This window comes from Hemiscyllium ocellatum, chromosome 1 (assembly GCF_020745735.1).
Source record: "Hemiscyllium ocellatum isolate sHemOce1 chromosome 1, sHemOce1.pat.X.cur, whole genome shotgun sequence".
Lineage (NCBI taxonomy): Eukaryota > Metazoa > Chordata > Chondrichthyes > Orectolobiformes > Hemiscylliidae > Hemiscyllium > Hemiscyllium ocellatum.
This window is the reverse complement of record NC_083401.1, coordinates 137,967,544-138,255,901: the sequence shown is the minus strand read 5'-3', so window position 1 is coordinate 138,255,901 and position 288,358 is coordinate 137,967,544. Positions and strand designations below refer to the sequence as shown.

The following is a 288,358-nucleotide window of genomic DNA, read 5'->3' as shown; positions in this document are numbered from 1 at the left end:
GTCAATTCCTTTACACAATTGCAGTGAATGCATTGAAGGATATTGAACTTGGAACAGCAGTGAAATGAGGACAGAATAATTATATCAAATTGAAAATGGCCCCAATATTGCGAAGGGTTGCACCTTCTGGTTAAGAAACTGCTTCAGGGAGTGCTTTTGGATTAAGTCACTCAATAGGGAGAAGCTGGACAGCAAAGAGATATAGAAGGGAGAGCATATAAGTAGAGAAAGTTGGAAACTGTCCTAGTGGAGAAAAACATTGACTAAGAAGTGTGTCATGTGCAGTACAGGCATAGGGATATTGTGAATTTGCAGGTTTTAGTTTTAAAAGGTTGACACAAATAAGTTAAAATGGCTGCTGCAAACCATGTGACATTTGGCATTTGAATTTCATACAGTATCAAGTCTCCAGTGAATGTCTAATTAAATTTCAATATACCTCACAGATATCTGTGCAATCAACACAGCTTATCATTTAGGGTAACTCAACAATTGAAGTCATAGAGCTGTAGAGTCATACAGCATGGAAACAGACCCTTTTGTCCAACCAGTCCATGGCAAACATAATCCCCAACAAAACTAGTCCCACCTGCCTGCTCCTGGCCCATATCCTTCCAAACCTTTCCTATTCATGGACTTAAAAGTACCCAGATCCATCACTTCCTCAGGACGTTCATTCCATATACGAATCAGCCTTTATATTAAAAAATTGCCCCATATCTTTTTTTAAAATCTCCCTCGTCTCACCTTAAAAATGGGTCCTGTTGTCTTGAAATCCCCTCTCCTAGGGAAAGAAAACTACTATTAAACCAATGTGTACCTATCATTATCTTATAAATTTCAAAAGTTGCCTCTTTCCCTCCTATACTCCAGCAAACAAAGCCGCAGCCTATCCAGCCTTTCTTTATAACTCAAACCTCCCACACCCAACAACATTCTCATTAATCTCTTCTGAACCCTCTCCAGCTTAATATTACCCTTAGATTGTTGGCCGAGGGAAAAGAGAAGATCAAAGCTCGATGGCTGATATTAATGTTATCAACATCTTGTTGGTATCACAATGGTTTTTACCCATCCAAATCAGATTAGGTGGGCATCACAAGTATTTAACCTAATGGTCATGTGATTTAAACTGGGTTCAGGGACTGTACGCATCTTACTCCAGAATCCAGCAGATCCCCCAGAATGAACAGTCATCAGCCAATCTGAGACCCAGACTCTGAAACTGTCTACAAGCTGGCAAAGTATTTGTCTCAGATTCAAAGTTCACCTCAGCATCAATCTCCCAGATATTTGAACACATCCAACCTTTCACATGCTGTGAAACTTTTGCCTAATGACATCCTGACTTTAACTTGAGAGCTTTGAATCCATTCCAAAACGTCGGAGGCCTGTGATGTTGGAGATCAAAGATCATAAATCTGAGATGAAAATGACTGTAATCCACAGAAGTGTCATATCTTATCTGCATGCAAGCTGTATGTGTGCATCCATGAGAACAAATATGCAATGTTGTACTGGGATAATAAGTAACTTTATTCAGTCTATAAACTCATGAAAACTTGTTGAACTATTTACACACTTCAAGGGTAAGAAGAGCCATACCCCTTTCTGTACAGAACATACTGATTACAGTCTTTGTGGGAGCATTTATTTTCTGGCTTTGAACAGAATGGCTGATGTTAGGGTGAAAGTTTATTCGATCTAGTTGAAAGTCAGAACAATAAGGGCAGGAACTGTAGTGGCTGATAGAGATAAAAGGAAACCATAAAAATAGGTTAACACAAAATATAAATGGAAACACAATAGGAGAGACTGGATGAATCTACCTTGTGCAAGAGGGTAATATCACAGTACACTGAGATAATATCTTCTCCAAATACAGCGTCCAGCGTTCTGCAATGACATAGACACAGTTTACCTGAGTCTAGTCACCTCTTTAACACCATCATGTGAAGTTTGAATGCCAAAATGTCAGCAATTTTAAACAGGTCTGTGGATATCTTAGTCTTGACAGAGGCTTCTCAAATCTACAGCAATTTTCTCTAGCGCTATGGTAACAATGGTGCATGAGATAGATGTTGTTCAAAGGGATAATTAAATGAGCTTTACCAGTATGAGGCTGGGTCCTAGAATAAAATGAAAAAATAGTTGTAACATAGTTATTCTATTTTTAAATGGATTCAGAGTGTCCTGGCCATGACTTAGGGGAAAGTATTGGAGAGGGGTGACAGGAGTTGAAAATGTGTTGCTGGAAAAACGCAGCAGGTCAGGCAGCATCCAAGGAACAGGAAATTCGACGTTCCGGGCATAAACCCTTCATCAGGAATGAGGAAAGTGTGTCCAGCAGGCTAAGATAAAAGGTAGGGAGGAGGGATTTGGGGGAGGGGCGATGGAGATGTGATAGGTGGAAGGAGGTCAAGGTGAGGGTGATAGGCCGGAGTGGGGTGGGGGCGGAGAGGTCAGGAAGAAGATTGCAGGTTAGGAAGGCGGTGCTGAGTTCGAGGGATTCGACTGAGACAAGGTGGGGGGAGGGGAAATGAGGAAACTGGAGAAATCTGAGTTCATCCCTTGTGGTTGGAGGGTTCCCAGGCGGAAGATGAGGCACTCTTCCTCCAACCGTCGTGTTGTTATGGTCTGGCGATGGAGGAGTCCAAGGACCTGCATGTCCTTGGTGGAGTGGGAGGGGGAGTTAAAGTGTTGAGCCACGGGGTGGTTGGGTTGGTTGGTCCGGGTGTCCCAGAGGTGATCTCTGAAACGTTCCGCAAGTAGGTGGCCTGTCTCCCCAATATAGAGGAGGCCACATCGGGTGCAGCAGATGCAATAGATGATGTGTGTGGAGGTGCAGGTGAATTTGTGGCTGATATGGAAGGATCCCGAGGTGTGGGCGCAAGTTTTGCATTTCTTGCAGTTGCAGGGGAAGGTGCCGGGAGTGGAGGTTTGGTTGGTGGGGGGTGTGGACCTGACGAGGGAGTCACGGAGGGAGTGGTCTTTTCGGAACACTGATAGGGGAGGGGAGGGAAATGTATCCCTGGTGGTGGGGTCTGTTTGGAGGTGGCGGAAATGACGGCGGATGATACGCTGTATATGGAGGTTGGTGGGGTGGTGGGTGAGAACCAGTGGGGATCTGTCCTGGTGGCAGTTGGAGGGACGGGGCTCAAGGGCGGAGGAGCTGGAAGTGGAGGAGATGCGGTGGAGGGCATCGTTGGTCACGTCTGGGGGGAATCTGCGGTTCTTGAAGAAGGAGGCCATCTGGGCTGTACGGTGTTGGAATTGGTCCTCCTGGAAGCAGATGCGGCGGAGACGAAGGAATTGGGAATATGGGATGGCGTTTTTACAGCGGGCAGGGTGGGAGGAGGTGTAGTCTAGGTAGCTGTGGGAGTCAGTCGGTTTATAGTAGATGTCTGTGTTGATTCGGTCCAGGTGAATTTGAGGTCGGGGTGGAAGGTGTTGGTAAAGTGGATGAACTGTTCAACCTCCTCATGGGAGCACGAGGCAGCACCGATACAGTCATCGATGTAGCGGAGGAAAAGGTGGGGGGGTGGTGCCAGTGTATTTGCGGAAGATGGACTGTTCCACATATCCTACGAAGAGGCAGGCATAGCTGGGGCCCATGCGGGTGCCCATGGCAACTCCTTTGGTTTGGAGGAAGTGGGAGGATTGGAAAGAGAAGTTGTTCAGGGTGAGGACCAGTTCAGTCAGTCGAAGGAGGGTGTCAGTGGAAGGGTACTGGTTGGTACGGCGGGAATGGAAGAAGCGGAGGGCTTTGAGTCCTTCGTGATGGGGGATGGAGGTGTGCAGGGACTGGATGTCCATCGTGAAGATAAGGCGTTGGGGACCGGGGAAGCGAAAATCATGGAGGAGGTGGAGGGCGTGGGTGGTGTTGCGAACGTAGGTGGGGAGTTCTTGGATTAAGGGGGACAGGACCGTGTCGAGGTATGCAGAGATGAGTTCGGTGGGGCAGGAGCAGGCTGAACTCATCTCTGCATACCTCGACATGGTCCTCTCCCCCTTAGTCCAAACCAAAGGATTTGCCATGGGCACCTGCATGGGCCCCAGCTGTGCCTGCCTCTTCGTAGGAAGAGCGCCTCATCTTCTGCCTAGGAACCCTCCAATTACATGGGATGAATGTAGATTTCTCCAGCTTCCTCATTTCCCTTCCTCCCACCTTATCTCAGTCCCAACCCCAGATTCAGCACCACCCTGTTGACCTGCAATCTTCTTCCCGATCTCTCCACCCCAACCCCCTCTCTGTCCTATCACCCTCCCCCTCACCTCCTTCCACGCCTATCGTATTCCCAGCGCCCCTCCCCCAAATTCCCTCACCTCAATCTTTTAATTCAGCCCACGGCACACCAGCCTCATTCCTGAAGAAGGGCTTATGCCCGAAACGTCAATTCTCCTGCTCCTCGGATGCTGCCTGGCCTGCTGTGTTTTCCAGCACCACATTTTTCAATGCTGGTCTCTAGCATCTGCAGTCCTCACTTTCTCCCGCTGTCAAGAAGAGGCCTCCAGCATTCTCAAAGATCCATCCCATCCTGGCAATGTTTTTCTACAAACTCTAACAATGGGGAGAAGGTACAGAAGCCTGAACACATGCACCAGCCGGTTTTGTAACAATTTCTACCGTACTGTTGTTAGAATACTGAATGGATGCACAAATTCTTAACATTTGCCTGTACCCGTGTTTTTGTTTTTACTGCTGTTTACCTATTATTTACTATCTATGGTACTTCACTCTGTGATCTGCTCCCAAGACAAAGCTTCTCACTGTGCCTCGGTACACGTGACAACAAATTCAATTCAATTCAATCCAACTCTCTGATCTGCTTTTTTTATTCTGTTTGAAACAAATTCTTCCATGTGTCTTGTTATGTTCTTCATTGCCAGAGCTGCTTTATGTGCCTTTCTTTGAGGCCTCTTGTAGCACAGTGGTAATGGCCTTACCTCTAAGCCAGAAGTCCAAGTTCAAATCTCTCTTAACTTGGTGTCATGTCTGAACAGGCTGAGACCCACCTACTCTCGATGTTCAGTGACCTCCATCTGGCCTGATGTCCAAGACCTGCTGACGTCCATTCAGCCTCCCTTGTCATTTGATCCCTCAATGTCCAACAACCTTTAATAGATACAGTGGAAGATTACTAATTTTAACTGAATATAATTTTGCTTTGAAGTTGCAGTTCTTCAAAATTAACATATCAAAGCTTAACATGTTCCCATGGGAAACTGTTGGCCTTTTGAACAGCACTGTTAACTTACTTTTAAATCTGAATGAACACCAGACATGCTTACTGTTGAGTTTTTTTCTGCTTTTTGTAGCATTCAGGGTAACAATTACAAGAAAAACTCACTCTGTGGCCAAAGAATAACATCAGGAGATGGCCTACATGTGATTTCAGATTCAGGGAAATGTAGTTGATATTTAAATAGCCCTGAAGTGACTGAGCAAAGTCAGTCAGTTGCAACAAAGTGCCAAAGACAAATCATAGTGGGTGTACCTACATCTTACGGATTGTAAGAATGTAGTTCACGTTCATTTACTCAAGGGCGAGGGGTGGGAATAAATTCTTGCCTTGCCAGTGTTTTCATATTCAAAGCAAACAGAAGAAGGAATGTAGATTTGATGAAGGTGGTGCATCAAAGCATCCAAGCTCTGTGTGCATTTCTACACAATGAAACAAATAGTACATCAAAATTCCATTTTTGAATCAAGTCCTTTTATCTGGAGTCATCTATCCTCCTTATGCACGTTGTTGAAATTCATTATTGAAGATGCTATTAATATTTCAATACCCACCAGTGTGGAGAATTTTAATTTATTGAAATCAAAAAGGATGATAAACAATTTTAATTAAGTTCAAGCTTTGTGTATATCAGATAACAAATGGAGCGTTAATGTTTGATTTTTGTAATTCCCACTATCATAATCATCCATTGATGACTGAAAAATCAAAGACACCAGGACCAGCCAGAGCATTTCCAGCTACAGCTATCATGGCAGATGCCTCAGATTTAGCTTTATTGATGACCAAATTTATGCATGGTAGGTGGTTGTCCCTTGACTCCATCCTCAGAAATCAGTTTTGCAAACTATTGGTTCCTAAAGGTGTTAAGTCCTGTGTAATCCCACTCTCCCCACCTCTGCCGCATCCCACTTGTCCTCATTACCTTCTTCAAAGGAAAGGAGTGATCTTATTCCCTTGGAGCTATGTATTGGGATCATCTGGTAATTCTGATAAAGGAATTGCCTGGGAAATTAAACTTTCCATGGGTCAATTTCCTAACTTTGGGAATCCTTTATAAAATTTCTTAGACTCAAAGAATTTAGAGGGGTTTCCATGTAGTTAAGCTTCATATTTATCCAGGAACAGTGAGAGAATTACAACCTGCTCCAAACTCCCCAGCATCCGTTCAAATGAACCCCTAATTCACTACTGATATTCCCCCTCCCCCCAGCACCTTGCATACTGACCACTGACAAATTTGAGCTGACAACTACACCAAAGCAATACCAAAGGACCGCAGATGTTGGAAATCCAAAACAAAAAAGAAATCGCTGGAGAAACTCAGCAGGTCTGGCAGCATCTGTGGAGAGAAAGCAGAGTTAATGTTTCAGGTTGAGTGGCTTTTCTTCAGTACTGATTATAAAAGGTTGGTATATATGCTGAAGATGAGGAGAGGAGAGAAGTTGATGAGGGGTGGAGATGGAGCCCAGAGGGAGAGACAGAACAGCAGTTGGACAGACAAAGGAATGGGTAATTGGTCCTCCCAAGCTTACCATTCCCCATTTGTCAGTAGCTGTGTAGATGGCTGCAGGGCATTTAAATGATGGGACACCACCTTCTGCAGGAAAAGGGGGCATGGTTTCCACATTATTTGACTCTGTTGCTGGCTATGAACATTCTTGGATTGCTGTCCATTGTTTCACAACAGGAGACTCCTATCCAGGAATTTCAAGAGCAGAGCTGATCAAAATGCAAATATGTGTTTTTTTTTTGTCCAATCAGAGTCGGAAATAGAAGGCTGAATTTTGCCAACAATTGGCTGAGTGTCAATTTTGGGGAGCTTTGAAGAGGGTTTCTCTTGATGAGCCCTAACCACATATCTCGTGCAATTTTCTGCAGCTTGTCTCATTACCATGCCCTGCCTGTCAAAAACATTCCGTTCTCGATTTAGTCTGCTCACCAGCATAGAGGTGCTTGTGAGACCTCCTAAGATTCCTGGCACCATATTCAAAATGCAGCTACAGACCTTATCAAGCACATCCACTATGAGTTGTCCTCATGGTTTTATGTGTGAAGAAATGCCCCAGAGCTCACTGAGAAAGAGCAGTCAGCGCCCCACTTTGCCAACATGGATTTGGATGTTCTTGTGCAGACCGCACAGTGCCAGCCTGATCTAAAATTGCCATCCAAATCAATGCAATGCCCACTGGCCAGAGAAATACCCAATCAGTGGCTTTCTGTGCTTCACCAAAAAAAGCTCCACTGCAGGGGATTGGCTCCAAATCTGCTGGAGGTTGATGCCAGTCCTGTCCTTCCATATCCATGTGTTCCTCATCCATTCATGCAGTGACCTTTAGTACAGCAGACACGAGTGACCACAGCTTCTGTGCCAAGATCCACTGCAATGAGCCTATTTGGGCAAATTCAGAAACAAAGCATTTCCTCAATAAAATATTCATTTAGCAATCACAGTGCACACACAGAACATTTTAACAGCTTCCTACAAACATTGAGACATGGAAACCCCTGAGAAGGAGGCCACTGGGATGACTCTGCATGGATATTGAAAATCATTGTCCTGATTCAGATTTCAATCGCTCCAACCCTCTGGTGCACATACAATAGCAGTTTGTAGATATGACAGCAATAACGAGGATCTCTCCTCCCCCACCTCCCAATCTCCACATCACCCAAAAAAGGCAGCATTGCATAGAGGATAGTGCTGTGGGTGTCTTATAGTCCATGATGTAGAGTGAGCAGCTCCTGCACCTTACACAGCTATTGGAACTTGGCTGACCATTGCTGAAAACCATGACATGCTGCCTGCCATTGTGTCTGTATGAACCTAAAAATAACAAGACTGTGAGCCATTCACACTCAAAGAGCAAAAAGGCAATGTTGGCAGAGCTACCTGGTTGTGGGTGGCACAGTGGTTAGCACTGCTGCCTCACAGCGCCAGAGACCCGGGTTCAATTCCCGCCCAGGCGACTGACTGTGTGGAGTTTGCACGTTCTCCCCGTGTCTGCGTGGATTTCCTCCAGGTGCTCTGGTTTCCTCCCACAGTCCAAATATGTGGGGGTCAGGTGAATTGGGTAAAAAATGAGGTCTGCAGATGCTGGAGATCACAGCTGAAAATGTGTTGCTGGTTAAAGCACAGCAGGTTAGGCAGCATCTCAGGAATAGGGAATTCGACGTTTCGAGCATAAGCCCTTCATCAGGAATTGGCCATGCTAAATTTCCCGTAGTGTTAGGTAAGGGGTAAATGTAGGGGTATGGGTGGGTTGTGCTTCGGCAGGTTGGTATGGACTTGTTGGGCCGAAGAGCCTGTTTCCACACCATAAGTAATCTAATCTACTCTGAGCATTTATGTAGGCAGAAAGTGAGTAAAGGACCCCTAAGGTACAGCCTGGCCCATTCCTAATATCAATGTTAGCTTCTGTATTCAAAGTGTCATGGCAACAATATTCCAATAGAAGGTGCTGGTGTGCTCCAAAATGCAGTGTGGACTTGGAGAATTGAATTGTAGGTGGACCAGTGATGTGCCATGATAATGTGATGAGACTGGTATAAGTCTGTTGCCAACGTTCATGGATGACGGACAAAGGTGGGCACTGCCCATGGACTGTGCCCTGAGATATTGGTGTCTGCTGTTCAAAATGGAGCCCTAGAAGAGCAAATAGTGAGCCAGATTCCTTTTCTGACATTTGTACTGGGAATTGTACCAATTCAGTTTCTATCTGACATGTGGGACAATGAGAAGCTGCACTTGCATGAGGTGAGGTTGGGTACCAAGGGAGGTGATGGCCCATTGGTATTATTGCTGCATTGTTAATACAGAGACACAAGTAATGTTCTGAGGACATGTGTTTGGCAGATAGTGAAATTTGAATCCAAATAAAAATCTGGAATAAAGAGTTTAATGATGATCATTAAACCTTCGATAGAAAAAACCCATCTGGTTCATTAATACCCTTTTAGGAAGGGAACTGACACACTTACCTGGTCTGACTCCAGAGTCAATGTAGGTGACGCTTAATCACATTCTGGGCAGTTAGGGATGGACAATAAATGCTGGCCTAGCCAGTGATGACCTCATCCTGTGAATGACTAAAAAAAAGCTATATATCACACGCAAATAGGGCTCTCACTGCTCAAGGGTGAAATTCTGGTCTTACCTCTGAAAACTTGGTGAGAGAATCTGACTTTTTCTCTCAATGTTGAGAAAGCTGAGCCACTTTGCCACCTCAATTTTTTTTTCAGATTTTCCCCACAGACTTGCCATTGCCCATGTTACTCAGGGCTGGGTGTTTCTGACCTGACCATAAAATCTCTCCTTGTTTCCATTAGGCATGTCATGTTCTCAAGTCATGCCATGTTTCCGGAGTTACGTGCCTGCTTTTTGTCCAGGGTATATTGGCATAAAAGTGGTAGTACACTTTTATACTGTGACTAATCTACAGAAATAATTGCTTTGATGAAGTTATATAAAATTGTTTTATTGACCTTAAGATTGGAGAGAGTTGCTACTTTTAAGAGATGCATGGATCGTTGTTCACATTCATCAATAAACAAATCACGGTGGCATGGTGGCACAGTGATTAGCGCCAGGGACCCAGAGTTGATTTCACCCGTGGATGACTGGGTGGAGTTTGCATGTTCCCCTCTGTGTCTGTGTGGGTTTCCTCCAGGTGCTCCGATTTCCTCCCACTGTCCAAAGATGTGCAGGTTGGGTGGATTAGCCATCGGAAATATAGGGTTACAAGGATGGGGTAAGGCAAGTGGGTCTGGATGGGATGTTCTTTGAAGGATCAGTGTGGACTCGATGGGCTGAAGGGCCTGATTCCACACTGCAGGGATTCTATGATTCATTCTATGATCCTAAATTAGAATGTACTCATGGAAGTGTTAGCATCAGCATGTATAACTGTTTAAAAAATATTCCTTTGTTTTGAGCAAATGCCATAACATCAGTCCTGAATATTGAATCTCATCAGTCTGTGCTCACTGAAAGTAAGAGTTGATTTCAAATGGAAAAAATACAAAGCTGCTTCAGCCCAATGAGACATGAGATTAACAGGAAATTGCATATACTGAAAGATATGCATTACATGTGTTTCAAAGAAATAAATAATTATTGTAATTGTTCTTATTTATTATCAATATAATTTATGCCTTTACAACAAAGCACTTTTCATATCATACCATTTATTGTGATATATAATTTCAATTTGTGTGCAAGGAAAGCATCTGCTCTGGGCTAATTGTGAATATCAGGGGATTGCCATCAATACTGCTTTGCTGACCAGTTTTAGGTTCTCAAAATGCTTCCCAAACCTTGTTTATTAAGCAGGAGAGAAAATCAATATTGATTATAATTCCAGCTGTGATTACAGGGGCCTTCACATTTTCTGTCAATTTTTATATTAGCCTCAGGTTGTGTGCATTTGCTGCTAAGGCCCATTTTCACTTTCCGTTCCTGCATAGCATGAAGAGGCAGAAGTGAGCTTCAGAGGCAGGGACAGTAATCACATGCCCTGGTTTTGTTCCTATCCTAGGCTCAAGCCACAATGGACTCAACCTCAACATGAACAGCAGGCCCATAAACACAGGGTCTAGATATTGAGCTCTGATGTAACCTCCTACCCTCCTCCTCCACTCCCCCCCCCCCCCACCACACACACACACACACACACACAGAGTTCCTGGCCCTGATGGAACTGCTTAACAGATCACATGTAGCAGTTTCTTACAACCAAGTGGTTTACTAGGCCTCTTCAGCAGATAGTTAAGGTACAACCATGTTGTTTGGGCCTGGCAGGTTTATCTCCCCCAGGGACATGATCCAGTCAGGGTTTAAGACAATGTGTTAGCTTCATAGTTGTCAATCTTATTTCCAATTTTTATTGTAGAAAATGCTGAATTCAAATTCTTCTCTCGACATTGTAAGATTTGAATACAGAGTGCCTAGGATTATCAACCCAAGTTTCTGAATCATAACTTCAACAAAAATGGCTACATCACCAGAGCATTTGGTGACCTGGGTATGTTTCATAGCTGCCAATAGATAGCCCGATCGGTTTTCTTCAAGTGTATCTTTCCAGGGCAAAGTCTGCTTACTCTGTCCATTACCTCACACTGTCTAGGAAATGGAATCACACTATTCACATGGCTACAATCTGCTTGGTGTTTTTGCAATCAATATGACAGCGGCAGAAGTGGTATTTCATAGATAATGAATAGACAATGTTTTTGTAGACAACATCAGAGAAGATATTAGTTGTTTTACTACATCCATTTATGATGGATGTGTCCCTTTCTTTAAAACAGCAATGACTGGTGGCAGGTTCTCATGTTGTGAGAATACCTGCCAAAGTATTTCAACACTATCAGATGAAAATGACATAATTAACAAAACAATTAAAACATCTTTGAATATCAGTTTATTGGATAGAAACATAATTGTGATGGAAGCTTCCTTGCTTAATTTCAATTCCCTTATACCTGTCTTCTGACTGAGGCAAATTAATGACATACATCCTCCAATCCTAACGTCCCAAGTACTAAAACAGACTCAATAAAATCATTGTTTTCAATGGCATTTAATTCTGCATTATGCTGGTATACCAATTACATTACTAGAAACTACTCAGTTAATAATAATGATAAAAGGTCAAATCCTGCCATGGCAGTTTATGAATTTGACTTCAGCTAGGTAAACAAATCTAATTCATTTGAAGAAAACTGATTGGGCTATCTCTTGGCAGCTGTGAAAAATAACCAAGTCACCAAATACTGTGGTGATGTAGTCATTTTTATTAAAGTAATGATTCAGAAACTTGAGCTGATAATCCTAGATACTCTGTATTCAAATCTTACAATTCGAGAAAAGAATTTGAATTCAGCTTTCTCTAAAATAGAAATTAGAAATAAACTTGACAAAAACAAAAACATCGTTCATTCATTATCTGTGGAATACCACTTCTGGCACTATTATGTTGGTTGCAAAAACACCAAGCATTGGAGCTATGTGAATAGCGTGATTCCATATCCGAGACAGTGTGTGGTAGAATGACGAAAAGAAAATCAGTAAAATTAATCATTAAGTTCTCAGATCCTTATGCGTACCATTTAGTTCTGTTCACACCAGCTGAGAATGCACCAATTCACCCGAACCTCTTTGTTCTTGTACTCAATATCACTATTAATAAAGTGAAAAAGTTTATTAACCTATGCCTCTCTTTCTCCATTTTCAATTCCTTCTGCACGTGTATACTTAGGTCCCCCTGTTCTTGTGCCCACTTTTGAACTGGAGGGATTCTGAAAAATAGTTAACTCTGTTTGTCTCTCTACAGATGCTATTAGATCTCCTGAGTTTCTCCAGAATGTGAAAAATGTGAACTATTGAAGAGAATTTCTGTCATAAGAATGGTTCCAAGGAGAAACAAGTTACAAAGAAACTTTGCTTTTCATGGGAAAGAGAAGGTCCAAAGGAGATTTGACAGAGGTATTCAAAATCATGAGGTGTCTGGATAAAGAAAAATAGTCTTGCACATAAAAGTAATGAAAACGAGAGGCACAGATTTAAGGGCAAATTTAAATTAGCAAAAGAAGCAATGGCATCATAAGGGACAACTTTTCCATGAGTGAATGTTTAGGATCCAGAATGCACTGCCTGAGAGTATAATGGAAGCAAATTCAACCTAAGCATTCAAAAGAGAATTAGATTGTCATATGACAAAGAATATTCTGGATTATAGAGAGAAAGTGGCGGAATAGTATTCAGTGAAATGCTCATTCTGAGAAGATGGCAGGGACATGATTGGCCCAATGTTCTCTCTCTGTGCTGTAACAATTCTGGGATACCAGATGTACCACTCAGAACATATTTATTAAGTGTTGGAATTAAAGTTGTCTATATATTTCTCAAATGTTGTAAGATCTCAGGCCCAAACAATTCAATGACTATTTCTGACGAGGGATCACTGGACCCAAAAGATTGAGTGATTCTGCTTTCTCTCCTCATATGCTGCCAGACCTGCTGAGTTTCTCCAGGAATTTCTTTTTTAGTTTGAGTTAAGTGACTTTCACTAGTCTAATAAAATTAAATGTCATGCGTCCATGTGGGGTTGGAATTCGAAAGTGAGAAAGTCATTCCAAAGTTGCACAGAGCCTTGGTCAGCCCCAGTTTGGAGTACAGCATTTATCACTGGGTGTGGAAATCTGTAGGCTTCAAAGAAGTAATGTAGATTCATCAGCTAAAACTTCATATGTTAAATTATGTGGCCATGCTATTTAAACCTGGCTTGAATTCTCCTGAGTTAAGAAGCTGATCTAATGGCTGATCTAATTGAAGTGTGTCAAATTATAAAAGCTTTGATAGGGTAGACACAGAGAAATACATTGCTATGGTGGGAGAATATAGGAAGCATTTTGTCATACAAACAGTATTAGAATTCTGGGAGCCTTCTAAGAAGGCTTTTGGGGTGGGATCTAATTAAATATTCAAATCTGAGATTACTCTTTTTTTTACTGTGTAAGGCTATAAATGCTTGTGGAGCAATGGCATGTAAATGATGTAAAGAAATTCAAATACAAAACAGACTAACTGGAATGGTGAAACATATTTGTGGGATTCTTCAATTGTTCCTAGTATTAGTTAAATTTTTTTTGTGAGCATCTTTCAGTTGCATATTTACTGACAACATTACATCTTCTTTGGTAAACCTTGCAATATCCTTACATTTTTCGTCTCTTGACATGTTACCAGCTTTCTGCGATTTATGTTACGTTCAATTGTTGAGTTAGTTCCTCTCATGCTTCATTCCTTGGCTCGTGGTTTCAAATTACTTTTAAGTTCCTAAACATGAAAGACGTGTGTGTCATGTCTTCCAAAAGTTTCAGATTCCACCCCAAGTATTTCAGGATTTTCAAGATGCTCAACTCAGGTTGAATTACCAGATACCTCAATGGGAATAAGAGTGTAATTTCCAGTTGGATAATATACCTTTATCAATGACAGTTTACTTCACTGTTAAAATATTTTTCTACTATTTTCCACTGCCGGAGCCACTAGTGATTACATTAGAATATTGGACAGAAGTTGCTGGCCAGGCGTTCTTTATTCCATTGCCTAAAATATGTGTCAGACATGCTATTGGCTTGAACATCTACTGAACTACATTTAACATTTAACATAAATGGCTTCTAGTTAACTTTAGCTAAATTATAGAATCCTCGAATCCCAACAGTGTGGTAGCAAGCTATTCAGCCCATCGAGCCTATAACGACCCTCCAATAAATTCCCACTCCCCTACCCTATCCCTGTAATCCTGCATTTCCCACGGCTAATCCAGTTAACCTGCACATCCCTGGACATTTTGGGCAATTTAGCATGACCAATCCATTTAACCTGCACATCTTTGGACTGTGGGAGAAAACTGGAGCACCTAGTGAAATTCACACAGATGTGGGGAAAATGTACAAAGTCCACATGGATGGTCGCTCAAAGCTGGAATCAAATCCTGGTCCTTGGATGGTGCAGCAGCAGCGCTAACCACTGAGCCACGTGCTGTGCCATAATGGTTATCTGATTATCTTGCAGAAATAGAGACACTGAATATGGTTTTCCAAAGAAGTTAGCCTCGCAAGGTCACATGCTTTGCATATCAGCTGATTGTGCTATTTTAGTTATATTTCCTACTGCTGCTTGGAAGTATCCAGGATGAAGGTTTTTATAATCTGAGCAGCCATTAGTACAAGTGTCCTATTAAGATTGTGTTGTGTGAGGAGAAGACACGTATTCTTTATTTTAGTCCTTGAATAAGTATGGGACCAGCGAAAGCAATTTATTGTCTGTCCTTAATTGTCTTCAAATGGTAGTGATTAGCTGTGTCCTTTGGAGATGGTACACCCAAAAGAATGTCAGATCAGAAATTCCAGGATTTAGATGCAGTTTTGAAAACCAAAAATATATTGCATCTGACTATATGGGAAATTTGTGGATGATATTCTTGTCTGGAATCTTGCCTGTCTCGGTTGTGCAGGTCCTGGAGTGGGAGATGTTAGGGAGCTAACCTCCACGAGTTTAAGTTTCGCAGGGCATCCTACAGATAGTCAATCTTTAGAATATTAATTGCAACAGTAGATGTGGTGGCCAGTGAATTCAAGATGTTTGAGATGATAGTAATCATCTAATGGTAAATGGTGACTATCCTATCAAACAACTTTCTGACTTGTTCCATGTTAATGGTGGAGCAGATTTTAGAGATTAGGAGGTGAGCTGTTCATAACAGAGTAACCAGCCTTTGAGATGCTCTACCAGTTTCAATGTTAAAATGGATGATCCAGTGAAGTTTTTGGTCAATAGTGATCCCCAAGACATTGATGGTAGAGTATTGACCAAGTGAGTGTTTTTTCAAATTCTTGGACAGGTATTTGGTGCTGTTATTGTTCAACCTGGCCATTATCTGACACTTAATTGGAAGGAATGCTACATGCCATAATGGCCCACAATTGGAAGTCCAGGTTTTGTTGCAGGTAAACAACTCCAAATCTGCACTAAGGAAAGAGAAAAGGTAATTCATGAATAACTAAAACAGTCAGATCAAGGGTGATGTCCGTGCAAATTCTACTAGTGCTGAATTATTTGACTTCGAATGATCAGCACCATTTGTTTGCACATCAGATACAAATTCTGTCATTGATGGATTGTTCTAAAACCCAAGACTGACCCCAATTTTGCACGTCATTGGTACCATGACTGCTTTCCCTGTGACGTATAAGTGGTGAAAATTTGTTCTGGGATTTCTCATTGTGACCCAAAGGGGAACCATGCAAGCCCCAAATATGGAAGAGTGAATTGCAGAGCATGAGTCATTCTAGTTTCACATACCAGCATGAAATCATGTTTTTAACTTGTTAAACTTGATGTCAAGACAGAGTACCTGGAAAGAGATAGACTGGTGATCTGTATCAGATCAGGCTGATTCTGAAAGCAGAAAGTTTGTAAATTACCTGGATAATAAAAAAGGCATGATTCAATCAAGGTAATTTGCTATCTAATCTAAATTATTAGTTGCAAGGGGGAGTTTGTATGAAATTGATTTGATTTCTTTTATTATCATTTCAGCAGTATTAGCTAAATAACAGTATTTTTAAATGTTCAGCATCAGATCAATTAAACCACAATCCCAATCCAGTGCAGAGAAGACTTTTGGCGGTTTCTGCAATTTCACAGTTGTTTGATGATCCCTGAGGTTTTCTGTAGAATTACTCTCCTGAGTTAAGTTGTAAGCCCTGTGTAAGGATAAAGCATGAGCACAGGTTGCTAAAACACAGAAATCAGTGTCTTTTAAACAAAGTGCAAAAGTGGGGGCGGCTGAATTTGGGTGGGCCCACAGAAGCTGGGGCTAGAAAGGAAGAGGGGTCAGGCCAGTGCCCAGCAGGTGCCATGACAATTTCAAGATGCACTGACAATATAATTGCATGGTGAGGGCATGACAAGAATCCTGCTCTTTTTCCATTAAAACCAACAATACTGTAAAGTGATGGAATAATCACCTTAAATTCAACAAATGGGGAGCCTCTGGGGATTTGGCTTTGCTAATTTTTTTAAACCTGTGAAATGTTCTTTCAAACTCATGGTAAAGGAGGAATGGTATACGTAAAGGAGCCCACAGGCATTAGAAGCTTTCAGTATCAGAACAGTTGAGTAGAGAGAGGTATAGAGTACTGAATTAATCAACCTCACCTCAGAGCATTGCATTGGTACCATATGTGGGACATGATTGGCAAAAGGAAACTAAGTTGGCAAGGAGGTGTCTTGGCACAGGACATATGACAGTGGGCACATGTTAGGAGCCATTGGCATGTCTGCCAAGGAAATTTGGGCAGACACCTGACTAAGATGAAGACTCTGACTGGCAATAATGGCATCACTGTCACATTTTGGGGCCCTGGTGCTTTCAAAGAGACCACAACCACGGACATCATGAGGGAATGAAGGAGATGAGAGGAAAACCAGAGAGAAAGCGTATAATATGGTAACGGGTGATGGGAAACCAATGGATTGGGAAGCTTACAAAGGGCAACAAAAGAAAGAAATAAGGAGGGAGAAGATTAAATATGAGGGAAAACAAACCAATAATATGAAGAAAGACTGTAAGAGTTTCTTTAGATATACAAAAGGCAAAAGAGAGGCAAAAGTGGACATTGGGCAGCTGGAAAATGATGCTGGACAGATAGTAGTGGGAAACAAGAAAATGGCTGAGGAGCTGAATAATTACAGTGGTGTATCATATCATTTAGCTGGTGTTGCAGGAGAAACTGTCCAGACATATGGGCATATACATCTGTACCCAAATTGCTGAAGACCTCACATCTCTCTTCACTGGTCACTGTGCCCTGACAGTGGCTGCCAAATTTATTGTGGTCTTGCACATCCTAGTCTCCGCATCTTTCTAAAGATTAGTTGCAGATATTCATACCATCTCAAAAATTATTTTCACCTAAAGCACCTTTCTGGTCACTGATAGCCACTTTGTCAGAGTTAGATGACACATTAATGACAGCCAGTCTCGTAGGAGTGGAAGGCATTGAGTTTTGCCTCCATCAGTGGATTCCCATGGCAATGAGGTTCACAGATTGCCCCATGTGGCCATCAAGGCATCCAGTGCCTATCCAGCAACATCTACCAACAAGGGCTTCTACTATTCTTTGGATGTCCACCCATTCTACAACCACATACAGAACTTTATCCTTTCGTGCCATCGTCTTCTTGGCAACTGCCAATCCAGACTGCCTCAGATCTTCACTCCAACTCACAAAGTGTCTGCATGGATTTGTTTTTACTCATTCATTGTATGTAGATGTCACTGGCTGGGCCAGCATTTAGTGCCTGTCTGTGGTTAACCTTGATAGGATGGTGGTGAGCTGCCATCCTGAATTGCTTGCTGTCTATTTGACTTAGGTAGACCCATAATGTCATGAGGAAGGGAGTTCCAGGATTTTGACCTAGTAAGACTGAAGGAACAGCAATATATTTCAAAGTCAGGAGTGATTTAGAGGAGAAATTGTAGGTGGCGCTGTTCCCATGTATCTGCTGTCCTTGTTCTTGTAAATGAAATTGGTTGATTGTTTGAAAGGTGCTGTCTAAGGAGCATTGGTAAATTACTGCAATGCATCTTGTACATGATACACAGCTGCTATTGAGTGTCAGTGGTGGGGAGTTAAGTGTTTGTGGATTGGCACCAATCAAGCTGCTTTATCTCGGATGGTGTCAAGCTTCTTGAGTATTGTCGGAAGTGTGCGGGGACAAGGGATATCCTTTGATGAGATGCAGAATGACCCCTCTACAGGCACCTAGGCAAAAGCATGGAGGTGATACAACTAATCCCATCTGCTCTGGAGGGCAAGCCTTGATCAGGCAATGAACCTTCTGAAGATCTGATGCTTGTGTCTACATCAGTTGTTTGATGGCCTTCAATGCCATCCTGTAAGTCTCTTGGTCATTCTGGTCGTCTGTTGTGCCCAACCATAGCATTGTTGTCCAGAGGTCTGTGGACCTTGAAGATGCAGAGGTCTTGGTATGAGAAGGTTAACTGGGGGAGGAGTAGGCTGTACAGGACATTGGTTAGGCCACTGTTGGAATATTGCTTGCAATTCTGATCTCTTTCCTATCTTAAGGGTGTTGTGAAACTTGAAAGGGTTCAGAAAAGATTGCCAGGGTTGGAGGATTTGAGCTATAGGGAGAGGCTGAACAGGATGGTGCTGTTTTCCCTGAAGCATTGGAGGCTGAGGGGTGACCTTATAGAGGTTTATGAAATCATAAGGGGCATGGATAGGGTAAATAGACAAGGTCTTTTCCCTGGGTTAGGGGAATCCAGAACTAGAGGGCATAGGTTGAGGGTGAAAGGGGAAAGATATAAAAGAGACCTAAGGGGCAACATTTTCATGCAGAAGGTGGTACGTGTATAGAATGAGCTGCCAGAGGAAATGGTGGGGGCTGGTACAATTACAACATTTAAGAGGCATCAGAATAGGTATATGAATTGGAAGGCTTTAGACGGATATGGGCTGGGTGTTTTTCTTTTCCTGCAGTAGTAGAATCAGTATGGATGGAGGGTGGAATTTATTTTTAAAAGTTCAATTAGTTTGGTGGAAGACTGTTTGTGGTTCCTGACAATGTTTATACAATTGGACAAAATATTAAGCAAGAAACAAATGGAATTTGTAATATAACCAAAACCTGTGAATACATGACACCTGAAATAAAAACAGAAATCACTGGAGAAACTCAGCAGGTCTGACAGCATCTGTAGAGAGAAACAGAGTTAATGTTTCAAGTCTGATATGACTTTTCTTCTGAACTGAAGGGGACTGGAAAAATAATAGTTTTTACGCATTTGGAAGGTGGGGGGAGTGGAGGAGGACCAAGTGGAACAGATGGTCAGAATACTCAGAGCAAAAGGCAAAAGGAGTGCTAATGGTAGTAGAGTGTTGATAGCATGCGTTGATAGTAGAAAAATAGGTTAACTCTGCTGAGAGCAAATCCATGCAAATAAAACAGAGGAGGTATTATTACAGTCATGGGGAAGCTATTCTCTGTATAGATTGTAAAATTCAAATTGGTGAACTTCGTCTGAAATGTCACTTTATGGATTATTTTTCCTTTAATTTTCTAGAGCAATATCTTGAGAAACCAATTAGGGATAGAGCTATTTTGGATCCAGTATTTTATGATGAGGCAAGGTTAATTAGTAACCTCATAATTTGTGATGTACTGTAAACAAAATTGTAATGCAACTAAATTCCATGGCAAGTGTAAAAGTGACATTTTCAATAGGAATCTTAGACTTAAAGATGGCAATTGCATAGAAATCAAGAGAGAAAAGTAGTTAATGTTGATTGAGTACACCGATATCCATGAGGGAGAAGATTTTCCACAAATAACAAAAAATGCAGATAATGCTCCTATGTGCCTCTCCTGCGTACCACAAAAGAATGCATAGTTTTTAATCAAGGCTCACCACATGTCAAACTGAACGAGACAATGGGAAATATTTGTGTTGACGTCTGGGGCTGACCTCCACAATTAGAAAATTAATGGATACTGAGGAATGAGTGTAAATAGATTCAAAGGATTGTACTAAATAAACAATAATGACTGAAAATTTATGACAAAAATAAAAACTCAATATGAAAGATACATCTGGCGCTTATTAATCAAATCACTATTAGATTTTAAAAAAGGTTGTAATAGCAGTAATCATAAAGTTGGAAGAGATTTTTAAATCTGCAAAGAATAACCAAAAGGTTGATGATAAGGAAAGATTTAGAATATGAGAGTAAACAACTTGCAATATTAAACTCTGAACATTAGTCCCTTAGAGACAGTGATATGAGAAAGTGTCAGTGGAAATAAAGAAGTAGCTGAGATGCTGCACAATTATTTTGGATTGAATTTTGCCATGGAGACAGAAAGATAGATTCAGAGACCGGTGTGCTACCAATTGCACCTAGCAGGGTGGACTGTATACCTGTTGCCTGATATGTCACTTCCACTACGTAATTTTTCTTGAGGTGACGAGTCTTGGAGGACTCACCAGAAAGCAGAGGAATAGAAGTTAAGTCCCATGATCATGTATGTATTTGTAGAAACTGCTAGGAACATACCGTATTAATCATTCAAGAAGAAGCATTCAATCATTGCTTATAGGTCATTTGGGATCTTACAAGATGGACATGTGATGGAAAACCACTGATTCAGTGAATGGAAAGTTTCTCTTCTCTCCCCCCTCTGCGAGATTTTATGCTAGACATTATACTGATTTATCTGGATTTAATCATACTTGCCAAGTCCAATTGAACTTGTAGCAGATGTTTTAGTGCATAAAATACCTTTTACTCTATCAGGAAAATTTGTCCAATGATTGACTATAACACATGTGAAAATGTGTTGCTGGTTAAAGCACAGGAGGTTAGGCAGCATCCAAGGAACAGGAAATTCGGCGTTTTGGGCATAAGCCCTTCATCAGGAATCAGGCTTATGCCCGAAATGTCGAATTTCCTGTTCCTTGGATGCTGCCTAACCTGCTGTGCTTTAACCAGCAACACATTTTCAGCTCTGATCTCCAGCATCTGCAGACCTCATTTTTTACTATAACACATGTGAAATATACATTCTGAGTAGTTAGTCGTGTTCAGCTCCTCATGTCTTCATAGAATCATAGAATCCTTACTGTGCAGAAAGGGGCCATTCAGCCCATCAAGTCTCCACCTCTAAAATGTCTCCCACTCAGACCCACCCCATCCTGTAACTGACCCCTCCAACCCCATCTTCATCACCATGCAATTAGATCAAGGTTGATTTGCACCTCAACTCCATTTGCCTTACACAGATAAACTAATTTTGGCACAAAGAACAGAGAAGTCACTTATTACTTGATAGATGCATGTCCAGGTGGGGTAGAAGGACAAAGGATTTGTGGTCTATGATCACCAAACGTTGCAGCACAGGTCAGCAAATTCTTAAAAGAAAATCAAGCCAGCATTTGGTGTTATTTCTGGAGGGAGAGAATTGAAAAAAAAACACAGGGATGTTAAGATAAAGCTGTGATGAATATTGTTTAGGCCTTCCCAGTTACAATGCTGCATACAGTGCTGATTGTTTTATTACAGAAAGAAACTTAGAGTCACCAGAGGCGTGCAGAGAATTCTTATAAATCCCATAACAAGGAAGTGTGGATATGTTTATCAGGAATAGACTGATAATCTGAATCTCTTTCTTCTTGAGGTCTTTAAAATTGTGAAATGTGTTGGAATAAATAAAACAGCAAAAAAAGGCAAATATAAGATACAAATAATAAGATCACTAGAAGTCCACGGATTACAGAAGAAATTTCTTTGTCCAAAGAGTGATGAAAATATGGAATTAATTGCCACAAGAAGTCATGAAGCAAATACTATAAAAGTATTTAAAGGGAAGCCATGAAAGCTTGGAGGGAGAAGGGAACAGAGGGTTACAATGATAGATTTAGGTAAGTAAACATGGGAGGAAACTCATGTCAGCATAAATGCCAGTATAAACTGGTAAGCCAAAATGCCTGTTTCTATGCTGCATATCCTTCACTCTGCTATGTTGGAAACTCCGCATGCCATGATACTTCCCAGTAACAAAATCTATCAACCTCTTTCTTGAATATACTAATTTGAGTATAGAAGAATGAGGGGAGATCTCATAGTAACCTATAAATTCTAACAGGACTAAACAGGATAAGTGCAGGATGAATGTTTTCAGTGACTGGGAAATTCAGGACCAGGGCTCACAGTCTCTGGACATGGGGAGGGGTCAGTCGTTTAGGACTGAGATGAGGAGAAATTTCTTCACCCACAGAGTAGTGAGCTTATGGAATTTTCTGCTACAGAAAGCAGTTGAGGCCAAAACATGGAATGCTTTCAAGAAGGAGTTAGATGTAGTTCTTAAGGCTAATGGGAGCATACAGAATCGGGAGTACTGAGTTGGAAGATCAGCCACGATCATTTGCAGGTTGGGAGGGCCAAATGGCCTTCTGCTACTCTTCTTTTCTGTTTTTGTGAATGCAAGTATGTTATGAACAGTCTGGTATATATGGCATCAGTCTATCCTTGACAAATTTATGGGTGGACTGTTGAGAGATCTCAAACATGTCCTCGTGGCTCCTTGGAATAAGTCAGTCATGTAAAAGTTCAATGTAACTGTCACCATGACAACCACCAGGACAAGGTGGCCGATCCGATATTTCAGGTTGCAGCTCACACTCCAGCAGTATATTTCAGTGTCAGTGTCCCAGGACATTCTCAGCCAGCGCTGGCATTGCATCACACTCACTTGGAGGAAAGATCATCAGACACAATAGGCTCTGGGCTTCCTGTGCATCCTAAGAGAACACTCAACTGCTACCTTACCCTATGGAAGCTGTTCTGCATCTGCTGGAGGCTGCTGTTGGTCCTGGGTTTGCTGATACATCTGTTCCTTTTCCATTTCTCTACATCTTTGTTGTATCACCCAAGGCTGTGAGTGGAATTTGCCTTGGATGAACTTGGATGAACCCCAAATAATTACAATCCCCCTTTGTCTTTGAATGAGGACTACTTCCCTTGATTTTGAGACATGGCCCTTTTGTTGATGCACATTCAGTGTGTTTGCTGCACATGCAATGGGTCTGAGATTTAAGCATTGTGACTGCTCTATGTAGAAAGCCAGGATGATGGTACTGTAAGCCTTTGAGGTCTGGCTGATCGGGAAAACACAAACAAGACAAGACAAGGCAGGGCAAGGGTTTGATGAGCATTAAGGAGGGCAAAAAATCAGCATGCAACACGGGAGCAAGTAAACATACCTAAACCAATCTGTGAGCAGGGTGTAGCAATTGATTAAGTGCAGAACCATGTTTTAAATGAATCAGAGATGTGCTATAAAGGAGTGGTGATACTGGTGCATGTTGAATATGAGGTGTGTGCTGTTGCTGCCCATAGATTGGGTAATAGTGAGGGTCATAAAGAACAATAATCCATGTTTACAGGCTACTAGCTACTCACGATTGAGAATCTCATCTTGACATCCAGGACTTGGTTGCAAAATGTAGCTTCCTGCTCTCAGCATTGAGGAGGCCCTTAGTGGGCTTCTCACTCAATGTTCGCAAATTTCTCTCCATAATCCATGTTGCTCAGGGGCTGGGAAGCTTGTGCCCGTAGTCATCTTCTCAGTTGCAAAAAGGCCAAATAAACCAATTAATAAATATTAGAAGCTGAAAGGACTGCAAATGCTGGAAATCAGAAACAAAGACAGAAATTGCTGGAAAGGCTCAGCAGGTCTGGCATCATCTATGGAGAGAAAGCAGAGGTAACGTTTCAGGTCTAGTATTGAGAAAGCGTGACTGGACCTGAAATGTTAACTCTGATTTCTCTCCACAGATGTAGTTAATAAGTATTGTCCATCTACTTTGGTTAAATCCCCAATGATACTTTGTCAAATGAGCTCCTAGCTGAATGAATTACCTAGGATTTGTTAGTAACTACCTTTTACTAACAAATCCTAGGTAATTCATTCAGCTAGGAGCTTGCCACCATTGAAAAAGTATTTGTAGTTGGTTTGCCAAAGTGCATATTTTGGTGTTATATGTAATTCGTAGGTAAGTCTGAGTTGTGTACCAATTGTATATTTTCCATTTGGTTTAAATTATGAATTTTTATCAGACAGAGACTTTTTATTTATTTGAATACCACAACCCTAAAGTCAAATTGTATTTATAATCCCAAGAATGTCTGTATTTTGTAAGAAAATAGTCTCTCAAAAGTAAATGATGTGAGGAATCTCTGGTAAATAATTGTCTCTAAACGGATATACTGTCAGAAAGAAGAATTTGAAATATGAAACTGTTTTTAAAAATGTTATTAGTTATTTGTGCAAGTGGACCAAGTGAAATATCCAACAATGAACTGTAACTGAACTATATGCTATCCAAAAAATGATGGATTCTGCACTTTCTCAAAATGGTAAAAGTAATTGCAATTCGCTTTCCTCCTGCTTTTGTACTGACTTTATTTGGACTGTTTTCTGATCAAAGTGTATCAAATATTTCTCCCAACCCAGCTGTAATAATTCCTCCATTATGATAAATACTTTGAAATTAAATGGCATGAAGTTTTCATAAATGTGTCTTTTTGAGTAATATAGTCATATAAAGTGTCCCCTAATAAATTCCAAAATGGATTGAAAGTTATTGGATAAATGTTCAGTTCTTTAAAACACTAAAAGCTTTTCCAAAACTTGATGTCTTTCTGTTTAATCATGCTCTCAAGAAGCTTTGTTATTATAGACAGAGAACAGAGTGTGAACTTAAAGGAATGCAACAGCTTCTAGTATTAACTCCTGTGGTGTATGCATCCTGTCCAGCCTGCTGGATGAGCATCTCTGAGAAGACTTTATGTGGAAATGAATGATAATCCTGACCTCCAAGCTAGCCTTGCCCTGTTCCTAAATCTCCTCCGACACACATTGAATTGAATTGAATTTATCGTCTCATGTACCGAGACACAGTGGAAAGTTTTGTCTTGCGAGTAATACAGGCAGATCACAGAGTTAAATAGCATAGATAAGTAAATAATAAGTAAACAGCAGCAAAAACAAAAACACAGGTACAGACGAATGTTAAGAGTTTGTGAGTCCATTCAGTATTCTAACAACAGTAGGGTAGAAACTGTTTCGAAACTGTGTGTTCCGGTTTCTGTACCTTCTCCCCAATGGTGGAGGTTGTAGAAAAACATTGCCAGGGTGGGATGGATCTTTAAGAATGCTGGTGGCCTTTCCTTGACAGTGGGCCTGATAGATGGATTCTATAAATGAGAGATTGGCCTTTGAGACTGTCCGGGCCGAGTTCACCACTCTCCGTAACTGTCTCTGAATTTGAATATTACAGTTGCCATACCAGGCTGCGATATTTCTAGACAGAATGCTCTTGATGGCGCACCTATAAAAGTTGGCAATGGTATTCGCCGTCATGCCAGATTTCCTCAGCTGCCTGAGGGAGACGAGACGTTGTTGGGCCTTTGTAGCCAATGCATGCACATGAAGAGTCCAAGAAAGCTTGTTGTGGATGACCGCTCTCAGGAGCTTGACACTCTCCACTCATTCCACCTCTGTGCTGTTAATGTGTAGGAAGGCATGAGTAACATCCCGAGGAAAGTCAATAATGTGTTCCTTGGTTTTGCCAGCATTGGTTGTTCTCAGTGCACCATTTTTCCAGGTCTCCCATCTCCTGTCTGTAGTCTGTTTCGTTGCCATCTGAGATTTGACTGACTATAGTGGTGTCATCAGCGAACCAGTAAATGGCATTAGTCTGGCAATGCAGTCATGGGTATACAGTGAATACAATAGGGGGCTGAGTACACACCCCTGGGGGGCTCCAGTGTTGAGTGTTAATGAGGATGAAATATTGTCCCCAATCTTCACTGATTGTGGTCTGTGGGTCAGGAAACTGAGGATCCAGTTGCCGAGAATGGGGCTTACTCCAAGATTTGGGCAGCACGGTGGCACAGTGGTTAGCACTGCTGCCTCACAGCGCCAGAGACTCTGGTTCAATTCCCGACTCAGGCGACTGACCTGTGTGAAGTTTGTACATTCTCCCTGTGTCTGCGTGGGTTTCCTCCGGGTGCTCCGGTTTCCTCCCACAGTCCAAAAATGTGCAGGTTAGGTGAATTGGCCATGCTAAAATTGCCCGTAGTGTTAGGTGCAAGGGTAAATGTAGGGGTATGAGTGGGCTGTGCTTCGGCGGGTCGGTGTGGACTTGTTGGACCGAAGGGCCTGTTTCCACACTGTAAGTAATCTAATCTAATCACTAAGTTTAGTAATCAGTCTCAAGGAGATAATAGTGTTGAAGACTGAACTGTAGTCAATGAGTAGGATTCTTACGTGGTTATTCTTGGTGTCAAGATGTTCCAGGGAGGAGTGAAAGGCAAGTGATATGGCATCTGACATGTATGTGTTGGTCCGATAGGCAAAATGAGTGGGTCAAGAGTAGTGGGGAGACTGGAGTTGATTAATGCCATGACCAGCCTTTCATAGCACTTCATGACCACCAAAGTTAGGGTCACTGGGCGGTAGTCATTGAGACATGCTACATGAGCTTTCTTAGGCACAAGGATGACGTTGGCCCTCTTGAAACGGGCAGGGTCAGTGGTCTGCTGCAGGGAGAGGTTGAAGATGTCCGAGAAGACCTCTGCCAATTGATCTGCGCATGCGCTGAATGCATGGCCTGGTCCTCCATCTGGCCCCATCACTTTCCTTGGATTCACACAAAGGAGAGCTGATCTGACTTCTGTTGCAGTGACTGTTGGAATAGGTTTGTTAGGACTTGTCGGAATAGGTGTTACCTCTCTGCCAAAATTCTGCTCAAAGCGAGCATAGCAGGCATTGAGATGATCTGGAAGGGATATGTCATCGTTTGCTATCTTACACTGTCTCCTTTTAGAACCTGTGATGTCATTCAGTCCTTGCCATAGTTGTCGGGTGTCTGTCTGGGTCTGGATTGGTATTGGTCCTTGGTTGTCTTAATGGCTCTGCATGACTGTACATTGTTAAACAAGGTTTACTTCCACCTCAAAAACATATCGTGCAGAAATAGCAACTCTTCATTTCAAATAGCCCTCTGAACCATGGAAGGTGCTTCTTACCAACATCTGAGGGCTAGTGCCAAAATTGTACAGATGTCTTACAGACTAGTCAAGCAATAGCCTGACATAGCCATAGTCATGCAATCATAGTCCACCATCAGCATCCCTGGATATGACAGACCTGGCAGAGGCAGCAGCACAGTGGGGTACAGTCAGCAGGGAGTTGCCCTGAGAGTTCTTAACATTGACTTAAATCCCATGAAGTCTCATGGCTTCAAGTTAAACATGGGCAAGGAAACCTCCAGCTGATTACTCTATACATCCTCCTGTGGCTGGTAAATCTGCACTCCTCCATGTTGATCAAAAGTTGGAGGAAGCACTGAGGGCCTTAAGGGCACAAAATGTACTCTGCTTGGGGGATTTCAATGTCCACCAGCAAGAGTGGCTCAGCAGCAGTACTACTGATCGAGCTAGTCGGCTCCTAAAGGACGTAGCTGCTCAACTGAATCTGCGACAGGTGGTGAGGGAACCAACAAGAAAGAAAAACATATTCAATCTCATCCATATCAATGTATTAGTTGCAGATTATCTGTCCATAACAGTATTGTAATGCTCCCATCACTGAAACCTCCACTAATAACACAGTGGAGGTTGCCATTGATCAGAAACTCAGCTGGGCTCACCACATAAACACAATGGCTACAAAAGCAGGTTCGAAGCTAAGAATAATGTGGTGAGTAACTTACTTCCTGACTCCCCAAAGCCTGTCAATTATCTACAATGCAGGTGTCAGGAATGTGATAGAACATTCCCCATTCTCCTGAATGATCTCAGCTCCAGCAACACTCAAGAAACTTGACACCATTCGGGACAAAGCAGCCCACTTGATTTGAACTGCATCCACAAGCAACCATTTCCTCTTCCACCAACGCTCAGCAGCAACAATGTGTGTGATCCTCTCAATGCACTGCGGAAATTCACCTTAAGAAATTCCTTAGACTGCTTCTTCCAAACCCACAACCATTTCATCTATACAAACAAAGGCAACAGATACATGAGAACATTGTTAGCTGCAAGTTCCCCACCAAGCCTCTCATCCTGACTTGGAAATCTATCATTGGTCCTTCACTATCGCTGGGTCAAATTCATGGAATTCCCTCCCTTAAGGACCTCACAGATCAACCTACAGATCTTGACTGCAGTGGTTCAAGAAGACAGCTCAATACCATCTTCACAATGGCAAATAATGATGGTCAATATATGCTGGCCAGCCAGCAACTCCCACATCCAACGCATTAATAAACAATAATTAATTAATAAAACACTGTGCCAACAATTAATCTGCCATATTTCTGTTTCACTAAAGAAGTCTTTGAGCTGAGAAGTTGAGTAATAGAACAATTCAAAATTATCAGGATATTTAATAGAGTAGATAGGCAAAAACATTAAGATAAAAATGAAGTTTTTTCTACCCAGCAGGCACTATGACCTTGGCCGTATTGAAGCAGATCCATTTGGAACATTCAATGAGATTTTGAATATACTTTTTTTTAAATGGGCTCTGTGGATGAGCCGGATAATCTTAAACTTGCACCTGCCATAAACTCATTGATATCTCTGTTGCTTCTGTCTTGATTCATATCAAATCCTGATCACCCACAATATCAGTGTGTCACTGACCAATATTGGTTCTCAGTCTGACAATATCTTGATTTCAAAAGTACTATATCTTTTGGAAATACATCCATAACATCATTCCTCCCTATCTCCATGACCGCCTCCATCCAATAATGCTGTAAATACTGTCTCCATTCAATTATGGTTCCTTGTCATTCCTTGATTTACATTATTTCAACAGCAGTGCTCAGGGCGTCAGTTGCTAAATATTGGAATTCCCCCTCTAAACTTTTCTTCATTCTGACTTACACTTCTTTTAGATACTTCTTTAAAATGCTAGTTTTAAAAAATCTTTGACCAGACATTTGCAAAGTTATTCTGGTATCTCTCAAAGTGATTTTTGATGTCAGTTGTTTTGATCATGTTCCTGTGAAGTCTCTTGTGACATTTTATTATATAAAAGCTGTTCTATAAGTGCAACTTTGAATCAGAGTGTCTAAGAGCTTTTGACACATTGCAGGTTGATGCACTTTGGTCAGAAGATGCAAAAGGATGCTTTATATTGGATCTCCAGCTTGGGCTGAAGGGAGATGCAGAGAGTGAGGATTGTAACTTCAAAAATATATCCATAAAGTGGCAGGTCAAGTCCCTTAAAGTAGTACTTACATTTCCTATTGGATACAGCATGAGGGCAAACAGTTTTGCTAAAACCCTGCAGACCATGCCAAGATTAATATTCAGGATACAGGCACAACTGTTCAATTTACGAAGACCCTGGGACATCATTTGAAGTTGGAGCAAGAAAGGGAACCCGACTGTTTGGAACTAGGAATACCTTCTTTAGCAAAATGCATAGGCAATTGTTTGGGGAGAGTTAGCGAAACCTGTGAAGACAGTCTTTGATATCAGAGAACAGGTCCCCAGATAATTAAGCAATGCCTTCAAAGAGCTGGGTGGCACGGTGGCACAGTGGTTAGCACTGCTGCCTCACGGCGCCTGAGACCCGGGTTCAATTCCCGACTCAGGCGACCGACTGTGTGGAGTTTGCACGTTCTCCCCGTGTCTGCGTGGGTTTCCTCCGGGTGCTCCGGTTTCCTCCCACAGTCCAAAGATGTGCGGGTCAGGTGAATTGGCCATGCTAAATTGCCCGTAGTGTTAGGTAAGGGGTAAATGTAGGGGTATGGGTGGGTTGCGCTTCGGCGGGTCGGTGTGGACTTGTTGGGCCGAAGGGCCTGTTTCCACACCGTAAGTCTAATCTAGTCTAAGTCTAATCTAGCTGGCTAACCAAGTAACTCATAATTATTTCAGTGCACACACATCTGCAGTCACATGTCTACCACAGTCTTTTACTTTTACCTCCTTCACTCGATAAGAGCCTTTGATTATCCCACTTTTACAGCAGGCCTGATTTTCCCATGCACTTTTGTTTGATCTTCAAAAGTATTTCTATACAAATGGTTAAACACTTCCCTCCCTGGAAATTTAATTTGACCAATCAGTGATCAGATGTTGCACCCCATCCTGTTTCCATTAGTTGTGTGGACATTCAGTAATTTTGATCACAGTTCACTATTAAGGAGTTCTGATGGTTACTATATTTGGGGTCTCTTCCCTACTTCTTTTTCCCGATTATAGTAGAATGGCACTTCCTCAATGGTGCAAAATGTAGTGATCACTGGAGACTTCTGAATACTCCCCCGCCCCCCGAGTACTTCTAATATTTGTTTCAATGAGGGTTGTGCAATAAAATTATGCTCTTAGAGGGAATGCAATACAAAATCTAAAGCCATTATAAATCTGGAACAGTGATAAAAATTGACTGGCACTGAAAGCTCAAAGGAACATATTTCAGATTTGAATAGTCATGAAATTCAAAGTTGAAAAAGATGAAACATTTCTTGCCTTTGAAATATTGAAAAACATGAATAATGGATGTAGGAAATAGTTGTGGTTTGTCGGAATAATGTCCTGGATTTCCTTTTTGTATGTTTTCACACTCTTGATAGAGTAGTCCCTAGTAGGTCATCCAAAACTAGCAAGAATGAATTGTACTCCGAGATTTATCTACTATCAATCAGGCAGAGTGTAGATCAAATTCATGCTGGATCACTATTGTGTCTCCATCACTTCCATATTTTTGAGACTGCAGTTTAGGAACAGGGGTAGGTCCTTTTGCTCCTCAAACCTGTTCCATCATACTATTAAATCATGGCTGATCAGTACTTCAAACTCAATTTCTTCATTTGACACCCTTACTGAACTAAAATCTAACAATCTCAGTCTTGAGCATTGTAATTGACCACACATTTAGAACATAGAACATTGCAGCACAGTATAGGCACTTTAGCCTTCGATGTTGCACTGACCTGTGGAACCAATCTGAAGCCCATCTAATCTACACTATTCCATTTTCATCCATATATTTATCCAATGACCATTTAAATGCCCTTAAAGTTGGCGAGTATACTACTGTTGCAGGCAGGGTGTTCTAAGCTCTTACTACTCTCTGAATAAAGAAACTACCTCTGACATCTGTCCTATATCTGTCACCCCTCAATTTAAAGCTGTTCCCCCTTGTGCGAGCCATCCCCATCACTGGAAAAAGGCTCTCACTGTCTATCCTATCTAACCCTCTGATTATCTTATATGTCTCAATTAAGTCACCTCTCAACCTTCTTCACTCTAACAAAAACAGCCTCAAGTCCCCCAGCCTTTCGTCGTAAGACCCTCCCTCCATACCAGGCAACATCCTAGTAAATCTCCACTGAACCCTTTCCAAAGCTTCCACATCCTTCCTCTAACGCAGTGACCAGAGCTGTACATAATACTCCAAGTGTGGCCACACCAGAGTTTTGTACAGCTGCAGCATGACCTTGTGGCTCCAAAACTCAATCATTCTACCAATAAAAGCTAACACACCATATGCCTTCTTAACAACACCATCTATCTGGGTGGCAACTTTCAGGGATCTATGTACATCGACACTGAGATCTCTCTGCTCATCTACACTACCAAGAATCATACCATTACCTAGTACTCTTTATTCCTGTTTCTCCTTCCAAAGTGAATCACCTCACACTTTCCTGCATTAAACCCCATTTGCCACCTCTCAGACCAGCTCTGCAGCTTATCTATATCCCTTTGTGACCTACAACATCCTTCGGTACTATCCACAACTGTACCGACCTGAGTGTCGTCCACAAATTTACTAACTCATCCTTCTTAGCCCTCATCCAGGTCATTTATAAAAATGACAAACAGCAGTGGACCCAAAACAGATGCTTGCAGTACACCACTAGTAACTGAACTCCAGGATGAACATTTCTCATCAACCACCATCCTCTGTCTTCTTTCAGCTAGCCAATTTCTGATACAAATCGCTATCACCCTCAATTCCATGCCTCCGTATTTTGTGCAATAACCTAATGGGGAAAACCTTATCAAACGCTTTATCAAATCCATATACACCACATCAACCACTTTACCCTCATACTCCTATTTGATCACATTCACAAAGAACTCAATAAGTTTTGTGAGGCATGACCTACATCTCACAAAACTGTTGACTATCCTTAATCAACTTATTTCTTTCTAGATGATTATATATCCTATTTCTTATAACCTTTTCCAACACTTTACCCACAACCAAAGTAAGGTTTACTGCTCTATAATTACCAGGATTGACACTACTCCCTTCTTGAACAAGGGAACAACATTTGCTATCCTCCAGTCTTCTGGCACTACTCCTGTAGGTAATGACAACATAAAGATCAAAGCCAAAGGGTCTGCAATCTCCTCTCTGGCTTCCCAGAGAATCCTAGGATAAATCCCATCCTGTCCAGGGGACCTATCTATTTTCACATTTTCCAGAGTTGCTAACACTTCCTCCTTGTGAACCTCAATCCCATCAAGTCTAGTAGCCTGTATCTCAGTATTCTCATTGACAGCATTGTCTTTTTCCAGTGTGAATACTGATGAAAAATATTCATTCAGCGCTTCTCCCATCTCCTTGGACTCCATGGACAACTTCCACTACTGTCCTTGATTGGCCCTAATCTTACTCTAGTTATTCTTTTATTTTTGATAAACCTATTTATGCGGCCTTTATCTAAATATCCACTAGCCATTTAAAGCGTAATACTAATATGTAACTGTGTTTCCTTGTTCTTGATCCTCTGCTTTCTATGAGTCCCTAACCTTCATTACTTTTTATGCTCTACCCTCAAAATTACCTTTTCAATGGAATTAATGTCTCTTTTGCTCTCCAAGAGTACAAAGGTTTTTCTTTCCTGTTCAAGATTGCCACTCTCTATTCAATGTAGGTAAATTTCAGAACACAATTTGGATTGGGTTCTTTTAAATTTGAATCCTGAATCCAATCTAGTTTCTATCCTGTCTTGTGGGTTTTACATGCTCTGTTTAGATTTCTCAGGCTTTTGGAAACCCTGTAGCTGAAATGAGTCAAAGACAGCTTTGAGGAGAAAGTAAATATTTTTACAGCATTTTCTGGAGGCTGAGGGGAGCAGGAATACTCCCCACCATCACCCCCCAACTTCCTCTTTCCCTCACATCAGACTCCCCATTACAAAGGCAGCTCCCACTTACCCCAAATCCCTTGCTGAGCAAGGAAAAACATCATAGAGTCATGAAGCATAGAAACAGAGACTTTGGTCCAACCAGCCCATGCCAAACATAATCGCAAACTAAACTAGTGCCACCTGCTTGCTTCCAGTCCATATCCCTCCAAATCTCTCACATTCATATACTTGTCAAATGTCTTTTAAGTCTTGTAACTATGCCCACATCCAGCACTTCATCACAAAAATCTATTCCACATGCGAACCACCCTCTGTAAAAAAGAAATTGACCCTCATATCTTTTTTAAATCTCTCTCCTCACATCTTAAAATTATGCCCTGTAGTCTTGAAATGCCCCATCCTAGGGAATAGACACCTACCATTAACCCCATCTGTACCCCCCCCCATGACTTTATAAACTTCTATAAGGTCACCTCTTAGTCTCCTATATTCCAGTGAAAAAAGTCCTAGACTCTCCAGCCTTTCTTAATAACTCAAACCTTCCATATCGGCAACATCCTGGTAAATCTCTTCTGAAATGTCACCAGCTTAATAACATCTATCCTGTAACCGCCTTGGATCAGACAACTAGCTTGCACCCGCACGCACTCATGCCCTTCATCCTCAACCACCTGAATTATACACCATATCCCACCATCCCAAGGTCAGGGGCTGAACCTACCACATCTCAACTCTGCTTGACCCATGGTTCTGTACCTAACTGGAGCCCAGACCTGTCAATCAACCTCACATTTGGCCATTGTCCATAGGCCAAAAACATCCTTAGGCCGAAAATTCCACAATCTGCAGGAAGACCCAGACTTTTCACATAAAATTTATCTAATCAAATATTAGGGAATTCATTTAGTTCTGGTATTTTTGTGGAAATTCATTCTTTTCTCAAGATACAACATTTTTCTACATTTCTCAAAATTAATCTTGATTTCTATGGTGATCACTACTCTCCTTTGAGGCGAATAGATCAATAGTGTGGTTTCTTGATGAAACCCAAGGCCACAATTTATCAATCGATGTCTTTACTTTGTGATACTTTCAAAAATATTACGACATCTTGGGCTTCAATGTTGAAATTGGGTGTTCAAGATCATAGTTACCTAGAACACCCGAGAACACTTCTGCCTCTCTGCCCTCGGCACTTACTACAATATCATTTCTAAGGGCTGTCAATGATTTTCAAGAATGTTCTGCTATATTGTTAATGGAGCAGCAGTTTAGATAAATACATTGGTGAATAGGATAAAGAAAGCATACAACTGTGATGACTGGGGATGGTTCACTGATATCAGAGGACAATCAGCTTGTTGGTGCAGAACATTGGCACAGGTCAGCTCCCTGTTCACCAGCTGAAGAGTTAAGAAATGCTACCCTCTTCCTCCTCTTCCTCTGGTCCAGTCTGCAGCTGCCTCTCTGGGGATTACCTGATGAGAACTGCTGCCTTACAGGCCTGCTTGATGAGAACTGTCCTCCGAGAACACCCCTTCCTCTCTGCCCTGGGCCCTTACTGCTATATCATTTCTAAGGGCAGGGATCTTTCAATTGTCTGAGATCTTTTGGCTATTGGCCATGGGTCAGACACTCAATAACGTGCGATGATCATTGTTCCCTTGCCCACCCTCATCTGAGGGTTAGTTGACTGTTATTTCTAAAAACAAATGCTTGTTTTTAAAAACAAAACATTGTGTTCAGTGCCAGATAAATTGTTGACATTAGTCCGACGTTGTGTTGTTTTTTGTAATTCTTCCTCCTGTTTTCCAATGCTAGAAATTTGGAAAGTTAATTACTGTTGTAGTAGCAAGAATATCAAAAGCAGAGATGTAAGCAGCTGTTTCTACTTTACTGTAGTTTCAACAATTGCACAACATAGCAGGAGCAGAAAGCTCTTCTCATGGCACCACACACCAGCTGCATATTGACAGAGTAGAAGTGGCTGTTGTTGATAAATACTGTTGGTGGATCTAGGGGTGCTTGATTGTCATTTGTCTGCAGTTAATGATACCTGGCACCATTGGAAAACCCAGCCAGAGGTGCACATTTGAGCGCCCACTCATTTTGACTGGTATCGCCACAGTGGAAAAACCGTCCTGAACTGTCGAGTCTTGAAAACTAGTCATCAGTCACCTGTAGTATGCCTTAGTAGGCCATAATTGGAAGGTCCTGGTTATGTCTGCAGTAGATTCTTGGAAGAGGCAATTGTAGGCGAGAGCAACTTTGCAAGCAATTTGTAACCAGTAGCTCCCTGGAGTAAACATCTGCTCCTATCTGACATGACAACCTGAATCTCCTGAGACATTGGTGTCATGAAATGTTCAGGAAAATGAGCCTCTGCCCTCCCCCCTTGTGTGTGGGTAGTGTTTCCTGCAAGCTGCTCCTCTCTGTTGGTTGCCTCTTTCAGTTCCCTTCTCAGCACTGCACTCATCCCTGTGAAATGAAAGGTCAGTGAGCAGCGTGCTGCTGTGAGTGCTGCTGAACGTGCTGTTTCTGCTCATTTTAGACCTGATCAGAGGTTTGATCTAAAGTAACACTAATTGCTCCCAGCCTAATGTGATAGAGTAAACATTTGAAGCTGGAAAGTAACTTTTTAGCAAAAGTACTTTGAGGAAGATGGGGCAGGTAAGAAACCAATCAGGAGTGAACTTATGGGCATTTTTCCCAGAGTTTGATTCAGCCTTTTGAATTGCAACAGTGTACACACCTTGCTTTCATTGGCAAACCTCAGGATAAGCAAAGGAAAGCATTTATTTATTCACTGCAGCACATTTCATGATTTCCATGTGTTACCCTATGAAGCACTTTAAATATATGACCACTGTTGCAATGTGGGAAACACTATACCCCACCCAGGCACAGCAAGCTTCTGCAAAGTGCAAGGACATAAAAGATTGATAATCTGTTTCAATTATGTTGATAATCAAACTAGAACACGTGGGATAACTCTCCAGCTCGTCTTTGTGGGATTCTTTACATCTAACTGAGAGGGCAGGCAAGATAAAAGTCTCAACAAAAGTGACAGCCCCTCTGACACTGCAGCATCACCTCAGTACTAGAAAGTCAGCTTTGATTTTTGGGTTTGGGTTTCAGAATGGAATAAAAATCCCAGGAAGCACATTGATTCAACAATAAAGTCAAAGTGTTTGTCAGCACCGTTCTAATCAGGTGATGAACACATTTAAAATGGTATGCTGTTTCTCCTGGGTGGGAATTCTACACACACAGCCCTAATGCATTTCAGTTAAATACAGCAACTGGCAAGTTGGAGTTGGCTTCTCAGTGCAGACATTTCTCCTCGTTTTAACCATCGCTTACACTCAGACAAATCCATTTTCCTGTCACGATTCAGACCGCAGAGTCTAAAATAGGCAGGTTATGTTAGATTATTTAATGAAATGGTAAATCATCAAATGTGACATGAAAAGCAATAAGTGAACTGGAATTATGACTGAGAGAAAAGAGTGATTGAATAGATTATAAAATGCCGTTTCAATTTATTTTGAAATCCACAGCAATAATTACAATTTGAAGAAATGAGACTCCATACTTTGAAAAATTAATTTCAGTGCCCAGAGAGCCTGTCTTAACATAATTAAGACTTATGTTGTTGTTAAAGATTCGCCTGCATTTGAATGGACAATTCCAAACATTGCCTCACAGGTTTCGCATGCACATTGGCTGGACAGTTGGTTTGCAATGCAGAGTGATGCCAGCAGTGTGGGTTCATTTCCTGCAGCGGCTAAAGTTACCATGAAGGACTTTTCTTCTCAACCTCTTCCCTTACCAGAGGTGTGATGACACTTAGGTTAGACCACCACCACCTGAGAGAGCACCTTATCATCTGGTAGGACTGTGGCGACGTTATCTTTAGCACTGGATATTGCAACTTCTTCAATAAATCCCAAGTTTTTAAATAAGATACAGTTGGTGTGAAGCATCTGGAGGGGCAGGACAATTTGGTCAACAAATTCCTGATTTTTTTCTGTTTAATTGGATATGTGTGGTCAACAATTGTCCAATTTATTTATTATTAAATGAGTGCTGGTAGCCTCAGCTCTATTAATATCATTAAAAAATGGGCCATTGGCTTAAATGTTCTGAAGGAACAACAAAATGATGAAACATTTCTCTGCTAGGCTTATCTGTTTATTTTCAATGAGCTGTCGCCCCAGCTTGTCCTGGAAGCACCCGGTTGCTCATGGTTGAGATAGGCAGGCTTTGTCTAACTCCAAGGAAGGTGTAGGGAAAGGAAGGGCAAGCATTGAGAAAGGCATTTAGATTTCACAACTTTAGAGTAAAGCCTTTGGGCAGCACAGTGGCTTCGTGGTTAGCATTGCTGCTTCCACAGCATCAGGGACTGAGGTTCAATCCCAACCTTGGGCAACTGTGGTGTGGAGTTTGGATATTCTTCCCGTGTCTGTGTGGGTTTCCTTCAGTTTCCTTCCACAGTCCAAAGAAACGATTTACAAGGATGTTGTCAGAGTTGCAGGATTTGAACTATAGGGAGAGATTGAATAGATTACGGCTGGTTTCCCTGGAGTGTCGGAGGCTGAGGGGTGACCTTTTGAGGTTTGTAAATCAAGAGGGACAAGTATAGGATTAATAGACAAAGTCTTTCCCCTGGGGTGGGGAGTCCAGAACTGTAGTGTATAGGTTTAGGGTGCGAGGGGAAAGATATAAAAGAGACTTAAAGGGCAACCTTTTCACACGGAGGTTGATGTGGGTGTGGACTGAGCAGCCAGAGGAAGTGGTGGAGGCTGATACAATTGCAACATTTAAAAGGCATCTGGATGGGTATATGAATAGGAAGGACTTAGTGAATATGGGCCAAGTGCTGGCAAATGGGACTAGATTAGGTTAGCATTGGACGAGTTGGACAGAAGAGTCTGTTTCCATGCTGTACATCTCTATGACTCTGTGTGCGTTAGATGGATTGGTGATGCTAAATTGGCTGTAGTGTTCAGGGCTGTGTAGGCTAGGTGCATTAGCCACGGGAAATGCAGAGTTGCAGGGATGGGTATGGATCTGGGTGGGTTATTCTTCAAAGGATCAGTGCAGGCTTGTTGGGCTAAATGGCCTTTTTCCATTCTGTGGTGATTCTATGAAATATTGTGTTTCCTGGCTGCATTCAGATTAATGATAAACTTTACATTTTGTTTAAAGAAAACAAACAATGACCTGACTCAGTTTCCTGATGAAGGGCTTATGCTCGAAACGTCGAATTCTTTATTCCTGAGATGCTGCCTGGCCTGCTGTGCTTTGACCAGCAACACATTTGCAGCTGTGATCTCCAGCATCTGCAGACCTCATTTTTTACTCGAGTTGTTATAAAACCCTAGTATACTTTCTTTCAGGCGATCTATCAAGTTTTCACAGCCAAACATGAAACTGCTGCTGAATTATACAGGGAATTGCTGACACCAATTCGACACAAATTCAAATAACTCATTATCAAACCAGAGGAAAGTTCAGAATGTTCTGTAAGTGCGAACACAAATAGTACATCAATTTTGTCTCAACCAATGGATTTTGAATGGCTGTAGAAACATTTTTAGTTTATATCAACATAACTTCACTCGCTCAGAATTGCCAACATAAGTTTGGGGACATACTCAGATTAGTAACTAAATGTCAAAATTGAAATAAGAATGATGGTCCAAAGCACATTTATTAATATATTATTTCTTTTCCTGTTCAGAATGTAAAAGATTGATTTTTGCTGTTAGCAAATACCGTAATACCATGTATGCCAAAACAATTTAGTAATGATCTCAGTATTGCTTTTCACGGTTATTGGTAATCTTTGGCAAAGCCTAAAGCATTGGGTGTAACATGGTCTGCCAAAATCGGAGGTGCTTTCCAGTCAATGAGTTATTATTGAAACGTAATTGCTGTTGTAATGTGGGAAATGCAGAAAGAAATAGAATGGGCTTAACAATGCCTGTGAAAGGAAGAGTAGCAAGGCCAGTGTCAGTGTGAGACAGTATTACAGGATCACTGGCAGTGGTAGTAGCAATTTCTCTGGAAGTAGATCAAAAGCATTAGTTTAGAACTTAAAGGCATGAATTTTTTTTTAACAATTTAATGGTACTGTAAATCCACCAGCAGCTCACATTTAACATTTCTGCACCAATCACAAATACTCAGTACCCAGCATGTTATGTGCTGATCATTCATCCAGCTTAATGAATTGACAGTAGAAATAGACCAGAGTTAATGAAGTTAAAAATCACACAACACCAGGTTATAGTCCAACAGATTTAATTGGAAGCACACTAGCTTTTGGAGTGACATTCCTTCATCAGGTGGTAGTGGAAGGCTGAATCCTAACACAGAATTTTTAGCAAATATTTACAGTGTGATGTAACTGAAATTATACATTGAAAAATTCATTGTCTGTTAAGCCTTTCATCTGTTAGAATATACTGATAATTTCACTTTTTTCATGTGTAAATCACAAAACCTTTTGTTTAAAAAGTTGCATCCTCAGGTTAGCTGTTAAATATGGGTGATAGCTAGACAATATGTTGAAGGTGTTGGCCCCCTGTGTTCTCTGTCTATGCCATGATGTTTAGATTGATTCTAATCTAAAAAGTGAGATAACGGAGTTCTACATGAATGCATGCAGTTTTTGAGCAAAGTACAATGTAACCCTGCAAATACAAGTTCACCCCACAAAATATATGTGTGCATGTGGGTCTTTGTCTGTCTGTGTATGTCTGTCAGTCTGGGTTGGGGGTTGTGAGTGTGAGAAAGTGTATGTGTGTGTGTAGTGAGTGCAGAATGTCTTAAGTCTTCATGGGGGTGTGTGTGTCTGTAAGGGTGTAAGACCATAAGACATAGGAGTGGAAGAAAGGCCATTTGGCCCATCGAGTCCACTCCGCCATTCAATCATGGCTGATGGGGCATTTCAACTCCAACAGCCGTTCCTCATATGTTAGACCAACCATTCCAGGGATCATCCGTGTGAATCTCCGCTGGACACGTTCCTGTGCCAGTATGTCCTTCCTGAGGTGTGGGGACCAAAACTAGACACAGTACTCCAAATGGGGCCTAACCAGAGCTTTATTAAGTCGCAGTAGTACATCTCTGCTTTTATATTCCAACCCTCTTGAGATAAGTGACAACGTTGCATTCGCTTTCTTAATCACAGACACAACCTGCATGTTTACCTTTAGAGAATCCTTGACTAGCACTCCCAGATCCCTTTGTACTTTGGCTTTACGAATTTTCTCACCGTTTAGAAAGCAGTCTATGCTTTTATTTTTTGTACCAAAGTGCAAGACCTCGCATTTGCTCACGTTGAATTCCTTCAGCCATTTCCTGGACCACTCTCCCAAACTGTCTAGATCCTTCTGTAGCCTCCCCACTTCCTCAGTACTACCTGCCTGTCCACCTAACTTCGTATCATCGGCAAACTTCGCTAAAATGCCCCCAGTCCCCTCATCCAGATCGTTAATATATAATGCGAACAGCTGTGGCCCCAACACTGAACCCTGTGGGACACCGCTCGTGTGTGTGGGTGTCTATGTGCACGTACGTGTATATGTGTGTACAGGAGTGCCTATGTATGTGTGAGAGTGTGTGTGTGTGTGTGTGTGTGTGTGTGTGTGTAGGAGTATCTGTGTGCGCGTATAGTGCAATGATGGTCACCTGTAATGTGACATGAACCCAAGTTCCCGGTTGAGGCCCTCCCTATGGGTACTGAACTTAGCTATCAGCCTCTGCTCGGCCACTTTTTTCTGCTGCCTGTCCCAAAGTCCACCTTGGAGGATGGTCACCTGAAGGTCAGAGGCTGAATGTCCTGGACCACTGAAGTATTCCCCAACTGGGAGGGAACCCTCCATTCTGCTGATTGTTGTGCGGTGCCCAGTCATCTGTTATTGTAGCCTCTGCTCGGTTTCCCCAGTGTACCATGCCTCTGGGCATTCTTGCCTGCAACGTATAAGATAGACAACGTTGGCTGAGTCATATAAGTACCTGCCATGCACAAGGTGGGAGGTGTCCCCACGTGTAATGGTGGTATCTATGTCCACACTCTGACATGTCTTGCAGCGTCTACCATGACAGGGTTGTATGGAGTTGTCCTGAGAGCCAGGCAGTTTGCTATGAACAATGATCTGTTTGAGGTTTGGCAGTTGTTTAAAGGGAAGTAGTGGAGGTGTGGGGAAGGTCTTGGTGAGGTGCTCATCCTCATTGATAATGTGTGGCAGGTCACAAAGAACATGGTGTAATTTTTCAGCTCCTGGGAAATACTTAACAACGAAGGGTACCCTGTTGATTGCAGCACATGTCTGTCTCCTGAGGAGGTCATTACGGTTCCTTGCTGTGGCACGTCGGAACTGGCGGTCGATGAGTTGAGCATCATAACCAGTTCTTGTCAAGGCATCCTTGAGTACTTCCAGGTGTCCGTCATGTTCCTTCTCATCTGAGCAGATCCAGTGTGTGCGTAGGGCTTGTCCATAGGGAATGGCTGTTTTAATATGTTTTGGGTGGAAGCATTGTGAGATTGTCTGTGGGTTTGCAGTAGAGTGTGGTGCTGAGGTGTTCATCCTTGATAGAGACGCATCTGTCCAAGAATGAGACAGATAGTTGAGAGTAGTCCATGGTGAGTTTGATTGTGGGATGGTCACCTTTGGAAGGCAGTAGAAGTCGCCTACACGAGAAGTGCGCAGGATGAGGGCGCGTAGGGAACTCTGAAGGACTGGATCCAAAGTTCTGATCAGTGTGTTTAATTCACGGGTGTGTTCTTTGGTTGGATCAGCTGGTAGTTGCCTGTAATGTTCCTGGTTGTTCAGTTGTCGGTACACTTCCTTGCAGTAATCTGTTCTATCCTGAATGACAATGGCTCCTCCTTTATCTGCTGGTTTGATGACAATGTTGTCATTGGTTTTGAGAGCCTGGATTGCATTGCGTTGTGAAAGGGTGATGTTTTGCTCGACCTTGTGGGTACAGCTGATGAATCTGGCACTTATATGTTTCCTGACTGTTTGAGCATGCATGTCAAGCCCAGGGCAGCGGCCCTCCGGTGGGGTCCATGTTGACACCTTCTTTGGTTGCTCCTCTACAGATCCCTGTGATGACTGTTCCAGTTCATCAGTGGGATCACTGCTGGCATCTTGAAAGAATTCCCGGAGTCTCATTTGTCTGGTGAACCCCTGTGTCTGCTGCCAGAACCAACGGGTCCATTTTGGTGGTGGGGCGGAGGTTGAGACCCCAACTTGGGACTTCAATCTCTTCCAGTCGAAGGGTGTGGTCTGATAAGTTGATAATAGCCTTTTCAAAACCAATCACAACATTGTCATCAAACAGCAGAACACTACAGGCAACTACCAGCTGATCCAACCAAAGAACACACCCGTGCATTAAACACACTGATCAGAACTTTGGATCCAGTCCTTCAGCGTTCCCTACGCGCCCTCATCCGACGTACTTCTCGTGTAGGTGACTTCTACTGCCATCCAAAGGTACACAAAGCCAACACACTGGGACATTCCATTGTGTCGGACAATGGGACCCTATGTGAGAATCTCTCCAGCTATGTGGAAGGCATCTTGAAACCTATTGTACAGGGGATCTCCAGCTTCTGTCGCGACACTACGGATTTCTTACAGAAACTCAGCACCCACAGGCCAGTCGAACCGGGAACATTCCTCGTCACAATGGACGTTCCCGCACTCTACACCAGCATCCCCCACAGGGATGGCATTGCAGCAACAGCCTCAGTACTCAACACCAACAACTGCCAATCTCCAAATACCATCCTTTTCCAAGCAGGATAGACTAGGACCTGAGGGCACAGCCTTAGAGGAAAGGGAGTACATTTTAGATAGAGATAAGGAGAAATGTCTTCAACAGTGAATCAATGGAATTCATGCCACAGAAGGCTATGGAGGTCAGGTCATTGAGTGTATTTAAGACTGAGATAGATAGGTTCTTAAGTATCAAGGGGATCAAGGGTTACTGGGAGAAAGTAGGAGAATGGGGTTGAGAAACTTATCAGCCATGATTGAATGGCAGAGCAGACTTGATGGGCTGAATGGCCTAATTTCTGCTCCTTTGTCTTATAGTGTTGTGGTCTAAATTTCTTCTGTACTGTTTCCAGTTTAATAACATCCTTCTTATAGGAAGGTCACCAAAACTGAACACAATACTCCAAATGCAGCCTCACCAACGTCTTGTACTACAGCAATAACTTCCCAACTTCTATACTCAGTCTCCTGACTGAAGGCCAGGGTGCCAAACGCCTTCTTCACTGCCCTGTCTACCTGTGACCCCACTTTCAGTGAATCGTGCACCTGAACCCCAACGTCCCTCTGTTCCACTACACTTCTTACGGCCTTACCATTCAACATGAAACTAGTACTTCCTTTTTGTCTTTATCCACCCTTTTCCCATTTCACCAACATAAAACATTTCTAATTTTTCCCAGTCTGATGAAAGGTCAAAATCTGAAATGTTAACTCTTGTGTTTCTCTCTCCCTCCCCAGATGCTGCCAGACTTGCTGAACATTTCCAATATTTTCTGTTCTTATTCCCAATTTCCAGCCTCTGTGGTATTTTTGCTTTCATGATTTTACAACCCATACCGATGCAATTTAAAAATGCAATTGCTGAAGCCACACAGCTCCACCAAAACAATGTCATTGTCCACACATAATTGCACTGATAATGATAGTTTTCTAAGTATTTTGAAGGCAAACATATTTTTAACAGTAATAAGAATCAACAATGCACCTACTGACAGAAAGCACAGGGATAATGGCTCTCAGACTGTCTACAATGTCAGATTAAAGAAAAGGGCAAAGTCAGAAACAGTGTGGGGTCAGTGAGTGACAGCTGTGAGAGACATGAATGGCATAAATGACCTACATAAGGAAAATTCAGACTAACAGCACTTTAATGTCTGCTCTGTTCAGTAACCCTTAAGAGTCTTCTGTGCCCCACTCTCAGTAAATCAAATGAGATTATATCATCATAATGATTCTTTTGATGAAAGAACATCAATAATAAACCGAGCTTAATTTACTTTCAATAATAGTGTAATGTTGGCAGATGCATGTAATATTGAATTAATACTCACAGAGATCTGGCTTCATTACTCCTGTGAGGCCAGCAGGAAAGTGTTTTATAAAGAGTTAAATGTGATGGGCTGCTGATGATGCTAACTGACAATGATATCAGAATTTTGGGGGGACTGAATTGGATAATGATGTATGATTATTTTTTGTAAGGATTGGGGTAGTGATTGGGTAGAACCTAGGAAAGTGCACGTTTTGGGGCAAAATGGTAATTAGCTGGGGCAGTAGTGAAAATGGAGGAGTGAGTTGTAGCTCCCATTGCTGAAAACAAGTTTTCTCCTCTTACTAATACATTTCAGACCTCCCCATCAACGTCCACCAACATATCCTTGAGAATCCAAATAACTTTCCAAATCCTTCAAGTAACATCAAACTAGTATAAATGTGCTTAAAGAAAGTCAGCCCTAATATGAAACATAATTGGTATAGATCATTTTGAAAAACTCTCACCATTGATTGTACGTTTGCAAAGGCTAATGGGAAAGTCAAGTTACAGCCAAGTGTTAGAAAACCATCGCAGCCTTATGGAAAGGGAGCGATCTATTGGACAATCAGCTGCTGATGTCATTTAAACAGAATTTCACTCTGCAGATGCTGGAGATCTGAAACAAAAACAGGAAGTGTTGGAGAAGCTCAGCAGGTCTGAGTTCATGTTTCAAGTCCACAGAGCGTTTGTCAGATCCTTCTGATCAAAGGACACTGGACTCAAAACATTAGCCCTGTATCTTCTTTCCCCAAATTTCCTATAGGGAAGGAAATCTGACCTTTGGATGAATGCAGATCCACAACAATATAGTTGATTCTCTATTGCCCTCTGAAACGGCATCGTATGCCACTCAATTGGATCAAAGGCTATAGAAAAATTGATTGATTTCATTAATCCTCTTGAAGGATTTATCTTCCAACAAGGGAATAGTGTAATATCAGATGAACCCCCAGCATCAACAAGACATTGGTAATAACAGCAAAACCAACCAAGTCAATCTTGCAATGTCTGCCTTTACTGATATCGTGGAGTTGTGCCAAAATTGGAAAACCTGTGCTGTTTTAGTGCACAGCTAAAGTAGATAGGGGACCTCAGGAACTAGGTCAGCTCTACCTCAAAGAAGTATTAAAAACTCTGAGAGCCAACTGTTGGAAGGAAAATGATCCACGGAGGTCAATAAAATATCATTACCTTGAAATGTTAATCGCTGTTATTTTCCCTACACAGATGTGGCCGGACCTGCTGAGAATTTTCAACATTTTCTATTTTGTGACATTGTGTTAATGCTTTCTGCTACTACAGCATAGAGAGGGCACCGTTTAAGATTTAGAGTCCTCCCTTTTAAAATAGAAATGAGGAGATTTAGTTTAACTATGAGAACCGTGAGTCTGTGGCATTCTCTTCTCCAGAAAGCATTCTGGGTTGGGCCATTGAACTTCCTTAAGAAAAATTTAGAAAGCTGTGCGATAGACAAGAAAGTCAAGAGTTATATGAGGCAAACAGAAAAGTGTAGTTGAGATTACAATCATCAGTCCTTATTTTATGAAATGGGGTAGCATGTTTGAAGGGCCAAATAGTCTACTCTTGTTCTTAAGTCCTATGTTTCAATGTATGCCTATGAAAGTCCATATGCACAGCATCAGTGGTATCAGCCCTTTATCTCATCAAATAATTCAATCAAGTTAATCAAACGTAATCAGAGAATGCGAGAGGAACTCAGCAGATCTGGCCAAATCTAATGAGGGAGAAACAGAGTTAACATTTCAAGTCTGGTAGGACTCTGCTTCAGAAGACGGTTCCCTCTCGACAGTTGCTGTCAGGTCTGCTGAGTTTTGCCAGCATTGTCTGTGTTTGTTTTAGATTTCCAGCATCTGCAGTACTCTGCCTTTAGTCAATCATGATCTTCATTGTCATTTATAACCCCATACTTTTCTAAACTCCAGTTAATGTTGTCCTGGATCATTACATACACCACTCGACATGCCAGCTCACTGCTCTGCCTGACCGACTGCGGATGATGTAGGTTCCTGCCATAAGCATCTTTAAGTGCAAGAAACCAAACAGCCTGCTTTGCAGTGTAATAGAGGAAAGACATCTTCCGGTCTGACGAGAAGAGTCTCTCATAGTTACCAAGGTATAGTTTGTTGCATATCTTACACTGATATGATAGACAAAAAGACAAAGAACTGCTGATGCCAGGAATCTGAAACAAAAACAGAAATTGCTGGAGAATCTCAGCAGGTTTGGCTACATCTGTAACATGGAGAAAGTGGGGACTGCAGATGCTGGAGCTCAGAGTCGAGAGTGTGGTGCTGGAAAAGCACAGCAGGTCAGGCAGCATCCGAGGAGCAGGAGAATCGACGTTTTAGGCATAAGCCTCATTCCTGACAAAGGGCTCATGCCTGAAACGTCAATTCTCTCGCTTGTCAGATACTTTTCCAGCACCACACTCTCGACTCTGCAGCTGTAACATGATAGACGCAGTTACAGAAACTTTGAGGAGAACCAGTTGTTAGTCCTCATTCCTTCAAGATCCTACGGTTGACAAGTTCATCTGTCATCACCATGGTCATGATGCTTGTGGCACTCCTCAGTATTAACCCTTTCAGACCAATATACACCTTGAGTATCAAAGATATTGGATTTCAACACAGAATCTGAGATACATCCCTTCAAAAGGAGCAACACCATGACTTTGTCCTGCTTCTCTTCTTTTTTGTTCTCTGAAACCCCTATCGCCAAAGTTTGTGACTTGCAAGCCCACCAGAGGACCTCATCATGAACGTTGCTCCAGTCAGATGAAAAGAATACAGCCAATCATCCCGAGTCTGGAAGAGATCCCACTTGTGTCGAAAGTGATGTAGGCTGGAGTCCAAACAACAACACCAAACTCAAACAAAACCCCATGACCTCTCTCTGAAAGTACTGTAAACACCAGTTGAGCAGCTTCCATTCTTTGAAAATGAAATAATTTCTCTACTGTAGTCAATCTCATTTCCTTTGCAGATTTTCTTTCTAAAACAGAAGAAGAAAAAGAATCTCTACAATGTGGAATCAGGCCATTTGACCAACAAGTCCACACTAACGCTCCGAAGAGTAACCCACCAAACCCATTCCCCTAGCCTATTACTCCACATTTCCCCTCACTAATGCACCCAGACTGCACATCCTGAACACTACGGACAATTTAGCATGGCCAATTCACCTAACCTGCACATCTTTGGACTGTGGGAGGAAGCTGGAGCTCCCAAAGGAAATCCACAAAGACACGTGGAGAATGTGCAAACTCCACACAGCCAGTTGCCCGAGGCTGTGAGGCAGCAGTGCTAACCATTGAACATTGTGCCAAAGATTGAGATGTATGTCCAGTCAACAATTTTCTAAATTAATCATTAAGATAACACATCTTCCTAACTGTACTCAGAGCCTTCAGCTTTTCTTGTAAGTCATTTGCAACAGTTTTAACTTTAATGTCACTACAGCTGAATGGAAATGCAGCAGGAAAGAATCTTAAGTGAACGTGTTTCCATTTGGTTTTCTCATAAGCCTAATGTCAAATTGAATTCCAAAATTCTGACCAATTTCCATACAGAGGAGAAATGAAAAACAACATCAGGTTTCAATAAAAATAGTCTGCAGAGATTGTAATTAGGCAATCTCTCTATGGTTTTCAATAATCATTTTATAATTAAAATAATAATTCAGTCATAATATTCCCACTTCAGGAGAAGATACTTTGTTTGCATCACAACATTTATCAGGAACTATATTCATCAGATTATTAATTAAATTGAGTGTGGTTTTGACATTATTCACTACACCCTCCTCCTGAATGTATGACTTTCCTTTTAATAAGACTAATGCCAGAGAAAACATTAAATGTCACACCAGAAAATAGTCACATTGGAAAATTCCTTGGGTATCGATTTTCTTTTCAGTGATTCTAATCAGATCCTTCGTTGAAAATAACGCATAGTTTTGGCAAGAATTACCATGTCTTCCGCTGTAAATTTATTTTTTCATCTTATTTTCTGAGTTAATAAAAACTTTCTAATTGTAGGCTCGACAGGGGGAAGAACTCTGTGCCAAAACAAATTGTTTATGGGAAAATGATGTGTAAGACCATCTCCTGTTGGATATTACGGTCAAAGGAAAAATAAACAGAATTGTTGCTGTCTAAACATGTTAGAGGATGTTGGTTAGAGAGAGTCGTTACAGGTTGGACTCTCAACAATCACACTCAGCCAACGTAGAACATTCAGTTCTAGTGAAAGGTCATTGAGACTCCTTCCTTCTCCACAGATGCTGCATCACAAGTTGAATGCTTCCAACATTTTCTGTTTTTATTTCAGATTTCAAGCATCTGCACTATTTTGTTTTTGGACCATTAGTGTATTGTTGTTCTGCATGACAGTGTAGTTCAAACACAGAAACACAGAAAATCAAAGATGTAGACTGTTCAAACTTCTGAATATAGGAGTTGGAACATTATGTTGAGATTGTACAGAATTTTGGTGAGGTCGGCTTCAGGAGCACTTTGTCCAGTTCTGGTCTCCCTGTTATAAGGAGGATATTAAGCTGGACAAGGTTTAGAAGAGCTTTACCAGGATGCTGCCCAGAATGAAGGGTTTAAGTTATTAGGAGAGGTTGAATAGGCTGGGACCTTTTTTCACTAGAGTGCACGAGTTTGAGAGGTGACCCTATAGAGGTTTATAAAATAATGAGGGCATTGATAAGGTTAATGGGCGGTATCTTTCCCCAAGAGTGGGCAATTTCAAAATAAGGGACATATTTTTAAGGTGAGAGGAGAAAGATTTTAAAAGGGGAGGGGAGTTCTTTTACACAGAGAATGGTTTGCGTGTGGAATGAATTTCAGAGAACGTGGTGGATGTGGGTACGTTACAACATTTCAAAGACATTCATATTTAAATAAATATATCAATAAAAAATGTTTGGAGGGAAATGGACCAAGTCCAGGTAGATGGGATGAGTTTAGTTTGGGATTATAGTCAACATGGACCAGCTAGACCGAAGGGTCTATTTCTGTGCTGTATGACTCTGTAAGTCTATGTTTATGATTCAAGCCTACTCCATCATTCAATATGATCATGGTTGATCATCCAACTCTGCACCCTGTTTCTGTATTCTTCCCATACCCTGATCCCTTTGATCTCTTTAACCCTAAGAACTATATCTAATTCCCTCTTGTAAACATGAATATGCTTTCAAATCAATCAAAGCTCACAAAATAGATTGGAAAATTGATTAAGATTTAAAGAAGTGCAGGTCCTGAGCAGGGTGTACAAGAAGTTGGAAACAATATGAGATATGATTTATCCATGCACAGCCACACCCATTTTAATAATAACCTCAATCAAGCCTATCACTAGTAATTACACATCTCATTTCCAAATATCTGTATTTCCAAAGTTTATTGTACATTCAGAGCTGCCATATTTGAGAATATAGTTCACTGAATACCAATTCTACCTTTTCATTACATTTCTCATATGGATAAAATTGGAATGCCCTACAAAGAAAAAGAAAAACATTGAATGCTACTTCAGTGGATTAGTTGCTCCCATTTGCATAGTCTTTTTCAAATATGCAGGTTTCTGCCGCATTTCCAATTTGTGTTACTTTCTAGTTTTCTGTTGACTCTCTTCCCAGTTGTTTAAATCACCTTGTTATTTTGATAGACTCTTAACTTGTTGGTTTCTTGTTTGATATAGTTTCCCTGGCTGCTGTTTGCTGCTCTATTTTAATGAGCGAATGTCCAGTTCTATATTATTAGTACGTGCTGTGATTACAAATCAAGAAATTGTGCACTCCTGAAGCCAACTGGATGGAAAATTAAGAGCCGGGGGGCACAGTTTCCCGCATGTGCCAGAAACACTGACTTGGAAAGCCTGCTCAATACTGCTTCTTGGCTTTTTCTCTGTTTCATTCCTTTTCAGCATGTGCCAGCCTCGTTCCTTTCACTTTTGATTCTTAATCATTTATATTAAGCATCTCTCATGCCTCTCCTAATATCTTTTTGCTCCTCACATCCAACTCTCAGTTTGTGTATCAAAGGTAATGGATTTCAAAGTATTGTCCAAGACCCAATCTTCAGGTATTCAATATGACTTTCCCTACAGCATAATGTGAAGTGGGTGGATGTGTGGCATTTGGTTGCATGGTTTTCAGTATCATTAACAACTCCTGAAGCAGTCTCTTTCTACATACAGGAAGACCTAGACGACATTCAGTGTGTCTGACAAATGGCAAGTGACCTTTGTGATACATGACTGCCAGACTGTCACCAACTGCAACAAGAGAGAACCAAACCATTTCCCCTTGCCAAATCATGGAGCCAACTATAAGGTGTGAAAGGGGTGATTTAAATGCCTAGACACACAAGGGTCTAATAGCAGGAGTTGGTAGTGAGACCAAGGAGGCTGCATTAAAAGCAGGAAATTTGCAATTTAAGTATAATTCAGGCAGGAATAGCTTATTAAGGCTGCAGGAGCCACACTTTATTTGAGAGATTCATCTGAAAGGATGGGCATTGTTAATTATGTTGTGAAATGCAAAAAATCATTCCCTTTTGGCTGTGAGAAGACAGGAAATCTCCACTTTGTCTAGAAAATTTGGAAAACCCACACTTTTGCTGCTGAATGTGGAAAACCAATATTTTGATGAGAAAATCTCCAGTAAATAGTAAAGAGAGACAGTGTTGTTGTATTACAGAATTAGAAACCTTTAAGACAAGGAAAATAAAGCAACATTACTGTATTGAAAATGTAAGAATATACTTCTGAAAAAGTTGGTATAATACAAAATTAAAAGCTTTTAAAGCAAGGAATAAAAGTAGCATTGCGAAATGGTGGAAGCAGATAATGTTGAAGGTATAAAGAACATAGATACTTTTGATAAGATTCTACATCATTCGACAGTTCCTTTAGTTCGAGAACAAACAAAGCGCTTGAAAGAGCAAGATTTAACGGAAGAGTTCAGTATTCAGGGGAATCCATTCATTCACATGCTGAGGGTCTTCTCTCCAAGATGATCCTCCTCTGTCTGAACTTCCAAGTTTGAGGGAGGACGGCAGGATGGAGTGGCAGGACCTGGCCTCCTCTATAATGTCCTCAATGTGTGTGTGTGGTTCCTCCTCAAACTGAGTACTTTCTCACACCTTGCTACCTGCTTGTGAAGTGATCCTCCTTCCCCTGTCACCATAGCATCAGTGCTGAGGATGGATGTCTCTCCAGCGGCCCTGGCTATTCATGGCAGTTACTATGGAGGCAGACAGTCACATGACACAATGCGCTGGTGCAGTGTCTGAGCCAATGCGGGCCATTGTGTCCCACATACCTGCCTGCTGCTCATGATCCTACCTGTGTTTATGAATCCTCCAAAACAAAATTGACGGTCCTCAAATTTGGCAAAACAATGCAAGATTCAGGCTTGGGTTCCGTACCTTGAGCGTCGTTAGAATAACATGGGAGGCTAAGTGGGAATTTAATGTGATGATCACAGTTGCAGAACAAAGAGAAACGTTCGTGAAAGCAATCACCCGATTTGTGTTTGGTCAACAAAGTGCACATTGCAATTATAAGATATAGTATACCAGATTGAAAAAAAGAGTTCAGGTAAATTGCTGTTTCATCTGGAAAGAATATCTGGGGTCTCGAACAGTGGGAAGTGAAGCAATAGTTATTAGTTATCACATTGAATTAAGAAGATCACAGCTTGGTTATGACAATAATCATAGTGTAAAGGGAACAAAATTATATTCCTCATCACTTGCTGATAATCTTTATTACAGCTATGTTTGCAATTTCAAAACATGTCACTCACAGTTTGACATTTTCCAATTCTTGTTTGCATAAAAGATTTCTAGGCTTTGAGCCTAGTTACCTGATAGCCATGCACCCAGACTAAGAAAAGGGAAGGCAGACAGATACACAAATACTAGTCCATCATTTTGATATCTGTGTATGGATTTGGTTTTGTATCTTTGTCTGCATGGGTTTTGTTGAAGTGTTCTGTGTTTTTCTTCCAATTTCTTGCACATTGTCATAGTTGTATCTCACAGTCATTCCTTTCAGCTGTTACACCTCTTATTAATTCCAATGCTCCTGCTCATTCCTTAGTCCTTTGGATTATTCAGAAGACAACCACTCCACAAGACAAAGCTCTGGAATATGTAGCACTACACTGCATTGCCTGAGGCACTCACCATATGATATCTGCGAATATACCTAGATTGACAGGGCATCAGTAGTGCACATTATGCTCAAGAGCATTAATTGCCAAGAGCATTTGGGACTGTAACAAGTCAGATTTAAAATTTATTTAGCATCAAGACCAGTACCTGTGGTGTCGATGGGATTCAGAACTTGGCGCTGCTTGTGGGATAATCTTTTCCATTGCCCATTATTGCCCAATTGCTGGCAAATGTAACTAACTCGAATGTGAGGGTGTTATTGGTGGCTGTTTCACCAGCTAAACCTCGCTCTGAGTCCCCAAAGGAGCAAAGAAAGAAATGTGCAAGAAGAATTGAAGTGTGCTCTCTAAAATATAAGAGTTAAATATTAATGAAAGCATTTCATCAAAGACAGATGGCAAAGAGTTGACAACAATGAGAAAATATAGAATATAATAATATGATTTGAACAACAACTATTTAATAGATTTGTTTCTTTAACTAGTACATAGTAACCATGAACAGCAATGTAATCTTTACATTGTTAATAATCAGGATAATTGAAGCAAAACAACAGGAGAATACCATTAACACCCATTTCCTCCATTTGTTAAAAGTGATAGTGAAAGATTAAATAACAACTAAAGTGGATGGGGGTGCCGTTTCTTCACCCCATCCTACCAACTAGTTGAGAAAGAATTGACATAAAGGAAAATATTATTGGAAAACTACTAAGACATAAAAGTTTGTATCTCACCTATGGTAGTGATGATCAAATATTGTACCAACATTTTGTCCTGTGCTAACATGAAAGTATACAAATTACACAAACATAAACTTTTTGTTTGCCTGGAAATTTTTTGGTACTTTGCTGATTGTTAAGCATCTTGATGGATTTTTGTTTGTGTTAGTCGTTTTAACAGAGAATAACAGTGGAGCCAGGTGCAGACAACCTTTAGTGTGCCAACAGAGATACACACTGTACTGTCTGGGATGCTCAGTGGCTGAGATGTTGTTTCGGTACTTGATATAAGATAAGGAGAATATGATAATTACGTTAAAGCATTTGGGATCTATATACAAAGAAATGTGAATACCTGGAAAACAAATAGTCTTAAGTGCGGTATTTAGTGATTCTAATTTTGGTAATCAGTCTATTATAGGAATATTATTGTACAAAGAGATATTTTGCATTGTCCTCTCCTTTGCACAGCCCACTCCTGCAAAAATCATAATTGGTCATAATTGTGGCCATAGTCATAAGATGGTCTTACAAAAGCATAAGGCTACCTTATCTTTCTACCCATGTGTGACCTGGAAATCTTGTCCAGAATCTCTATCTACCTTTACAGTTCTTCAATCTCTGCCAAAAAATAGACTTTTATAAAAGGGCAAGAATATAAATTATACCAGTGAGTTGAGAAAATTTGCTGAAGGGAGTTAATTTTAACATTAAAAATGGGAGGTTTGGTGTTAAGAGGTAACAGTTTTAAAGTTTCAAATGTGGCCACACTGTTCTCTTCTAATTTTACTGGACAGCCAATCTTTGCCAAAAGGTAAGTTGCCTATTTACATATTAAGCTGGCGCTCTCAGACCTTAAGAAAGCCAGCAATTAAAGGGAATGGAGGATTCTTCCTGAAAAAAATGTCTTTAAGCAATCTTTCTCTATCAGGAGCATCAGGGGTGCTGCCTCCCAGCCTTAAATAAAATAATAAAGGGAGAAAGAGAGGATTGGGATGAACAGTCTGAATATACAGAAGGTAGAGAAAGATCAACCACTCAACAGTACTGAGGTGGCAGCAGCATTCATCATGTAACACCAGTCACCAGCTCAGATACTGGAGGAAATAGTAACTCATGAGATAGTTCTTTAAAGGGCAAGTTTGCAGATGGCTTCTGTTGAATGGAATTTTGGTGAAGACTTTAATAGGAAAGGATGCAAGAGAACCCTTAAGATGCATTGGCAGGCCGGTCAGACCACTGTCTGGGAGCATGGAGGAGTCTACCTCCAATGTGATGCATAGCATTGATTAGAGCTCGAAACCCAGACTTTCTACAGTGGGGGGGATGGACAGCTGCACTACATCACTGGCAACCATGGCCAAAACAGAGCACCCAGTGGTTAATATCTCAGCTTCCACTGCAGCACGGTTAGAGACCACCCAATGTCTCAATGCTGCTTTTGAATCTCTGATGAAGGTCACAGGCTCTACAGGCAAGGATCTATGCAATTGGAGCTGAGGGTCTCTGTGCTGAATAGGCCACTTACAGCAATCCATCTGCGATTTGCAGATTACTCAGATTACAGGAATATTTTGGTTACACATTGAAGATTTGTACTATCAAGGACACGTTCTGTGGCACCATCTACCATTGCTCCCCAGATACCCAATGCATCACTGATGACTTCCTGCTTTGTCATGTTTGCAGAGGAGTTCCCTTCAGACATTAGGAAACTCTTATACAATGAAATCCTGAAATCCCAGATGGTCAATACGAAGCCAAGATTTCATATTTGGGCAACACCAGAATAGCCTTGCATGTCACTCAGCAAAGACCACCTGGTAGACAAAGAGATTGGAACGACAATATGGAGATTGAATCTGCTGTTTTCTTTCAGTATCATAGTAAAGGTGTTCCCACCATGACTTCTCCAACAGTAGCTGTTGAGAAGATGTTTTCACTTGAGGGTGAGCAGTGAAATGAGGGGCAATACAGAACAGTTATTAACAAATCATTTACAGAATTCAGGAGGAACTGCTTTGCAAGGTGAGTAGTTGGAATATAGAATTGTATCCACAAAGATTACTTTAAACAAATAGCAACTGCTCACAGGGATTGACAAAGTAGACAGAGAGAGGATGTTACCTCTTGTGGGGCAATCTGAAAAGAGACATCATAGTTTTAGGATAAGGGCCAGCACATTCAAAACAGAGATGAGCAGGAGCTACTTCTCTTTAAGTGTCATGAATGTGTGGAGACCGGTGGATGCCGGGACATTGATTAAATTTAAGGAGGAGATAGATAGGTTTTTAATTAGTAATGAGTTGAAGGTTTATGGAAAGTGGGCAGGAAAAGTGGAGTTGGTGTTAAGCTGAAATCATTCCTGATGAAGGGCTCTGGCCCGAAACGTCAAATTTCCTGTTCCTTGGATGCTGCCTAACCTGCTGTGCTTTAACCAGCAACACATTTTCAGCTCTTAAGCTGAAATCAGCCATGATCATATTAATGGCACAGCAGGCTCAAGGGGCAGCAATTGTCTACTCCTGCTCCAAGGTCTTGTGCTGTTATGTTCTTTTAAGGAGAAGCTAGATAAACACATGACCAGGGAAAGATATACAGTCATCTTGATGAAAGTGATGTTGCGCCTGCCACACAGTGTGTTTTAATTCTTATACCAACGAAAGAACTGTGAGTCGACTCTTAATAATAAAAGAAATATTTATTTATTACGATTAATACAATAACGACAATACACTGTAAACTTATAATTTACTCTACAAATTTCTCTGTGCTTTAACTTAACTCTGAATGATCACATGCCACCACACCAGAACTTGGCTTTCTCCCCATGGTTTCAACGGTGTCTTCACTTCTCGATGGTTATTCTCGAGTTACAGTCCAGAGCGTGGTATTGCAGAGATTCTTATACTCCAAAGTCTCCATTCCCTTTTCGCATGAGTCTTGAGTTTCCTCCAATAGATCGCTCCAGCTCAATCACTCTGACCAATCGGACCCAACCAGGCTTTGGTACATTGCTCAACTAGGCGAAAGTGAGGACTGCAGATGCTGGAGATTAGAGTCGAGAGTGTGGTGCTGGAAAAGCACAGCAGGTCAGGCAGCATCCGATTTTCGTGCTCCTCAGATGCTGCCTGATCTGCTGTGTTTTTCCAGCACCATGCTCGACTCTTTGGTATGTTGATGGTAGGGTGGCCCTTAGACATCTGTTCCTAGAGGTGCTGGGTGCACGTAGCCTCCTCCAAATAAGGATGTGAGGTACCTCCATGTCTGGTACACACTCGGTGTTTCCAATCACCCTGAGGATGATGTCCACTGCCTCCATTCAAACCCAAATTAGTGTGTGTATTGTAGGGTATACAACTACCAAGTTGCAAACTGTGTTGGTGACTGCAGCCTGTCTGAATTCTACAGTATTGTTTATTCCCACAGTCACTTTAGTCAAGGCTGGGTTCCATTTCCCAGCATGCTTTAATCATTGTCCATCTTTTGTAACTCCATGATCAGTTCATCATTTTCCATCATAAGTTCATTGTATTGAATAGCCTGTCCAGTCACAGTGATGTGGAAAAATTTCTTCTGTAGTGTAAACACTGACACAGACCAGTTACACCAAATTTAAGAACTCAATGTAAATACAAGGATTTCTTGATTATTCTGTATGCTTACACTCAGCTAGATTGAATGACATCTCTCATCCATCATCTTAAGACCTCGTAATGTGTCACAAATAAGATTAGAAGATTTAAACCAGTTAAAAAAAGATAACCAGATATGTAATACCCAAAGGATATTAATAATGTTACTTTAAGAATATTTTGAAATCAATGATCCACATCTGTATAATCTACTTAAATGTATAATCAGAGATAACAAAGCAGTAATGCAAAGACTTAAAGAAAGTAAAATATCCAACCTATGCAATTTACAGTTCTCTGTGAATGCTTCATTAATATGATTCTATTAATAATACACCAGAGATGACTAGCAGTCATGAGCCATATGTGTGATGGAAAATGTGGCTTTTTGAATGTTTTGTTTAGCTGTCCAATGCACCTGCCCCAATAACAGATGCAATTATAACACAGTGCATGATCATCTACAGCAAGTGTCATTTCCTTCTGTTCTGATTGAACTAATTTATATCTACCTTTTAACTAAATCACTGCTAATTCTAATATTATGTATGTTACAAAGTGCAAAGAAAATATTGTTAGTATTCCTGTGCCAGTTATTTTCTTAATTTAAACTTGTCAGTGAGCTGCAGCAAAGTAAACTGCATGAGAAAAAAGCTTTTAAAATTAGTTATTTCTGTGGACATACAATGGGTTACAGCTGTTAAATCTTTAAGTTTACAATTTTTAATAACAAAACTCAGTTAAATTACAATCAAGCACACCCATAAATCTACAGTTTGTTTCAGTCTGTTCTTTTTTTCCCACGTTAACATTTACAAGTATGCCCAGAATTCATAACTATATTCCAAGACGAGACTATAATCAATGCCCTATCAAGCTGCTAATCTGAGATGCTTTGGAAAAAAGATTTAGAATGAATAATGTTCCCAAGCTACAAATTGAAAATCTTCATCATTTTTTTCAGCTATCTCTCCATCAAAACTTGCCTGTGTTTTAATGTGGACAGAATAAAAAGTAAATCTAAATCCTGAACTATATAGTTAAAACAAGCATTGGCTTTTTGATTTAAGAAAATCAGAGGTGTTATTTGAAAAATATTGACTTTTTATTTCATGCCCATTCTAGTGGTAAACCACATTGAAAATCGTGTTTGGGATCTGAGGTTCATCGATCAGGATGATTTTCCAATTCATCAAAGAGTATGAAAAATTGAATTTTGAACTGCATCCTACTTCAAGATCTAAACAATGATTAAGAATAGAAACAAGATGCTTTAGAAATATTTACTAAATATCAGGTAATATATTAAACTTGGAAGTATTTTTTTAACAACAGAAAGTAGAATGCTGGTTTTCACTGTTATACGTTACTGGTCAATATGTTAATGACCCAACTCTACATTTTTGCCACACATCTGGTTTGAGGTAAATAACGAATGAGACAATTATATTAAACCCAGGATACATAGAGACTATTCCGTCTTACCCAGAGTTGGGTAACTCTTTTGTCGTTTTTTTTTAAACTAAGTACCATTTAGAGGGGAAGTTCCAAATTCTCTTAATAATTGAAATGGTTTTAACTGCAAATGAGTAAATAATGTTGATGGACGATTCTGGAATCGACACTTTTAAATATTTCTGGAATGATTTTGAATTCAACTATTTTAACTTAAATGCACTTCACTTTCCTTAGGGAAATCCCCCTTTCAGTTTTTATGCAACCTCTCTGAAGTCCAACAGCAGGAGAAAATGTGAGTAAACAGCATAAGAATAGAAGACCAACGTATCATTCTCTGAACGAGGAAAAAAAGTAAAATTTAGTCACCTGAATAAAAGATATTGTTGTATTATTGAGGCAAAGAGATGTCATCATTAATATGGAAGAATAGTGTGAAGAGAAAAGTGAGAGAGAGGTAATGTGATAATATGAAATTGTGAGAGAGAGAAAAAACGAGAAGTTTAAAGCAATTGTCATGCCCAGTCATGATTTGGAGATGCTAATGTTGGACTGGGATGTACAAAATTAAAAATCACACAGCACTAGGTTATAGTCCAACTGGTTTAATTGGAAGCGCACTAACTTTCGGAGCACAGCTCCTTCATCAAGTGGTTGTGGAGTATAAGATTGTAAGACAGAATTTATAGCAAAAGTTTACAGTGTAATGTAACTGAAATTATATCTAATTATTATATACAATTTCAGTTACATCACACTGTAAACTTTTGCTATAAATTCTGTGTCTTACAATCTTAAACTCCACAACCACCTGATGAAGGAGCAGCGTTACAAAAACAGTGCTTCCAATTAAACTATAACCTGGTGTTGTGTGATTTTTAACATCATGCCCTGCCATATTGTAAACTTTGAGTCAATACCTTTGAACATCAGACACAAATAAATTGTTCAGAAGGCTGCCACAAATAAGGTGACTTTTGGGTTTTGGGATTACAGATAGGGTCAATTCTCTTGCAAATAATTAATTAAATATGGATGAAATTGAACAACACCTCACAGCCATCTATGGCTCAAGACAAAAAGATTGTGGAGTGTCCAGTCTGAATGGCATCCAAAGAAAGATCAAATTTCCATGGCCACTATCAACTTCCTATTGTATTCTGGTGGCCTTCACACCAACACCAGACATGCTGGGCCTCTGAAGAGTTAACCCATAACAGAAGATATGAAATAAACACCTTACTTGAAAGTACGTTTAACTTGTGAAAAGTATATGGTGAGACTTTTTTTTGTGAGAATCCAAAAAGAAAGAAGGAGCTTTCCCAGCCTATTTGAATTTCAAGTTCACTTGAGAGCTAACGTCAGAAATCATCAGTAAGCAGAGATTGTGTCAAGTGGAATCTGTAGAAGTCCATTATCTTTTAACTGTATTCAATCGGTGTATGGGTGTATGACTGCGTGTGGATGGTATGCATGAGATTGAGTGTCAGACAAAAAGATTGTGGAGGGTCCAGTCTGAATGACTCCATGTTTCATACGGCACCAAAAGAAAGATCAAATTTCCAATTTCCAATTTCCAACTCTAATAAATGATTAGAGTGTGAGAGTCAATCACCTTTTATAACCTTACAAAGGCTAGCTACTGCACAATATAATTGCAACCCCCCCAAGGGTAATGAAGTACACATCTATTACCATATGAGAGCAAACACATTATGCCTATGATGCAAGATAGAATTGAGGAAAGGGGTTAAGACTAAAGGAATGAAAGACAGAGGTAAAGGAAAAAAAAGTGAGAGATGGGGAAAGTAGAAAATTGAAAAAGAAGAAAAAAAATGAAGATAATAGACAGAAAAACATCACAAGAGTGAGCATAAATGAAAAAGTGGCAATGAGGAAGAATACTGACTATCGGGAGAAACTTACAAGAAAGACAAACAAATGGGTAACGAGGGTGAGAATAGGCCCCCTCAAAGAGCAGCAAGGTGGACTTTTTGTGGAGCCGCAGGAGATGGGGAGATACGAAATTAGTATTTTGCATCAGTATTTACTGTGGAAAAGGACATGGAAGGTACAGAAGCTGGGGAAATAGATGGTGACATCTTGAAAAATGGCCATATTACAGAGGAGGAAGTGCCGGATGTCTTGAAATACATAAAAGTGGCTAAATCCCCAGGACCTGATCAGGTGTAGACAAAAGTGAGGACCGCAGATGCTGGAGATCAGAGTCAAGATTAGAGTGGTGCTGGAAAAGCACAGCAGGTCAGGGAGCATTCAAGGAGCAGGAAAATCAACGTTTTGGGCAAAAGCCCTTCATCAGGAATGAGGTAGGGAGCCTCCGGGGTGGAGGGAAATGGGGGGGGGGGGGGGGGGGGTAGCTGGGGAGAAGGTAGCTAGTTGGATGGAGTTGGGGATGAAGGGGATAGGTCAGAGAGGAGGGTGGAGTGGATAGGTGGGAAGTGAGATTGGCGGGCAGGACAGTTCATGAGGATGGTGCTGAGCTGGCAGATTGGAACTGGGGTAAGGTGGGGGAAGGGGAAATGAGGCAACTGGTGAAGTCCACATTGATGCCCTGGGGTTGAAGTGTTCCGAGGTGGAAGATGAGGAAGATCAGGTGTACCCGAGAACTCTGTGAGAAGCTAAGGAAGTGATTACTGGGCCTCTTACTCAGATATTTATATCATCGATAGTCACAGGTGAGGTGCCAGAAGACTGGAGTTTGGATAACATGGTGCCACTGTTGAAGAAGAGTGGTAAGGATAAGCCAGGGAACTATAGACCAGTGAGCCTGACGTTGCTGTTGGAAAGTTGTTGGAAGGAATCCTGAGGGACAGGATGTACATGTGTTTGGAAAGGCAAGGACTGATTCGGGATAGTCAACATGGCTTTGTGTGTGGGAAATCATATCTCACAAATTTGATTGGGTTATTTGAAGAAGTAACAAAGAGGATTGATGAGGGCAGAGTGGTAGATGTGATCTACATGGACTTCAGTAAGGCGTTCGACAAGGTTCCCCATGGGAGACTGGTTAGCAAGGTTAGATCTCATGGAATACAGTTCTATTTGGATATAGAACTGGCTCAAAGGTAGAAAACAGAGGGTGGTGGTGAAGGGTCGTTTTTCAGACTGGAGGCCTGAGACCAGTGGAGTGCCACAAGGATCAGTGTTGGGTCCACTACTTTTTATCATTTATATAAATAATTTGGATGTGAGCATAAGAGATAGAGTTAGTAAGTTTGCAGATGACACCAAAATTGGAGTGTAGAGGACAGCGAAGAGGGTTATCTCAGATTACAACAGGATCTTGACCAGATGGGCCAATGAGCTGAGAAGTGGCAGATGGACTTAATTTAGATAAATATGAGGTGCTGCATTTTGGGAAAGCAAACCTTAGCAGGACTTATATACTTACTGGTAAAGTCCTCGGGAGTACTGCTGAACAGAGTCCTTGGAGTGCAGGTTCATAGCTCCTTGAAAGTGAAGTCACAGGTAGATAGGATAGTGAAGAAGGCGTTTGGTATGCTTTCCTTTATTGGTCAGAGTATTGAGTATAGGAATTGGGAGGTCATGTTGCAACTATACAGGACATTGGTTAGACCACTGTTGGAATATTGCTTGCAATTTGGTCTCCTTCCTATCAGAAGGATGTTGTAAAACTTGAAAGGGTTCAGAAAAGATTAACAAGGACGTTGCCAGGGTTGGAGGATTTGAGCTATAGGGAGAGGCTGAATAGACTGGGGCTGTTTTCACTGGAGCATCAGAGGTTGAGAGGTGACCTTATAGAGGTTTATAAAATCTTAAGGGCATGGGTAGGATAAATAGGCAAAGTCTTTTCCCTGAAGTGGAGGACTCCAAAATTAGAGGGCATAGGTTTTGGGTGAAAGGGGGAAGATATAAAAGAGACCTAAGGGGCAACGTTTTCATACAGAGGATGGTACGTGTATGGGATGAGCTGCCAGAGGAAGTGGTGGAGGTTGGTACAATTGCAACATTTAAAAGGCATTTGGATACAACAAAGACAGAGACTGAGAGAATGACAAAGGCAAGGACAGAACGGTGAGCAGTTTGAGACAGATATTGTGTCAAGAGGGAATGAGAGTGAACAAAGGACTGAGGGAACATACAGACATATAACCATTTGAATGAAGAGCGCTGGCAGACCATTCAGTCTCTCAAGACACTCAGCAATTCAATAAAATTTTGGCAGATCTACTTGTAACCTTTATTCTCCTCTCAACCATCCACCTTGGCTCCTTTGTCAATCAAGGATCGAAATAACAGCCTGAAAAATATGCAGTGATCCTACCTCCCCTCTCGGGAATAAAATGCCACAGACTAATGATCCTCGGAGAGATAAAGAAATCTTTATCTCTGTTTTAAATGGGATTTTACGCTGTGTTCTTCCAGTTTCTCCACATGAATAAGGAAAGATAAAAGTGAATGAGAGGTAGTAGTATATTTGAAAAGAGTAAAAAAAAAGATTTACACTGACAGAGGGAATCAGAGAGGTTGAGAAGCACTGGGCTTGTGTTTGTGTGAGATGGAGAGAAAGGCAGACAGCGTGCGAAAGAGGAAGCGAAGGTCGGGGACTGGACAATGAGACAGGAAAGGAATCAGAAAATACAATCCAGATGCAGAAAACCAAGTTTTGGAACTGTCATGCTCATAGCTAAAGCTGCAATGTTTGGGATAAAGAATCCTGCGCAGCCTGCTGATCACGGAACTCAGATTTCCAAAATGCATTCCTGGTATGAGGAAATCTGTGCCAGGGCTATGAATCCGTAAAGAGTTCCCTTCGAGTTAAATATCATGCCCCCATATTAGTAGAGGGTTACAGGGTTATTTTACAGTTCTGAGCCCTGTACCATTGAACAATGTAGGGAAAGACATTTCAGGGAGAAGGTCTTTAAAGATTTCCAAGGTTTGGTAAGTTTGTACATAACATAGATTAATACAAGTACTTTGGTTAAAACTAGCATATTTTGAGTCCTGTCAAAAACACTGAAAAGAATTCCAAAGTGAATATTATTGGAGCAAAAGCATTTTTTCCTAATGATAAATACTGACAGTTGTTAATGTCTATTATGTGTATAAAACGGTCAGTGCATTGTGATATGATCAAGAAAATGCAATGAAATAATATGATGCCTGAACAAGAATAGCAGACACTGTCCTGACGGACTAACTGTACCTGTACCTCTGAGCCGTGAGTTGTATGTGATGCTGACACTATCTGAAGGGGTTTGTTATGTGTAGTGTTGGGAAATCCTGCTCCGGGTTTTGAGGGTGCTCGGGGGCTGTGTTTGCTGCCGGGGCAGGAACAGGCGGCTCCTGCTGCCTGCAGCTTCCCGACAGGACGGCGTGAAGGCGCTTTTAAGGTCCTGTGCTTGGAACCTTAACCGTGTCTTCTGTCCCCGCCATGGGAGGTCAGGTTCTCTGTCTCCGGCTGTACACTCCCGAGCTACCCGGGCAACAATGTAACCGGCAGCAGCGAGGCGGGAGGAGAGGGATAATGCTGGTGGGGGAGAGAGAGAGAGAGAGTGACAGCCCTGGGATAGAGAGAGAACGACAGTCCCGAGGACAGTGAGAGCGAGAGAGTGTGACAGCCTAGAGAGAGAGAGAGAGAGTATCAGCCGGGTCGGGGGTGGTGGTGGGTGTGACGGTCCAGGCAAAGTGTGAGAGACAGAGTGACAGTCTAGAGAGAGACAGTCTAGGGAGAGACAGTGTGACAGTCTGGGAGAGAGAGAGTGACAGTCTAGGGAGAGTGGGAAAGTGACAGTCTAGGGACAGAGAGAGAGTGACAGTCTGGGGAGAGAGCGAGAGAGTGACAGTCTGGGGAGAGAGAGTGAAACAGTCTGGGGAGAGAGCGAGAGAGTGACAGTCTGGGGAGAGAGAGTGAAACAGTCTGGGGAGAGAGAGAGAGACAGTCTAGGGAGAGAGAGTGACAGTCTAAGGAGAGAGAGTGACAGTCTAGGGAGAGAGAGTGAGTGACAGTCGAGAGAGAGAGTGACAGTCTAGGGAGAGAGAAAGAGTGTCAGTCTATGGAGAGAGAGAGAGTGACCGTCTATGGAGGGAGAGAGTGAGACTGTCTGGGGAGAGAGAGAGAGTGACAGTCTAGGGTGAGAGAGAGTGACAGTCTAGGGAGAGAGAGTGACAGTCTAAGGAGAGAGAGAGTGACAGTCTAGGGAGAGAGAGAGTGACAGTCTAGGGAGAGTAAGAGTCTGGGGGGTGAGAGAGAGAGAGTGACAGTCCGGGGGGGAAGAGAGAGAGAGTGACAGTCTGGGGAGAGGGGGAGAGTGTTACAGTCTAGGAAGAGAGGGGGGAGTGTTACAGACTAAAGAGAGATGGGGAGAGTGATAGTCTAGGGAGAGAGAATGTCTATGAGAGAGAGTGACAATCTAGGGGGAAGAGAGAGATAGTGACAGTCTAAGGAGAGAGAGAATGTCAGTCTAAGGAGAGAGAGAGAGTGTCAGTCTAAGGAGTGAGAGAGTGTGTCAATCTGGGGAGGGAGAGAGAGAGAGTGACAGTCTAGGGAGAGAGAGTGTGACAGCCTAGGGAGAGAGAGAGTGACCGTCTAGGGAGACAGTGTCAGTCTAGGGAAAAGTGACAGTCTAGGGAAGAGTGACAGTCTAGGGAGAGAGAGGGAGTGACAGTCTAGGGAGAGAGAGAGAGAGAGAGAGAGTGACTGTCTAGGGAGAGAGAGAGTGTCAGTCTAGGGAGGGAGAGAGAGTGACTGTCTAGGGAGAGAGAGAGTGTCAGTCTAGGGAGAGAGAGAGTGACAGTCTAGGGTGAGAGAGAGTGACAGTCTAGGGAGAGACAGAGAGTGAATGTCTAGGGAGAGAGAGTGACTGTCTAGGGAGAGAGTGACTGTCTAGGGAGAGAAAGAGTGTCAGTCTAGGAAGGGGCGCGAGTGACAGTCTGGGGTCATGGAGCGAGAGAGTGACAGTCTAGGGAGAGAGAGAGAGAGAGACTGTCTAGGGAGAGAGAGTGACTGTCTAGGGAGAGAGAGTGACTGTCTAGGGAGAGAGAGATTGTCTAGGGAGAGAGAGAGTGTCAGTCTAGGGAGGGAGAGAGAGATGTCAGTCTAGGGAGAGAGAGAGTGACAGTCTGGGGTCATGGAGCGAGAGAGTGACTGTCTAGGGAGAGAGAGTGACTGTCTAGGGAGAGAGAGTGACTGTCTAGGGAGAGAGTGACTGTCTAGGGAGAGAGAGTGACAGTCTAGGGAGAGAGAGAGTGACAGTCTAGGGACAGAGAGAGTGACAGTCTAGAGGGAGAGAGAGAGTGACAGACTAGGGAGAGAGAAAGACTGTCAGTCTAGGGTGAGAGAGTGACAGTCTAGGAGGAGAGAGAGAGAGTGTCAGTCTAGGGAGGGAGAGAGAGAGAGTGACAGTCTAGGGTGAGAGAGAGTGACAGTCTAGGGAGAGACAGAGAGTGAATGTCTAGGGAGAGAGAGTGACTGTCTAGGGAGAGAGTGACTGTCTAGGGAGAGAAAGAGTGTCAGTCTAGGAAGGGGCGCGAGTGACAGTCTGGGGTCATGGAGCGAGAGAGTGACAGTCTAGGGAGAGAGAGAGAGAGAGACTGTCTAGGGAGAGAGTGACTGTCTAGGGAGAGAGAGTGACTGTCTAGGGAGAGAGAGTGACTGTTTAGGGAGAGAGTGACTGTCTAGGGAGAGAGAGAGTGTCAGTCTAGGGAGGGAGAGAGAGTGACAGTCTAGGGAGAGAGAGAGAGAGAGAGAGAGAGATGTCAGTCTAGGGAGAGAGAGAGATGTCAGTCTAGGGAGAGAGTGAGAGTGACAGTCTAGGGATAGAGGGAGAGAGAGAGAGTGTGACAGTCTAGGGAGAGAGAGAGTGACAGTCTCGGGAGAGAGAGAGAGTGACAGTCTCGGGAGAGAGAGAGAGTGACGGTCTGGGGACAGGGAGCGAGAGAGTGACAGTCTAGGGAGAGAGGGAGAGAGAGAGAGTGTGACAGTCTAGGGAGAGAGAGAGTGACAGTCTCGGGAGAGAGAGAGAGTGACAGTCTCGGGAGAGAGAGAGAGTGACGGTCTGGGGACAGGGAGAGACAGAGTAACAGTTAAGGAAGAGAGGCAGAGAGTGACAGTCTAGGGAGAGAGAGTGACAGTCTAGGGTGAAAGAGTGACAGTCTAGGGAAAGAGAGAGAGTGACAGTCTAGGGAAAGAGAGAGAGTGACAGTTTAGGGAGAGAGAGAGTGACAGTCTAGGGAGAGAGAGAGAGAGTGACAGTCTAGGAAGGGGGGAGAGTGACAGTCTGGGGTCATGGAGTGAGAGAGTGACAGTCTAGGGAGAGAGAGAGTGACTGTCTAGGGAGAGAGAGTGACTGTCTAGAGAGAAAGTGACTGTCTAGGGAGAGAGTGACTGTCTAGGGAGAGAGTGACTGTCTAGGGAGAGAGAGTGACTGTCTAGAGAGAGAGAGTGACAGTCTAGGGAGAGAGTGACTGTCTAGGGAGAGAGAGAGAGTGTCAGTCTAGGGAGGGAGAGAGAGTGTCCGTCTGGGGAGGGAGACAGAGTGACAGTCTAGGGAGAGAGGGAGAGAGAGAGTGACAGTCTAGGAAGGCTGGGGAGAGTGACAGTCTAGAGAGAGAGGGAGAGAGAGAGTGACGGTGTAGAAAGGGGTGAGAGTGACAGTCTGGAGGGAGTGAGAGAGTGACAATCTGGGGTCAGGGAGAGAGAGAGAGTGACAGTCTAGGAAGAGGAGGAGAGTGAGAGTCTGGAGGAAGTGAGAGAGTGACAGTCTGGGGACAGGGAGAGAGAGAGTGACAGTCTAGGGAGAGAGAGAGTGAGTGACAGTGGGGAGAGGGAGAGACAGAGTGACAGTTAAGGAAGAGAGGCAGAGAGTGACAGTCTAGGGTGAGAGAAAGAGTGACAGTCTAGGGAGAGAGAGAGAGAGAGATGTCAGTCTATGGAGAGAGAGAGTGACAGTCTAGGGAGAGAGGGAGAGAGAGAGTGACAGATTAGGAAGGTGGGAGATTGACAGTCTGGAGGGAGCGAGAGAGTGACAATCTGGGGTCAGGGAGAGACAGAGACTTACAGTCTAGGGAGAGAGAGAGAGAGAGTGACAGTCTAGGAAGAGGAGGAGAGTGAGTGGAGGGAGCGAGAGAGTGACAGTCTGGGCACAGGTAGAGACAGAGTGACAGTCTAGGGAGAGAGAGAGAGAGAGTGACAGTGGGGATAGGGAGAGACAGAGTGACAGTTAAGGAAGAGAGGCAGAGAGTGACAGTCTAGGGAGAGAGAGTGACTGTCTAGGGAGAGAGAGAGTGACAGTCTAGAGAGAGGGAGTGACTGTCGAGGGAGAGAGTGACTGTCTAGGGAGAGAGAGAGTGACAATCTAGGGAGAGAGAGAGAGTAACAGTCTAGGGAGAGAGAGTGACAGTCTAGGGAGAGAGAGTGACAGTCTAAGGAGAGAGAGTGACAGTCTAGGGAGAGAGAGTGAGTGACAGTCGAGAGAGAGAGTGACAGTCTAGGGAGAGAGAAAGAGTGTCAGTCTATGGAGAGAGAGAGTGACCGTCTATGGAGGGAGAGAGTGAGACTGTCTGGGGAGAGAGAGAGAGTGACAGTCTAGGATGAGAGAGAGTGACAGTCTAGGGAGAGAGAGTGACAGTCTAGGGAGAGAGAGAGTGACAGTCTGGGGAGAGAGAGAGTGACAGTCTAGGGAGAGTAAGAGTCTGGGGGTGAGAGAGAGAGAGTGACAGTCCGGGGGGGAAGAGAGAGAGTGACAGTCTGGGGAGAGAGGGGGAGTGTTACAGTCTAGGAAGAGAGGGGGGAGTGTTACAGACTAAAGAGAGATGGGGAGAGTGATAGTCTAGGGAGAGAGAGTGAGTCTATGAGAGAGAGTGACAATCTAGGGGGAAGAGAGAGATAGTGACAGTGTAGGGGGAAGAGAGAGATAGTGACAGTGTAGGGGGAGAGAGAGAGAGTGACAGTCTAAGGAGAGAGAGAGTGTCAGTCTAAGGAGTGAGAGTGTGTCAGTCTGGGGAGGGAGAGAGAGAGAGTGACAGTCTAGGGAGAGAGAGAGTGACAGTCTAGGGAGAGAGAGTGTGACAGCCTAGGGAGAGAGAGAGAGTGTCAGTCTAGGGAGAGAGTGACAGTCTAGGGAAAAGTGACAGTCTAGGGAAGAGTGACAGTCTAGGGAGAGAGAGGGAGTGACAGTCTAGGGAGAGAGAGAGAGAGAGAGAGAGTGACAGTCTAGGGAGAGAGAGAGAGAGAGATAGTGATAGTCTAGGGAGAGAGAAGGTGACAGTCTAAGGAGAGAGAGTGAGAGACAGTCGAGAGAGAGAGTGACAGTCTAGGGAGAGAGAAAGAGTGTCAGTCTATGGAGAGAGAGAGAGTGACCGTCTCTGGAGGGAGAGAGTGAGACTGTCTGGGGAGAGAGAGAGAGAGTGACAGTCTAGGGTGAGAGAGAGTGACAGTCTAGGGAGAGAGAGTGACAGTGTAGGGAGAGAGAGTGAGTGACAGTCGAGAGAGAGAGTGACAGTCTAGGGAGAGAGAAAGAGTGTCAGTCTATGGAGAGAGAGAGAGTGACCGTCTCTGGAGGGAGAGAGTGAGACTGTCTGGGGAGAGAGAGAGAGTGACAGTCTAGGGTGAGAGAGAGTGACAGTCTAGAGAGAGAGAGTGACAGTCTAGGGAGAGTAAGAGTCTGGGGGGTGAGAGAAAGAGAGTGACAGTCCGGGGGGGAAGAGAGAGAGAGTGACAGTCTGGGGAGAGAGGGGGAGTGTTACAGTCTAGGAATAGAGGGGGGAGTGTTACAGACTAAAGAGAGATGGGGAGAGTGATAGTCTAGGGAGAGAGAGTGAGTCTATGAGAGAGAGTGACAATCTAGGGGGAAGAGAGAGATAGTGACAGTGTAGGGGGAAGAGAGAGATAGTGACAGTGTAGGGGGAGAGAGAGAGAGTGACAGTCTAAGGAGTGAGAGAATGTCAGTCTAAGGAGAGGGAGAGTGTCAGTCTAAGGAGAGAGAGAGAGTGTCAGTCTAAGGAGTGAGAGAGTGTGTCAGTCTGGGGAGGGAGAGAGAGAGTGACAGTCTAGGGAGAGAGAGAGTATCATTCTATGGAGAGAGAGTTACAGTCTAGGGTGAGAGAGTGACTGTCTAGGGAGAGAGAGTGACTGTCTAGGGACAGAGAGAGTGACAGTCTAGAGGGAGAGAGAGAGTGACAGACTAGGGAGAGAGAAAGACTGTCAGTCTAGGGTGAGAGAGTGACAGTCTAGGAGGAGAGAGAGAGAGTGACAGTCTAGGGTGAGAGAGAGTGACAGTCTAGGGAGAGACAGAGAGTGAGTGTCTAGGGAGAGAGAGTGACTGTCTAGGGAGAGAGTGACTGTCTAGGGAGAGAAAGAGTGTCAGTCTAGGAAGGGGCGCGAGTGACAGTCTGGGGTCATGGAGCGAGAGAGTGACAGTCTAGGGAGAGAGAGAGAGAGAGAGACTGTCTAGGGAGAGAGAGTGACTGTCTAGGGAGAGAGTGATTGTCTAGGGAGAGAGAGAGTGTCAGTCTAGGGAGGGAGAGAGAGTGACAGTCTAGTGAGGGAGAGAGAGATGTCAGTCTAGGGAGAGAGAGAGTGACAGTCTGGGGTCATGGAGCGAGAGAGTGACTGTCTAGGGAGAGAGAGTGACTGTCTAGGGAGAGAGAGTGACTGTCTAGGGAGAGAGAGTGACTGTCTAGGGAGAGAGTGACTGTCTAGGGAGAGAGAGTGACTGTCTAGGGAGAGAGTGACTGTCTAGGGAGAGAGAGAGTATCAGTCTAGGGAGGGAGAGAGAGTGACAGTCTAGGGAGAGCGGGAGAGAGAGAGTGACAGTCTAGGAAGGGGGGAGAGTGACAGTCTGGGGTCATGGAGTGAGAGAGTGACTCTCTAGGGAGAGAGAGTGACTGTCTAGGGAGAGAGAGTGACTGTCTAGTGAGAGAGTGACTGTCTAGGGAGAGAGAGAGTGTCAGTCTAGGGAGGGAGAGAGAGTGACAGTCTAGGGAGAGAGAGAGAGAGAGATGTCAGTCTAGGGAGAGAGAGAGATGTCAGTCTAGGGAGAGAGAGAGTGACAGTCTAGGGATAGAGGGAGAGAGAGAGAGTGTGACAGTCTAGGGAGAGAGAGAGTGACAGTCTTGGGAGAGAGAGAGAGTGACAGTCTCGGGAGAGAGAGAGAGTGACGGTCTGGGGACAGGGAGCGAGAGAGTGACAGTCTAGGGAGAGAGAGTGAGTGACAGTGGGGAGAGGGAGTGACAGAGTGACAGTTAAGGAAGAGTGGCAGAGAGTGACAGTCTAGGGAGAGAGAGTGACAGTCTAGGGTGAAAGAATGACAGTCTAGGGAAAGAGAGAGAGTGACAGTCTAGGGAAAGAGAGAGAGTGACAGTTTAGGGAGAGAGAGAGTGACAGTCTAGGGGGAGAGAGAGAGAGAGTGACAGTCTAGGAAGGGGGGAGAGTGACAGTCTGGGGTCATGGAGCGAGAGAGTGACAGTCTAGGAAGAGAGAGAGTGACTGTCTAGGGAGAGAGAGTGACTGTCTAGAGAGAAAGTGACTGTCTAGAGAGAGAGTGACTGTCTAGAGAGAGAGAGTGACTGTCTAGGGAGAGAGAGTGACTGTCTAGAGAGAGAGTGACTGTCTAGAGAGAGAGAGTGACTGTCTAGGGAGAGAGAGAGAGTGTCAGTCTAGGGAGGGAGAGAGAGTGACAGTCTAGGGAGGGAGAGAGAGATGTCAGTCTAGGAGAGAGAGAGTGACCGTCTGGGGAGGGAGACAGAGTGACAGTCTAGGGAGAGAGGGAGATAGAGAGTGACAGTCTAGGAAGGCTGGGGAGAGTGACAGTCTGGGGTCATGGAGCGAGAGAATAACAGTCTAGGGAGAGAGAGAGTGACTGTCTAGGGAGAGAGAGAGACTGTCTAGGGAGAGAGAGAGTGTCAGTCTAGGGAGGGAGAGAGAGTGACAGCCTAGGGGGAGAGAGAGAGATGTCAGTCTAGGAAGAGAGAGTGACAGTCTAGAGATAGAGGGAGAGAGAGAGAGAGAGAGAGAGAGAGTGACAGTCTAGGGAGAGAGAGTGACAGTCTAGAGAGAGAGGGAGAGAGAGAGTGACAGTCTAGAAAGGGGTGAGAGTGACAGTCTGGAGGGAGCGAGAGAGTGACAGTCTGGGCACAGGTAGAGACAGAGTGACAGTCTAGGGAGAGAGAGAGAGAGTGACAGTGGGGATAGGGAGAGACAGAGTGACAGTTAAGGAAGAGAGGCAGAGAGTGACAGTCTAGGGAGAGAGAGTGACTGTCTAGGGAGAGAGAGAGTGACAGTCTAGAGAGAGGGAGTGACTGTCGAGGGAGAGAGTGACTGTCTAGGGAGAGAGAGAGTGACAATCTAGGGAGAGAGAGAGAGTAACAGTCTAGGGAGAGAGAGTGACAGTCTAGGGAGAGAGAGTGACAGTCTAAGGAGAGAGAGTGACAGTCTAGGGAGAGAGAGTGAGTGACAGTCGAGAGAGAGAGTGACAGTCTAGGGAGAGAGAAAGAGTGTCAGTCTATGGAGAGAGAGAGTGACCGTCTATGGAGGGAGAGAGTGAGACTGTCTGGGAGAGAGAGAGAGTGACAGTCTAGGATGAGAGAGAGTGACAGTCTAGGGAGAGAGAGAGTGACAGTCTAGGGAGAGAGAGAGTGACAGTCTAGGGAGAGTAAGAGTCTGGGGGGTGAGAGAGAGAGAGTGACAGTCCGGGGGGGGAAGAGAGAGAGTGACAGTCTGGGGAGAGAGGGGGAGTGTTACAGTCTAGGAAGAGAGGGGGGAGTGTTACAGACTAAAGAGAGATGGGGAGAGTGATAGTCTAGGGAGAGAGAGTGAGTCTATGAGAGAGAGTGACAATCTAGGGGGAAGAGAGAGATAGTGACAGTGTAGGGGGAAGAGAGAGATAGTGACAGTGTAGGGGGAGAGAGAGAGAGTGTCAGTCTAAGGAGTGAGAGTGTGTCAGTCTGGGGAGGGAGAGAGAGAGAGTGACAGTCTAGGGAGAGAGAGAGTGACAGTCTAGGGAGAGAGAGTGTGACAGCCTAGGGAGAGAGAGAGTGTCAGTCTAGGGAGAGAGTGACAGTCTAGGGAAAAGTGACAGTCTAGGGAAGAGTGACAGTCTAGGGAGAGAGAGGGAGTGACAGTCTAGGGAGAGAGAGAGAGAGAGAGAGAGAGAGAGAGAGTGACAGTCTAGGGAGAGAGAGAGAGAGATAGTGATAGTCTAGGGAGAGAGAAGGTGACAGTCTAAGGAGAGAGAGTGAGTGACAGTCGAGAGAGAGAGTGACAGTCTAGGGAGAGAGAAAGAGTGTCAGTCTATGGAGAGAGAGAGAGTGACCGTCTCTGGAGGGAGAGAGTGAGACTGTCTGGGGAGAGAGAGAGAGAGTGACAGTCTAGGGTGAGAGAGAGTGACAGTCTAGGGAGAGAGAGTGACAGTGTAGGGAGAGAGAGTGAGTGACAGTCGAGAGAGAGAGTGACAGTCTAGGGAGAGAGAAAGAGTGTCAGTCTATGGAGAGAGAGAGAGTGACCGTCTCTGGAGGGAGAGAGTGAGACTGTCTGGGGAGAGAGAGAGAGTGACAGTCTAGGGTGAGAGAGAGTGACAGTCTAGAGAGAGAGAGTGACAGTCTAGGGAGAGTAAGAGTCTGGGGGGTGAGAGAAAGAGAGTGACAGTCCGGGGGGGAAGAGAGAGAGAGTGACAGTCTGGGGAGAGAGGGGGAGTGTTACAGTCTAGGAATAGAGGGGGGAGTGTTACAGACTAAAGAGAGATGGGGAGAGTGATAGTCTAGGGAGAGAGAGTGAGTCTATGAGAGAGAGTGACAATCTAGGGGGAAGAGAGAGATAGTGACAGTGTAGGGGGAAGAGAGAGATAGTGACAGTGTAGGGGGAGAGAGAGAGAGTGACAGTCTAAGGAGTGAGAGAATGTCAGTCTAAGGAGAGGGAGAGTGTCAGTCTAAGGAGAGAGAGAGAGTGTCAGTCTAAGGAGTGAGAGAGTGTCAGTCTGGGGAGGGAGAGAGAGAGTGACAGTCTAGGGAGAGAGAGAGTATCATTCTATGGAGAGAGAGTTACAGTCTAGGGTGAGAGAGTGACTGTCTAGGGAGAGAGAGTGACAGTCTAGAGGGAGAGAGAGAGTGACAGACTAGGGAGAGAGAAAGACTGTCAGTCTAGGGTGAGAGAGTGACAGTCTAGGAGGAGAGAGAGAGAGTGACAGTCTAGGGAGAGACAGAGAGTGAATGTCTAGGGAGAGAGAGTGACTGTCTAGGGAGAGAGTGACTGTCTAGGGAGAGAGTGACTGTCTAGGGAGAGAAAGAGTGTCAGTCTAGGAAGGGGCGCGAGTGACAGTCTGGGGTCATGGAGCGAGAGAGTGACAGTCTAGGGAGAGAGAGAGAGAGAGAGACTGTCTAGGGAGAGAGAGTGACTGTCTAGGGAGAGAGTGATTGTCTAGGGAGAGAGAGAGTGTCAGTCTAGGGAGGGAGCGAGAGTGACAGTCTAGTGAGGGAGAGAGAGATGTCAGTCTAGGGAGAGAGAGAGTGACAGTCTGGGGTCATGGAGCGAGAGAGTGACTGTCTAGGGAGAGAGAGTGACTGTCTAGGGAGAGAGAGTGACTGTCTAGGGAGAGAGAGTGACTGTCTAGGGAGAGAGTGACTGTCTAGGGAGAGAGAGTGACTGTCTAGGGAGAGAGTGACTGTCTAGGGAGAGAGAGAGTATCAGTCTAGGGAGGGAGAGAGAGTGACAGTCTAGGGAGAGCGGGAGAGAGAGAGTGACAGTCTAGGAAGGGGGGAGAGTGACAGTCTGGGGTCATGGAGTGAGAGAGTGACTCTCTAGGGAGAGAGAGTGACTGTCTAGGGAGAGAGAGTGACTGTCTAGTGAGAGAGTGACTGTCTAGGGAGAGAGAGAGTGTCAGTCTAGGGAGGGAGAGAGAGTGACAGTCTAGGGAGAGAGAGAGAGAGAGAGATGTCAGTCTAGGGAGAGAGAGAGATGTCAGTCTAGGGAGAGAGAGAGTGACAGTCTCGGGAGAGAGAGAGAGTGACAGTCTCGGGAGAGAGAGAGAGTGACGGTCTGGGGACAGGGAGCGAGAGAGTGACAGTCTAGGGAGAGAGAGTGAGTGACAGTGGGGAGAGGGAGTGACAGAGTGACAGTTAAGGAAGAGTGGCAGAGAGTGACAGTCTAGGGAGAGAGAGTGACAGTCTAGGGTGAAAGAATGACAGTCTAGGGAAAGAGAGAGAGTGACAGTCTAGGGAAAGAGAGAGAGTGACAGTTTAGGGAGAGAGAGAGTGACAGTCTAGGGGGAGAGAGAGAGAGTGACAGTCTAGGAAGGGGGGAGAGTGACAGTCTGGGGTCATGGAGCGAGAGAGTGACAGTCTAGGAAGAGAGAGAGTGACTGTCTAGGGAGAGAGAGTGACTGTCTAGAGAGAAAGTGACTGTCTAGAGAGAGAGTGACTGTCTAGAGAGAGAGAGTGACTGTCTAGGGAGAGAGAGAGAGTGTCAGTTTAGGGAGGGAGAGAGAGTGACAGTCTAGGGAGGGAGAGAGAGATGTCAGTCTAGGAGAGAGAGAGTGACCGTCTGGGGAGGGAGACAGAGTGACAGTCTAGGGAGAGAGGGAGAGAGAGAGTGACAGTCTAGGAAGGCTGGGGAGAGTGACAGTCTGGGGTCATGGAGCGAGAGAATAACAGTCTAGGGAGAGAGAGAGTGACTGTCTAGGGAGAGAGAGTGACTGTCTAGGGAGAGAGAGAGTGTCAGTCTAGGGAGGGAGAGAGAGTGACAGCCTAGGGGGAGAGAGAGAGATGTCAGTCTAGGAAGAGAGAGTGACAGTCTAGAGATAGAGGGAGAGAGAGAGAGAGAGAGAGAGAGTGACAGTCTAGGAGAGAGAGTGACAGTCTAGAGAGAGAGGGAGAGAGAGAGTGACAGTCTAGAAAGGGGTGAGAGTGACAGTCTGGAGGGAGTGAGAGAGTGAGAATCTGGGGTCAGGGAGAGAGAGAGAGTGACAGTCTAGGAAGGGGAGGAGAGTGAGAGTCTGGAGGAAGCGAGAGACTGACAGTCTGGGGACAGGGAGAGAGAGAGTGACAGTCTAGGGAGAGAGAGAGTGAGTGACAGTGGGGAGAGGGAGAGACAGAGTGACAGTTAAGGAAGAGAGGCAGAGAGTGACAGTCTAGGGTGAGAGAAAGAGTGACAGTCTAGGGAGAGAGAGAGAGATGTCAGTCTATGGAGAGAGAGAGAACAGTCTAGGGAGAGAGGGAGAGAGAGAGTGACAGATTAGGAAGGTGGGAGATTGACAGTCTGGAGGGAGCGAGAGAGTGACAATCTGGGGTCAGGGAGAGAGAGAGACTTACAGTCTAGGGAGAGAGAGAGAGAGAGTGACAGTCTAGGAAGAGGAGGAGAGTGAGTGGAGGGAGCGAGAGAGTGACAGTCTGGGCACAGGTAGAGACAGAGTGACAGTCTAGGGAGAGAGAGAGAGTGACAGTGGGGATAGGGAGAGACAGAGTGACAGTTAAGGAAGAGAGGCAGAGAGTGACAGTCTAGGGTGAAAGAGTGACAGTCTAGGGTGAGAGAGAGAGTGACAGTCCAGGGAGAGAGAGAGAGAGTGACAGTCTAGGGAGAGAGAGAGTGACAGTCTAGGGAGAGAGAGAGAGTGACAGTCTAGGGAGAGTGAGTGACAGTCTAGGGAGAGAGAGAGAGTAGGAGTATTACAGACTAGGAAGAGCGGGGGAGTCCTACAGTCTAAGGGGTGAGGGGGAGTGTAAAATTCTAGGGAGAGTGAGAGAGAGAGTGACAGTCTAGGGAGAGAGAGAGTGACAGTCTAGAGAGAGGGAGTGACTGTCGAGGGAGAGAGTGACTGTCTAGGGAGAGAGAGAGTGACAATCTAGGGAGAGAGAGAGACAGTCTAGGGAAAGAGAGTGACAGTCTAGGGAGAGAGACAGTGTGACAGTCTAGGGAGAGAGAGAGAGTGACAGTCTAGTGAGAGAGAGAGTGACAGTCTAGGGAGAGAGAGAGAGAGAGAGTGACTGTCTAGGGAGAGAGAGTGACTGTCTAGGGAGAGAGAGAGTGTCAGTCTAGGGAGGGAGAGAGAGTGACAGTCTAGGGATAGAGAGAGAGATGTCAGTCTAGGGAGAGAGAGAGTGACAGTCTAGGGAGAGAGAGAGAGAGAGAGAGAGAGACAGTCTAGGGAGAGAGAGAGTGACAGTCTAGGGAGAGAGAGAGTGACAGTCTAGGGAGCGAGGGAAAGAGAAAGAGTGACGGTCTAGAAAGGGGTGAGAGTGACAGTCCGGAGGGAGCGAGAGAGTGACAATCTGGGGTCAGGGAGAGAGAGAGTGACAATCTTGGAAGAGGAGGAGAGTGAGAGTCTGGAGGGAGCGAGAGAGTGACAGTCTGGGGACAGGGAGAGAGAGAGTGACAGTCCAGGGAGAGAGAGAGTGTGACAGTGGGGAGAGGGAGAGACAGAGTGACAGTTAAGGAAGAGAGGCAGAGAGTGACAGTCTAGGGTAAGAGAGTGACAGTCCAGGGATAGGGAGAGAGTGACAGTCTAGGGAGCGAGAGAGTGACAGTCTAGGGAGAGAGAGAGAGAGAGTGACAGTCGAGGGAGAGAGGGAGAGAGAGAGAGTGACAGTCTAGGAAGGGGGAAGAGTGACAGTCTGGAGGGAGAGAGAGAGTGACAGTCTAGGAAGGGGGGAGAGTGACAGTCTGGAGGGAGCGAGAGAGTGATAGTCTAGGGAGAGAGGGAGAGAGAGAGAGTGACGGTCTAGAAAGGGGTGAGAGTGACAGTCTGGAGAGAGCGAGAGAGTGATAATCTGGGGTCAGGGAGAGAGAGTGTGACAGTCAAGGAAGAGGAGGAGAGTGAGAGTCTGGAGGGAGCGAGAGTGACAGTCTAGGGACAGGGAGAGAGAGAGTGACAGTCTAGGGAGAGAGAGAGAGTGACAGTGGGGAGAGGGAGAGACAGAGTGACCGTTAAGGAAGAGAGGCAGAGAGTGACAGTCTAGGGAGAGAGAGTGACAGTCTAGGGATAGGGAGAGAGTGACAGTCTAGGGAGAGAGAGTGACAGTCTAGGGATAGGGAGAGAGAGAGAGATGTCAGTCTAGGGAAGAGAGAGAATGACAGTCTAGGGAGAGAGAGAGAGATGTCAGTCTAAGGAGAGAGAGAGTGACAGTCTAGGGAGAGAGGGAGAGAGAGAGTGACGGTCTAGAAAGGGGTGAGAGTGACAGTCTGGAGGGAGAGAGAGAGTGACAATCTGGGGTCAGGGAGAGAGAGAGAGTGACAGTCTAGGAAGAGGAGGAGAGTGAGAGTCTGGAGGAAGCGAGAGAGTGACAGTCTGGAGACAGGGAGAGAGAGTGTGACAGTCTAGGGAGAGAGAGAGAGAGTGACAGTGGGGAGAGGGAGAGACAGAGTGACAGTTAAGGAAGAGAGGCAGAGAGTGACAGTCTAGGGTGAGAGAGAGAGTGACAGTCTAGAGAGAGAGGGAGAGAGAGAGTGACAGTTTAGGAAGGTGGGAGATTGACAGTCTGGAGGGAGCGAGAGAGTGACAATCTGGGGTCAGGGAGAGAGAGAGACTTACAGTCTAGGGAGAGAGAGAGAGAGTGACAGTCTCGGAAGAGGAGGAGAGTGAGTGGAGGGAGCGAGAGAGTGACAGTCTGGGCACAGGTAGAGACAGAGTGACAGTCTAGGGAGAGAGAGAGTGACAGTGGTGAGAGGGAGAGACAGAGTGACAGTTAAGGAAGAGAGGCAGAGAGTGACAGTCTAGGGAGAGAGAGTGACAGTCTAGGGAGAGAGAGAGAGTGACAGTCTAGGGAGAGAGAGAGTGACATTCTAGGGAGAGAGAGAGAGTGACAGTCTAGGGAGAGTGAGTGACAGTCTAGGGAGAGAGAGAGAGTAGGAGTATTACAGACGAGGAAGAGCGGGGGAGTCCTACAGTCTAAGGGGTGAGGGGGAGTGTAAAAGTCTAGGGAGAGTGAGAGAGAGAGTGACAGTCTAGAGAGAGGGAGTGACTGTCGAGGGAGAGAGAGAGTGACAGTCTAGAGAGAGGGAGTGACTGTCGAGGGAGAGAGTGACTGTCTAGGGAGAGAGAGAGTAACAGTCTAGGGAGAGAGAGTGACAGTCTAGGGAGAGAGAGAGAGTGACAGTCTAGTGAGAGAGAGAGTGACAGTCTAGGGAGAGAGAGAGAGTGACTAGGGAGAGAGTGACTGTCTAGGGAGAGAGAGGGACTGTCTAGGGAGAGAGTGACTGTCTAGGGAGAGAGAGAGTGTCTGTCTAGGGAGGGAGAGAGAGTGACAGTCTAGGGAGAGAGAGAGAGAGATGTCAGTCTAGGGAGAGAGAGAGTGACAGTCTAGGGAGCGAGGGAAAGAGAAAGAGTGACGGTCTAGAAAGGGGTGAGAGTGACAGTCTGGAGGAAGCGAGAGAGTGACAATCTGGGGTCAGGGAGAGAGAGAGTGACAATGTAGGAATAGGAGGAGAGTGAGAGTCTGGAGGGAGCGAGAGAGTGACAGTCTGGGGACAGGGAGAGAGAGAGTGACAGTCCAGGGAGAGAGAGAGTGTGACGGTGGGGAGAGGGAGAGACAGAGTGACAGTTAAGGAAGAGAGGCAGAGAGTGACAGTCTAGGGAGAGAGAGTGACAGTCTAGGGAGAGAGAGTGACAGTCTAGGGATAGGGAGAGAGTGACAGTCTAGGGAGCGAGAGAGTGACAGTCTAGGGAGAGAGAGTGACAGTCTAGGGAGGGAGAGAGAGATGTCAGTCTAGGGAGAGAGAGAGTGACAGTCTAGGGAGAGAGGGAGAGAGAGAGAGTGACCGTCTAGGAAGGGGGGAGAGTGACAGTGTGGAGGGAGTGAGAGAGTGACAGTCTAGGGAGAGAGGGAGAGAGAGAGTGACAGTTTAGGAAGGGGGAGAGTGACAGTCTGGAGGGAGCGAGAGAGTGACAGTCTGGGGTCAGGGAGAGACAGAGTGACAGTCTAGGGAGAGAGAGAGAGAGAGTGACAGTGGGGAGAGGGAGAGACAGAGTGACAGTTAAGGAAGAGAGGCAGAGAGTGACAGTCTAGGGAGAGAGAGTGACTGTCTAGGAAGGGGGGAGAGTGACAGTCTGGGGTCATGGAACGAGAGAGTGAAAGTCTAGGGAGAGAGAGAGAGTGACTGTCTAGGGAGAGAGAGTGACTGTCTAGGGAGAGAGAGAGTGACAGTCTAGGGAGAAAGAGTGACAGTCTAGGGATAGGGAGAGAGTGACAGTCTAGGGATAGGGAGAGAGTGACTGTGGGGTGAGGGAGAGACAGAGTGACAGTTAAGGAAGAGCGGCAGAGAGTGACAGTCTAGGGAGAGAGAGAGAGTGACAGTCTAGGGAAAGAGAGAGAGTGACAGTCTAGGGAGAGAGAGAGTGACAGTCTAGGGAGAGAGAGAGAGTGACAGTCTAGGGAGAGAGAGAGAGTGACAGTCTAGGGAGAGAGAGTGACAGTCTAGGGAGAGAGAGAGAGTAGGAGTGTTACAGACTAGGAAGGGAGGGGGAGTCTTACAGTCTAAGGGGTGAGGGGGAGTGTAAAAGTCTAGGGAGAGTGAGGGAGAGTGACAGTCTAGGGAAAGAGAGTGACAGTCAAGGGAGAGAGAGTGACAGTCTAGGGAGAGAGAGAGAGATGTCAGTCTAGGGAGAGAGAGAGTGACAGTCTAGGGAGAGAGTGACTGTCTAGGAAGGGGGGAGATTGACAGTCTGGGGTCATGGAATGAGAGAGTGACAGTCTAGGGAGAGAGAGAGAGTGACTGTCTAGGGAGAGAGAGTGACTGTCTAGGGAGAGAGAGAGTGACAGTCTAGGGAGAGAGAGTGACTGTCTAGGCAGAGAGTGACTGTCTAGGGAGAGAGAGAGTGTCAGTCTAAGGAGGGAGAGAGAGTGACAGTCTAGGTAGAGAGAGAGTGACAGTCTAGGGAGAGAGGGAGAGAGAGAGAGTGACAGTCTCGGGAGAGAGAGAGTGACAGTCTAGGGAGAGAGAGAGAGAGTGACGGTCTAGAAAGGGGTGAGAGTGACAGTCTGGAGGGAGCGAGAGAGAGAGAGACAATCTGGGGTCAGGGAGAGAGAGAGAGTGACAGTCTAGGAAGAGGAGGAGAGTGAGAGTCTGGAGGGAGCGAGAGAGTGACAGTCTGGGGATAGGGAGAGAGAGAGTGACAGTCTAGGGAGAGAGAGAGAGTGACAGTGGGGAGAGGGAGAGACAGAGTGACAGTTAAGGAAGAGAGGCAGAGAGAGACAGTCTAGGGAGAGAGAGAGTGACAGTCTAGAGATAGGGAGAGAGTGACAGTCTAGGGAGAGAGAGAGAGAGAGAGAGATGTCAGTCTAGGGAGAGAGTGAGTGACAGTCTAGGGAGAGAGGGAGAGAGAGAGTGACAGTCTAGGAAGGGGGGAGAGTGACAGTCTGGGCTCATGGAGCGAGAGAGTGACAGCCAAGGGAGAGAGAGAGAGAGTGACAGCCGAGGGAGAGAGAGAGAGAGTGACTGTCTAGGGAGAGAGAGTGACTGTCTAGGGAGAGAGAGTGTCAGTCTAGGGAGGGAGTGAGTGATAGTCTAGGGAGGGAGAGAGAGATGTCAGTCTAGGGAGGGAGAGAGATGTCAGTCTAGGGAGAGAGAGAGTGACAGTCTAGGGAGCGAGGGAAAGAGAAAGAGTGACGGTCTAGAAAGGGGTGAGAGTGACAGTCTGGAGGAAGCGAGAGAGTGACAATCTGGGGTCAGGGAGAGAGAGAGTGACAATGTAGGAATAGGAGGAGAGTGAGAGTCTGGAGGGAGCGAGAGAGTGACAGTCTGGGGACAGGGAGAGAGAGAGTGACAGTCCAGGGAGAGAGAGAGTGTGACGGTGGGGAGAGGGAGAGACAGAGTGACAGTTAAGGAAGAGAGGCAGAGAGTGACAGTCTAGGGAGAGAGAGTGACAGTCTAGGGAGAGAGAGTGACAGTCTAGGGAGAGAGGGAGAGAGAGAGAGTGACAGTCTCGGGAGAGAGAGAGTGACAGTCTAGGGAGAGAGGGAGAGAGAGAGAGAGTGACGGTCTAGAAAGGGGTGAGAGTGACAGTCTGGAGGGAGCGAGAGAGAGAGAGACAATCTGGGGTCAGGGAGAGAGAGAGAGTGACAGTCTAGGAAGAGGAGGAGAGTGAGAGTCTGGAGGGAGCGAGAGAGTGACAGTCTGGGGATAGGGAGAGAGAGAGTGACAGTCTAGGGAGAGAGAGAGAGTGACAGTGGGGAGAGGGAGAGACAGAGTGACAGTTAAGGAAGAGAGGCAGAGAGAGACAGTCTAGGGAGAGAGAGAGTGACAGTCTAGGGATAGGGAGAGAGTGACAGTCTAGGGAGAGAGAGAGAGAGAGAGAGATGTCAGTCTAGGGAGAGAGTGAGTGACAGTCTAGGGAGAGAGGGAGAGAGAGAGAGTGACAGTCTAGGAAGGGGGAGAGTGACAGTCTGGGCTCATGGAGCGAGAGAGTGACAGCCGAGGGAGAGAGAGAGAGAGTGACTGTCTAGGGAGAGAGAGTGACTGTCTAGGGAGAGAGAGTGTCAGTCTAGGGAGGGAGTGAGTGATAGTCTAGGGAGGGAGAGAGAGATGTCAGTCTAGGGAGGGAGAGAGATGTCAGTCTAGGGAGAGAGAGAGTGACAGTCTAGGGAGCGAGGGAAAGAGAAAGAGTGACGGTCTAGAAAGGGGTGAGAGTGACAGTCTGGAGGAAGCGAGAGAGTGACAATCTGGGGTCAGGGAGAGAGAGAGTGACAATGTAGGAATAGGAGGAGAGTGAGAGTCTGGAGGGAGCGAGAGAGTGACAGTCTGGGGACAGGGAGAGAGAGAGTGACAGTCCAGGGAGAGAGAGAGTGTGACGGTGGGGAGAGGGAGAGACAGAGTGACAGTTAAGGAAGAGAGGCAGAGAGTGACAGTCTAGGGAGAGAGAGTGACAGTCTAGGGAGAGAGAGTGACAGTCTAGGGAGAGAGGGAGAGAGAGAGAGTGACAGTCTCGGGAGAGAGAGAGTGACAGTCTAGGGAGAGAGGGAGAGAGAGAGAGAGTGACGGTCTAGAAAGGGGTGAGAGTGACAGTCTGGAGGGAGCGAGAGAGAGAGAGACAATCTGGGGTCAGGGAGAGAGAGAGAGTGACAGTCTAGGAAGAGGAGGAGAGTGAGAGTCTGGAGGGAGCGAGAGAGTGACAGTCTGGGGATAGGGAGAGAGAGAGTGACAGTCTAGGGAGAGAGAGAGAGTGACAGTGGGGAGAGGGAGAGACAGAGTGACAGTTAAGGAAGAGAGGCAGAGAGAGACAGTCTAGGGAGAGAGAGAGTGACAGTCTAGGGATAGGGAGAGAGTGACAGTCTAGGGAGAGAGAGAGAGAGAGAGAGATGTCAGTCTAGGGAGCGAGTGAGTGACAGTCTAGGGAGAGAGGGAGAGAGAGAGAGTGACAGTCTAGGAAGGGGGGAGAGTGACAGTCTGGGCTCATGGAGCGAGAGAGTGACAGCCAAGGGAGAGAGAGAGAGAGTGACAGCCGAGGGAGAGAGAGAGAGAGTGACTGTCTAGGGAGAGAGAGTGACTGTCTAGGGAGAGAGAGTGTGTCAGTCTAGGGAGGGAGTGAGTGATAGTCTAGGGAGGGAGAGAGAGATGTCAGTCTAGGGAGGGAGAGAGATGTCAGTCTAGGGAGAGAGAGAGTGACAGTCTAGGGAGCGAGGGAAAGAGAAAGAGTGACGGTCTAGAAAGGGGTGAGAGTGACAGTCTGGAGGAAGCGAGAGAGTGACAATCTGGGGTCAGGGAGAGAGAGAGTGACAATGTAGGAATAGGAGGAGAGTGAGAGTCTGGAGGGAGCGAGAGAGTGACAGTCTGGGGACAGGGAGAGAGAGAGTGACAGTCCAGGGAGAGAGAGAGTGTGACGGTGGGGAGAGGGAGAACAGAGTGACAGTTAAGGAAGAGAGGCAGAGAGTGACAGTCTAGGGAGAGAGAGTGACAGTCTAGGGAGAGAGAGTGACAGTCTAGGGATAGGGAGAGAGTGACAGTCTAGGGAGCGAGAGAGTGACAGTCTAGGGAGAGAGGGAGAGAGAGAGTGACAGTCTAGGGAGGGAGAGAGAGATGTCAGTCTAGGGAGAGAGAGAGTGACAGTCTAGGGAGAGAGGGAGAGAGAGAGAGACCGTCTAGGAAGTGGGGAGAGTGACAGTGTGGAGGGAGTGAGAGAGTGACAGTCTAGGGAGAGAGGGAGAGAGAGAGTGACAGTTTAGGAAGGGGGAGAGTGACAGTCTGGAGGGAGCGAGAGAGTGACAGTCTGGGGTCAGGGAGAGACAGAGTGACAGTCTAGGGAGAGAGAGAGAGAGTGACAGTGGGGAGAGGGAGAGACAGAGTGACAGTTAAGGAAGAGAGGCAGAGAGTGACAGTCTAGGGAGAGAGAGTGACTGTCTAGGAAGGGGGGAGAGTGACAGTCTGGGGTCATGGAACGAGAGAGTGAAAGTCTAGGGAGAGAGAGAGAGTGACTGTCTAGGGAGAGAGAGAGTGACAGTCTAGGGAGAGAGAGAGAGTGACAGTCTAGGGATAGGGAGAGAGTGACTGTGGGGTGAGGGAGAGACAGAGTGACAGTTAAGGAAGAGCGGCAGAGAGTGACAGTCTAGGGAGAGAGAGAGAGTGACAGTCTAGGGAGAGAGAGAGAGTGACAGTCTAGGGAAAGAGAGAGAGTGACAGTCTAGGGAGAGAGAGAGTGACAGTCTAGGGAGAGAGAGAGAGTGACAGTCTAGGGAGAGAGAGTGAGTAGGAGTGTTACAGACTAGGAAGGGAGGGGGAGTCTTACAGTCTAAGGGGTGAGGGGGAGTGTAAAAGTCTAGGGAGAGTGAGGGAGAGTGACAGTCTAGGGAATGAGAGTGACAGTCAAGGGAGAGAGAGTGACAGTCTAGGGAGAGAGAGAGAGATGTCAGTCTAGGGAGAGAGAGAGTGACAGTCTAGGGAGAGAGTGACTGTCTAGGAAGGGGGGAGAGTGACAGTCTGGGGTCATGGAATGAGAGAGTGACAGTCTAGGGAGAGAGAGAGAGTGACTGTCTAGGGAGAGAGAGTGACTGTCTAGGGAGAGAGAGTGTGTCAGTCTAGGGAGGGAGTGAGTGATAGTCTAGGGAGGGAGAGAGAGATGTCAGTCTAGGGAGGGAGAGAGATGTCAGTCTAGGGAGAGAGAGAGTGACAGTCTAGGGAGCGAGGGAAAGAGAAAGAGTGACGGTCTAGAAAGGGGTGAGAGTGACAGTCTGGAGGAAGCGAGAGAGTGACAATCTGGGGTCAGGGAGAGAGAGAGTGACAATGTAGGAATAGGAGGAGAGTGAGAGTCTGGAGGGAGCGAGAGAGTGACAGTCTGGGGACAGGGAGAGAGAGAGTGACAGTCCAGGGAGAGAGAGAGTGTGACGGTGGGGAGAGGGAGAACAGAGTGACAGTTAAGGAAGAGAGGCAGAGAGTGACAGTCTAGGGAGAGAGAGTGACAGTCTAGGGAGAGAGAGTGACAGTCTAGGGATAGGGAGAGAGTGACAGTCTAGGGAGCGAGAGAGTGACAGTCTAGGGAGAGAGGGAGAGAGAGAGTGACAGTCTAGGGAGGGAGAGAGAGATGTCAGTCTAGGGAGAGAGAGAGTGACAGTCTAGGGAGAGAGGGAGAGAGAGAGAGACCGTCTAGGAAGTGGGGAGAGTGACAGTGTGGAGGGAGTGAGAGAGTGACAGTCTAGGGAGAGAGGGAGAGAGAGAGTGACAGTTTAGGAAGGGGGAGAGTGACAGTCTGGAGGGAGCGAGAGAGTGACAGTCTGGGGTCAGGGAGAGACAGAGTGACAGTCTAGGGAGAGAGAGAGAGAGTGACAGTGGGGAGAGGGAGAGACAGAGTGACAGTTAAGGAAGAGAGGCAGAGAGTGACAGTCTAGGGAGAGAGAGTGACTGTCTAGGAAGGGGGGAGAGTGACAGTCTGGGGTCATGGAACGAGAGAGTGAAAGTCTAGGGAGAGAGAGAGAGTGACTGTCTAGGGAGAGAGAGAGTGACAGTCTAGTGAGGGAGAGAGAGAGAGAGTGACAGTCTAGGGATAGGGAGAGAGTGACTGTGGGGTGAGGGAGAGACAGAGTGACAGTTAAGGAAGAGCGGCAGAGAGTGACAGTCTAGGGAGAGAGAGAGAGTGACAGTCTAGGGAGAGAGAGAGAGTGACAGTCTAGGGAAAGAGAGAGAGTGACAGTCTAGGGAGAGAGAGAGTGACAGTCTAGGGAGAGAGAGAGAGTGACAGTCTAGGGAGAGAGAGTGAGTAGGAGTGTTACAGACTAGGAAGGGAGGGGGAGTCTTACAGTCTAAGGGGTGAGGGGGAGTGTAAAAGTCTAGGGAGAGTGAGGGAGAGTGACAGTCTAGGGAATGAGAGTGACAGTCAAGGGAGAGAGAGTGACAGTCTAGGGAGAGAGAGAGAGATGTCAGTCTAGGGAGAGAGAGAGTGACAGTCTAGGGAGAGAGTGACTGTCTAGGAAGGGGGGAGAGTGACAGTCTGGGGTCATGGAATGAGAGAGTGACAGTCTAGGGAGAGAGAGAGAGTGACTGTCTAGGGAGAGAGAGTGACTGTCTAGGGAGAGAGAGTGACTGTCTAGGGAGAGAGAGAGTGACAGTCTAGGGAGAGAGAGTGACTGTCTAGGCAGAGAGTGACTGTCTAGGGAGAGAGAGAGTGTCAGTCTAAGGAGGGAGAGAGAGTGACAGTCTAGGTAGAGAGAGAGTGACAGTCTAGGGAGAGAGGGAGAGAGAGAGAGTGACAGTCTCGGGAGAGAGAGAGTGACAGTCTAGGGAGAGAGGGAGAGAGAGAGAGAGTGACGGTCTAGAAAGGGGTGAGAGTGACAGTCTGGAGGGAGCGAGAGAGAGAGAGACAATCTGGGGTCAGGGAGAGAGAGAGAGTGACAGTCTAGGAAGAGGAGGAGAGTGAGAGTCTGGAGGGAGCGAGAGAGTGACAGTCTGGGGATAGGGAGAGAGAGAGTGACAGTCTAGGGAGAGAGAGAGAGTGACAGTGGGGAGAGGGAGAGACAGAGTGACAGTTAAGGAAGAGAGGCAGAGAGAGACAGTCTAGGGAGAGAGAGAGTGACAGTCTAGGGATAGGGAGAGAGTGACAGTCTAGGGAGAGAGAGAGAGAGATGTCAGTCTAGGGAGAGAGTGAGTGACAGTCTAGGGAGAGAGGGAGAGAGAGAGTGACAGTCTAGGAAGGAGGGAGAGTGACAGTCTGGGCTCATGGAGCGAGAGAGTGACAGCCAAGGGAGAGAGAGAGAGAGTGACAGCCGAGGGAGAGAGAGAGAGAGTGACTGTCTAGGGAGAGAGAGTGTGTCAGTCTAGGGAGGGAGTGAGTGATAGTCTAGGGAGGGAGAGAAGATGTCAGTCTAGGGAGGGAGAGAGTGACAGTCTAGCGAGAGAGGGAGAGACAGAGAGTGACAGTCTAGGAAGGGGGGAGAGAGACAGTCTGCAGGGAGAGAGAGAGTGACAGTCTAGGGAGTGAGGGAGAGAGAGAGTGCCAGTCTAGGAAGGGGGGAGAGTGACAGTGTGGAGGGAGCGAGAGAGTGACAGTCTAGGGAGAGAGGGCGAGAGAGAGTGACAGTCTAGGAAGGGAGAGAGTGACAGTCTGGAGGGAGCGAGAGTGTGACAGTCTGGGGTCAGGGAGAGAGAGAGACTGACAGTCTAGGGAGAGAGAGAGACAGTGACAGTCTAGGAAGAGGAGGAGAGTGAGTGTCTGGAGGGAGTGAGAGAGTGACAGTCTGGGGACAGGTAGAAACAGAGTGACAGTCTAGGGGGAGAGAGAGAGAGAGTGTGACAGTGCGGAGAGGGAGAGACAGAGTGACAGTTAGGGAAGAGAGGCAGAGAGTGACAGTCTAGGGAGAGAGAGAGAGTGACAGTCTAGGGAGAGAGAGAGAGTGACAGTGGGGAGAGGGAGAGACAGAGTGACAGTTAAGGAAGAGAGGCAGAGAGTGACAGTGTAGGGAGAGAGAGAGAGTGACAGTCTAGGGAAAGAGAGAGAGTGACAGTCTAGGGAGAGAGAGTGACAGTCTAGGGAGAGAGAGAGTGACAGTCTAGGGAGAGAGAAAGACAGTCTAGGGAGAGTGAGTGACAGTCTAGGGAGAGAGAGAGAGAGTAGGAGTGTTACAGAGTAGGAAGAGAGGGGGAGTCTTACAGTCTAAGGGGTGAGGGGGAGTGTAAAAGTCTAGGGAGAGTGAGAGAGAGTGACAGTCTAGGGAAAGAGAGTGACAGTCAAGGGAGAGAGAGTGACAGTCTAGCAAGAGAGAGAGTGACAGTCTAGCAAGAGAGAGAGTGACAGTCTAGGGAGAGAGAGAGTGACAGTCTAGGGAGAGAGAGTGACTGTCTAGGGAGAGAGAGTGACTGTCGAGGGAGAGAGAGAGTGTCAGTCTAGGGAGGGAGAGAGAGTGACAGTCTAGGGAGAGAGGGAGAGATGTCAGTCTAGGGAGAGAGAGAGTGACAGTCTAGGGAGAGAGAGGGAGAGAGAGTAACAGTCTAGGGAGAGAGTGACTGTCTGGAGAGAGAGTGACAGTCTAGGGAGAGAGTGACTGTCTAGGGAGAGAGTGACTGTCTAGGGAGAGAGAGTGACTGTCTAGGGAGAGAGAGTGACTGTCTAGGGAGAGAGTGACTGTCCAGGGAGAGAGAGAGTGTCAGTCTAGGGAGGGAGAGAGAGTGACATCTAGGGAGGGAGAGAGAGATGTCAGTCTAGGGAGAGAGAGAGAGTGACAGTCTGGGGAGGGAGAGAGAGTGACAGTCTAGGGAGAGAGGGAGAGAGAGAGTGACAGTCTGGGGTCATGGAGCGAGAGAGTGACGGTCTAGGGAGAGAGAGAGTGACTGTCTAGGGAGAGAGAGTGACTGCCTAGGGAGAGAGTGACTGTATAGGGAGAGAGAGTGACTGTCTAGGGAGAGAGTGACTGTCTAGGGAGAGAGTGACTGTCTAGGGAGAGAGAGTGACAGTCTAGGGAGAGAGAGAGAGTGACAGTCTAGGGAGAGAGAGAGTGACAGTCTAGGGAGAGAGTGACTGTATAGGGAGTGAGAATGACTGTCTAGGGAGAGAGTGACTGTCTAGGAAGGGGGGAGAGTGACAGTCTGGGGTCATGGAACGAGAGAGTGACAGTCTAGGGGGAGAGAGAGAGAGTGACTGTCTAGGGAGAGAGAGTGACAGTCTAGCAAGAGAGAGAGTGACAGTCTCGGGAGAGAGAGAGTGACAGTCTAGGGAGAGAAAGTGACTGTCTAGGGAGAGAGTGACTGTCTAGGGAGAGAGAGTGACTGTCTAGGGAGAAAGAGAGTGTCAGTCTAGGGAGGGAGAGAGAGTGACAGTCTAGGGAGAGAGAGGGAGAGAGAGAGTGACGGTCTAGAAAGGGGTGAGAGTGACAGTCTGGAGGGAGCGAGAGAGTGACAATCTGGGGTCAGGGAGAGAGAGAGTGACAGTCTAGGAAGAGGAGGCGAGTGAGAGTCTGGAGGGAGCGAGAGAGTGACAGTCTGGGGACAGGGAGAGAGAGAGTGACAGTCTAGGGAGAGAGAGAGAGAGTGACAGTCTAGGGAGAGAGAGTGACAGTCTAGGGAGAGAGAGAGTAGGAGTGTTACAGACTAGGAAGGGAGGGGGAGTCTTACAGTCTAAGGGGTGAGGGGGAGTGTAAAAGTCTAGGGAGAGTGAGGGAGAGTGACAGTCTAGGGAAAGAGAGTGACAGTCAAGGGAGAGAGAGTGACAGTCTAGGGAGAGAGAGAGAGATGTCAGTCTAGGGAGAGAGAGAGTGACAGTCTAGGGAGAGAGTGACTGTCTAGGAAGGGGGGAGAGTGACAGTCTGGGGTCATGGAATGAGAGAGTGACAGTCTAGGGAGAGAGAGAGAGTGACTGTCTAGGGAGAGAGAGTGACTGTCTAGGGAGAGAGAGAGTGACAGTCTAGGGAGAGAGAGTGACTGTCTAGGCAGAGAGTGACTGTCTAGGGAGAGAGAGAGTGTCAGTCTAAGGAGGGAGAGAGAGTGACAGTCTAGGGAGAGAGGGAGAGAGAGAGAGTGACAGTCTCGGGAGAGAGAGAGTGACAGTCTAGGGAGAGAGAGAGAGAGTGACGGTCTAGAAAGGGGTGAGAGTGACAGTCTGGAGGGAGCGAGAGAGAGAGAGACAATCTGGGGTCAGGGAGAGAGAGAGAGTGACAGTCTAGGAAGAGGAGGAGAGTGAGAGTCTGGAGGGAGCGAGAGAGTGACAGTCTGGGGATAGGGAGAGAGAGAGTGACAGTCTAGGGAGAGAGAGAGAGAGTGACAGTGGGGAGAGGGAGAGACAGAGTGACAGTTAAGGAAGAGAGGCAGAGAGAGACAGTCTAGGGAGAGAGAGAGTGACAGTCTAGGGATAGGGAGAGAGTGACAGTCTAGGGAGAGAGAGAGAGAGAGATGTCAGTCTAGGGAGAGAGTGAGTGACAGTCTTGGGAGAGAGGGAGAGAGAGAGTGACAGTCTAGGAAGGAGGGAGAGTGACAGTCTGGGCTCATGGAGCGAGAGAGTGACAGCCAAGGGAGAGAGAGAGAGAGTGACAGCCGAGGGAGAGAGAGAGAGAGTGACTGTCTAGGGAGAGAGAGTGACTGTCTAGGGAGAGAGAGTGTGTCAGTCTAGGGAGGGAGTGAGTGATAGTCTAGGGAGGGAGAGAGAGATGTCAGTCTAGGGAGGGAGAGAGTGACAGTCTAGGGAGAGAGGGAGAGACAGAGAGTGACAGTCTAGGAAGGGGGGAGAGAGACAGTCTGCAGGGAGAGAGAGAGTGACAGTCTAGGGAGTGAGGGAGAGAGAGAGTGCCAGTCTCGGAAGGGGGGAGAGTGACAGTGTGGAGGGAGCGAGAGAGTGACAGTCTAGGGAGAGAGGGAGAGAGAGAGTGACAGTCTAGGAAGGGAGAGAGTGACAGTCTGGAGGGAGCGAGAGAGTGACAGTCTAGGGAGAGAGGGAGAGAGAGAGTGACAGTCTAGGAAGGGGGAGAGTGACAGTCTGGAGGGAGCGAGAGTGTGACAGTCTGGGGTCAGGGAGAGAGAGAGACTGACAGTCTAGGGAGAGAGAGAGACAGTGACAGTCTAGGAAGAGGAGGAGAGTGAGTGTCTGGAGGGAGTGAGAGAGTGACAGTCTGGGGACAGGTAGAAACAGAGTGACAGTCTAGGGGGAGAGAGAGAGAGAGTGACAGTGCGGAGAGGGAGAGACAGAGTGACAGTTAAGGAAGAGAGGCAGAGAGTGACAGTCTAGGGAGAGAGAGAGAGTGACAGTCTAGGGAAAGAGAGAGAGTGACAGTCTAGGGAGAGAGAGTGACAGTCTAGGGATAGGGAAAGAGTGACAGTCTAGGGAGAGAGAGAGAGTGACAGTGGGGAGAGGGAGAGACAGAGTGACAGTTAAGGAAGAGAGGCAGAGAGTGACAGTGTAGAGAGAGAGAGAGAGTGACAGTCTAGGGAAAGAGAGAGAGTGACAGTCTAGGGAGAGAGAGTGACAGTCTAGGGAGAGAGAGAGTGACAGTCTAGGGAGAGAGAGAGAGTGACAGTCTAGGGAGAGTGAGTGACAGTCTAGGGAGAGAGAGAGAGAGTAGGAGTGTTACAGAGTAGGAAGAGAGGGGGAGTCTTACAGTCTAAGGGGTGAGGGGGAGTGTAAAAGTCTAGGGAGAGTGAGAGAGAGTGACAGTCTAGGGAAAGAGAGTGACAGTCAAGGGAGAGAGAGTGACAGTCTAGCAAGAGAGAGAGTGACAGTCTAGCAAGAGAGAGAGTGACAGTCTAGGGAGAGAGAGTGACTGTCTAGGGAGAGAGAGTGACTGTCGAGGGAGAGAGAGAGTGTCAGTCTAGGGAGGGAGAGAGAGTGACAGTCTAGGGAGAGAGGGAGAGATGTCAGTCTAGGGAGAGAGAGAGTGACAGTCTAGGGAGAGAGAGGGAGAGAGAGTAACAGTCTAGGGAGAGAGTGACTGTCTAGAGAGAGAGTGACAGTCTAGGGAGAGAGTGACTGTCTAGGGAGAGAGTGACTGTCTAGGGAGAGAGTGACTGTCCAGGGAGAGAGAGAGTGTCAGTCTAGGGAGGGAGAGAGAGTGACATCTAGGGAGGGAGAGAGAGATGTCAGTCTAGGGAGAGAGAGAGAGTGACAGTCTGGGGAGGGAGAGAGAGTGGCAGTCTAGGGAGAGAGGGAGAGAGAGAGTGACAGTCTGGGGTCATGGAGCGAGAGAGTGACGGTCTAGGGAGAGAGAGAGTGACTGTCTAGGGAGAGAGAGTGACTGCCTAGGGAGAGAGTGACTGTATAGGGAGAGAGAGTGACTGTCTAGGGAGAGAGTGACTGTCTAGGAAGGGGGAGAGTGACAGTCTGGGGTCATGGAGCGAGAGAGTGACAGTCTAGGGAGAGAGAGAGAGTGACTGTCTAGGGAGAGAGTGACTGTCTAGGGAGAGAGAGTGACAGTCTAGGGAGAGAGAGAGAGTGACAGTCTAGGGAGAGAGAGAGAGTGACAGTCTAGGGAGAGAGAGAGTGACAGTCTAGGGAGAGAGTGACTGTATAGGGAGTGAGAATGACTGTCTAGGGAGAGAGTGACTGTCTAGGAAGGGGGGAGAGTGACAGTCTGGGGTCATGGAACGAGAGAGTGACAGTCTAGGGGGAGAGAGAGAGAGTGACTGTCTAGGGAGAGAGAGTGACAGTCTAGCAAGAGAGAGAGTGACAGTCTCGGGAGAGATAGAGTGACAGTCTAGGGAGAGAGAGTGACTGTCTAGGGAGAGAGTGACTGTCTAGGGAGAGAGAGTGACTGTCTAGGGAGAAAGAGAGTGTCAGTCTAGGGAGGGAGAGAGAGTGACAGTCTAGGGAGAGAGAGGGAGAGAGAGAGTGACGGTCTAGAAAGGGGTGAGAGTGACAGTCTGGAGGGAGCGAGAGAGTGACAATCTGGGGTCAGGGAGAGAGAGAGTGACAGTCTAGGAAGAGGAGGCGAGTGAGAGTCTGGAGGGAGCGAGAGAGTGACAGTCTGGGGACAGGGAGAGAGAGAGTGACAGTCTAGGGAGAGAGAGAGTGTGACAGTGGGGAGAGGGAGAGACACAGTGACAGTTAAGGGAGAGAGGCAGAGAGTGAGTCTAGGGATAGGGAGAGAGTGACAGTCTTGGGAGAGAGAGAGAGAGAGAGATGTCAGTCTAGGGAGAGAGTGACAGTCTAGGGAGAGAGAGAGTGACACTCTAGGAAGGGGGGAGAGTGACAGTCTGTAGGGAGCGAGAGAGTGACAGTCTGGGGTCAGGGAGAGAGAGAGACTGACAGTCTAGGGAGAGAGAGAGAGAGTGACAGTGGGGAGAGAGAGAGAGTGACAGTCTAGGGTGAGAAAGAGAGTGATAGTCTAGGGAAAGAGAGTGACAGTCTAGGGAGAGAGAGAGAATGACAGTCAACGGAGAGAGAGTGACAGTCTAGGGAGAGACAGAGAGTGAATGTCTAGGGAGAGAGAGTGACTGTCTAGGGAGAGAGTGACAGTCTAGGGATAGGGAGAGAGTGACAGTCTAGGGAGAAAGAGAGAGTGACAGTGGGGAGAGGGAGAGACAGAGTGACAGTTAAGGAAGAGAGGCAGAGAGTGACAGTCTAGGGAGAGAGAGAGAGAGTGACAGTCTAGGGAGAGAGAGAGAGTGACAGTCTAGGGAGAGTGAGTGACAGTCTAGGGAGAGAGAGAGAGAGTAGGAGTGTTACAGACTAGGAAGAGAGGGGAGTCTTACAGTCTAAGGGGTGAGGGGGAGTGTAAAAGTCTAGGGAGAGTGAGAGAGAATGACAGTCTAGGGAAAGAGAGTGACAGTCTAGCAAGAGAGAGAGTGACAGTCTAGGGAGAGAGAGAGTGACAGTCTAGGGAGAGAGGGAGAGAGAGAGAGTGACAGTCTAGGAAGGGGGGAGAGTGACAGTCTGGAGGGAGCGAGAGAGTGACAGTCTGGGGTCAGGGAGAGAGAGAGACTGACAGTCTAGGGAGAGAGAGAGAGTGCCAGTCTAGGAAGAGGAGGAGAGTGAGTGTCTGGAGGGAGCGAGTGAGTGACAGTCTGGGGACAGGTAGAGACAGAGTGACAGTCTAGGGAGAGAGAGAGAGAGAGAATGACAGTGGGGAGAGGGAGAGACAGCGTGACAGTTAAGGAAGAGAAGCAGAGAGTGACAGTCTAGGGAGAGAGAGTGACAGTCTAGGGAAAGAGAGTGCCAGTCTGGGGTCAGGGAGAGAGAGAGACTGACAGTCTAGGGAGAGAGAGACTGACAGTCTAGGGAGAGAGAGAGAGAGTGACAGTATAGGAAGAGGAGGAGAGTGAGTGTCTGGAGGGAGCGAGAGAGTGACAGTCTGGGGACAGGTAGAGACAGAGTGACAGTCTAGGGAGAGAGAGAGTGACAGTGGGAGAGGGAGAGACAGAGTGACAGTTAAGGAAGAGAGGCAGAGAGTGACAGTCTAGTGAGAGAGAGTGACAGTCTAGGGATAGGGAGAGAGTGACAGTCTAGGGAGCGAGAGAGTGACAGTCTAGGAAGAGAGAGAGAGAGAGAGAGATGTCAGTCTAGGGAGAGAGAGAGTGACAGTCTAGGGAGAGAGGGAGAGAGAGAGTGACAGTCTAGGAAGGGGGAAGAGTGACAGTCTGGTGGGAGCAAGAGAGTGACAGTCTGGGGTCAGGGAGAGAGAGAGAGACTGACATTCTAGGGAGAGAGAGAGAGAGTGTGACAGTCTCGGAAGAGGAGAGAGTGAGTGGAGGGAGCGAGAGAGTGACAGTCTGGGCACAGGTAGAGACAGAGTGACAGTCTAGGGAGAGAGGGAGAGAGAGAGAGTGACGGTCTAGAAAGGGGTGAGAGTGACAGTCTGGAGGGAGCGAGAGAGTGACAAACTGGGGTCAGGGAGAGAGAGAGTGACAGTCTAGGAAGAGGAGGCGAGTGAGAGTCTGGAGGGAGCGAGAGAGTGACAGTCTGGGGACAGGGGGAGAGAGAGTGACAGTCTAGGGAGAGAGAGAGTGTGACAGTGGGGAGAGGGAGAGACAGAGTGACCGTTAAGGAAGAGAGGCAGAGAGTGACAGTCTAGGGAGAGAGAGTGACAGTCTTGGGAGAGAGAGAGAGAGAGATGTCAGTCTAGGGAGAGAGTGACAGTCTAGGGAGAGAGAGAGTGACAGTCTAGGAAGGGGGGAGAGTGACAGTCTGGAGGGAGCGAGAGAGTGACAGTCTGGGGTCAGGGAGAGAGAGAGACTGACAGTCTAGGGAGAGAGAGAGTGACAGTCTAGGGAGAGAGAGAGTGACAGTCTAGGGTGAGAAAGAGAGTGATAGTCTAGGGAAAGAGAGTGACAGTCTAGGGAGAGAGAGAGAGTGACAGTCTAGGAAGAGAGAGAGAATGACAGTCAACGGAGAGAGAGTGACAGTCTAGGGAGAGACAGAGAGTGAATGTCTAGGGAGCGAGAGTGACTGTCTAGGGAGAGAGTGACAGTCTAGGGATAGGGAGAGAGTGACAGTCTAGGGAGAAAGAGAGAGTGACAGTGGGGAGAGGGAGAGACAGAGTGACAGTTAAGGAAGAGAGGCAGAGTGTGACAGTCTAGGGAGAGAGAGAGAGTGACAGTCTAGGGAGAGAGAGAGAGTGACAGTCTAGGGAGAGTGAGTGACAGTCTAGGGAGAGAGAGAGAGTAGGAGTGTTACAGACTAGGAAGAGAGGGGGAGTCTTACAGTCTAAGAAGTGAGGGGGAGTGTAAAAGTCTAGGGAGAGAGAGAGAGAGTGACAGTCTAGGGAAAGAGAGTGACAGTCAAGGGAGAGAGAGTGACAGTCGAGCAAGAGAGAGAGTGACAGTCTAGGGAGAGAGAGAGTGACTGTCTAGGGGGAGAGAGTGACTGTCTAGGGAGAGAGTGACTGTCTAGGGAGAGAGAGACTGACTGTCTAGGGAGAGAGGGAGAGAGAGAGAGTGACAGTGTAGGGAGAGAGAGAGTGATAGTCTAGGGAGAGAGGGAGAGAGAGAGAGTGACGGTCTAGAAAGGGGTGAGAGTGACAGTCTGGAGGGAGCGAGAGAGTGATAATCTGGGGTCAGGGAGAGAGAGAGTGACAGTCTAGGAAGAGGAGGAGAGTGAGAGTCTGGAGGGAGCGAGAGAGTGACAGTCTGGGGACAGGGAGAGAGAGAGTGACAGTCTAGGGAGAGAGAGAGAGTGACAGTGGGGAGAGGGAGAGACAGAGTGACAGTTAAGGAAGAGAGGCAGAGAGTGACAGTCCAGGGAGAGAGAGTGACAGTCTAGGGATAGGGAGAGAGTGACAGTCTAGCGAGTGAGAGAGTGACAGTCTAGGGAGAGAGAGAGATGTCAGTCTATGGAGAGAGAGAGTGACAGTCTAGGGAGAGAGGGAGAGAGAGAGTGACAGTCTAGGAAGGAGGGAGAGTGACAGTCTGGAGGGAGCGAGAGAGTGACAGTCTGGGGTCAGGGAGAGAGAGAGACTGACAGTCTAGGGAGAGAGAGGGAGACTGACAGTCTAGGAAGAGGAGGAGAGTGAGTGTCTGGAGGGAGCGATAGAGTGACAGTCTGGGGACAGGTAGAGACGGGGTGACAGTCTAGGGAGAGAGAGAGAGAGTGACAGTGGGGAGCGGGAGAGACAGAGTGACAGTTAAGGAAGAGAGGCAGAGAGTGACAGTCTAGGGAGAGAGAGTGACAGTCTAGGGTGAGAGAGAGAGTGACAGTCTAGGGAGAGAGAGAGTAATAGTCTAGGGAGAGAGAGAGAGTGACAGTCTAGGGAGAGAGAGAGAGTGACAGTCTAGGGAGAGAGAGAGAGTGACAGTCTAGGGAGAGAGAGAGTGACAGTCTAGGGAGAGAGAGAGCGTGACAGTCTAGGGAGAGTGAGTGACAGTCTAGGGAGAGAGAGAGAGAGTAGGAGTGTTACAGACTAGGAAGAGAGGGGGAGTCTTACAGTCTAAGGGGTGAGGGGGAGTGTAAAAGTCTAGGGAGAGTGAGAGAGAGAGTGACAGTCTAGGGAGGGAGAGAGAGTGACAGTCTAGGGAGAGAGAGAAAGATGTCAGTCTAGGGAGGGAGAGAGAGTGACAGTCTAGGGAGAGAGAGAAAGATGTCAGTCTAGGGATAGAGAGAGTGACAGTCTAGGGAGAGAGAGAGTGACAGTCTATGGAGAGAGTGACAGTCTATGGAGAGAGTGACTGTCTAGGGAGAGAGTGACTGTCTAGGGAGAGAGGGAGAGAGAGTGACATTCTAGGGAGAGAGATGTCAGTCTAGGGAGAGAGAGAGTGACAGTCTAGGGAGAGAGGGAGAGAGAGAGTGACAGTCTAGGAAGGGGGGAGAGTGACAGTCTGGAGGGAGTGAGAGAGTGACAGGCTGAGGTCAGGGAGAGAGAGAGACTGACAGTCTAGGGAGAGAGAGAGAGAGTGACAGTCTAGGAAGAGGAGGAGAGTGAGTGTCTGGAGGGAGCGAGAGAGTGACAGTCTGGGGACAGGTAGAGACAGAGTGACAGTCTAGGGAGAGAGAGAGAGTGACAGTGGGGAGAGGGAGAGACAGAGTGACAGTTAAGGAAGAGAAGCAGAGAGTGACAGTCTAGGGAGAGAGAGTGACAGTCTAGGGATAGGGAGAGAGTGACAGTCTAGGGAGCGAGAGAGTGACAGTCTAGGAAGAGAGAGAGAGACAGAGAGTGAATGTCTAGGGAGAGAGAGTGACAGTCGAGGAAGGGGGGAGAGTGACAGTCTGGGGTCATGGAGCGAGAGAGTGACAGTCTAGGGAGAGAGAGAGAGTGACTGTCTAGGGACAGAGAGTGACTGTCTAGGGAGAGAGAGAGTGTCAGTCTAGGGAGAGAGAGAGAGTGACAGTCTAGGGAGAGAGAGAGAGTGACAGTCTAGGGAGAGTCAGTGACAGCCTAGGGAGAGTGAGTGACAGCCTAGGGAGAGAGAGAGAGAGAGAGTAGGAGTGTTACAGACTGGGAAGAGAGCGGGAGTCTTACAGTCTAAGGGGTGAGGGGGAGTGTAAAAGTCTAGGGAGACTGAGAGAGAGAGTGGCAGTCTAGGGAAAGAGAGTGACAGTCAAGGGAGAGAGAGTGACAGTCTAGCAAGAGAGAGAGTGACTGTCTAGGGAGAGAGAGTGACAGTCTATGGAGAGAGAGAGAGAGTAACAGTCTATGGAGACAGAGTGACAGTCTAGGAGAGACAGTGACAGTCTAGCAAGAGAGAGTGACAGTCTAGGGAGAGAGAGAGTGACAGTCTAGGGAGAGGGAGTGACTGTCGGGGGAGAGAGTGACGGTCTAGGGAGAGAGAGAGTGACAGTCTAGGGAGAGAGAGAGAGAGTAACAGTCTAGGTTGAGAGAGTGACAGTCTAGGGAGAGAGAGAATGACAGTCTAGGGAGAGAGGGAGAGAGAGAGAGTGACGGTCTAGAAAGGGGTGAGAGTGACAGTCTGGAGGGAGCGAGAGAGTGACAATCTGGTGTCAGGGAGAGAGAGAGTGACAGTCCAGGGAGAGAGAGTGACAGTGGGGACAGGGAGAGGCAGAGTGACAGTTTAGGGAGAGAGGCAGAGAGTGACAGTCTAGGGAGAGAGAGTGACAGTCTAGGGAGAGAGAGAGAGAGAGTGACAGTCCAGGGAAAGAGAGAGAGTGACAATCTAGGAAGGTAGAGAGAGAGAGAGAGACAGTCTAGTGAAGGAGAGAGAGAGTGACCGTCGAGGGAGAGAGACAGTGACAGTCTAGGGAGAGAGAGTGACTGTCTAGGGAGAGAGAGTGACTGTCTAGGGAGAGTGTGACTGTCTAGGGGGAGAGTGTGACTGTCTAGGGAGAGAGTGTCTGTCTAGGGAGAGAGAGAGTGACAGTCTAGGGAGAGAGGGAGAGAGAGAGAGTGACAGTCTAGGGAGAGAGGGAGAGAGAGAGAGTGACGGTCTAGAAAGGGGTGAGAGTGACAGTCTGGAGGGAGCGAGAGAGTGATAATCTGGGGTCAGGGAGAGAGAGAGTGACAGCCTAGGAAGAGGAGGAGAGTGAGAGTCTGCAGGGAGAGAGAGAGTGACAGTCTAGGGAGAGAGAGAGAGAGAGTGACAGTCTAGAGAGAGAGAGAGTGACAGTGGGGAGAGGGAGAGACAGAGTGACAGTTAAGGAAGAGAGGCAGAGTGTGACAGTCTAGGGAGAGAGAGTGACAGTCTAGGGTGAGAGAGAGAGTGACAGTCTAGGGAGAGAGAGAGAGTGACAGTCTAGGGAGAGAGAGAGAGTGATAGTCTAGGGAGAGAGAGAGTGACAGTCTAGGGAGAGAGAGAGTGACAGTCTAGGGAGAGAGAGAGCGTGACAGTCTAGGGAGAGAGAGTGACAGTCTAGGGAGAGAGGGAGAGAGAGAGAGAGATGTCAGTCTAGGGAGAGAGAGAGTGACAGTCTAGGGAGAGAGGGAGAGAGAGAGTGACAGTCTAGGAAGGGGGGAGAGTGGCAGTCTGGAGGGAGCGAGAGAGTGACAGTCTGGGGTCAGGGAGAGAGAGAGACTGACTGTGTAGGGAGAGAGAGAGAGAGTGACAGTCTAGGAAGAGGAGGAGAGTGAGTGTCTGGAGGGAGCGAGAGAGTGACAGTCTGGGGACAGGTAGAGACAGAGTGACAGTCTAGGGAGAGAGAGAGAGAGAGAGAGTGACAGTGGGGAGAGGGAGAGACAGAGTGACAGTTAAGGAAGAGAGGCAGAGAATGACAGTCTAGGGAGAGAGAGAGAGTGACAGTCTAGGGAAAGAGAGTGACAGTCTGGGGTCAGGGAGAGAGAGAGAGAGACAGTCTAGGGAGAGAGAGAGACTGACAGTCTAGGGAGAGAGAGAGAGAGTGACAGTATAGGAAGAGGAGGAGAGTGAGTGTCTGGAGGGAGCGAGAGAGTGACAGTCTGGGGACAGGTAGAGACAGAGTGACAGTCTAGGGAGAGAGGGAGAGAGAGTGACAGTGGGGAGAGGGAGAGACAGAGTGACAGTTAAGGAAGAGAGGCAGAGAGTGACAGTCTAGGGAAAGAGAGTGACAGTCTAGGGAGGGAGAGAGAGTGACAGTCTAGGGAGAGAGAGAGAATGACAGTCAACGGAGAGAGAGTGACAGTCTAGGGAGAGACAGAGAGTGAATGTCTAGGGAGGGAGAGTGACTGTCTAGGGAGAGAGGGAGAGAGAGAGTGACAGTTGAGGAAGCGGGGAGAGTGACAGTCTGGGGTCATGGAGCGAGAGAGTGACAGTCTAGGGAGAGAGAGAGAGAGTGACTGTCTAGGGAGAGAGAGAGAGAGAGATGTCAGTCTAGGGAGAGAGTGAGTGACAGTCTAGGGAGAGAGAGAGAGAGAGTGACGGTCTAGAAAGGGGTGAGAGTGACAGTCTGGAGGGAACGAGAGAGTGACAATCTGGGGTCAGGGAGAGAGAGTGACAATCTAAGGAGAGAGAGAGAGTGACCGTCTAGGGAGAGAGAGTGAGAGTGGCAGTCTAGGGAGAGAGGGAGAGAGAGAGTGACAGTCGAGGAAGCGGGGAGAGTGACAGTCTGGGGTCATGGAGCGAGAGAGTGACAGTCTAGGGAGAGAGAGAGAGAGTGACTGTCTAGGGAGAGAGAGTGACTGTCTAGGGATACAGTGACTGTCTAGGGAGAGAGAGTGACTGTCTAGGGAGAGAGAGAGACTGTCTAGGGAGAGACAGTGACTGTCTAGGGAGAGAGAGAGAGAGATGTCAGTCTAGGGAGAGAGAGAGTGAGAGTCTAGGGAGAGAGGGAGAGAGAGAGTGACGGTCTAGAAAGGGGTGAGAGTGACAGTCTGGCGGGAACGAGAGAGTGACAATCTGGGGTCAGGGAGAGAGAGAGTGACAGTCCAGGGAGAGAGAGAGAGAGTGACAGTCTAGGGAGAGTGAGTGACAGTCTAGGGAGAGAGAGAGAGTAGGAGTGTTACAGACTAGGAAGAGAGGGGGAGTCTTACAGTCTAAGGGGTGAGGGGGAGTGTAAAAGTCTAGGGAGAGTGAGAGAGAGAGTGACAGTCTAGGGAGAGAGAGAGTGACAGTCAAGGGAGAGAGAGAGTGACAGTCTAGGGAGAGGGAGTGACTGTTGAGGGAGAGAGTGACTGTTTAGGAAGAGAGAGAGTGACGTCTAGGGAGAGAGAGAGTGACAGTCTCGGGAGAGAGAGAGAGAGTAACAGTCTAGGGAGAGAGAGTGACATCTAGGGAGAGAGAGTGTGACAGTCTAGAGAGAGAGAGAGTGACAGTCTAGGGAGAGAGAGTGACAGTCTAGGGAGAGAGAGACAGTGACAGTCTAGGGATAGAGAGAGAGAGAGAGTAACAGTCTAGTTTGAGGGAGTGACAGTCTAGGGAGAGAGAGAGTGACAGTCTAGGGAGAGAGTGAGTGACAGTCTAGAAAGGAGGGGAGAGTGACAGTCTGGAGGGAGCGAGAGAGTGACAGTCTGGGGTCAAGGAGAGAGAGAGTGATAGTCTAGGGAGAGAGAGTGACAGTCGGGACAGGGAGAGGCAGAGTGACAGTTTAGGGAGAGGCAGAGTGACAGTTTAGGAAGAGAGGCAGAGAGTGACAGTCTAGGGAGAGAGAGTGACAGTCTAGGGAGAGAGAGAGTGACAGTCTGAGAGAGAGAGAGAGAGAGAGTGACAGTCCAGGGAAAGAGAGAGAGTGACAGTCTAGGAAGGTAAAGAGAGAGAGTGACAATCTAGGGAGAAAGAGAGTGACAGTCTAGGGAGAGAGAGAGAGAGAGTGACAGTCTAGGGAGAGAGAGTGACAGTCTAGGGAGAGAGGGAGAGAGAGAGAGTAACGGTCTAGAAAGGGGTGAGAGTGACAGTCTGGAGGGAGCGAGAGAGTGACAATCTGGGGTCAGGGAGAGAGAGTGACAGTCTAGGAAGAGGAGGAGAGTGAGAGTCTGGAGGAAGCGAGAGAGTGACAGTCTGGGGATTGGGAGAGAGAGAGTGACAGTCTAGGGAGAGAGAGAGTGACAGTGGGGAGAGGGAGAGACAGAGTGACAGTTAAGGAAGAGAGGCAGAGAGTGACAGTCTAGGGAGAGAGATTGACAGTCTGGGGATAGGGAGAGAGTGACAGTCTAGGGAGCGAGAGAGTGACAGTCTAGGGAGAGAGAGAGAGATGTCAGTCTATGGAGAGAGAGAGTGACAGTCTAGGAAGGGGGGAGACTGACAGTCTGGAGGGAGTGAGAGAGTGACAATCTGGGGTCAGGGAGAGAGAGAGAGACTGACAGTATAGGGAGAGAGAGAGAGAGTGACAGTCTAGGAAGAGGAGGAGAGTGAGTGTCTGGAGGGAGCGAGAGAGTGACAGTCTGGGGACAGGTAGAGACAGAGTGACAGTCTAGGGAGAGAGAGAGAGAGAGAGAGACAGAGTGACGGTTAAGGAAGAGAGGCAGAGAGTGACAGTCTAGGGAGAGAGAGTGACAGTCTAGGGTGAGAGAGAGAGTGACAGTCTCGGGAGAGAGAGTGACAGTCTCAGGAGAGAGCGAGAGTGTGACAGTCTAGGGAGAGAGAGAGAGTGACAGTCTAGGGAGAGAGAGAGAATGACAGTCTAGGGAGAGAGAGAGTGACAGTCTAGGGAGAGAGAGAGAGTGACAGTCTAGGGGGAGAGAGAGAGAGAGTGACAGTCTAGGGAGAGAGAGTGACAGTCTAGGGAGAGTGAGTGACAGTCTAGGGAGAGTGAGTGACAGTCTAGGGAGAGAGAGAGAGTAGGAGTGTTACAGACTAGGAAGAGAGGGGGAGTCTTACAGTCTAAGGGGTGAGGGGGAGTGTAAAAGTCTAGGGAGAGTGAGAGAGAGAGTGACAGTCTAGGGAGAGAGAGTGACAGTCTAGGGAGAGTGAGTGACAGTCTAGGGAGAGAGAGAGAGTAGGAGTGTTACAGACTAGGAAGAGAGGGGAGTCTTACAGTCTAAGGGGTGAGGGGGAGTGTAAAAGTCTAGGGAGAGTGAGAGAGAGAGTGACAGTCTAGGGTGAGAGAGAGAGTGACAGTCTAGGGAGAGAGAGTGACAGTCTAGCAAGAGAGAGAGTGACAGTCTAGGGAGATAGAGAGAGTGACTGTCTAGGGAGAGAGAGTGACTGTCTAGGGAGAGAGAGAGAGTGACTGTCTAGGGAGAGAGAGAGACTGACTGTCTAGGGAGAGAGAGAGACTGTCTAGGGAGAGAGAGAGACTGACTGTCTAGGGAGAGAGAGAGACTGTCTAGGGAGAGAGAGAGAGAGATGTCAGTCTAGGGAGAGAGAGAGTGACAGTCTAGGGAGAGAGGGAGAGAGAGAGAGTGACGGTCTAGAAAGGGGTGAGAGTGACAGTCTGGAGGGAACGAGAGAGTGACAATCTGGGGTCAGGGAGAGAGAGAGTGACAGTCTAGGGAGAGAGACAGAGAGTGACAGTCTAGGGAGAGTGAGTGACAGTCTAGGGAGAGAGAGAGAGTAGGAGTGTTACAGACTAGGAAGAGAGGGGGAGTCTTACAGTCTAAGGGGTGAGGGGGAGTGTAAAAGTCTAGGGAGAGTGAGAGAGAGAGTGACAGTCTAGGGAGAGAGAGAGAGTGACAGTCTAGGGAGAGAGAGAGAGTGACAGTCTAGGGAAAGAGAGAGAGTGACAGTCTAGGGAGAGAGAGAGTGACAGTCAAGGGAGAGAGAGTGACAGTCTAGCAAGAGAGAGAGAGTGACAGTCTAGGGAGAGAGAGAGTGACAGTCTAGGGAGAGGGAGTGACTGTTGAGGGAGAGAGTGACTGTCTAGGGAGAGAGAGAGTGACGTCTAGGGAGAGAGAGAGTGACAGTCTCGGGAGAGAGAGAGAGAGTAACAGTCTAGGGAGAGCGAGTGACAGTCTGGAGGGAGAGAGAGTGTGACAGTCTAGAGAGAGAGAGAGTGACAGTCTAGGAAGAGAGAGTGACAGTCTAGGGAGAGAGAGACAGTGACAGTCTAGGGATAGAGAGAGAGAGAGTAACAGTCTAGTTTGAGGGAGTGACAGTCTAGGGAGAGAGAGAGTGACAGTCTAGGGAGAGAGTGAGTGACAGTCTAGAAAGGAGGGGAGAGTGACAGTCTGGAGGGAGCGAGAGAGTGACAGTCTGGGGTCAAGGAGAGAGAGAGTGACAGTCTAGGGAGAGAGAGTGACAGTGGGGACAGGGAGAGGCAGAGTGACAGTTTAGGGAGAGGCAGAGTGACAGTTTAGAAAGAGAGGCAGAGAGTGACAGTCTAGGGAGAGAGAGTGACAGTCTAGGGAGCGAGAGAGTGACAGCTTAGGGAGAGAGAGAGAGTGACAGTCTAGGGAGAGAGAGAGTGACAGTCTGAGAGAGAGAGTGACAGTCCAGGGAAAGAGAGAGAGTGACAGTCTAGGAAGGTAAAGAGAGAGAGTGACAATCTAGGGAGAGAGAGAGTGACAGTCTAGGGAGAGAGGGAGAGAGAGAGAGTGACAGTCTAGGGAGAGAGAGTGACAGTCTAGGGAGAGAGGGAGAGAGAGAGAGTGACGGTCTAGAAAGGGGTGAGAGTGACAGTCTGGAGGGAGCAAGAGAGTGACAATCTGGGGTCAGGGAGAGAGAGTGACAGTCTAGGAAGAGGAGGAGAGTGAGAGTCTGGAGGAAGCGAGAGAGTGACAGTCTGGGGATTGGGAGAGAGAGAGTGACAGTCTAGGGAGAGAGAGAGAGTGACAGTCTAGGGAGAGAGAGAGAGTGACAGTGGGGAGAGGGAGAGACAGAGTGACAGTTAAGGAAGAGAGGCAGAGAGTGACAGTCTAGGGAGAGAGATTGACAGTCTGGGGATAGGGAGAGAGTGACAGTCTAGGGAGCGAGAGAGTGACAGTCTAGGGAGAGAGAGAGAGATGTCAGTCTATGGAGAGAGAGAGTGACTGTCTAGGGAGAGAGGGAGAGAGAGAGTGACAGTCTAGGAAGCGGGGAGACTGACAGTCTGGAGGGAGTGAGAGAGTGACAATCTGGGGTCAGGGAGAGAGAGAGAGACTGACAGTATAGGGAGAGAGAGAGAGAGTGACAGTCTAGGAAGAGGAGGAGAGTGAGTGTCTGGAGGGAGCGAGAGAGTGACAGTCTGGGGACAGGTAGAGACAGTGACAGTCTAGGGAGAGAGAGAGAGAGAGAGAGAATGACAGTGGGGAGAGGGAGAGACAGAGTGACGGTTAAGGAAAAGAGGCAGAGAGTGACAGTCTAGGGAGAGAGAGTGACAGTCTAGGGTGAGAGAGAGAGTGACAGTCTAGGGAGAGAGAGTGACAGTCTCGGGAGAGAGAGAGAGTGTGACAGTCTAGGGAGAGAGAGAGAGTGACAGTCTAGGGAGAGAGAGAGAATGACAGTCTAGGGAGAGAGAGAGTGACAGTCTAGGGAGAGAGAGAGTGACAGTCTAGGGAGAGAGAGAGAGTGACAGTCTAGGGAGAGTGAGTGACAGTCTAGGGAGAGAGAGAGAGTAGGAGTGTTACAGACTAGGAAGAGAGGGGAGTCTTACAGTCTAAGGGGTGAGGGGGAGTGTAAAAGTCTAGGTAGAGTGAGAGAGAGAGTGACAGTCTAGGGTGAGAGAGAGAGTGACAGTCTAGGGAGAGAGAGTGACAGTCTAGGGAGAGAGAGTGACAGTCTAGCAAGAGAGAGAGTGACAGTCAAGGGAGAGAGAGTGACAGTCTAGCAAGAGAGAGAGTGACAGTCTAGGGAGAGAGAGAGTGACAGTCTAGGGAGAGGGAGTGACTGTTGAGAGAGAGAGTGACAGTCTAGGGAGAGAGAGAGAGAGTAACAGTCTAGGGAGAGAGAGTGACAGTCTAGGGAGAGAGAGAGTGTGACAGTCTAGGGAGAGAGAGAGAGTGACAGTCTAGGGAGAGAGAGAGAGTGACAGTCTAGGGAGAGGGGAGTGACAGTCTAGGGAGAGAGAGAGAGTGACAGTCTAGGGAGAGAGAGTGACAGTCTAGGGAAAGAGAGTGACAGTCAAGGGAGAGAGAGTGACAGTCTAGCAAGAGAGAGAGTGACAGTCAAGGGACAGAGAGTGACAGTCTAGCAAGAGAGAGAGTGACAGTCTAGGGAGAGAGAGAGTGACAGTCTAGGGAGAGGGAGTGACTGTTGAGGGAGAGAGTGACAGTCTAGGGAGAGAGAGAGAGAGTAACAGTCTAGTTTGAGGGAGTGACAGTCTAGGGAGAGAGAGTGTGACAGTCTAGGGAGAGTGGGAGAGAGAGAGAGTGACAGTCTATGGAGAGAGGGAGAGAGAGAGTGACGGTCTAGAAAGGGGGGAGAGTGACAGTCTGGAGGGAGCGAGAGAGTGACAATCTGGTGTCAGGGAGATAGAGAGTGACAGTCTAGGAAGAGGAGGAGAGTGAGAGTCTGGAGGGAGCGAGAGAGTGACAGTCTGGGGACTGGGAGAGAGAGAGTGACAGTCTAGGGAGAGAGAGAGAGTGACAGTGTGGAGAGGGAGAGACAGAGTGACAGTTAAGGAAGAGAGTCAGAGAGTGACAGTCTAGGGAGAGTGAGTGACAGTCTAGGGATAGGGAGAGAGTGACAGTCTAGGGAGCGAGAGAGTGACAGTCTAGGGAGAGAGAGAGATGTCAGTCTAGGGAGAGAGAGAGTGACAGTCTAGGGAGAGAGGGAGAGAGAGAGTGACAGTCTAGGAAGAGGAGGAGAGTGAGAGTCTGGAGGGAGCGAGAGAGTGACAGTCTGGGGACTGGGAGAGAGAGAGTGACAGTCTAGGGAGAGAGAGAGAGTGACAGTGTGGAGAGGGAGAGACAGAGTGACAGTTAAGGAAGAGAGGCAGAGAGTGACAGTCTAGGGAGAGAGAGTGACAGTCTAGGGATAGGGAGAGAGTGACAGTCTAGGGAGCGAGAGAGTGACAGTCTAGGGAGAGAGAGAGAGAGAGAGATTTCAGTCTAGGGAGAGAGAGAGTGACAGTCTAGGGAGAGAGGGAGAGAGAGAGTGACAGTCTAGGAAGAGGAGGAGAGTGAGAGTCTGGAGGGAGCGAGAGAGTGACAGTCTGGGGTCAGGGAGAGAGAGAGACTGAAAGTATAGGGAGAGAGAGAGAGAGTGACAGTCTAGGAAGAGGAGGAGAGTGAGTGTCTGGAGGGAGCAAGAGAGTGACAGTCTGGGGACAGGTAGAGACAGAGTGACAGTCTAGGGAGAGAGAGAGAGAGAATGACAGTAGGGAGAGGGAGAGACAGAGTGACAGTTAAGGAAGAGAGGCCGAGAGTGACAGTTTAGGGAGAGAGAGTGACAGTCTAGGGGGAGAGAGAGAGTGACAGTCTAGGGAAAGAGAGTGACAGTCTCGGGAGAGAGAGAGAGTGACCGTCTCGGGAGAGAGAGAGAGTGACCGTCTAGGGAGAGGGAGAGAGTGACAGTCTAGGGAGAGAGAGAATGACAGTCTAGGGAGAGAGAGAGTGACAGTCAACGGAGAGAGAGTGACAGTCTAGCGAGAGACAGAGAGTGAATGTCTAGGGAGAGAGAGTGAATGTCTAGGGAGAGAGGGTGAGAGAGAGTGACAGTCTAGGAAGGGGGGAGAGTGACAGTCTGGGGTCATGGAGCGAGAGAGTGACAGTCTAGGGAGAGAGTGTGACAGTCTAGGGAGAGAGAGAGTGACTGTCTAGGGAGAGAGTGACTGTCTAGGGAGAGAGTGACTGTCTAGGGAGAGAGAGTGTGTTAGTCTAGGGAGGGAGAGAGAGTGACAGTCGAGGGAGAGAGAGAGAGAGATGTCAGTCTAGGGAGAGAGAGAGTGACAGTCTAGGGAGAGAGAGAGTGACAGTCTAGAAAGGGATGAGAGTGACTGTCTGGAGGTAGCAAGAGAGTGACAATCTGGGGTCAGGGAGAGAGAGAGTGACAGTCTAGGGAGAGAGAGAGAGAGTGACAGTCAACGGAGAGAGAGTGACAGTCTAGCGAGAGACAGAGAGTGAATGTCTAGGGAGAGAGAGTGACTGTCTAGGGAGAGAAAGAGTGTCAGTCTAGGGAGGGAGAGAGAGTGACAGTCTAGGGAGAGAGGGTGAGAGAGAGTGACAGTCTAGGAAGGGGGGAGAGTGACAGTCTGGGGTCATGGAGCGAGAGAGTGACAGTCTAGGGAGAGAGAGTGACTGTCTAGGGAGAGAGTGACTGTCTAGGGAGAGAGTGACTGCCTAGGGAGAGAGAGTGTGTCAGTCTAGGGAGGGAGAGAGAGTGACAGTCCAGGGAGAGAGAGAGAGAGATGTCAGTCTAGGGAGAGAGAGAGTGACAGTCTAGGCAGAGAGGGAGAGAGAGAGAGTGACGGTCTAGAAAGGGATGAGAGTGACTGTCTGGAGGTAGCGAGAGAGTGACAATCTGGGGTCAGGGAGAGAGAGAGTGACAGTCTAGGAAGAGGAGGAAAGTGAGAGTCTGGAGGGAGCGAGAGAGTGACAGTCTGGGGACTGGGAGAGAGAGAGTGACAGTCTAGGGAGAGAGAGAGAGTGTGTCAGTCTAGGGAGAGAGAGAGAGAGTGTCAGTCTAGGGAGAGAGAGAGAGAGAGTGACAGTCTAGGGAGAGAGAGAGAGTGACAGTCTAGGAAGAGGAGGAGAGTGAGTGTCTGGAGGGAGCGAGAGAGTGACAGTCTGGGGACAGGTAGAGACAGAGTGACAGTCTAGGGAGAGAGAGAGAGTGACAGTGGGGAGAGGGAGAGACAGAGTGACAGTTAAGGAAGAGAGGCAGAGAGTGACAGTCTAGGGAGAGAGAGTGACTGTCTAGGGAGAGAGTGACTGTCTAGGGGAGAGAGTGACTGTCTAGGGAGAGAGTGTCTGTCTAGGGAGAGAGAGAGTGACAGTCTAGGGAGAGAGGGAGAAAGAGAGAGTGACAGTCTAGGGACAGAGAGAGTGATAATCTAGGGAGAGAGGGAGAGAGAGAGAGTGACGGTCTAGAAAGGGGTGAGAGTGACAGTCTGGAGCGAGCGAGAGAGTGATAATCTGGGGACAGGGAGAGAGAGAGTGACAGTCTAGGGAGAGAGAGAGTGACAGTGGGGAGAGGGAGAGACAGAGTGACAGTTAAGGAAGAGAGGCAGAGAGTGACAGTCTAGGGAGAGAGAGTGACAGTCTGGGGATAGGGAGAGAGAGAGTGACAGTCTAGGGAGAGAGAGAGAGTGACAGTGGGGAGAGGGAGAGACAGAGTGACAGTTAAGGAAGAGAGGCAGAGAGTGACAGTCTAGGGAGAGAGAGTGACAGTCTAGGGATAGGGAGAGAGTGACTGTCTAGGGAGCGAGAGAGTGACAGTCTAGGGAGAGAGAGAGAGAGATGTCAGTCTAGGGAGAGAGAGAGTGACAGTCTAGGAAGGGGGGAGAGTGACAGTCTGGAGGGAGCGAGAGAGTGACAGTCTGGGGTCAGGGAGAGAGAGAGACTGACAGTCTAGGGGGAGAGAGAGAGAGAGAGTGTCAGTCTAGGGGGAGAGAGAGAGAGTGACAGTCTAGGGAGAGAGAGAGAGAGAGTGACAGTCTAGGAAGAGGAGGAGAGTGAGTGTCTGAAGAGAGTGACAGTCTGGGGACAGGTAGAGACAGAGTGACAGTCTAGGGAGAGAGAGAGAGAGTGACAGTCGGGAGAGGGAGAGACAGAGTGACAGTTAAGGAAGAGAGGCAGAGAGTGACAGTCTAGGGAGAGAGAGTGACAGTCTAGGGTGAGAGAGAGAGTGACAGTTTAGGGAAAGTGAGTGACAGTCGAGGGAGAGAGAATGACTGTCGATGGAGAGAGTGACTGTCTAGGGAGAGAGAGAGTGACAGTCTAGGGAGAGGGAGTGACTGTCGATGGAGAGAGTGACTGTCTAGGGAGAGAGAGAGTGACATTCTAGGGAGAGAGAGAGTGTCAGTCTAGGGAGAGAGAGTGACAGTCTAGGGAGAGAGAGAGTGACAGTCTAGGGAGAGAGAGTGTGACAGTCTAGGGAGAGAGAGTGTGACAGTCTAGGGAGAGGGAGTGACTGTCGAGGGAGAGAGTGACTGTCTAGGGAGAGAGAGAGTGACAGTCTAGGGAGAGAGAGAGAGTGACATTCTAGGTTTAGAGAGTGGCAATCTAGGGAGAGAGAGAGTCACAGTCTAGGGAGAGAGGGAGAAAGTGAGTGACAGTCTAGGAAGCGGGGGAGAGTGACAGTCTGGACGGAGTGAGAGAGTGAAGTCTGGGGTCAAGAAGAGAGAGAGTGACAGTCTAGGGAGAGAGAGTGACAGTGGGGACAGGGAGAGGCAGAGTGACAGTTTAGGAAGAGAGGCAGAGAGTGACTGTCTAGGCAGAGAGAGTGACAGTCTAGGGAGCAAGAGAGTGACAGTCTAGGGAGAGATAGAGTGATAGCCTAGGGAGAGAGAGAGTGACAGTCTGAGAGAGAGAGAGAGAGAGAGAGAGTGACAGTCTAGGGAGGGAGAGAGAGTGAGAGTGACCGTCAAGGGAGAGAGAGAGAGACCGTTGAGGGAGGTAGAGACTGACCGTCGAGGGAGAGAGAGAGTGACAGTCTAGGGAGAGAGAGAGAGTGACAGACTAGGGAGAGAGAGAGTGACAGTCTAGGGAGGGAGAGAGTGACAGTCTAGGGAGAGAGAGAGAGTGACAGTCTAGGGAGAGAGAGAGTGACAGTCTAGGGAGAGAGAGAGTGACAGTCTAGGGAGAGAGCGAGAGAGTGACCGTCCAGGGAGAGCGAGAGAGTGACAGTCTAGGGAGAGAGAGAGAGTGACAGTCTAGGGAGAGAGAGAGTGACAGTCTAGGGAGAGAGAGAGAGTGACAGTCTAGGGAGAGAGAGAGTGTCAGTCTAGGGAGAGAGAGAGAGTGACAGTCTAGGGAGAGAGAGTGACAGCCTAGGGAGAGAGAGAGTAGGAGTGTTACAGACTGGGAAGAGAGGGGGAGTCTTACAGTCTAAGGGGTGAGGGGGAGTGTAAAAGTCTAGGGAGATTGAGAGTGAGAGTGACAGTCTAGGGAAAGAGAGTGACAGTCAAGGGAGAGCGAGAGAGTGACAGACTAGGGAGAGAGAGAGTGACAGTCTAGGGAGGGAGAGAGTGTCAGTCTAGGGAGAGAGAGAGAGTGACAGACTAGGGAGAGAGAGAGTGACAGTCTAGGGAGAGAGAGAGTGAAAGTCTAGGGAGAGAGCGAGAGAGTGACCGTCCAGGGAGAGCGAGAGAGTGACAGTCTAGGGAGAGAGAGAGAGTGACAGTCTAGGGAGAGAGAGAGTGACAGTCTAGGGAGAGAGAGAGAGTGACAGTCTAGGGAGAGAGAGAGTGACAGTCTAGGGAGAGAGAGAGAGTGACAGTCTAGGGAGAGAGAGAGTGTCAGTCTAGGGAGAGAGAGAGAGAGTGACAGTCTAGGGAGAGAGAGTGACAGCCTAGGGAGAGAGAGAGTAGGAGTGTTACAGACTGGGAAGAGAGGAGGAGTCTTACAGTCTAAGGGGTGAGGGGGAGTGTAAAAGTCTAGGGAGATTGAGAGTGAGAGTGACAGTCTAGGGAAAGAGAGTGACAGTCAAGGGAGAGCGAGAGAGTGACAGTCCAGGGAGCGAGAGAGTGACAGTCTGGGGAAAGTGTGAGTGACAGTCTAGGGAGAGAGAGAGAGTGACAGTCTAGGGAGAGAGAGAGAGTGACAGTCAGAGAGGGACAGTCTAGGGAGAGTGAGTGACAGCCTAGGGAGAGAGAGAGAGAGAGAGTAGGAGTGTTACAGACTGGGAAGAGAGGGGGAGTCTTACAGTCTAAGGGGTGAGGGGGAGTGTAAAAGTCTAGGGAGATTGTGAGAGTGAGTGACAGTCTAGGGAAAGAGAGTGACAGTCAAGGGAGAGCGAGAGAGTGACAGACTAGGGAGAGAGAGAGTGACAGTCTAGGGAGGGAGAGAGTGTCAGTCTAGGGAGAGAGAGAGAGTGACAGACTAGGGAGAGAGAGAGTGACAGTCTAGGGAGAGAGAGAGTGAAAGTCTAGGGAGAGAGCGAGAGAGTGACCGTCCAGGGAGAGCGAGAGAGTGACAGTCTAGGGAGAGAGAGAGAGTGACAGTCTAGGGAGAGAGAGAGTGACAGTCTAGGGAGAGAGAGAGAGTGACAGTCTAGGGAGAGAGAGAGTGACAGTCTAGGGAGAGAGAGAGAGTGACAGTCTAGGGAGAGAGAGAGTGTCAGTCTAGGGAGAGAGAGAGAGAGTGACAGTCTAGGGAGAGAGAGTGACAGCCTAGGGAGAGAGAGAGTAGGAGTGTTACAGACTGGGAAGAGAGGAGGAGTCTTACAGTCTAAGGGGTGAGGGGGAGTGTAAAAGTCTAGGGAGATTGAGAGTGAGAGTGACAGTCTAGGGAAAGAGAGTGACAGTCAAGGGAGAGCGAGAGAGTGACAGTCCAGGGAGCGAGAGAGTGACAGTCTGGGGAAAGTGTGAGTGACAGTCTAGGGAGAGAGAGAGAGTGACAGTCTAGGGAGAGAGAGAGAGTGACAGTCAGAGAGGGACAGTCTAGGGAGAGTGAGTGACAGCCTAGGGAGAGAGAGAGAGAGAGAGTAGGAGTGTTACAGACTGGGAAGAGAGGGGGAGTCTTACAGTCTAAGGGGTGAGGGGGAGTGTAAAAGTCTAGGGAGATTGAGAGAGTGAGTGACAGTCTAGGGAAAGAGAGTGACACTCAAGGGAGAGAGAGTGACAGTCTAGCAAGAGAGAGAGTGACAGTCTAGGGAGAGAGAGTGACAGCCTAGGGAGAGGGAGTGACTGTCGATGGAGAGAGTGACTGTCTAGGGAGAGAGAGAGAGTGACAGACTAGGGAGGGAGAGAGTGACAGTCTAGGGAGAGAGAGAGTGACAGTCTAGGGAGAGAGAGTGACAGTCTAGGGAGAGAGAGAGTGTGACAGTCTAGGGAGAGAGAGAATGACAGTCTAGGGAGTGAGAGTGACAGTCTAGGAAGAGAGAGAGAGTGACAGTCTAGGGAGAGAGAGAGAGAGAGAGTGACAGTCTAGGGAGAGAGAGTGACAGTCTAGGGAGAGAGAGTGACAGTCTAGGGAGAGAGAGAGTGTGACAGTCTAGGGAGAGAGAGAATGACAGTCTAGGGAGTGAGAGTGACAGTCTAGGGAGAGAGAGTGACAGTCTAGGGAGAGAGAGAGAGTGACAGTCTAGGGAGAGAGAGAGTGTGACAGTCTGGGGAGAGAGAGAGAGTGACGGTCTAGAAAGGGGTGAGAGTGACAGTCCGGAGGGAGCGAGAGAGTGACAATCTGGGGTCAGGGAGAGAGAGAGTGACAGTCTAGGAAGAGGAGGAGAGTGAGAGTCTGGAGGGAGCGAGAGAGTGACAGTCTGGGGACAGGGAGAGAGAGAGTGACAGTCTAGGGAGACAGAGAGAGTGACAGTGGGGAGAGGGAGAGACAGAGTTACAGTTAAGGAAGAGAGGCAGAGAGTGACAGTCTAGGGAGAGAGAGTGACAGTCTAGGGATAGGGAGAGAGTGACAGTCTAGGGAGCGAGAGACTGACAGTCTAGGGAGAGAGAGAGAGATGTCAGTCTAGGGAGAGAGAGAGTGACAGTCTAGGGAGAGAGAGAGTGACAGTCTAGGGAGAGAGAGAGAGTGACAGTCTAGGGAGAGAGAGAGTGTGACAGTCTGGGGAGAGAGAGAGAGTGACGGTCTAGAAAGGGGTGAGAGTGACAGTCCGGAGGGAGCGAGAGAGTGACAATCTGGGGTCAGGGAGAGAGAGAGTGACAGTCTAGGAAGAGGAGGAGAGTGAGAGTCTGGAGGGAGCGAGAGAGTGACAGTCTGGGGACAGGGAGAGAGAGAGTGACAGTCTAGGGAGACAGAGAGAGTGACAGTGGGGAGAGGGAGAGACAGAGTTACAGTTAAGGAAGAGAGGCAGAGAGTGACAGTCTAGGGAGAGAGAGTGACAGTCTAGGGATAGGGAGAGAGTGACAGTCTAGGGAGCGAGAGACTGACAGTCTAGGGAGAGAGAGAGAGATGTCAGTCTAGGGAGAGAGAGAGTGACAGTCTAGGGAGAGAGGGAGAGAGAGAGTGACAGTCTAGGAAGGGGGAAGAGTGACAGTCTGGAGGGAGTGAGAGAGTGACAGTCTGGGGTCAGGGAGAGAGAGAGACTGACAGTCTACGGAGAGAGAGAGTGACAGTCTAGGAAGAGGAGGAGAGTGAGTGTCTGGAGGGAGCGAGAGAGTGACAGTTTGGGGAGAGAGAGAGAGTGACAGTGGGGAGAGGGAGAGACAGAGTGACAGTTAAGGAAGAGAGGCAGAGAGTGACAGTCTAGGGAGAGAGAGTGACAGTCTAGGGATAGGGAGAGAGTGACAGTCTAGGGAGCGAGAGACTGACAGTCTAGGGAGAGACAGAGAGAGATGTCAGTCTAGGGAGAGAGAGAGTGACAGTCTAGGGAGAGAGAGTGACAGTCTAGGGTGAGAGAGAGACAGTCTAGGGTGAGAGAGAGAATGACAGCCAAGGGAGAGAGAGAGTGACAGTCAATGGAGAGAGAGTGACAGTCTAGGAAGAGACAGAGAGTGAATGTCTAGAGAGTGACTGTCTGGGGAGAGAGTGACTGTCTAGGGAGAGAAAGAGTGTCAGTCTAGGGAGGGAGAGAGAGTTACAGTCTAGGGAGAGAGAGAGGGACAGTCTAGGAAGGGGGGGAGAGTGACAGTCTGGGGTGATGGAGCGAGAGAGTGACAGTCTAGGGAGAGAGAGAGGGAGAGTGACAGTCTAGGGAAAGAGAGAGAGTGTCAGTCTAGGGAGCGAGAGACTGACAGTCTAGGGAGAGAGAGAGAGAGATGTCAGTCTAGGGAGAGAGAGAGTGACAGTCTAGGGAGAGAGGGAGAGAGAGAGTGACAGTCTAGGAAGGGGGGAGAGTGACAGTCTGGAGGGAGTGAGAGAGTGACAGTCTGGGGTCAGGGAGAGAGAGAGACTGACAGTCTACGGAGAGAGAGAGAGAGTGACAGTCTAGGAAGAGGAGGAGAGTGAGTGTCTGGAGGGAGCGAGAGAGTGACAGTCTGGGGACAGGTAGAGACAGGGTGACAGTCTAGGGAGAGAGAGAGAGAGTGACAGTGGGGAGAGGGAGAGACAGAGTGACAGTTAAGGAAGAGAGGCTGAGAGTGACAGTCTAGGGAGAGAGAGTGACAGTCTAGGGTGAGAGAGAGAGACAGTCTAGGGAGAGAGAGAGAATGACAGCCTAGGGAGAGAGAGAGTGACAGTCAATGGAGAGAGAGTGACAGTCTAGGAAGAGACAGAGAGTGAATGTCTAGAGAGTGACTGTCTGGGGAGAGAGTGACTGTCTAGGGAGAGAAAAAGTGTCAGTCTAGGGAGGGAGAGAGAGTTACAGTCTAGGGAGAGAGAGAGGGACAGTCTAGGAAAGGGGGGAGAGTGACAGTCTGGGGTGATGGAGCGAGAGAGTGACAGTCTAGGGAGAGAGAGAGAGAGTGACAGTCTAGGGAGAGAGAGAGAGAGTGACTGTCTAGGGAGAGAGAGTGACTGTCTTGGGAGGGAGAGTGACTGTCTAGGGAGGGAGAGAGTGACAGTCTAGGGGGAGAGAGAGGGACAGTCTGGGGAGAGAGGGAGAGAGAGTGACAGTCTAGGGAGGGAGAGAGAGTGACAGTCGAGGGAGGGAGAGAGAGAGTGACAGTCGAGGAAGGGGGAGAGTGACAGTCTGGGGTCATGGAGCGAGAGAGTGACAGTCTAGGGAGAGAGAGAGAGTGACTGAATAGGGAGAGAGAGTGACTGTCTAGGGAGTGAGTGACTGTCTAGGGAGAGAGAGTGACTGTCTAGGGAGAGAGTGACTGTCTAGGGAGAGAGAGAGTGTCTGTCTAGGGAGGGAGAGAGAGTGACAGTCTAGGGGGAGAGAGAGGGACAGTCTGGGGAGAGAGGGAGAGAGAGTGACAGTCTAGGGAGGGAGAGAGAGTGACAGTCGAGGGAGGGAGGGAGAGAGAGAGTGACAGTCGAGGAAGGGGGAGAGTGACAGTCTGGGGTCATGGAGCGAGAGAGTGACAGTCTAGGGAGAGAGAGAGAGTGACTGAATAGGGAGAGAGAGTGACTGTCTAGGGAGTGAGTGACTGTCTAGGGAGAGAGAGTGACTGTCTAGGGAGAGAGTGACTGTCTAGGGAGAGAGAGAGAGTGTCTGTCTAGGGAGGGAGAGTGAGTGACAGTCTAGGGAGAGAGAGAGGGTGACAGTCTAGGGAGAGAGAGAGAGAGTGACTGTCTAGGGAGAGAGAGTGACTGTCTAGGGAGAGAGAGTGACTGTCTAGGGAGAGAGTGACAGTCTAGGGAGGGAGAGAGTGACAGTCTAGGGGGAGAGAGAGAGAGAGTAACAGTCTAGGGAGAGAGAGTGACAGTCTAGGAGAGAGAGTGACAGTCTAGCAAGAGAGAGAGTGACAGTCGAGGGAGGGAGGGAGAGAGAGAGTGACAGTCGAGGAAGGGGGAGAGTGACAGTCTGGGGTCATGGAGCGAGAGAGTGACAGTCTAGGGAGAGAGAGAGTGACTGTCTAGGGAGAGAGAGTGACTGTCTAGGGAGAGAGTGACAGTCTAGGGAGAGAGAGAGATAGATGTCAGTCTAGGGAGAGAGAGAGTGACAGTCTAGGGAGAGAGGGAGAGAGAGAGTGACAGTCTAGGGAGAGAGGGAGAGAGAGAGAGTGACAGTCTAGGGAGAGAGGGAGAGAGAGAGAGTGACGGTCTAGAAAGGGGTGAGAGTGACAGTCTGGAGGGAACGAGAGAGTGACAATCTGGGGTCAGTGAGAGAGAGAGTGACAGTCTAGGGAGAGAGAGAGAGTGACAGTGGGGCGAGGGAGAGACAGAGTGACAGTTAAGGAAGAGAGGCAGAGAGTGACAGTCTAGGGAGAGAGAGAGAGAGAGTGACATTCTAGGGAAAGAGAGAGAGTGACAGTCTAGGGAGAGAGAGAGTGACAGTCTAGGGAGAGAGAGAGTGACAGTCTAGGGAGAGAGAGTGACAGTCTAGCGAGAGTGAGTGACAGTCTAGGGATAGGGAGAGAGTGACAGTCTAGGGAGCGAGAGACTGACAGTCTAGGGAGAGAGGGAGAGAGAGCGTGACAGTCTAGGAAGGGGGGAGAGTGACAGTCTGGAGGGAGTGAGAGAGTGACAGTCTGGGGTCAGGGAGAGAGAGAGACTGACAGTCTACAGAGAGAGAGAGACAGTGACAGTCTAGGAAGAGGAGGAGAGTGAGTGTCTGGAGGGAGCGAGAGAGTGACAGTCTGGGGACAGGTAGAGACAGGGTGACAGTCTAGGGAGAGAGAGAGAGAGAGTGACAGTGGGGAGAGGGAGAGACAGAGTGACAGTTAAGGAAGAGAGGCAGAGAGTGACAGTCTAGGGAGAGAGAGTGACAGTCTAGGGTGAGAGAGAGACAGTCTAGGGAGAGAGAGAGAATGACAGCCTAGGGAGAGAGAGAGTGACAGTCAATGGAGAGAGAGTGACAGTCTAGGAAGAGACAGAGAGTGAATGTCTAGAGAGTGACTGTCTGGGGAGAGAGTGACTGTCTAGGGAGAGAAAGAGTGTCAGTCTAGGGAGGGAGAGAGAGTTACAGTCTAGGGAGAGAGAGAGGGACAGTCTAGGTAGGGGGGAGAGTGACAGTCTGGGGTGATGGAGCGAGAGAGTGACAGTCTAGGGAGAGAGAGAGAGAGTGACAGTCTAGGGAGAGAGAGAGTGACTTTCTAGGGAGAGAGAGTGACTGTCTAGGGAGAGAGAGTGACTGTCTAGGGAGGGAGAGAGTGACAGTCTGGGTGAGAGAGAGGGACAGTCTGGGGAGAGAGGGAGAGAGAGAGAGTGACAGTCTAGGGAGGGAGAGAGAGTGACAGTCGAGGGAGGGAGGGAGAGAGAGAGTGACAGTCGAGGAAGGGGGAGAGTGACAGTCTGGGGTCATGGAGCGAGAGAGTTACAGTCTAGGGAGAGAGAGAGAGTGACTGAATAGGGAGAGAGAGTGACTGTCTAGGGAGAGAGTGACTGTCTAGGGAGAGAGAGTGACTGTCTAGGGAGGGAGAGAGTGACAGTCTAGGGGGAGAGAGAGGGACAGTCTGGGGAGAGAGGGAGAGAGAGAGTGACAGTCTAGGGAGGGAGAGAGAGTGACAGTCGAGGAAGGGGGAGTGTGACAGTCTGGGGTCATGGAGCGAGAGAGTGACAGTCTAGGGAGAGAGAGAGTGACTGAATAGGGAGAGAGAGTGACTGTCTAGGGAGAGAGTGACTGTCTAGGGAGAGAGAGTGACTGTCTAGGGAGAGAGTGACTGTCTAGGGAGAGAGAGAGTGTCTGTCTAGGGAGGGAGAGAGAGTGACAGTCTAGGGAGAGAGAGAGAGAGTGACTGTCTAGGGAGAGAGAGAGAGTGACTGTCTAGGGAGAGAGAGTGACTGTCTAGGGAGAGAGAGTGACTGTCTAGGGGGAGAGCGAGAGAGTAACAGTCTAGGGAGAGAGAGTGACAGTCTAGGAGAGAGAGTGACAGTCTAGCAAGAGAGAGAGTGACAGTCTAGGGAGGGAGAGAGAGTGACAGTCGAGGGAGGGAGAGAGAGAGTGACAGTCGAGGAAGGGGGGAGAGTGACAGTCTGGGGTCATGGAGCGAGAGAGTGACAGTCTAGGGAGAGAGAGAGAGTGACTGTCTAGGGAGAGAGAGTGACTGTCTAGGGAGAGAGAGTGACTGTCTAGGGAGAGAGTGACTGTCTGGGGAGAAAGAGAGTGTCTGTCTAGGGAGGGAGAGAGCGTGACAGTCGAGGGAGGGAGGGAGAGAGAGAGTGACAGTCGAGGAAGGGGGAGAGTGACAGTCTGGGGTCATGGAGTGAGAGAGTGACAGTCTAGGGAGAGAGAGAGTGACTGAATAGGGAGAGAGAGTGACTGTCTAGGGAGAGAGTGACTGTCTAGGGAGAGAGAGTGACTGTCTAGGGAGAGAGTGACTGTCTAGGGAGAGAGAGAGTGTCTGTCTATGGAGGGAGAGAGAGTGACAGTCTAGGGAGAGAGAGAGAGAGTGACTGTCTAGGGAGAGAGAGAGAGTGACTGTCTAGGGAGAGAGAGAGAGTGACTGTCTAGGGAGAGAGAGTGACTGTCTAGGGAGAGAGAGTGACTGTCTAGGGAGAGAGTGACAGTCTAGGGAGGGAGAGAGTGACAGTCTAGGGGGAGAGAGAGAGAGTAACAGTCTAGGGAGAGAGAGTGACAGTCTAGGAGAGAGAGTGCCAGTCTAGCAAGAGAGAGAGTGACAGTCTAGGGAGGGAGAGAGAGTGACAGTCGAGGGAGGGAGGGAGAGAGAGAGTGACAGTCGAGGAAGGGGGAGAGTGACAGTCTGGGGTCATGGAGCGAGAGAGTGACTGTCTAGGGAGGGAGAGAGTGACAGTCTAGGGGGAGAGAGAGGGACAGTCTGGGGAGAGAGGGAGAGAGAGAGAGTGACAGTCTAGGGAGGGAGAGAGAATGACAGTCGAGGGAGGGAGGGAGGGAGAGAGAGAGTGACAGTCGAGGAAGGGGGAGAGTGACAGTCTGGGGTCATGGAGCGAGAGAGTGACAGTCTAGGGAGAGAGAGAGAGTGACTGAATAGGGAGAGAGAGTGACTGTCTAGGGAGACAGTGACTGTCTAGGGAGAGAGAGTGACTGTCTAGGGAGAGAGAGTGACTGTCTAGGGAGGGAGAGAGTGACAGTCTAGGGGGAGAGAGAGAGACAGTCTGGGGAGAGAGGGAGAGAGAGAGAGTGACAGTCTAGGGAGGGAGAGAGCGTGACAGTCGAGGGAGGGAGGGAGAGAGAGAGTGACAGTCGAGGAAGGGGGAGAGTGACAGTCTGGGGTCATGGACCGAGAGAGTGACAGTCTAGGGAGATAGAGAGTGACTGAATAGGGAGAGAGAGTGACTGTCTAGGGAGAGAGTGACTGTCTAGGGAGAGAGAGTGACTGTCTAGGGAGAGAGTGACTGTCTAGGGAGAGAGAGAGTGTCTGTCTAGGGAGGGAGAGAGAGTGACAGTCTAGGGAGAGAGAGAGAGAGAGTGACTGTCTAGGGAGAGAGAGAGTGACTGTCTAGGGAGAGAGAGTGACTGTCTAGGGAGAGAGTGACTGTCTAGGGAGAGAGAGAGTGTCTGTCTAGGGAGGGAGAGAGAGTGACAGTCTAGGGAGAGAGAGAGAGAGAGTGACTGTCTAGAGAGAGAGAGAGTGACTGTCTAGGGAGAGAGAGTAACAGTCTAGGGAGAGAGAGTGACAGTCTAGGAGAGAGAGTGACAGTCTAGCAAGAGAGAGAGTGACAGTCTAGGGAGGGAGAGAGTGACAGTCGAGGGAGGGAGAGAGAGAGTGACTGTCGAGGAAGGGGGGAGAGTGACAGTCTGGGGTCATGGAGCGAGAGAGTGACAGTCTAGGGAGAGAGAGAGTGACTGTCTAGGGAGAGAGAGTGACTGTCTAGGGAGAGAGAGTGACTGTCTAGGGAGAGAGTGACTGTCTAGGGAGAAAGAGAGTGTCTGTCTAGGGAGGGAGAGAGCGTGACAGTCGAGGGAGGGAGGGAGAGAGAGAGTGACAGTCGAGGAAGGGGGAGAGTGACAGTCTGGGGTCATGGAGCGAGAGAGTGACAGTCTAGGGAGAGAGAGTGACTGAATAGGGAGAGAGAGTGACTGTCTAGGGAGAGAGTGACTGTCTAGGGAGAGAGAGAGTGTCTGTCTAGGGAGGGAGAGAGAGTGACAGTCTAGGGAGAGAGAGAGAGAGAGTGACTGTCTAGGGAGAGAGAGAGAGAGTGACTGTCTAGGGAGAGAGAGAGTGACTGTCTAGGGAGAGAGAGTGACTGTCTAGGGGGAGAGAGAGAGAGTAACAGTCTAGGGAGAGAGAGTGACAGTCTAGGAGAGAGAGTGACAGTCTAGCAAGAGAGAGAGTGACAGTCTAGGGAGGGAGAGAGAGTGACAGTCGAGGGAGGGAGGGAGAGAGAGAGTGACAGTCGAGGAAGGGGGAGAGTGACAGTCTGGGGTCATGGAGCGAGAGAGTGACAGTCTAGGGAGAGAGAGAGAGTGACTGTCTAGGGAGAGAGAGTGACTGTCTAGGGAGAGAGAGTGACTGTCTAGGGAGAGAGTGACTGTCTAGGGAGAAAGAGAGTGTCTGTCTAGGGAGGGAGAAAGAGAGTGTCTGTCTAGGGAGGGAGAGAGAGTGACAGTCTAGGGAGAGAGAGATGGATGTCAGTCTAGGGAGAGAGAGAGTGACAGTCTAGGGAGAGAGGGAGAGAGAGAGAGTGACAGTCTAGGGAGAGAGAGAGTGACAGCCTAGGGAGAGAGAGAGTGACAGTCTAGGGAGAGAGGGAGAGAGAGAGAGTGACAGTCTAGGGAGAGAGGGAGAGAGAGCGAATGACAGTCTAGGGAGAGAGAGAGAGTGACAGTCTAGGGAGAGAGGGAGAGAGAGAGAGTGACGGTCTAGAAAGGGGTGAGAGTGACAGTTTGGAGGGAACGAGAGAGTGACAATCTGGGGTCAGGGAGAGAGAGAGTGACAGTCTAGGAAGAGGAGGAGAGTGAGAGTCTGGAGGGAGCGAGAGAGTGACAGTCTAGGGAGAGAGAGAGAGTGACAGTGGGGCGAGGGAGAGACAGAGTGACAGTTAAGGAAGGGAGGCAGAGAGTGACAGTCTAGGGAGAGAGAGAGAGAGAGAGAGTGACAGTCTAGGGAAAGAGAGAGAGTGACAGTCTAGGGAAAGAGAGAGAGTGACAGTCTAGGGAGAGAGAGAGTGACAGTCTAGGGAGAGAGAGAGAGTGACAGTCTAGGGAGAGAGAGTGACAGTCTAGCGAGAGTGAGTGACAGTCTAGGGAGAGAGAGAGAGAGAGTGACAGTCTAGGGAGAGAGAGAGAGTAGGAGTGTTACAGACTAGGAAGAGAGGGGGAGTCTTACAGTCTAAGGGGTGAGGGGGAGTGTAAAAGTCTAGGGAGAGTGAGAGAGAGAGAGTGACAGTCGAGGGAGGGAGAGAGAGTGACAGTCTAGGGATAGAGAGAGTGACAGTCTAGGGAGAGAGAGGGAGATAGAGAGTGACAGTCTAGGGAGAGAGTGACTGTCTAGGGAGAGAGAGAGATGTCAGTCTAGGGAGAGAGAGAGTGACAGTCTAGGGAGAGAGGGAGAGAGAGAGAGTGACGGTCTAGAAATGGGTGAGAGTGACAGTCTGGAGTAAACGAGAGAGTGACAATCTGGGGTCAGGGAGAGAGAGAGTGACAGTCTAGGAAGAGGAGGAGAGTGAGAGTCTGGAGGGAACGAGAGAGTGACAATCTGGGGTCAGGGAGAGAGAGAGGGACAGTCTAGGGAGAGAGTGAGTGACAGTCTAGGGAGAGAGAGAGAGAGTGACAGTCTAGGGAGAGAGAGAGAGTAACAGTCTAGTTTGAGAGAGTGACAGTCTAGGGAGAGAGAGAGTGACAGTCTGAGAGAGAGAGAGAGAGATAGAGAGATACAGAGAGAGTGACAGTCCAGGGACAGAGAGAGAGTGACAGTCTAGGAAGGTAAAGAGAGAGTGACAATCTAGGAAGGTAGAGAGAGAGAGAGAGACAGTCTAGGGAGGGAGAGAGAGTGACAGTCTAGGGAGGGAGAGAGAGTGACAGTCCAGGGAGGGAGAGAGAGAGAGTGACAGTCTAGGGAGGGAGAGAGAGAGAGTGACTGTCCAGGGAGAGAGAGTGACTGTCTAGGGAGAGGGAGTGACTGTCGATGGAGAGAGTGACTGTCTAGGGAGAAAGAGAGTGACAGTCTATGGAGAGAGAGAGAGAGTAACAGTCTAGGGAGAGAGAGAGTGACTGTCTAGGGAGAGAGAGTGACTGTCTAGGGAGAGAGAGTGACTGTCTAGGGAGAAAGAGAGTGTCTGTCTAGGGAGGGAGAAAGAGAGTGTCTGTCTAGGGAGGGAGAGAGAGTGACAGTCTAGGGAGAGAGAGATAGATGTCAGTCTAGGGAGAGAGAGAGTGACAGTCTAGGGAGAGAGAGAGATGACAGTCTAGGGAGAGAGAGAGTGACAGTCTAGGGAGAGAGAGAGAGTGACAGTCTAGGGAGAGAGGGAGAGAGAGAGAGTGACGGTCTAGAAAGGGGTGAGAGTGACAGTTTGGAGGGAACGAGAGAGTGACAATCTGGGGTCAGGGAGAGAGAGAGTGACAGTCTAGGAAGAGGAGGAGAGTGAGAGTCTGGAGGGAGCGAGAGAGTGACAGTCTGGGGACAGGGAGAGAGAGAGTGACAGTCTAGGGAGAGAGAGAGAGTGACAGTGGGGCGAGGGAGAGACAGAGTGACAGTTAAGGAAGGGAGGCAGAGAGTGACAGTCTAGGGAGAGAGAGAGAGACAGTCTAGGGAAAGAGAGAGAGTGACAGTCTAGGGAGAGAGAGTGTGACAGTCTAGGGAGAGAGAGAGTGACAGTCTAGGGAGAGAGAGTGACAGTCTAGCGAGAGTGAGTGACAGTCTAGGGAGAGAGAGAGAGAGAGTGACAGTCTAGGGAGAGAGAGAGAGTAGGAGTGTTACAGACTAGGAAGAGACGGGGAGTCTTACAGTCTAAGGGGTGAGGGGGAGTGTAAAAGTCTAGGGAGAGTGAGAGAGAGTGTGATAGTCTAGGGAGGGAGAGAGAGTGACAGTCTAGGAAGAGGAGGAGAGTGAGAGTCTGGAGGGAACGAGAGAGTGACAATCTGGGGTCAGGGAGAGAGAGAGTGACAGTCTAGGGAGAGAGTGAGTGACAGTCTAGGGAGAGAGAGAGAGAGTGACAGTCTAGGGAGAGAGAGAGAGTAACAGTCTAGTTTGAGAGAGTGACAGTCTAGGGAGAGAGAGAGTGACAGTCTGAGAGAGAGAGAGAGATAGAGAGAGAGATACAGAGAGAGTGACAGTCTAGGAAGGTAAAGAGAGAGTGACAATCTAGGAAGGTAGAGAGAGAGAGAGAGAGAGACAGTCTAGGGAGGGAGAGAGAGAGAGTGACAGTCTAGGGAGGGAGAGAGAGAGAGTGACAGTCTAGGGAGGGAGAGAGAGAGAGTGACTGTCTAGGGAGAGAGAGTGACAGTCTAGGGAGAGGGAGTGACTGTCGAGGGAGAGAGAGAGTGACAGTCTAGGGAGAGAGGGAGAGAGAGAGAAAGTGACGGTCTAGAAAGGGGTGAGAGTGACAGTCTGGAGGGAGTGAGAGAGTGACAATCTGGGGTCAGGGAGAGAGAGAGTGACAGTCTAGGGAGAGAGCGTGACAGTGGGGACAGGGAGAGGCAGAGTGACAGTTTAGGAAGAGAGGCAGAGAGTGACTGTCTAGGGAGAGGGAGTGACAGCCTAGGGAGAGAGAGAGAGTGACAGACTAGGGAGAGAGAGAGTGACAGTCTGAGAGAGTGACAGTCCAGGGAAAGAGAGAGAGTGACAGTCTCGGAAGGTAAAGAGAGAGAGTGACAATATAGCAAGGTAGATAGAGAGATAGAGAGACAGTCTAGGGAGGGAGAGAGAGAGTGACAGTAGAGGGAGAGAGAGAGAGAGTGACCGTCGAGGGGGAGAGAGAGTGACAGTCTAGGGAGAGAGAGAGAGTGACTGTCTAGGGAGAGAGAGAGAGTGACTGTCTAGGGAGAGAGAGTGACTGTTTAGGGAGAGAGAGTGTCAGTCTAGGGAGGGAGAGAGAGATGTCAGTCTAGGGAGAGAGGGAGAGAGAGATAGTGACAGTCTAGGGAGAGAGGGAGAGAGCGAGAGTGACGGTCTAGAAAGGGGTGAGAGTGACAGTCTGGAGGGAGCGAGAGAGTGATACTCTGGGGTCAGGGAGAGAGAGAGTGACTGTCTAGGAAGAGGAGGAGAGTGAGAGTCTGGAGGGAGCGAGAGAGTGACAGTCTGGGGACAGGGAGAGAGAGAGAGTGACAGTCCAGGGAGAGAGAGAGAGAGTGTGACAGTGGGGAGAGGGAGAGACAGAGTGACAGTTAAGGAAGAGAGGCAGAGAGTGACAGTCTAGGGAGAGAGAGAGTGACTGTCTAGGGAGAGAGAGTGACTGTCTAGGGAGACAGTGACTGTCTAGGGAGAGAGAGTGACTGTCTTGGGAGAGAGAGAGAGTGACAGTCTAGGGAGAGAGGGAGAGAGAGAGTGACAGTCTGGGGAGAGAGGGAGAGAGAGAGTGACAGCCTAGGGAGAGAGCGTGACAGTGGGGACAGGGAGAGGCAGAGTGACAGTTTAGGAAGAGAGGCAGAGAGTGACAGTCTAGGGAGAGAGAGTGACAGCCTAGGGAGAGAGAGAGAGAGAGTGACAGTCTAGGGAGAGAGAGAGTGACAGTCTGAGAGAGTGACAGTCCAGGGAAAGAGAGAGAGTGACAGTCTAGCAAGGTAGATAGAGAGATAGAGAGACAGTCTAGGGAGGGAGAGAGAGAGTGACAGTAGAGGGAGAGAGAGAGAGAGTGACCGTCGAGGGGGAGAGAGAGTGACAGTCTAGGGAGAGAGAGAGAGTGACTGTCTAGGGAGAGAGAGCGACTGTCTAGGGAGAGAGAGTGACTGTCTAGGGAGAGAGTGACTGTCTAGGGAGAGAGAGAGTGTCAGTCTAGGGAGGGAGAGAGAGTGACAGTCTAGGGAGAGAGAGAGTGACAGTCTAGGGAGAGAGGGAGAGAGCGAAAGTGACGGTCTAGAAAAGGGTGAGAGTGACAGTCTGGAGGGAGCGAGAGAGTGATACTCTGGGGTCAGGGAGAGAGAGAGTGACAGTCTAGGAAGAGGAGGAGAGTGAGAGTCTGGAGGGAGCGAGAGATTGACAATCTGGGGACAGGGAGAGAGAGAGTGACTGTCCAGGGAGAGAGAGAGTGTGACAGTGGGGAGAGGGAGAGACAGAGTGACAGTTAAGGAAGAGAGGCAGAGAGTGACAGTCTAGGGAGAGAGAGTGACAGTCTAGGGAGAGAGAGAGAGTGACTGTCTAGGGAGAGAGAGTGACTGTCTAGGGAGAGAGAGAGAGATGTCAGTCTAGGGAGAGAGAGAGAGTGACAGTCTAGGGAGAGAGGGAGAGAGAGAGAGTGACAGTCTAGGGAGAGAGGGAGAGAGAGAGAGTGACGGTCTAGAAAGGGGTGAGAGTGACAGTTTGGAGGGAACGAGAGAGTGACAATCTGGGGTCAGGGAGAGAGAGAGTGACAGTCTAGGGAGATAGAGAGAGTGACTGTCTAGGGAGAGAGAGTGACAGTCTAGGGAGAGAGAGAGAGAGTAACAGTCTAGGGAGAGAGAGAGAGTAACAGTCTAGGGAGAGAGAGTGACAGTCTAGGGAGAGAGAGTGACAGTCAAGGGAGAGAGAGTGACAGTCTAGCAAGAGAGAGAGTGACAGTCTAGGGAGAGAGAGAGTGACAGTCTAGGGAGAGGGAGTGACTATTGAGGGAGAGAGTGACTGTCTAGGGAGAGAGAGAGTGACTGTCTAGGGAGAGAGAGAGAGAGTAACAGTCGAGGGAGTGAGAGTGACAGTCTAGGGAGAGAGAGTGACAGTCTAGTGAGAGAGACAGTGACAGTCTAGGGAGAGAGAGTGACAGTCTAGGGAGAGAGAGAGAGTGACAGTCTAGGGATAGAGAGAGAGTAACAGTCTAGTTTGAGGGAGTGACAGTGTAGGGAGAGTGAGAGTGACAGTCTAGGGAGAGAGGGAGAGAGTGAGTGACAGTCTAGAAAGGAGGGGAGAGTGACAGTCTGGAGGGAGCGAGAGAGTGACAGTCTGGGGTCAAGGAAAGAGAGAGTGACAGTCTAGGGAGAGAGAATGACAGTGGGGACAGGGAGAGGCAGAGTGACAGTTTAGGAAGAGAGGCAGAGAGTGACTGTCTAGGGAGAGAGAGTGACAGTCTAGGGAGCGAGAGAGTGACAGCCTAGGGAGAGAGAGAGAGATGTCAGTCTAGGGAGAGAGAGAGTGACAGTCTAGGGAGAGAGGGGGAGAGAGAGAGTGACAGTCTAGGGAGAGAGGGAGAGAGCGAGAGTGACGGTCTAGAAAAGGGTGAGAGTGACAGACTGGAGGGAGCGAGAGAGTGATACTCTGGGGTCAGGGAGAGAGAGAGTGACAGTCTAGGAAGAGGAGGAGAGTGAGAGTCTGGAGGGAGCGAGAGATTGACAATCTGGGGACAGGGAGAGAGAGAGTGACTGTCCAGGGAGAGAGAGAGTGTGACAGTGGGGAGAGGGAGAGACAGAGTGACAGTTAAGGAAGAGAGGCAGAGAGTGACAGTCTAGGGAGAGAGAGTGACAGTCTAGGGAGAGAGAGAGAGTGACTGTCTAGGGAGAGAGAGTGACTGTCTAGGGAGAGAGAGAGAGATGTCAGTCTAGGGAGAGAGAGAGTGACAGTCTAGGGAGAGAGGGAGAGAGAGAGAGTGACGGTCTAGAAAGGGGTGAGAGTGACAGTCTGGAGGGAAGGAGAGAGTGACAATCTGGGGTCAGGGAGAGAGAGAGTGACAGTCTAGGGAGAGAGAGAGAGTGACAGTCTAGGGAGAGAGAGTGACAGTCTAGGGAGAGTGAGTGACAGTCTAGGGAGAGAGAGAGAGAGAGTAGGAGTGTTACAGACTAGGAAGAGAGGGGGAGTCTTACAGTCTAAGGGGTGAGGGGGAGTGTAAAAGTCTAGGGAGAGTGAGAGAGAGAGTGACAGTCTAGGGAGAGAGAGAGAGTGACAGTCTAGGGAGAAAGAGAGAGTGACAGTCTAGGGAGAGAGAGTGACAGTCTCGGGAGAGGGAGTGACTGTTGAGGGAGAGAGTGACTGTCTAGGGAGAGAGAGAGTGACTGTCTAGGGAGAGAGAGAGTGACAGTCTAGGGAGAGAGAGAGAGAGAGTAACAGTCTAGGGAGAGAGAGTGACAGTCTAGGGAGAGAGAGAGTGACAGTCCAGGGAGAGAGAGAGAGAGTGACAGTCCAGGGAAAGAGAGAGAGTGACAGTCTAGGAAGGTAAAGAGAGAGAGTGACAATCTAGGGAGAGAGAGAGTGACAGTCTAGGGAGAGAGCGAGAGAGACAGAGTGACAGTCTAGAAAGGGGGGAGAGTGACAGTCTGGAGGGAGCGAGAGTGTGACAATCTGGGGTCAGGGAGAGAGAGAGTGACAGTCTCGGGAGAGAGAGAGAGAGTGACAGTGGGGAGAGGGAGAGGCAGAGTGACAGTTAAGGAAGAGAGGCAGAGAGTGACAGTCTAGGGAGAGAGAGTGACAGTCTAGGGAGAGAGAGAGAGAGTGACAGTGGGGAGAGGGAGAGACAGAGTGACAGTTAAGGAAGAGAGGCAGAGAGTGACAGTCTAGGGAGAGAGAGTGACAGTCTAGGGATAGGGAGAGAGTGACAGTCTAGGGAGCGAGAGAGTGACAGTCTAGGGAGGGAGAGAGAGAGAGAGAGATGTCAGTCTAGGGAGAGAGAGAGTGACAGTCTAGGAAGAGAGGGAGAGAGAGAGTGACAGTCTAGGAAGGGGGGAGAGTGACAGTCTGGAGGGAGCGAGAGAGTGACAGTCTGGGGTCAGGGAGAGAGAGAGAGACTGACATTCTAGGGAGAGAGAGAGAGTGACAGTCTCGGAAGAGGAGGAGAGTGAGTGGAGGGAGCGAGAGAGTGACAGTCTGGGCACAGGTAGAGACAGAGTGACAGTCTAGGGAGAGAGAGAGTGACAGTCTAGGGGGAGAGAGTGACTGTTGAGGGAGAGAGTGACTGTCTAGGGAGAGAGAGAGTGACAGTGGGGAGAGGGAGAGACAGAGTGTTAGTTAAGGAAGCGAGGCAGAGAGAGTGACAGGCTAGGGAGAGAGAGTGACAGTCTAGGGTGAGAGAGAGAGAGAGACAGTCTAGGGAGAGGGAGAGAATGACAGTCTAGGGAGAGGGAGAGAGTGACAGTCTAGGGAGAGAGAGAGTGACAGTCTAGGGAGAGAGAGTGAGAGTCTAGGGAGAGAGAGAGAGTAGGAGTGTTACAGACTGGGAAGAGAGGGGGAGTCTTACAGTCTAAGGGGTGAGGGGGAGTGTAAAAGTCTAGAGAGAGTGAGAGAGAGAGTGACAGTCTAGGGAGAGAGAGAGAGTGACAGTCTAGGGAGAGAGAGAGAGTGACAGTCTAGGGAGAGAGAGAGTGACAGTCTAGGGAGAGAGAGAGAGTGACAGTCTACGGAGAGAGAGAGAGAGTGACAGTCTAGGGAAAGAGAGTGACAGTCAAGGGAGAGAGAGTGACAGTTTAGCAAGAGAGAGAGTGACAGTCTAGGGAGAGAGAGAGTGACAGTCTAGGGAGAGAGAGTGACTGTTGAGGGAGAGAGTGACTGTCTAGGGAGAGAGAGAGTGACTGTCTAGTGAGAGAGAGTGACTGTCTAGGGAGAGAGAGTGACTGTCTAGGGAGAGAGAGTGACTGTCTAGGGAGAGAGTGACTGTCTAGGGAGAGAGAGAGTGACAGTCTAGGGAGGGAGAGAAAGAGTGACTGTCTCGGGAGACAGAGTGACTGTCTAGGGAGAGAGTGACTGTCTAGGGAGAGAGAGAGTGTCAGTCTAGGGAGGGAGAGAGAGTGATAGTCTAGGGAGAGAGAGAGAGAGATGTCAGTCTAGGGAGAGAGAGAGAGATGTCAGTCTAGGGAGAGAGAGTGACAGTCTAGGGAGAGAGGGAGAGAGAGAGAGTGACGGTCTAGAAACGGGTGAGCGTGACAGTCTGGAGTGAGCGAGAGAGTGATAATCTGGGGTCAGGGAGAGAGAGAGTGACAGTCCAGGGAGAGGGAGAGAGTAGGAGTGTTACAGACTGGGAAGAGAGGGGGAGTCTTACAGTCTAAGGGGTGAGGGGGAGTGTAAAAGTCTAGGGAGAGTGAGAGAGAGAGTGACAGTCTAGGGAGGGAGAGAGAGTGACTGTCTAGGGAGAGAGAGAAAAATGTCAGTCTAGGGATAGAGAGAGTGACAGTCTAGGGAGAGAGAGAGTGACTGTCTAGGGAGAGAGAGAGAGATGTCAGTCTAGGGAGAGAGAGAGTGACAGTCTAGGGAGAGAGGGAGAGAGAGATAGTGACAGTCCAGGGAGAGAGAGAGTGACAGTCTAGGGAGAGAGGGAGAGAGCGAGAGTGACGGTCTAGAAAGGGGTGAGAGTGACAGTCTGGAGGGAGCGAGAGAGTGATACTCTGGGGTCAGGGAGAGAGAGAGTGACAGTCTAGGAAGAGGAGGAGAGTGAGAGTCTGGAGGGAGCGAGAGAGTGACAGTCTGGGGTCAAGGAAAGAGAGAGTGACAGTCTAGGGAGAGAGAGTGACAGTGGGGACAGGGAGAGGCAGAGTGACAGTTTAGGAAGAGAGGCAGAGAGTGACTGTCTAGGAAGGGGGGAGAGTGACAGTCTGGAGGGAGAGAGAGAGTGACAGTCTGGGGTCAGGGAGAGAGAGAGACTGACAGTCTAGGGAGAGAGAGAGAGAGAGAGAGTGACAGTCTAGGAAGAGGAGGAGAGTGAGTGTCTGGAGGGAGCGAGAGAGTGACAGTCTGGGGACAGGTAGAGACAGAGTGACAGTCTAGGGAGAGAGAGAGAGAGAGTGACAGTGGGGAGAGGGAGAGACAGAGTGACAGTTAAGGAAGAGAAGCAGAGAGTGACAGTCTAGCGAGAGAGAGTGACAGTCTAGGGTGAGAGAGAGAGAGTGACAGTCTCGGGAGAGAGAGAGTGACAGTCTAGGGAGAGTGAGTGACAGTCTAGGGAGAGACAGAGAGTAGGAGTGTTACAGACTAGGAAGAGAGGGGGAGTCTTACAGTCTAAGGGCTGAGTCGGAGTGTAAAAGTCTAGGGAGAGTGAGAGAGAGAGTGACAGTCTAGGGAGCGAGAGAGTGACAGCCTAGGGAGAGAGAGAGTGACAGTCTAGGAGAGAGAGAGTGACAGTCTGAGAGAGAGAGAGAGTGACAGTCTAGGAAGGTAGAGAGGGAGAGAATGACAGTCTAGGGAGAGAGAGAGTGACCGTCGAGGGAGAGAGAGAGCGACAGTCTAGGGAAAGAGAGTGACAGTCAAGCGAGAGAGAGTGACTGTCTAGCAAGAGAGAGAGTGACAGTCTAGGGAGAGGGAGTGACTGTCCAGGGAGAGAGTGACTGTCTAGAGAGAGAGAGTGACAGTCTAGGGAGAGAGAGAGAGTAACAGTCTAGGGAGAGAGAGTGACAGTCTAGGGAGAGAGAGTGTGTGACAGTCTAGGGAGAGAGAGAGTGACAGTCTAGTGAGAGAGAGAGTGGCAGTCTAGGGAGGGAGAGTGACAGTCTAGGGAGAGAGAGAGTGACAGTCTATGGAGAGAGCGTAACAGTCTAGTTTGAGAGAGTGACAGTCTAGGGAGAGAGAGAGTGTGACATTCTAGGGAGAGAGGGAGAGAGTGAGTGACAGTCTGGAGGGAGCGAGAGAGTGACAGTCTGGGGTCAAGGAGAGAGAGAGTGACAGTGGGGACAGGGAGAGGCAGAGTGACAGTTTAGGAAGAGAGGCAGAGAGTGACAGTCTAGGGAGAGAGAGTGACAGTCTAGGGAGCGAGAGAGTGACAGCCTAGGGAGGGAGAGAGTGACAGCCTAGGGAGGGAGAGAGTGACAGTCTAGGGAGAGAGAGAGACACAGTCTCGGAGAGAGAGAGAGTGTCTCGGAGAGAGAGAGAGAGAGTGTATCTCGGAGAGAGAGAGAGAGTCTCGGAGAGAGAGAGAGAGAGACAGTCTCGGAGAGAGAGAGACAGAGAGACAGTCTCGAGGGGAGAGAGAGACACACTCGGGGAGAGAGAGAGAGACAGTCTTGGGGGGAGATAGAGAGAGCGACAGTCTCGGGGGGAAGAGAGAGAGAGCGAAAGTCTCGGGGGGAAGAGAAAGAGAGCGACAGTCTAGGGAGGAGAGAGAGAGAGAGAGACAGTCTAGGGAGGAGAGAGAGAGAGAGAGAGAGAGACAGTCTAGGGAGGAGAGAGAGAGAGACAGTCTAGGGAGGAGAGAGAGAGAGAGACAGTCTAGGGAGGAGAAAGAGAGAGAGAGAGACAGTCTAGGGAATAGAGAGTGAGCGCGACAGTCTAGGGAGGAGAGAGAAAGAGACAGTCTAGGGAGGAGAGAGAGACAGTCTAGGGAGGAGAGAGAGTCAGTCTAGGGAGGAGAGAGGGAGAGAGAGTCAGTCTAGGGAGGAGAGAGAGAGAGAGTCAGTCTAGGGAGGAGAGAGAGAGAGAGAGTCAGTCTAGGGAGGAGAGAGAGAGAGCGAGTCAGTCTAGGGAGGAGAGAGAGAGAAACAGTCTCGGGGAGAGAGAGAGTGAGAGAGAGACACAGTCTCGGAGAGAGAGAGAGAGACAGTCTCGGAGAGAGAGAGAGAGACAGTCTAGGGGGGAGAGAGAGAGAGCGAGAGACAGTCTCGGGGGGGAGAGAGAGAGAGCGACAGTCTCGGGGGGAGAGAGAGAGAGCGACAGTCTCGGGGGGAGAGAGAGAGAGCGACAGTCTAGGGGTGAGAGAGAGAGAGACAGTCTAGGGAGAATGAGAGTGACAGTCTAGGGAGGGGAGAGAGAGAGAGAGACAGTCTTGGAGAGAGAGAGAGTGTCTCGGAGAGAGAGTGAGTGTGTGTCTCGGAGAGAGAGAGAGAGTCTCGGAGAGAGAGACTGTCTAGGAGAAAGAGAAAGAGAGAGAGAGACACAGTCTCGGAGAGAGAGAGAGACACAGTCTAGGGAGAGAGAGAGAGAGAGACACACAGTCTCGGAGAGAGAGAGACAGTCTAGGGAGGAGAGAGAGAGACACAGTCTCGGAGAGAGAGAGAGAGACACAGTCTCGGAGAGAGAGAGAGAGAGAGAGACACAGTCTCGGAGAGAGAGTGAGACAGTCTCGGAGAGAGAGAGTGAGACAGTCTCGGAGAGAGAGAGAGAGAGAGACAGTCTCGGGGGGGAGAGAGAGAGACACACACACACAGTCTCGGGGGGAGAGAGAGAGAGTCTCGGGGGGAGAGAGAAAGAGACAGTCTAGGGAGGAGAGAGAGAGACAGTCTAAGGAGGAGAGAGAGAGACAGTCTGGGGGGGGAGAGAGAGAGAGACAGTCTCGGGGGGAGAGAGAGAGCGAGCGACAGTCTAGGGAGGAGAGAGAGAGAGAGAGACAGTCTGGGGGGAGAGAGAGAGAGAGACAGTCTCGGGGGGAGAGAGAGAGAGAGAGCGACAGTCTAGGGAGGAGAGAGAGAAAGTGACAGTCTAGGGAGAGAGAGAGTGACAGTCTAGGGAGGAGAGAGAGAAAGTGACAGTCTAGGGAGAGAGAGAGTGACAGTCTAGGGAGGAGAGAGAGAAAGTGACAGTCTAGGGAGAGAGAGAGTGACAGTCTAGGGAGGAGAGAGAGAAAGTGACAGTCTAGGGAGAGAGAGAGACAGTTGGGGGGGTAAGAGAGAGAGTGACAGTCTAGGGGAGAGAGAGAAAGTGAAATTCTAGGGAGACAGAGGGTGACAGTCTGGAGAGAGAGGGAGTGACAATCTGGGGAGAGAGAGAGTGACAGTCTAGGGGGAGAGTGAGAAGGTGAAAGTCCATGGAGAGAGAGAAAGAGAGTGACAGTCTAGGGAGAGAGAGGGTGACAGTCTAGCAAGAGAGAGTGAGAGTGACAGTCTGGGGGTAGAGAGAGAGAGAGACAGTATAGGGAGAGGGAGAGAGTGACAATCTAGAGAGAGGGAGAGAGTGACAGTCTGGGGAGAGAGAGAGAGTCAGTTTAGGGGGAGAGAGAGGGTGACAGTCTACGGAGAGACAGAGAGAGTGACACGCGATGGAGAAGGTGAGAGAGAGTGACAGTCGAGGGAGGGAGAGAGTGAGGGGTGTGATAGTCTAGGAAGGAAGAGAGAGGGAGCGAAGGAGTGACAATCTCAGGAAAAAGAGAGTGTGTGACAGTCCGGGGGTAGGGGAGGGAGATAGAGAGAGAGAGAGGTACACAGTCAGGTTGGGGGAGGTGGGCTGCGGCCGGGAGACTCTGGGGAGATACAGAGAGAGCGAGCAACAGTCCGGGCGGGGATGTTGGGAGAGGGAGTGTAGTCTGGGGAGAGGGAGCCACAATTCTTGGCGGGGCCGGGGGGATTGGGGAGCGAGAGAGTGACAGACCGGGTAGAGAGGGAGAGGCAGCCGGGGAAAGAGAAAGTGGTAGCTGAAGAAAGAAAAAGAGAGAGAGTGGCAGCCGGAGAGGAGGGAGACAGAGGGTGACAATCGAGAGAGTGACAGCAGCTGGGGGAGAGAGAGTGAAAGAGAAACAGAGACAGGAAGAGAATCCGGAGAGTGTGACACACACAGAGTGACATTCCCCGGAGACACACAGAGAGAGAGAGAGCCCGGCGGGGCTGGTGCTGAGAGTGGGAGTGGGGAGACAGCGGGGTCGAGGGCACAGGGAGCCGGGGCTATGGCGAGTTCCAGCCTCAGCGACTATGAACGCACCGAGGCTTGGCTGGATGATCATTTCGACTTCGCGCATTCATACTTTGTCCGGAAGGCGACCAGGTAAGAGTAGTTAACCCAGCATTTGTTTTAATAAATCATGCAGAACCGCTCGCTTTGTTTCCAGTCAGGAAAGATGGGGGCGGGTGGTTTAATTTTAGTTAATTGCAGTTTGCAATTCATTGAAATAAAATTCATTTTGAGTTTATGTTGAGATATGGTAGGCAACGTGCCGCGGTTAATGATACAACGGCAACTTTATTATATTTGAAAGCTAGATGGGATGGTGAAAATTTGTTGATTTTTGGTGTGGTTATTATGAACATCGCCTAATCATTTAGTGTTATTTTAGAAGAACACAATATTTTCTTATGGTATCATGTTAGAATATTTAGAATATCAAAGTGAATATTACACTCAGTATCTGGGAATCATCTTTTTCAACACGCTTTTCCCTGACATGTAAGACCAAATATATTTCACTACAGCAATAAGTAATGACACACCGCAGTTGATAGAGTGTTACATTTTGCGGTAGGGACAACATATGCCAGATTATCAAATGAGTAATAGAGAAATGGTTCCTGATATGAAATTCGCGATGAAAGTGTGGTGTTTTCTGGTCTGGCACAACATGACAAGTGAGAAACTGTGATGAAAGGCTTGGTCACAATCATAAATGCTTTGTTAATTAACGTCATTTCTAAGTATCATCATGCAGAAAGGGTGCCAAAAAGCAATCATTGTTCTGACAATTTAACACTAGAAACTAATATGTATAGTCTGGTCACTCCATTTCTCAATGGTTGTTTCCTAAAATATAGTTTAGCCACTGTACCATTGTAAGTGCAGTGCTATAAGATGCTGTCTCGTTTTACTTTGTAAAGATGCTATGTGATTTTCAGTTATCTCAATTCAAAACAAAATTATTTTGTAACAAATGTAATCAATCAATATGTAATTCCATCATTGATATAAATGCCAAATATTATAATCACTATCTTTTTTGATATAATTATTAAACTGGTGAAGAAAATCACATGCAAAATATTACTTTGACACTAATAATACATATTCATTGGGTTTGTATCACAGTTAAATGAATGAAACATTCAGAAATGCTGATACTATATATAGTATTTACTAAATACTAATTGGTCTTTGACATTTTGTTACAAAACATACTTCTTAAAAGGGTAAATCTTTTTTGGTTAAATGAAATATCAGACTAAACACAGATTTTTATTAACAATAAGAGTTCAAAGAGATGTTTTGAAGATGTTTTTCTAATTATTATAGGCCTATTATTATCAAGAGATAAAAAATAAACAAACAGTGCTTCTATTAACAAAACAACAAACACTTCCAGAAATCAATCAACTTTTTCAATGTTTTTCTTTGCATTTTTTGTGTGCACCTTCAGTTCTCGCTTATTTGAAATATTCTGTTAATCAAATAATACAGTTTCAAAAGGGTGAAACAGCCAACAAGATTAGAAGAGGTAGCAGAAATTCATACCCTTCTGTGAGCATCTGTCTGACCAGATTGGCTGGTGAGGCAATTAAAGGATCTGTCTTCTGCAATACAACATTGTGTTTCAGAATTTCTCAAATAAAACTGCTAACCTGCCGACAATGATATTTCTTCCTGTTGATGATCTATTGAATGTAATAATGTAGAGGAATTACTGAGCCTGACTTGATACAGATTCTGAAGCTGCATAGATAAATTGATATATTGTGACTGATACAGTCTAACTTCTAATGTTGGCCTCAGTAACTTATCCAAACCCGAAGCAATCAAGAGTAATTTGCATTATGAAAAAGGAATTTAAATTGACAGAAAATGAGAAATATATAAATACAAAGTGCAGACTTTGTTGAGTAACCAAACAATGTGTCTTGGAAAAAGATTATGGGCTTGATTTTCTCATGGTTTATGTCTTACAAAATGCCCACGAACACAGATTCATAGACATTCACAAAACAGAAGCAGGTCATATGACCCATCATGTCTGCATCAGTCAACAAAAATCAGGCTGTGGTAATCTCTTTTACTTGTTCTAGGAGCATAGCCCTGAATGCTGTGAAAATGCACATAAATATCTAAATACTGTCAAGAGTTTTGACTCAGCCACCTTGCAGAGAGTGAGTCCCAGATGCCTATTGCCTTATAAATGATAAGGTAATCCACAACTCACGCTTTTGCATTCTATGTCTTACCTTAAATCTGTGACCCTTGGTTATCGACCTTTATACTGATGGAAAAAGTGCCTTCCTACCCACCCTGTCCATGTCCCTCATAATCTGAAACACCTCTATCCTGCTCCCTCTCAAGCCTGAGAAAACAACCACAACCTATCCAATCTCTTCAAATATCTCCAACACGGCACCCCAGGCAGCAACCTGGTAAATTTTCTCTCTCTGCACTTTCAATTGTGGGCGGCACGGTGGCACAGTGGTTAGCACTGCTGCCTCACAGCGCCTGAGACCCGGGTTCATTTCCTGACTCAGGTGACTGACTGTGTGGAGTTTGCACGTTCTCCCCGTGTCTGCGTGGGTTTCCTCCGGGTGCTCCGGTTTCCTCCCACAGTCCAAAGATGTGCGGGTCAGGTGAATTGGCCATGCTAAATTGCCTGTAGTGTTAGGTAAGGGGTAAATGTAGGGGTATGGGTGGGTTGCGCTTCGGCGGGTTGGTGTGGACTTGTTGGGCCGAAAGGCCTGTTTCCACACTGTAAGTAATCTAATCTAATCTAATTGTGCAAATATCCTATATACTTCATAATAACCAAATCAACCTTCCTGCTGTTTTCAAGGATTGTAGATATGTATACCAAGATCCCTTTGATCTTCAGCAATTTTCTGGTTCCAACCACACACACTGTAATCCTTTCCATTATAATTCCTCCCTAAATTACCTCTTATTTTTCTGAGTTGAATTCCATTTGTCACTGCTCTGCCCAACAGACCTAGCTAACCTCCTCACTATTTACCATCTTGTCAGTTTGTCTACTTTGAACTTCTTGGTAGCATCTTCTACATTTACGGTTGGCAACAGACTTCATTGATCCATCATCCTCGGTTTCAGCCAATTTTGCATCCAATGTGCTATTTTGTCTTGGATCCCATGGGCTCTTATTTTCTGCCATGAGGGACTTTATCAAAAAAATCACTAATGTCTGTGTAGATCACTTCAAATGCATTAGCTTCACCAACACATCAAAAACCTTGATTAGTTTTGTCAAACCTGACTTTCCACTTAAAAAAAATGCATGCTGACTCTCCTGACTAATCCATGTCTCTCCAAGTACAGGTATAGTTTATCCTCTGAATTATTTCTCATAACTTAATTGCCACTGAGATAAGACTGATCGCCTTGGAATTTCCTGCTCTATCCCTATCTCCCTTTTTAAATAATGGGATAATTTTTACAGTCCTCCAGTCACCTCACCTATGGCCAGAGGAGATCTGAAAATTGGTGCCAGGACTCTAGATATCTTATTTCTTATCTCCCTCAACAGCCAGGAATGCATCTCATTCGCATCTGCAGGTTTATCTACAATGAAGGCTGTTAAATCCTATAGTACCTCCTCTGTCTTTCTCCCTCTTTCTCCCTGTATGTTAATTTCTTCTGTTTTTTTTGACAGTCCTTCATCCAGAAGCCTCTTCCTGTCTTTCTCTTTGCCATTGTGAAGATCAATTCAAAGTATTCATAGAGATGTGTCCACATGTTCTGGCTCCATACACAGATTACCCTAATGGTCCCTAATGGGTCTTACTCTTTTTCTAGTTATTTTCTTGCTGTTTATATAGCCAAAAAAAAACCTTTGGGTACCCCCTGTGTGACAACTGTAACACTTTATCATGCACTTTCTGAACTTTCCTAATTCCCTCTTGTAAGATCACCACTTTTCATATTCCTCTAGGAACTCTGCCTAAATGAGCCCTCACTATCTGCCATTAGCTTCTCTTTTTTTCCTTAGTGCTAACTTTTTTTGTCCCTTGACACCCAGGGATCTCTGGTCTTAGTCTCACCTGTTGTCTGCACAGGAACATATTTGCTGTGTACTCTTACCATTTCCTCCTTGAATGTTGCCAACTGTTCCAACTCAGTTTTATTTGCGAACACCTGCTTCCAGTTCATTTGGACCAATGGTATCTTGATGTGAAGGTACTGGTGTTGGACTGGGCTGGGAAAAGTTAAAAATCACACAACACCAATTATAGTCCAACAGGTTTATTTGGAAAGTACCAGCTTTTGGAACGCTGCCCCTTCATCAGGTAACTAGTGGAGCAGAATACATAGGACACAGAATTTATAGTTAAAGATCAAAGTGTCCTACAACTGATGCAATGTACTGCATTGAATAAACCTAGGTTGCTGTTAAGTCTTAATTTCTTAGAATGAGTTTCAATTCAGGAGAGGTTGAGTAGGTTAGGCTTATACTCTTTGGAGTTTAGAAGAGAGGAGATCATATTGACAAAAAACAAGATTCTTAGGAGGTTTGACAGGGTAGATGCACAGAGATTGTTTCATCTTGTGGAAGAGGTTAGGACCAAAGGCATAATCCCAGAATTAGGGATTACCTGTTTAAGCCAGAGATAAGGAGAACCTTTTTATCTCTCAGAGGGCAGTCGATATCAGGTCATTAAATTATATTCAAGGCTGAAATAGATAGATGCTTAATCAGAAAGGGAATGTAAGATTGTGGGAAAGACAGGAATGTGGAATTGAGGATTATCAGATCAGTCGTGATCTCATTGAATGGCAGAGTGGGCTGGATGGGCGGAATGATTTATTCTGGTCCCGCATTTTATGCTCTTGTATTTCAGTCATTACGATCCCCTACTATTGCTACCTTATTATTCTTACACTTTTCTGAAATTGATTACACATTTGATCCTCTATCTCTCTCTAACCAATGAGTGATGTCTATGACACTCAGCAACAAGTCTGCCTGCTTTATGTTTTTCATTTACCTACATCGCCTAATTTGAAGATCTTTCCAGAACTTCCTTAACCTAAGGGGTTGGCCCATGTCCTGAACCTTTCAGGCCTGTGCGTGCACAATGGGAGTCCCAGTTTCCACTCAGGCTCCAAAACCTTTGCAATTTTTGGGTTTCCAAAATTGTCAATTTTACACAAAAGCTGTGTGTGGGAGAAAATACAGTTTTCTTGTGGTCCTCACAGTGGGTCACCAAACTCAGAAGAGGTGTGCATGTATTTTGACCTGGAGACCTTCCCAATCCACCCTGTATTCCTGATGAAGGGCTTTTGCCCGAAACATCGATTTTCCTGCTCCTCGGATGCTGCCTGACCTGCTGTGCTTTTCCAGCACCACTCTAATCTAGACTCTGGTTTCCAGTATCAGCAGTCATTGTTTTTACCCAATCCACAGAAATGCCAGACGAAGTATAAGGAGCAAGGAATGCAGAAAAAGAAATAAGTTTAGCGTCTCGCACCTTAATTCTCACCTCTGTTGAGGGACAAACATCACGAATTCTGTCATATTTTTAAAATTGTGAAGGAATGAATAAATTAGCAGCATGAACATGAAACCAGAGATACCAGAACTGAAAATGTGTTGCTGGAAAAGCGCAGCAGGTCAGGCAGCATCCAAGGAGCAGGAGAATCGATGTTTCGGGCATAATGAAGGACTTATGCCCGAAACGTCGATTCTCCTGCTCCTTGGATGCTGCCTGACCTGCGCTTCTCCAGTAACACATTTTCAACTCTGATCTCCAGCATCTGCAGTCCTCACTTTCTCCTCAGAGATACCAGAACACAATCTAACCTAGAGAAGCAGGTAATTGATCTTTACTGGAGGGTTGCCAATGATTCAAGTTATTCCAACTTAAACCACCCAAAGGGAAACAGACAAATTCAGTGCTAGATTAGAAGGAAGAATCTGTAGGTAAGAGGCTAAGCTATTTCCAATGAAAGCATAACTTTGGTCATTAAAGATTCTTCCTCAGTTAGTTAGCTTCAACGTTTCATGAAGGTGTAAAAAATGAGGTCTGCAGATGCTGGAGATCACAGCTGCAAATGTGTTGCTGGTCAAAGCACAGCAGGTTAGGCAGCATCTCAGGAATAGAGAATTCGACGTTTCGAGCATGAGCCCTTCATCAGGAAGGTGAACAAGAAGACAAACAACTCTAAGGCAAAGTTGTAACATCTCTATTGGAGATTGGTTAGCTCATTTGGTTGATTTGTGATGCAATATGGGCTCAATTCCTGAACTGGTTGAGGTTATCACAAAGGACTGTCCTTCTCTATCTCATCCTTCCTTCCTGCATAGTGATGCTCAGGTTAAATCACTGCCAGTTGTCTCTCTCTAATGAGAGATTAGCCCTGTGGTGTGGTGTAGTCCTTTTTTAACATCTCAGTGCCAAAATTCATGTCATCTGAATTAGTCATTGAAGAGGGCACAGGTCATTCAGTTTCACTGTGCATGAAAAGAAAGATTAAAGTGACTTTAAACCACAGAACTATGTTGTAACTTAAGTTTATTCGGTTAATTAGAACCAATTTGACTATCACAAAAGATAATGTTTTCTGCTATCTAATTTTGGCACTTAATCATAATGCCTAAAACTGAAGTTTTATCACCAGATAGAATAAAAGAAAGAATTGCTTGGATCGGTAAATTGTTTTGGTCTGTTTTGTAAAAGACAACACTGAAGATAGTAGCAAATTCAAGCTACCTTTCTCCAGGAGAAGCATACAGATTTGTCACCTCTCTTGAGGCAATCTCTGAGCCGTAAAAGTCCAGCAGTTAGGTCAGCAATTTGAGATGTAAGCGTAAGTTAATGACCCTCACGGGTATGATACATAAAAGATTCCAGTGTTACCAATGGCAAATCTGCAAACTTCCTTGTATGAAGATTAGAATCTCAGTCCTGCTTTGCATAATAATATGCTGTTCCAGAGTTTTCAATTTACAGCCTCATCAGGCTCCTGTAGACTTTTCATAATGAGCACAATATGAGGCTAAACTTGCTTCACCTCCATTGCAAAATACTAGTTGCCAGGTGCGCTACCAAACCTGACAATACTTTGCATGTGTTGTTTGTCGTATGTATCTCCACTGATGTTGAATACTTTGTAAATTGCAACTGATCTTTGCAATGTATTTATGTTGGAGATTTATTCTCACTTTCAGCCAGAGTTGCTGTTAATATTCCTCTGTCCAATGCTGAATTTTCCCCCTCAAAACATTTCACCATGTTCAACAGGCATGACCCACCATTTAAAAACTCCCTTTGTTTAGCTGAAAACCTAAGGTGTTCAGTCACTTCATCCTTTATTTGGAGTATAATGCTTTCTTGACAGCAGATATTAGGCTAACTTGTCTGCAATTCCCTGGTAGCCCAAAGTAACCATTATTAAAAAGCAAGTGGCATATTTAATTTTTCAATCTAAAGTAACAGTTCCTGAATAAAGATAACTTTGCAAGATTATAATTAGGACATCTACACAGTTCTCACCTATGCTTTTTTATTTTGCATTTTTACGTGCTTTTTCTTTTAGATTTGAGTTGCATTCTATCTCCTTGGACATCTGCAGCTATTTAGGAAAGTAATTGTTTTTGAATGTCTTCCATTGATTCCCATTTACATCTAGAATTTTAGTAGTTGTATCAGATTTCCTCTTTACAAACATTACATTGAACTTTATCCTATTATGATCTCTATTACAGAACTGTTATCTCAGTAAAGTTATAGACTCATAGAGATGTCCACGGAAACAGACCCTTTGGTCCAACTTGACCATGCTGACCAGATATCCCAAAGAAATCTGGTGCCATTTGCCAGCATTTGGCCCACATCCCTCTTAAACCCTTCCTATTCATATACCCATGCAGATGCCTTTTAAAAGTTGTAATTATACCAGCCTCCGCCACTTACTCTGGCAGCTCATTCCATACATGTACCACCCTCTGCATGAAAAAGTTGCCCCTTAGGTCTCTTTTATCTTTCCTCTCTCACCCTAAACCTATGCCCTCTAGTTTTGGATTCCCCTACCCCAGGGAAAAGACCTTGTCTATTTACCCTATCCGAGCTCCTCATGATTTTATAAACCTCTATAACATCACCCCTCAGCCTCCGACACTCCAGGGAAAATAGCCCCAGCCTATTCATCCCCTCCCTATAGCTCAAATACTCAAACTCTAGTAATGTCCTTGTAAATGTTTTTTGAACCATTTCAAGTTTCACAACACTCTTCCTGTAGTTCTGCCTAATAATCCATTACTAAATCTAATATGATATGTCTCCTCAATGGCTCTTGGACATACTTTGTTAAAATTCACTATGAAAATTGATTTGCCTTTGCATCTTTCTTTGTAATATTGTAACAAATCATTGGATAAAGGATATTTACAAATATTGGATAGACACTTTTATTTTTCATAGGTTGTCTTTTCTGTTCACAATTTTAAAGTGGCTGTTGAATTTTATTGTGTTTTGCATTAAAATGTGGAGGCATTGATAAACTTTATGAGGCTTCAATGATTTCGTGAACTGCTGCAAATACCACAGCCCATAAAATCCGTCAACATTGATCATAAAAAAACGTTGACTGAAGTAATTTTAAAGAAGAACTTCCTTAAAAGACGAAGAATAACCAAGGTTTTTTGGGGATGAATTTTGAAACCAAATTAGATCATTTTACAGAAGAGGACAAGATCTTTTATGAGGTGATTGCACATAGTTATGTAAATAATAAAGTCATGCCAGTTAAAATTTTGGACTTGATTAAAAATATCATGGCGTTAGCATTTTCAGATCCAGTAAAACAGAATCTATATTTAAAAAGCTTTCATTTTGGGGTGTGCTTCAGTGTGAGCTCAATCTAACAGTAACTCAAAATCAGAAATCACATGATATCAGGTTATAGTCTAACAGGTTTATTTGAAATCGCAAGCTTTCGGAGCATAGCCCCTTCGTCAGGTGTAGTGAGAGGGGAAGAACACAGACACAGAGTTAATGGGCAGAGAGATCAAGTGCAGAGAGAGATTAATTCTCGTGTCTGTGTTCTTCCCCTCTCACTTCACCTGACAAAGGGGCTATGCTCCGAAAGCTTGATTTCAAATAAACCTGTTGGACTATAACTTGGTGTCGTGTAATTTCTGATTTTGTCCACCACAGTCCAACATCAGCACCTCCAAATCATAGCAGTAACCCAGATTCAGTGATTGGGTTTTGAGAATGGCAGACAATGGTATGTCTAACTGCCAAACTGGAAAGGAATGAAACTGGAGATCACGAAGCATCCATGGAGAGAGCAAGCTAACGTCTCTAGTCTAGAATACTCTTCATCAGAGCTGAAATGAAGTGTGGAGGGGGCAGCATTTATGCTGTTGGTTGGGGGCGAGGGATGGTGGAGGTGAGGTGGGGAGATGGTCGTGGAGTGCTGGAGAATAAACTATGTTGATAGTTCAGATTAAGTGATTGGAATTTGAGAATGGCAGACAATGGTGAGTCTAACTGCCAGACTGGAAAGGAAGACAGTCCCATTGGGGTGGGGGTAGGGGGAGAGAGGGTACAGAGAATGTAACAAGCAAAGCTGACAGAAAGGCAAGGAATAGGAATGAGTTCACAATTTGAAGACTTTGAACTTAATATTAAGTTCAGAATGTTGTAAAGTGTTATATTTTCATGCTGTTGTGAGTGATGGGAAGGGGCAAGGGTAGAAGCAGGGATGATCCAAGTTACCATCGTGAAGTACACAGGAGCACCATCTGTCATGGCCTGTAGGCTACATGGAACTGTGAATGGGGAGACGATGGTGTCGTAGTGTAGCCACTGGACTAGTAATTCAGCAACCTGTGTTATATTCTGGGGGCTCAGCAGACGGTGGAATTTGAATTCAGAATGTCCAGTTATAACGTTTTAACAATGGTCCCATCTGGTTTACTCACCTGCCGTAGGAAGGGAAATCTCCCATCCTTCCCTAGTCTGGACTCCAGAACTACAGCAATGTCATTGACTCTTACCTGCTCTCTGAAAGGTCCTAACAAGCCACTCTGTTGTATCAAACTTTGAAAGGAATGAAACTGGTGGCCCCTGAGTAACGATCAGTTGTTGCTGGAGCAGTCAGTGCAGTGAACATCCTCTGAGTGAATTTTTAAAAAGTTCAAAAGCAGCAACTGGCTTTACTAATAACTCCTGAGCTGTGTATTTAAAGGGACCTAAGGCCTGAAACATTCAGACAATTTGGACATTAAGCAGTAAGATGATTTCAAAATGACCATATCTTACAGGCACAGCAATGCTGCTGACCCCACTTCAGACCTCTACCACTTTAATCCTGTAAAGCACAATAGATTAAAATTAGTCCCAGAGGCAGAGGTATGGCATTCATAAATGTTCACACACTTCATGCACCATATCAGTTTAGAAAAGGGAGTGGAAGGCAGGGTGGGTTAGTTCCAACTCCGTACCTTTTAGGACATGTGGTAATGTTTCACTTGAAGCCTCCACCTTTTCCAAAAGCCCGGACTTCGAATTAATTTTCCTGCCCTCTATTCCCCATTCACTCGTATTGCTTGTCTAGCATCTCCTTAAGTGAATCTATACTATTCACTTCAAGCATTCCCTGTGGTTGTGATTTCCATGTTCTCAACACTGTTTGAGCAAAAAGTTTCTTCTGAATTCCCCATTGGATTTCTTAGTACTATTTTAGATCGCTCTCCTCCTGTTGTGCTCTTCTCCACACATGGATTCCATTTCTAATCTTCACCAGTTCTGAAGAAAGGTCATTAACCTGAAATATTAACTTAGTGCCTCTCTCCATATTGCTGCTAGATTTGCTGAGTATATTCAGCATTTTCACTTGTTATTTATATGATAGCATTGAGAGTCAACTACCAAAGCAAATTCCCAGGAAAAAAATGTTTACAAAAAAAGAACTTGACTTGGTGTGAATTGCTGATCCTAATGTTACCCATATTTGGTGTAAACATCTGGGATGTTATGGAATTGTGAACCCTCTGACTCAGTATGAGCAGCTCTGTGGCTGAATATATTAAGTCTTTATAACTATCAAAGAGAGAAATTTCCCCATTTATCAATTGTGTCAGTTTTAAAAATTAAATCATATTTATGTTAAAAATGGCTTCGGGATTCGTACCAATTCTGTATTTATGAATTAATCGGGTAGAATCCTATAGGGACAGGAATGAGGGGTCTATGCCAAGATTTGTGGTGGAATTGCATGAGCCATCCACTGAGGCCTATTTTAGTATCGTGAGCAACTCGCTGCATCTTTTGTGCACCTGCCAGGTGTTGAGGCAAGTTTCTTGTTAAGCAACCAATTGCCAATTATGGGAGATTACTGCCTGTTCAATGCCTTTAGTAACTGCACATATCACCTCATTAATATACTGCTTTTTATCTTACCAACCACTCGGAACAAACTAGACATCGAGAATTCTCGACATGGAAATCACAGAAGTGACTTGGTGATTTCGGTGGAAGAGCATGATCCATGCAGAGCAGCTACATACACTCCTCATGCACAGACATTGGAATCCAGGATTTGCCAACACCCCATGATCCTTAAGACTCCTCTCTGGCCAACTTGCATGGTGCTTAAGCTGTACAGACCTGCATTGCAGAGTGCACCAGCAACTTACATTGAAATGCTGCTGCAAAGACAGTTTGTGCATGGATGAGCAACGATAGAGTAGATCAGGTTACCCTACAGGGCTGCTCATTTACTCTCTTAATGCTCACTCACTTAGCATATTCCAGTATGCTCATAGTATCTGTGCCTTGCCCAGCTGTGTATGTTAATACACTGTTGCTTCAGCTAGAGCCAAAACAATCAGTAATGCGGTGTTGTTTTTAGATTAGATTAGATTACTTACAGTGTGGAAACAGGCCCTTCGGCCCAACAAGTCCACACTGACCTGCCGAAGCGAAACCCACCCATACCCCTACATTTACCCCTTTTACCTAACACTACGGGCAATTTAGCGTGGCCAATTCACCTGACCTGCACATCTTTGTGACTGTGGGAGGAAACCAAAGCACCCGGAGGAAACCCACGCAGACACAGGGAGAATGTGCAAACTCCACACAGTCAGTCGCCTGAGTCGGGAATTGAATCCGGGTCTCTGGCGCTGTGAGGCAGCAGTGCTAACCACTGTGCCACCGTGCCGCCCACTAGTGTGGACATACACTCAGGTTGCTTGACTTACCAACTTAATGTAAAATTCTACATATCATTCTTGGAGTTGTAGATTCAGAGAGGTGTACAGCACGGAAACAGACCCTTTCGTCCAATTCGTCCATGCCAAACACATATCCCAATCCAATTTAGTCCCACCTGCTAACCCCCGGTCCATATCCCTCCAAACCCTTCCTATTCATTTAGCTATCCAGATACCTTTTAAATGTTGCAATTGTAACAGCCTCCACCACTTCCTCTGGCAGCTCATTCCATATATATACACCCTCTGCTTGAAAAAGCTGCCCCTTAAGTCTCTTTTATATCTTTCTCCTCTCATCCTAAACCTATGCCATTTAGTTCTGCACTCCCCCACTCCAGGGAAAAGATTTTGTCTATTTATCCTATGAATGCCCTTCATGATTTTGTAAACCTCTATAAGATCACCCCTCAGCCTCCGATGCTCCAGAGAAACCAGCCCCACCCTATCCTTTCTGAACCTTTTCAAGTTTCATAACATCTTTCCAATAGGAAGGAGACCAGAATTGTGTGCAGTATTCCAAAAGTGGCTGAACCAATGTCCTGTAAAGCCACAACATGACCTCCCAACTCCTGTACTCAATACTCTGACCAATAAAGGAAAGCATACCAAATGCCTTATCCTATAAAGGTTCTTTCCAAAAAGATAGTAAAATATTTCTCTTTTACTAAAACTTAAAATAGCCCATTATCTGAATCTCAAACAATGGCTCAAGAGAGCCATCTCATATACTTTGCAGGAATCAGCCTTCCACAGCATTAGTGCTAAGTAGCTTTACCCAATCTACATCTAGATTGAAGTCCCTTATCATTATTGTATTACCCTTGATATATGCATCTATAAACACCTGATCAAACTCTACACTCTCACTACTGTTTGCTGGCCCATATACAACTCCTATCAATTATTTCTGCCTGTTGCTGTTTCTTAGCTCCATAAAACTGGTTCTATGTTTTAATCTTCTGATCTAAGATCCTCTTTCATAAATATATTGATCTCATTCTTCAATAACAGTGTTGCCCACTCCCTTTTCCTTTTCATTTATCCTTCATTTATGTTGAAGTCCCAGCCTTGGCACCCTGCAACCATGTCTGCATAATGGCTGTAATAAAAGAAAGTTCTGTGTATGATGTAATAGCATTGATGGAAATTGAGTTCAACTACAATACTTAATGATGCACTTTTTCTGTCTGAATACCAACCAGTTAACTTAATCATTGTAACTGCACAGTACAATAATATGTTATGGGATATCGATAGGTTGCCACCCTTTATTATACCAGTAGTATTGGACATATATCCACAAAATCCTGACAGCACCAAAGAGTTTTCAAGACTGCAAAGGTGGAAGAAAATGGCTTTGAGATTTACACCAATTCTAATCCAATAATAATGATAGTTGTGTGAGCTTTAGACTCACTGTTTTGTGCACCTTTCCCTGGACCTGTAATTTCAGTCAGGAAACAATATTATTATTCATTCAAGATAATATCATTATATGAATATATTTAGGGTAAAATTAATTTGAAACAACTGGCAATTCGAAGCAGAAAAATATGACTGGAAAAGACTCATGAGGCATTCACAAGGTAAATACATGACCGTAGTTCACAGATCATATTTTTGCATTGTATGTGTCAACAAATGACTGAAGGACTTGATAATCATCAGTGTCAGGAATAATACTTATCCAACTTTTTAATGTTTATATTATTACCTTTTACATGTTTCCTTTCAATTTTATTTGCAGTATTTTTCTCTTTATGTAATATATTTAACGTTAGAAATCAGTTGCACATTAATCTAGGGCAAGCCAACAGGAGGACACCACTACGATTATAAATTCAATATAATGAATGGTGTGGCATATTGTATTGACAGTCACTGTCAGTGTTAACAGAACCCAAATCAGTTTACAAACATTGTAGCATGTTTATTTGTAATATAACAAAAGCTTTGCATTTTTTCAAGGAGAGGCGCTGGTGTAATGGTGTTACCTCGACTGTTAATCAGGTAATGTTCTGGGGATGATGGTTCAAATCCTGCCAAAGTAGATGGTGGAAATTGAATTGGATTCTTAAGAAAAAGATCTGAAATTATAAATCTAATGATGACCATTGTCCATTGTTGAGAAAGAGATCCCATCTGGTTCACGAATGCCCTTCAGGCAAGAAAACTTCGCATCTTTATCTGATCTGGTCTACATGTTACTCCAGACCTGCAGAATGAAAAAACATTTCAGATCACACTTAATTCTACTCCAAATTATTGTGGGTAAACTTCTTTCACCATTTTCATTCTCCCACTGGTTCTCCCCAGATTTCCCACTATTCTTCTCCCTATTCTCTATTTCTGTCTATCTCCAACAAATAAGTCTATTTGATTTCAAAGTTCAATTACATTAAAATCTTGCAATGAGGAAAATGGCCGTCTATCTGCTTGTGGCTTCTCATCAAGTCTATCTGTCTCATGGGTGTTATAAATTAGAATTTCTGTCTCACAGGTACAAGCCTATAATATTGACTATTGCCTATTAACAATATTTGATAGGGATAATTAATTGGATACAAAATTCATCTTCATCATCAAAATATCTTGAATGAAGAAAGCACACCATTTCTTTCTCACCTTGTTCTCTTACCTTCTGACCGCAGTCTCTGTACATACTCTGCCTCCCTTAATTTAAAACTTAAACTAAAAACTATGTAACAGTAAAGAAAAGCTACTAATAACTATAAACAAAGTAACGTAATTCTTTCATTCTGTTTATCCCTTTTTCTTTCATAAGCTCCTTCAGCTTTTGCTAAAATATCTAAATTCATCCATTTAATGCTTTAGAAATTGACCCTCCTGTTTGAAAGAAGGCTACTGGCAATAAAATACTAAGAACTGAAGAAAGCCCACCCATTGTAATAGTTATTCGAAGAGTCAATGCATTCTGCTAAATTACATTCATAGTGCCTACCTGTGCTGGCCAATTTAAATTCAGTTCATTCAGTTCCTAATGGTTTGTCACATGGATGATCTCAACCAATTCCAGTGAAACAAGGTTAGCGGCTGGGTGATATTGGACTTAGCATGATGGAAATAGGGAGAGGAAGACAGGAAGGTGAAGAGAAGCAAACTTAAAAAGAGAGGTGAGGAGAAGGGAAGAGGGAGAGAATGGGGAGAGCAGGGAAAGAAGTCCTAGGTAGGGGGAAGGCAGTGAAAAAGAAACAGGCAGTGAGTGGGAGTCAAGAGTATAGAAGAGGGAGGGGTTGCTAGGAAAGGAGTAAAATAATCAAGGTATAGAACAGTCAGGTATCAGAGGAAAAGGAGCAGAATTGGGAGGCTTATGGTAGAATTGGAAATTTAAGGATGAACAGTCCAGCAAGAGAGAGGGAAAAAAAGGAGGAAAATTAAATTAATTTGCAAACAATTCTCCTGACAAACCTGACCTGATATTCTCTTTCCCCCTCTGCCCCAAATCCATGACTCCATCAGGAAAGATACGATGCTGTTCTGAGATTCTGAAATTTATACTGAGTGGACATTCCTGTAAGTCTACTTCTGGTGTGAATACCCCACCCTGAGATGATGATGACCCTGGCTATTATGGGTCATCCTGGGGATCAGAGTATCAAATAAAAAATTGTCCTATATTTCTCCAAATTACTGCCTATTTTCAAGCCCTGGAATAATGATCAAAAGCTGCCAAAAACTACCAATGAAACTTTCTATTCAACAGTCTTGTACCATTGACTCCCCAATAAATGCATACTTTTTAAAGCACTGGTCCCTGATTATCATATCAAGGATTATCCTGATACTGGGAGTCCAGAAAGAAGGGTCACAGTCTAAGGAAATGAGGCAAGGCATTTAGGACTAAGATGCAGAGAATTTTCCTCACTCAGTGAAAGGTGATCCTGAGGAATTCTGTTCCACAGAAAGCAGTTCCGCCCAAACCATTGAAGGAATTTGGTATAGATCCAAGGGCTACAGAGATCAAAGCGGAACACGATACTGAGTTGGATAATCAGCCACAATCACATTGAATGGTAGAGCAGGCACGAAGGGCTGAATTGCCTGCTCCTATTTTCTATCCTCCTGTTTAGTGCAATCCTCAGCTATGAAGACAGACCGGAACTATTAATGTCCTGATTAGTTACTTCTCAGTTAGTCGTTGAAACTCTCACTGTAGATTTCCTTTATTATAATAACATTTCTTCTTTTACTAAAACATGTTGACTTCCATTTCTGATCCATTCCAACCGTCCCATAATGTTATGCCTGTCAGCTGCCTCTAGGCCTTGCAGTCCTGTCTTCCTCATCCATTGCCAAGTGTTTCTGACATGTCTACTTTCACTTATCTTGGTTGTCTTCTCTGCAATAGAGATTACAATTCCTTTAATACCACATTTTTGTGAAGAGCCCAAACTATGATGTAAGACAGCTGTTAGACTGATTCCATACTACAGAGAATAGAATTAACTGAAAGAAAGTACACCAGAAGAAATTTAAATTGGTAATCTGTAATGGGCTCTCAACCATTCAGAATTCTACAGCTTAAGACCCAGGAGATAATGCATAGACTTCATTTACAGAGGCGTCATAAATAGCGGGATGGTTGGTTGGTAGGAGTAGGTTTTTGGGTATTGAGAGATTAATGCTGATGGAATCAATTTAAAGCCACTTTGGGGTTTTAGAAGGACCTCAGAGCAAGAGAGTGAAAGGGAAGCCAGGCGTAGGGGATGCCAAAGGCTCCGCAACAAAACTCTCAGTGAAAACACAATATCTTTTCTGGAGTCAGCTCTTCTTCATACTAAGCCAACTCAGTGGCAAAACCAACTCAGCATAGGGCTCCGGTGCATGGCAGTGCTTCTGGTTTATTTCATAAGAGCCTGAGCTGCATGTTTTAGAGGCGATTCCTTTGGTTTATCATAGATGTCTCTCTTAGCTGCTCAGATGAACAAGCTTGGATCGTAATCCACAGCAAGGTGGAGGGATCAGTGCAGACATATCCAGAGTGCCAAGTGTTAAAATTAATCCTTTAGCATTTGATTTTTTTGATTCTTTCGGATTCAGACCCAACATGCTGTACATTTCCCAACACTTTATTTCAGATTTGATTTATGTAGATTTTGATAATTTCCCTTTCTTGTCCTATTTTTAGTTTCAGTGATAGTCCCAAACTTCTACTCTTTTATGCACATTACTCTGGCAGATCAAACACTGAATTGATTTGTATTTACTTTTCACCACTCATCTCTGTCTTCTTAACCATGGATCTCACAACCTGAAAGTTGATTTTACAGACATAAATTACACAACATATGGCAGCAGTTCCTCAGCATTGTTCTGGACCCCAAAACATAGATTTACATAATATGTGGTATGATTACGTGTATATTTATACAATACAATATAGAGCTGGACTATATTGTACAGTACTGTGCACTGGTGTAAAGCAACAATATCTCCCCAGCCCTGATGGCTTACATTTTTTCAGTATATATTGAGCGCATATTTCATTCAGTAATTGAATTCCTGGTTCTGAGTGTTGCAGATTCAATATTTTAGTTGATGAAAATCATAAATATGGAGCTTTGTATTCTCTATTCTGAATCCCTCAAACCTTATAATGTGACACTAAACTTTATACATCATGCAGACATTCTTGCCCCAGGCAGTTAAATCATGCACTCTGCACATTTCACAGTTTGTCTCGATTTTATCAGCATGAAGGGCCTTTAGCATCAGTCTGTGTAAAAATCATAACAATTTGGTACACATTGTTGGACGTAGCAAAATAGAAGTTACCTATTAAAACAGTTGTTGCCAGTCATCTGGAGTTGTGTCCTCCTACCGTTAGGGTTCTTGGGGCATAGTGATGGTGGCCCTATCTCTAGATCCAGGAGGGAGACAGTGAAGTCTGCGGATGCTGGAAATCAGAGTTGAGAATGTGTTGCTGGAAAAGCACAGCAGGTCGGGCAGCATCCGAAGAGCAGGAAAATTGACGTTTTAGGTCAGATTCCTGATGAAGAGCTCCAGCCCGAAATGTCGATTCCCCTGCTCCTCGGATGCTGCCTGACCTGCTGTGCTTTTCCAGCAACACATTCTCAACGCTAGATCCAGGAGGTCTATATTCAAGTCCTACATGTTAAAGGGGTGTGTAATTAACATCTCTGAACAGGCTGATTAACAATACCAGCTTATTATTGTTGTTCTCTCATCTGATAAACTTTCTGATCATGTGTATCTTCTTTATAAGTTCACTCTTGACAATTTTCTTGTGGACCTATAGGCACACAAACATATCATGTTTGTGCCAAAAGTTGAATTGTTTCTCTTGTTTTATTGTTGTACTTTGCATTGTGTATACAGTAATACACCACAGTGTAAAAGACAAGCTTTGTGTTCAAGGTGACCCTATTTTTCTTGTCCCTAACATTATAGAATCTGAATGTAGGTTTGCTCACTGAGCTGGAAGGTTCGTTTTCAGATGTTTTCATCATCATGTATTTGGTAACATCATCAATGAGCCTCCGATTGAAGCACTGGTAATATGGCCAACTTTCTATTTATGTGTTTGGGTTTCCTTGAATTGGTGATGTCATTTCCTGTGGTGACGTCATTTCCTGTTCTTTTTCTCAGTGGGTGGTAAATGGGATCCAAGTCAGTGTGTTTGTTGATGGAGTTCTGGTTGGAATGCCATGCTTCTAGGAATTCTTGTGTGTGTCTCTGTTTGGCTTGGATGCATTGTCCCAGTTGAAGTGGTATCCTTTCTCATCTGTATGTAAGGATACTAGTGAAAGTAGGTCATGTCTTTTTGTGGCTAGTTGATGTTGAAGCATCCTGATGGTGTGTTTTCTGCCTGTTTGTCTAATGTAGTGTTTGTTACGTTTCTTGCAAGGTATTTTGTAAATGACATTAGTTCTGCTTGTTGACTGTACAGGGTCTTTCAAGTTCATTAGCTGCTGTTTTAGTATGTTGGTGGGTTTGTGGCCTACCAAGATGCCTATATGATGTATTCAAAAAGAACAGGTACCCAACAAACATAGTCCGCCGATTTTGCAGCAACAAACCCCAACGAGCAGACAAAACATGTCCAGAAACCCTAGCCCCTCTCCCTTAAATCAAAGCCATCTCAAAAATGACTGCCAGACTACTCAGACCTCTTGGCATCATGGTTGCCCGCAAACCACAGGAAATGACATCACCAGCCCAAGGAAACCTAAACACAAATAGGAAGCAGGCCATACTACCAGTGTTTCATCCAGAGGCTCACTGATGATGTTACCTAGTATGGTGACAAAATGTCTGAAAACAAACCTTACAGCTCAGCAAGCAAACCTACATCCAGAACCTCAACCTGAGCTACAAAGTTTCTCAACACTAGCTAGTTATAGAATCTCAACAGTGCAGAAATAGGTCATTCAACTCATCAAGTCCACACTGATCCTCTGGCCAACATTGCACTCTGATTCACCCCATTACCCTTTAAACCTGTATTTCCACATAACACACAAATCTTTGGATTGTGCAAACTCCACACAGACAGTCGCCTGAGGCGGGAATTGAACCCAGGTCTCTGGCGCTGTGAGGCAGCAGTGCTAACCACTGTGCCACCGTGCCGCCCAGTCAGCAGCTACTCTTCATTCGACAAATCTGTGTTTTACTAAATTTATAAAGGCACACAGTAGATTGAGCAGGCGATACACTCTGTGTTGTGAAGACATGCTGGAGGGAAGACATGCTGTAAAAGAGCGGTCCACATATGGCAAGCAATAAGGAGAAATGATTCTTTCAACAAAAGAAATATGAAGCTGGTTCCAAATTAAAAGTGATCACATTGGTTAGCTCATTAAATAACTGTGCTGCAGTGAGGCAATGCAGTGTTAATGAAAAACTGTTCAGTGATTAGAAGAAGGAAGAATCTGCCATGAAAAAGATATCCAAGATCGGGTCCACCTGAGAATGGGGATCACCACTGTCCTGATCTGGAGAAGCATATTTCAGAATCAAAACCTTACAAAAGTAACTCAGAATGAATTTAATTAATTCTTTGTATTGGATACAAAGAAAATCAATCTGATGATTCATAGAATCCCTACAGTGTGAAAACAGGCCCTTCGGTCCAAGAAGTCCACATTGACCCTCCAAAGAGATACCCACTCAGACTATTCCCCTACATTTACCCCTGACTAATGCACCTAACCTACACATCCCTGAACATGATGGGCAATTTAGGATGATTAGTTCATCTAACCAGAGGAAACCAGAGCACCTGGAGAAAGCCACACAGACATGGGGAGGATGTGCAAACTCCACACAGGCAATCGCCTGAGGGTAGAATCAAACCTGGGTTCCTGACGCTGAGAGGCATCAGTGCTAACCACTCAGCCACCATGTCGCCTGTACTTTTCAAAATGCTTTCATCATAGTTGTGCAATCAGTTCATTTTAATAAATCATGCCACATTTGTTCAATATGAAATGCATTACTTTTTCCAGTTTAAAAATGATGACTTTTCATGCCTACACCAACAGATTCACATTGTATCGTCAGTGTATAACTCAAACCATGTTTGTGGAACAGTCTTTTAAAGGCTTCAGTGGTTGACATACCCCAATATCTTTGGTATGCAACCATAGCTATAACATGATGCTGCAAAATAACCAAATAGGCTCTTTAGTTTTGATTAAGTTACTGCTCACAGATGTTTCTTGACTAGAGGTACAAACATCATGCAGGACTTAATTCCAGCCAGTTTTCCCTGATTTCTGAGTGCATAGCAAGATGAACAGGTGGAGAGAAAGCAGGAAAAGAATGATTGAGCTTTGGGAGTGGGAATGTGGGGTGGGATGGAAAAGGGTCAGGTAAAAACCTAACAGCCACATGGAGAAATTTCCAATATGTCTTTATAAGCAATAGAGATGCAACACATTCTTTATAAGGAGTTCTTCAGAGGACAGAACGTAGTGCTGAAAGATTGACCTCCAGTGGTGAGTAGGGGGAGTACACGGAAACAATTATCCAAAACTGGGAATTGTAGGTGGAACAAAGGCTGCAAAGCTTTTCCATATGGAGTGGAATGAAGATATGAAAGGATTTTGAAACAAGGTTGGAAATATTAAAGTTCATTTGTTCAGACAAAGAGAAGCAATGCGCTTAGCAATTTAGGGGTCATTGCGATGACAGATCTCATATGGCGGAGAGGTCACTGAATTCAGGATTAGCCAAAGTTGTGAAAGGTGGAAAAGATGAGCAAAAACTGCTTTAGAAATTGAGGATGATAGCAATGTGGTTTAGGGTTGGATACAGGGCTGAACAGGCACCGTCTTCGAGATTATCTCAGTGATCATTGGAATATGGCATTTAAAGTATCTCTTCACATATTTAAACATTTTATAGAATAGTTGGCATTTAATCCACCCTGTTATGGTGGAGGCATGGTATCTGGAGGGTGGAAGGGGCTGATGTAGGATATGAACATACACAGTGAGAGCAGAGGTCGGCTGTTTGGCAGTGGTGTGCACCATCTACAAGATGCACTGCAGAAACTCGCCATGTCACCAGCAGCAACACCTTCCAAACCCACAGCCACTTCCATCTAGAAAGACAAGGGCCGTAGATATACAGGAACATCACCACCTGCACGTTCCCTTCCAAACCACTTAGCATCCTGACTTCTTAGTCAAAATCCTGGCATGCCCTCCCTAACAGCATTGTGGGTCTATCTGGATGAAACATACTGTTGCTTTTCAAGAAAGCAGCTCACTACTAAAAAAAGAAAGGAGACCAAAAGTACTGTCAGTATTTGAGACATAGTTTCATGGATGCACTGTATAACTGTCCCATAACATCTTTACTTTTATCAATACCTGTTAAAATAAAAGATACCATTCCATTTGCCTTCCCGGTTATGTGCTGTACCTGCACACTAACATTTGTGACTCATACACTTTGTACCTTGGAATTCTGCAGTTGTTCTCTCTATAAATCATACTCTGCTGAAAATGTGTTGCTGGAAAAGCGCAGCAGGTCAGGCAGCATCCAAGGAACAGGAGATTCGACGTTTCGGGCATAAGCCCTTCTTCAGGAATGAGGAAAGTGTGTCCAGCAGGCTAAAATAAAAGGTAGGGAGGAGAGACTAGTGTCTCCCTAGTCTCTCCTACCTACCTTTTATCTTAGCCTGCTGGACACACTTTCCTCATTCCTGAAGAAGGGCTTATGCCCGAAACGTCGAATCTCCTGTTCCCTGGATGCTGCCTGACCTGCTGCGCTTTTCCAGCAACACATTTTCACCACTGCTAAGTGAACCCATTGTGAATTTACTAATCTCTACATAAGCTAACCTTTGATTTCTCTGAATGAGAACATTTTCATGCTACTTAGATTAATCTCAGTTTTAATGTAGGCCCATCCCTCAGGGAATCTTGATTGGGATTGTCCAAAATAAATTGACGCAAGACACTTACTTATCACATCATCATAGGATGGATTCAAACCCAGACGTAATGATGGAAATATGGCAGATATTGCAGACAGGAAAGGGACCATCCCAAGTTTTTTGTTGTAATGCCTAATACATCAAAAACTGGATACTCCTGACTCCCTATGCTTTTGTTTAAGTGAAAAAAAATTAAAATCCAATTAGAAATGAAAAAAAATGTGAAAAATTCCTCTTCCTATTTGGTGTTCAAATTTATATCCAAAGAATGCTTTAATATTGATTGTGTATATGAACTGCCATGTAATGACCTCTGCAATATTTCCTTTCCTAAAGGTTCCCAAATGTTTGTTTTCTCATTAACATAGCAAATGGTGGAAACCAACTCAAATTAAACTTTTTGAAGTTCCAATGGTTAATTTCAAAGACATTTATTTTCATTGAATTTGAGTAGGGAATAAAAATGGTTATTTCTGCGTAGCTTAGGTATTCCTTCACCCTTCATTCATACAGTAACAGTTTATAATGGAGTGGTAGATGGAGTCTAGTTGAGATAAGCGTGAGGTGTTGCATTTTGATCAGGCAAATCAGGCAGGACTTGTGCAGTCAATGGCAGGGTCCTGGAAATGTTGTTGAACAAAGAGACGTTGAGGTGCAACTTCATAGTTCCTTGAAGATGGAGTCACAGGTAGACAGGGTAGTGAAGAAAGTATTTGGTACACTTGTACTTATTGGTCAATGCACTGAGTATAGGAATCATGTTGCAGCTGTTCAGGACATTGATTAGGCCACTTTTGGAATATTGGGTTCAATTCTGATCTCCCCGCTATAGTAAAGATGTTGTTAAACTTGAAAGTGTTCAGAAAAGATTTACAAGAACATTGTGAGGGTTGAAAAATTTGAGCTATAAGGAGAAGGCAATTAGGCTGGGGCTATTTTCCCTGGAGTGTCATAAGCTGAGGGATGACTTTATAGAGGTTTGTAAAATCATGAGGGGCATAAATAGAATGAATAGACAAGGGTTTTTCCCAGAGGTGGGGGAGTCCAAAACTATAGGGTATAGGTTTAAGGTGTGACAGGAAAAATTTTAAAGGGACCTGAGAGTCAACTTTTTCATGCAGAGAGTGGTGCGTGTATGGAATGAGCTGCAGAGGAAGTGGTGGAGGCTGGTAAAGTTATAGCATTTAAAATGCATCTGGATGGGCATATCAATAGGAATATGAATAGAGGAGTATGGGGCCAAATTCTGGTAAATGGAGTTAGATGAATTTTGGATGTTTGAAGGGTCTGTTTTTGCGTTATACATTTTTATGACTCTGTGACTGTATAACCTAAGCTGTTTTGCAGTACTAGTGTACAATGCTGCACCGTTGGGGATACTTGCAAGGAATTACTGAACTGAGGCTTGTTCATGTGTAAGTTAAAACTTGACGCCCATATTATTATGTAAAAAAAAATGGATTTATGTTTGCTATTCTGACTAAGATGCTCTCTTCCAAATAAAACACTTTCTTTTACCTCTTGCCCTTTGTACTTTCTTGCCTTGTGCAAAGTGACTTTTGTATTTAACCAAAGTATTTTCATTTATTTATCATAGTTATTTTACTTTTCACATATTTCTAGAGTAATTTTCTAGATTTTAAAAAAGTAATCTTGATCAGGTTTTACTGATTTTCTCTTGATAGTGATAGCCAACATGATTTTCTGAAATCCAGTCATTTTAATGAGTCTCATAAGATTTACTTTGTTTCATTCTTATCAACCTACACACACACAGAGCAGACTATCAGTAACATATTTTTCTTATCTAGAACATCATTCAGATAAAGTTAAGAATCACACAACACCAGATTACAGTCCAAGAGGAGCACTAGCTTTGAGTGCCCCTCCTTCATCATTGGACTATAAACTGGTGTTGTGTGATTTTTAACTTTTTCCATCTGTTCAACACTGGCACCTCCAAGTCACCATTGGATTAGAAGGACATTAGCTTGCAATTATAAAGTTACCTTAGTGATTCTCAACATGTTTAAACTAACCTTACAGCCAATTAAATGGGAGTGAAATAAAATAGAGTCAGGCAACATCCATGGAGAGAGAGCAAGCTAACATTTCCAGTCATAGATGACTCTAAGAGTCTTGGAACGTTAGCTTGCTGTCTCTCCATGGATGCTGCCTGACCTGTAGTGATCTCCAGCATTTGTTGTATTCAGTACAGATTCCAGCTTCTTCAGTGACTTGCTCTTAAAATAGAGTTGCATTCACTTTGTAGACAAAAACAGCAGCCAGTTTACACAAATAACAATTAGTTGGATTGGTGATGATGCTTATTTTGATTGTGACCATGGAGTCGAAAATGTTGGCCAAGATGACTCCCTGCGATTAATATTTAATTATGATTCCCATAAAATATGAACATGAATTAATTTTTTGATTACATCTCTGAAGAAGCATTCCCTGAATACTGCACTGAAAAACAGAACTCAATCATGTACTCAAATACGACTGTGAAACTTGATTTCACAATTGACTTTGGAGTGAGATTGTGTGAATGTTTTTGCCTGATTTTCACCATCCATTTTTATCCTTGTATTTCCAAGTAAATTTCCATACCGTTAAAAGATAATGACACGTCTTAGAAAAGAAAGGAGAAGCCAAAGCCGTTAGAGTTGTGTTCTGCAGCTTCGTTTCCTAAGCTCAGATGCAGGTTTGTTTTATTTGAAGGATAATTCTGTGGCTTTGAAGTTTGTTGCTTTGCTGCACCCGTCCATTAACTGGAAACATTTACACCCCCCCCCCCTGCTGTTGAGGCCAGTTTTTTTTTCATATTTAGTACTTTCCACAAATTGTAACACCTTTATACAGGGAGATCGAGAAAATGAGCAGAAGAGCGGAAGAATGAAAAAGAAAGAGGAAAAGAAAGTCTGAGCTAACTTGTAGAATTATGTTAATGAGGAGCCAATGTGAGAATTCATTGCCACGATTCCAACACTTTAAATCGATTGGTTGAACATATTATGAGGAGGCAAATAGACTGAAATTAGCCTTGGGTGTAATTGAATCAGTAGCCTGTTTTATGTCCTGCTTGTGTTTCCATACCATTGCCTTCAATCAGTTGAGGTGTAAAAGTAGACAGCTGATTGCTATTGTTATTGCTCTCTGTATGCTATTTCTCAAGATCATTTCTCAAGCTTAGACAGCATCCCATAATTGGCAAACAAGTTGCCACTCTCACTCCCTGAGAATGAAATTGTTCTTTGTATTAGCACAAAATGAGTTAATCAGTGGAGGACCAAAAGCTGGCAGGATGCAAAGCTGAATGAGCAATTTATTATTGCTCATTTTATGCACTTGCTAAAGACTAATTTCACCCTGTCTTGTCACCTATTTATCCTCTACTAGTCACTGTCTCATTGCACATGATTTACCACAGGAGCTTTATGCAGTCACTTATTGCTCTCTCTTCATATATTCAACATTCATTCTGATGTCCTCCCAAAATCCCTTACCAACCCTCACTAACTCCTTCATATCATTGTCTATTCTATTCCAAATATCAGTGATTTGAACAAGGGAATCAAATGTTATATTTTCAAGTTTCCAGGTAACAAAAATAAATCGAGGTGGGACTGTAAGTGGTGAGGAGGATGTAACAAGGCTTCTAGGCTATTTACAAATGTTGAGAGAATGCACAAAATTGACAGGTGCAGAATAACACAGATGAACGTGAAATTATCCACTTCAGGAGAAAAAAAACAGAGTGACAGTATTATTAAGAGTTGTTAGATTGTGAACTGTTGTTGTAAAAAGGAATCTGGACTTCTACACCAGTCCTTGGTAAGCATTCAGGTACTGTGAGCAGTTAGCATGGCAGATGATATGTTGGCTTTCATTGCAAGAGGGTTTGAATAAAGAAGCATAGATGTCTTACTGCAGCTATACAGGGCCTTAGTGAGACCACATTTGGAGCATTGTGTCAATTTTTGATTTTCTTATCTAAGTAAAAGTATATTTTTTGAAGAGGAGCTGCAGCATAGATTCACCCAATTAATCCCTAGGATGGCAGATTTGTCAAATGAGGAAGACTGAATCGACTGGGTCTATTTTCACTGGAGTTTAGAAGAATGAGAGAGGATCTTAGTGAAACCATTTAATTCTGGCAGGGCTTGAGAAACTGGATGCAATGATGATGTCTCCCCTGGCTCTGAGCTTCCAAACAAAGGGTCATGGTCTCTGGATATGTAGTGTGCCATTTTGGACTGAGAGGAGATGAATTGTCTCGGCTCAGAGGGTGGTGAACCTATAAAATCCTCTACCACACCAGGCTGTGAAGGTAAACACACTGGATATATTTAAGAAAGAAATAGATTTCTCAAGGCTAAATGAGTGAAAGGGTACTGGGAGGGGGTGGGGGAGGGGAGAGCGGGGGAGAATAGAAGTGTGATATTGAGATAGAAGATCAGCCATGATCACAATTAAATGGCAAGCAGACCCAGTGGGCAGAAAAGCCCTACAATATCTGTTTCTCTCTGACATCTTACTCATTTTCCCTCACAGACAAAGACAGTAGGAGTATACTTAAGAGGGAAATCAGGAGGGCAAAAAGGAGATATGACATATCTGTCATAAATAGAGTTAAGAAGAATCCAAAGGATTTTTACAAATACATTGAGGACAAAGGGACAACTAGAGAGAGAATAGGGCCCCTCAAAGATCGGCAAGGCAACCTTTGTGTGAAGCTGCAGGAGATGGGGGAGATACTAAACAAGTATTTTTCATCAATGTTTATGATGGCAAAGGAACATGGAAGTTCTAGAATGTAGGGAAATAGATGGTGACATCTTGAAAAATGTCCCTATTACAGAGGAGGAAGTACTGGATGTCTTGAATCACATAAAGGTGGATAAATCCCAAGGACCTGATCGGATGCGCCCTAGAGCTCTGTGGGAAGCTAGGGAAGTGATTGCTAGGCCCCTTGCTGAGATATTTTTAACATCAATAGTCATAGGTGAGGTGCCGGAAGATTGGATGCTGGCTAACGTGGTGCCACTGTTTAAGAAGGGCGGTAAAGACAAGCCAGGGAACCATAGACTGGTTAGCCTGAATTCGGTGGTGGGCAAGTTGTTGGAGGGAATCCTGAGGGACAGGATTTACAGTATTTGGACAAGCAAGGACTGATTAGGAATAGTCAACGTGGCTTTGTGCGAGGGAAATCATGTCTCATGAACTTGAGCGAGTTTAAAAGTAAAAAGGCATTGATGAGGACAGGGTGGTGGACATGATCAAGATGGACTTCAGTAAGGCGTTCGACAAGGTTCCCCATGGGAGACTGCTTAGCAAGGGTAGATCTCATGGAATACAGGGAGAACTAGCCATTTGGATACAGAACTGGTTCGAAGGTAGAAGAGAGAGGGTCATGGTGGAGGGTCATTTTTCAGACTGAAGTCTGTGACCAGTGGAGTGCCAGAAGGATCGGTGCTGGATCCACTACTTTTCGTCATTTTATATAAATGATTTGGATGTGAGCATAAGAGGCATAGTTAGTAAATTGCAGATGACACCAGAATTGAAGGTATAGTGGACAGGGAAGAGGGTTACCTCCGATTACAATGGGATCTTTCTCAGATGGGCCAATGGACTGAGAAGTGGCAGATGGAGTTTAATTCAGATAAATGCATTTTGGGAAAGCAAATCGTAGCAGGACTTATACACTTAATGTAAAGGTCCTAGGGAGTGTTGCTGAACAAAGAGACCTTGGAGTGCAGGTTCACAGCTCCTTAAAAGTGGAGTCACAGGTAGATAGGATAGTGAAGAAGGTTTTTGGTATGCTTTCCTTTATTGGTCAGAGTATTGAGTACAGGAGTTGGGAGGTCATGTAGTTGCTGTATAAGACGTTGGTTAGGCCACTGTTGGAATATTGCGTGCAATTCTGGTCTCCTTCCTATCGGAAAGATGTTGTGAAACTTGAAAGGGTTCAGAAAAGATTTACGAGGGTGTTGCCAGGGTTGGAGGATTTGAGCTATAGGGAGAGGCTGAATAGGCTGGGGTTGTTTTCTCTGGAGTGTTGGAGGCTGAGGGATGACCTTTATAGAGGTTTACAAAATTATGAGGGGCATGGATAGGATAAATAGACAAAGTCTCTTCCCTGGTGTGGGGGAGTCCAGAACGAGAGGGCGTAGGTTTAGGGTGAGAGGGGAATAATATAAAAGAGACCTAAGGGTCAACTTTTTCACGCAGAGGTTGGTGTGTATATGGAATGATTTGCCAGAGGAAATGGTGGAGGCTGGTACAATTGCAACATTTAAAAGCCCTCTGGATGGTTATATGAATATGAAAGATTTGGAGGGATATGGGTCAAGTGCTGGCAATTGGGACTAGATTAGGTTGGAATATCTGGTGGGCATGGACGAGTTGGACAGAAGGGTCTGTTTCTGTGTTGTACATCTCTATGACCTCCAGCCACATGAATACAGAAGTCCACCACTTCCTCACTCTCAATCACCCTCTTTCACTCATTGTTTCTCACTGGGGATAAATGAAAGTTTAGGCACTTTTAGCAATATTAAATCAGCTGTATGTCACCTTTTGCTTTCTAATGGAAATCGAAATCTGGAGAGATGAATAACGACTCTGGTTCAAGATTGCACATTTCATATTATTGTTCAAAGTCAATATTACCCTGACCACCTAATGTCACGCACATTCCTGTTCACTTGCTCCCTCAATTAAACATTTATTCATTGCTACCTCTTTCTCGGATACATTCTTTAATAAATCGCTGTTGGGTTATAGGAAATTAATTGAGCCTGTCCAGCATAGAGGAAAAAGGAGCCACAGGTTACAGAAATCACATCGTCCAATTACTGTAAAAGTATTTAATAATAGACCCTGTAGCTAGATTCCAACCTGCCAGATCCTTTATTTGTCGTGCCTGTAGGGACCCGAGCCATTATAGGCTGATTAGCACATTCTCCTTAGAGCATATATGCGGAGCTAGCATTTTTATCATTTAAATATATCTTTTAGAGTCTTGACTGAGGATCTGTGTTTCAAGCCATGCAGACTGTTTTCTTAATGAATTTGCAGTTAATGTCAGCTACTGGTCATATTCAATGTAAAGTTTCTTATAGCAAACCTTGAGAAATAAGTGATACCATGAATAAGCAGCATTTCTGTTTTCTATGTGGTGTTTCACAGGGAGATGGTCAATGCATGGTTTGCAGACAGAGTGCACACTATTCCCACTACAAATGAAACTGTGAGAGACCTCAGCCCTATGCATCAAATGGCCCAGTCTGAGAGTGCCACGCCTGGAACACCTACAAGGAAAATATCTGCTTCAGAATTTGACAGACCCCTGAGACCCATGCTTGTTAAAGATTCTGTTGGGGGTTTAACATTTGTCTTTGACCCAGACAGAAAAGAACAGATGCCAGTCAAATTTCCCAAGCCTGCCTGTGAAGCCGTACCTGACAACGACCAGTGTTCCCGACTTTTGGAGCTTGTCAAGGATATTTCCAGCCATTTGGATGTTACAGTGCTCTGTCACAAAATCTTTCTCCACATCAATGAAGTTATTGCTGCTGACAGGTACTCTCTCTTCCTGGTGCACGAGGACAGCTCAAATGAAAAGTTTCTTGTGAGTCAGCTCTTCGATGTTGCAGAAGGTTCCACACCTGAAGAAACTTCAAACAATTGCATCCGATTAGAATGGAACAAAGGAATTGTTGGATATGTAGCAGCTACAGGAGAGCCTCTGAACATTAAAGATGCATATGAGGTACGAACAACTCAGGTTCCTTTGACTGCACAGATGTAGACTTAATCACTTAACAGGAACTTCAGAAAAGCTCAGTGCAGTGGCTTCAGACAATGCAATTGCAGTTAAGTGTTTTTCGCATTGATTCTATTGTCCATAGAAAGGTGCTTTGCATATCAAATCTTAAAGAAGAAAAAAGATCAGAGTCTTTCTAACGATGGTGGCATGAATTTCAGTGTTTTGAGAACTAATATAAGTTAAAAGACAAAAAAAAACTGCAGATGCTGGAATTCAAAGTCAACAGTTGTTGAAAAATGTGGTGCTGGAAAAACACAGCATCCGAGGAGCAGGAGAATCGACGTTTCGGGCATAAGCCCTTCTTCAGGAATCCGGAAACATCGATTCTCCTGCTCCTCGGATGCTGCCTGGCCTGCTGTGTTTTTCCAGCACCACATTTTTCCACTCTAGTCTCCAGCATCTGCAGTCCTTACTTTCTCCTATTCAAAGTCAACAGGCAGGAGGCTGAAAGAACACACCAAACCAGGCAGCATCAGGAGGTGGAGAAGTCAACATTTTGATGTAACCATTTTTCAATCGTTGATTTTGCCACCTCTGGGAATTATTTATAAAAAAAATCAAATTTAACTTTGATTTTTGCTTTCTGAAATGTTGAAAACTAGCCTACAAGGAGGTTGTGTGTCGACAATGTTCTCAGGACAATGTCCCAGCAGTGTCAAATGATTCAGTAAATGGTCCCTAAATTCAATAATTAAGTATTTGGGAAGTCAGAAGCCACAAATTTCACTCATTCTATCCCTCTCCCTGGCAACTGTATGAGGCAGAACCAGATTCCTTCTAAGCATTGTGCTATATTTGACACAGAAATAAGCTTTCAACATATAGCACTAGGACCACATACTTGCATCTTCATAACATCCCCTTGTGTCGGTACATCTGCTACTGAAACCTGACATGCTTCTGTTATCTTTGAAGTTGACTATTCCAAGATCCTCCAACCCAGATTCCACATTTGACCCTCTCTAAACTTGAAGTCATCCAGAAACCTGCTTGTCTCTGTCCTAACTCACTCCAAATGCTGTTCACAAACCCTGTGCTTGCTGACTTACCCTGACTCCTGGCCAAATAACATCCCAATTTTAAAATTCCTGTTGTTATTATGAAGTTCTTTCTTATCTCTACAATCTCTTCCAGCAGTATCTGTGTGCTTCTAATTCTGACATTTTGAATATCCCCAGTGCTAATCGCTTCCATAATTGGCAATCATGCCTTCAACTACTTGGGATCTAAGCTTTGCAATTCTCTCCTAAACGTTTCTGCCTCTATTGCCCTCTTTAAGACACTCCTTCAAAGTTTTGCTTATCTGCCCTAATATCTTTTATGTAGCTCAGTGCAATATTTTCTTTTATAACGCTTCTGTGAACTGCCTTGGGACAGTTATTTATGTGAAAGACTCTAGATATAGTCTTTCACATAATGGCATGATATTAACGCCAAGGTCGTGGGTCTGGGTGGTGCAGTGGCTCAGTGGTTAGCACTGCTGCCTCACCGTACCAGGGTCCTAGGTTCAATTCCATCCTCGGGTGACTGCCTGTGCGGAGTTTGTACATTCTCCGTGTCTGGGTGGGTTTCCTCTGGGTGCTCCGGTTTCCTCCCTGGAGGGTTGGTGTGGACTGGTTGGGCTCAAGGGCCTGTTTCCACACTGTAGGGAATCTAGTCTAATCTAATCTAAATTCATGATGGTGATTTTGTTCATAAATACTGCCTATTAAATTGTAATGGTTAGTTTATCTTTGTAGTTTGCATGTCCTACTAATTTCTTGTAAATCATAGAAGCTTTTGCAAAATTTTATTTAAATTCCTAACATCTAAATTCTTTAATGTAATGCCTTAGCTTGAGTGTTTGATATCCATTTAGATTGGACAGGAAGAGAGTGCTTAAAAAGTCAAATAATAGCTTTCAATTTTTACTGCTCTGCTTTTTATATAGTTGTTTCATTTTAGAAAAATACATGATTTCTTTATTACTTAAGTCGTTGTTTAAACATTAATGGAAGATCACCATGATGATTGGTTGATTAATTGTTTGTTTGCCTGATTTATTTTTGTCACATGTATTGAGATATAGTGGAAAGTGTTGTTTTGCATGCTATATTGACAGATCACACAGTATAAAATGCATCAGGGTAGCAGAGTGCAGAATACAATGTGACAGCTGCGGAGAGAGACATCAACACTAATAACTACAACTAATTCAAATAATATACCATGGAACTGTTCCTGAATATTGAATAATCAGTACAGGAATCAGTGAAAACACTGATTAGTGAAAGATGCATTTATTTCAGAATTACACCTATTTAATAGTAAATCTTCAACTGATAATATTTTAGATTACTTACTTAGAATGTAGAAATGTACCCTTCGGCCCAGCAAGCCCACACCGACCTGCAACCCACCCAGACCCATTCCCCTACATTTACCCCTTCACCTCACACTACGGGCAATTTAGCATGGCCAATTCACCTAACCTGCACATTTTTGGACTGTGGGAGGAAACCGGAGCACCCAGAGGAAACCCACGCAGACAGGGGGAGAATGTGCAAACTCCATACAGAGAGTCACCTGAGGTGGAAATTGAACCCGGGTCTCTGGTGCTGTGGGGGAAAATATGTAAAACAAAACATGTTATATTTGCAAGGTTTTTAAAAATAATGCTTATTTTTAATCAATTGAATGTCAATATTATTTGAAGACGGCTTCTCTTTTAACACAGAACTAACAAAGACTTCAGAGTGAGGTTAATAATATTTTATAACATAATCAATGTATTGTTGTTTTAATCTTGCTGTTAATTCTAAATTCATCATGTCCTGTTACAAATAGGCTGTATCAGCACCAGATTGTGAAAAAAACCTCTCAAAAATATCAAGTACAGGAGAGTGCCAGTATAAACCATCACATTATCAATTTCCAGTATTATTTTCGTTTGACCATATGTTCTACATTGCTGCTCAGTAGGTGGTTATTTTCGAGTAGAATGCTGCCTTAAGATATAATTGTGACATGCTAGAAGTGATGAAAAACTATCTGCAAAGTTACAAATCCTTTTAGGAAGAAGACAGACATTGTTGCTGCAATTTCAAAGAGCAGGCTAAAATACATAGCAGATGGGAATCATCCAAAATCAAAAACTAGTTTGTATAGGCCATTCACTTTAATATATTTGCATCTCTCCATACAAATATTGTACTAAACTCTTACAGATCTGTTCTCTAACCCTCACAGGATCCCAGATTCAATGCAGAAGTTGACCAGATCACAGGGTACAAGACGCAGAGTATTCTATCGATGCCAATAAAGAATCATGAAGATGAGGTGATTGCCATTTTCTGACACTATATGAGTTATGATTCAGTTGTGAAGTGATTAAAATGAGCAGATTGGCTGAGTCTTGTTTCTGTACTTTCCAGTACCTTTAAGCTCTGATGATCTTTAATGTTGTGGTGACTAGAACTGTATATGTTACATTATTCGGGTGTGATCTGGCAGTGCACTGTCCAGCTTCAACATAACTTTAGGGAATTTGAACTCAGCTGTTTTGACAATATAGCTGGAATTCTATTTCTATTATTGCCTCACAGTCTGATAACATTGTGAGCAGCAAGTTGACATAAAACTGCTCGGTCTGTTTCAAGTTGTGTTTCACAAGTTCCACCTCATCTCATCAAAAATATAGACGCATCTCCTATTTTTAAATTTTTATATGTATTAACTAATGTTTTCCTGAACTGATAGATAAAGTGTAACATGCTACATAGCAAAGTGTCATTTTTGTAATTGATTAACTAAGTGCAAACCATGTTGAGCTCTTTGAGAATTGTTTGCAGCATTATGCTATCTGTGAATTTAACTGCTGTGCCTGAAGACATTGATTCATAGTTAGAGTCAAGAAACAATATATTTCTACATTTGAAACAAAAAGAATGATTCAGACTTCTCATATTCTCATTATGTATGTAGAGGGGAAATAGGCAGATCACCCAATTCTTAAATTGTCCCCACCCCATTGTGAGTTACATACTCACTATGTGTCCTTTGTTTCTGGACTTATTACAGGTACATCTCAACTTTTACAACTTGGTCTGAGGATTTTGAGTACTTATTGTTTATTCATGATTGTGGTTGAAAAAAAGATGGTGACATTTCTACTTGAACCACTGCATTGTCTCTGTTAATGATTTGTTGTGTTCAACCAAAACTGGGAAGACCATTCACAACATTTCAACAAATAATCGTTCTGCAACAAACTGCTACTTTGGTTCTTAACTTGGTTCTCAAATTGCCAAAGTAAAAAGTCACATATTTGGACTACAATGTGGGACGAGGCTAAGTAGCACCCAGAGAAGCAAATATATGGTTATCTTAGATTTGCCAGTATTTAAGACAAAATGAACGAAAGATTTTGTAGTTCATAGACTTGAGTAGATTCTGTTGGAAGTTTAGTCTGAATTTCAGCACTGCATTGGCTCCCCTGACAGTATTGTTAAAGATCGGCAAGGAATTCTAAAGAATAGAGGAGGGTCAGAGTGCCTTTGACAACTTGAAAGCTATACAAATTATCATGTCAGTTTTAGTGGTACTGAATTATATTAAAGCATTTAAATTTGCTATTGATGTCAGTGACATTGGTGTTGATGCAGATATATCACAGCATATTCAGGATCAAAGATTAGTCCTTCGCTTTCCTCAAATTTTGAATTTTTCCTGTAGAAATTTTCAACTGTGGAAAAAAGACTTTGAGTTTGGTATTGGTATCACAACATTTTGAAGTCTACATGTTAAACATTACTGCGGAGACTATTATTTATATGGTGCATAATCTTCTAACTGAAAATGTGTTGCTGGAAAAGCGCAGCAGGTCAGGCAGCATCCAAGGAACAGGAAATTCGACGTTTCGGGCATAAGCCCTTCATCAGGAATGAGGAAAGTGTGTCCAGCAGGCTAAGATAAAAGGTAGGGAGGAGGGACATAATCTTCTAACTGTCAATGCAAAGTTCTGTATCCAAAACCTGAGACTGTTTCATTTGGATTTAATGTTACAGCTGCACAATCATTCAAGGGGCAGGAAGAAATAATACCAAAACAACTGTTTAATAAAGAGCAAATATTCCAGAAACTCATATTTTATGATCAAAACTGACTTATGTAGGCTAGCACTTTCATGCAAAGTCTTGATGTATTTTATGTAAAAAAACATTTTTACTGCTAGATAAAATCTGTGTAGGTAGAACAGATATAGTGAGGGATTATAGTAGAAAATGAAAAGGTCTCTTAATAATACCTTGGTATTTTTTCTTATAGATAGTTATTAGGAAAAATGTAAACCCTGAAGTTACATTTTCTTGTGTTAAGAAGGGAAGATATTGCTTTTGGTTAAGTTTGGAGTTGATTGTGAGTTTGGAGGTAAAGTTGCATAATTGTACTTTGATGTGGATTTGCAAACTGTGTAGTGAAGATTTAGGGGTTGGATGCAGATGGTTTGATACATTAGGAGAAATATTGTGCTTTCGCCTACGAGTAGGGATCCAGACATACAGAGTAACTGAAAAATCCAGAAGGCAAACAGTGTATGTGTAGTCATGATTTGGAGATGCCGGTGTTGGACTGGGGTGTACAAAGTTAAAAATCACACAACACCAGGTTATAGTCCAACAGGTTTAATTGGAAGCACACTAGCTTTCGGAGCGACGCTCCTTCATCAGGTGATTGTGGAGGGCTCGATCGTAACACAGAATTTATCACAAAAAATTGCAGTGTGATGTAACTGAAATTATACATTGAAAAATTGATTGTTAAGCCTTTCATCTGTTAGAATACAATGATAGTTTCACTTCTTTCATGTGTAAATAACAAAACCCTTTTTTTAGGTTGCATTGTTAGCTGTTAACAATGGTGATAGCTAGACAATATGTTGAAGGTGTTAGCCCCCTGTGTTCTCTGTCTATGACCTGATGTTTAGATTGATTCTAATCTAAAAAGTGAGATAACAGAGTTTTGCTGGAAAAACTGCATAAATTCATGCAGTTTTTGAGCTCAGAATTCTAAATGAATGTATGCAGTTTTTGAGCAAAGTGCAATGTAACTCTGCAATACAAATTCACCCCACAAAATATATGTGTGCATGTGGGTCTTTGTCTGTCTGTGTGTGTGTGTGTCTGTCTGGGGTGGTGTGTGTGTGTGCAGAGTGTCTTAAGTCTGTGAGGGGGTACATGTGTGAGTGTGGGAGTGTTTGTGTCTATAGGGGTGTGTGTGTGTGTCTGTGTGCGCGTCTGTGTGTACCTGTGTATGTGTGTAGAAACATCTGTGTGTGTGTGTAGTTACAATGGTGATCACCTGTAATGTGACATGAACCCAAGGTCCCGGTTGAGGCCCTCCCTATGGGTACTGAACTTAGCTATCAGCCTCTGCTTGGCCACTTTCCTCTGCTGCCTGTCCCGAAGTCCACCTTGGAGGATGGTCACCCGAAGGTCCGAGGCTGAATGTCTTGGACCACTGAAGTGTTCCCCAACTGGGAGGGAACCCTCCTGTCTGTTGATTGTTGCGCGGTGCCCATTCATCCGTTGTAGCCTTTGCTCGGTTTCCCCAATGTACCATGCCTCTGGGCATTCTTGCCTGCAACGTATAAGATAGACAACGTTGGCTGAGTCACATGAGTACCTGCCATGTACAAGGTGGGAGGTGTCCCCACGCATAATGGTGGTATCTATGTTCACAATCTGACACGTCTTGCAGTGTCCACCATGACAGGGTTATATGGAGCCAGGCAGTTTGCTACGAACAATGATCTGTTTGAGGTTTGGAGGTTGTTTAAAGGCAAGTAGTGGAGGTGTGGGGAAGGTCTTGGTGAGGTGCTCATCCTCACTGATAATGTGTTGCAGGTCATGAAGAACATGGTGTAATTTTTCAGCCCCTGGGAAGTACTGAACAACGAAGGGTACCCTGATTTTGTGATTTACACATGATAAAAGTGAAACTATCACTGTATTCTAACAGATGAAAGGCTTAACAATGAATTTTTCAATGTATAATTTCAGTTACATCACACTGCAAATTTTTGCTATAAATTCTGTGTTATGATCGAGCCTTCCACTACCACCTGATGAAGGAACAACGCTCTGAAAGCTAGTGTGCTTCCAGTTAAACCTGTTGGACTATAACCTGGTGTTGTGTGATTTTTAACAGTGTATATGTAGATCAGAGAGTGGAAGCAGGAGAGGTAAAATGTGTGCACGAAATCCTGCAATACTCCTAAAAATTGAGATTAGGGATCACATACATTTCCTCTGAAGTTAAAGTAATAATGAATTTAGCTTGTTTTAATTGTCTCAGGGTGTCTCAAGGAGCAAAGCACCCAGTAAATACACAGGAACTTGCCAGAAGGATAGCAGTTACAGTTTTGCCATTGAGTGGAGATAGTGAATCTTTGCTGGGCTGGGATGTTTATAAGGGTAATGTTAGGATAAAAGGAATAGCATGAGGTTGAATCCTTTTCCTGTTTATTGTGCTGATACCTTTCCAACCTTTTTAGCTAGAGCAATAGTGTTTTTTTCCATGCTTGATAAACAGTTTATATTTTATGTATAAAGTATAATCTTATGATGTGTTCTGTAACTAATCACCATAGTTAAAAATAAATGAAGTTAGGTTCCATGTTTTACTGTGGGATCTGACTTATCCTATATTAACATCAACTATGTTCATAACATTGCCCTAAACCTGACCTTACATGTTTCTTTGGTGTCTCCCCTATCTTCAGTTACTAGTGGTGTATCGCAAGGATCTGTTTTGGGGCCAATGCTGTTTGTCATTTTTATAAATGACCTGCATGAGGGTGTAGAAGGATGAGTTAGTAAATTTGTGGATGACACTCAGGTCAGTGGAATTGTGGATAGTGCTAAAGGATATACAGAAAGACAAAGATAAACTGCAGAGCTGGGCTGAGAGCTGGCAAAAAGAGTTTAATGTGGAAAAGTGTGAGGTGATTCACTTTGGAAGGAGTAACAGGAATGCAGAGTACTGGGCTAATGGTAGGATTCTTGATAGTGTGGATGAGCAGAGAGATCTCGGTGTCCATATGCATAGATCCCTGGATGTTACCACTAGTTTGATAGGAAGGCGCACAGTGTGTTGGCGTTTATTGATAGAGGGATTGAGTTTCGGAGCCATGAGGTCATGCTGCAGCTGTACCAGACTCTGGTGCAGCTACACTTGGAGTACTGCGTATACTTTTGGTCGCTGCATTATAGGAAGGATGTGGACATATTGGAAAGGGTGCAGAGGAGACTCAGCAGGATGTTGCCACTTTTGGAAGACTGTGTGCAATTCTGGTCTCCCTGCTATAGGAAGGACATCTATACTTGTAAAACTTGGAACGGTTCAGAAAAACACTACGAGGATGTTGCCAGTGTTGGAGGGTTTAAGCTACAGGGAGAGGTTGAATAGGCTGGGGCTATTTTCCCTGAAGCATTGGAGGCTGAGGGGTGACTTTACAGAGGTTTGTAAAATCGTGAGGATCAAGGATAGGGTAAATAGGCAAGGTCTTTTCCTAGGGATGGGGGACTCCCGAATGAGAGGGCATATGTTTAAGGTGAGAGGGAAAGATATAAAAGGGACCTAAAGGGCAACTTTTTCACACAGAGCACAGTGCATGTATGGAATGAACTGCCAGAGGAAGTGGTGTAGTCTGGTGCAATTATAACATTTAAAAGGCATCTGGATTCATTTATGAATAGGAAGTGTTCAGAGGGATATGGGCCAAGGGCTGGCAAATGGAACAAGATTTATTTGAGATACCTGGTTGGCATGGATGAGTTGGACTGAAAGGTCTATTTCCATGCTATATATCTGTATGACTCTAACTTATTTCCTATAGCAGGGAGACTGGAATTGAACACAATATTCTAAAAGTGGTGTCACCAATGTCCTGTACAGCTGTGACATGACATTACAACTCCTATAGTCAATGCACTGACCAATGAAAGCAAACCAAATGCCTTCTTCACCACCGTGTCTACCTGAGACTCCACTTTCAAGGAGCTATGCACCTGCATCCCTAGATCTCTTTGTTCAGCAACACTCCCCAAGGCCTAACCATTAACTGTATAAGTCCTACCCTGGTTTGCTCTACCAAAAGGCAACACCTCACATTTATCTAAATTAAACACCATCTGCCACTCCTTAGCCCATTGGTCCATCTAATCAAGGTCCTATTGTACTCTGAGATAATCTTCTTCATTGTCCGCTATTAACCATCCCTCCTGTATTCACATCCAAATCATTGATATCAAAGACGAAAAGCAGTGGACCCAGCACTGATCCTTGAGGCAGCCAGTGTGAAAAGCAACCCTGCACTTGCACCTTCTATATTCTATCTGAAAACCAATTTTCTATCCAATTGGCTAGATCCCATTGGATTCCATGTGATCAAACCTTGGTAAGCAGTATACTATGCAAAACTTGTTGATTGTTTTTTGGAGTCTACCACTCTGCCTTCACCAATCCTCTATGTCAATTGTTCAGAAAAGTCTAATCAAATTTGTGAGACATGATTTCCCACGTACAGAGCCATGTTGACTGTTCCTAATCAGTCTTTGCCTTTCCAAATGCATGTAAATCCTGTCCCTCAGAATCTCGCCATCAACGTACTCACTGCTGATGTCAGGCTCACCAGTCTATAGTTCTTGTGATATGTTTCTGAATTCATGTGATTTTCTGGCTAGTGATAATTAGTGCACAGAATGTGTTTTAGAACATAGAACATAGAACAATACAGTGCAGAACAGTTTTTGCCGACCTGTCAACTATTCTCAGCTCATCCCCTACACTATCCCATCATCATCCATGTGCTTATCCAAGGAAGTGTTTAAATCTCCCTAATGTGGCTGAGTTAACTACATTGGCAGGTGGGCATTCCACGCCCTTACCACTTTCTAAGTAAAGAACCTGCCTCTGACATCTGTCTTAAATCTATCACCCCTCAATTTGTAATTATGTCCCCTCGTACAAGCTGACATCATCATCCTAGATAAAAGGCTTTCACTGTCCACCCTATCTAACCCTCTGATCAGCTTGTATGTCTCGATCAAATCCCCTCTCTGCCTTCTTCTTTCCAATGAGAACAGACCCAAGTCTCTCAGCCTTTCCTCATAAGACCTTCCCTCCAGACCAGGTAACATCCTGGTAAATCTCCTCTGCCCCTTTTCCAATGCTTCCACATCCTTCCAGAAATATGGCAACCAGACCTGTGCACAAAATTCCAAGGGCGGCTAGCGTTTTGTATAGTTGCACATAGGAGAATCTAAATACATTTGTACAGGAGAAAGATTTCTATAACGAATATTGGCTCACAATTTCTTGTGCAGCTGGAACATTAATTAGAGAGACTAATGTGCTTCAAAATTCAAATGCTCGTTTCCATTAGCATTCGATTAATTCTGCCAAAGATATGTTATCATTTGATTGAAGTCTGCCCTCATCTACTTTGAATAAAATGCATTGATTAGATAAGAGCAATTTGTTATAATTTATTCTTGAAATCTGTATCCTATTAAAGAGAAAAAATAAACATTGCCTATTAATTGTCCCTTAACCAACACTCACCAAAGCAGCTTAGTTGGTTAGTTATGTCATGACTGATTTTAGGACCTGTTGTGTAAAGACTTCAGGACCTTGGAGTTGCCTTGCTAATGTTATTATGGAGGAGCATATCACTGAACATCAATAGCACAGTATGGATGGAGTTAGAACAGTCTGGAAGAATAGACCACCACTACACCAGACTACTGGACCACACTGCTCTGCACGCTAGAATAAAAACAAGTCTGAAGAGCACATGGATATAAATACACAAAACAGCCTCCTTATCCACTGTAGCTATCAAATCAGAGCCTGGTATCTGGATGTAAGTTTGATGGTGAACTGGAAGGTTCGCTTTCTGACGTTTAATCACCATACTAGGTAACATCATCAGTCAGCCTCCAGTGAAGCACTGGTGTTAGTGACCTGCTTTTTGTTTATGCATTTAGGTTTAAAGTCAATGGGAGCACTGTGGAGCCAGCAACCATAATTCTATTAGTTTTAAAATAGTGATGGAAAAGTATAGACCAGATCTAAATTGGAGGAAGGCTAATTTTGACGGTATTAGGCAAGAACTTTTAAAAGCTGTATGGACGCAGATGTTCACAGGTAAAGGGATGGCTGAAAAATTGGAAGCCTTCAGAAATGAGATAATGAGAGTCCAGAGACAATATATTCCTGTTAGGGTGAAAGGGAAGGCTGGTAGGTATAGGGAATGCTGGATGACTAAAGAAATTGAGGGTTCGGTTAAGAAAAAGAAGGAAGCATATGTCAGGTATAGACAGGATAGATCGAGTGAATCCTTTGAAGAGTATAAAGGCAGCAGGAGTATACTGAAGAGGGAAATCAGGAGGACAAAAGGGGACATGAGATAGCTTTGGCAAATAGAGTTAAGGAGAATCCAAAGGATTTTTACAATTTCATTAAGGACAAAAGGATAACTCGGGAGAGAATAGGGCCCTTCAAAAATCAACAAGGCAGCCTTTGTGTGGAGCAGCAGGAAATGGGGGAGAAAAATGAATATTTTGCATCAGTGTTTACTGTGGAAAAGGACATGGAAAATGTAGAATGTAGAGAAATAGATGGTGACATCTTGAAAAATGTCCATATTACAAAGGAGCTGGATGTCTTGAAACACATAAAAATGGATAAATCCTCAGGACCTGATCAAGTGTACCCTAGAACTCTGTAGTAAAAAGTGAGGTCTGCAGATGCTGGAGATCAGAGCTGAAAATTTGTTGCTGGTTAAAGCACAGCAGGTCAGGCAGCATCCAAGGAACAGGAAATTCGACGTTTCGGGCCAGAGCCCTTCATCAGGAATGAGCTGATGAAGGGCTCTGGCCCGAAACGTCGAATTTCCTGTTCCTTGGATGCTGCCTGACCTGCTGTGCTTTAACCAGCAACAAATTTTCAGCCTAGAACTCTGTAGGAAGCTAGGGAAGTGATTACTGGGCCCCTTGTTGAGATATTTGTATCATCGATAGTCACAGGTGAGTTGCCAGAAGACTGGAGGTTAGCTAATGTAGTGCCACTGTTTAAGAAGAGTGGTAAGGACAAGCCAGGGTACCTGATTTCGGTGGTGGGCAAGTTGTTGGAGGGAATCCTGAGAAAAAAGGATGTACATGTATTTGGAAAGGCAAGGACTGATTAGGGATAGTCAACATGGCTTTGTGTGTGGGAATTCAAGTCTTACAAACTCGATTGAGTTTCTTGAAGAACTAACAAAGAGGATTGATGAGGGCAGAATGGTGGAGGTGATCTATATGAACTTCAGTAAGGCGTCCAACAAGGTTCCCCATGGGAGACTGGTTAGCAAGATTAGATCTCATTGACTACAGGGAGAACTAGCCATTTGGATACAGAACTGGTTTGAAGCTAGAAGACAGAGGGTCGTGGTGGAGGGTTGTTTTTCAGACTGGAGGCCTGTGACCACTGGAATGCCTGTGACCAAGGATCGGTGCTGGGTCCACGACTTTTCATCATTTATATAAATGATTTGGAGGTGGGCATAAAAGGCATGGCTGGCAAGTTTGCAGATGACACCAAAATTGGAGGTGTAGTGGACAGGGATTACAATGGGATCTTGATCAGATGGGCCAATGACTAGTAAGTGGCAGATGGAGTTTAATTTAAATAACTGCGAGGTGCTGCATTTTGGGAAAGCAAATCTTAGTGGCACTTATACAATTAATGGTAAGGTCCTAGGGGGTTTTGCTGAACAAAGAGACCTTGGAGTGCAGGTTCATGAAAGTAGAGTCGCAGGCAGATAGGATAGTGAAGAAGATGTTTGGTATGCTTTCCTTTATTGGTCAGAGTATTGAGTACAGGAGTTGGGAGGTCATGTTGTGGTTGTACAGGACATTGGTTAGGCCACTGTTGGAATACTGTATGCAATTCTATCCTTCCTATCCGAAAGATGTTGTGAAACTTGAAAGGGTTCAGAAAAGATTTACAAGGATGTTGCCAGGGTTAGCGGATTTGAGCTATAGGGAGAGATTGAATAGCCAGGACTGTCTTCCCTGGAACGTCAGAGGCTGAGGGGTGACCTTATGGAGGTTTATAAAATCATGAGGGGCATGGATAGGATAAATAGACAAAGTCTTTTCCCTGGGGTGGGGGAGTCCAGAACTAGAGGGCATAGGTTTAGGGTGAGAGGGGAAAGATATAAAAGAGACCTAAGGGGCAACCTTTTCACACAGAGGGTGGTATGTGTATGGAATGAGCTGCCAGAGGAAGTGGTGGAGGCTGGTACAATTGCAACATTTAAAATGCATTTGGATGGGTATATGAATATAAAAGGTTTGGAGGGATATGGACCAGGTGCTGGCAGGTGGGACTAGATTGGGTTGGGATATCTGGTTGGCACGGACACGTTGGACCAAAGGGCCCATTTCCATGATGAACATCTTTATGACTCTATGACTGTATGCGCAGATCAGGTGAATTAGCCATGCTAAATTGCCCATAGTGTTAGGCCGATTAGTCCGGGGTAAATGTAGTGGAATGGGTTTGGGTGGGTTACTCTTCAGAGAGTAAGTATGGACTGGTTGTACCAAATAGCCTGTTTCCACACTGTAGGGCATTTAATCTGTAGGGAATCTAATCTAATTGCACAAAGCAGACAGAAAACTAGCCACTAGGATATATGAACATCAACTAGCCACAAAAAGACATGACCCACTCTCACTAGTATTCTTACATACAGATGAGGAAGGACACCACTTCGACTGGAACAATACACCCATCCCTGAACAAGCCAAACAGAGACATGCACGAGAATTCCTAGAAGCACGGCATTCCAACTGGAACGCTGTCAAAAAAACACACTGACATAGTCCCCATTTACCACCCTCTGAGAAAAAGAACAGGAAATGGTGTCACAAACCCAAGGAAACCTAACCACATAAATAGAAAGCGGGTCACTAAGACCAGTGCTTCACTGGAATCTCACTGATAATGTTACCTAGTATGGTGACAAAATGTCTAAAAATGAACCTTCCAGCTCAGCGAGCAAACTTGCATCCAGAATCTCAACCTGAGCTACAAAATCTTCTCAAAACTCACTTGAGCCTGGTATATCTACGATTATCATGTATGTATATTTTGTTTTAATGTATTATAAATAGCATGATAACAGTTCTCAACTTTGTCAGACATCACTTTGTGGAACACATGACTTGCCATACATATCCAAAACCCCCTAACGTTTGCTTGGGAAAATACTCCGGCTAGGTGTAGAGAACTGTGTGTTTTGATGTGCATTCTACTAAAGAACATTTAACATGTGCAGAGGCATGAAAAATGTCAAATTTCTTGTTTTGGTCTGTTTTTTTTCTCTCTTAGCTGGTCAGAAGACATTGCACCTAGTGGCCCAGCATATTCATAAAATTGAGACCAATTTCCAATGGAAATTTCTCCTTATTTCTGATTCTTATAAAGAAGGAAGTGCAATAAGAAGTTCAGCCAGGTTTAGCGAAATCTGTGGATGACTGCAAGTATCGTCCAATACAAATTGACAGGAAAAGGTGTTACTAACTTCCTTGATAGCAGTCAGATGGAAATAAAGACACAGGTTTCAGGTCAGCAGTCTTACAGAACCAGAGCAATTCCACCAGCTGCAAGTCCACAAACAGGAACATATCCCATGAGGCTATTACTGTCAGTAGCACTGATCATCTGCTGTACCTTCTTAATCCAACACCTTCCAGGCTTGCTTCAAAACTGCTGTGTCACTTTGAAGAGACAAGTGAGATCTTCATCCATGCTAAAAACTTTTTCGAACTACATCCACTTTAAAGAGATCCCAAAGCATTTCACATCCAGTGGTTTCTTTCATTGTAATGTAAGAAATGTAGTTGCTCAGAGTAAATGCCTCAAACAGCAATGGAAAATTATTGGATAATTTTGTTGCTTGTAATCTTGAGTAAGGGATAACTATAGGCCAGCGCATAATTTTGAAGCTTTTCTTCAAAATGGTGTCCTGGAAGTTTTCGCTACTTGTTCACCCAATCATCCACTTCACTGTTCACTATTCCATACACTGAAGACCTTTTAAAAACTTGCTGGATTAAGGCAGCTATTGTTGTGAAAAGGGGCATGTACCATACAGTCATAGAGATGTACAGCATGGAAACAGACCCTTCAGTCCAACTCGTCCATGCCGATCAGATATCCCAACCCAATCTAGTCCCACCTGCCAGCACCTGGCCCATATCCCTCCAAACTCTTCCTATTCATTTATCCATCCAGATGCCTTTTCAATGTTGTAATTGTACTTGCTCCACCACTTCCTCTGGCAGCTCATTCTATACACGTACCACCCACTGCATGAAAAAGTTGTACATTCGGTCTCTTTTATATTTTTCCCCTCTCACCCTAAACCCATGCCCTCTAGTTCTGGATTCTCCCATCCCAGGGAAAAGACTTTTTCTATTTATCCTATCCATGTCCCTCATGACTCTATGAGGTTACCCCTCAGCCTCCGACGCTCCAGGGAAAACAGCCCTAGCCTATTCAGCCTCTCCCTATAGCCCAAATCCTCCAACTCTGACAACATCCTTATGATATTTTTTCAAGTTTCACAACATCTTTCCAATAGGAAGGAGACCAGAATTGCACGCGATATTCCAACAATGGCCTAACCAATGTCCTGTACAGCCACAACATGTATTCAATACTCTAACCAATAAAGAAAAGCATACCAAACGCCTTCTTTACTATCCTATCTACCTGCAACTCTACTTTCAAGGAGCTATGAACCTGCACTCCAAGGTCTCTTTGTTCAGCAACACTCCCTAGGACCTTACCATTAAGTGTATAAGTCCTGCTAAGGTCTGCTTTCCCAAAATGCAATGCCTAACATTTATCTAAATTAAACTCCATCTGCCACTTCTCAGCCCATTGGCCCATCTGGTCCAGATCCTGTTGTAATCTGAGATAACCTTCTTCGCTGTCCACTATTCCTCCAATTTTGGTGTCATCTGCAAACTTACTAACTGTACCTCTTATGCTCGCATCCAAATCATTTATATAAATGACGAAAAATAGTGGACCAGTACCAATCCTTGTGGCACTCCATTGGTCACAGGCCTCCAGTCTGAAAAACAACCCTCCACCACCACCATCTGTCTTCTACCTTTGAGCCAGTTCTGTATCCAAGTGGCTAGCTCTCCCTGTATTCCATGAGATCTAACCTTGCTAACCAGTCTCTATGGGGAACCTTGTCAAATGCCTTACTGAAGTCCATCTCAATCAGGTCCATGACTCTGCCCTCATCAATCCTCTTTGTTACTTCTTCAAAAAATTCAATTAAACTTGTGAGACATGAGTTCCCACACACAAAGCCGTGTTGACTATCCTGAATCAGTCATTGCCTATCCAAATACACGTACATCCTGTCCCTCAGGATTCCCTCCAACAACTTACCCACCACTGACGTCGGCTCACTGGGCTATAGTTACCTAGCTTCATCTTCATCCATCTTTACGTGCACTCAACAATCTTCTTTGTGGATGCTGGTGTTGACCTATCAATACTTCCCTGCTGACAAATTGCAAATGGCAGAGATCGCATTGCAAAGTCAATGTGTGGAGCAATATAAATAGCATCATGTTGGGTGAATGTAGTAACAGCTAAGGATATCCTCAGAACACTTCATCCAACTATTGCATGATAGAGGGTCAATCAGAAAATATATCTTAGTGTTTTCTTCTATCCAGCTTCAGAAAACCAAAAGCTAAAATAAACTGTTTATTTAAAAATCTGACATACTACTTCTTGCAAACTCTGAATACACTGGCTTATTGTTTTTCCATGTTTGACATGTTATCCATTTTCAACTTGGTTGGTTTCAGTTGAACATCCAGCAAAAGATTCAGGAAATAATTTTTAGTGGGGACAATTTTCTCCTCCCTGGAGATGGAGGGAGAGGCAGTGAGAAGGGAAAATAATGAGTGAGTCCTTTAAGTATATGAGTTGGGATGTCATGTTGCGGCTGTACAGGACTCTTCTGGAATATTATGTTCAGTTCTGGCTGGCCAGTTATAGGAAGGATATTATTAATTTGGAGAGGGTTTAGCAGAGATTTACCAGGATGTTGCCAGATATGGAGGGTTTGAGTTATAAAGAGGGAGACTGGATAGTCTGGATCTTTTTTCACTAGAGTGTAGGAGGTTTATAAAATAATGAGAGGTAGAGATAGAGGTAATGGTAGCTGTGTTTTCCCCAGGATTCCATGCCTGGGGGTATTTTAAGATGAGAGGAGAAAGACTTGAAAAAGACATGAGCAAATGTTATACAGAGATGGTGGTTTGCATGTGAATAGCATTTCCTGAGGAAATGTGGATGTGGGTAATTATAACGGTTAAAAGATGTTTGGATAAGTACATGAATCAGAAAGGTTTGGAGGGATGTGGACCAGGAACAGGCAGGTGGAACTAGTTTAGTTTGGGATTATGTCCAGCATGGATTGGTTAGACAGAACGGTCTGTTTCCATGCTGTATGAATCTATGACTCTTAACTCTGGAGAGAAATTCTGTTTTCAGCAGCTCACTAAGTTATGGGTAAAAAAGTGAGAAGATACTTTATCGACCCATCACCAATTAATGTCCTCAGGGGTCAGGTAAGGGGTTCAAATCACCACCTCCCTGATCACCTATTTCCTCAGACAGTGAGAATGTGAGTCAGTTTAATAATTGTGAAATCAGAGTGACTTAATTGCTGTTTTGGGAGGGATCTACTTCACCAATCTGTGAGCAATCGGAGGCATGGATGGGGAGAAGGGAAACAGGGTGGTCTCTGAAAGTCACTCTCTGCTTTTGCCTCTGACCCCTCTACCTTGCTCCCTATTACACCCACCCCACTTTGCAAGAACTGTGTAAAAGTAATTTACCTTCAGTCAGCTGGATCCCCCAAGGAGTCAACCTCAATCTATAATCCAGAGATTGCCTCTCCCTGATTGGCTTGCAGCTTCTGGCATCCTGGAAACCAGCTTTGAGGCCTGAGATTCGCCAAGAAACTCGCCAAAGCTTGCCAGCAGTTCTTCATCAGCTGATTGGTTGGGAATTGGTTGGGTTTGACTGGATGAGTTACCTCCCATCCTCCTCGCACCCCTCCATACTTTTAAAAAGAATGGGAAATTCCAATAAGACATTGAATTTTATTGGTTGCTTTTTCTCTTAGTTGCAGGTAGACAAGTTGTGTTACAGTCAAAACATAATGAATATACAGGATTCAGAATGCAACACATTCAGTAATTTCATCGGGCTTTGTTAACTATTCCATGTACTTTGTTATTTTAGATTTCCAACACAATGATATGAACTTTTGTTAGAGTTACTGTGCACATAGCTATAGCTAGCATCTGTTTAATTATTTTATCTTACCAGGTTGTTGGTGTTGCCCAAGCAATCAACAAGAAATGTGGAACAAATGGAGCATTCACCAAAAAAGATGAGAAGGTAAAATAAATGTAATAATTTAATTTTTATTGCTCAGTAACCTTTTATCTGTTTTATTGATAAGGAATTGTAATTAGGGCGGCACGGTGGCTCAGTGGTTAGCACTGCTGCCTGGCAGTGCCAGGGATCCGGGTTCAAATCAAACCTTGGGCGACTGTGTGATTTTGCACATTCTCCCCGTGTCTGTGTGGGTTTCCTCACACAGTCCAAAGATGTGCTGGTCTGGTGAATTGGCCACGCTAAATTGCCCGTAGTGTTAGGTGCATTAGTAGGGAGCAGGGTAATGGGCCTGGGTGGGTTACTCTTCAGAGGGTCCGTGTGGACTTGTTGGGCCAATGGGCCTGTTTCTGCACTGTAGGGAATCAATCTAATCATCTAATCTAGTACAAAGAGACCAGGCCTGATGATTTATTTCTAAATTATAGATGTATTCCAGCAATATTATGCCAGGTGACTTGAATGAATAGCAGAATAGGATCACTTGTTACATGCTGGATCTGTGGAAGATTTTCTGGTAAATCAGTAAGATTTGTTCACATCTCTGTGTAACATAAGCAAAATAGATGAAAGCAAATATTTGCAAAGCTTATTTAAGAGGTGAAAAGAGATTTATTTTAAAAACAGCTTAACTTTTATATTGTGTCTAATCTATTACAATAGAAGTCTGATATAATGCAGATAGTGGGGTGCAAGAAATGAAACTATTATGGTGAGACTGTGTTCCAACAGTATTTTCAGATAGTCAATTAATGTTTAAATCATCTTTCCCTCTTTTCAGGTGAATGTATAATATTGCTACAGGATCCATCTGATTTATTTGTCACTGAATTTACCATCAAAAAATGTACTGTTGCAAGTAGAGAATTCATTATTTCATCTATATATGCTCTCAGAATTACCTCTTCAGTTATTATACCCTCCAGTCCAGAGGGAGATGGTACTGTCTGTGAAGTGAAATGTAAAGGGCAGTATAAATAGTAGTTAGAAATTTCTTTTTACAGTAAAATAAGCTTTGGACAATCATTTTGACAAGAGCGTAACTGATACTACAGAGTGGTACTATTTCAGTCATCATCATCATCAAGGCAATTGTGGGAAATTCAGTGCAGTAATAATCAAGAAAATAATCAAATCAAACAATTTCAAATGTATCTGTATAATAGAGGTGAGGTTACCAACTGTGTCAGGTGACAGAAGAAGCTCTGAATTTGTTACACTTTCACTAACCAATATGGGATTTATTTTGGGAGTCATGAGATCCCTGCACTAAAAGTGAATTGGTTGTATATCGATTGACATTAAATTGATCTTCGAGTAAAAAGACCAGCAACACATTTGCAGCATTAAATTGATCTTCCACTGCATTTCTCATTGTTGCATTAGGCCTGTAAATACTGGCTTTATGTTAAAGTAGCTCTGTGTTTTGTATTTTTATTTTTGGAACAAATAAAGTAGACCACACTTAAATTGAATTATACAGAATTGGAATACTACTTGCCAGCAAAGTCCCAGTTGTTTGAGTTAGGTATTAACTGTATATTTCTTGGGTAATGTAATTTTTCAGCGTTTGTTAAGCTGCTACAACCTTGTGTTTATTTTATCTCTCTTTTCCTTCTCTACATTTTTTTTCCTGTTAATCATCCAGAACTGAACATATTGTGGGATTGTACTGAGATAGAGTTTCATAATGGTAATAAGCACCTAATGCCTTTTCTCAAATGGGCAAAAGGTAATATTTTTGAGTTCTAATAATTCAGTGTAGAAAATAAGACAGTGGTTGATTAAATGCATCCTTGTCAGTAGTAGAAGCATAAAGTATTACGGTACAGAAAAAGGCTTTTGAGTCCTTTGTAACTCTGCCAATTTTTTAAAGAACTCTTGAACTTTGTCCCAGTTCCCAGTTATTTTGAGTTGTGTACTGATGTGATGAATGAGGTGTTGTTGACTTGATTCAGATGGGTATTATAGATCCCTTGTATGGGTCAAAAAAAGAGCAGGAAGTTTTCTACCAAGTTAATTTTGAGGGCAAAATGCTTAGAATCGTAGAATCCCTACAGTGTGGAAGCAGGCCATTTAGCCCATCAAGTCCACACTACCTCTACAAAGAGCATCCCAACCCTTCTACCCAATCCCTCTAACCCTGTATTTCCCACAGCTAACCCATCTTGTGTGCACATCCCTGGACACTATGGGGCAACTTTTCATGGTCAATCCAGCTAATCTGCACATCTTTGAACTGTGGGAGGAAACCAGAGCACCTGGCAGAATCTCGTGCAAACACGGGAAGACTGTGCGAACTCCACACAGTCAGTTGCCCAAAGGTGGACTGATTGGTCCTTGGCACTGTGAGGCAGCAGTGCTAACCACTGCCCCACTGTGCTTTCTTTGAAAGGATGGAGGGCAAATGGAGCACAATTTGCATGAAATTGCCCTTCTGCAAGTTCCAATTTGCACTGGGAGCGCTGAATTCTCGAATCATGCATTGATATTCTAACCAACATACATGTTCCAATCAATAAAATGAAAAACAGACTAATTTAATCGTTCTTAATTAAATCTGAATGCAAGTCATACCTGGCATTTGAAATATATTAAGACATTTTTGAGACATCGTTTTGTGCAATATAAATTCTTGTTGTTAATATTTCAGGTGTGTATGCCTCTGATAGGAATATAGATTAATTCCAAAAATGAAAGGCTTGTCTTACAAAGTGAGACTGAATACTTTAGGCCTGTACTCACTAGAGTTTGGAGGAATGAGAGGAGATCTCATTGAGTTACATAAGATGTTAAAGGGGAATGACAAAGTAGACATACACTGGGTACACTGGATTGTGGGACAATCCCTGCAATAAGAGATCTTGATTTTAAGGTAAGTGATAGCAGATTTAAAACAGATGAGGAGGAAAGGTTAGTGAATCTGTGGAATTCATTAGTGCAGAGTGTGGCAGATTCTGGGACAGTGGATAAATTTAAGGAGCAGGTTAAAGGGTCATGGAAAACGAGCAAGACAGTGGAGTTGAGGCTGAAATGAGATCAGCCATGATCGTATTAAATGGCAGGGACTCAATTGCCTACTCCCGCTCCTAAATCTATGTTCTTATACAGGTTAGGATCCAAACGCTATTGAGAGAAGTTTTGATTTTTTAAAAAAGCAGGCTTGAATTACACAGAGTGGGCTAATACCTTATAAATCTAATTCTGACCACAAATCCATTTTCAACCTGCAGCTTTATCTGAGGCCAGGAACTCCAAGGAAGATGGATGAAACTTGAACTATCCCGATGAAGTTGAAAGCTTCATTGCTGTTCAGCATTTTAACATTGGTTCTGGTCAACTGGATCTCTAGAGTATCAATTAACCCTTTTCTAGATGATGTTTCTAATTAGTCACTGAATTTTATTGAGAGTGCTTCTGATGTTTAGTAGCAATATGAATTCAAATATTTGGTTATAAACAGGATAATAAATGTTTTCTTCAAATTTTAGTTGTGCTGTTGTGAATATAAAGCAATTGCAAGAGTTGTGTTAGCTGTGACAGTGTATATCTAATCCATTTCATGAAGTCACACTTGTGTTTTGATCCTATTAGGAAGCTGCCAAATCACCTCATGAATACAGATTACTCAATATATTGACAAATATTTAGAACTTATAGCATTGTTAAGATAACAATTGTGTTTTTATTCTTCCTTTGAAATGTTTTGAGTAAATTGAATCTCCTGTGGTCTGAGTATTAATTTTAATTACTTCTGAAGATTGAGAGTTGAAAATTAAACTCAGACTAATTGTGGTTATCCGCGGTATGAAACTCTTTGTTTTTCCACCCCTCTCTTCAGTTCGGAAGAAGATTCATATTCTCTTGAAAATTAAACTCTTTTGTCTAACCACAGATAATGCCAAACTCATTGAATTTCTTGAGCTCTTTCTGTGTTTTTTTCAGATTTCTAGCATTCACAGTATTTTGCTTCTATTATGCTGATTGTATATTCCTGATGTTGAGTTCCATTGCACAGTGTCACTATTGTTATTGCTTTTAGGATTTTGCTGCCTATTTGACCTTTTGCGGGATTGTACTTCATAAAGCCAAAGTGTATGAGACTTCACTCCTTGAAAACAGGCGCAACCAGGTACTGCTAAGGGCAAGGGTGATATTTGCCAAATATCAGCATTAGAACATTGGCTGGGTACTAGAAAGAGGGCGGATGAATTTCGGGGGAGATTCCTACATTCATCCCCCATGATTATGGTGGGAAAAGTCCTGTATTCCCCAACAAGTTGCATTCATTTTGTTTTTCCAGGGTATCTAATATTCTGCCATTAAAATTGTCACAGTTCTTCAGCAGCCCAAGACATTTTCCTCTGGGAGTTCTAATCGAATGTTACGTAGCAAATTATTTGATCTATTTACCATGCATCTACCATGCCTGTCATAGTAGGTGTTACACTTTGCGCAAAACATCAGCCAGTCAGAACTGAATGGATTCAGTAATTTATGCAAGAAGAAGCAAGGAGCAATTGGATGAACTTCAGATAACCCTGGTTTCTCTCTAAGGACAGGAGCCACACATCTGTTCATCTGGAGAAATTGCAAACTTCGACAGTAATTAATTGTCATTGACGTCTTTCCGTCTGCCTGGATATACAGATGTGCGATGGGAGAGTTTCCCATTTGCACTTTTGTTGACAGCTGAACAGACCAAACCTGGAGAGGCTAGTTCTGCCATGTGTGCAGCATAATTAGGTTGTAATCAGGTGCCATTGTGGGGATGCGATTCTCTGCAATTTGGCATCTGCTGTCAAGCTCCTGTTGCCACTGATACTTATCTCATAATTCATTTCAAGGCATTTTCACCTCGGCCTCTTCATAACAAGCAGTATCTGAGCAGTGGACTTAAATGAACAGAATAAATTGACAGCAATTAACAGCAATCCCGGACTATCCCTGAGCAACGTGACAATACACAAGAAAACATGGTTAAAGATCCTATATTTTTTTCTAGCCAAATTTATTACTTTGCAAAACCAATGGGTGGCTTGTGTTAGAATTTGTCCATTTCACCTCTAACTAAGATTTGAGTACATTGTTGACTATTCAGCACAAATTGGCATTGAGCTGCCACCTCTATTTGTAAGAGACAATAAAACTGCAGATGCTGGAATCCAGAGTAGACAGGCAGGAGGATGAAAGAACACAGCAAGTCAGGCAGCATCAGGAGGTGGAGGAGTCGACGTTACGGCTGTAACCTCGATTTGCAAATCTGAAAAGATGACTATTGTGAGATATGCTAAAATGCACATTGATGCAGAGACCAGCGCCTGGATTTCTGTTCCTGGATCAGGAATGCAGAGTCGGAAAGATTCTTGGTTTGACCTTGGAGGAAGTGGCATGAATGGTGAGAGTTTAACTCAGGAGTGAAAAGGGTTCCTTGAGAATTGGGCTGAGGACCCTAGGAGGAGGGGAAGTGTGGAGCTGAGCTGTGTAGCAGGCCTGCCTTAGATTTCTGATGCATTGCTGTGAGCACAGCATTATTGGGGTGGGCCTTCAGGATTCAGGTTTCTGTCAGCAGCTTTGTGCAAACCATTCCACCTGTGCGAAACGTCAGCTCCGGGCTCTATCAGCCTGCAATTTACTGAGAAAGGAAAGGGACATGAATGAGGCATGCATTATTAATATAGGCCAAGAACGCCAGGGTAATTCTGACAGAGGAACAGCAGAATGAGCACAAAATCTGCCAGCATCCAGAAACAATGATGAGCTTGCATGATCCTTTCTCTGAGCCAGTCATCAGTAAACATGGGAGAGAAGCAACCTGTGAGTGGACAAATAGCAAGAGAGTGAGTGGTAGCAATATGCTAGGCTGCAGTACAGGGTGGGTGGGTGGCATGGCAGCAGCAGGAAGGCAGCTGGTGCCACAGGAAAGTGGAGTGGGAGGGTACAAGCTGGGAGACACAGCGTGATTTGCCTTGGACCCTGCAGCCACCCAGTCACACCCTTGACAATATCACTACACACTGAAATTTGGACTAAGTATCACTACCTGATGTGCATGTACATGTGAATATAAATTATACTATCTTTTTAGCATTTTTCTTTTCATCTGAATGTATAAAAATTTGTCACTTGACTAAGCATGAAAAATAACAATGATTCACTTATTTATCATTAATTCTTTCCATTACGAGGTTCTACTTGATCTAGCAACCCTGATATTCGAGGAGCAACGTTCCTTGGAAGTAATTTTGAAGAAGATTGCAGCAATTATCCTTTCGTTCATGCAGGCTCAGAGCTGTACCATCTTCATTGTGGATGACAGCTCTTCTGTGAGTATTGGGATTAGGTCAATGACTTTATTTGGGCCAATCAGAGATATGGAGACAGGTGGGATGGAGCAATGTAAAATTCCTCAGGTCCTCTCGTAGATTTCTATGGTTATTTTAGCAGACGCTCAGCTAAATCTGCCAGGAGAAAGTGAGGACTGCAGATGCTAGAGATCAGAGCTGAAAATGTGTTGCTGGAAAAGCGCAGCAGGTCAAGCAGCATCCAAGGAGCAGGACAATCGACAGAATTGTGAGAGGCATAGATAGGGTGAGGGTGAGAGGCTTTTCTCCCAGGGTTGAAGTTTCAATTACAACAGGGCATAAGTTCAAGGTGAGAGGGGGAAAGTTTAAAGAAGACGTGTGAGGGAAGTTTCTCCTGTAGAGAGTGGTAGAAACCTGGAATACACTGCCGGAAGAGGTGATGGAAACAGGCACGTTGGTGACATTTAAGAGGCATCTGGATCGTTACGTGAATAGGGAGGGAGTAGACGGATACAGACCGAATAAGAGCAGGAGGTTTGTTTTTTAGTTTAGTTAGGGCATGATGATGGGTACAGACTTGGAGGATCAAAGGGCCTGTTCCTGTGCTGTGCTTCTCTTTTGTTCCTCTGTTGTAGACCTCGCAGTGACATTTACAGTATTCCATTTGTAACAGCCTGTCATCCTGAAAGTGATTTTATTTGTTCCTAGCTTGCTTTCTTTCTATTATACAATTCTCAATTTTGTTTATTCCCCACATTTCCCCAACCAATTCCATGTGCTCTAATTTTATTTATTAACCTTTTATTTTGGCCCTTACTAAAGCCCTACTGAAAATCCAAATGCATCACATCAACTTCCTTTTCTTTGTCTATGTTACAAGTAACATCATCAAAAAAAAAACTCCAACAAGTTTGACAAACATGATTTCCTGACTCTGCCCAATTTTGCCAGTTGTTTCAAAATGTTCAGCTATCACATCATTTAATAATCAATTCTAACGTATTCCCTACTACAGGCACCATCTTAATTGGTCTGTGGTTCTCTACTCTCCCTCTTCCTAATTAAATAATGAGGTGATATCTGCCTACTTCCAGTCAGAAGAAACTTTTCCAAAATCCATAAATTTATGAATGTTCTTTGTGCTTTATATGTCTTTGTATTTATGACTGAACAAAGGTTCCAGAGCACCAAAGTGGACATTTCAACCAACCAGGTTTGGCATTCAACGGTCTCCAGAAACCGAGGGTTTCCCGTACTGCCAGAAGGAAAATCTATCAGTTCAGAGATGTTCCTTCTGGGATAGCCTGTACACGCAACAGGGAAGTGAGAATTTGGGCCTGAACAGTCATTCATGTAATGGGTCAATGAATTATCCCATCTTAAGCATAGGCCTAATAGAATTTGCAGTAATTTTCAAGACAGATTGTTATAAAGGAATGCATGTTTGTGTTCTGTCTGTTGGAAACAAATAGTTTAGCAATCTTGACACTATTTCTCTGGCTATTATATGAGGCATTAATCTCTTCAAAATATTATTTTTACTAAATAGCAGAGGGAAACAAATGTCGTACAATTTGTGTTTTTACAACACAGACAGTGTGAGTAAAATGAGAATGAGTCTATTCTTGAATAGTGGTGAATTAAGATGTCTTTCCAATTTCAGGTAAAATGACTTCGCCTACTGTATGAGCATGTGTTTATAGCAAGACTCTGTTGTAAGATGAATCCTCACCACAGTTTATCCAGTAGTTTTGCTGTTACCTTCCTCCTTCACGATAGGGATCCTTAGTGCCTGCTTGGTCTAGTGTGGTAGAGGAAACCCACATGATACTATAATGAGAAGAGATGTTTGTATGAAACAAAATGTAATTTATTGTATGACATTGTATAAAAAACATTGGTATGAAGATTATGATGGAGACCTTTATGTTAGGTATTACTCCTTTGAGACGTACAACTTGTCCCTGACCTAAGTCCATATGACATCAATATATTGGGCAGTGCTTAATGTATTTCTCAACATTAATCCATTCTGACCTTTCAATGGTGGGGTGATGGCCTAGTGGTATTATCACTAGCCTGTTAGTCCCAGCTAATGTTCTGGGGTCCTGGATTTGAATCCTGCCATGGCAGATGGTGAAATTTAAATTCAATAAAAATCTGGAATTCAGCGACTGATGATGGCCATGAAATTGCTGGAAAAATTCATCTGGTTCATTAATCTCCTTTAGGGAAGTAAACTGCTTGCCTACAAGTGACTCTGGGCCCACACCAATGTGATGATTTCTTAACTGCCCTCTGAACTATTAGGAATGGACCTTAAATGCTGGCCTAGCCAGTGATGCCCTCATCCCATGGATGAATAAAACGAAATGCCTCCTCCCAAATATTTAAACAGCAATGAACTCAGAGTTAGTTTAGTCCTCAAATGTTAGAGGTTAGTTTGATCAAGTTTGTAAATCTGATTCTGCTAAGTTAGTTTGTGCTTGGGTTCACATCCTTGTAATATTTTCTTGTTTCATAGAATTAATCACTTGACTAATTTATTTTTGATTTTCAGGATTCATTTTCCAGTGTCTTCCACATGACTGCAGCAGAGCTGGAAGATCCGTCAGAGTTCCAGAGAAGGTAGCGTACAATGTCATTAATCATCCTTCTATAACACATGGAAACTGAATTAGGAATGATGATATTTGATTTAGCACACAGCTTTTATCCCATCCTCAAAGCTGCAGATAAAACTTCAATCTAATTTACTTTTTTTCAAGAAAAGACCCTCAGGGAATTCATGAAAAGAAGCAATAACAGCATTTTGTTATTGTGCCAGATGACTCCCAGTGTCTGCGACAGGTTATTTGACATGCTTTGAAGCAAGCAGAGAAATATGCACTGACTCAAGCTATTCTCTGCATTAGAATTCATATATTCTGTTAAACAACCCACACAAATGTCTCCTGCTGATTCTTTTTTCAACTTGATTCTTATGAAATTAAGCAAATAGCATTTTCAAAGACTAGTGAACACTCATGAGAAAGTCAGCATGGAAACACAATTCAAATAGAAACATTTCCTTTTAAGAGTCTCAATTTGTGGAATTATGACACCAGTACAAGTTTGTAAAGTCTACGCTACAAAAGTAATTATTGATAAGAATCATTGAAACAAATTGGTTTAGGAGACAAATTAGTCCTGTTAGCAGTGAAATGGTGGAGATGTGAGGTAACATGATGGGCTGGACTTTTATATGTTGAAGTTCAAGTTCAAACAGAGATGGGAAGAGGATAAAAAGAACTATTGAAGCATCAGTTGCAAGGCATTTTAGTCAGAGCCTGGGAGCACCAGATCTGCTTTGATTCAGGAGTGAATAAAAGCTCCTCATACGATTTTTAAATAATTTTCAGGAATGCAGCTATAGTTTAACAGCAATCTGTCTTGAGAACAGCTGCATGGAGATGTGAATCATGGAAGCAGGAAGTGTTTAAAAGATAACCAGAAATGGTTTGTTAAGTTTAAAGGGCTTATTCCTTTGTAATTAAAGATTTAGATTTAGATTACTTACAATGTGGAAACAGGCCCTTTGGCCCAACAAGTCCACACTGCCCCGCCGAAGCGCAACCCACCCAGACCCATTCCCCGACATTTACCCCTTCATCTAACACAACGGGCAATTTAGCATGGCCAATTCACTTAACCTGCACATTTTTGGACTGTGGGAGGAAACCAGAGCACCCGGACGAAACCCACGCAGACACGGGGAGAATGTGCAAACTCCTCACAGTCAGTCGCCTGAGGCGGGAATTGAACTCAGATCTCTAGCGCTGTGAGGCAGCAGTGCTAACCAACAGGATAGATCAGCAGAGGAGTTTGGAGTCCTGGCATCATTTTGCATCATATGGATATTGGAGCAGTTGAGCAAAGCTTTTTGGACTCCACCAATGATGGAAATTGGACTCAAAGCCAATAGAAATTGATGCAGAAGCCTCATGGATTGACATTATTGGAAATGCGAAGTATCAGCCAGCACAGCAAAGGCAGAGCACAGACATCAGAAGCAGAGAAGAGGGACAAGGGACTCAAAGGAGAAAGACATCCTGCCTTGAGCATAGGACCTACAAGCAGAAGTGAAAGCACCTGTAGATGACTGGGAACCAGTGGTGAAGAAGATGCAAATCTCCAGATACATGATTATAGATTTCTACATCCTTGTTAACTATAGACTTTGTGTATCGGGTGGCTGGACATCAGTGTAATATCCAGGTGATAGATACCATCTTTCCCAACAATGGAAAAACATCAAAATGATAATATCCACAGCATCATGTGCTCAGAGAGTACCAGCCCAGAGCCAAGAGTATTCAGGTGGTGTCCTCCAAAAGATACTGAAGAAATGACCAAGAATAAAGAGATATTCCTGTTGCATGACAAGGGGGCATCCTGTTGACAATTTCTGGAAAGAGGGACTTGCCTTCTCTCCCTTGCAGTCTTGAGGACCAGACTTCCCTGTGCCTGCTATGGTAGGCCTTAGTGTGAACTCCCTCCCTTAGGGTAAGCAGGAGCCTCAGTAATGGGTGCCATAGGTTGTCTGCAGTCTGCTTCCACCCCTGCCTCCACTTGGTTATCTTAGTGGGAAATCTACCTCCATCTCAATCAATGGATCACTCCATGAAAACTGCAACTGGTCAAATTTCAGCTAGATTCGGATTCTAATCCCCAAAAGTACCATTTCCAATGGGAAAATCCAGGCTAATAAATCATTTTTACCCTTAAGGCCTCCAAATCCCACTCTGTAGCTTAGCTGAGAATAAACAAAATAAAGTGTAACACTGCTGAGAGGATTCATGTAAATTTTGAAAGGTCACAACAGATGTAAAGAAAATTACAACTATATATATTTTGCATAGTTAACAATAACAAATATCTGCCAAATTTGCCTACTATTGATTCTGTTCTCCTTATATCTGCAACAGAGTGTATTTTTTGTAATGCACTTTGTCCTTTCTAAGCCCTCGAAGCTACGTTGTTAGGTCTGGATTTTATTCTGGATAGGTTTTCCTCTGGAAGAATGGGGATTCATCCACCTGTGCTCACTGTGAGCTAACTTTTACTTTACTGAATCAGGCTCATTCATTTCAGTTTTTTTGTCAATGGGAACCCCAAGGTTGCTGATAATAGTTGATTAAGCTATTGTACTGCCATTAAATGTCAAGGGGAGTTGGTTACATTCTCTCTTACTGGAGCTGGTCATTGTCTGGTGCTTATATAATGCAAATGTTACTTCCCACTATTCAGCCCAAACCTGGATGTTCTCCGGTTCTTGCCGCACATGGGCTGCTTCAGTGGCTGAGGAGACATGAGTGAGGCTGGGCATTGTGCAAAACTCAGTGAACATTGTTCAGCATGACATTGGTGGCTGAGGACGTCAACAAAGCCATCTAGGGGCAAGTCTTAGGCAAGAATATGCTAATGACTGTATCTGGTTTGATACAACTTAAAGGTTAGATTTAGATTTATTAGATGGATATAAAATACTAAGATCCTTAAAAGGTACAAGTGAGCTTTTGACTTAGTTACCCTGACAAAACATTTTGCAAAGGGAAAGAATAAACCATTTAATACTTCATAGCAAAGCAAATATTAACTACAGGGGTTTTTCTAAAAAGTAGGCAGCAGTTTTGATAACAACTAAACATATTAATATATATTTGTTTGTTTTTAACAGGAGTTATGACACAAATAAAATCAATTATATGTTTGCAAAGTATGCAAAAAGCACCATGGAAACCTTAAATATTCCAGATGTTAACAAGGATGCACGGTTTACATGGACTGTAAGTGAATCTTAAGTAATCTCAAAAGTTTCACCTGATTTAGTCCAAGGATTTTATCACTCAGTGTTATTTGGATATTCCGGTAGCTTTTAACCCTATTTTTATTTGCTTGATAGAATGAAAATGCAGAAAATACAAACAAACAAATAAAAAGCTTGCTCTGCACCCCAATTAAAAATGGAAAGAAGAATAAAGTGATAGGTACTGGAGCTTCTCTGAACATTTTAATATACATTTGTGTTGGTTGTATGTGTGGGATTTGTCTGCATGACTGCACTTTACATACATTTCATGAGCAATTCTTCAGATGATTCACTTTGTTCATTAAAATCATAATAAGCTGCAATAAAAAGGATGAATGTTTTAACTCTCTGCTTTCTAGTGTATTAATTTCACTAGATTGCATAAATTATTGAAAAAGCATGAGTTAATAAATCTTTTTAATTCACAGAGGTTTCTCTGTTCAAACAAAGTTCTTCCTTCTGAACTGTCCAATCTGTGGTTTCAATGTAGCCAGGTTTGCAACAGATTATCAGTGAAGAGATAAACTTAACACCTATCTCTTTAAATCTAATTAGCTACTAGCTTTTTTCTCATTGGCGTAAACTGTATTTTATAGGAAGAATTCATTGGTTTAATTACAAGGGTAGCAAACTTGTGGTGGAGACAAATAAATGATTGGTTTTGATAAGTTAAACACATCACTCTAGTCAAGGAGAGTGGAGCTCCAATTAAAATCACTTCATGTTTTTAGGAGGAAAATGTGAATGATTTCTCCAAGAATAGAATGTGGGTTCCTAGATAGACAGACATTGTTTGCATGAATTTCTCAGTGCCCTGGAAATCTGTCCTATTAACAAAGCAAGACAATAGACAGTGAAATGAAAATGCATTCTAAAATAGAAATACAGCAGGGCTGCTCTTCCAATGAACTACCCGACTTGCTTATTAATGGGGAGAACATTTCCCTTGAAATGGGGCTTAAAAGGAGGCAATCTTGTATGCAGTTTGCACTGTCAGCTTGTATGGCACTATCCCATCACTGAGCCCATTTTCCCAGAGACAGGAATGTGGCTGGAAGAGCTAACTGCTTACAGTCCGTGGTTGGCCAAACAAATGGCCCAATCAGAGAGACTCACTGTGGGGAGACATTTCTTCACATAGTATTCTATTGATCTTGGGAACTTCTGAACACAAACATTTGTGGATACTCCAATGTAAAGTATAATCAAGGCTGGGATAAATGTTTGGTCTTTGGGGGAATTAAAAGGTATGAGTAGTGAGCAGCAAAATGAAGTTGAGGACAGATCTTGAGTCTCAATCAAATAGAATGATGGAGCAGGCACAAGGGACATTATCGTGTATTTCTGCTTCTATTTCATATTTTCTATGTAATGAATATTATATTACCACATATAAGTGTTGATTTTTGTATAATATATGCTAGTTTTATCATTTGCTTAAAATTGAGAAAACAATATTTATCAGACAACCTGAGAATCACTAATGATTGTATATTGATGACAATTGTATAATTCTTCAATCATATTCTCACCTTTACGTCTAATCAGCATTTAACTATTTTTATGTTACCAACTTTAATACAATCAATACAATAAGACATTACGCATAAGTATTTGAAAATGTTTGCCATATTTTAAAGTATTATGCTAACAAACTATACATGACGTATAAACTCCTGTTGGGGACAATTGTCACAAAAAGTGAAGGGCAGTAGGACAGGAGTTTCACCCATACTTAGATGGATAACAGATGTCACTGTGCAATTGTAGTTGAGCTGAATTGGATTTATGAGAATGGCACAAGATGGATGGAGTCATGAGATCTCATGAGAGCAGATCTCTTGGCAGAGTAGCTGCAAGTAGCAGCAGCAGAGTTCACCAGCATCCCTTTAAAATCCAGCAAATAATGAGAAAAATGTTTGTCTCATTAGAGAGGAATGCAAGGAAGCACATTTGCGTGCAGAATTTAATTCCCTAACATCGACTCTCGGTTGGATTTCCACTGTCATTTTGTCCTCTTGTTGCTTTCTCAATCATGGATTTCAGCGCCAGTGGGAAATCTCATTGATGTGGTGGGAAGGCAATTAAGTCAATTAATAATTTCTTTGACCTCGTGTTCTGATTTTCCTGGGTTAAGTTCTGAGATGTGTCTGAACATTACCAGATTAAAAGAAGGTGACTGACACTCAGGAGTAATTGTTGGCTGAAACTGACCTGTGTACAAGAATATAAAGACTGAAATTAGCAATCCTGCAGTTAACTAGAATAAAAGGTGCTGACAGAACAAATTCTTTCATCCTGAATTAGCTGACTATTTTGGAAGCAACAACTTTGGGAGCTTATAAGTGCTTAAGAGGCTCAATGTCAGCAGCTTTCCCGTAACACGGGGCTACGTATTCCCTACTGGCTTGGAGTTCTGAGGAGAAACTCCAGCTTGGTTTAACCCAACAGCCAAAGTGACAAAGTCTGACAGCAGCACCTGCCTCCTGCACTGACATGTGAAGCTCCAAGGAATGGACAACAGGACTGCACCTTGATGAACTCTTAACGAAGTGCATCGGAAGCATTCTTCTGTTCAAGTTAACAAGTGACCACCTATTACCGATGGATGTTAAGGGAATTGCAGTTCTCAATTTGCCAAGACCTGCAAATATATTCACAGTATACAAGCAAAGTCGGTCAAACCCTAGAGGGCTAGTAGATTTGTCTCAATCAAAGGATTTTCATGTTTCCCGGGGATGATTGATTGCACTCATGTGTCAGTTAAGATGCTGTTAGACCAGCCATTTGTTATTCAGAAGAATTTCCATTAACATAATGTACAGTTGGTCTGTGACCACCGCAGGGGCATTATGCAAGTCTGCGCCAGATACGCAGGGAGTGCCTTGTATCTTCCATCCATCTCCATCAAACAGCCTCAGTAGTTGCCTTGTGCAAGATAAGAACTACCCATTCAAAATGACATTGCTCTCCTCAGTGAAGACCCTCCCACAGAGGAAGGGGAAAGGTACAACTGGAGACAAACCAAGAGGTAAAAGCAATGACTGCAGATGCTGGAAACCAGATTCTGGATCAGTGGTGCTGGAAGAGCACAGCAGTTCATGCAGCATCCAAGGATTAGCAAAATCGACGTTTCGGGCAAAAGCCCATCATCAGAAATAAAGGCAATGAGCCTGAAGCGTGGAGAGATAAGCTAGAGGAGGGTGGGGATAGGGAGAAAGTAGCATAGAGTGCAATGGGTGAGTGGGGGAGGGGATGAAGGTGATAGGTCAGGGAGGAGAGGGTGGAGTGGATAGGTGAAAAAGGAGCTAGGCAGGTAGGACAAGTCATGGGGACAGCGTTGAGTTGGAAATCAAAACAACCAAAGCAACAAATGAGTAAATGATTGGCTTGCTCAAGTCTGGATTCCACTGCATTGATAGATTTGGACCCTCCTTGCAAAATGCCCCAGCAAATGTCTCCAACATTGTGTAGTCTCTTGTGGCCTTTGCAACATTGCACTATAAAAAGGACTGGAGTCAGCACTAAAGGTAGATGGAAAGTGTCCAGCATCCTCAAAATTGGAGGATGATAATGTGAAGGAAGTGAAGGAGCTCACCAATTAGTAAATTAGGTCCCACTCAGCATATTTATCCTGTCATTCCAGTCAGACATAAGTCTGAAAATTCTATCTAATGTGTTAAAGCACTTCATGAATATTCATTTGATGAACATCTCCAAAAATACAGTTTATGACTGCCACCTTCTGTTCAACTAGGCCAATTTGTATGATGTGTAAGGATCTCCATGCTGTCAATGAAAATACACAATCGGTCTATTGCTCTTTAAATTCCATCAATTGATCTTGACACCTGGGACTTTCATAACCCAAAACAGTTTTAAGAATGGACCAAGACTCAAACATGAAAAAGCCACAGGGATCACCTGACCCACATTGACCCAGATCAACCAAGGTCATGACAGTCTGAGTTGAAGTTAATATGTTCACAACGACAATGAAACTATTCCACTAGACCCCATGGGAAATGTGAACAGATTCTCAGCTCCTATCTGACTTCTTTTTTTGAGAATTTTCACCTTTTATAGAACATAGAACAGTACAGCACAGAACAGGCCCTTCAGCCCACGATGTTGTGCCGACCATTGATCCTCATGTATGCACCCTCAAATTTCTGTGACCATATGCCTGTCCGCAGTCTCTTAAATGTCCCCAATGACCTTGCTTCCACAACTGCTGCTGGCAACACATTCCATGCTCTCACAACTCTCTGTGTAAAGAACCCGTCTCTGACATCCCCTCTATACTTTCCTCTAACCAGCTTAAAACTATGACCCCTCGTGTTAACCATTTCTGCCCTGGGAAATAGTCTCTGGCTATCGACTCTATCTATGCGTCTCATTATCTTGTATACCTCAATTAGGTCCCCTCTCTTCCTTCTTTTCTCCAATGAAAAAAGTCAGAACTCAGTCAACCTCGCCTCATAAGATAAGCCCTCCAGTCCAGGCAGCATCCTGGTAAACCTCCTCTGAACCCTCTCCAAAGCATCCACATCTTTCCTATAATGGGGCGACCAGAACTGGATGCAGTATTCCAAGTGCAGTCTAACCAAAGTTTTATAGAGCTGCAACAAGATCTCATGACTCTTAAACTCAATCCCCCTTTTGGAGGTGAAGCCTCACCTGTAATTATGAAATCTGAAAATATAACTTAAGAAAACATGGAATATACAAGCAAGCTAATGAATTTTGTTTTAGGAAAGGAGACGGAATTAACGAGACAGAGTTCATCACAAGTTGAGAAGACTCTCTCCCTCAGTTGCGCCCCCCCCACCCCCCCATCTCCCTCCCTCTATCTCTCTGTCTGTCTGTCTGTCTCTCTCTCTCTCTCTCTCTCTCTCTCGCGAGAGAGAGAGAGAGAGTGTAACCATATCAGAAATAGGAGCAGGAGTAGGCCATTCAGTCCCACCATCCTTCTCCACTCTTCAATATGATCATGACTGACCTGCCTCAAGGTTCACTTCCTCTTTTATGCCAATTCAGCATAGCTGCCAATTCCTTGATATTTCTCTTTAAATGTTTTCAGTGATCTTGCCTCCACAACTCTTTGAGTTAGATAATTCCATACATTTATTACGCTCTGTGCATCTCAATTTTAAATGAATTTTCCCTCAGTCTGTGAGTACTTCTCCCAGTTCAAGATACATCCACTAGTAAAACCAAACTGCAATATCTATTCTGTCAAGCCTCTCAGAATTGGGCATGTTTCAATAAGATCACCCCTCAATTTTCTACCTCAGACAAATAAAGGCCTAATCGGTTCAACCATTCTTGATTAGTCAAACCTTTCATCCCAGGGATCAGCCTATTGAATTTCTTTTGAACTGTGTGCAATGCCAGTACATCCTTTTCTGTAAAATACGGGGACTAAAACTGTACACAGTATTCCAAGGTATCTTTTCAAGGCAAGTTAGGCTGAAACAATCCCATTTGTAAACGCATTGACATCACAGGGATGAAGCCCACAGGTAAAACTATTTAAGAATTGGCCAAAGGGAATATTAAAATGCTACCAATGGAGGCATAGTACTGTGGTAATCTGAAGTAAATATATCTGATACTGTTTTTATTTTGCATTGGTATTAGATAAACTAACAATAGAATTGTGAAATGCAGCAAAACAGAAATTGCTGGATAAACTCAACATGTCTAGCAGCAGCATCACTGAACTAAAAATATTAACTCTGTTTTTGTCCCTCCATAGATGCTGCCAGTCCTGCTAAGTTTCTCCAGCAATTTCTATTTTTGGATAATTCAGAACGCCACCATCTGCAGTTCTTTGTTTTATTTTCCTGGAATCAGGAATATTGTTTTGTGACACAATTTCCTTCGGTGGCTAATCCTCAGAAACGCAATTGGTATAGCCTAAGAGAACCACTGCAGATTATGTCAGAGGTTTTATTGTGATTAAAGAAGATTGAATCAGGCAGGCAAAAGGATACCCAACAGGTCCACTCAGTTTTCCACTTTTAACTGCTCACTTCACAAGTGACAGAAGGTTAGCTGCATATAAAAGTTTCCCACCACTGCAATTCAACTCTCATAATTCCACGGCAGAAATCTTGAATCTGTCCTCAAATGACACCAAATGCAAACTGTTAGGAATAGAGTTACATAATGTTCACATTTGTCACTCGTGCAGAGTAAATCAATTAGAAGCATCTGTCATAACAGTAACATATGTTAATCTGATGTTAGTAATGATACTAATTGTGTGCAAACACTGTTTGTGATATTACGTTAACTTATCACTCCTTTATTCTAGTCCATATATTAGCTGATGTACTATATCTCATATACCTGCACAACTGAACTAACAATAAAATCTTCTATCAGTTCTTCTTTTAATTGGTTACAGAATGTCATTTATGTATTTCAGGTGTCTGTCAGTTGATGAACAAAATTGGTGAAAACGTTGACAAAATCAATGCCTTTAATAAAAACGATGAACAGTTTCTGGAAGCATTTGCCATTTTTTGCGGTTTGGGAATACAGAACACTCAGATGTACGAAGCTGTTGAAATGGCCATGGCAAAACAAATTGTGACACTTGAAGTAAGTGATGAATAAGGATAGTTTTTAATTTTCACCACAGGCTGCTAAATTCCAGATTGCGGATCAGCACACCATTATGCACCTCATTTGACTTTCCTCGCCCTCGTCCTTTGTAGTTGAGTAGTCCTTATGAAGAATTAGCTTTCATCCCAGAGGTGTACCACTAGCAGTTATCTACCAGTTTCTGCATGCTGCACATGGGAAACCTGAATCTCAGACTTTAGATATAATAGTGAGTATCTCCACTACTGCTAATTCCTGTTTCTGAATCCCACATCTCATTTGCATGGGAACATAATTGGAGCAGTCCCTAATTTGTGCTGGCATGGATCCCAACCATTTAAAAGAACAACAAATTTCAATAAAATCAGATTTTGGAGTCCCTAGAGATTTTGGGGTCCCTAGGACGTGGAGATTAGACCAGGTAAGAGAAAGTCTTTTCTTAGTTCATTTCTTTTGGATAGATAAGGAATGTCTTTGCAGAAATACAATACCACTTTGGATCCTGTTCCAGGACACCTCTGGAGGAGGTAAATTGACCTTGGGAGCCATTGGACCCATAAGGGATCCATTAAGATTGTTAAATCAGGCATTTTAACATTTGTTCATTGGATGTGTGTTGGCTGGGCCAGCACTTTTTGCCAATCTGTAATTGCTCTGGAGAAAGAGATGGTGAGTTGTAATCCTGCACTATCACATCCAACAAATGTGAAGGAATGCTGATATAGTTTCAAGTCAGGATGGTGAGTGGGAGAGTAACTTGCCGATGATGATGTTCCAATATATCTACTGCCCTTGTCCTTCTAGATGGTAGAAATCACATGTTTGGAAAGCACTGATAGAGGAATCTTGATGAGTTATTGCAGTGCAGTAAATGATGCACATTGCTGCCACTGTGTGTCGTGGTGAAGAGAGTGAATGTTGAAGGTGGTGGATGAGATGTCAGTCCAACAGAATGTTTGGTCCTGGATGGTGTCAAGCCATTTGGTTGTTGCTGGGATTGCAACTGGGAAGTGCAGAGTATTCCATCACACTCCTGATAGCGGCCTTGCAGATAGTGGACAGGCTTTTGGAAAAGGAGATGAGTAACTCACTGCAGAATTCCTAGCCTCTGACCCTGCTTTAATGCCCTCCGTATTTATGTGGCTGACTCAATTCAGTTTCTGGTCAATAGAAACAGATTGTTAAGAGTGGGAAACTCAGCAATGGTAATGCCATTTAACGGGAAGGGAAGATGGTTGGATTCTCTCTCCTTGGAGATTGTCATTGCCTAGTGCTTGTGGGACTTGTCAGTGCAAGCCAGAATTTTGTCCAAATCTTTCTGAACACAAGCCACTTATATATCTGAAGTGTAACAAACACTGCTGAATATTTTGCAAACATTAGTGAACAATACTGGCACCTAGCCAACAATTTGCAAAATTGCCTAGCTGTACACATCAAGCAGGACAACTCCAATTTGGCTAAAACCTGCCCTGGTAGTCTACTCTTGAGCATCAGTAAAGTGATGGAAGGTGTCATCAACAGTGATATCAAGCAATACTTGCTTAGCAATAACCTTTTGGCTCCCACAAAAGCCATTGGTTAAATGCCTTTAGACCGCTGCTTGGAGGAGGAGAAGAAGCAATGTTTCTCTGAGCTGAATGATTCAAAGCTGCAAACTGGCTGGAACCTGTCCAACACATTCTGTCTGCCACATTCACAATGACACCTGACCCCTCACATTTGCCCCTTTGACCAACAATGCACAGTGAATGCCAGATTCCCACTGAAGCCTGCAAATAGAGCCAGTGAAGCAATTGCTCTATCACCATCCTCGACATGCCTTTCTGTCAAGATTCTTAATCCTCAAAGCTTTCCTGTATTATTTTTCAAAAGCAAGTTACTTTGTAGCTTTCTTAACAAGCTGAATAAGTCATTTTTGATCAGCTTTCCAGAAGCAAGGGGCTAACTCTTAAGGAGAAAATTCTTTAATCAGAAAGTAGTTAAAGTGTAGAATTCACTACTGAAAGAATCATTGATGCAGTTTTCATTGATGTATTTAGGGGAGAGTTCGATAGATTCAAGAAACAGAAGAATATATTAATAGATATGGATAAAGCAGGGCAGAAAGAATCTCATGTTGAGTATAAATGCAGATCAGTCGGGCCAAATGACCTGTTCATCTGTACTGTAAACTCTATGAAATTCTACACAGCACATACAGTTTATCCTCCCACCATGTGTTTTTTTTATTCTCTACCTCTGACCTGTGTGCACCACTATTGCCAAATAAACTGCAGACATTCTCCATTCCAACATGAGTCAGATATGGTCCTCAGAGGATTTTAATGTGCTTAGTCCAGATATGTAGCCCACAGTAAAACTTTATAAATAATGGCGCAGGCAGGTATGGATTTCCTCTTTGGTGTCATTTTATAATTGTATATTGTAGAAAAATATTTCTAAGCTATCTGTCATTATTAAATTGAAGATCCAAGCTTTGGTGTTGTGACAACTATTGCAGGCACTTTTTTTTCTTCAAATGTCATGTAGGGAAATCTGTCAGTTTAGTGCCATTTCTGGAGGTGTGAACTTCATAAGAACAAGAGTAACTTTCAAGCAATGCAGAACACTGCTGTATCCAGGAAATTGGAAATTGTTCCAAATGTCTTTTGATATTTTTTCAGGTCCTTTCATATCATGCATCTGCCACTGAAAATGAAACTGAGGCGCTTCAGGTAACAGCGGTAAAAAAACTTTTCATTTCATATTTTGCTCATAATTTATGTTGTTCAGCTTTCAATTTTAATCATTACCATGTGTGCCCACACACATCTAGTAACTTGCAATGTCAGAGCAAGGAGATGGCATCATTGCACTGTTACAGAATTTGCCAAAGGTGATAGCTTCTGTCTCTCCAATGTCTAACTGAAGAAAATTGCTCCTTATCTAACATGATGCAAAGACGGTAGAAGAGTTAAAGCATGAGCTGCTAAGATAGAGCTGGATGTTATTGGTGTATTTGTAGATTTCAGTAAAAGTGAGTGAGTATATGGTGACATTTGAGAAGGTTGAACTGACGTCAAAGGAAGTTTGATAATCAATATTCAGCGCTCAAAGCTGCTTCCTTAGCTCTAGGTAGGAAATGGGTTCTTCATAGTACATTTGCTGAGAAATTGCTTTCCACACTTCAAAATTTTGTTGAACATATTGGAGGTTTGATCTTTTAGTCCTTTTGCAAATTAGATTGGCCCTCAACTGTCAAACAGTATGGCCAGTAACAACAGCAGCAGCAGGAGGCCAGTGGTCACAGGCCTATAGCTAGACCCGAGTAAGGGCAGTACCAGATAAGGGATCAACAGAGAGATATGACTTGCTGGAGGCACTAGCTCAACACAGGCTCCATAGCAGCAGCTGAGCTTTCCCGATGTGTCTGAACATCAGTGTCATAAGAGGTTCAGGATGCCATGTTAGACTGTGGTCTTTCGTTACCAATCAAAATCACTGCAATTTTCAAATGTTTTGCCTTTGGACCTCTCCAGGCCTGTGTTGCAGTCATATACAGTGTCTGCTCATCAAAGATCCACAATGCATGAAGCTGATGACAGTTGGGTTGCTTGTCAGAGTCAGCAATTTGTGAACTACTTCCACGGCGATGATAGTCCGAGTGGACATTTTGGCTGAAGCTGGTTCCCACAGCTGCACAAGCTTGGCTCTGCATAAGCAGCAACACCCCTCCCCCTCCCCCCCCCAGAACTAACAATCAAATGCAAAGCTCTCACATCTATAAATGTGATGTTCGTGTGCAACAATAAAATGATATTTATGTTGTAAGATTCTCAGGCTTCTTTCATCTTGCAGCAATCTAAGTTCCCAGATGTCTTTGGGCCCAGAAATAGATCCAAAGGGATGGCTGCTAAGCAACAAGGAATACTCCCTTTGAACATGGCTCATGAGAAAGCTGATATCTAATTGTTGCAATAAATATCATATCACATTAAATATGTGGTTTGAAACATGCTGAAAGTGACTTTCAGATTTCTGGTCAGATCTGGATTTACTATCAATATGTACCAGTTAGAATCTCTAGATTGCTTGTGGTTTGCTATGCTCTGCATAGCACAGTGAAACTTGAACTTATGACTGAAAGAAGCCAGGAGTTCAGAACAATATTGGAAAATGCATAGAGAGAGAGAAGTAAGATGTGAAAGAGGAGGAAGAAGCAAGTGCTAAAGGCAATGCACTCTCAGTTGCTTGCATTGCTGCCGGGGTTATTCTTATGATTGAAAGCTTTATTTAGATTGCTTCAGTGAATGAATGAATCCAGGAAATACAATGGCCCCTCTTCTTCCCATCATTCCTTTCACTGCCCAATGCTTTTGACATAAAGTTGTCCTGCAATCACTAAGCACACTTCAACATATCCTCAGTCAGACCCATATCAATTCATGTCTTCACATCAAACAAATTAAAAGGCTACTTACCATCCAGCACCTGACAATGGATACAGTGAAAAAGAACTTTTTTTTTGTGAGGGAAATAAGCAATAGAAATTTATACAGAAAAACCTCCTATCCTCATGCATACCTCTAGAGGTGGAAGAAAAGAACAACGACAAAGCCTTACTCTCCTTTTCCTATTATTCCTGTATAGTATAACCTTTATGGCTTCAGTGGGGAGATGATGCAGACTGCTCAGAGCCCTGCTCTGTCTGCTACAAAGTCTGAAGTTCTCCAGGTTTTGGAGCTCATGAAAGCACCAAAAAACTACTTACCCTGGCCCATGTTGTGTCAGGTTCAGCATTCAGGAAGTGAAGCAATATATGAGCTACAGACTGAGAGGTCGACTGTGGGTCAGAAGTGAAAACACATTGAAAGGAATCCTCACAGACATCACTAGGTAAGGTGGTGCTTTGGAGAACTGGTACAGGCACTATGGACCAAACCATCTCATTTTACACTGAAAACGTTGTGTCATTGGTGCTCAATTCACCATCATTCTTTTCATGGCTCAGTTGGAGTTGATCTTTACCATTGTGCTGGAGAAATTTAAGATACAGATGAATATGGCACTGCAAAAGCCAAGGTATCTGCCAATCTATTAAGATGAAGGATATGGTGACATCCAGAGTTTGCATGACATCAGTCATGACAGGTATGGACTTAAAATATTTCAGAAACATTTCCAACTTCATCTCGCTGATGGAACTTGATTCTGTATTAATTGGTATCTAATGATGAGGAACTGCTTATCATACCAGGACTATGGAAAAGGAGGAGTAAAGCTTTGTAATTGATCACATTAATGTTTAGGAACGTGTTGTTAAATTTCCCTTTTTCTTCAAATTAACCAGATTGCATTAATTTGGATCACATTCTCATAACACTTCTTCTTGCTGTAAGATTGAGCAATAATTCCCATCATCTAAAATATTGGAGAAGACCCTGGAATTTTCCAATATCCAAAATACTGGACAAAATCCTGGACTCAGGCTCCAAACGCAAAACAGCACCAGAATGATTTCTCTCTGGGACTGTTGTTAAGCCTGGAATTTCTAAGAGAACAATCAATCAAACCTAACTCTCGATACTGAAATTAACTTTTACACTTCAGGCTACACAGCCCAGACAGTATGGGGCCTACAGATACACTGAACATTCAACTTTGATCAAAATCTATTCACAGAGGTATTGGTCATTCAAGTTTAATCAAAATACATTCACGCATACTCTTAACAATTGGGAAACCAATTGACTTCAAAAGGAACATCAGTAACTCAATTGAAAACATAGATTTGGCATGAAGATAGGGGTGCCATAATCAGTATAATTGCAGGTCACAATCTCACCTGAGAAAGCCTTTCAAAGAGCTATCTTCAGAAGAAGAGTTCCAACAACTTATTCCACTGGTTATTTCCAAGAGCTACCTCCAGAAGGGGGATCCCCACAGCAATTCCAAGAGATACCGACACAGGCCTGTTCTGAACCAGAGGAACCAACAACAACCGACCATGACCAGCAGACCCAAGAACTGGCAAACTCTGAAAACCACTGACTTGACCGGTATCACAAAGCCTCAGACACATCCTGTGGTGAAAACCAGGCTTGCAAAACAAGCAGAACATAAGGAAAGTCAAGTACTCACTGGATAGATCCACTACGCACCTTACCGCATCAGCAGACTCAACCTAAATATGGCAAGCAGGATAAGCCAACTGTACTTCAAAATCACGTTTTCCTCAGTAGTGAGCTGAAACTGCTGAGACCCCAAAGTTCTGACCTAGCTAGCAGGGAGGGGAAGGCAGGTGGTGACAGTGCATAGGGACTCCAAGATAGGAATTCTGATTAAAGTATCTGTAATTAGGTTTTAGGTTCTGATAGTGTTTGATCTAGCTAGTAGTGTATTAATAGTGTTACTGTCCTCTGTTTAGTCAATTGTGTCAATTTCCCTGCGTTTACCTGTATCTTTTATACTACACTTACCATTTCTTTGTATTGTAAATAACACAGAAATTCTTTTTCCCTGAAACACCTGTCTATTGTCTTCTTCACTTTACAATCCCTGAGTAAGTCCAGCATCTACAACCAGGGATGTGGGAGTGATTCGAACCATCTAAAATTACTGAGTGCAAACCCTACATTATCTGCTTGGTGTCAATTTGTTTTTCAGCTGCTTGTTGAAAAATATGAAGAAATAAATTCAGAGAGCTCAATTTCTGGATGTGTAATGAACGGACAGTTTGTTGCAGGACTGCTTTGCATTATAGGGAAGTGGACAGGGAGTGGGATATGACAGTTACTTTCATTCAGAGGAAATGACTAGCTGATCCTTAAAGCTATTACAATACCCGGGGCATCCAAGCAACAAAGTGGCTAACTGATATGGTGCTGATATCACATCTTCATTTTCCTCTTCATGCTTCTCTTTCTGTCCAGTTGGATCACCAGCTAAGTGGAGAGTGCCTTCTTCCTCCACTTCTAGCCCTCACAGCCACATTCCATTGTACAGAATATAGCACCCAATTAGAGACCGCACTCATGAGTAATGAGGAGTGCATCCCAGTGCATCATGAACATGTATACAATGACCCTTGTGGTTTACACATATTTTCCATTTATTGATGAAATTCCTGAGTGTGACATCACTATATTTAGACATGGTATCCTTTGTTGGATATCAGCCACCCCTTAAGATTACTTGTTATTAATAGGTCAAGATTTAATTTGCCATAATAGGAAGCCTCATGACATCTCCCAGATAATCCAACTCAAACTTGCCTGGAATATTCTTTGTCCATAAACACTGCTAGACCCGATGAGCTTTTCCACTATTTTATGTTTTGCTGTCTGTGAGCTTGGTTACATGGATAGTGTCTCCAGTTGTCTCAGTGCCTCTGCTGCTACCAAGACCATTATCTACTCTCAGTTGCCAAGAGAGTGGCTTTTGTTTCTGTAGATGCTGATGGTCTGACTTCGAATCTAATCTTAAAGCAGCTGTGGCATCAGCCAACCTGATGTTCTCCATGTGAAGACCTCCAAGGTATAGAATTAAGTTTCTCACAACAGCTCCTGTTACCCAGTCTTTTTCTAAGAGTAGACTAACAAAGCAACAGTGAACACTGAGCTGAAATTAATTTTCGGATTTCTGACATCAATCTCACCCCTGATACTGTGGCAGCCTGAAGCCGTTAAATCCAATAAGTGCATGAAAATGACTTTAAATGTGGCTCATTTAAATGTTAGAATTAGCAACCTAACTCTCTAGAAGGATTTAGATTTGTATGTCTAAACTTGCCTCCATTTAAACTGATGCGGGCGTGTTGGGGATGAGCTGAGTTCAGGTTTCCAATTCCTGCTGTTGTAATCTACTCTCTGCATCTGCTTGACAAAGTAAAACTGCTCACCTCCACTTTAATATGTCTCATTTACAACATGTAACCTGCCTTCGTTCAATCATCACTTACAAATTAGAAATGACCAATGAAGTGGAAAAAAATCCAGTAAATTTTTAAATAGAAATCATTAACATGTTTTATCATATTCACTATTTTTCAGGCCATGGCTGTCCCTTCTGCTCATTCACTGAAGCTGCTAGATTTTAGCTTCAGTGATTTTGACTTGACTGAAGTCGAAACAACGCTGGCTACCATCCGAATGTTCATAGATCTGAATTTTTTACAGAATTTCCAGATGAAATATGAGGTAAAGTGGGGTTTGTGGAATCTATAACAATCGCAAGTTATTAATCCTATAAACTTAAACTACACCTGAGTAACCTTTATGAAAGCCAACATATGCTTCAATATTTTTATCTGGTAAGTGAAAATTATACAAGGAAATTTGTAAGCTATCTGTAAGAATAATAGGGTGGTTATGGTAGGGGATTTTAACTTTCCAAACATAGACTGGGACTGCCATAGTGTTATGGGTTTAGATGAAGAAGAATTTGTTAAGTGTGTACAAGAAAATTTTCTGATTCAGTATGTGGATGTACCTAACAGAGAAGGTGCAAAATTTGACCTACTCTTAGGACTTTGGGGCAGTATGGTGGCTCAATGGTTAGCATTGCTGCCTCACAGCACTAGGGATCCGGGTTCAATTCCCGCCTCAGCAACTGTCTGTGTGGAGTTTGCACATTCTCCCAATGTCTGTGGGGGTTTCCTCCGGGTGCTCTCGTTTCCTCCCACAGTCCAAAGATGTGCAGGTTAGGTAAATTAGCCATGTTAAATTGCTTGTAGTGTTAGGTGCATTAGTCAGGGGTAAATGTAAGGGAATAGGTCTGAATTGCTCTTCAGAGGGTCGGTGTAGACTTGTTGGGCCGAAGGGCCTGTTTCCACACTGTAGGGAATCTAATCTAATCTAAATAAGGCAGGGCAGGTGATTAGGGTGTCAGTGGGGGAACACTTTGGGGCCAGTGACCATAATTCTATGAGATTTAAAATAGTGATGGAAAAGGATAGACCAGATCTAAAAGTTGAAGTTTTAAATTGGAGAAAGGCCAATTTTAACGGTATTAGGCAAGAACTTTCAAAAGCTGATCGAGGGCAGATGTTCACTGTTAAAGGGACAGCTAGAAAATGGGAAGCCTTCAGAAATGAGATAACAAGAATCCAGAGAAAGTATATTCCTTTTAGGGTGAAAGGAAAGGCTGGTAGCTATAGGGAATGCTGGATGACTAAAGAAATTGAGGGTTTGGTTAAGAAAAAGAAGGAAGCATATGTCAAGTAAAGACAGGATAGATGGAGTGAATCCTTAGAAGAGTATAAAAGCAGTAGGAGTATACTTAAGAGGGAAACCAGGAGGGTAAGTAGGGGACAGGAGATAGCTTTAGCAAATAGAATTAAGGAGAATCCAAAGGATTTTTACAAATACATTAAGGACAAAAGGGTAACTAGGGAGAGAATAGGGCTCCACAAAGATCAGCAAGGCGGCCTTTGTGTGGAGCCACAGAAAATGGGGGAGATACTAAATAAGTATTTTGCATCAGTATTTACTGTGGAAAAGGATATGGAAGCTATAGACTGTAGGGAAATAGATGGTGACATCTTGAAAAATGTCTATATTACAGAGAAGAAGTGCTGGATGTCTTGAAACGCACAAAGGTGGATAAATCCCCAGGACCTGATCAGCGTATTGAGTACAGGAGTTGGGAGGTTATGTTGCGGCTGTATAAGACATTGATTAGGCTACTGTTGGAAATTTGTGTGCAATTCTGGTCTCCTTGCTATCAGAAAGATATTGTGAAACTTGAAAGTGTTCAGAAACAATTTACAAGGATGTTGACAGGGTTGGAGGATTTGAGCTACAGGGAGTGGCTATTCAGGATGGGGCTGTTTTCCCTGGAGGGGTGACCTTACAGATGTTTTCAAAATCATGAGGGGCATGGATAGGATAAATAGATATAGTCTTTTCCCTGGGGTGGGGGAGAACTAAAGGGCATAGATTTAGGGTGAGAGGGGAAAGATATAAAAGAGACCTAAGGGGCAACTTTTTCACACAGAGTGTGGCACACGTATGGACTGAGCTGCCAGAGGAAATGGTGGAGGCTGGTACAATTGCAACATTTAAGAGGCATTTGGATGGGTGTATGAATAGGAACGATTTGGAGGGATATGGGCCGGGTGCTGGCACATGGGACTAGATTGGGTTGGGATATCTGGTCGACGAGCTGGACTGAAGGGTTTGTTTCCATGCTGCACATCTCTATGACTCGATACTAATCAATTTGAAAACAATTGAGTTCTGTTTTTATTGAGTAAAAAATTATTTGGTAATGCAAGAAATGTTCTGGCTCTGGTTAAGAACGTTTGAAGTATATTTCACTTTGCATTGTTTAAAAAAATATATCTTGAAGGAATCTTTACCATTTTCCCAGGCAGCTGTTCATTTGGCTGTGGGTGTAAATGCTCAAAGGAGCTGCTCGATTAAACAGCCGTCCAGTAATCCGCTCTCCAACAGATTAGTAAAATCACTAAGGCACTGCATCCATGCTTTCATTTCTATGAAACGTTATTGCTGATCACCATATTGTACTCCTGTATTGTGTTCCATAATACAGAATTAGCACTCTCATATTGGATTGCTAAATAGCTTTGGTTCAACTTATTTGAAAATCTCAAACAGGAATATTTAACAAATTGACCACTTACAGTTAGAGAGCAATTTATATTCATGTCATGATTTATGCCGGTGTTGGACTAGGGTTAACAAAGATAAAAATCACACAACACCAGGTTATAGTCCAACAGGTTTAATTGGAAGCACACTAGCTTTTGGAGCGACATTCCTTCATCAGGTGATAATGGAGGACTCGTTCGTAACACAGAATTTATAGCAAAAATTTACAGTGTGATGTAACTGAAATTATACATTGAAAAATTGATTGTCTGTTAAGCCTTTCATCTGTTAGAATGCACTGATAGTTTCACTTCTTTCATGTGTAAATCACTAAACCTTTTGTTTAAAGTTGCATTCTCGGGTTAGCTGTTAACAATGATGATAGCTAGACAATATATTGATGGTGTTAGCCCCCTGTGTTCTCTGTCAATGCCATGATGTTTAGATTGATTCTAATCTAAAAAGTGAGATAACAGAGTTTTACATAAATTCATGCAGTTTTTGAGCTCAGAGTTCTACATGAATGTATGCAGTTTTTGAGCAAAGTGCAATGTAACTCTGCAAGTACAAATTCACCCCACAAAATATATGTGTGCATGTGGGTCTTTGTCTGTGTGTGTGTGTGTGTGTGTGTGTGTGTGTGTGTGTGTGTGTCTGTCTGTCTGGGGTGGGGGTTGTGAGTGTGAGAGAGTGTATGTGCGTGTGTGTGTGTGTGTATAGTGAGTGCAGAGTGTCTTAAGTCTGTGAGGAGGTGCATATGTGAGTGTGGGAGTGTGTGTGTCTATAAGGGTGTGTGTGGGTGTCTGTGTGTGCATCTGTGTGTACCTGTGTCCGTGTGTATGTGAGAGTGTGTGTGTGTAGGAATATCTGTGTGTGTGTGTGTGTGTGTGTGTGTGTGTGTGTAGTGCAATGGTGATCACCTATAATGTGACATGAACCCAAGGTCCCGGTTGAGGCCCTCCCTATGGGTACCGAACTTAACTATCAGCCTCTGCTCGGCCACTTTCCTCTGCTGTATGTCCCGGAGTCCACCTTGGAGGATGGTCACTCGAAGGTCCAAGGATGAATGTCCTGGACCACTGAAGTGTCCAGGACATTCAGCCTTGGACCTTCGAGTGACCATCCTCCAAGGTGGACTCCGGGATGTACAGCAGAGGAAAGTGGCCGAGCTGAGGCTGATAGCTAAGTTCGGTACCCATAGGGAGGGCCTCAACCGGGACCTTGGGTTCATGTCACATTATAGGTGATCACCATTGCACTACACACACACACACAGATATTTTTACACATACACAATCTCTCACATACACACGGACACAGGTACACATAGACATGCACACAGACACCCACACACACCCTTATAGACACACACACTCCCACACTCTCACATGCACCTCCTCACAGACTTAAGACACTCTGCACTCACTACATATACATACACACTTTCCCCCACCGCAGACAGACACGCACACACACACACACACACACACACAGACAAAGACTCACATGCACACATATATTTTGTGGGGTGAATTTGTACTTGCAGAGTTACATTGCACTTTGCTCAAAAACTGCATACATTCATGTAGAACTCTGAGCTCAAAAACTGCATGAATTTATGTAAAACTCTGTTATCTCACTTTTTAGATTAGAATCAATCTAAACATCATGGCATTGACAGAGAACACAGGGGGCTAACACCTTCAACATATTGTCTAGCTATCACCCGTATTTAACAGCTAACCCGAGTATGCAACTTTAAAAAAAAGGTTTAGTGATTTACACATGAAAGAAGTGAAACTATCAGTGCATTCTAACAGATGAAAGGCTTAACAGACAATCAATTTTTCAATGTATAATTTCAGTTACATCACACTGTAAAGTTTTGCTATAAATTCTGTGTTACGATCGAACCCTCCACTATCACCTGATGAAGGAGCGTCGCTCCAAAAGCTAGTGTGCTTCCAATTAAACCTGTTGGACTATAACCTGGTGATGTGTGATTTTTAACTATATTCATGTCCTCAGTCTAGCAAGTTACTGCCTGGATTGCTCATGGCTGTTTGTCATGCAATGTCATCTTGGTCCTTGGCTTATTAACAAATGCAGCTTTAAAAACAGCAAGACAACAGCCATCATAATCTGGCCTGTTCTGCATACTTCCAGTTCATGCTGTCAGTATGCCTGATATTGCCAAAATGGCTGAAAGAGGAAGTTAACATTTTTAAAATGTTATATTTTAACAACCTCTCTGCCATAGCAGCTACCTGTAAGCTAATGAAGTCAAAATGGACAAGGAGGAACATTTCCAGTGTCAGCCTGAGTGGATCCAAATCGGTATGGATAATTGCATAACTGATTGATCTTTTTCCATTCCAGGTTCTTTGCCGCTGGATTTTAAGCGTTAAAAAGAATTATCGAAGACATGTAGTATATCACAATTGGAGACATGCATTTAATACCGCTCAATGCATGTTTGCTGTGCTGAAATCTGGAAGGATTCAGGTTTGTCATTGCTCGTTTTACTTTTAGATGTTCTTCATTTATGTTGATTATTATTTAGATGCCCCACGTTTCCTACAATAGCTACAATATTGCTAATCTAACAAGGTCTCTTTTAATCCTACTCTTTGTTTCCTGCCTATCATCCAGTAGTCACTTCCAATTTGTAAGGCCTGGATAACGTAATACTAGATTTTCCATAAAATTGTTAAAAACCTGAACTAACACTAATTTAAATAAACATGTTTAATTTGTCTTATTATCTGTATCCATCAAGTAGATGTACTGTACATCTCAGTCAGGGATATAAATTACAGAAATATAGAAAAAAGGAGTAGGCCATTTGGTTATTAAGCTTCCTCCACCATTCAATACGGTCATGACTGATCCTCCAGCTCAGCATCCTGTTCCCATAAACTCTCAAAACCCTTTGATCATTTTAGGTCTCAGAGCTCCATCAAACAACTTCTTGGAAAATGTCAATCTTTCAGCCTCAATTGCTTTCAGTGGGGGAGAATTCTACAGATTCACAATTCTCCTATTTAAAAAAAAGTCTCAGTCCTAAATGGCCTATTCAGTATCCTTAGACTGTGAGCCCTAGTTCTGGACTCCCTGGTCATTGGGAACTTGCTTCCTGTCTAACCCAGTTAGAATTTTATAAGTTTCTGTTAGATCACCCCGATTCTTCTAAACTCCAGTGAACATAGTCGTCACCAATCACATCAGTCCTGGCATCCCAGGAAACAGTCTAGTAAATCTTTGTTACAGTCCCTCCATAGCTAGAACATTCTTCCTCAGATAAGGACACCAAAACTACATAGAATACTCCAGGTGTAATCTCAGCAAAGGCCAGTACAATTCCAGCAAGACTTGCCTGCTACTGTACTCGAACCCTCGCACTGTGAAGGCCACACTCTTTGCCGCCTTCACCATCTGCTGTGCCTATATGTTTACTTTCAGTGACTGGTGTACAAGGATACCCAAATCTTGTTGCACCTTCCTCTTTCCCAATCTATCGCCATTCAACTAATAGTCTGCCTTCCTGTTTTTCTACTGAAGTGGATAACCTTACATTTAACCACATGATACTTCAATTGAAGTGCATTTGCTCATTTACTCAGCTTGTCCAAATCACATGAAGAATCTCCTCATCATCTTCATGGTTCACCCTCCCATCTAGTTTTGTATCATCTGCAAACTTAAAGATATTGCACTTAGTTTCTTCATCTAAATCATTCTTATGTAGTATGAATATCTGGGATCCAAACACTGACTCCTGCAATCCCACCTGAGCTACTGGTTGACATTTGGAAGAAAAATACTTGTTTACTCCTGCTGTTTGTTTCCTGTCTACCAACCATAGAGTCATAGAGATATACAGCATGGAAACAGACCCTTCGGTCCAACTCGTCCATGCTGAACAGATATCCTAAATTAATCAAGTCCCATTCGCCAGCACATGGCCCATATCCCTCTAAACCCTTTCTATTCATATATTCGTTCAGACCGAAGGGTCTGTTTCCATGCTATACAGCTCTATGATTGTAAATGCTGCAATTGTTCCAGCCTCCACCACTTCCTCTGATAGCTCATTCCATACATGCACCACCCACTGTGTGAAAAAGTTGCTCCTTAGGTCTCTTTTATATCTTTCCTCTCTCATCCTGAACCTATGTACTCTAGTTCTGGTCTCCCCAGAGCCAGGGAAAAGACCTTGTCTATTTACCCTATCCATGCCCCTCATAATTTTATAAACCTCTATAAGGCCACCCCTCAGCTTCCGACACTCCATACCAAGATCAACTTATTTGATCCAATTTCAATATCTTTTCAAGACCTCTGCAATTTCTTTTTTCCCTATAAGGCTTATCTAATTCCATTTTGAAATCCACAATCTATTTCCATTGCATTCCAAGGCAGTGCATTTGAGATCCTAACTCCTGGCAAGATAAAAAAAAAACACAATGCTGTCGGCTCTTTTTGTTACCTCCACCTTCCACTTGTTCAGATTCTATCTGACCTTACAAATGTTAAGTACACTGAGTATTGAGAATTTTATATTTCCATTGTTTTCATGTGTTGCTACAGAACAAGTTAACAGACCTGGAGATTTTAGCTCTCATTATAGCAACCCTGAGCCATGATCTGGACCACAGAGGGGTGAACAATGCTTTCATAAAGAGGTAAGAGACTTTTACATACTTTGGGTATGATATGTTGTTAGATGTTCTTGTTATCATTGTACTGTTATGTCTTGGTACTTGAATGCACTTTCTCTCAGTGGTTTACAAATAGATTCATGACCGTGCCATCTGTATAACTTCTGACAACACGGTAATCGGCTGAGACCTTCTTGCCTATTGATCATCTCCAGGTTTAATTAGTTATTGTGCCCTCAGTTGTCTCAACCCTAAGCTCTGCAATCTGTCACCTGAAATCACCCAATCTCTTTACCCCTTCTAAAATGCTCCCACTCTTTTTGATGGATCTTTTGGCTACCTGTGCTGATATCGTTTTGTGTGCTTTACACTTTTTTTCATTTATTCATGGGATGTAGGCATCTCAGGCTGGACCAGTATTTATTGCCCAGTCCTCATGAGTATGTCTGGTGGGCTGTTGTCTTGAACCACTATTTGGTCCGTATTTGGTGTAAGTGTACCCACAATGCCATCAGGAGAGAGATCCTGGATTTTGATGCAGCAACGTTAAAGGAACAGTGATATGTTTCCAAGTCAGGATGCTTAATGGCTTGGAGAGGAATTTGCTCCCATGGTGGTGCTCCTATGCATCTACTACCCATGTCCGCTAGAGGCTAATGACCATGGGTTTGAAAGTGCTGTCTTTTAGATGGTTCACATTGCTGCTATTGAGTGTCACTGGTGGATGCAGTGAAAGTATGTGGATGTGGTGCCAGTCAAACAGTCTACTTTATTCTGGAGTGTATCAAGCTTTTTGAGTGTTGTAGGAGCAGCACATTCAGGCAAATGAGAAGTATTCTATCAGACTCCTACCTTGTGCCTTGCAGGCAATGGATAGACAGTCTTTGGGGAGTTTGGAGGTGAGTTATTTGATCAAAAGAATAGTAAAGCACATGGGTTGTCTTGCTATGTTAGAGACCTTTTTAAAAATGAAAAATCATTGCTCTACATGTTTTATTTTTCGACTGAATTGTTACGTGTTAGACACTATGGTGAACTTTAATGGTCAGTGAACTCCATCCAGTTTGTTGTGACCTCCATGTAAAAGGTTGAATTGCTGTGCAGTTTGCAAGAAATAATGCCATTTGGTCACTGGAAAGTAACATATGATGATATGAGGATGTTGTGAAACTTGAAAATATTCAGAAAAGATTTACAAGGATGTTGCCAGGGTTGGAAGGTTTGAGCTACAGGGAGAGGCTGAATAGGCTGGGGCTGTTTTCCCTGAAGCATCAGAGGCTGGGGGGTGATCTTATAGAAGTTTATAAAATTTTTGGGTGTTATGGTGAAGGTGAATAGCCAAGGACTTTTCCCCAAATCTAGAGTGCATAGATTTAAAGTAAGAGGGGAAAGATTTAAAGGACACTTAAAGGGCAACTTTTCCACAGAGGGTGGTACGTGTATGGAATGGGCTGCCAGAGGATGTGGTAGAAGCTGGTACAATTACAACATTTAAAAGGCATCTGGTTGGGTATATGTATAGGAAGGGGTTAGAAGGATAAGGGCCAAATGTTGGCAAATAGGACTGGATGAATTTAGGATATCTGGTTGGCATGGACGATTTGGACCAAAGGATCTATTTCCATGCTGTTCTAAGAATCTATTTATCAATATTTATCTATTTTATTAATTTGTAGAGTTTGTATTATAGATTGTATGCACAAATATAATGTATGGAGATGTTTACACAAGGAGGAGAGACTATAATCTGAAGGCACAACCTCGCAGTGAAGGGATGATCCTTTAGAACTGAGATGAGGAGGAATTTCTTCAGCCAGAGAGTAGTTAATCTGTGGAACTCATCATCACAGAAGGCTGTAGAAGCCAAGTCATTGAGTGTATATAAGACAGTTAGATAGGTTCTTGATTAGTCAGGGGATCAAGAATTACAGGGAGAAGGCAGGTAAATGGGTATGAGAAACATTTCAGCTATGATTGAATGGCAGAGTAGACTCTGTCGGCCAAATGGCCTAATTCTGATCCTATATCTTATGGTCACTTACTGAGTTTACCAAGAAGGTCACTATTTGTATCACACCTCTGTGTAAAACATGTATACCACATATGGGAATCTGAGAGTTAGGTTTGTATCATACCTTTCATGGCCTTGGAATAAACTAACTATTTTACAACCAATGAAGTATTTCTGAAGTATTAATGTTATGTATAAAACACAGTAATTGATTTCTACACAATAAGATCCCAAAAAACAATAATATAAATAAATGGACAATCTGTATTAGCTGTCAATTAAAGATATATATTGCTAGGGCACCTTGTGAACTCTAGTGTCAAGGATGTTCATGTCCACCTCAGAGGACAGACAAGATCTTAGCTTAGCATCTTATGGGAACAGCAGCATCTTCATCAGTTAAGCTATTGCTCATTATTGGACTGAAAATTCAGTTTGGCCTCTGTGTGGTGGAAACTGAACCTACAACTTCCATAATTAAAAGGTACAAATGCTCCACTGAGCTTGGGTATTTACAATGTAAGTGTACATAATGCAAAGTTTATCTTGCAGTCTTCTAGATGTTAGTCTATGACAATGCTTAATTTAATAGCACTGACTTCCATCATGCAGTTTAATTGTTTTCCTTCCACTGCTCAGCGATGCTGTATGTGATAACTAGTGACCAAATCATTCCCTGCTGGCCTCCCTACACGATGTGCAGCAGTACGTTTTGCTTCAACTGTGAAACATGTTTACACAAGCAGCCAATTTAACACATACTGCTTGTAGTGATTGCTGTTAGTAAAAAAAAGGTGGAAGTATTGATCTAAAAGACTCTTCTGTTTGATTACTGTTGTGTAGGAGTGAGCACCCTCTTGCTCAGCTTTACTGTCACTCCATGATGGAACATCATCACTTTGATCAATGTGTCATGATACTCAACTCTCCTGTAAGTGGGCTGACTACTTTTTACTGCTTTATCTTAATTAATAATATTGATACTCAAAAAGTGCAAGAGCCATAGATTTATTTTAAGAATTTGTCTACATTCTGTTGTTATTGCTATGCATTTAGTGAGTTTCTGCACTTTCTTTTCTTCTTTGGAAGACAGAAAGGCATTCATTTTACAAACCAATTGCCATGTGTCGGAAGTTTTTAGCGCTGGATGTAAAATAGTCTAAAACAGTTTTAGTCTGTAATAAATTTACTTAACCAGTCTAAACATTCATTAAAGATGGTGTTATTCTTTACAATGAAAAAAATTGGAAGTATGGAAATTGTGTTAGATTGCATCGTGAACTTGGGTGAGGGAACCTTACCAAACAATATTTTTGCAATGACAGGTGTCAGAATGCTAAAAAAAGAATGCAGAGCAATAAAAACTTTAGGAGTACAGCTTGTATGATACAACACAGAGAAATAATTTGTTAATGAGCAATGCAATTAACATAATTACTTTGAAAACCTAAAACACTTTAAATCACTATCAATATTATAACTTTACTTGCTCTAGGAGAAAACCTAAAACATGTAAAGACATTTTAATTAAAGCATTAATACTATTCATGCTCCAATCTTAATTAATACCTGTCACAGATAACAAGATTACCCCAGTCACTTTTATTTTGCGTAATGTTGGCCTAGCAATATACACTTTAGATCTCAGTGAATCTGACAATCCAGATGTGTTTATCAGCCCAGGATAACATTTGAGCACTATTATGAATGCACCATTCTGATGGTTGTAGATTGAAAAAAATACTTGGTTCCCTAGTGTCCAAAAGTCACAAAATAGTTAACAATCCAGCATAACAAATTTTTGGTTCCTATTAATCTACTGAAAAATGTGATATTTATGATGTGCCGTTAACATTTCATGAGTAAATATTATTATCACATGGCTGGTGACAACTGATCATTGATATACAGGTAGTCAGGGTTTGTTCAGTGTCAAGAGTGTGGTGCTGGAAAAGCACAGCAGGTCAGGCAGCATCTGAGGAGCAGGAGAGTCGATGTTTCGAGCAAGAGCCCTTCATCATTCCTGGTGAAGAGCTCTTGCCCAAAATGTCAATTCTCTTACTCGTCGGATGCTGCCTCACCTGTTGTGCTTTTCCAGCACCACACTCTCAACTCTGATCTCCAGCATCGGCAGTCCTCACTTTCTCCAGGGTTTAATCAGTGTCCAAAGGTTAAAACTCATTATTATCCTTATTTTTGTTATTAACAATAATTGCTGTGTCAGAGATGTTAACTGGAATCACAACTCCTGACCATAACAAGCATGAAAAGCATTAATAATAATTAAAATCTATATAAATTATTATGCAATAAGTTAACATTTTTTGAATGTGTGTGAATTATGAATTTTCCTTCAGGGAAACCAAATTCTGAGTGGCCTTTCTCTGGACGAGTATAAAATGACACTGAAAATGATTGAACAAGCCATTTTAGCCACAGACCTTGCAATCTACATGAAGTAAGTACTAAAGATAGAGATATGTCAGTTTGAAGTTCAGTTTTGCAATGTTAACATTTTAAAAATGAAGTGCTGAAATTAAATTGCAAAGCTGAATTGCATGTTAGACTTAACTAAAGAGAAATGGTTCAAGTTTTCCATTGACAAATGTAATAACATTCAATACTGCCTGAGAATTTCCACACTGTAGGGAATCTAATCTGTAGGGAATCTAATCTAATCTAATAATCCATTCAGATTAAGCTGTCAGTTTTCCTCACAATGATAATTTATGAATTATTATTTTAGGTGGTAATAATACCTCCACTTATTAAACTCTGGTTTTCTAAGTATTCTAAAAGAAACACTTGTATTTACACAGTAGTTTAAGAAACCTTCATGACAGCCCAAAATGCTCCACATCCAGCTAAGTATATTGGAGTGTAATCATTCCTTGTTATTCGATTAAACAGACCAATAATTTTCAGAAAGGAAGGTGCCCAAAGAAAACATTAGATGAACGACCAGTAAATCTCTAATGAACAATGTTTGTTGAGGGTAGATTATGGCCACAATTCCGGAAAATGCCCCCTTCAATTTAATATATATCTCTGACAACATAGCATTCAGTCAGTATTGTAGTGGATTGTCAACATAAATCATGTGCTTAGGTCTTAAATGTAGCAATGAATTAGACATCAAAGTCTATGGGGAGAAAGCGAGAATATTGAGTTGAGATAATGATCATCCATGATCACTTTGAACACGCTCGACGGTCATCTCCTAGTTGCAATGCTTTCATGCTTCAGTACTTACAAGGCTTTTATCTGGGATTAAAATAAATGCAAAACAGTTTGAGAAATATTTGGGGGCAAATCTGAAAGCATTTTAAAAATGTATTCTTTCATGAGACGTGGGTGTTGGTAGCTGGGTCAGCATTTATTGTCCACTTCCCCTTCCCTTGATAAGGTGGTGCTGTGCTGCCTTCTTGAACCACTGTGGTCCTTGTTGGGTAAGGACGACTACAATACTGTTAGGAAATGAATTATCAGATTTTCAGCCAACAACAGTGATGGAACAGCCATATGGTTCCAGGTCAGGATGGTGTGTGGCTTGCAGGGAGCTTGCAGGTTTGAAAGGGATTGTCAGAGTCTTTGTGAGTTGCTGCAGCACTTCTCATGGATGGCAGTGGTGAAGGGAGTTATTATTCAAGATGCTGGATGTGGGATGAATCAAGCATTCTTGACTGTTGTTAGAATTGCAACTCATCCAGATAAGTGAAGGGTGTCGTATCATTATTCCCGACTTATGCATTGCGGAGAGTGGGAAGGCTTTAGTGAATCAGAAGGTTAGATACTTGCTCAAAATTCCTAGCCTCTGACATGCTTTTCTAACCATAGTGTTGATATGGTTGTTCCTGTTGTTATTCTGGTCAATGGCAACTCCCAGGATATTTATAATGGGTGTTTTAAAGGTGGTAATGCTGTTGGATATCAAAGGCAATGGTTCACTTCTCTCTCTCATGTTAGATGGTCATTGCTTGGCACTTGTGTGGCATAAACCTTACTTACTACTTATCTGCCCATACCCCAAATGTTCAGGTTATGCTGCACATGCAAACAGGCTGCTTCAGTATCTGAGGACTCGTGAATGAGACTGAACACTGTGCAATTAAATATCCCACTTTTCGTCTTCTGTAAGAGGAAGATGAAGATGCTTTGGCCTAGTATACTACCCTGCAGAATTTGTGCGGTGATATCCTGGGATTAATATGATTAACCTTTGACAACGATAGCCATCTTCAATTGTGCTAGGTATAACTCAAATCACTGGGGAGGATTTCCCTCTGATTCCTATTGACAGTTTTGCTAAGGCTGTGTGATGCTATATCCAGTAAATGCTGACTTAATGTCAAAGGCAATCTCTCTCACATCACCTCTAGAGTTCATCTATTCAGTTCATGGTTGGACCAAGGCTGAAATACAGTCAGGAGCTGAGTGACCCTGGCAGAGCTTAAACTGTGAATAACTTATTGTTGATAAAGCAATGCTTTTGTCACTATCAGTCGTATGTTCCATCATTTTGTTAATGATCAAGAATTGACTGACAGAGCACCTGGGTAGTTTTCTACATTGTGAGACAGAGCCAGTGTTATAATTGTACATGGACAGCCTTGTCAGGGACATAGCTAGTTCTGGAGCTTCAGCACTGTTGCTGAAATGTTTTCTGACCCGTAGCTTTCACAGTATCTAGTGTTTTCAGTCAATACTTGAAGTCACATGGAGTGAATTGAATTTGCTGAAAATTGGCAACTGTGATGTTGAATTCTGGATTAGAGTGGTGCTGGAAAAGCACAGCAGTTCAGGCAGCATCCGAGGAGCAGGAAAATTGACGTTTTAGGGCAAAAACCCTTCATCAGGAATAGAGGCAGAATGCCTGCAGGGTGGAGAGATGAATGAGAGGAGGGTGGGGGTGGGGAGAAAGTAGCACAGAGTACAATAGGTGAATAGGGGTGGGGATGGAGGTGATAGGTCAGAGAAGAGTGGAGTGGATAGGTGGAAAGGAACATGGGCAGGTAGGACAAGTCATGGGGACAGTGCTGAGCAGGAAGTTTGGAACTGGGGTGAAATAGGGGAAGGGGAAATGAGGAAACTGGGGATGTCCACATTGATGCCCCGGGGTTGAAGTGTTCCGAGGCAGAAAATGAGGCGTTCTTCCTTCAGGTGTTGGGTGGTGAGGAGCAGTGATGAAGGAGGCCCAGGACTTCCATGTCCTCAGCAGAGTGGGAGGGGGAGTTGAAATGTTGGGCCACAGGGCAGTGTGGTTGATTGGTGCAGGTGTCCTAGAGATGTTCCCTAAATCACTCTGCTAGGAGGTGTCCAGTCTCCCCAATGTAGAGGAGACCGCATCAACTGTGATGTTGAGGACTTCAAGAGGAGGCTGAGATGGAGAGGAACATAAGGACATGAGTAGGCCAATCAACCCATCATATATGTTCTGTCATACAATTAAACCATGTCTGGTCCACTGTTGATGTTTCCCCTCATGGAAGAGTCTAGTATCAGAGTACATTATCTTGAACTTAAGATAGGGGTGAAGAAGAATTTGTTCTCTCAGAATGTTAAGGGTCTTTGGAACTACTTGCCTCAGAGGGCTGTAAGGTAAATTTTGTTGTGTATAATTGAGGCTGAAATAGATACATATATACTTGATCACTCGAGGAAAGAAGATGTATGGAAAAAACACAGGAAAGTGAATGTGAGGAATGACGGATCTGCCATGATCCTGTTGTATGGCAGAGCAGGCTTGAGGGGTCAAATGGCCTACTCCTGATTCTTTTCCTTAGTTATTTCAATGTCACTTTCCCAGACTATCTCTATATCTTTTGAGATCATTAATCTGCAGAAACCTGTCAGTTGCCTCCTTCAACACAATCAAATGTAAGGTTTCCAAAGCCAGCTGTGGTAAGAAATTTCTAAGATTCACCACTCTGTAATGAAGAAATTCCTCCTCATCACTGTCCTAGAACTGGCGGCACGGTGGCACAGTGGTTAGCACTTCTGCCTCACAGCACCAGAGACCTGGGTTCAATACTTGCATCAGGCGACTGACTGTGTGGAGTTTGCACATTCTCCCCGTGTCTGCGTGGGTTTCCGCCGGGTGCTCCGGTTTCCTCCCACAGTCCAAAGATGTGCGGGTCAGGTGAATTGGCCATGCTAAATTGCCCGTAGTGTTAGGTAAGGGGTAAATGTAGGAGTGTGGGTGGGTTGCACTTCGGCGGGTCGGTGTGGACTTGTTGGGCCGAAGGGCCTGTTTCCACACTGTAAGTAATCTAATCTAATCTAAAAAAAAAGAAACTCAGGATAAGAAGTAAGTATTTGTCCCTTGATTTCTGTTTCAGCCAGGGCTTATATTAGAGTTGGTAAGGGGCCTAACAAAATGGATTAATCTATTAAATTGAAGAAAATTCTAGCTCAACCATAACTTGATATCAAAGCCAGATAGCACTGGTAATCAAATAGCTGACGGTGTTGGTGGAGATGTACATCTAGGTTTAGTATGCATTATGGCAGAAGCTGAATCCCAACAGTAATAGTATTCCTGCAGATTGAATTATCCTCCTTTTATGGAGCTCATCCAATGGTAACAGTATGGTCCACCAGATTAATGCATAGCTGAACTAAATAATAACATACTCTGATGGATGGTGACATGAGAGGAAGGAAAACAGTAAGTATTAAAGTTAATCTCATGCTACTAAAATTAACTTTTTTTTAGGAGGAGAGATGAATTTTTTGATCTAGTGAAAACCAATCAATTTGACTGGGAAGTTAGAAGCCACAAAGAACTTTTAATGTAAGTAACCATCTAATGCAGGCATTGTTATTACACACATGCATTAAGCCAACATGAAATTATTCAACTGTGTCTAACAAATGGAAAATGACGTTAATAGAAACAATGAAACAAAAAAAGGAGAGAAGTTGAGAGCATCATGCAATAATCATGTGCTCACATCAGCAAAGCTAATTTTTAGCATAAGAAAGCTCAGTTTTTGTACATTTGCTATATGATCTAAAATTGGCAGCAGACCATAAAAAAAGAATGAAGCTAAACTAAAGATTTAAAGTTGAAATTTTATGGTGAAAAAAATTTCAAAGATAATTACATAGGAAACAGTAAAATAAAATCTAAAAATGCTAAAATAAAAATGAGAAACATAAAAAAATGTGCATCATAAACAACAATTGGAAATTGCTGGAAAAGCTCAACAGGTGGCAGTATCTGTGGAGAGAAATGAGAGTTAATGTTTAGGGTTCAATGACCCTTCCATAGATCTGAAGATAGCTGGGAAAAAAAGTTGTTTTTTATGCAGAAGATAGGGTGGGGTGGATGTTAGAAGTAAACAATAGGTGGAGATGAGAGAGAACAGTTGGATAGATAAAGGAGTGGATAATGGTTAGCCTAGGAGAATGAATAGCTGCTAATGGGGACTATTCGTCACTAACTATGGTTTATGTGGAAAGCCATAGTTGTTAGCAGTCTGTAGTCTAGTCGCGCGAGTTAACCTTTCCTCAGGGCATCCTGTGAAAGTAAGGTAAGGGCAGCCTATGATACCAATCTTGGACCAGCCAGAGTTAAGATGTTATGCTTGTAAGTAGTAAGGAGCCAATCAAATTTAAATATCATCATTTGAGTGATGTTACAACCCAAACTGCGATGCCCACCAGTTCTTAAGAATCTCTATTGTGCCAGAATATTGTCGATCAATCTTTATACTAGAGTAAACTAATGCTTCACTGATTGCATTGTTGTAAGTCAATTAGGTGCTAGTTTTTATTGGGGCAAGTTAAGGAGCGTGGTGAGTCTAATCACAGGGAATATGAATCAACGACTGGAAGCCAAAAATTGCTACTTTGATTAACTTGGCACAAAGCTGGTGAGTTGAGCTAATGTGGTTCATTTATTTTTGAGATTGAGTCTTGAACTTGGCATTACTTTTGGTTTTTTATAGTCAGACTTTTCATGTATCTTGTGCTTATTTATGCCACATTTCCTCTTTCATTTTAATGGTAGCTTTGAATTTGCACCTCAAAAATAAATTTACATCTATAAAGCATCTTTACAACATCTTCATGATACCAATAGTATTTCATAGCAAATAGGTGGTGTAGTGGACAGTGAAGTAGATTATCTCAGAGTTACAATAGGACTTTGATCAGATGGGCCAATGAGGAGTGGCAGATGGATTTTAGTTTAGATAAATGTAAGGTGTTGCACTTTGGTAAGGCAAGCCAGGGCAAGACTTATACACTTAATGATAGATCCCTGTGGAGTATTGCCAAACAAAGAGACCTAGGGATGCAGGTGCAGAGTTCCTTGAAAGTGGAGTCGCAGGCAGACCGGGTGATGAAGAAGGCGTTTGGCACACGTGCCTTCTTTGGTCAGAACATTGAGTCTGGGAGTTGGGATGTCATGTTGCAGCTGTCCAGGATATTAGTGAGGTCACTTTTAGTATACTTCATATAATTCTGGTCATTCCTCTGTAGGAAGGATGTTGTTATACTTGAGAGGGTGCAGAAAAGATTGACAAAGATGGTGCTGGGACTGAAGCTTTTGAGCTTTAGCAAGTGGCTGAATAGGCTGGGGCTTTTTCCCAAGCATTGGAGGCTGAGGGATGACCATATAAAGGTTTATAAAATCATGAGGGGCATGGAAAGGGTGAATAGCCAAGATCTTTTTCCCCAAGGTGGGGACCATCCAGCATTAGAGGGCATGTAAGATGAGAGGGGAAAGATTTAAAAGGGACCAGAAGGGCAACTTTTTCACACACTGGATGGTGTGTGTATGAAATGAGCTGCTAGAGGAAGTAGTAGAGGAATTACAATTACAACAATTAAAAGGCATCTGGATGGGTACTTGAATAGGAAGGACATGGGCTAAATGCTAACAAATGGGACTAGGTTAGATTGGGATGGCTGATCGACGCAGATGAGTTGGTCTGAAGGGTCTGTTTCCATGCTGTATGATTCTATGACTCTATAAATGAGGAAGCTGTTGCCTGGATCTGGAGATTTGTATTCATTAGGTAAGTAAAATATTTTTTGCCAAATAATAGCAGTATAAAGAATTCTCATCTAAAGTTGTTTTAATAATTACAAATATTGTTGATGAAGATAATGATATTTCACGAGTTTCAGTCTTAATTTTACTGATGTTGACAGGGCGATGTTGATGACAGCATGTGATGTGTCTGCAATAACCAAACCTTGGCCTGTTCAACAAAAGGTAATTCAAACTGTATCTGTCCATGAAATATATGAAAGCTGCACAATATTAATCTTGCCTTTGAAAATATAGTTGATAAATGTAGTCGACGCTTATAATGCAGGCTTTACTGTCAAATTAATCTTAACTATACATGCTTTTTTTATACACAAATAATACAACGTTCGGCTTCAGTTAGGTTTGATTAAAACAAGAGAACTCAGAAGTTGCCACTGACTTTCTTTTATTCATTGGTGGGATGGGAACACCATTGGCAAGTCCAACTTCTCCCATTAGTGATTGCTCTTGAGAGGGTGACAGTCAGCCACTTTCTTCAATTGCTGTGGTTCAATTTGTGTGAGCGCACCCGGAGTGATGTGAGGGAGGTAGCTCCAGGATTTTGATCTGGTGACAGTGAGGAATAGCAATGTAGATCCAAGTCAGCGTGTTGCAAAATTCAGAGGGAAATGAAGCTTTTTGTTAGTTTTGTGTAACATTTGAAACTCCTGATGCTAACTGGCTAGGCACCAGAAACAGTTGCGCCTGTGCACACCAGGCCTACATTACAGCCACCAGCAGGTATACAGAGACGGGTGACTGTCTGTGTGGAGTTTGTACATTCTCTCTGTGCCTGCATGGGTTTCCTCCGGGTGTTCCTGTTTCCTCCCACAGTCCAAAGATGTGCAGGTTAGGTGGCTTGGCCATGCTATATTTCCCACAGTGTCAGGAACATGTAGGTTAGGTGGATTATCCATGAGAAATGCAAGGTTACGGGGATAGAGTTGGGGAGGGGGAGGGGAGTGTGGTGGAAGAGATGGTGGGAGAAGGTGCGTCTGGATGGGGTGGACTTGTTGAGCCGAATAGCTTGCTTCCACACTGTAGGGATTCTTTAAAAAAGGTGATGCAAGAATGGATTCTATTTTGGTCTTGATCCAGTTTTACACTGCAATCTTAAGAATGTAATGGAATGTCAGTTGTCAGGTTCAAAACAATTTTGTTTCTTCTTCCTAATCAGCAAAATTCAGTTCAACCCACCTTAACAGAACAACTATACGTTCATATTATCTCTGAAATAAACAAAGCAGTTAATAACCTGCCATTTTGGTCCAGAGCACTAAATCTGATGATGAGAGTGAAATAATTTATTCTCCACAATCCAAGCACTGAGTTGATTCACAAAGGTATATAAAGTTCCCTAAAGCTAGTGATTGAACAAGTTGGAAAGGCAGTTTACAGCAGGTTTCAATACAGCTGGCCCAGCTCACTTGACAGACAAATGGGACTCTTGAATAGTCATGGATACATGATAGAGTTTTCTTATCAAAGTTATTCTTTCAAATATTTTCTTTTTTAAGTTGACTATTTTGATGTCATTAAACTATGATAATTTTGAGCAGCATTGAGACACCCTCTTTATCAGAGCCTGCTTCAAGAGTCCAGATTTGTTTCGTAAATAGCTTTCTTACCACGATTATTCATTTTTAAATTTGATTCCAATGCTCTCTCATTTCTTTCAATGGTTGACCATTTACTTTTTGTTTATCTTTAAAAGATTGGAGAATTAATTATCTAATCCAACCAAACAGGACATCAGTGTCTATGGTGTCACCGACTAATCTAAACATGTGTAGGAGGTGCTCCCCTGTTGTTGTGACACCAGTAGATAAGAATCTCCTTGGAACTGAATTACGAGAAGTGTCAGATATCATATCCCCCTCAGCCCTGACTAAAGGTTCAGGAGGGAGAGCCCACTGAGGGGAGCAGCGGCTGCGCTGCCCCCATTAAGCAGCCATTTGGTTGTTAATGCACACAAAGTGGGACCTCTGTCCATCAGTGACCTTCAGCGCTTTGAACATGTGGAACTGCACAATTTCAGGATGGTTGGAGTCTCACTTGATGTTCAACTGGCTGAATGTGGCAAGTGAGTATTGGGAGAAAGGCTTGAGAGGGAATGGGACAGAGGCAACCTGAATGACGGAGACAGGTACCCACCAGTGGGCTTCCTTGATGAGCCACTTGGTGTGGGCCTCTCCTGGTGTATAATGCCAGAGAGGTTGATTACCAGGAACCAACACTGAGCACTTTGTTAGACTTTTGATAACTTAGAATAGATTAGGTTACTGACGGTGTGGAAACAGGCCCTTCGGCCCAACAAGTCCACACTGACCCTCCGAGGAGCAACCCACCCAGACCCATTCCCCTACATTTATCCCTTCACCTAACACTACTGCCAATTCACCTAACTTGCACATTTTTGGAATGTGGGAGGAAACCGAAGCACCCAGAGGAAACCCACGCAGACACGGGAGAACGTGCAAACTCCACACAGATGGTTGCCTGAGATGGGAATTGAACTGTGAGGCAGCAGTGCTATCCACTAGCTTCACTTGCAGTGGCAAGTTCAGTTTATATGTTCCCATGCAGAATGAGACCCTCAATTAGGCATCATTTACCCATTTAAGGCTCTTTTTAGTCCACCAGTAGGTAAGCCACTCAACCCACCTCCACTGTTGGTATAATTATGTCATCTGATATAGTTAGATTAGATTAGATTAGACTTACAGTGTGGAAACAGGCCCTTCGGTTAGTTAATGAGCCCTCCCACTTTAAAATGCAAAAGCAAGGGAGCTTCAAATCCAGCCCCATATTGTTGTCTGCCTCACTATTTAGATGTGCTGAATATAGTGAAATTGTATTTACATGGGTCTATAAACTAAACTTGTCCCTGCAAGTGAAATTAGCTTATTGAAAGTCTAACAGTTGTTTATTGTTAATTTCTGCTGATCAGCCACTCTGGCACTACCTGGCAGATAATGAAGCAAAGTCAGAATGAGTCTCATCACTCTATAATTGTTGTGCTATCCCAGTAACAAAGGAGCCTTTATTTCATTTATTTGTCTCTTCACATTAGTGTGAATACTGTGAAATTCATAGTAACACAGTATCAATTTCATACTGTTTCCCAGTGGGTGCCTACAAATCTAATAATTCTGTGGGTGTTTCTGTGAATTGACATTGATCACAGTAATTATCACACAAAAGTCATTGTAAAGCAGGTTTTATCAACATTCAACAAAGTTTGAATGATTTTTTGAAAGCTCATAAAAGAACAAAATTAGCTGGACTCTTCTGGCATAATTTGTAAAGGTCAGCAGCTGACGATAGCAATGGAAAGACATAAACTTTGACCTAGATTTTAAAACAGAAATTGTTCATGGGATAAGGCTAGCTGGGTCAGCATTTATTGCACTTCACTACTTGCCTGGAGGGCAGTTAAGAGTTTGCCACTTTGCTACGGGTCTGGAGTTGCATGTGGCCTAGACCGAGTGAGGATGGCACTTTTCCACCCTTGATGGACAGAAGTGACCATGGGTTTTTAAGATAAATCAATGTTTACCGTTAGGGTACCTCTTAATTCCAAATGTTGTCATTTGCTGCAGTGGAATTCAAACCCATCTTCACAGAACAGTAGTTTGGGGTTGTGGATGACTAGTCTAGTATTATTAGCACCATGGCATAGGCTCCCTTTACATTTGATCTGAAACATGAAGATACTAATTTCTGTTATTAGTAAATATAAATACTTTTCAATTTAATACCAGATAAGACCCCACCAGGGCCCATCTTTTGGGCATTAACAGTCTACAGTTAGTTCCAGTTGCTCCATGTTTACAAATCTCTTGCTCTGATCTAAATAAGTTATCATCAACCTCCTCCTTTTTCTTTCTATCACATATCAGAGACCAAATATCATTCCATGATTGTGGCTGGGCAGGTGAACCCAGTGGTCCTTGGTCTGGTAAACCTTATGGTCCTTAGTCTGGTAAACCCAGTGGTCATTGGTCTGGTAAACCTCATGGTCCTTGGTCTGGTAAACCCAGTGTTATTGGTCTGGTAAACCTCGTGGTCCTTAGTCTGATAAACCCAGTGGTCATTAGTCTGGTAAACCCAGTGGTCCCTGGCTTGGTAAACCCAGTGGTCCTTAGTTTGGTAAACCCAGTGGTCCTTAGTTTGGTAAGTGGGAGCTGTCCAAAAGCAGCCCAAGGCAATTCACTCTCTAATTTTTTTCAGTTCCCAGCTTTTGTTCAAAACCCTTGTAGCGTAGGTTTTCCGAAGTGTCACTTTGCTGCACCACATTGTACAATAGCAAGCACTTGGCTACTGCAACATAAAAGTAAATTTGTATCTCATACTACTTTAGCCATGACATTCAAATGAAATTGATAGTTATAGGTGCAAATTACTGCAGATGCTGGAATCTGAACTGAAAACAAAAACAAAATGCTAGAGATCAGTGGGTCAGACAGCATCCATGGAGAGAGCAAACTAACATTTTGAGTCTAGATGACTGTTTATCAGAGCTGAAGTGAAATGTGGTGGGGGCAGCATTTATGCAAGAGTGGGGCTGGGAGTTGTAGTGCTGGGGGAGAAAGGATAGTGCTTGTAAGAATACAGAGGATGGTAGTGGATGGTTGTTTTTCAGACTGGAGGCCTGTGAACAGTGGAGTGCCACAAGGATCAGTGCTGGGACTACTACTTATCGTCGTTTATACAAATGATTTGGATGTGAACATAGAAGGTATAGTTAGTAAGTTTGCAGATGACACCAATATTGGAGGTGTAGTGGACAGCAAAGAAATAACCTCAAGACTACAACAGGATCTTGTTCTGATTGGCCAATGGGCTGAGGAGTGGCAAATGAAGCTTAATTTAGACAAATGTGAGGTGCTGCATTTTGGAAAAGCAAATCATAGCAGGACTTATACTCTTAATGGTAAGGTCCTGGGGAGATGAACAAAGAGACCTTCGAGTGCGGCTTTCTAGTTCCGTGAAAGTAGAATCGCTGTTAGATAGGATATCGAGGAAGGCATTTGGTATGCTTTCCTTTGTGGGTAGGAGTATTGAGTATAGGAGTTTGGGAGGTCATGTGGTGGCTGTACAGGACATTGGTTAGGCCACTTTTGGAATATTGTGTGCAGTTCTGGTCTCCTTCCTATTGGAAGGACGTTATGAAACTTGGAAGGGTTCAGAAAAGATTTACAAGGATGTTGCCAGGGTTGGAGTGTTTGAGCTATAGGTAAAGGCTAAATAGGCTGGGGCTGTTTTCCCTGGAGCATCGGAGACTGTGAGGGGTGACCTTACAGAGGTTTCTAAGATCATGGGGGGGCATGGATAAGGTAAATAGACAAAATCTTTTCCCTGCGGTGGGGGAGTCCTGAACGAGAGCTCATAGGTTTAGGATGTGAGGGGAAAGATCTAAAAGGAACCTAAGGGCAACCTTTTCACACAGAGGATGGTGCATGTATGGAATGAGCTGCCAGAGAAAGTGGTGAAGGCTGGTACAATTGCAGGATTTAAAAGGCATCTGGATGGGTATATGAATAGGAAGGATTGAGAGGGATATGGGCCAAGTGCTGGCAAATGGTGCTGTACAGAGGAACCTCAATTATCTGACATTCGATTAACCAAATTTTGGATTATCCAACCAAGATCGCAAGGTCACAATGCTTAGCTAACTATGTTATCTGGCATTTGATTAACCGAACAAAATACTCCCCACCTGTGTCCTTCGGATAATCAAGAGGTTCCTCTGTACGTCTCTATGATTCTATTAAGTGATCGGAATGTGAGAATGGCAGTACAGTGATGTGTCTAACTGGATTTTTTACAGAATGGGAGTTAGACACACCATTGTTCTGCCATTGTCACATTCTGATAATTTAATCTGAACCATCGACATGCTTTCTCCCGCAGCACTCCAACGCTCTCGATCTCCCACTCTTGTATAGATGCTGTCAACTCCGCATTTTACTTCAGCTCTAATGAAGAGTCATCTAGACTTGAAACGTTAGTTTTCTTTCTCTGCATGGAAGCTGCCTGACCTGCATTTAGCATTTTTTATTTTAGAAACTAATCTTTAGGTTTGGTTAATTTTAATAGATAGCATGTTAATCCTGCAACTTCATTTTTCAGACAGCCGAACTTGTGGCAACAGAATTTTTCGAACAAGGTGACAAGGAGAGGGAGGAATTAAATATTGAACCCATTGTACGTATCAGATTTTATTTGATTTGTGCTTAAACAAAATACAGATGCACTCTATTAATGTAACTGCAGTTTAATTTTAAAACGCAAATGTGTTTTTCTGATTGATGTATGCTGCTTCCATATATACGATAAATCTCCATTTATTTTTAAAATTTCATTTGAAGGATTTGATGAACAGAGAGAAATGTGATCAGATCCCAAGCATGCAGGTTGGATTCATTGATGCAATCTGTCTGAAGTTATATGAGGTAACTGCTTTTAATATTTAATAACCATTCCAGCTTTCAAAATAAAACATTTACCTCCATTTGCAATGGTTGGACCCTCGCAATGTGGGGATGTACTAATTTGGGATGTGGGGGTGAGAGAGCACAATAGAGGGCTGGGGCGGCCCTCAACATGGGGCTGATGATTTTACCCAAATGTTTTTACAAATAGAATTACTGTTGAGAGGGGATAGAGTATGGAGTGATGAAATATTTTCTGGTCTTTTGACATATTTCAGTGGAACAGTAGCAAGACCACAGTGAATTGTCATAAATTCCTAGTTGCAGGACTGCTCTGGTGACTCTGGCCAAGTTACAGCAGAATATCAGGAAGGCAATCTTCTTCCAAATAGTAAAATATGAAAATGTATTTCTAGAACTTCTAACAATTGATTTTTTTTTCTTAATGAGCTCTCTTCAGAGCCAAATTAGTTCTAAGATTTTGCATTTAGAGTCATAGAGAGGTACAGCATGGTGACCAGATATCCCAACCCAATCTAGTCCCATCTGCCAGCACCCGGCCCATATCCCTCCAAACCCGTCTTATTCATATACCCATCCAGATGCTTTTTAAATGTTGCAATTGTACTAGACTCCACCACTTCTTCTGGCAGCTCATTCTATACACGCACCACCTTTTGCATGAGAAATTTGTCCCGAACGTTTCTTTATGTCTTTCCTCTCTCACCCTAAACTTATGCCCTTTAGTTCTGGACTCTTCCACCCCAGCGAAGAGACTTTGTCTATTTATCCTATCCATGTCCCTCAGGATTTTATAAACCTCTATAAGGTCACCCCTCAGCCTCTGACGCTCCAGGGAAAACAGCCCTAGCCTATTCAACCTCCTTTATACTTCAAATACTCCAACCCTGCCCATAGCTTTGTAAATCTTTTCTGAACCCTTTCAAGTTTCACAACATCTTTGTGTTCAGAAGGAGACCTTTGTCCACAGAAGGTTGAAATTGAACTCTTTAAGCAAACTTAAGAACAATGTAGAAACTGTAACAAGGTCAGCCTGGCAAGCCTCATGGACTGAGTTCCTTATTGCGCACCTTTTCCAATACACCGACCCCTGGAAGTGTTGGTCACAGATACCAAGTCATCATTTACCAGCAGGAAATGTAGCATTTCTAAAGTTGAATGGTATTGGGCATATAAGGACAGCTCCACACAATCTGTCATCCAACAGTCTGGCAGAAAGCGAGGTCTAAACTTTGAAGGCAGGTTTAAAGAAATAGCCTACAGCTTCACTACATACCAAACTATCCCGGTTCCTATTTGATTATAGGACTACCCCTCATGCAATTAATGGGATAGCTCCAACTAACGGGGAGAAGGCTCTGTACCAGGTTAAATCTGATCTTCCCGGACCAGGATGGGCTGGGGGATTTGTGAAACAGTATCAGGAATGCCAGTTCCGGATCCAAGACTCCACCCGGTGAGACAGAGTTTACTACAGGAGGCAAAATCTGTGATAGGAACAACAGAAATGGCCCCACATGGGTAAGAGGCATGGTCCACACGTGGTCAGAATCTGTGATGTGTAATGTTTGAGTAGCTGCAACAGTCCTGAACTAGTCCATGTAGACTATATGAAAGCTGCAAACTCGCAAAAACGGGAAAATGTGCCCGGCTCCTCGACCAGCTCACTGACCGTTTCCGGATCAAGTGGGTTCCGTCAAGTGTTGAAGAGACCACGGAATCTAGGAATGAATGCGGTGGATCTTGCCACATCGATGCCTTTGCTGCTGGAAGCGGAGGATGAATTTCTCCCTCGACTGCTCTGGCAACAAGAGGTGAGCTCCAGAGCATTACTGCTATCCATATCCAATGCTGAGTCAGAGGAACCCAACCTGGTGCTAAAATATCCCAGAAGGCGCTGGAAGAGAAGGACTGACCCAGTCGTCAGACTCAGAGGAGCAGTAATGTAGTGACTGTAATAAGGTCAACCAGATGGGAATTATAGAATATGAATTCCCTGATTGGGCTTGTTAGTCTTGTCCTATTAGGGAGCCCTGGCTGACAGATATAAACAAAGGTGTCAGACATCCTGCTTACTCTGACAGCTGGCTCTGAGGGAGCTGGACTAGTGTCAAGGACTTTCCATGTGTAAATAAAGTGGTGATGGGCTACTGGAGTTAGTTCAAACAAAATGAGGTCATACGTTTCAGTGTAGGAGTATGCCAATGTCCAGATTCATTTGGAGATCAGTGAACTGGCAGCAGTCCAGAAAGCCAGGAGCAATTTGTCTTGGTCATTTCTGAGAGGCAACCATGGTATACGTTCATCCCTCGATGAGCTTTTGTCAAGGCTCCTAACCCTCTAAGGGGATGAATTCCCACCTCTAAGAGATGTTGGCCACTCTGACACCTGAGAGTTTTTCCATCCCACAAGAGATCACTGCTGAGATCTGGACAGACTGGACAAGGTTAAATCTGATCTTCCCGGACCAGGATGGGGTGGGGGATTTGTGAAACAGTATCAGGAATGCCAGTTCCGGATCCAAGATTCCACCCGGTGAGACAGAGTTTACTACAGGAGGCAAAGTCATTGATAGGAACAACAGAAATGCCCCACATGGGTAAGAGGCATGGTCCACATGTGGTCAGAATCTGTGATGTGTAATGTTTGAGTAGCTGCAACAGTCCTGAACTAGTCCATGTAGACTATATGAAAGCTGCAAACTCGCAAAAACGGGAAAATGTGCCCGGCTCCTCGACCACCTCACTGACAGTTTCCGGATCAAGTGGGTTCCGTCAAGCGTTGAAGAGACCACGGAATCTAGGAATGAATGCCTTCAGAATAAGGGAAGTGGGGCCAGGATTTCTGGGGCTGGTCACGCCTCTCCTGGCAATCTTGTGTTTGGTGATCTTCTGCAAGATCTGGAGGTGTCAGTTTTGGACTTGGTGGGCATAGTTAAAAATCACAGAACACCAGCAGATTTTGAAATTTAAAAAAAATGCCAAGCCCAGGGTAGCAGCCGTCCAGAGGGGTCCAAATCTATTGCTTCTTTGGTCACTCCACTAAGGATCCCTTTAACAACTGTTCTAGTTTCTTGGTTGTTTCATTAGACTCACTGCTGACATCTTGCTAGAACTTCCAGAATCTCATTGATCTGATGAATTCCTCAGTGTCTGCTGCAAGACGAATGGGATTCATTTTGGTGGTGGGGCAGACATTGAGCCCTTGGCTGAGAACTCCAATCTCTTCTGGTTGAAGGGTATGCTCCAATATGTTGACAATCGATTTCTCCACAGTGATAACTGTTGGACTATTACCTGGTGTTGTGTGATTTTTAACTTTCTCTAAGATCACACAGTGTCTGATTAGTGTAGTCCTTCTCCAACCTGAATCTACCGGCCTGTTTCCTAATGTGACAGAGGGCCCACTCAACATCACAAACACGTCAATGGCAGCAGAAAGTGGCAGTTAAACAGCCTTTTAACAGTGAAACAATGATGTGACCACTGTTGTAGTACAAAAAAATGTGGCAGACAATTTGTGCACAACCATGTGCCACAAACAGGAGTGAGGTGTGAATCAAATGAAACCGTTTCATGGTATTAAATGAGAAATGAGTGTTGGATGGAGCATCTCATTTCTCCTCTTCAAATAAGGCTATCCATCTGAAAGTGACGATAGACCTTGGTGTAAATTTCAAATTGGAAGCGTAGTGCCGCTGACAGTATCACATTCAGGTGTTAATAAGGATCAAAAGCTTATGTCTTAGAAAGGGTTGGACCCTGTGATCAGTAATTGTGATTGAAGACTGGTGCTACTGTTGAGTTAGGGCTGATAATTAATTTTTAAAAATAGATGTGCCCCACATTACCATCAGAGTGTTTTCCTGGACAGATACTTAACAACTGTGACAATGAGGGGTTAGAAGATTTGATTGCAATTTCTTTTAATTCCTCATTGTCCCTCAGGAATGATTGTAATCATAATGATTTTGATCGAATGATTGTAGTCAAATACGTGTAGACACGTATTTATTACTCTCTCATTTCCAATATTCAGTGGTAATTTTGCTATAACATTTAAGTCCAAACACTCTGTTTATGTGGTGGATAAAATCTGGATGTTCAACAGTTGGACTGATGGGTTGACTCTTCGCAGCCCTGTACTGGGGGGTTTTGGAGGTGGGGTTGCCAGGGAAACAGTGGAAACCCATTGTTACAGGGATCAATGTAGGGAAGCCTGCAGGAAAAATTCAGAAAATATACTTAAATTATTGTCTAAAGTCATCTTCAATATTAATTGAAGCTCATGTACATTGCCAATATGTGACATTTATATGACCTTTTTTTTTGTCTGGCCCTTCTAGGCTCTGGCAGAGATATCTGAAGCTTGTCTTCCATTGCTAGAAGGCTGTAGGAATAATCGAAAGAACTGGGAAATGCTAGCCACTCAAAAACTGGTGAATGGAGAAAAGAAATGATGGCTTTGTTGATTCATCCTGTAGCCTACTGAGAACACAGGACTCATCTTTTGGGATGAATTTCGAGCTGACAAGCTGGTTTATTTTCTCTGCCAATTGTGTATAGAATGCAGTAAACACTTTTAGTAGCTCACTGAAATAAGAACCATTAGCTCGTAACTGGTTGGGCTGTTTTCCAAATCCACTTTGACAAGCTGTTATTTTCAATTTAATTGTTATCACTTTCATAGATCATAGGCCAGCCAATAAAGCTGGCTGAATGTATTGGCCGTTTGTTAATGCCAGTCAGAGAAGGAAGGGGACAGCCAAGTCCTGCAACGTAAAGGATCCAGGGGTTTCACAGCCCCTTGAAATTTTGACTTAGCAGACAGGCTCTTAATACTTATTTTAAAATATGTAGGTCAAGTGTAAATGAATTGGTCAATTATTATTCAAAAATATACCTTACAACCCGACACATTATTGTTCAATTTTTAAAAATAATTTCCTAGCTAGATTTGGCTGCTATAAATTTTCTGTCTAGCTTTGAGAAAATGAAAGTCTTGCTTGGGGATGTGATTTGTCCCATTAATAAGTGCAGCATTCCTTTTCTTAGCCAATCCATGTGCTGGGAGAGTTGTATGGCTTCCAATCAATGTATTTATATATTATTTAATTTCACTGAAAATGAGATTTATCTCTTGGTCTTGCACACAAAAAAATTGTAGCAGTTGAATCTTGTAAAGGCGAGTCTATTATATTTTACAACATTATTGGGGTAGTTTTATAAGGGGTTGCATGTTTTACATTCCAAAGTGCACATATTTCTGTGTATTGATGAGAGGGATACAAGGCACAGCAATACACCATCAACAAGTTATTTTGCTGATATTTGTACATGGTGGCATTACAGAAATGCTTTTGCACAGTTTTTGAATGTTGTAATTAATTATAAATGGTTAATTTCTGGCAGTAATAATTAGTGTGTACATTCATTAACCCCATGTTCCAGGTGTTGTTGCTCCTTTCAATTGTGGCTTCCAATCGCAAGTATAAGATTGGTGATTTTACCCAAATGTTTTTATAAATAGAATGACCCTAATAATCACCTACTTCGGTGCTACATTGTCATAGAGACCATTATCCTTTATATCTTCAGTGCACAGTTTTAAAATTAACTTATCTACATTTTAGCAATTTTCATTTTATGGCAATACATATCACAGAAATTAGTTCTGTTTATCAATCGTAAATTTATAACAGCCTGTTCCTCCCAAGGCATCTAACATTATCATATAGTCACAGTACTCACAATCCATAATGCATACCATCAACTTTCCTGATTGGTTGCTCTCCTGGGCAGAGAAGGTGGTGAGATATTGCTAAATTTCAAAATCCAAGTGAGGGACGAACGGACTAATTGAAATAGTTATGCAGAGTACGCTTTCATTTAAAAAATGAAGAGAACAATACCAGAATGTAGGTAATGACATGATTGTTCCAAACAACAACTCTGTGAATGCTGTTTAGGTGATAGCTCACAATGATACACCATTATGAAAAATTCTGAAGATTATTGATCTGGAGGATACTGTTGTGAAGATGCAGTTAGACCAGAGTTGTTTCAGACATGTAAGGACTGAGTTCACAGCTATCTTTAATACATAAATTACCCATAAATTTAAAATATAAAGTTCAATAAAGGTCAGGAAATAGCAAAAAAACCGAAGAAATTGCAAATGCTGGAAATCAGAAACAGAAACAGAAATTGCTGGAAAGTCTCAGCACATCTGGCAGCATCTGTGGACAGAAATTAGATTAACATTTCAGGTCCAGTGACCCTTCCTCAGAACTAGGTTTCTGATTTTGTTCAGGGATTGGCAGCACTAGACAAGTTCTCCTGGTGATATCAAATATGTATGGGTGAATAAGAAATATAGATTTTATTAATGATGACAACCTCAGAAATTATACTGAGAAATTCAGGGAAAGCAAGTCAACTTGATTGACATGATAGTTCTTTCAACTGACACACTTTTCAGTTTCTACATATGAAGCAGGAGAAGCTATTAAAGTTTTTTATCGCGTTTCAGTTATTAATTAAACTGTTTCTTCACTTTTCTGGTCCTTTGCCAGCTTCTCAAATCATTACTATAGGACAACTATTTCTAAAATCATTACTGACAGGCAGGGAATCCCAGTGTTGGTACTGTTTGGAAGGAGAGATTGGCTAGGAACTTTGTAACGTCTCATGAATGCATCTCCAGCTGAGTCAGCATTTATTTTCAAACTTTGTGATCAAATGGTTGCACAGTTTTAAAGATGTAGCAAAGAAATGAGTTGCTCTGATAGAGAGACAAAAAATATCATTTTCATAAAATGGTACCTCAGGTTGTAAAATATGATTTCTACAGTACCAGGGCACTACAATGATATCAGTACCTGACAGACCTTTCTGTAAAACCATTAGTAAATCAATGCTGAGTCCTTAGTTTATAAATTCATTAGAATATTGTTTAATTACACTGGACTGCTTCTAATTATTGTGAGTATTAGCAACTTATGTTTTAACACAGAATTATAGTGCATTGCATTATTCATCTGGCTTACAATGGTAGGTTGAAAGTGTCATCAATTAGTTAGTTACAACGTGACAATGGGTCTATAACATGAAATTGTTCCGAATGCCGTATTGGATTGGCATTCTCGATCAGGCTCCAGGAATGACTGATATGGAAATGTACTAATTATTAACTATAACACTCCCAAAATTGGAGTTATGGTGGAATTGATTAAAAAGAACTTCATTTTGTAACTGGCTATGCACTAGTTGACATGGGAGTATTTAATAATAACACTGGATACTTGAATTGGGAATGTGCTCCCTTCAACAGCCCTTGCCTTCACCAAGAATGTGGAGGGCCATTTTAGATTACTGCCAAAATGCATGAATTTGAGGCAATATGAGCCTTCATGAACTTCTCCAGCCTCAACCATGTTGAAATTAACATGGGAAGCAAGCAAAGAATTTAAAATGTCTTCTGCAAAACTGTTCACTGTGCTCCTGATAACACCCCTCCATCCCACATTTCTCTCCACAAGATGTTAAGGAACAAATGAGCCCATTGGTCATGGTGCAAGGTTGTGAGCCTAGTAATATACAACTGATGGCTGGCATTCAATAGTTAGTTGTCCATAGCCAAATTGTTCTAATGAATGTGTGAGATTGGTATCTTCCCAACAAATTGTCAATTCATGATAAGTAATTAAGTCTAACCTGGCTAATTATCAATCTATTAGCTTCTTCCTTAGCAAATTAGTGAAAAGAGTAATCGGTATTGCCACTGCATAATACTTACTTGTCAAAGGCTTGCTTATTGACTTTAATTTAGTTGTGACTGAAACTACTTGATTCCAATCTCATTCCAGCCTTGGCCAAGATGTATATGGTAAAAGTGAGAAACAAGGTGCGAGCTGTTCATCTCAATCCAAAGAGCATCAAAGAGAAAAGACTTTAATGGAACACTATTCACAAAATCAGGACATCCCAAACTGCTTTACAGCCAGTTGAGTACTCTAGTACTCTGTAGTCATTATTCTAATATAAGAAATGGAGCAGGAAGTTTGCTCACAGAGAAGTGCCACAAAGTAAGGTAATAATGACCAGATCCTTTTTTGTTATTGACCTTTTTTCTACACATTCACGTGAGAAATTCATTGTGGCTTCAGCTTAATATCTCTAGCTGCAGGAGTTCCTTAGGTTAGCATCTTTGGTTCAACCATTTCATTAATGGCTCCACCTCTACTGTAAGGGTGGAGATGCTCAATGATTTTTGAGCTCCATTTACTACTCATTTGAAATGAAATAGCCCTTGTCATTTTTCAGCAGTAACTGAACAATATTCAACAATAAATAGTGAGGCAATGACTACTCTAAAAAAAGAGCAGTCCCAATTCCATCCCATTTGGAGTAATGTGTCCAGTTTTTGGTCCCCACACCTCAGGAAGGACATACTGGCACTGGAGCGTGTCCAGCGGAGATTCACACGGATGATCCCTGGAATGGTAGGTCTAACATACGAGGAACGGCTGAGGATCCTGGGATTGTATCATTGAAGTTTAGAAGATTAAGGGGAGATCTAATAGAAACTTACAAGATAATACATGGCTTGGAAAGGGTGGACGCTAGGAAATTGTTTTCATTAGGCGAGGAGACTAGAACCCATGGACACAGCCTTTGAATTAGAGGGGGTAAATTCAGAACAGAAATGCGGAGTCATTTCTTCAGCCAGAGAGTGGTGGGCCTGTGGAATTCATTGCCGCAGAGTGCAGTGGAGGCCGGGACGCTAAATGTCTTCAAGGCAGAGATTGATAAATTCGTGATGTCACAAGGAATTAAGGGCTACGGGGAGAATGCTGGTAAGTGGAGTTGAAATTCCCATCAGCCATGATTGAATGGCGGAGTGGACTCGATGGGCCGAATGGCCTTAATTCCACTCCTATGTCTTATGGTCAACCTTCCACAGAATCATAATTGTTGAGTTCCCCTTCAACATCTCAGGAGTCACCATTGACTGGAGCAATCAAAGTAAACTTTGGCTTATTTTAGCAAGGCATTTAATAAGATTTCCCACAGTAAGCTCATTCAGAACGTTAGGAGGTATGGGATACAGGGAAATTAGGCTGCCTGGTTACAGAATTGGTTGACCGAAAGAAGACAGCAAGTGGTAGTGGATGGAAAGTATTCTGCCTGGTGGTCGGTGACCAATGGTGTCCTGCAGAGATTTATTCTTGGACCTCTGCTCTTTGTAGTTTTAATAAATGACTTGGATAAAGAAGTGGAAGGGTGGATTAGTAAGTTTGCTGATGACACAAAGGTCAATGGTGTTGTAGATAGTGTCGAAGGCTATTGCAGGCCACAACAAGACATTGACAGGCTGCAGAGCTGGGCTGAGAAGTGGCAGATGCTGTTTAACCTGTAAGGTCAAATTTGAATGCTGAATACAGGGTTAAAGAAAGGATTCTTGGCAGTGTGGAGGAACAGCGGATCTTGGGGTCAACGAACATAGATCCCTCAAAGTTACCACCAAAGTTGATAAGGTTATTAAGAAGGCATATGGTGTTTTGGCTTTCATCAACGGGCGATTGAATTTAAGAGCTGTGAGGTTTTGCTCTATAAAACTTTGGTTAGACCACACTTGGAATATTGTGTCCAGTTCTGGTCACCTCATTCTAGGCAGGACGTAGATGTTTTAGAGATGGTGCAGTGGAGATTTACCAGGATGCTGCCTGGATTGGAGGGCTTGCCTTATGAAGAGAGGTTGAATGAGCTAGGGTTTTTCACACTGGAGAGAAGATGGATAAGAAGGGGGCATAGATAGAGTAGAAAGCCAGAGACTTTTCCATAGGGCAGAAATGGCTGTCATGAGGTGTCAACTTTAAGGCAATTGGAGGAAGGTATGGGGAGATATCAGAGATAGGTTCTTTACGTAGAGAGTGTTGGTGCATGGAACACACTACCAGCAGTGGTAATAGAGTCAGAGACATTAGGGACATTTAAGTGACTGCTGAAAAAGCACATGGATGGTAGTAAATTGAAGGATGGGTAGGTTAGATTGATCCTAGATTAAGATAAATGCTTGGCACAACTTCATGGGCCAAAGGCCTGTACTGTACTGTGCTGTACTGTTCTATGTTCTAAGGGCAGGGTAGAAGCTGGGTTCTCAAGAATGGCTACTAGTCCAAATCATCTATAAAACACATGAGGAATTGCATCACATGGAGCAGTTAGTTTGATTGCTGTCCATGCCACTGAACTCAGTAACCACTGCCATCATCACCAGTAACTAATGGCTGTAGAGTTTACAATCTACTGGATTCATGCAGTACCTTGACTAACTCTTATCTCCAAAAAGAGTTGAGCAGCAATGTCATGAGATGCCATCATCTCTCAATTCCCTTCAATATACAAACCATCCTATATTACAACATTGTTCTTTCATTGCAGTACCTGAGAATTCTTTACATTATTCCACAATGACAGTAGCCTTATACGAGGGGTCGGATAACTCTGGTAGATAAGAACCTGCTGCAGTTTGAGACTACAGAATGGAATTAGTTTTTGTATTGGCTGAGAGATTGCGGGTCTACCCACGAACCTGCCCACAATAATATTTCGGTATAAGCCATGATTAGTAACCCTTGATGAATTGGAGCAAAGAAAAAGACTCAGTGAGAGAACCTGAACGGGTCATCCACAGCAGCTGTCAAGCTACCCAGATCTCTTGGAGCTTATTTACTTCAGGGATCATCCAGTGAGGTGGGACCAGCAGCATGCACCCTTCCTTCACTAAATCAAATTTTCCAATGTAGCATTAACTGTAAAGTGTGGTCTTTAAATTCATCTACAATTTTGACATAAACAAGGTGTCTGCCATCAGTACTTACTGCTATTAAGACGGCAATAGTTCATAGGAAATGCCCAATGCCACCATCTCAGAGCATACAGGGCTGGGTAATAAATTCTTGGAAGTGACTCCCATGCCCTGAGAAGAAATTGAACACATCAAAACTGTACTTAATAAGTTTCTGAAGTAGTTATTTGGTATTTGTTGTAAAAGGTACTCAACCAGTGAGATTTTGGGATAGTGTAGGGGGACGAGCTGAGAATAATTCACAGGTTGGCGCAACATCGAGGGTCAAAGGGCCTGTTCTGCGCTGTATTGTTCTATGTTCTATGAGACACGAATGCACTTCCTGTTCTTCCCTCCTCCCTCTTCACATTTCTGACAACATGAAGCACTGGTAGTTTGAACAAACTATTAACATGAGCCTAGTAATGTCACATCGTGTCTTAAGTTCCTTTTGATAACTACATGGGTAATGGCATCTTCAGCTACAGCAGTGAGCTGTTGAGTTGATTTGAGCAGCAGTTGTGTTTTACTGATAATTTTCTTGGTGTTGAACAGGTTAGGGTTCCTCTTCATGATGGTGCCTATTGCAAATCACAGATGACAAATAATGTTTAAAGATGGGTAGAGCGCAGGCTTGTAAACATTTTGATCACTGGAGTAACAGATAGTATACCTTTATAACTATAAGGAGGCTGTACTTTAATTTGTAAAGGATAAAGGCTATAAAAATACACAGCTTTCTGATGGGCCCTATTGTGGTTACATTGGAGTACAAGCTACGCACCGAAAATAGGCTGGTACTGGAAGGTAGGCAAATGTGAGGACTGCAGATGCTGGAAATGAGAGTCTACATTAGAGTGGTGCTGGAAAAACACAACCGGTCAGGCAGCATCCGAGGAGCAGGAAATTCAATGTTTCGGGCAAAAACCCTTCATCAGGAAGGGTACTGGAAGGTGTCAGATGTCATAAATTACTTGGAGTTCAGGTGAAATCTTGGCTGGAGTGCAAAGAGAGTTTCACCTCAATGTTAGAAGGGGTACGACTGAAAGCTAAGGCTCCCTTTGCTGTGAGTTGCTACTTCTCAGATTCAGTGAAACTCAGGTTAACAACAGAGACTGGCCTGTTCAGCTGTGGTGGAACTGGCACAGTAGAACCTATCAGGGTGGAATCAATCCCAAGAAGCAGTCCGGCGCCATGAAGAAAATTGTTTTCTTTATTGCAATGGTCCATCCTGAATTGTGAGGGAACTAAAGTATCTGGATGGGAGCAGGTACCCAAATTTCTGGCCTCTGTGAATTGATGAGCACCCCCAGGATTGGTGGCAAGGAGCAATCCCATAATGATAACCAGGTGCCCTTTTGCCCACTCTGCATCCTGTGGCAGGCAAACATTGACAAACCATGGCAGTGACAAGCGTTAATGGACCTGTACAATCCCTACGGAATAACATCAGAGCCAATATATTCCAAAGGAAAACACGTGAGATCCGAGCTAAATTATTAACCCTACAGCAGTGGTTATATAGGAACGTCAACCAGGATTTGTGCAAAATATTGAATGTGAAGTGTATGCCTGATCTCTGTCTAGGCAGACTACTTAAACATTAAGCCTTCATATCAGTATCACAATCATAGTTTTAGGTATGTTGCTTTGAAACCTTACAGACGAGATTATATGGTATTTTTCATTTAACAATCACAGTAGAAATTATTCTCAAAGCAAAAATGTTTATGTATTTTATCCATTTTGGTGTGTGCAGCCATTTTCCTAATGTATATTAATATATGACACAGTTGAAATGACCGTGTGTATAATAAAGATTGCAAAAGTATTTAATACCAATCATATTCTATTGTTGACTTTCTCCTTGTTTTGATTAGTAATGATGATAAGGTACCGGTGTTGGACTGGGTGGGTAAAGTTAAAAATCACACACCACCAGATTATAGTCCAACAGGTTTATTTGGAAGTACTAATTTTTGGAGCGCTGCTCCTTTGTCAGTTAGCTACCAGCTGAAGGACCAGCACTCTGAAAGCTAGTACTTCAAAATAAACCTATTGGACTATAACCTGGTGTTGTGAGATTTTTAACTTGGTTTACTGTTGGCATTCTTAAAAGAGGAACTTTGCCCAAGATTAGTTTAATGAAAATGAATGGATATTTGGAATGTTTACATGAATACAATTGACAGAATTATCTACTGTATTCAAGGATCTACTATTTCCAAGGATCTGGAAGAGCACTTATTAGGCATGGTGGTAGTATCTCGAGACTTCACCACTTTCGTCTCTCCCAGAATTACTTTCTGGTCAGGAAGGCCCTAATTGAGGATCCATTTAATGGCCTTATCCTATTGCCATTGGAATTAAACAAGTCGCAAGCAGATGAGTCACTATACAGCATACAGGATAGCATCTAGCCTGCGGGGATAGGTGGAACATCAAAGCCACTTGGTGCCTGATTGAGGGACTGGACAGTAAGCAGGGGTGTGTCCATTGGGAGCCACTCTTGCAGGCTCAAGCCTGCTCTTGCTTCCAACCACCAGCCACACTCTCAACTCCATCATCCCAAAAAAAGATTGCAATTGGACAGTACTTGAAAGAATTCTGAATTGGCTAATAAGTTCAAGGCTTGGTAAAACAAAGAGAACTGCAGATGCTGTAAATCAGAAACAAAAACTGAAGTTGCTGGAAAAGCTCAGCACATCTGGCAGCATCTGTGAAGAGAAATCAGTATTAATGTTGTGTGTCTGGTGACCTTTCCTCAGAACTGATGGCTGCTCGAAAAATGTCAGTTCATATGCAGAAGATAGGGTGAGGGGAGGGGGTAAGGAGTAAACAAGAGGTGGGGATAGAACCCAAAGAGAGAGAAGAAAAGTTGGACAAAGCAATCAATAATGATCTGGCTAGCAGGGTGAATAGCTGTTAATGAAAACAGTTAGTGGCTAACAATACGCACTGTGTAATGGCAGACTATGTGAAAATAAGGTCTGATGTGTTGGGTAGGGGGCTAGGACTTGGGTGAGTTCAGGCCATAATATTATTAAACTCTATATTGAGTCTGGAGGGCTGGAGAGGCCTCGAGCAGAAAATAAGGTGTTTTTCCAGTTTGCACTGAGCTTCGCTGGAGCACTGCAGCAAACATGAGACAGAGCTGTTGGCCAGGTAACAGGGTGGTGTTAAAGTGGCAGGCAACTGGAAGTTCAGGGTCTTATTTTTGTGGGTAGAACATCGACGTTCTGCGAAGCGGTCACCCAATGTATGCTTTGTTTCCCCACTGTAGAAGAGAGTACACTGTGAGCACTGCAATGCAGGAAACTAGATTGTGAGAAGTGCAGGTAAACTGCTGCTTCACGTGGCAGGTATGGTGGTGTTCTTGGATTCTGAGGAGGGAGGTGGTGAATGGGAAGGTGTTACACCTTCGGTGTTTGTGGAGATGATGCCACGGGGCTCTAGGAGAGATGCGTGTTGGGAGTGAATAAAGAATGGACCAGGCTATCCCGTAGGTCACGGGACTTGCGGAAGGCGGACAAGAGAAAGCAGTGGAATGTGTGTCTGGTGGTGGTATGTTGCTGGCCATGGCAGAAATGATGGTTGATGATCTTCTGGATGTAGATACTGGTGAGATGGTGCGTAAGGACAAGGGGAGCCGCTATTGCTGTGGCAGGAGGGAAGACAGGGGGTAAGGGCAAACGTGTGGGAGATGGGTGGAACCCAGTTGAGGGTACTGTTAACAACAGTGCTGGGAAATCCTCAGCTGAGGAAGAAGGTGGACATTTGCAGACTCACTTGGGAAAGTAGAGTTCATTGGAACATATGCAACGGAGACGGAGGATCTGGGAGAATAGAATGGAGTCTTGTACAGATTGACTTCCACAGCTACTTAGCAGGGAGTGAGGATGTATAGTCTATGGGCTTATAATGGATATTAGTGATCAGTCTATCCCCAGAAATGGAAACCGATAACAAGGAAAGGGAGGGAGGAGTCAGAGATACATCAGGTGAAATTGAGCCAGGGTGGAAAGTGGAAGCAAAATCAATGAAGTTTTCCAATTTCAGATGAGAGAGAAGCAGCATCAATCAGATCATTGATATAATCAGAGAAAGAAAAAGAGTTGAGAGTGAGGGTTGGAACAGGGAATGTTCCACATACCGAACGAAGAGACAGGCATAACTGGGACCTATGTGACCCATGGTCACCCCTCTGACCTGAAGAAAATGAGAGAAATTAAAAGAGGAGTTGTTGAGGGGGAGCACAAGCTTGCCCAAGCAGAGGAGGGTAGTAGTGAGTGGGGATAGGTCAGGCCTTTGCTCCAGGAAGAAGTGGAGAGCCCCGAGACATTGGGCTGGGGGTTGGATATGTAAAGGAGTTGCACGTCTGTGGTGAAGGGAAGACAGTGAAAGCCTGCAAACTGGAAATTCCAAAACTGCTTTCCTTTATTGGTCAGACCATTGAGTACAGGAGTTGGGAGGTCGTGTTGTAGCTATACAGGATATTATTAGACCACTTTTGGAATATTGTGTGCAATGCTGGTCTCCTTCCTATCAGAAGGATGTTGTGAAACACGAAAGGGTTCAGAAAAGACTTACAAGGATGTTGTCAGGGTTGGAGGGTTTGACCTATAGGGAGAGGCTAAATAGGTTGGGGCTATTTTCCCTGGAGCATCGAAGGCTGAGGGGTAACCGTATAGAGGTTTAGAAAATCATGAGGTGCATGGATAGGATAAATAGACAAAGTCTTTTCCCTGGGGCAGGGGAGTCCAGAACTAGACGCTATAGGTTTAGGGAAAAGACGTAAAAGGGATCTAAGGGGCAACTTTCTCAAACAGAGGGTAGTACGTGTATGGAATGAGCTGCCAGAGGAAGTGGTGGAGGCTGGTACAATTACAACATTTAAAAGCCATCTGGATGGGTATATGAATAAGAAGGGTTTGGAGGGATATGGGCCAAGTGCTGGCAAATGGCACTAGATTGGGTTGGGATATCTGGTTTCCATGCTGTACATCTCTATGACTCTGACAAAGTGTTAGAGGAATCACAAGTGTGCATGGAGCAGGTACTGGACCAGGGGATAAAAAACTTGAGTCAAGGTAGGAAGAGATGAGTTCTGTGGGGCAGGAGCAGGCTGAAAAATGAGTCTGCCTGGGCAGTCCTGTTTATCGAACTTTGGAAGGATAGCTTCACAGCTCACATTTGTCAGTTGGAGGCAGTGGTGGTGACGGGGGAAGAAGGTCACCAGATGAAATGAGGTCGGTGACTGTACTAGATACAATAGCCTGATGTACCATAGTCATGATCCAGGGGAAGATTGGAGGATGTATCTGAGAGCTGGCACTCAGTCTCTGCAACAAAGAAGTCAGTTTACCGGACTACAACAGCACCAACCTTACAGGCAGGCTTAATAACAAAGTCAAGGTTAGATCAAAGCACACCAAGTGCAGTTCAGAGAAAGAGCAGTTTCCACAGCCACATCACATTCCTCAGTGACCATCTCCAGCTCAGACTCATCCCACATGGAATACAACTGAAGATTCATCCCTTGTGTTTTGAATCCACTCAAGATCACAGGTAGCTCCATGATGTTCAATGTTCCACAGACAGCTACTTTTACCACATCTGGAGTATCATATTCTTGATCTTTCTCTCCAAGAGCATCGCATCACTCTGTAGCCCCACTTCATCCTCCGACTCACTTGCTATACTAATAAGAAACTTTTCCTTTCATGCATCAAGTTGCACAAGATGCAACAACTGAGATTCCCGTGGCCCTCTGGAACCTTCCTCCTTCTGACAACACCCCCTCCTCCATCCCAACCTATCACATATTCACCATCCCTAACCTTCCGTTTTGTACTCTGCCAAGTTCTCAATTTTATCCCTTTGCACCCCTACCTTAATGAATTTCAGGCACAATGTGATGTCAAACTCTTCTGTTGTCTTCACCTCTGTGACCATTTCTTTGGACAAATACTCCCACGGTCCCACAGAACTTTTCACTCAGCTCAAAAACTCTCCCTCCAGGTGGACCCTGCTTCGGGTCTTTTACCTGTACTCACTCTTAATTGAGAATCAACATGACATTGGTCCCCTCAATTTCTCTGTGCTCCCCCAACCAATCCTATCATCCCTCCCCTGCCTGAAACAATTCTGGTCAATTTCATATGCACCTGCTTCAGGGCACACTTCTACTCCTTAAAAACAAGGAATAAGACCTGGGCTCTATTCACTCTCTCATCTTCAAAAAAAAATAAATGGTGTACATGTACACTATTATATCTTCCTGGCACTGACCCCAAAGTGCAATGTCTCACACTGTATTAAAATTTATCACTGGTCATGGTATTCTATTGGACTATCTATAACAAGCAGTTTGTGTAATTATTGTTCATCTGCCTAAATTTGGTTACATATCCAAGTTTGGAAACTTCACTGGATTTCATGTTGTTCCATTTTAGAACAGATCAAAAACACACAAATAGTGCCAGCACTGATGCTGGGGAACACCACTATCACTCTCTGTTCAAAAATTAAATCAATCAACTACCATGACTCATGGCTGAGACACATTACAGCAATTTCTTTTTAAATTCAATTAGGCACTGATCCCATTTCATAAGCTGCAATTTTGTTATTTAGCTTTTTAATGGTACCTTGTGAAACACTAAAATTTGCAATCCCTTCAACAGCCTGTTCCTTCAACCAGACTGAAGAACACTCATAAGCATCAAGGCTAAGGCTGATGGACAAATTGAACTAAATGTTCTAATGTAAAACTGTGTACAGAAAGCAAAATAACAGACAGAAAAATAGTGATTTAAAAGGGAAAGAGCGTGTTTTCTTTAAAATTGCCAAAACACCATGAGCTTGTGCAATTGTTCTGATTCATTCTCCATGGCAATGCTTCAAACAGTCCATTTACTAACCAATAACACAGTATAAAATTATTGTTCCCTTCAAGATTTGATATGTTTGCTTCATTGCAAGATGAAAAGCTTCGACAGGATTTCTTTCTCAGCAACATTTCCAATAATTAAACCATGCAGAACGGAGACCCAAAACTTGTAAAATAAAAATCAAAAGCTGAAGTATTGTTACACGACATGTCATACATTAAGAATACACTTCTTAATTACACCAGCTCAAACATATAAGACTAAATAAGTAGGTATTGCAACTTCAAGACCTTTTCAGCAATTGTGCACGTAATCGATTGAAGTACCATTTTAGATGTGTCCCCTCTAATGCTTTTTGCCAGTTGAGGTTCACTCGTTGCAGAATCAGAAGGAGATGCAAGTGCACGTACAGACTGATCAGCACTTACACACCCTCCAGCAACTGCACAGCCAAGAGGGCACAGTGGCTGTATGGCAAGTGCGATAACAACTTTCAGATTTTTTCATCTATCTGCAGCTGCAAAACAATTGCTAATATATTTTAGAAGAATTTTGATCAACTAAAATATGTATTCATTTCTAAGGATGATTCTCTTTTGCTGTATCTGATCAAACACCAATAAGAAATTTATATATACCTTTCAACTTGGTCTGTTTTCAACAAACCTTTTCAAGTTTCACAATATCTTTCCGATAGGAATGAGACCAGAATTACACACAATATTCCAACACTGGCCTAACAATGTGCTGCACAACCGCAACATGACCTCCCAACTCCTGTACTCAATACTCTGACCAATAAAGGCACTTAGTATGCTTTCCGCCTTCACCATCCTATCTACCTGCAACTCCACTTTCAATGAGCTATGAACCTGCACTCCAAGGTCTCTTTGTACAGCAACACTCCCTAGGACCTTACCATTAAGTATACAAGTCTGCTAAGATTTTCTTGCCCAAAATGCAGCACCTTGCATTTATCTAAATTAAACTCCATTTACTAGCCCATCGGCCAATCTGATCAAGATCCCATTGTAATTAGATAACCTTCTTTGCTGTCCATTATATCTCCAATTTTGGTGTCATCTGCAAACTTACGAACTATACCTCTTATGCTCACAACCAATTGCGAGCAGTTCTGGTCTCCTTCCTATCGTAAAGATGTTGTGAAACTTGAATGAGTTCAGAAAGGATTGACAAGGATGTTACCAGGGTTGGAGGATTTGAGCTATAGGGAGAGGCTGAACAGGCTAGGGCTATTTTCCCTGGAGCGTCTGAGCTGAGGGGTGACCTTATAGAGGTTTATAAAATCATGAGGGGCATGGATAGGATAATAGACAAAGTCGTTTCCCTGGGGGCAGGGAGTCCAGAACTAGAGGGCATAGGTTTAGGGCGAGAGGGGAAAGATATAAAATAGACCTAAGGGGCAATGTTTTCACACAGTGGATGATATATGTGTATGGAATGAGCTGCCTGGGGAAGTGGTGGAGGCTGGTACAATTGCAACATTTAAAAGGCATTTGGATGGGTGTATGAATAGGAAGGGTTTGGAGAGATATGGGTCAGGTGCTGGCAGGTGGGACTAGATTAGGTTGGGATATCTGGTCAGCATGGATGGATTGGACTGAAAGGTCTGTTTCCATGCTGTACATCACTATGACTATATAAAAATACAAAAAGTAATGGAACCTGCACCGATCCTTGTGATACTCCACTGGTCGCAGGCCTTTAGTCTGAAAAACAGCCATCCACCACCACCGTGTTCTACCTACAAGCCAGTTCTGTATCCAAATGGCTAGTTCTCCCTGAGATCTAACTTTGTTAACCAATCTCCAATGGTGAACCTTGTAGAATGCCTTACTGAAGTCCATATAGATCACATCTACCATTCTGCTGTCAATCCTCTTTTTTTAACTTCTTCAAAAAACTCAAATCAAGTGTGTGAGAGTTTGAAAGGAAAGGCTGATAGCTATAGGGAATGCTAGATGACTAGATAAATTGAGGGTTTGGTTAAGAAAAAGAAGGAAGCATATGTCAGGTATAGACAATAGATGGAGTGAATCCTCAGAAGACAATTAAGGCAGTATACTTTAAGAGGGAAATCAGAAGGGCAAAAAGGGGACATGAGATAGCTTTGGCAAATAGGGTTAAGGAGAATCCAAAGGGTTTTTACAAATACTTTAAGGGCAAAAGGGTAACTAGGTTGTGTAGTAAAGGAAAATATCTGAAATTGCAACAAGTTATCAGTTTGTAAGTTGAAAAGCTCACCTAGCTCTACTTGGAATGTGCTGAAGAAATTAAATATTTTACTCTCTAAAGCTAATATTCAGATCATGCCCTTAAGAAAAAAGCTTATTTAGTCAGTGATTTTATTCACATTAAAAAAACAAATCAGGTTTACAGTCTATAAATTTAAACTAATACGGCAAATACTAAAATCTCAACAATGCGTTGAAATCTTTTTTGAATTATACATCAGGAAAAGCAAAATTTAAAAAGGAATTCTTCAGTTCAACAACAAGTAGACAATACAGACAAATATACTATGAACATTGTGTTAGTCTTCGGTGTCCGTAAGCTGACAGTGAAACAAATTTGTACAAGCAGAGTTTATATACAAGTCTAACCGCGCTATACATATGTTGCCTTTTAAAAAGAATCAATTTTTTTGTATGCAACCATACTATTTACTTTGTGTATGGTTGTAGTAAAAGATCTCAGGCGAACTTCTTCAGAGTTGTTAATGAACTGCGGCCCTGATTCTTCCCACTTTTCTGGTACTTCCAGGTCTTTGTCTGTGTATACTAGAAGATCAAAAGAACCTGAAAAAAAATTTAAATTAGCAAAGACAAACAAACATGAAAATCATTCAGCCATCCAAAAAAAAAAGGTACTAAAAGGTCTCCAGAACAATAGAACATAGAACATGACAGTGCAGTACAGGCCCTTCAACCCTCGATGTTGCACCGACCTTAGGAACCAATCTAAAGTCAATCTAACCTACACGGTTCCATTCCCATCCAATGGCCATTTAAATGCCCGTAAAGTGGCGAGTCTACTACTGTCGCAGACAGTGCATTCTACATCCCTACTGCTGAGTAAAAAAAATTACCTCTGACATCTGTCCTATAACTACCACCCCTCAATTTAAAGCTATGTCCCCTTGGGGTAGCCATCACCATCTGAGGAAAAGGCTGTCAATGTCCAATCTATCTAATCCTCTGATTAGATTATGTCTCCATTAAGTCACTTCTCCACCTTCTTCTAACGAAAACTGCCCCAAGTCCTTCAACCTATTCTCATAAGACCTTCCCCTCCATACCAGGCAACACCCTCAAATGTCCTCTGAACCCTTTCGAAACCTTCCTATAATGCAGTGACCAGAACTGTACACAATACTCCAAATATGGCCACACCAAAGTTTTGTACTCTGTAGCATGACCTCGTGGCTCCAAAACTCAATCCCTCTACCAATAAAAGCCTTTTTAACAATCCTATCAACATGGGTGGCAACTTTCAAGGATTTGTGTGGTTGGGCACAGATCTTTCTGCTCATCTACACTACCAAGAATACTATTAGCCCAGTACTCTGCATTCCTGTTACTCCTTCCAAATGAATCACCTTACTTTTCCACATTAAACTTCATTTTCCACCTCTCAGTCCAGCTCTGCAGATTATCTCCGTCATCCTTCGTCACTATCCATAACTCTACCGACCTTAGTGCCATCTGCAAATTTACTAACCCATCCTTCTATGTCCTCATCCAGGTTATTTACATAAAATGACAAACAACAGTGGACCCAAAACAGATCCTTGCAGTACACAACTAATAACTGAACTCCAGGATGAATATTCCAGCTTCTTTCAGATAGCCAATTTCTGATCCAAACCGTTAAATCACCCTCTCTCCCATGCCCCTCTATTTGTGCAATAGCCTACCATGGGGAACCTTATCGTTTTTTGTTTTAATAGAAATTGAACAATAGAGAATAAATCTTTGGAATCAATGTACACACCCATTTCAAATTATGACTAAAAACATTTAGCATCCCAACACCATAATTGGATGTGGAGTAATTTTCCAAATTTATTCTCCATACTGTGCATTATCGTATAAGATTGCAAGAACATTCAGATGCACAATGTCTCTTTACTCTGTCACCATTAGACCATGAGACATAGAAGCAGAAATGAGGCTATCTGGCCATCACTTCTAGTATTTGAGTATGGCTGATATATTTCTCAATTTCATTCTACTGCCTTCTCCCCATAACTCTTGATTTGCTTATCAATTAAGAACCTATTTCTGTCTTAAATACAATCAATCGATGACTTGGCCTCCATAGCCCTTTGCAGCAATAAATTCCATAGTCCAACCACCCCTCTGACAGAAGAAGTTCCTCTTCATCGCAATTCTGAAGGATAGTCTCTTCAGAGGCTGCCCTAGTCTCTCCTAATGGTGGAGATATTTTCAGCATGCCCACTCTATTCAGGAGTCTCGATATTCTGGAAGCTGAAATCAGATCCCCTCACCCGTCCTAAACTCCAGCGAGTACAGACCCGGAGTCCTCAACTGCTCCTCATGTCAAGATTTTGATCCCCAGAATCATTCTTGAGAAGTTCCTCTGGACCCCCCTCTAAACTTCTGCACATCCTTTCTTAGATGTGGGACCCAAATCTGCTCAGAATATTCCAAATGCTTTGGGATAGACCAGACCCTAAAAAGCCTCAGTAGTACATTTCTGCTCTTATACTTGAACCCTCTTGAAAAGAATGCTAACATTGCATTTGCCTTCCTAACTGCCAACCGAACCTGCATGTTAACCTTAAGAGAATCCTGAATGAAGACTCCAAAGTATCTTTGTACTTCAGACTACTGAAGCCTTTTCCCACTTAGAAAATATTTATTAGATAATTTTATTCTTCCTAACAAAGTGCAAATTACACAGACCTTATGAAAGTAGGGATTCTCATAAGATAAAAACAGCTACAGAAAAAATTAACTCTCTCTCCAAAGGATTCTACCAGACCTGCCAACTATTTTCAACAAGATCATTTTTATCAGCTTTTGAGCAAATGCAGCATTTTGCTTTCATGTTGTGACAGTTCATGGCTTGTCATTTGAACTATTTCCTAGATACTATGAAGATATCCACATTTGACTGACTGAGACAGGATTCAAGGTACAATCTGACCAGCATTAGAGCTTCAATAGATCTTGCGTTAACTCAGATTGTGATCAGCAAGCTACTTAAGCCTCTTTCAACTTTATACATAACCACAATTGACGGAATGTGCATTGTCCATTATGTCTTCATCATGAATAACCTCTAAAAATCCAATTATAACGAAAACCACATAGTAATCCCAAAATAAGTCAAAGCTTCAACTTTAACATGACAAAAGTGATGAGAGTGATGATTCCTTAGAAAATGCAGCCAAAACCAAGTCTGTGACATGACACATGATTCAGTTGTAGTCAGTTAATGAGAAACTTGGCAACTGATCCGTGTAGGCAGAAGGGGAACGGGAGACCTTCACACAATCCAAGAGAATGAGGAAGCCAGAGCAGAGTCATCTAATGCCATCTTGTCCAAAAATCGGTTTTCCATTTTGGATTTGACTAGTGGGATGGTTACTTAGGGAATGCAGCCAAAACCAAACCTACTGTATTACTCAGTGACTCAGCTGTTTGGAGAGGAAGAAGAAAGGAGAAGCAAACAATAAAAGGATGGGTCTCAGGACATCAAGCAGGCATCCCTGGGGGAGTAAATGTGACTTTGGGGTCATCTAGAACCAGGTTGGCTGTTTGTGTATAGGTAATGGCGCGATATAAAACAGCAAGGAGGGAACAAAAATAAAAATTGCTGGTGACATTTCAACTCTTATAAAAGTGCTCACTTACAGGCAGTGTCAAGTAAAGGCAAGAATGTCACCGTAGCAGTTATCTGTCTAATGACAGACCGAATTTCATCTTGAATCGCTTTCTCAGATTTCTCCCTCGGTTGGCTGCAATGAGACAATTACAGTGAAAGCATTTTATTGGCAAATGACATTTAGTATCAATATTTCTGGCCTTTTGTCAAAATTGAAAAGTAAAGAAACAATTTCATAAGCACTGTAAATCTTAAATTAGGAATACGCTGATGGGATTAACCTAAATTCAAGACTCTTCTGCTTCCTATGTGTCTCAATATAAACACTGTTCCTGTTTCATTGCCTAAAATGCTGAATAGTAGCTGGTGCTATTTAAGCTCAAGACCAAACATCAAACTAAGTCCTAATGTTAGAAATAAAACATAGATGCCGGTATTAAAGCTGTTACTGAAGTGTAACATACCATACATGACACAAAAACATTATGTCTTAAAAACAATTCTTCTACTCAAATCCTCCCCCATTTCAACTAAAATCTATTATTGCATTTCTAGGCGTTTACTCCTGATTAATAAAAGAACAGAGCATGCCTACTGGAAGCCACTGACTATTTAGAAAATTGGACTCACATTTGTATAATTTGGCTTAGATCGGCAGAAAAGTAGCTCCCAGTGATTTATCATCTAACTAAAACTCAGGAATCAAAAGTTGTTGTGATTGCCTTGTCTGTGGCACAAGCCCTTAAATTGCAAATCCAAATGGTTCACCAGTCTCATTCTGGAGGCATTTATTTTTCCTCTTATATGGGCATTTTTTCCAGCATTCCTATATTTACTAGTCTTTCACTTTCCTCTGTACTAATTTCTGAATCTTTGGTGCTCTTGATCTTAAATGCAAGTTTATACAGTTGTCATATTTTCTCTCATTTTTCACAAAGTCAATAACTTCCTTGCAAGGATTGATACCACTTATAGGAATAATGTGATCAAGGATAGTCAGCATGGTTTTGTGAAGGGCAGGTCGTGCCTCACAAACCTTATTTAATTCTGAGAAGGTGACTAAGGAGGTGGACGAGAGTAAAGCGGTAGATGTGGTGTATATGGATTTTAGTAAGGCGTTTGATAAGGTTCCCATGGTAGACTACTGCAAAAATATGGAGGTGTGGCATTGAGGGTGAGTTGGAGGTTTGGATTAGGAATTGGCTGGCTGGAAGAAGACAGAGGGTAGTAGTTGATGGTAAAGGTTCGTCTGGGAGTGCAGTTACCAGCGGTGTTCCGCAAGGATCTGTTTTGGGACCACTGCTGTTTGTCATTTTTATAAATGACCTGGAGGAGGGGATAGAAGGTTGGGTGAGAAGTTTGCGGATGATACGAAAGTCGCTGGAGTTGTTGACAGTGAGGAAGGATGTGGCAGGTTACAGCGGGATATAGATAAGCTGCAGAGCTGGGCAGAAAGCTGGCAAATGGAGTTCAATGTAGCTAAGTGTGAAGTGATTCACTTTGGTAAGAGTAACAAGATGATGGAGTACTGGGCTAATGATTGGATACTTGGTAGTGCGGATGAGCAGAGTAATCTTGGTGTCCATGTACACAGATCTCTGAAAGTTGCCACCCAGGTAAATAGTGCTGTGAAGAAGGCATATGGCGTACTGGCTTTTATTGGTAGAGGAATGGAGTTCCGGAGTCCTGAGGTCATGTTGCAGTTGTATAAGAATCTGGTGCGGCCGCATCTGGAGTATTGTGCGCAGTTTTGGTCACCATACTATAGGAAGGATGTGGAGGCACTGGAACGGGTGCAGAGGAGGTTTACCAGGATGTTGCCTGGTATGGTAGGAAGATCGTATGAGGAAAGGCTGAGGCACTTGGGTCTGTTTTCATTGGAGAAAAGAAGGTTTAGGGGTGACTTGATAGAGGTGTACAAGATGATTAGGGGTTTAGATAGGGTTGACCATGAGAACCTTTTTCCACGTATGGAGTCAGATATTATGAGGGGGCATAGCTTTAAATTAAGGGGTGGTAGGTATAGGACAGATGTGAGGGGTAGATTCTTTACTCAGCGAGTCGTGAGTTCATGGAATGCCCTGCCAGTAACAGTGGTGGACTCTCCCTCTTTATTGGCATTTAAACGGGCATTGGATAGGCATATGGAGGAAAGTGGGCTAGTGTAGGTTAGGTGGGCTTGGATCGGCGCAACATCGAGGGCTGAAGGGCCTGTACTGCGCTGTATTTTTCTATGTAGAACTGTCTCTCAATCACTTCTGCACAAAGTAGCAGTACTCAGTCCTGAGTTCAGCCTCAAACTCGTGTGTTCAGACTTCTATCCCTTGAGCTTGGCTACTCACCCTTCATCACAGCACAACTGAAGTCACAAATAACATCACTTGTAATGGTAATATCTATTATCCTGGTTATGCTCAGTCCAACTTTTGCCATATCTCCTACATTGCTTAGGACAATTAGGAATGGAAGAGACAATACATCTCCAGCAATGACTTCTCTTCCTGTCCCCAGTCACTCTGGTTTTATAGCCTTGTAGAATCTAGGAAATCACCTCAGAAATACACATGGTAATAAACATACAGTAAAACTGGAAACTAAACAGAACAGAATGAAAGAACATGCGCCCAATCCCTGTTAAGCACATATTTAGGATCAAAGTTGTCAAGCACCTCCACAAAGTGGCAATTAATGCAATAATGGTTAGGGTAATGGAAGCAAATTCCTGAAACTGTTTCAAATAACAACTAGACGGTGAAAGGACTTGGGGTTAATCAGGATGTACTAGCCCTTCTGACCCACAGTTTCAAAATTGATTCTTGATCAAACACCCTTCTAGGGATGTTGCCGAGTTATTACAAAGCAATTCTATAGATCATCACAAGCAGGAAGCGTGAGGTACACAAACCCCAACTGTGATCTTGACAGGCTTTTGCTCGTCCATACATTATGCAATAATTGGTCAGTACAATAGTCAATAACGTGGTTATATAGAAACTTGCAGATTAATCAGTATAAACAATACAAATTTTGAGAAGGCAGTCAGCAACAATTGCAGAAATTAATTATACATGAAGCATGAACTGTGCCTCTTCCTATATGGGTGCTGCTAAAATAGTTGGGTTCTATCATTCTTATTCTTGTTTCAAATAAGAATAACTTAGTCACAATATCTCAAAGTTCAAACATTTCAGATTGATGATCCTTTATGAAATTAGCCTGAAACATTAACTGTTGATCCCTCCATGGATGTAGCCAACCTTGAGTATTTCTAGTATTTGTTTTTCATTGCACCAGAGTAACATCATTCTCTTTCAAAACAAAGAAAATCCATTGCAAACAGAAAGATCAGTCTCTTCTAAAATGAAAACATTCCTTTAGGATGACTATTCAGTAGACTATTGAAGGAATGTTTCAACTGCAGTAGTGGGTCTTGAACCCATAACTTTCTAATTTCAAGTTATGAGCCAAACTGGCATTTAAGCCAAGCCGTCAAAGTATACATGCAAGTCTTTAAAAACAAACACTGATTTCAGAGTCAAGAGCACACAGTTTTGACAAAAATAGTGAAAACTGATAAACGACCTTTTTCCTTCGATTATAAAAAATGTAAATCATTACAAATGGATCTAAAAATTATCAAGTGTAGTTCTATGGTAGTTACAGTGCACAAATTGGTTGAAGCAATGTTTCCAGCCCTCATTAGAGTCTCGGTCTAAACACGAGCTGAATTCTAGAGGTAAAGTGACAGTGGTGGCTCCTAATGCCAAGGCACCATTTCATGAAATGGGGCATGAAAGAAGTCTGACAAAACTGAATCAATAGTTTTTCCAACAAAAAGGTGCCAAATTTGATGCAGAATAATATAACTAGACTGACGATTCCTGTGTTACAAAAGTTAAGAGAAACTGTAGATTAGAAATTATTTTAACTTCTACCAACTGTTCAGGGAGGAATTACCACACTAAAGCTGTCAACCAAAAAAAACAATTTAACAAATTTACAACTTTTTCAGACTAACTTATTTGCTTTCCCACATCTTGTGAAGTACAACCCTTGCTAAATGCAATTAATTCTAAAAACAAAATTTTGCACAGAATTGTCAGATTTTAGTCATGATGATTAATACATGATTCTGAATTGAAACAATTATACATAATTAACCACCAGGAATTTAACCACAACAATTTGATAAATTATTAGCTTTTCACTACAAACAATGGCCTGAATTGTGCAAATCAGGACCAAGTAAGCATGCTCACCACTACTCAAAGGGCATAGTCTGAGGATTCAGGCCAGACCATTCAGGAGAGATGTTAAGAAGCAGTTCCACACACAAAGATTGAGAGGTTCAGAATGCCCTTCCACAAATGGTAGTTGATGCCAGACCAGTTGATAATTTTAAATTTGAGATTTATTTTTGTTTAACAAAAAAAATGTATTAGGTATGAGTCAGAGGTAGATAGATTTAGGACACAGACCAGCCATGATCTCATTAAATGGCAGAACAGGCTTAAGGGGCCGAATGGCCTACTTCTGTCCTATATCCATATCAAATTATCTCTGCAGTGTGAATTCCACCTTTCTCCATTGTAGTTTAAATCTGACACCAAATTAAGGGGATATCCTGGTGTGCAGCAGAAGCGACTGTGTTGTTACCCATCTTTGCTGGTGTTCACACAGCAAATCAGAAAGATAAAAATACTGAAGCCCCATCATTTTAAATGGCTATTATAGCTACCATCTAATTAAATAATAGAAAGCAAAATGTTTTAGAAAAAAATGCTTTTAAAAATATGTACTATTTCTCACCATTCAAGAAATTGAATATCTCAAACATAAAATTAACTTACTTCGCGCCAGTAAGTCTCTGGCAGAAATCATGATGGTGTTCTTAATGATCTCGAAAGACACAGGTTCCCTCACTAAGCGCAGCCTTTTCTGAGTTTTATTTAAAAATAGAGTTAAGATGGAGTTTTTACAAATTCACAATTGCAAGGGAGCTGGCAGTGAATGGGCAGCACACCGTATGGATACGTACAGATTCTATGAAAGCAGCTTCTGGAGTTCCATGCCAGCTTGTATATGATTGAACTTCCAAAGTTGTTACCATGTCCATGAAGTTGACGGCGGATGTTAACAGTTTTGCTATTACCGCAAGATTCAGGCCTGTGTGTAAACCACACGTAGCACGATATCCAGCATTGATTAGAAAGAGGGTTAGAAAATAAAAACAGTAATATTGGCAGATGCTCCTGCCCCTTATGGTATTGGCATGGCACCATCTTTCTGACTGGTAATGTAGCTAACATAGCTACAAATAGCTAATTTTCACAGCAGCACATGGGCAAGATGTGGATACAGAAGTTACTCAGTGGTATCAGCTGTGGCTTAGTTAGTAACCTGTCAACTTGAAGGCAGATAGTGGTGGCTAAGTGCAACTTTCAACACCAGTCTTTGGAGTAAAGTTCAGGCTGACAAGAGAGTGTTATACAATCAGAGGATCTGACTTCGAACTGAAGTATTTCACCAAGTCCTCCTATGTCTCATTATGAGTAATAAAGATACCACTACTATTTTGAAGAGTAGGGAAATCGCCCAGCATCCCTGCTAATATTTATTACTGCATGAGACAAACAGATTATCTGGTCATTTATCTCATTGCTGTTCACGGGAAGTCTCTTTGTGCAAGCTGGCTGTCATGCTTCCTTCATTGCAGTAGTGACTACATTTGAAAAGTATAATCATTAGATGTGAAGATCTTTAGTATTTGAAAGGCACTATTTAAATACAATTCCTAGTGAGCACAATTATACATGCAAAATATTTGAATTATTAGTTCATTGCTCATTGACAACTTGGGTGTTCTTCATTTTTGAGTAATTCAACAATCTGTTCTTGCATATTTGTCATAATTAACTTTCAGGGCTCATCCTGGAGATTTATTAGACCGAATCAAACAAGATTATAATTCCTAGCAGGGGTTGATTAGCTCAGTTAACTGTATGGTTAGTTTGCGATGTAGAATAACACCAATAATATGGGTTGAATTCCCACACCAGCTGAGGCTACCATGGAGGCCTCTTCTTCGTAACTTTTGTATTCAAGTTAAACCACCACCAGTCATCTGTCTAATGAGAGCACAGCTCTAAAGTCTAGCAGGACTAAGGCAATTTGACATTTTTATTCCCCAGCAGTAGACAAATGAAGGCAGACGGAACTTTAAACAAGAGGAAAATTATAACTGATTAATTTCATAGAATTCAGTGTGGAAACAGGCCATTCAGCCAACAAGTCCACACTGACCCTCCAAAGAGCATCCTATCCCTATCCTTTCCCTTTAACCCTGAAATTCCCACAGCTAATGCACATAACCTACACATACCAGAACATCATGGGCAATTTAGCATGGCCAATCCATTTAACTTGCACATTTTTGGACTGGGGGAAGTAACCGGAAGCCCACGTGAACACAGGCATCCAAGTGTGGAATGAAACCCAGATCTCTGGTGCTGTATTTATTAGTGATTTCAATTTTAAAAAGTGACACCACACAGCAACACATTCAAGAAATGTCACTGCTTTTATGCCTGCCACTACTATGCATAATTGCCTGACAAAATATTACAACTATTCTGCTAGGTCCTTCAGAAGTCAGTTTACAGATCATACTTGGATTGGTGTGTATTTGAGGGGTGCATTATACAAAAAGTAAAAAGAAAGCAAAGCAATTATGAAGAATCCAATCAGCTAGTCTTTCTCAAAATGACATTGACTAGGTCTAGATAGATCTATTACTATTGAATTGAAAAAGTGATTCTAGAGATAGCAATTTTAAACATGATGTTTGAGTTGTGCATGTTGTTTGACTAGCATGTACGCAGTCTCAAAAATCAATACTTCTCAGGGTTACTTACCTGTTATCAGTCATGGTTTTGTCACACTCAATGTCAAACTGCCATCTTTCCAGCACCTCATTAGTTTCAATGCTATTGATGACCACCACCAGCCTTTGAACAAAATGGTTACATAACCAATCTGAAAACATAAAAACATTGAAGATAAACACGAAAGGGGAAAGCAGTAATCGAGCCAAATCTTTTGAATACACATAATTAATTCAATACAACCTCTGATTGAAATACAATACTAAATTGCATCCATTGCTGAAAGAATCTGAAATTTTCAGACCTCAAGCTGAATAAATAATTTTTATGATTATAGCACACCTTTTGTGATTTTTAAAATATTTGCCATTGCTAAAGAGAAATGCCTTCCTCATCAGATTGGCAGATTTCTAGTCTTAGGCCATCTGCCAAATTGTTGGGTTTTCACTAACACTAGCTTAAACTTATTTTGCATTCTCTCCAGTCCAAACACCTGCTACATCACTTATTTCACAAGAAATTTTAAAATGATGATAGAAAGATAAGAACAGAAAAAAAAAGGGCAAATGCCAGAAATTGGAAGGAAAAGCATTAAGTGACGGAGATACACACAGCATCTGTGGAGAGAAAAGAAAAGTTGGATTTGACATGACTTGCCTTCAGAACCACTCTGAAGAGACATACTTCACTCCAATCATTAACACACATTCTCATTGCACAGATGTTACCAGACCAGAGTTTCTCCAGCTTTTATGACATACCAAATAGGGAGTAGTCATACATATTTGAGCCTGCTTCAGCATTCAGGAAAAATCAGGGTCAATTTTCAAGTCAATTCCGTTTTCTTGCTTGATCGTCATATTTTTACATTTCAAGATCAAATACCTATTAAATCTCAGCCTTGAATACAAGTTACACCTGAATACCTCTGCACTTCATAATGGAGAATGCCAAGGATTCACAACTCCAAGTGAAAAAAAAACAGAATACACTCTAGTTTCAAATTTAGCAGCCGGACAGGCAGTCTCTTGTGTCAACCCTTTCAGAATCTTTAACTTCAATTAAATCACCTCCTATTCTTCTAAACTAGGAGTATGAGTCAAATCTTCCCTTAACCGTGTCATCTCAGAAAACACATTCTTCAGATTATTTGTTGTTTCAGTCAGTCAATCTCCTTTGCTCTTGTTAACTGCTTGACATCTCTCAGCACCAGACACATGCACAATTGTAACATGCAAAGAGCCAGTAAAGTGCACTACCATCTGATTCTTTTCACTGGCTAGGACAAAGACAACTCTCCTGCGGTTTCAAAATAGCATCTTGGAACCTTTCATGAGGGGGAGTATGGACCTTGGGTTGACGAATATTCTGAAAGACACCATCGCCAACAGTGCTGCACAAATAATCTCTGGGAGTATGGAATTAATTCATAACCCAGACTCAGGAGGTTGAGTGTCCAACTGGCTTCAGGTCAACGCTATTCAGTGAAGCCAGAATGTAGAGAACAGCCTCCCAAATTATTTTACCAAAGACTACCGAAATTAAAAAGGTCAAGATAATTTTAAAATTGATATTTATGACTATATACCAGAGCTGGTCTACTCGTGAAAAAGTCTTACAAATATCAAATGCTCAAAATTATGCAAAGTGAAATTGAAATCAAATAAATCAATACCTTTTAGCTGGCCAACCACATTCTTTAAGTAGTTGTTGAGGATGGGATCTGTTGTAACAAGCATTGTAAGGCCATACTTCTGTACACGTGTGAAAGATTCTGGTGGATAGATTCCACGTTGGTACAAAATGCTATTGATCCCATAATCTAAAACAAAACATTGATTGACAATGTATTTACTGAAAACAAAACCGATGTTCTAGTTCAGGTTAATAAACAATATTACTGTTTACAATATTACAGTAATACAATTATTGAAATTAAATCCAAAAATGCATTCCCTGACAGATGTCACAATATTCTTGTACAGAATACACTACAAGTGACTGAAACATTTTTCCCTTAACTAGGAATCGTAAAAGTGATAATTAAACAAGAGTGAAGATGACTAACAGTACAGTTGGCTATAGTATCAGACCAAACTGATAGTACAGCCACTGGGCACGAGGTAAATAGAGAGCAAATCCTAAACAAGTTTCAAACACAAAACAGATTAAAATGCATATCTGAACTGACAGTTTCATTTGGAAACAGTTTTTTTTTTAAGAATCATAGATTCTCTACAGTGTGGCAGCAGGCCATTTGGTTCATTGAGTCCACACCAACTGTCCAAAGAACATCACACCCAGACCCAGCTCCCTGCTCTAACCCTATAGCCCTGCATTCCACATGGCTAATCCACCTAACCTGCATCTCTCGAGACACTATACGCAATTTAGCATGGCCAATCCACCTAACCAGCACATTGTTGGATTGTGGAAAGTGCAGCACTCGAAGGAAACGCACATCGACATAAGGAGAAGATTCCAACTCCATACGGGCAGTTGCCAGAGGCTAGAATCTATTCTAGGTCCCTGACACAATGAGGCAGGAGTGCTAACCACTGAGCCACTTCTTCTGCCAAGGAAAATTAGTGAAGGACGGCGGGGGGGGGGGGGGGGGGGGGGGGGGGAGGAGAGAAAAAGATGAAAAGGTGATTTATGTTGCAATAGCATAAAGACATTAATACGCAGCCTGGAATTTTAAATGAAACATTTTTTCCACATACAATAGTTACAATGTCCAAACTGCTACATGAAACGATTGGAATACTTAAGCTAGTTAAGTACAAGGGACAAAGAAAACATGGGTGACAGTATTTATGCTGAAGTTAAGATTCCTAAGAGCTGTAAGGCCTAATGGACGGTTTGTGTGCTGTGCCTTCTGTGTAATGAGGAAAGGCTATCGTCATAACAAGTCAGCAGTAAATTTGTTTTAGTTAGATACAATCCAGAGATAAAAAGATTGTTTCATTGAACCAAGGCTAAAGAAAGTAATACTGCCATTTAAACAGTAACTTATCAAATCTCGGAAACACTGAAAAGCAGATACAATAAAGTACCGTGAAGTGCTGTGTCTTTCCACCTAAAGGCAGCAGTTTTGGAAATAATGTTTTAAAATGTGATAAAACGAAGATCAGTTAATTGTTTTGTGGCGATAATTATGGCTAGGGAAATGAGTCAGGATAACACCTTACATCTTTTCCATAAATGTAGGATCGTTAACATTCACTTAAATTGGTTTAAAGGGGTGGAGGCTCAGACATTTAAATAGCCCAAGTTATTGGAACGATGTAAACCGGAGTTGCTGATCAGGACCATGTGGGATCCTCCGACTGTGGAAACTAAACTTCTTTAGGGCAATTCCCAGGTCTGGGCCCATTTAAAGGGGAGAATTTGGAGGATCCCAACTTGGAAGCAAAAAAGATTAAAAATGTAATTTCCACTTTACGACTGAACACCCTTAAGTTCCCACTGCACTATTACCCCCACACAACATCGTATACCGCTCTGCAACCCTGCTGGAACAAAATATATACTCTCACTGACCCGAATTTAAGATGCAGCTTCCTTTTCCTCCCGCTAATCTCACACCTCTGGAAGCCACATGCTGTCCGCTTCTGCAATCTGACAGCCCCAAACCACACTCCCATCTGGTGGGCCATATTCAAACCTCCTTTACAATCTTAATCCCAGACCTGATGTCCCCTCCCATCTGTCAGCCAAGACACTTCCCTACGAATTGACAACCCACTGACCCCAATTACCCTAAACACTTATTCACACACCAGGTACATGCCTTATCACAGGAGCTGTCAGTGGTAAGTTGAATTGCTGGACACTTAGATACCAGACCATGGCAGTGATCTACACCAGGAGGTGTGGTTTTTAATTATTATCTTCCTTACTGCTGGGTGCACAGATGTTTGGACAGATTCATAGAGGACGCTAATGGCTGGGAATCTTTGGATCTCTTTATGTTAAAGGTAAGCAGTAAATTTTAAAATGAACAGGGATGGAAATAGGATTTTCAACCCTGAATTGAATAGTTGGGCCACACAGTAAATGTCTGTATGGTATTGATGTAATGCAATTTGGATTAAGTCGTCAAGTTTTGTGCTTAAGCCCACAAACCTCCTGACTTAAAAGATAAATGTGTAACTGAACGAACCAATATTGTGAAATATACAAAAAACAAATTTAAGTTTAAGCCTAACATCCTTGAAACATAATCCGATTTCTACATTTTTAATTTGGGCCACTGCTATATTATTTTAATATTTTAGAACAATTTGTTAGCTGGTTGCAACATATGACTAAACAGCATTGCAATGGCCTATAAAAAGTCACAAGCAACATCCTGACAAGTGCTAAATTGTGAATAGCTTTTCTAATATTTCTATGAACTTATTTGTTCTTTCTTCTATAAAGTTAGAACTAAAGTAGTCGTTCTATGTTGCTTAACTGAAAAAAACAAAGCTGTAGATGCTAGAGGTCTGCAATTAAAACAGAAATTGCTAGAGAAGCTCATGAACAGCATACTTTGTAGAGTCACCAGACTCAAAATATTAACTCTGCTTTCTTCCCACAGATGCTGCTCGACCTGTGAGCTTTTCCAGCAATTTCTGTCGTTGCTTAATTTCTCTGCTATTTCCTTGTTTGTCATTCCCCATCTCAGACTGTCAGGTGCATACATTCGCCCTTACTAATCCTTTTCACATTTTAGATAGTCATACGGTAAAATCTTCTTTGCCGCTTATATTTTTACTCTCATTCTATTACTCCCCCTCTACCCCTTAAAATCAAATCTCTAGGTTCTCCTTTGTAGAATTCTAAAATCCTCCCAAACCTTAGATTTGCTACATTTTCTAGGAACTTTATACATTCCTCTTTGGATTTAATACTATCCTTAACTTGCTTTGTTAGCAATGGTTGAGCTTTCTTTTGGTTCCTGAGAGATGGAATGCATTAATTTGTTCCTTTAATATTACCCATTACTGAGTCCCCATCATGTATGGTAAGCAATTACACTTAACTCAACCCAAATATCTTTATAGTTTCCTTTCTTTAGATTCCATACCAGTTTTCAGAGTGGAGTTCTTCACTTTGCAACTTAATAGAAGAATTCTCACATTAGAGTCACTTTTCTCGACAATAAAAGGACCCCTCAAGATTAATTACAAGGGTGCGAATTGTTTAAATGATACTTTTTTGGCAGTGTAAAGAGCTTTTGTGTGCAAATAATAAGTTAAGATCATTTGCAAGCAACAGAAAGCAGTAGCCATTTTCAAAGATGGCACAACAGGAAGTATAAAAATCTCAGAGCAGCAGCATTGTAGAGACAACTGTTAAGTATCAGCACTGAATGAATAGTTCAGAAGTCAGACTAGAACACCGTCTCAACTCCAAATGTAATACTGTGATCACATTCAAAGCTTGAGAGAAGATTTGTAGCTCAGGTGCTCGCTGTTGTGGTTCTGTTTGCCGAGCTGGAAATTTGTGTTTCAGACGTTTCGTCCCCTGTGCAGTTGACGTCATCAGTGCTTGGGAGCCTCCTGAGAAGCGCTTCTGTGATCTTTCCTCCGGCATTTGTAGTGGTTTGAATTTGCTGCTTCCGGTTGTCAGTTCCAGCTGTCCATTGCAGTGGTCGGTATATTGGGTCCAGGTCGATGTGTTTGTTCATTGAATCTGTGGATGAGTGCCATGCCTCTAGGAATTCCCTGGCTGTTCTCTTTTTGGCTTGTCCTATAATAGTAGTGTTGTCCCAGTCGAATTCATGTTGCTTGTCATCTGCATGTGTGGCTACTAGCACCAACTAACCACGGAACGACACGACCAGCTATCCTTTGTAGGTCAATAAGCACATCGACCTGGACCCAACATACCGACCACTGCAGCAGACAGCTGAAACTGACAACCGGAAGCGGCAGATTCAAACCACTACAAATGCCGGAGGAAAGATCACAGAAGCACTTCACAGGAGGCTCCCAAGCACTGAGGATGTCACCTACACAGGGCACGAAATGTCTGCAACACAAATTCCCAGCTCGGCGAACAGAACCACAACACTGATCAAATCTGGGTTGGATTGGTTACCTTTGAGCTTTAGTTCTTCTATGCCAATGTTAATTTATGTCAGACTGGATATATTTTTAACATGTTGACAGGACATCCCTCTCAACTTGCAGTTCTCATTTGTAATTGACTTTCAATGAAGTTTTTCAATACTGGAAGAATAAATGTTGCGGCTGTGCAGTACATTGGTGAGGCCACTTTTAGAATACTGCATACAATTCTCGTCACCCTTCTATAGGAAGAATTTTATTTTTAAATTCGCTCATGGGGTGAAGGTGTCTATGGCTAGGCCAGCATTTATTGCTCACCCTAATTGCAGTTAAGAGTCAATCACATCGCTGTGGGCCTGGAGTCACATGTAGGCCAGACCAGGTAAGGATGCCACATTCCTCCCCAAAAGGACATTAGTGAACCAAATAGGTTTTTCTGCTAATTGACAATAGATCAACATGGGCATAGAAAAGATAAAACTCAAGGGCAACAAATCCAGCCCAGGATCGATCAGAGTATTACATTTGGTACTGAAACAGCATTTTAGACCGACTTCTAAACTATTCATTAAGCAATATTTCATTCTCGTAATGCCAGATTTTAAAAATTGAATTCAAATTCCAACCTCTGCCATGGCAGGATTCAAACCCGTATCCCCAGAACTTTGTCTGGGTGTCTGGATTAACAGTTGAAGGATCATACCATTAGGCCATTACCTCCCAAGTTGTTAAATTGGAGAATGTGTAAGAAAAGATTGACAAGGATATTGTCAGGACTGGAGGGCTCCATTTATAGGGATAGGCTGAATAGGCCAGGGCTTTCTCCCCCAGAGCGTTACAGACTCAGGGGTCACATTATAGGGGTTTATAAAATCATGAGGGGCATGGATAGGGTGAATAGTCAAGCTCTTTCTCCTATTTTTGGGGTGTCCAAAACTAAAGGGCATAATTTTAAGTTGAGAGAGGAAAGATTTTGAGAACCTGAGACGTAACTTTTCACAGAGGGTGAGGAGTGTATGGAAGAAGCACCCAGTGGAAGTGATGGAGGCAGGTAGAATTACAATATTTAAAAGGCAAATAAATAGGACAGGTTTAGCAGGATATGCAGCAAATGGACTAGGGTCAGATTGGGATATCTGGTTGGTGCAGGCAAGTTTGGCTAAAGAGTCTGTTTCCATACTGTATGACTATTAATTCTCTACAGCACTGGAAAGCAAAATCACAGTACACCAAACACATTTGCACATGTTGCACCCCCATCTGTAAACTGGGGAGACCAGAGCTATTTTAGCTTTCAGAACAATTACACCATATTATTCAACCTCGTCTGACTGCACAGTACCAAATCTTGGACAACCATTCTTCAATAGTCTTTTTAAAAAGACTAGCACACGTTGCGAAGATTCATCGGTCAGTATTATTAGGTGATAAGATTTGCAGAGTCTATAATCTAGATTAAAGTTATCCAATATTACTAGATAACCACAATTAGTGTTGTTTTGCCAATCATGCCCTTCCCTTATGAAATGGGTCTGCCAGTAAGCGTGCAAAAACTTTAACAGATCAGTACTTAAAGTTATATGAAACATAAACCACATTCATAACCAAAACGTCTGCTTTTGAGACCAACGCCCGGTGCAGACAACCTAGCATCACAGCTTGAACATAAAAACTAGCTTGCTACAGCTCCAAAACAACCTGCTGTCTGTAAATGCCTTGTGGCTGGATACTTCAATAGCATTGAGCACAAGTATTGCTTTGCGCCTCATTTAGTTTTGCCGAGAGTTATAAAGGGGAACTCGGGAGTGGGGAAGACGACAATCGCGTAGTTAAGCGATGGGGAACCCCAGACTGGTCTCACATAGACCTATATTCTTTACAAAACAAAAATAAAGCTCAACATTAACCAGGGCCGAGGGAAGGACTGAGGATGCAGTTGGCTGAGACACCGCCATCCCGCCGCACACTGCACGAACGGCCCGGCCCGGACCGGACCAGACCCCGGGCCCAGGGGGATCCTGTGCCTGAGGGGGTTCTAGCCAGGGCCCCTCCCCCTCCGGTCCTGTGACGGTTGCCCCGGTAACTCACTGAAGAACTCAGATACGATGCTCGCGCTCCCTTTCAGGGTGATCCCTTCTCGCGCCGCCACTTTACCCGCCATCGAATTCAAAACTCCGCGCGGCCCCACTGCGCCTGTGCGGAAATAGCCGGCTCCACGCCCACCCCTTTTCCCAGCCCGCTCGCCCGGCAGCGCCTGCGCACTTGGTTACCCAACGCTGGGGCCGCGGATGGAATTGCCCCGCCCCCTCCCCGCCAACACGTGACCTCCCGGGACCGCAACGCTGGATTCTGAAGGAGAATTCTAGCATAATGCAATCCTGTTTCTCTCTTTTTCTGCAGAAGCTGCTTAGTTTCTCCAACACCTGTTTTTATTTCTGATTTTCAGCATCCAAGGGATTTTAGTTTAATTGAGATAGGTACTTGCACGTTACAGTAGGTAGCATGGTCTCACTGATGTTTCTTTCAGCCCATGTCCTTCCTGATCCTCATTCTCAGGGGATTGCTATGGATCCCCCATTTCCTCCGTAGCCAGGACTTTCCATCTTAGTAAGCTTCCAAAGTGAAAAGCCAACATTGTGCAATACATCCTTTCTGAGCTACACTGCAAGGCCCAGCTGGGGCAGTCCAGGGATTGAAATTGCATCTTTAAGAGGCCGTAAGAAATAGGACAGAAGTGAGACATTTAGCTCATCGAGTCTGTTTTGTCAAGCAATGAGTTCAGTGCAGATTTGATATTTTTCAGCTCCACTTTCCTGCCTATTTTCCATATCCCTTGATTCTATTAATGATTAAAAATGTGTTTGTCTCAATCTCAACAGCCACCTGTGCTGAAATATTCTACAGATTCACTACTCTGAGAGAATAAATTCTTCCTCCACTGTCATTCCTGATGAAGAGCTCGTGCTCGAAATGTTGACTCTCCTGCTACCCAGATGTTGCCTGACCAGCTGTACTTTTCTAGTACCACATTTTTAGACTTGTTAGACTATAGAAGAATGAGAAGTGAGTTTATTGAAACATATAAAATTCTTAGAGAACCTGATAGGTCATACATGGTATCAGGAGAAAGTGAGGACTGCAGATGCTGGAGAGTCAGAAATGAAAAGTGTGGCAATGGAAAAGCACAACTGGTCAGGCAGCATCTGAGGAGCAGGGGAGTCGACATTTCAGGCATAAGCCCTTTATCGGGAATTGGGAGGTGGAAGAGGACTGAGAGATAAATAGGAGGGTGGGGTGGGGTGGGGCTGGGGGGAAATAACATTGGTGAAAATCAAGGAGCACCAAATACATCATATCAGCCTAGTGAACCTTCTCAGGACTGCCTCCAATACCAGTATATCATTCCTCAGCTAAAATGGTTGACTATTTCTAACTTTGAGGAGAAAGTGAGGACTGCAGATCCTGAAGAAGGGCTCATGCCCGAAATGTCAATTCTCCTGCTCTTTGGATGCTGCCTGACCTGCTGCGCTTTTCCAGCAACACATTTTCTGCTATTTCTAACTTTGTTCTAGTACCTGTGTATTTACATATCTACTTTTATATTCCCTATGGTTTGTTGCACTATGGTCCTGGTAGAAAAGTAGGCAATGTTTTATCTCCATTCTCTTTCTGTCTGAGGGTTTTGTAAAGGTATCATCTACCATGATTGGAAAGGTTACTTCTTGCTCCCTATATAGCCCAAGAATCTAGAAGAGAGCAGTTGTAGCATATCAGTGTCAGAGTTACTCTGGGTAGTGTGCGTGACCCAACCACTTTTTGCTGCTTCATCAATGACCTCACCTCCATTTTAAGGTCAGTTTTCCTCTGAAACTGAAGCAGTCCATATTTAAATGTAGCAAGACTTGGACATATCCAGGCTTGGACTCACAAGAAGCAGATAACATTTGTACCACACAAATGCCAGACAACAACCATCTCCAACAAAAAAATGCAACTCCCACACGTTGACACTGATGTTTAATGGTATTACCATTACCAAATCCCTCACTGTCAATATCCTGGGATTTACTATTGATGAGAAAATGAACTGGACTAGCCAAATTAAGTACTGTGACTACAAAAGCAAGTGAGGGGCTAGGAATACGGTGGCAAATGTGCCACTCTCGACTCTCCAAAGCTTGTCCACCATCAACAAGGCACAAGTCAGGAGTATGATTGAATACTCCCCACTTGTCTGGATCTGCGCGATTTCAACAACACTCAAGGAGCTTGACACCATTTGGATTAAAGCAGCTCGCTCGATTGGCAACACGTCCACAAGCATTCCGTCTCTCTGTCACTGATGCACAGTGGCAGCAGTGTACACCACCTACAAGATAAACCATAGACATTCACCAAGTCTCCTTAGTGCCTTCCAAACCCCTGACAACTAACATTCCAAAGATCAAGAGCATTTGGTACATTGAAATCCTACCACATCCAAGTTCCTCTTTAAACCAGTCACCATCTTGACTTGGAAATGCTTCCACATGGTCAAAATCTTAGATCTCCTTTCCTAGTTGCATTGTATACATATCTACACTAAAAGGACTAGAGAAGTCAGGAAGACAGTTCACCTTTGTATAGACAATTATATACTGACAATAAATGCTGTCCTAGCCAGCGAAGCCCACAGCACCTGAATGATTTTTTAAAAAATTCCCATTAAATTTGAAACTCATTGAATAAAAGGGAAAGTATTAAAATGGACAGGATGTTGGCTGAATGGCAGGCAACAGAGAATAGTGGTGAATCATTGATTTTCAGACTCGTGAAGGTTTGCAGTTCGGTTCCCCAGGAAACAAATGGAAGATCACTGCTCTTTAAAGTGCATATTATTGACCAAGACCTGAGTGTGCAGGAGAAAGTGAGGACTGCAGATGCTGGAGATCAGAGCTGAAAGTGTGTTGCTGGAAAAGCGCAGCAAGTCAGGCAGCATCCAAGGAACAGGAAATTCGATGTTTCAGGCATGAGCCCTTCATCAGGAGTCTTCCTGAAGAAGGGCTCATGTCCGAAACGTCGATTCTCCTGCTCCTTGGATGCTGCCTGACCTGCTGCGCTTTTCCAGCAACACATTTTCAGCTCTGAGTGTGCAGGACCAGTTTCAAAATTTGCTGATGGCATCCTACTAGGAAGTACTGCGAACCACAGCTATCCCAAGGAGAGTTCAGGGCCCAAGGCAAATCCCTCTGTGCAGTGCCCTCATCCACTGCAGCGATTCACACTCTGCACTCTGTCCCTCCAAATGGCTTACATTATTTTTCTTCTATTCTACAAAAGAAGGTGCCCCAAGTCTGCAAGGCCTAACCTTTCCATAACTACCATTCACCACCATCTCTTACATATTTCCCTCTTACCTCTTATGAACTACCTGAGCTATTCTTGCAGAGAATTAACATAGAATTGTATGATTCAATTAAAATGCTCTGTATCGGAGGTAACTTTGTAACATGGTTTGGTAATTTTATGAGAGGAAAGTGATAGAAAGTACAGATAGAGGGAATATGATTTCATTGGTCAAAAGCTCCCTAGGATGGAAAGTGCCTGGACCAAACCTAGGTCAAGGCAGGATCTGGTAATCTTCTTCTGCATAAAATCCCTCCGTTTGTTTTTCTGCGGTGTATAATCTGAGCTGTTTGAGCCTATTTAATAACTAAGCCACTTCTTTTTATTGAGAACTAGTCTGCAGCCCTACACTGCAGACTTCTGAAAGCATCACCCACTGTATGCATGAGGAGACCAAAATAGTATCTGCTCTGGTCATTACTGCTGCAGCTGAATCAAGTTTCCTCACTCCCAATGTTAGAGAGATATTCAGGAATACAATTTCTGTCGGAATTCCATGCTGCATATAAAATTAGACTTTCCCAGCTGCAACCACGAGGAACATGTGGTCAGACAGAAGAGAATGAGGTTTATTGTCACGTGTAGTCAAGTACAGTACAGCAGTGAAAAGTTTACAATGTCGTCCCACATGCTGCCATCTTAGGTACAAAGCATCTAGGTGCAAACTTTAAACACAGAATAAATTAAGAAAAACTTACATAACCTTACGGTTATTCATGGTATACATTAAAAAAAGAGAATGAAAGCTAAAAAGATAAACATTATAGTGCTTTTATAAAGGGCCAGCAGTAGAGGGAATTCCACATGTGGTCAGAGCGAGCTCACAAGCTGCTGATCACCTGCATCGGTCCCCAGTCTAATATTCGTCCCTGTTCCAAGCACACCGACTGTCCAACTCTGCTCTGGGCACACCGACCGTCCCACTCCGCTCTGGGCACACCGACTGTCCCACTCTGCTCCAAGCACACTGACTGTTCCACTGTGCTCTGGACACACTGACCATCTGTCTCCACTCTGGGCACACTGACCATCCCATTTCAGGCACACTGAGCATCCCTCTCCACTCGGTCACACTGACCATCCCTCTCCACTCCGGTCACACTGACCATCCCACTCCACTCCAGTCACATTGACCATCCCTCTCCACTCCGGTCGCACTGACCGTCCCCCTCCACTCCAGATACACTGACTGTTCCACTCTGCTCCGGGCACACTGACCGTTCCACTCCACTCTGGACACAGTGACTGTCCCTCTCCACTCTGGGCACACTGACCAAACCACTCCGCTCCGGGCACACCGACCAACCCGCTCCACTCCAGGCACACTGACCGGCCCTCTTCACTCTGGTCACACTGACCAACCCACTCCGGTCCGGGCACACTGACCGTCCCTCTTCACTCTGGTCACACTGACCAACCCACTCCAGTCCAGGCACACTGACCGTCCCTCTTCACTCTGGTCACACTGACCAACCCACTCCAGTCCAGGCACACTGACCGTCCCTCTTCACTCCGGTCACACTGACCATCCCGATCCACTCCAGGCACACTGACCACCCCGCTCCTCTCCGGACATACTGACCATCCCGCTCCTCTCCGGGCACACTGACCGCCCCGCTCCTCTCCGGACATACTGACCATCCCGCTTCACTCTGGGCACTCTGACTGTCCCACTCTAGCCTAGGTACACTGATTGTCCCAACTCCGCACAGCTCTCACGCCGGCTCCGCTCCAGCCCTCAATTGCTATGATCATGTCACTGCCACTCCAAGATAATTTTTTTAAAAATTCAAAAAATTTTAAAAACAGAAGAAGACCAGGAAATTAAAAAAAAGAAAAAAAATGGACTGAATGGATAAGCCCTGGCTCAGGAGCCTGGACTAGGAGAAACTGAGGATCTCCGTCGCTCATACCTTGGCAAAACATTGGCTGAAGTTACTTGGCTTATTAGATTCCTATCCTGACATTCTGTGGGAAATCTTAGGAAAATCCAGCCCCTGGTGTCCACAGTAGGAAGAATTCTGCTCCTCCCCTAATCTTATTTTTAGAAGGAAATACTTCATTAGTAAAATGAAAGTCAATAGAGCTAGAACTTAAAATAAATTTGATAACGGCTGTTTAAATGTAATGTTTTCTAGATTTATGACAGTTAATAGTTTGCATTGATGAACAAAATATGCAGATGGTAGAATAACATAACAAAATCTTCTCCATGGTATAAATTGACCTTTATGGAGTAAATTGATTTGGATCATTGTGCACTATTGCTCTATTAGGAGAGAAGAAAAGTGCACAGGAGAATCGATTATAGCCATTGAAATGAACTACACACCAAGTAAAATTACTATTGTTGATGTACAGTAAATGATAACAACAAATATTAGCTGTTTTTTTGGTCATATTGCACAGTGCAACGGAAATGTCCTCAATGCGAGGTAAGAGACCACAAACTCAGAATTAGATTTAATTCATTTTTTTGAGTTACCAGACATAGAGTGCAATGCTCTAGGCATCTAATTTGTATATTTACAGTGAAGCTCAATCTGCAAGATGGCATTGCCAATTCTCATGAAAGTCTGAAATGTTGCTCATTTCATGGTTACTTTAGAATGCCGTGAAGGAAACAGGTCTTCCTGTTTACAAGAGCCACAGAACATGTGTCAGTCAATGGTGGGTAGTGCCGAGTAAAGAAATAGAAGTCAAATTTGATTTAAGTCTGAGGCATAGTGATGTATTCTGAGCAATGACCCATGGCTTCTGTTTCCTGCTTCAACAACACATGTTTTCTGTAATATGGCTGATTTGTAGCCATCAGGAAGTAAAGCAGTAACTGTTATAAATTTTCATTTGGAAGGAAGTATTTCTCTGTCAATCAGTATGAAATCTAAGGATTTGCTACTTTGAAATTATTGGATTGCCAATAAATTCAACCAACTGAAGCCAGTCATGAAATAATCACTTGCCCGTGGCACTTTGCTAATCACTGGTAAATTAAAAATAAAATATAATTCAAAGCATTTAAAGATAAATCAAAGAAAGATTTCTGTACAGAGTTTAGTGAATTTAACTGCAACCAAATGTTAACAATTCATCATAATTGCAGCACTAATGGATTTAATAGGTTTTCAACCCTCTATTCTTTGGGCTGGACAAGTAGCATGATATAAATGGTATATTGATGATGCAGAAGTCTGGATCACAATAATTTTTGTTGTGACCGTGTATTTGCAAGCCCTAGTGCCCATAGAAAATATAACAGTGTCTGAGTAGCCTACATCAACCTATTGGTATTTAGTTTTTAGTTACTCAACCAGTTCAAGAGACGACCGGAATCTGCTCAAGAAGGCTCACAATTAGTAACTAGCTTTCGGAGGACTGCTCCTTCATCTAGTGGTTCATCAGCAGCGCTCCGAAAGCTAGTGCTTCCAACTAAACCTTTTGGACTATAACCTGGTGTTGTATGATTTTTAACTTTGTACACCCTAACAACTGCTTGGGATAGTGCTACCTTTTACAAATTATTTTCATGATGAATGATCTTATGGCACACCTCTGTAGGTGGGACTTGAACCCAGAATTTCTGGCTCAAGGAATATAGCATTATGCCAGGTAACATTTAGAATCATAGAATCCCTACGATGTAGAAGCAGCCCATTCAGCCCATCAAGTTTACACCAACCCTTGAAGAGCATCTCATCCAGACCCACCCCCCTGTAACCCTACATTTCCCATGGCTAACCCACCTAGTCTGCACACCCCTGGATACTATGGGCAATTTAGCATGGCCAAGCCACTCTGATTGTCTTTGGACTGTGGGAGGAAGCACCAGGAGGGAACCGAGTGAGCCTAGTGTGCAAGCCCCTTAAATGCTTTTATATTTTAAAATTGTTATTGGAAAAATCCCCTTTGATGCATAGGTCCCAGTGATGAACAGGAGCTAGAATTTCAATGGCCTCTGGTAGATGGGCACCTGAGATTAACTTATAGTGATATGAATGTCTGCTCCTTGTAATAGAGGAGTTCTCTTGCTGGCTCCGTAAACTCCAGTAGGAATAGTACTGGAGGCACCACTGGTTGTGAATTCATTATCACCGCTGAGATCACAATACAAATATTTTCAGGGCCGTGTCTTAAATGGAATGTATGCAGGCACAATAGAGAAGATTTTGCTAGGGAAAAGTGAGGACTGCAGATGCTGGAAATCAGAGTCTAGATTAAAGTGGTGCTGGAAAAGCACAGCAGGTCAGGCAGCATCCGAGGAGCAGGAATTTCTCATGAAGGGCTTTTGCCCGAAACATCAATTTTCCTACTTCTGGGATGCTGCCTGACCTGCTGTGCTTTTCCAGCATCACTCTAATCTAGACTGATTTCCAGCATCTGCAGTCCTCACTTTTGCCTAAAAGAAGATTTTGTTGTCAGTCCGCATCCTAGAATCACTTACACATGGTGTATATTGGAAAGCCCAGTCCAGTTAAAAATCACACAACACCAGGTTATAGTCCAACAGGTTTATTTGGAAGCACTAGCTTTCGGAGCACTGTTCCTCTATCAGGTGGTTGTGGAATATAAGATCGTAAGCCTCAGAATTTATAGCAAAAGTTTACAGTGTGATGTAACTGAAATTATATATTGAAAAAAGACCTGGATTGTCTGTTAAGTCTCTCATCTTTTAGAATGACCATGTTGGTTTCAATTCTTTCATATGTGAATCCCAGAACTTTTTTAAAGCCACATTCTTGAGTGAACTTTAACAATAGGTGCCATGTTGGCCCAGATAATGCATTGAAGGTGTGAGGTGCCCTGTGTGAGGCTGTCTGCGCCCCAATGTTCAGACTGATTCTAATCTTAAAAATGGATTTATAGAATCTTACATGGATTTGTGCAGTTTTTGAGCAAAAAAAAATGTAATTCTGTAAATACAAATTCAGCCCACAAACTTATATTTGTGTGTGTACATGTGGGTGGTTGTGTGATGGAGCGGGGGTATGACTGTCTGTAAGAGTGTGTGTATATGTACATGTGTGAGCGTATAAAGAGGTATAAGTCTGTGTGTGTGTGTGTGTGTGTGTGTAATGGAGTCACCCATAGTGTGACATAAACCCAAGGTCCCAGTTGAGGCCATCCCCATGGGTACTGAACTTGGCTATCAGCCTCTGCTTGGCCACTTTGTTGCCTGTCCTGAAGTCTGCCTCAGAGGATAGTCACACGAGGGTCCAAGGTTGAATGTCCCGACCACTGAGGTGTTCCCTGACTAGGAGGGAGTACTCCTGTCTGTTGATTGTTGTGCGGTGTCCATATATCCGTATTCATTGCCATTACCTTTGCTTGGTCTTACCAATGTACCATGCCTTAGCGTATGAGATAGACAACGTTGGCCGAGTCACATGAGTACCTGCCACGTACATGGTGGGAAGTGTCCCTACCCGTAATGGAGGTATCCGTGTCTACACTCTGACGCATCTTGCAGTGCCTCCCGTGACAGGGTTGTATGGTGTCGTCCTGAAAACCGGGCAGTTTGCTATGAACAATGATCTGTTTGAGGTTTGGTGGTTGTCTAAAGGCAAGAAGTGGAGGCGTGGGATAGGTCTTGGCGAGGTGTTCATCCTCATTGATAATGTGTTGCAGGTTGCGAAGAACACGGCATAGTTTTTTGGCTCTTGGGGAGTACTGGACAACAAATGGTACCCTCTCAGTTGCAGCTAGTCTGTGTCTCCTGAGGAGGTCATTATGGTTCCTCACTGTGACAAGTCAGAACTGGCAGTCAATGAGTTGAGCAGCGTATCCCATTCTTATGGGGTATCTTGAGTATTTCCAAGTGCCCATCACGTTTCTCCTTATCTGAACAGATCCTGTGTATGCATAGGGCTTATCCATAGGGGCTGGCTGATTTAATATGTTACAGGTGGAAGCTGGAGAAGTGTAGCATCATGAGATTATGCATGGATTTGCGGTAGAGTGAGGTGCTGAGATGCCCATTGCTTTTGAGCAAAACAGACACACTCACACCCACACATACACCCTCTCACAGGTTTACACTCACACTCACACACATACACACACACTCTTACAGACACTCATAACCCCACCCCCCCCCACACACATCTACATGTAGAAACACAAATATGAGTTTGTGGGGTGAATTTGTACTTACAGAATTACATTTAATTTTGCTCAAAAACTGCATGAATCCAAGTAAGATTCTGTAAATCCATTTTTTGGATTAGAATCAGTCTGAACATTGGGGCGCAGACAGCCTCACACAGGGCACCTCTCACACCTTCGATGCATTATCTGGGCCAACATGGCACTTATTGTTAAAGTTCACTCAAGAATGTAGCTTTAAAAACGTTCTGTGATTTACATATGAAAGAATTGAAACCAACATGATCATTCTAAAGATGAGAGACTTAACAAACAATCCAGGTCTTTTTCACTATATAATTTCAGTTACATCATACTGTAAATTTTTGCTATAAATTCTGTGGCTTATGATCTTATATTGCACAACTCCCTGATGAAGGAGCAATGCTCCAAAAGCTAGTGCTTCCAAATAAACCTGTTGGACTAAAACCTGGTGTTGTGTGATTTTTAACTTTGTACACCCCAATCCAACACTAGTACAGTTAGGCATGAACATGTAGTGACCTACTCTATTAAACTAAATACAGGAAAACTAGTAATGTTATCTCTAATGTATGTTTTGACTCATTCGATTTTCTGATATTTGCTGTTCCAATGTCAAGAAGGAAAATCTTCCATCATATTTGTTTTAAGCTTCAGATCAAGGTTTACTATACATGGGGATGATGGGTGAATTCACCCTGAATTCCATAATATGCCTCAGGAAATTCAATCACAACAGCAGTCTCAGAAAAGTCATAATCATGTGTGGAAGTGTCAGACTCTCCGTGGAGCTAATCCTCCAATCACGGGCTGGTTCTCTCTCGTATTTGCTGCTGATCACCCTGATTTCCTTAGAGGTAAAAACAATGACTGCAGGTGCTGGAAACCAGATTGTGGATCAGTGGTGCTGGAAGAGCACAGCAGTTCAGGCAGCATCCAAAGTGCAGTGAAATTGACGTTTTGGGCAAAAGCCCTTCATCAGGAATAAAGGCTTTATTCCTGATGAAGGGCTTTTGCCCGAAACGTCGATCTCTCTGCACTTTGGATGCTGCCTGAACTGCTGTGCTCTTCCAGCACCACTGATCCAGACTCTGGTTTCCTTGTTCAAGTTCTAAATTACAGGATTGCACTGTACCCTCATTACTGTGTTATTTATTTTTAATTAAGTAAACAAGAGCTATGTGAACCATTTGAAATGGTAATAATGGAAATTAATGAAGACAATACCACTGAGTTAGTTTTATAAACATAATCTCATAAATCTGCAGCAATAAATCTCACAGTCGTATTAGCATATGACATCAAAGAAACCCATCTGCAGCCCATAGCTATGGAAACCATCCATGTAAAATCTGTCTTCACATCATATCTGGGGAAGTAATTTAGGAAGTTTCAGCAGATACTCGTACCCACACAATTCTGGCCGACATATATCTACACAACAGCCAGCTGTTTGATTTCAGAAGTAGGATTATTGAACTCACTCGATAGATGTATTTGTAATTGTTTTAATTCCCTTACAGTAAGTAATCAAAATAAAGAAAAAAGTGAAGCCACATCCTCATAGAATATATTGAAATGAGGCACAAGAGCGATTGAAAGCTGCTGTTTGTCAGTTTTGTATATTCTCAACTAATCAGGATTCCATGGGAACTTCAAAATTTTGTTGGAACTACAGATTGCTTTTCAGATTTGGACAAGAAAAGAATAACAAATGATTATTTTATCTTTATAAATGTTCAGTCTCTTGAAGACAGGGTGAGTGTCACAAATTGAGAAGTGATTGCACTGCACAAAAAGAGAGAAAATCAACATTTTTAATGACCACTGGATATCCCAAAGTATTTACAGCAAATAAAGATCTTTTCTTTGAAGTGTAGTCACTACACCAAGGCAGGAAACAGAGCAGCTGATACATGCATGTCAAACTCCCACAAAAGTGATAAAGACCAGACCATCCTCGATGCTGATTGAAGGATAAGTATAAACTAAGACAACAGAGAGAACTACCCTGCTGCAAAATAGTACCATGTGATCTTTTACATGTGCCAGAGCAGACAAATAAGACCTTTGTTTAATGTCCCAGAGTAAAGACAGCAGCTTCTATAGTATAACATCTCCTCTACTGCACTGGAACACCATTCAGTGTTCATGCTCTAGAGTAGGGATGATCTTAGAACCTTGTGATTCACCAGTAAGAGTGCACACAACTGAGCCACAGTGGCATAAACAAGGTTTTTTACAAAGTTCTTTTGTGATGTGAGCATTACTAGAAAGGCCATTGGTCACACCTCTATTTGCCTTTGAGAAGGTAGCAGCAAAATTGTCTTTTTGAACCAATGCAGTCCGTCTGGTGCAGATACATATTAATCACTGTTGGAAATGGAGTCTTAAGTGTGGTGCTGAGTCAGTCTACCATTCATGCAAGAATATGAGAAATACAGGGAGGGGGCCCCAACTTATGAACATCCAAGTTACAAATACTCATACTTCTGATCAAGATCCCACGGTGCTATTAATTGTAAGGATCTAACATGCAAACGTTCGCTTGTTCTTTTGAACAAACATTTTAAACTTTACTGTATTGTGTTCTGATTTGTATACAAATTGACTCACAAATATATGAGGGAACAAAAGCCATTTGTAACCTGAGGACTGCCTGTAGCAGCAGGAGCAGACAATAGAGCTGAAGAGCCTGCTCTATCATTCGATAGATTCATGTTTAATCATGCTATAATACTATGTCCCGCTTCCTAGAACCCTTGATTCCTTGAGAAAACAGAATATATCTAACCCAGCCACAAAAATATTCAATGGTGGAACAAAGAGTGTGGCTCAGTGGTTAGCATTGCTGCCTCATAGCACCAGGGTCCCAGGTTCAATTCCAGCCTCGGGTGACTGTCTATGTGGAGTTTACACATTCTCTTTATGTCTGGGTGGGTTTGCTCTGGTTTCCTCCCACAATCACAAAAATGTGCAGGTTAGGTGGATTGGCCATGCCAAATTGCCCATAGTGTTAGGTGTGTTAGTCAGAGGGAAATGGGTCTGGCTGGGTCACTCTTGGGAGGGTCGGTGTGGACTTGTTGGGCTGAAGGGCCTGTTTCCACACTGTAGGGAATCTACTCTAATCAAAAAATCTAATCTACAACCCTTATCCCAGATACCAATGTAATTAACTTTCATCTTACCACCTCCATTTTCTTAAACACATAGACCAAATCTGCAAATTAATCCAGATGTAGTCTCACCAGCATCCTGGATAATTTTAGTAAGCCATCATTATTTCTACATTTCAAAGCCTTGCAATAAAACATGCCATTCGCTGGATTAGCATGTGAATGTTCTGCATTTGTTCTACAAACACAGCCAATTCTCTGTCTTTTGAAGAAAATACTCTGCTTTTCTATTCTTACAACCAAAGTGAGTAACTTCCTTACAATATAATTCATTTACTTTTTTTTGTTGCCCACTCAGCCTGTCCTTATCTCTTTGTGGCCTCTCTGCGTCTTCCCCACACTCTGCCTTTCCATAAAGCTTTGTGTCATGAGCAAACGTAGATATATGATTCTCTGTCTCTTCATATAAGGCATTAATGTTAATTTTAAATAGCTGAAGCCCCAGCACTGATCCTCGTGGCACTCCCTATTCACTGCTTGATAACTTGAAAATCTCTGCATACCTCGACACGGTCCTGTCCCCCTTAGTCCAAGAACTCCCCACCTAATTTCGGGACACCACCCACGCCCTCCACCTCCTCCATGATTTTCGCTTCCCCAGTCCCCAACGCCTTATCTTCACCATGGACATCCAGTCCCTGTGCACCTCCATCCCCCATCACGAAGGACTCAAAGCCCTCCGCTTCTTCCTTTCCCATCGTACCAACCAGTACCCTTCCACTGACACCCTCCTTCGACTGACTGAAATGGTCCTCACCCTGAACAAATTCTCTTTCCAATCCTCCCACTTCCTCCAAACCAAAGGAGTTGCCATGGGCACCCGCATGGGCCCCAGCTATGCCTGCCTCTTCGTAGGATATGTGGAACAGTCCATCTTTCCATAACTACACTGGCACCACCCCCCACCTTTTCCTCCGCTACATCGATGACTGTGTCGGCGCTGCCTCGTGCTCCCACGAGGAGGTTGAACAGTTCATCCACTTTACTAACACCTTCCTCCCCGACCTCAAACTTACCTGGACCGTCTCAGACTCCTCCCTCCCCTTCCTAGACCTCTCCATTTCTATCTCGGGCGACTGAATCAACACAGACATTTTCTATAAACCGACCGATTCCCTCAGCTACCTAGACTACACCTCCTCCCACCCTGCCCCCTGTAAAAACGCCATCCCATACTCCCAATTCCTTCGTCTCTGCCACATCTGCTCCCGGGAGGACCAGTTCCAATACCGTACAACCCAGATAGTCTCCTTCTTCAAAGACCGCAATTTCCCTCCAGACATGATTGACGATGTCCTCCACCGCATCTCCTCCACTTCCTGCTCCTCCGCCCTTGAGCCCCGTCCCTCCAACCGCCACCAGGACAGATCCCCACTGGTCCTCACCTACCACCCCACCAACCTTCATATACATCATATCATCCGTTGTCATTTCCGCCACCTCCAAACGGACCCTACCACCAAGGATATATTTCCCTCCCCTCCCCTATTAGTGTTCCGAAAATACCATTCCCTCCATGACTCCCACGTCAGGTCCACATCCCCCACCAACCCAACCTCCACTCCCAGCACCTTCCCCTGCAACTGCAAGAAATGCAAAACTTGCGCCCACACCTCCTCCCTCACTTCCCTCCAGGGCCCCCAAGGGATCCTTCCATATCCACCACAAATTCACCTGCACCTCCACACACATCATTTACTGCATCTGCTGCACCCGATGTGGCCTCCTCTTTATTGGGGAGACAGGCCGCCTACTTGCGGAACGTTTCAGAGAACACCTCTGGGACACCCGAACCAACCAACCCAACCACCCCGTGGCTCAACACTTCAACTCCCCCTCCCACTCCACCAAGGACATGCAGGTCCTTGGCCTCCTCCATTGCCAGACCATAGCAACACAACGGCTGGAGGAAGAGTGCCTCATCTTCCACCTAGGAACCCTCCAACCACAAGGGATGAACTCAGATTTCTCCAGTTTCCTCATTTCCCCTCCCCCCCACCTTGTCTCAGTCCCAACCCTCGAACTCAGCATCGCCTTCCTAACCTGCAATCTTCTTCCTGACCTCTCCGCCCCCACCCCCCCACTCTGACCTATCACCCTCACCTTGACCTCCTTCCACCTATCGCATTTCCAACGCTCCTCCCCCAAGTCCCTCCTCCCTACCTTTTATCTTAGCCTGCTGGACACACTTTCCTCATTCCTGAAGAAGGGCTCATGCCCGAAACGTCGATTCTCCTGCTCCTTGGATGCTGCCTGACCTGCTGCACTTTTCCAGCAACGCATTTTCAGCTCTGATCTCCAGTATCTGCAGTCCTCACTTTCTCCTCGAAGATTTTAACTTGAAAATGGCCCATTTTTGCCAACCTCCTGTTTCCTGTCCATGAACCAATCCTCTATAAATACTAACATATTACCTCCAACTCCTTGAACCCTTAAATAAAACAAAGAACTATGGATGCTGAAAATCTGAAACAAAATTGCTCAAGAAAATTAATTCTGAAGAAGGTTCACAGGATTCAAAACGTTAAGTTTGTTTTCTCTGCATGGATGCTGCCAGACCTGCTGAGCTTCTCCAGTAACTTCAGTTTTTGGACCACGTGCCCAAATCTTGCCTACTAAGCATTTGTGTGGCACCTTATTGAAGTTTTGTTTGGTTGGAAATCAAGATACATCACATACTAGCTGCCTTTAATTACCTCGCCAGTTATGAAGTAAGGCAGCAGTCGGGGGTTTAAGATTTAGCAAGCAGAATTAAGTTCAGGCATCAAATCCAGTCTCAGTCAAAGAATCATTTGGATCACTGTCTAGCTCCTGCAGGTGGGAGTTGTTGGGAATAAGGATGGGGGAAATGGACTTCAATGGCACTGTCCTTCCTGATGCTGGATCTCAATCAATGTGACTCTTGTCACACCCCGATTTGCTACTAAATTCCATACTCAGCATTAAGTGTTCATTTTGTAGCATTTATCTATCAAAAGTATGAAGTGCCTTCATAGAAGCCATACAGCATGGAAACAGACCCTTCGGCCCAACAAGTCCACATTGACCCCAGAAAGAGTAACACACCCAGACCCATTTCCCCGCTACTCTTTATTTGTCCCCAAACAATGCATCTAACCTACACATCCCTGAACACGACGGAACTTCAGTATAGCCAATTCACCAAACATACATGTCTTTGTAATGTG

General features: G+C 43.8%; 2 protein-coding genes across 5 annotated transcripts; one reads left to right on the top strand and one right to left on the bottom strand.

The window, feature by feature from the left end:
• Positions 1–63,477: 63,477 nt before the first annotated feature.
• Positions 63,478–239,000, top strand: pde5ab (phosphodiesterase 5A, cGMP-specific, b). 4 transcript variants are annotated; one of them, XM_060832412.1, is made up of 21 exons: positions 63,478–63,593; positions 163,213–163,795; positions 167,081–167,170; positions 182,318–182,389; positions 186,429–186,518; positions 188,575–188,712; positions 191,252–191,319; positions 194,411–194,519; positions 194,636–194,720; positions 200,979–201,154; positions 203,824–203,883; positions 209,191–209,337; positions 214,132–214,257; positions 216,343–216,437; positions 219,268–219,355; positions 220,782–220,882; positions 225,140–225,217; positions 227,587–227,650; positions 233,603–233,677; positions 233,842–233,925; positions 238,271–239,000. In XM_060832412.1, exons 2-21 carry the CDS (start codon positions 163,217–163,219, stop codon positions 238,382–238,384), a joined length of 2,439 nt encoding a protein of 812 aa, XP_060688395.1. In that variant the 5' UTR covers positions 63,478–63,593; positions 163,213–163,216; the 3' UTR covers positions 238,385–239,000. The 4 variants fall into 4 exon arrangements, with proteins under 4 accessions (XP_060688395.1, XP_060688386.1, XP_060688413.1 ...); XM_060832403.1 differs by having other exon boundaries at positions 63,540–63,593; positions 203,824–203,874; XM_060832430.1 differs by lacking the exon at positions 63,478–63,593 and adding an exon at positions 133,356–133,432 and having other exon boundaries at positions 203,824–203,874.
• A 15,018-nt stretch (positions 239,001–254,018) lies between these two features.
• mad2l1 (MAD2 mitotic arrest deficient-like 1 (yeast)) lies at positions 254,019–272,670 on the bottom strand. Its single transcript, XM_060832391.1, has 5 exons — positions 272,575–272,670; positions 266,103–266,249; positions 264,458–264,578; positions 257,573–257,676; positions 254,019–254,488 (listed from the first exon to the last, which is right to left on the bottom strand). The coding sequence occupies exons 1-5, from the start codon at positions 272,645–272,647 to the stop codon at positions 254,316–254,318; spliced, it is 618 nt and encodes a 205-aa protein (XP_060688374.1). The 5' UTR covers positions 272,648–272,670; the 3' UTR covers positions 254,019–254,315.
• Positions 272,671–288,358: the final 15,688 nt, after the last annotated feature.

Bases quoted from the DNA above. Each gene is read 5' to 3' on its own strand.
- pde5ab (XM_060832412.1), top strand. From the start codon at position 163,217: ATGGTCAATGCATGGTTTGCAGACAGAGTGCACACTATTCCCACTACA. The intron at 167,171-182,317 runs GTGATTGCCATT...TTATCTTACCAG, and splicing joins TAAAGAATCATGAAGATGAG to GTTGTTGGTGTTGCCCAAGC. The intron at 188,713-191,251 runs GTGAGTATTGGG...TTTGATTTTCAG, and splicing joins TTGTGGATGACAGCTCTTCT to GATTCATTTTCCAGTGTCTT.
- mad2l1 (XM_060832391.1), bottom strand. From the start codon at position 272,647: ATGGCGGGTAAAGTGGCGGCGCGAGAAGGGATCACCCTGAAAGGGAGC. The intron at 257,677-264,457 runs GTAAGTAACCCT...GTCTCATTGCAG, and splicing joins AAAACCATGACTGATAACAG to CCAACCGAGGGAGAAATCTG. The intron at 254,489-257,572 runs GTAAGTGAGCAC...ATTTTTTTTCAG, and splicing joins GCCTTTACTTGACACTGCCT to GTTCTTTTGATCTTCTAGTA.